This window comes from Dreissena polymorpha, chromosome 12 (genome assembly GCF_020536995.1).
Source record: "Dreissena polymorpha isolate Duluth1 chromosome 12, UMN_Dpol_1.0, whole genome shotgun sequence".
NCBI classification, from domain to species: domain Eukaryota; kingdom Metazoa; phylum Mollusca; class Bivalvia; order Myida; family Dreissenidae; genus Dreissena; species Dreissena polymorpha.
In genome coordinates this window covers 71,564,162-71,852,519 of record NC_068366.1, presented here as the reverse complement: position 1 = coordinate 71,852,519, position 288,358 = coordinate 71,564,162, and the positions used below count along the sequence as shown (strand labels likewise).

The 288,358-nt window shown below is 35.9% G+C and overlaps 9 protein-coding genes, 2 long non-coding RNA genes and 1 other non-coding gene across 13 annotated transcripts; 10 read left to right on the top strand and 2 right to left on the bottom strand.

Annotated features, from left to right (window-relative positions):
* The first annotated feature begins 2,197 nt into the window (after positions 1-2,197).
* LOC127852719 (neural-cadherin-like) lies at positions 2,198-25,283 on the top strand. Its single transcript, XM_052386671.1, has 23 exons — positions 2,198-2,575; positions 5,250-5,435; positions 6,105-6,351; positions 6,874-7,123; positions 7,519-7,630; positions 8,861-8,987; positions 9,332-9,582; positions 9,701-9,975; positions 10,098-10,457; positions 13,449-13,658; positions 13,898-14,075; positions 15,327-15,470; positions 15,867-15,982; positions 16,956-17,117; positions 17,365-17,680; positions 19,393-19,713; positions 19,882-20,024; positions 20,916-21,166; positions 21,289-21,428; positions 21,864-22,163; positions 22,921-23,109; positions 24,775-24,842; positions 25,257-25,283. Exons 1-23 carry the CDS (start codon positions 2,251-2,253, stop codon positions 25,281-25,283), a joined length of 4,698 nt encoding a protein of 1,565 aa, XP_052242631.1. The 5' UTR covers positions 2,198-2,250.
* Positions 25,284-25,528: 245 nt separating this feature from the next.
* LOC127853020 (uncharacterized) lies at positions 25,529-26,947 on the top strand. The gene is made up of 4 exons (XR_008036403.1): positions 25,529-25,952; positions 26,172-26,240; positions 26,566-26,646; positions 26,873-26,947. It is a non-coding gene; the product is annotated as an uncharacterized LOC127853020 (long non-coding RNA).
* Positions 26,948-37,697: 10,750 nt separating this feature from the next.
* Positions 37,698-38,993, top strand: LOC127852718 (neuronal acetylcholine receptor subunit alpha-7-like). The gene is made up of 2 exons (XM_052386670.1): positions 37,698-37,919; positions 38,175-38,993. Exons 1-2 carry the CDS (start codon positions 37,698-37,700, stop codon positions 38,991-38,993), a joined length of 1,041 nt encoding a protein of 346 aa, XP_052242630.1.
* A 1,797-nt stretch (positions 38,994-40,790) lies between these two features.
* Positions 40,791-47,031, top strand: LOC127852717 (neuronal acetylcholine receptor subunit alpha-7-like). The gene is made up of 3 exons (XM_052386669.1): positions 40,791-41,093; positions 43,802-44,589; positions 46,911-47,031. The coding sequence occupies exons 1-3, from the start codon at positions 40,791-40,793 to the stop codon at positions 47,029-47,031; spliced, it is 1,212 nt and encodes a 403-aa protein (XP_052242629.1).
* Positions 43,428-43,509, bottom strand: Trnas-aga (transfer RNA serine (anticodon AGA)). The gene has a single exon. It is a non-coding gene; the product is annotated as a tRNA-Ser (tRNA).
* Positions 47,032-68,712: 21,681 nt separating the features above from the next.
* LOC127854103 (uncharacterized) lies at positions 68,713-83,585 on the top strand. 2 transcript variants are annotated; one of them, XM_052389100.1, is made up of 5 exons: positions 68,713-69,101; positions 73,000-73,469; positions 73,933-73,996; positions 77,145-77,232; positions 79,455-83,585. In XM_052389100.1, the coding sequence occupies exons 2-5, from the start codon at positions 73,038-73,040 to the stop codon at positions 79,834-79,836; spliced, it is 966 nt and encodes a 321-aa protein (XP_052245060.1). In that variant the 5' UTR covers positions 68,713-69,101; positions 73,000-73,037; the 3' UTR covers positions 79,837-83,585. The 2 variants fall into 2 exon arrangements, with proteins under 2 accessions (XP_052245060.1, XP_052245061.1); XM_052389101.1 differs by lacking the exon at positions 68,713-69,101 and adding an exon at positions 69,720-69,852.
* Positions 83,586-88,148: 4,563 nt separating this feature from the next.
* On the bottom strand, positions 88,149-94,538 carry LOC127852716 (CXXC motif containing zinc binding protein-like). Its single transcript, XM_052386667.1, has 5 exons — positions 94,239-94,538; positions 92,339-92,420; positions 89,615-89,724; positions 89,286-89,351; positions 88,149-88,229 (listed from the first exon to the last, which is right to left on the bottom strand). Exons 1-5 carry the CDS (start codon positions 94,536-94,538, stop codon positions 88,149-88,151), a joined length of 639 nt encoding a protein of 212 aa, XP_052242627.1.
* A 13,027-nt stretch (positions 94,539-107,565) lies between these two features.
* On the top strand, positions 107,566-109,453 carry LOC127852327 (uncharacterized). Its single transcript, XR_008036198.1, has 2 exons — positions 107,566-107,924; positions 108,638-109,453. It is a non-coding gene; the product is annotated as an uncharacterized LOC127852327 (long non-coding RNA).
* Positions 109,454-114,161: 4,708 nt separating this feature from the next.
* Positions 114,162-179,432, top strand: LOC127852326 (ceramide glucosyltransferase-like). The gene is made up of 9 exons (XM_052386262.1): positions 114,162-114,376; positions 130,218-130,356; positions 140,167-140,269; positions 153,588-153,689; positions 164,855-164,967; positions 165,540-165,718; positions 168,462-168,548; positions 171,673-171,862; positions 173,452-179,432. Exons 1-9 carry the CDS (start codon positions 114,279-114,281, stop codon positions 173,629-173,631), a joined length of 1,191 nt encoding a protein of 396 aa, XP_052242222.1. The 5' UTR covers positions 114,162-114,278; the 3' UTR covers positions 173,632-179,432.
* On the top strand, positions 114,603-117,567 carry LOC127852325 (uncharacterized). The gene is made up of 2 exons (XM_052386261.1): positions 114,603-114,788; positions 115,231-117,567. The coding sequence occupies exons 1-2, from the start codon at positions 114,627-114,629 to the stop codon at positions 116,998-117,000; spliced, it is 1,932 nt and encodes a 643-aa protein (XP_052242221.1). The 5' UTR covers positions 114,603-114,626; the 3' UTR covers positions 117,001-117,567.
* A 3,422-nt stretch (positions 179,433-182,854) lies between the features above and the next one.
* On the top strand, positions 182,855-216,179 carry LOC127852324 (eukaryotic translation initiation factor 2D-like). Its single transcript, XM_052386259.1, has 15 exons — positions 182,855-183,012; positions 185,105-185,301; positions 186,215-186,298; positions 187,605-187,707; positions 189,906-190,013; positions 191,876-192,375; positions 193,160-193,277; positions 196,132-196,177; positions 202,079-202,182; positions 205,667-205,807; positions 206,180-206,269; positions 207,355-207,447; positions 210,546-210,666; positions 211,606-211,780; positions 216,054-216,179. The coding sequence occupies exons 1-15, from the start codon at positions 182,957-182,959 to the stop codon at positions 216,113-216,115; spliced, it is 1,998 nt and encodes a 665-aa protein (XP_052242219.1). The 5' UTR covers positions 182,855-182,956; the 3' UTR covers positions 216,116-216,179.
* Positions 216,180-222,915: 6,736 nt separating this feature from the next.
* LOC127852147 (uncharacterized) lies at positions 222,916-256,100 on the top strand. The gene is made up of 3 exons (XM_052385977.1): positions 222,916-223,091; positions 236,382-236,481; positions 253,877-256,100. Exons 2-3 carry the CDS (start codon positions 236,424-236,426, stop codon positions 255,850-255,852), a joined length of 2,034 nt encoding a protein of 677 aa, XP_052241937.1. The 5' UTR covers positions 222,916-223,091; positions 236,382-236,423; the 3' UTR covers positions 255,853-256,100.
* Positions 256,101-288,358: the final 32,258 nt, after the last annotated feature.

Below are 288,358 nucleotides of genomic sequence, written 5' to 3'. Positions count from 1 at the left end.
AGTTTATTGAACGTGTGCTTATCAATGATCTCTTATTTATGATTTTTCAAAGATATTTGCTTTGCCGATCAAACATAGATGATAGAGCGATAAATTGCTGCCCAATACATACTACTCCTGTAGCTAAGTTCGCTAAAACATGTTCATGTAAGGAATACATTAATAGTAATGTTTACTGTATTTGTATAATATATTATGTGTTGGTTTGTTAAATGGTTATGTATATTCCTTGTTAGTCTCAAGTTTACTGTTTCGTTTTTAAACTATAATTATTATGTAAAAAAGTAATTTATTACTTGATATTACATACAAAACACACCAACTATACCATATACAAGGTTTAAAGTGATTAACTTGTTTCTACTGTCACTTTGTTTATTTATTGACACTGAATTATAATGTAAGTATTCAAACACATATATTGAACTCTAAAGATATTGAAATAAATAACAATATAATTATATCATTTTATATTGTAAATGGAACATATAGCAATTATAGTAAGCCACAGTGGACATTGCATCTGGTTATGTGTACAAATTAGACCGAAAACATATACAGTTCGTGTACTATAAAGGCAGTGGAAGAAACTTCCCGTTCGGGAAACTAGGGGAATCCCCATATTGGTTTCCTGATCAGGAAACTCATGGACAAAATTTGCATTTTTATTCCCGATCGGGAAATAAAACAGCAATTTAATGGTGGGTTCAGAAAATGGACTGGGGGGAAACTTTAATATACAAAAAACCTGTTTTCAACACTACCTTTCTGTAGAGGAAATATATATTTAATTTTTTACCGTGCAAATTTTTTAAGGCCCTGGTTTTCTTTCAATATAGTTGCAAAATTTGTATAATCTACGTAAAAATAGTAAAATCAGTGGTTTCCCGAATTAGAAACCAAATTTCCGATCGGGAAACTATCGGAATTGATAGTTTCACAGGTTTCCTGATTGGGAAACATAAATTCTTAATCAGGAAAAAGTACATAAGTATCCAGTTAACGTATACATGTATTATTTCTAGACATAAACACAAACATGGCATCAAAAGTTGAAGGTGGACGTTTTCCTTAACAATGTGGCACTAGTTCTTTGCATTCATACGGGGAAATTCAGCCTAATCAGAAAATTTTTCAAAGAACTAAGATCAGAAAAGTACAAAAGCCCATTAGTACCACTGAAAATCTGATAACATAATATGCTTCCCCCGATATCTGAGCTGTCGCCGTTGTACTATTTTAAGCCGAACCACTCATCTAGGTGGGTATATAGCGGCGACGCGTGTACTGCATGATTGTGGTGTACGTAGTTAACCTCCATATCCGGGACTTAAGTTGATGAAAGAATTTAACCGTTTGAAAGCAAGTGCTTGTGTTGCCTTTTTAATTTTAATATATGCTTCTAAAACTGATGGAAATGCGGTGTTTATTATGAATGATTTAACAAGTGGAACTACGATTTAGTGTCAATAAATTATAAGGTAATTTACTGAAAACTTGTTGTTTGATTGTGATTTTCAAATATTCAATATGGCGGCGGTCAAAAGTAGAGAGCGCTTTGTCGCTTGTATCGTCTGCATTACGTGCCTTTTGATAAAAAGTGTCACATTTGCTTTGAGTCTGAATCTAGTCTACACTGAAATAAAGCTAACAATATCTGAAAATGCTCAAGCAGGAACAGCCGTTTTAAAAGATGTTTTAATAAGCGAAGCATGTACACAAATACGTCATATACAAAGGAAGAAACCCATTTATGCGAACCCTTTCCATATCGGAAAAGATGGTTCTCTAATGATACAATCATCTCTAAAAGACCTGTCCGGTGAAATCTTCGTAATTCAATTCCAAGAACGCAAATGTAAAGAATCCGTATATGAAACGCGTTTGCACAGGGCGCCCGTGAACGTAGAAATAGTTCCTCATCATGATTTCCTGAGCTTTATGAGACCGTCATATACAGGCACAATCAACGAGAATTCTGCTTATGGACATCGGGTAGCAGGACTGTCAAATCTTTATGCGTGCAGTGTTGACAACTGTCAGAATAATATCGAGTATAGTATCATTGGGTCTGAAAGTTTCTTCTTTGAGACATATTCTGAAAATGGTCATATCCAGCTTTCCATTCATGCAAAAGGACCACTGAGCCTTGAAAGAGTTTCATATAACTTTATCATTATAGCAGAAAATTCAGATGGCCAACAAGGTCATACAAATGTTGAAGTTAACAATCTGGCAATCCATCATACCATGGATACAAATTTTCTTTTTCGACCAAGCGGCCTGACACTATATCGCCACAGACGACAGACTGCAGAGACCAACCCAGATCAAATTGTACCGGAAACAGCCAGTGGTCAACTTTTTTCTGTGGCTGTAGCTGGAAGCCCCAACTACCGTTACTCGTTGAAAAGCTCAACAAACAAGAATGCCTTTACTGTCAGTGTCACTGGTGCAGTGTCTGTCGCACCCGGGTATAAGCTGGACTATGAGACATATGTTCCTGCGAATAATGGATCCAATCGTATTAGGCTGGAAATTACAGTCACTGATAGCACTCTTCCACAAGGCAACAGTAAGTATATCAGTACAATAAATTTGTATATAATATGTATGTTTGTTAAAAATTAACAGTAGATATTGATTCCAATCTTATTGAACTTTGGACCAGATTCATTTCTGCATTCATATTTTCAAAGTAACAATTGATATTGAGATCATACCTAAGTAATAACTAGGAGTAGGAATTGTTAAATATTGCTTTTACTACATGGCTTTGTCAATGGACCGTTCATGGAAAATGCAAAACTTGTGTTTGGAATGAAATGAGACTTGCAGCGGATTTTCCAACTAAATAATACAACGATTTAAACTTTACCAAACCAGATCTATTGATTATTGTTCCGACATTTATTATGTATACACCATGTATTAGTAAAGATTAATGGAAATTTAGGTTGCAGAGGCCATGAGAGGCGTTCAATGTAATTCATTATTATTCAATTACATTGTATTTATAAGCATCATAATCCTAATACAGTTAAAGACTTAATGAAGTTGAACAAACAATAGATTAGTGGACAGATTTGAAAAAAATACAGGCCTTATGATGTTTTTAGGTAGAGGAGTATAGTATCACATTTTAACATTTAATTGTTTTAAATGTCATGTTATTTATTTGAACTTGCAGTACGCTTTTAAAGTTTATTAATTTCAACATTGGTCAATTGCTTAAACCTTCACACTGTCTAATGCAGATATTGATTGAAAATATAAGTACAGGGGTTATCATAATTTGAAAATTCAAACACAGATGTCAGTAATCCCTTTTTTGGAAATTCAGGCATGGGAGTACCCTTAAGTTGATTTGGAAATTCAGGCAAAGGGGTGCATGATTGTGCTGTGTGCCTTCCGTGGGGGAAAGCCTGTAAATTAAATCATTTTCCATTCATTAAGTGAAACATAAACTATGTTATCCTCAGATTTCTGTTGAAAAACATGACATGTATCACCACACTGTCCACACACAGGCTTACACTTAAAACTTCCTTTCATTTTAAATTTTTAATATCTGATTGTAATGACCGTAACCGTTAGTTACTAACCGTTATTTTCCTTTTTTCTTTTGCGAGTCAGAAGATGTACATGTGATAAATGCACTACATGTTGTAATTTTAACAGGTATCTATAAAGTACTGACATAAACAATGAAACAATGTGATTAAATGTTAAATACTTTTTGTAGAGGTCTTTAATTCGAATAATTATCACATTATGGTTAAACAGGAAATTCTAATTTATAAAAAAAAACATAAACATTTATTTAAATAATATTTTATTTAAAATAGTTCTTATTTTTAATTATTGGTTGAAAAGTCACTGGCATATGTTCATAAAAAATCTTCCATTAATTTGACATCTTAATCCTAGATAAACGTCTAAACTCTGATTAAAGCTAGATAAACATTAGCAAATCCTTAAAGTTTAAAATCACTGTTTTGTTTTGGATTAAGTTAAGTTTATTGTAATTGCGAAAAAAACACCAATGAATTATGTTTTGCATACTACTTCATTAGGAAAAGTTTTGCAATATATATATATGCGCCATGTTTATTTTTTTCTGTTCACAAACTATATCAAATTAATATCAATAGAAAAATCACACATTTAAAATAGAAAACAAGAAATGAGATGTTTTTACCAATGCCCACTTTGATAAATTGATGGAAACATGGTTTTATTTATATATTTACTGTTTGTACAGAATAACTTATTGATATATTTCATGATTTTAAGATTTATTGAAGAACAACTTTTGTAGACATTTAGAGATATTTTTATGCCCCTGAAGGAGGGCATATTGTGATCGGATCGTCCGTCTGTGTGTCCGTCTGTCCTTCCGTCACACTTTGCGTTTAGGTTTCGCGTTTAGGTTTCGAAAAATGCTCACAACTTCTATGTCCCTCACATAGCATCTTGATATTTGGCATGCATGTGTATCTCATGGAGCTGCACATTTAGAGTGGTGAAAGGTCAAGGTCATCCTTCAAGGTCAAAGGTAAAAAAACATGTATCAAAGCAGCGTAGTAGGGGGCATTGTGTTTCTGACAAACACATCTCTTGTTATTGTTATAAAAAACAAAATTTCTGGAATTTAATAATAAATAAGGTATTTCTTTCAGTGGCTCATTGGTTATCGCAGTACAACATTTTTTAAGAAGCTGCTAATGTAGGCATTGGCACCTTAGCTAGTTATAGTTGCACAAGTATGCTTGCTTTTGTTCGCTTGTGTTCGCTATGATTAAATATTCAACATCCAATCTGAACAGAAGATCATAATGATTAATGATTTTAAAACTGAAAAGAAAATTGTTCTTCAAAAAATGGTTTCTGTAAGTGAAATCACACAACAAAAAAAGCATCCAAAGTCCCAGGGCTCCTGCTGGGTCAACATTTATTTAGCCTTATTTACCTTGTTACGTCTGAATTCTTACTATTTTGAATGGTTGAAAGGTTATTATGAAGAAAAAACTTGTAAGCAAATGGAAATTTTTTGAGCCAAATTTTCTTATTTGTAGCCATACATCTGCTTATTTAGCAAATGGCAGCTCAAGCCCTGATTCTTCTATTTTAGTCAAAATTATGTGATTTTCCTTTTCAAAGGGCATCAGGGACCCACTCCCAAGTTAAGGTGAAAAGACACTATTTTAACAAATGATATACTGGCAAGTTTTCATGTTCTTTTTCAGTTGTGAAGGAGATTCTACAACCCGTAATCCTGCTGGACGTTAATGATGAGAATCCAGTGTTCACTAACGAGTTTGTTCCCTACCTGGCCACAGTGAACCTCGACTCTCCAGCCAATACACTCGTGTACTCCCTCACAGCCAGCGACCCGGATGAAAAAGCAAACATACAGCTGGAGAAAGTCATGGGTATGGTCTTAATGTGTACACAGTGTCCTATGTATTGTCCTTATGACTTGTGCATGATAGCGGTTTTAGATGTTACATGTATCTTTCACATTCTATGATCAGCAAAAGTTTTTTGTGTTTGTTTGATAACAACAATACTTATCAAAAAATAAATCTAAATTGTTTTAATAAGTATTAACAGCTGTATCTGCACTTGATAACATATTTTGCTATGTATTTTTAAATATTCAATAGGCATACAAAGTGACGGAACTTTGCTATATTTGGTTTATCTGAATTGCTTAGCGAATGGAGGTGTGAGCATAATTATGAAATAATATAATATATTTTGGACCAGTAGGGAGATCCATCCGTAACGGAAAAAGGTATATACTTTTACCAAATGGGACCTACACATTTCCAATGGAAGGTTTCTAAAACATTATATATTTTTAATAAGTCTAAAAAGTCCAGCTCTATAAGTTGAACCTTCAAAATTATAATATTGAAATAACTTATATATTCAATGTCAAAGAATTTGTTTAAGCAAAAAATCATCAACTTTTTTTTCCCCATTGAAGTCAAAAGAGCGCGATATTTCCCAATCCAAAGGGACCCGGCCCAATTCCCAAAATGTTGAGAGAAAAAACCCTGATTATTTTATGTTTTCTTTTTTATATATATTTGTAGACGGAAGTTCTGACACCTACTTTGGTGTTGTCATCGTTGGTAATAGGGCAGAAATAAAGCGCATTGGTCAGGTACCATTCCAGAACAATCAGCAGCTGAATATTACAGTTCTTGCCACAGATCGGAATGGTGATACAACCCAGGTCACTTCCGCAACTGTTCAGATCTTGGTCGGTCCACGGGCTCCACAGTTCAAACTTGAACAATTCACATACAGGTTCCAGGAGGATAATGCTGTCAACCAAAGGTACAATGGTTCTATGTGGCTCTTGTTTGAATAACCAATTTCAAATTGTTTTCTATCAACAACTTAGAAAATGGCTTAGTTAATTTGAAACACCACGTACTTGCCTGAGTTTTTATTCCCCCGCATTGAATGATCGGGGGAATATTGTTTTTGGCCTGTCATTGTGTCGATGTGTCACTCTGTCATTCTGTCCCAAAACGTTAACCTTTTGCAATATTGAAGATAGCAACTTGATATATGGCATGCATGTGCATCTCATGGAGCTGCAAATTTTGAGTGGTGAAAGGTCAAGGTCATCCTTCAAGGTCAAAGGTAAAAATAATTCAAAGCGGCGCAGTAGGGGGCATTGTGTTTCTGACAAACACATCTTTTGTTTTTTTAATGTTATAGTAAATATAAACCATTTTTAATGGAATTTATGCAGCTATGAGCAGCAGAAAATTTGGGGAAATGAACAATTAATATAAACAACTGTGTCAGAAAAATTACTTTCACATGTTAATTTATTTGAATTTCTTTAAGGATAACAACGGACCTGAACCGCATCAAGGTAAGAAGCTTCCAGAACAATCCAGTGAAATTCTGCATCCTGGACGGCAACAGTCAAGTAAGCAATTTGTTTGAAGGGCGCCTGGATGCCCAGACATCTGGTGACGTTACGGAGAGCGACCTGTACGTGCTGAGGTCCATGGACTATGAAGTGGAACCCAAGGACTTCAACCTGAGCATCAAGGTCACCGAGGCTTTCACAGGGCTGTCCAGTACTGTCCCGGTGAGTGAGTGGGTTACGAGATCATCTAGTTTGTATTATATATCTTGTTGCAGATAGGTGTGAATGTTAGTTAATTAATACACTTAACAAGGTGCTAATATCATACGTAAATACCATCCTGAAAGTTGCCAATGTTAAATAGTTACAGGATGATTTTCTTGATTTGTTGAATTGTTTTGTTGCCCTCAGCATCAAAGTGCTAGAATAATATTTTTTTATAATTTTCTTTAATTAAATTGGGGTACTGAAATATGTAGCTATTACGTAGCCTTTTGGGGGTTTTCTTGTGTTAATTATTTTATTAACTATTCTCTTCAATCAGTGCATTCACTTTTTACGAAGAATCGTGTTTTATGCTAAATATATGTATATAATGCCCTAAATGTATTTTCTAGATGGTTGTTCAATTGACAGACAAGAATGAGTTTAATCCAAGGTTCAGCATTGCTACGTACAAAAACGAGACTGTGAGCGAAAACATAGATGTTGGTGCAGTTCTTCTTCAAGGTACAAACAAAGTGTTTAACACTTTATTATAGTCGTTAGACATATACATTACTTATGGTTTGTTCCGAAAAAAAAGTTTGCTTAAAAAAGTCAACAAATACATTTTCCACACCTACCCTGTATTTTATGAATCCTGCTTCTGTACCATCTCATTATGTAATGCAACATGTAAAACCCTGGGAAATTATGTAACAAAATCTACACCCATGAAGGGCCTCTTACATGTACAACATTCCTGACAGAAAATATTTTTCCGTTTCATAGCTTAAAAAGGGTCCATAATAAACTGGAGATTTTAATGATTTACAAGATACAAAACTAGTAATAATGAAAGTATGCACATAGAACATACTTTTTAATGTTTAGTTAATCATGATGCTATAAAATTTATTAGAACACATTTTACATATGATCATTTTATGATGGTTTACCTGGCACTGTACTAAAACAACTAAATTGAAAACCAAAATTCAACCATTGTGATATTTTATTTTATTAAACTTTAACCCTTTGCATGCTGTGAAATTTGTCGTCTGCTAAAATGTTGTCTGCTGAATTTCTAAAATTAGCATTTTCTTTGATTTTTTTCAAAGAATAATATCACAATAGCAAACAGTTTGGATCCTGATGAGATGCCACATTCTGTGGCGTCTCATCTGCATCCAAACTGTTTGCAAAGGCCTTCAAAATTCGGTTCCAGCACTGAAAGAGTTAAAAGCCTTCTGATGCTTTGGTCTCAGATGTTTTCTTCCAAATAGTAATTAAGCATGCTCTAATTATCATAATTACTTTCCAAAATTAGTTATGACACCTGTGCTTTAAATGTCATAAATCATAATTATACTACACAATTTTACAACAAATGACATTTCTATGTAACAATGCAAATCTAGTTCATATTTATTGCCACTGTTAAATTGTTTTTAATCTTAGTTGTGTCCCAACTAATGTTTCATGTTGTTTATTAACTTATAAATATTCAATAAATTCTTGAATTGACATCATCTATAATAAGGCACACACAAATGTTTTTTATTTATAAATCATTGTTTATTACTGCGGTGTAAACCTTTGGATAGAGCACCCATCTCTTTTATACAATACATTTGGCCACTGTTGTAGTATTTGTCAATGAATGCATTTTCCACCACTTCTTGTGTTATTTTCGATCTGTTAATGAACATAAAAATTTTAAACAAAGAAGTAGCTCTTTTGACTTTTGTTTTGTAGTTACGGCTACTGACCAGGACCTTAATTCCAAAATTTCCTTCAGTGTAAACAACGACCACTTCAGAGTCCAAGCAGTTGATCCAAATAGGATGGAAAATCCATACACTGCAGACATCATTGTCAATAAGTAAGGGTATATATTGTGAAGAATGATGTTTAGCATTTATTTGTTGTATCCATATTTAAAAGTTCATTATTGTATAAGTAATGGTCATAATGTACATGTACTAACCGAACAAATAGATTGTCAGTGCCAATTACATGTTGCCATTATAATTAACTTCATTGAACTATAAGGGATTTATTAATGGACTTTATAACAATCATTATTATTAATTTTAATGTTGTTAAAAAATATTTTTAGTAAAATAATCAATGCAAAACAAATGACATGGTAATAGATTTGTGATACAATTAAAATCGATAAATGCATGTACATATATTAATATTTGGTAATACATTTTGCTGTAGAGCCTTAGATTATGACAGCTTGCAAGTCAAACTGTATGACTTCACTGTTACCGCCACTGATAATGGCGATATTCAACGCACTGGAGTCGCCACTGTGAGAATTTTCCTTACTAATGTCAATGATGAGAAGCCAGTGTTTACAGAAAACATGACAGCCGATGTCCGATACAATGCACCTGTCGAAACTGAAATCTATCAGGCAAAGGCCACAGATGCAGATGGTGATGGTGTCAAATATAGATTTGTTTCAAGTAAGTATTCATTGCTTTTGATATTGTTATTATTACAAAAGTTTCTCGCAAAATCAGCTTGCATTTCGCTTCTGATATTTTCTTTAATTTATCTCAAATTCTTAATTGAAAATTTCAGACTACCCAAAGTTTCAAATTGATCAGAATTCAGGACGTGTGGTGCTTCAACAGAAAATTGCTGACAGTCAAGACCAGATCACTGACTTTGAGTACAGGCTGGGTATTATTGCCACTGATGATGGTGCTTGTTGTGGCAGTACTCAGACACAGTCTAGCACCAGCACTTTGACTGTCAATATTCTCACTGACAATGCCGTAAGGCCAAGCTTTGATAATTGTCAATTGCTGAATCCAAAAGTTAAGGAAGAAGTGACAGAAGCAACTGTTATTCAGGTACTTGATATGACTTATCTTACAGAACATGATCTGTAATGTGCATTATTAATTTTTATGTTTAATTCATTTCTAAATTGCTGTATTAGTGTATGAATCAAACATTAATGAATGTATTTCAGGTTACTGCTACAGACACAGATTATGGCAAGAATGGAAAGGTTATATACTCAATTCGTGAGCAGAATGTGCCATTTGTTATCAATTCTACCTCTGGAGTGATAACCACCAGTGCAAAAATTGACAGAGAAAAATTGACAGGCTCCAAAATTTCAATCAACGTGATTGGTGAGGATGGTGGTGGTCTGCAAGGAACTTGTCCTCTTTTGATCCAAATAGAGGACATCAACGACAATGTTCCAGTGTTTGGACCATTGAATGCCTTCAACGTCATGAAAACTGCAAGTGTTGGAACTATTGTGGACACTGTAGAGGCAACTGATGCAGACATCAGTTCGAATGGGCAGATTGTGTATTCCTTGGTATCAAATCCTGGCAACTATTTTAGGATCGATGATAACGGGAAGTACACTGGGACAATAAGATTGAACCAAACACTGCCTCAAAATTTAAATGTAGGTATTTATTGATTCTATATATGAATGTTAACATGTTTGATATTGTTTTACGAAAATGCTGGTTTTTAGCTCGGCTGTTTTCGAAGAAAACCCGAGGTATTGTTATAGCCAGCTCGTCGTTTCGTGTCCGTCGTTCGCGTTGTGCTAAAACATGGACATTTTGTCAAGGTTTTGAACATTGGCTCAAAAATCAAAGTGCTTCAACCTACAATTTAAAAACTTTATTTGTAGCTGCACCTTGGTGAGTTCTACATGCCACACCCATTTTTGGGTCACTAGGTCAAAGGTCAAGGTCACTGTGACCACTAAAAAAATATTCTGACAAGCTTTCATCTATTCAAAACTGCACCCGCAGCCAAGCGTGGCACTCATTATGTGTTGTTCTTTGTTCTTTATTGGTACTTGTAAGAAGAAGATGTTGGGATCACATGTATAAAATATTTTCTTGTTTTTGATCTAGGTGCTGACAATAAGAGTGCAAGCAGCAGATCAAGGCACTCCTCCACTGTTCAGTAATGTGACCATAAATGTCAGCATAGTAGAGGAAGCAAACGCTTTGCCTCCAGTTTGGTTAGGATCGGAAGAAAGTTATATTGTTACAGTTGCTGAAAATATTAGCATTGCTAATGCTTTGCTCACTTTTACGGCACAGTCAAGAAACGCATCATTGCCAACCCTTAGCTTTGGACTTCTGGACGATTTTGGCAATCTTTTTACCGCTTCATCACATGCAGAAATTGGTCTCAATCAAACTGGAGCCCTGCGACTCTTGACAAACTTGGATTATGAAAACGCAACAGTGTATTCTGTTACTTTGCTAGCCACGGTAAATATGCAGTTGTGATATTACATTTTAAAAGGGAACATAATTGTTGTTTAATTTAACAGATAATACTTGTTGGTCATAGTCTATTGTCCAAATAATCCGCAATTACAAGTTTAAATGCAAAGGGGTTAAATAATACTGCCAATCTTAAACTTAAGGCTATGAAGGATTGGACAACAAGCTTTTATTATGCCCCCGGTAGGGTGGCATATAGCAGTTGAACTCTCCGTCAGTGTGTCAGTATGTGTGTATGTCAGTCTGTCCGTCCGTCCGAAAAAAACACTTTTAACGTTGGCCATAACGTTTTCAATATCTAACATAGCAACTTGATATTTGGCGTGCATGTGCATCTCATGGAGCTGCACATTTTGAGTGGTGAAAGGTGAAGGTCAAGGTCATCCTTCAAGGTCAAATGTCTAATATATGGCGTCTATCCGTCCGTCCGAAAACTTTAACATTAGCCATAACTTTTTCACTATTGAAGATAGCAACTTGATATTTGGCATGCATGTGTATCTCCTGGAGCTGAACATTTTGAGTAGTGAAAGTTGAAGATGAAGGTCATCCTTCAAGGTCAAATGTCTAATATATGGCGTCTGTACGACGGTCCAAAAACTTTAACATTGGCCATAACTTTTTCACTATTGAAGATAGCAACTTGATATTTGGCATGCATGTGTATCTCATTGAGCTAAACATATGAGTGGTGAATGGTCAAGGTCAAGGTTAAATGTCAAATAAATGGCAACTGTCCGTCCGAAAACTTTAAAATTTAAAATTGGCCATAACTTTTTCAATATTGAAGATAGAAACTTGATATTTGGCATGCATGTGTATCTCATGAAGCTGCACATTTTGAGTGGTAGCAGTTCAAGGTCAAGGTCATCCTTTAGGATCAAAGGTAAAAAAATGTAAAAGCGGCGTTCCCATGAAGCTGCACATTTTGAGTGGTGGAAGGTTAAGGTCACCCTTCAAGGCCAAAGGTAAAAAAAATAAAAAAAATTTCAAAGCGGCATTCTCATGAAACTGCACATTTTGAGTGGTCGAAGTTCAAGGTCAAGGTCATTCTTCAAGATCAAAGGTAAACAAAGAAAACGTTCAAAGCGGCGTTCTCATGAAGCTGCACATTTTGAGTGGCGGAATTTGAAAGTCAAGGTCATCCTTCGAGGTCAAAGGTCAAAAATAAATAAATATTTATTTTCAAAGCGGGGCAATAGGGGGCATTGTGTTTCTGACGAACACATCTCTTGTTATAACTAAGCAAGTAATATTTCTATTGTAACACACTTTTTAACTGCCTATTTATCCTCATATGTATCTGAAATGTTGAAAACTATTTGTTACTAAGCTCTGCAAATGATCTTCAGCTAAAGATGTTCTGTTGTAATATGAGTATATATGAGTGATATAACATAATTTTTCACAGTCTCATTCATAAATTAGCGCTTAGTGATTGCACACCAGGAAAGAGATATCTTAGATACATAAATATAAATATAAATGGAAACACCGGTTCTATTTATTATGAGATTCAGGAAAGAAAACATTAACATTTATATTGTGATTGTCATTTTCCCAGGCATTTAATGTGAATTGAATTAAGCACAGTTTGGTATCTGTTTCAACTTAAAAAGTTGCTGTAAAAATTGGCATGCTAGAGTTCTATATCTCTGTAACATTTATGTATGGGTCGGTAAATATTGCCACATACCATTGATATGAGCCACTACTGTGCCTTTCAACTGATAAGACTCATTCCCCATTAGGTTTAGACATTCTAAATGTGTTTGTATTCCTCTGACATCTTCAAATGCCAATAGGCCAAATCACCTGACCACATTTTGATGAGGCTTCCTGTAGGGGCAACATTGTATTTTTGAAAGCATTATCTTGTTTCTCGTAGAAGTGCAAATCTTCGTATCTACATGTACTAAATGATTTCAACAAATGTGTGCACGTCATCAGAGTCACAGAATAGACATATTGTCACTGACAAAGACTGATCTCAACGACCTTAGCACCTTTTAAAAAAATGTTTAATTGTTGATTTATAAATGTTTCTGTTGCAGGATATAAAAAATCAACGATCCTCAAAAAAGTGTACAATTAACGTTAAAGATGTCAATGATGTCACGCCTTCTTTCCTCGGTATTGATGAGGAGTCAAATTTCTTGGAACTGAAGTTACTAGAAGGTGACTACACTACCAGACCAGACGCTGGACAGACTGTCGACACACTTCGAGCCACAGATGTTGATGGGACCTCTCCAAACAACTTGGTATAAATGCAAAGGGTGTTATTTCTCAGCCTTTCAACTGATTTCCTAAATTCCAATGTCAATTGTTGAAACCAATAAAGGGGTGTAGGGGTTAGCGCTTTTTCCTCCGCGGCAGTGGTTTATAAATCACACTCATGAATGCTTTGATTTCATGCTATCATGATGATATTTGAAATTGTATTTGTCTTCTTCTTTGGTTAACTATTTACACACATATATTGTCTTCTTTGATGTTTTAGATTGTCAAATACGAAATTTTCTCGGACACCAGTGGAAAGTTCACCATCAATTCTCTGTCAGGTGTTTTATCTACAAAAGCCGTGTTTGACCGTGAACTAGAGAATGTGTACACAATCAGTGTTAAGGCCATTGATGGTGCCCCATCTGCGCTTACAAGTGACGGAAGTCCCAACACAGGTATGCACTATACAATAGACATGGCTCTAACAGAGGGAAAAGGATATGGACTATCATTTCTTAATCATAGATATTTCTTATTTTTACTTTTAAATTACATAAGCCATCTACTGTAAAAACATTAAATTTCGTGTGGTACGAATTTTCGTGGATTTTGTTGGTCTGCTGAACCACGAATTCAAGTACCAACGATTATTATTTATACATTTTTAATCCAAAATCGGTAATTTCCAAATGTCATTTTTGACATTTTCTTTTGTTGTTAGTTATCCGAGTTAGTTGTTTTTTGTAATAGTTTCTTCACTTCAGTCGGTCACATTACACTATATCTTGACTAATTAAAATATATCCGATTTGAAAATGTTGTTGTTATTTTCCACCAATTTGACATAAATTATATATGTTTGAACTAAGATGTTTATGATTACTTAGTATGATAAGAACTACAATGTCAAAAGCACAGTTTGCAGATTGATCACATGTGTCAATTAGTGCCAATGTAAGTTAAAAGAGACATAACGGTTTTCACATGTGTATTTTGGGGACCTTATTACTCAATTGTTACTACTAGTGGACCTATTGCGCTGAGAATCGCAAATATTGTCAAAACAACATTGATTGCAATTAGCGAATAGGGACCCACAAGTGCACCGCTTTATCGCTCATATCGACATTTACCGGCAACACTTTCGTGCTTAAGTGCACATTAACCTCAAGTCTTGCTGTCAACACAGATTAGCAGATTATGTTTCGTTATTACTCTGGTTGTTTTAATAAAAGTTTAATTATTATGACGGTCAGTCTTCCTCGAAAATCAGAAATCCACGAAATTACGTATCTACGATATAGTTGATTTTTATTTGAAATCCACGAAATTAGATGTCAACATTTTTTTATTTTTTTTTATAAAATCACAAAATATCATACCGACGAATTTCTATACGTTTACAGTATTATTAGTGAAGATGTTACATTAAGTATTAGATTGAAGCATGAGAGGGATAATTGAATACTTAAAAGTCCCATACATTCTGTCAAAGACAACCAGAATAATCTGGCTGGGATAAGCAGGCTTAATGCATGTATTTAAACTATCCCAGATAAGCATATGAGTTCACACAGGCTAATCCGGGATGTCACTTTTTGCCTAGCCTTAATTTTTCTTTAGAAAAGACTTTGTGTAAAAGAATAATTCCATAACAGTATAATTGAATTTGAATGTGATGTCACATTTCCAATATCTATTTACAGGACTAGTAACAGTTAAAATAACCATACAGGATGTGAATGACAATAGCCCAACTTTTGAGAAGACCCTGTATAACTTTAATGTTGCTAAAGACACCATTATTGGTAAATCAGTGGCAAGGGTCACTGCCACAGACCGAGATTCAGGTACATTCGTTTAAAATACTTAAACAAATAGTTATCTATGTGTATTGAACAATTATGGAGAACGCATTCAAAGCTTTATACGTTGGCTTTTGCACAAAATTCTGGCCCAGTTTGTTCACTTCTTTTGTTTGTGATTGTAAGAGGCACTCGTTCACAGATTGTCCTAATTACCACCGTATTTTTTGTATTATAAGACTTGAAAATTTACCTCAGCTTGTTTTGACAACTGGTTCAAAATTTTGGATAATTAAATGTATAAGTATTTTTGCAGTATTTGAATCCTTATCAATATTTAAATCCTGATTTACATTCAATGCACAATGTTTTCTCAGCAAAAACTTGCATGTATTCACACTGATCCCATCTTGAACATGTTTGTTTTGATTCATGCTTTAGATGCTGTGCTATCCTATTCTATTCGCTCTGGTAGCTCCAATGTACCGTTTGCTATTGTTGCACAAACTGGGGATATTTATGTGGCCGGAGAAATAGACTATGATCAGGGACAAAGGGTATGCTGATGTACTTTTTTATCTCTGTTTTTATCCATTTAAAATGTGTACTTAAAATTAAGTAAAAAGTCGACAGAACCATTGTTTGAATTTTGCCACTGGACCGAAGACCAGGTCCACCAAAATAACCGTCGGTCCAGTAGAAAATTACAGATGACTGGTCCGATGGTCCGGTCAATTTTGGATGTAAAGGAATGTCCAAATCTAGTGATGTAATGTTCATATTCAGTAATGAAATACAAAGAAAACCATAAAACTAAAACTCATTCATATCGAATACTCTCGTCATTTTCGAATTAAAAGGTTGAATAAACTGAATAACACGGGTTTTGTTAGTGCCTTTAATGCCACGTTTAAACATTTAATCTTGTCTGCATTCATTAATTTATGATACAATGAACATTTTATTGCGATATGTTTGACCCGTAAGGCGTAAAAAATGTTCCAAACTTTTCCGATTAAAACACCTTGTTTCGGTACCATAGGTAGCGTTTTTTTGTAGAGAATAAACTACTGAACAATCTACATTCGTTTAATATTTATTTCAGAAGGTCATGTCAATGAACAAATTGTTATCTGCAGTAAAATGTAATATCGTAATAGTAGATCTAGATATATATCTAGAACATATTCGTTTATGTCAAAATCCCATAACTGTATTGGTCTAGTAAAAAGCAATTCGGTCCAGTGATTTTTTTACACTTACTGGTCTGAATGTCCACTGCTCCAAAAAGTTTTCGTGAAGACTGCTTAACATAAAATTACATATGTTAATTTGGCTGCTATAAGTAAATGCAGTTATTAAATCCTAAGTTTACTAAACAATAGTACTCATGGCTCAAAGAATTGTTGTGTTGTTTAACAAGATGAAGTAAACTGATGATCTATATTGGTGTCATCTACTGATCAGTTTGATGATGAAATAATGTTCAATTCAAGTCTTAAATGATTATTGATTTTGTCTTGTTAATAGGTTTACACCATGAGTGTTCAAGTGTCGGACTCCATATTCACCAGTTCGACCAATGTGACGATCAACATTCTGGACTCCAATGACAACCCACCTGTTGTCCAGGACTACTCTTATACCAACATCACTGAAAACGATAACTCTGTGGTTGGAAAGCTTGTAACTGTACGTTTGCTAATTTTTGAACTCAATTGCTGATATCCTCTGCACTGCAGGATGACAATTAAATTCTTGATCGATTCGACCTGCATGACTTGAAAATCATAAATCACCAATGTATCACTGTTTTTGTTCATATTTAGCCAATGTCTTTTTGTTTTGGAGGATGCAATGATAATCATCAAAGATCACTTTTAAATATTTGATATTACACATTATTTGCTTCCCATTTAGATCCCATTTTTTTCTTCAGATCAAAGTTACAGACAAAGACAACAACGGGGTAAACACATTTTTCTACAGTCTCCGTTTCTCAGACAGTCAAAGTCAAAATTTCTTTGCCATCAGTTCAAATGGAGATTTAAGGATTATAAAGGCATTGGACAGAGATTTCCCAGATGGGCTTGCTGAATTCAAGTTCACAGTTGAGGTGCGTGATGCTCCGTTAGATAAGAACCCCCTCTATGGGTACGGTGTGGTCACTATTCGACCCATTGATGTCAATGACAAAGCTCCTGAATTCCCAACGGAAGCAATGCAAATCACTGTAAGAGAGGAACAGCCACCACGTAAGTAACAATTTTAAAACCATGCTATACATGAATAAAATAGAATCCAATTATTATTTATATGAAATATGTTTTTAACTAGAATATTCACTGAATACTTGGATCTGTGATATTCACCCAAATGTCGCTGTCTATGTCCATGTAATGATCAAGTTAATTGTTAACATTCAACATATTGCTATTGTTGCTACTCAAATGAAACTTGTCACTTATGTTCAGCAGCTGGAGTTTCACTTGTTTATATTGGGGTTATTATTTGAGGGCACTGACAAAGTTCTCTTACTCTGCATTTAGCAGAAGCATGCCTTTTTCACTGCTTTGAAATTTGCTTGAGTTGAACATGCAACATGTCAAATACAGTTATTGTCTGTATGCACATTAATTTACTAAGACCTATAACTGTGACCGTCATTTTAACAGGGTTATGCCTTTTTGGTACTTATAAAGTCGGGCTAAACTTTGCGTGCAAGTTGAAATTAAGGTTGAAGTTTGCATGCCACAAGTAACTACAATAGATCTTTAATTCAAAACTTCACACATGTCTTAAGAGGGATCACTCATTATGGCCTATAACTCAGGCTTGCAGTTGAGCAGAATTATGCCCCTTTTCCTACTTAAAAAGCTTTTCATGGAACAATTGTATATCTCTATGACATTGAAATGTACGTGTGTACTTATGTTCTGAATTAATTTATAAAAAAATCCATCAAAGACTTATTTTTAAACATTCTTATATCTTGATTATTCCCCCTTTTGTTCATAGAAGTCAGGTTAAGGTTTGCTTGCAAGTTTAAATTCATGTTAAAATTTGCATGCAATATGTTCATGTCTCTGGTATTACTATAGATATTTAACTGAAACTTTACACATGTCTTGGAGATCATAATTTATGTGTATGTCACAAAAGCCCAATAACTCTGAGCTGCAAAATGAGTGAAATTATGACCCTTTCATACATTAAGTACAAATGTACTTGGGTGATTCAGTTAAGTGTTTGAACGCAATAACTCTTATGTCTAGGTGACATGCAGACCAGTGGGTAAAGATCATTGATGGTAATCTTGATATAAAGTTTGCTCAACATCCTTTAGGATGGGGATATTGTGCTGCAAAGATGGAGTAGATCACTGTTATAAAAAATAGAAAAAGTGTTTCTGCTCGATTAGCTTTGATTTAGGTATTGTGATGAAAATTTGTAGGTAACATACATGCAACCCATGGGTTAACTGAGCTATGGGCTTGTTTGATCTATATCATTTTTATATAGCATAGAAAAACAGTTTCTTCTCAATGGATTCTGATCAATAATGGTAGAATTGATAGAGTTTTAGACTGTCATTTTATGAATATGTAGCCTATGTGCAGACCTTACTTAAAACCCTATTCCATTAATAATTGAATATCTAGTTTCTTGGCATGGTCACATTTTTTGTTTAAATTGTAAGATGTTCAGCTTTAATTTTATATTTACTTTATGACCTACAAGTACTCAATTTTAAATATGTCTTTGTGGTCATAAGATCACTTGACTGACAGAAAAATGTACATTATACCATCCAGACTAGTCAAGAACGCTGTCTTGGGGCAGGTTGTTTCTATTTTATGGAGATGTGTTGTACAAATTGTGTTTACTACAAATCGTGATCGTATGTAAGGCCATCCGATGAGCATTGGCCAATTATGAACACTTACACATTGCCCATGCATTCCAGCTGTGGATCTTGGAAATGTTGGGGTCGTGGACTACGATGACCCACTTCTGGACAATAGCAAGTTTGACCTGGAGATCATAAGTCAATCACCAGAGCCAACTCAGGTGCACTTTAGTCTGTCCGGAACATCTATTCGAACAAATAGCATCCTGAACAGGGAGAGAGTTAATAAGTACTTCCTCACAATGAAGACTGTTGATAGAGGAACTCCCCAACAAACTGGTTCCGGAACGTTGACAATTACTGTTGAAGACGTTAATGACAATGCACCAAAATATAATCAGACTTACAAGTTTGTCCTGTCAGAGCACCAAACGGAAGGTATGGTCATTATCATAAAAAATACTATATACATTGAAAGTTATATAAGTGTGGATCTAAAGGTAGACATATTTTCATTTTACCCTGTTTACTGTTATTTTTAAAAAGATACGGTCTATTTTAATCCTAATTACTGTCACTCTATGTGTAAATGTATTGTTTTTATAGGTGAGGTTGGTAGAATCCAAGCCTTTGATGCTGACATTGGTGTAAACGCCGAGCTGACATATTTTATTGATGACGCCTCTTCCACATACTTCAAAATGAACCAGGATCGGGAAACAAACCAAGGAGTTCTCACAATATGTAAGGTAACGTTTCAAACGGTTACTAGAAAATGTTTAACCAATTCGCAGGAAATATACCTTTGCAGCTCGTATGTTTTCTCATGTTGCAAAAACGATCATTTAACGGATATAAAAGTTCATAAATATTGCGAACGGCAAGCATAACGGAAATCAAATGTCCGTTTAAAAACAGTAAGTTGCATTGCATTTAGAAGTAATTATCCAAACAAACGATTCGCAATGTGTAGAGATGTCAACAAAATAGGGATGGTCGGATACTATATCAGAAATAGGAAAGTAGTTTCATATCGTAATTTGTGTATAGCCTTTTTTCATGAAATTTAATTAATTAAAATACATGTTTTAAGAACATCGTTACAAACACAATAGCAACGGTGTTGTATATGTATATGCTGGATTGCGCATAAGGCCTCGCCAGCTGTAGCATATTAACATTTTCAATAAGCACATTTTCTTTACATATTTTTTAGAGTTCATTAATTTGATCCATGCAGTGCCAAAGAAACGATCTGCGTTCGTGTATTGTTTATATTACAATAATTGACTAAAAACTTTCTGTTAAAGGATTAAATTATTATACTTGTTATCTTAATTGGTAAGCAATGACTCCAGCAGATGTACAAATATATATACAAACGGTATTCGGATATCACATCTCAATGTCTAGATGTGTATGAATTTTAACATTCATTGACATCCCTGCACATTTGCAATAACATTTGCAAAAACATGCAATAAAAATTTCAAGAAAATTGTGATGGTGTAACTGCGTTCACAGCGGGAACGGAAAAATTTAATTTCCAAATTTTACTTCGTATACATTTTTTTAAGGAGAGACAGTGGCGTTTACCATTTTCTGGATGGAAGCATGTTTTTTTTTATTTTCTTTTACAGGCTGTCGACTATGATAACCAAGTCAATCTACAAAGAAATTTTACCCTTACTGCCGTTGTTGTTGATGCGGATCCCAATCACAAAGATCAGACCCGCATTCAAATACTTGTAACTGATTACAACGACGAGATCCCGACATTTTATGAAGATCAGAAGTCGGTGACTGTTGCTGAAAATGTTGCAGTAGGAAAATCTATTGCCCGATTTAATGCTTTTGATAGGGATGTGAATCCAGAATACGAGAAGTTTCAGTAAGTTTTTAATGTCTTTGAACAATTTTATTTCATAATTGCTTGAAATAATTGACTAAAATATAGTTCAATGTAATGTAAGATGGCTCAAGTAAATATACAACAGCTTCATTTTTTTGCAGATACTACATTGCACATGATAGAGACAGGACCAAACGGTTTAGAATCAACCAGAATGGAGAGGTGTTTATTGAGAATCCTTTAGACTATGAAACAACTTCAATTCACGTTCTGCATATACTTGCTATTGACAACATTAATGGTAAGATCAAAACTTTGTCAAATATTTGATGAACATTTAATCTGTCAATAATACAACATTTAAAATGTGTTTTTTAATTAAAGAATGGAAGTAATCAGGCGATGCATTTGATTAATTACAACAAAATGTTACATATTTGATGTATGCAATCATCGACTAGAGAGTATATAAGCAAGAATCTGAATATCAGTCAAAGAACATGTACATACACTGGGTGTGGTGAAATAAGACCTGGGCATAAATAATTTAGTAAAGTCTGACCAATTTCAACCTGTTTGAGTGTTGCTCTATGATTCAACACATGGAAATATTTCGGAAATGCTTTCATTAATATCAGGTAAGTGTAATTTATCATTGATATAAACTTTTCAAAAACTGTTACTCAATATAATGGCATAATATTTAAAAACCTTACTCCTGTCTGAATTTCACAAGGGCTTCCACAAAACACAGGCACTGCTACGCTGATAGTGTCGGTGACTGACATTAACGACAACTTCCCAGACTTTAAACAGAAAGACCTGACTGGGAACCTGGTGGAGCACCAGCAGTACAACGACGAAGAGATACTCAATATCACTGCAACAGATGCCGACGGCCCAGGCAATGGGGGCCCCTACCAGTTTGACCTCGACTGTAGCTACGAAGGTGGCTCTCCCCAGTGTAACTGCCAACTTTCGGGCAGTGGCTGCCCCAGCGGCAATACCAACAACTTCAGTTTAACTAAGGAAATGGGTGGGTACTAGTAAGACAAAGAGGTGTTGAAATTGTTCAATATCACTGAAGCGTCGTTTGTTTCCAAAAAAAAAACCAATTATTATTCCAGTGTCAGTTGACCAAGTTCTCTGAAAAAATACGTCATGTTAACGGACGTTAATAATTGGCGCCACTATTTTTGGATATACATTTTATAAACGCGTTAATGCCCTGTTCATTTTCTCCATCCATTTTGGGGAAAAACAACATCAATTAGATCGGTCAGAAGCCCTGTTTTATTCAGCAGAAACTTGTATAATTTGAAAAACAATCGTTTGATGTCATTAGCAATTTACTTTGATCAAAATTGCTCGACATACATGTATATGCTTGAACATCGATTTGCTTTTTTAAACCCCGCCATTTCACAATATGTATTGATCCTCACGTTTCCGAATAGGTTTTTAGTGCACGATTCATTGTATTTAATCAAGAAGGAATATGTAGGAAAATATATCTACATGCATATAAACTACCCGACTAGTAGATTGATTCATACTTTTTTCAAAACTTCTGGTCCTAAGCGAAAACTCGGAAGTATAATTGGCTTGTTTATCAAAGCATCTTCAAAAGCAGTGGCACAAATGATGTACGGCCGTGGTTTTGTTCTTTTGTTATTATTAGTAATGTCATTTATAAAGACAAGCATTCTTTAAAACCCGATATTGAAGATGTAAGCATATTTATGCATTTCGATGTCCATTTAGTTACTCTTTATAATAACTGTACATTCAAGCTGGTGATAGCAACCGTGGTACTGCTAAGTTGAAGGTCACAGGAGAGTTCGACGGTGGCTTCGAGCGAGTGGTTAAGTTACCTATCTGGATGTGCGATCTGCAAGGATTGAACCGTTCAGACCAGCAGTGTGGCCACCGCTTCCTAAATATCAAAATCAACGGCAAGGATAATAACACGCAACTCGACGGTAACCAGTCCATTACATATCATTATTATAATAGAGGCAGTAGATATTTTTTTAAAGCTATGGGGAACATGCATTTATATATTTTATATGCAATGCTGAGCTCGACGAGCCTTACTCTGCCCCTAAATATCGGCGCCCTTGTAAAGCTCCAGATAAGCAAAAGTGCAACTTTAAAATATCACTTATTCTACCACTGGTATTTTATTGAAACTTGAAGCATGTGTTTCGGTTCAATGTATAATCTTTCACCAAAGTCTATAAATCTAAACTGTAATTTAGCAGAATTATGCCCATGTTTCTACTACAGCTGTTCAATTAAACCATGAGCCTTCCTTTTTTAAAGGGGCCTTTTCACAGATTTTGGCATTTTTTAACTTATTCATTAAATGCTTTATATCGATAAATGTAAACATTGGATCGTAAAAGCTCCAGTAAAAAATCAAGAATAAAATTAAAAAAAGGAAAAGAACATTGCCCGGACCATGTTTCGAACCAGTGACCCCTGGAGTCCTGCCAGAGTCCTGAAGTAAAAACGCTTTAGCCTACTGAGCTATTCCGCCGAGTACACATGCTGAGCGTATTTTAAACCTTATGTAAGCAATCTTCGTAGTTTCACAAAATTTAACGACAAAAACAGAACTCACCAAATTATTCAATCGTTTCGCGTTGCAACGCTTTATAATTTTTAGGTTTTAAAATCGTCAAAAGATGCATATAATGGCTCTATTAGACCATGGTAAATGTTCAGTATTACTGTTTCCTCACAAATATCATAACTAAAACGAAAATTTGCAAATCTGAAACAACTTTTTTCAATTTTGTCAATTTACCAAAGCGTGAAAAGATCCCTTTAAGACATTGTTTGGGGTCGCTGACCAATGAAATGTGACAAAATAAGTTCAAAAGTTAATGGAACATATGAAAAAAGTATGTATGCTCCTACTAAAATGAAAGAAGTCAAAGTTTCATTTTTCTCTCGAAAGACCCGGCCGTGAATGCCGAATAACTCGATATTTGCATTTTCATAGTAAAATCATTTGTCGGCGTTTGTTCACATTAATAGTCCTTCACTGAATATAATAGTTATCAAAGTTTGAAATGGACATAATCACAAACTCAAAGCTATAAAATAATCTGCATTGATTCTTTTACAATTGGTTGAACACAAGTATTTTTTACTTAATCTAATAGACGCCTTATGCAACATAGCTGTTTATTGGAGAGGTGAAGCGATATTATTTCGATTCTGACAACCCAGTTCGAATCTCGGTTGTGTGAGCGTTTAAAATCTTGTAAAGTTTTAATATTAAGTTCAGGTTGTTAGTATTAGTTGATCTATCAAGTGAATGTATTTATGAGCAAAATAAAAAATGCCAAACAAGTCAAATTTTGGAAACGCGATAATCTGTGAACAAGTTTTTTGAAAGGTAACCAACAATCTTTTAATCTGTTTACTAATGTGGCATATGTTTAGTTAAACAGGGATAACTTTCAGGGATACTGCTCATTTGTGTCAGAATAAATGAAATAAAATTGAATGATCCAACAAATATTATATTTGTTTTTGTAAATAAATCGGTTGAGAAATCTTTTTATTAAACAACTCATCAATGCACAATAAAGACACCCAAACATGATACCTGTAATATGAGTAATACCTTCCAGCGGCAGAAAAAGAGAAAACAGATGGACCATCTCAATTGGTGCTTGTAGGCACCATCCTGGCAACCATTGTACTAATCGTCAGTTGTACTGTGGTAATTGTATTATACTTGAGGCATAGAATACGTCGGTAAGTATGTTTACAGTTAAGATTATAAATAATATGATTTGCATTCCTATTGGATTGGTGTTTTTTTTTGTCCCCTACCGGAGGGGACTTATGGTTTGCGCTCAGTCCGTCAGTCAGGTTTTTCTGGATCCTGCGATAACTTTAAAAGTTCTTAATATTTTTTCATAAAACTTAAAACATGGATAGATGGCCATATGGACATTATGCACGTCATTTCATTTTGTTCCTACGTCAAAAATTCTGGTTGCTATTGCAACACAAAAAATAAAAAAATCTGACAATGGTGGAGCCGGTAGGGGACCATATTTCTTGACAATAATAGCCTTGTTTTATTTGTTTCGGTATTGTTATTAAGGTTCTGCACGCCCTAAAACCGGTTTAAGCACCATTGTGTTTGAACGTTTCAAAGTTCTTAATATTTTTTCATAAAACTTAAAACATGGATAGATGGCAATATGGACATTATGCACGTCTTTGCATTTTTTCCTACGTCAAAAATTCTGGTTGCTATTGCACCAAAAAAAACTGACAATGGTGGAGCCGGTAGGGGACCATATTGCTTGACAATAATAGTCTTGTTTTATTTGTTTCGGTATTGTTATTAAGGTTCTGCACGCCCTAAACCCGGTTTAAGCACCATTGTGTTTTAACGTTTCAATGTTTCAGCTTTAATTATCTTGGCATTTTTGTTTCCGTTGCGTAATTTCTATGTTTTCCATTTTTATCGTCCATTTTAAGTGACTAATTCTGAGCTAAGGCGGTAAACTCGGTTGTTTTGTCATATGCATTGTCATGTCGTTTACTTGCATTTGGTCACAAGCCTGAAAATTCTGACTACGCACCGTAGTAATTTTATAAAAACTTTGCTGATATACGTTTATCAGTTTATCTGCTTCTCCCAACGATGCCTCGAATGGATCTGACAACTATAGTAAAACGGGAACTATTCAAGAAACGGCTGCTTCTCCCAACGATGCCTCGAATGGATCTGACAACTATGGCGATATAAAGATAGGATCTGACAACTATGGCGATAAAAAGATAATAATTCGTATGTAATGTGTTGCGTTTGAAATAAAAATAAATAAAAACGTGTCAACATACCAGCGTGGGTTTTATTTGGAACTGGTAGAAAACAAATGCAAATCCAAATAGCTCTATATGCGTTTTTTTCTCATAATGCTATCTTGTATATATGTCACGAAATCAGTTTGCTTAATAGAGTCAGGAAAAGCTTTGCGGTAACCATTGAATAAATTAACGCTTACAGCTGTATACGAAGAACTGCCAGCAGCCTTGCAAGAAAATGACAAATACGAAGTACTCCAAAGAAACCAAAGTAACGAGATAAATATTACTTCTTTTGGAAAACATCATATTGATAAGATTTTACTTATATGGATTTAGAATTAATAGAAAAATGTATTTTATGCATTAAAAGTCGATTAGCGTGCATACAAAGTGAACGCGTACCGGTCTTGCGATGGTCGAAACGTGTACCTTAAAGGATAAAATAAATTTTTATCATTTAAATTAAACAATTTAACCACTACAGCATCATTATATCCACAGTATGCAAGCTGGTATATTTGTCACGAAATTAGTTTGCTTAATGAAGTCCGGAAAAGCTTTGCGATAACCATTGAACTTATTTACTTTTACAGAGACATCTGAATCCGTGTACAACGAACTGCTAACAACCTTACAAGAAAATGACAAATACGAAGTACTCCAAAGAAACAAAAGTAACAAGACATATTTATGAAAATACTTTTGAAAAACAACATTGATATGAATTTGATTGGCATGTTGCACACATTAAGAATTAATAGAACACGTAGTCTATGTATTAAAAGTCGATATGTGTGTATAAATAAGTTAAAACATACCGATTTTGCCATGGTACAAATGTGTGCCTTTAAGGATAAAATACATTTCTTTAATTTGAATAAAACAATTTTACATCTACAGCATTAGTTGCTTCGGCGTACTCATCGCTGTCATCGGCACCGTCAAGACTCGAACAATATGACATGGTGCAAGTAAATCCGAGTGAGTGAATGTTTTGTATAGGCCCTATTTGTTGGTTACGTTTAAGTATTATTTTGATCATATAGAAAATAGTTCAATCATAATCTTTTATATTACTTTTCTATTGTCACCCGTAAATAAAATATCTACTTTTTTCCACAACCGAACAATTTAAATAGTTGGTGTTCTAATTAACACTGACTTAATTGAATTGTTCTAGAGATTTATGAAGTGAGTTCATCGAAATAATTACATCATATCGCAATTTTTAGATCTGTATGGTTTACATTGAATTTGACTAATGGCGATGAACCAGTCACTTAACAGTGAAATATTAATTTATTTCATTTTACTAATGTATCCATATAAAGCACTGAAACCAAACACTCACCATTAAGATTTCCGTTCGATTTGTCGTTATGAATCAAGCCAGAACAGTGTATAATATTGTGAAATAGGTTGACTTTTTAACATCGCTGTTTTTCCGTGCAAAACGATCTTTTTGTCAAATCGAGTACTATGTCCAGTATGAATGAAAATTATTTATCTTTCAGTGTGAAGAACAGACGTCACAGCGAATTACCAATTCGTCACAGATGAAACGACGATTTGGTAGAACAATTTATTCGAGACATGCAGTTAAAACAAGTTCATAAATCCCGCATATTGAATAAATATAGGAATAATGAGTCTCATGAAACATAATCAGTAGAAACAATATTTAATTTTTCAGCTCAAACTATCATGCATATTAAAATGTGTGGCCATGCAAAGTACCGGAATACTTTTCGTATAAATGCTTAATTTAAAGTCAACGAAAATTACCAGAAAGCGAATCATACAATGTTATGCCGTCGGTGGTTTAAACTGTTAGCTATGTACATATTCTGAACATCCCTCAAAGCCAATCTGGTAAACATATTGATTTGTTTTACCAGATTAAAAACTTATTAGAATATTTATCAATAGGCCAAGTAACTACAATGGAATGTTGAATTTTATATCACCTGAAAAAAGTAAAATACCTTAATTTAAAACCCGAGTTCCTAAAAAACATTATGTGTGGATAACTCAGTGTCTCTTTGAAAAGATATCAAATACCAATACAGAAAGAAAATTTGCTGGAATAATTCATTTATAAAACAACAAAAATTAAACGTTTTAAGAGGTATTTATTATGTTTAACATGTTAATGACTTTAGGAAAAGCAACACTGGGATTTTTGAAGATACAATAAGTCTCTTTTGAATTGATTTGATAACAAAACCATAAAGTTGTCAGTGGAAAAAAGGAAAAATGAATTTAAAAAACACGATCATTTATACAACACCTTAAGGGATTCTTACAAAATAACATAAAATACAAAAAGATTCATAACAGGCTATGAATCACTTGTAATAAAACAAAAATCTGGAGGGTGCGAACAATTTGATAAATCATCCAGACATTAACCAAAGAACCATCTTCATTCAACCAGTCAAATTTACTATTGACACCCAAACATAAAAACTTCCAATACAAATACTTCATGCACATATTACCAAACAAGACTTACCTCTATAATTGCAATCTCGTTACGCAAATATTGTGTGATTTGTTTTATATAAACTCAGAAGCGAATACTCACGTGGTCTTGGATTGTCATTTCATTGACAAGTGTTCGATGGTTATCACAAACTTTATTTACAACAAGTAAGAACAAAATTTCGCAATAATATCATTCTGCAACTAACCCTAAGCTGATTCAAACAATGAACACGTTAGAAACTCCGTAGCATGATTTGCTAAATATGTTATCTTTGAGTGAAAGCGGGAAAAAGCAACACCACAAATCGATGCATTTATATCATTCGTTTAAAATATAATTCGAAGGTCGAGGAATTAATCACGATAACACAAAATAAATTAAAACTACACATATTTTATGTTCGATGGGCGCATTAAATGCTCAGTTTGTGCACCTTTTTGTTTAAGTTTATTGTTTGGTATTATATTTATCAATTTACGAACATGCGTGTATATACTATTTATTAAATTAAAAGTATTATTTCTTATAGACTATCTATCTCTCCGTTACTACGATCTGTTATATGTTTATAGACAATTGTAGTTTAATTTCAATGACAAATGATACTATATATGCATTTATAATTGAATTTTCCTAGTAAATGCCGTTTTTGCATTTTCCATATTGTATTGTTTATGTATATGTTATTTGTACATTGGAACAAAATTCTTCATCAGAGAAAAGGTAAAAAACGCAACAAAAATCAGAGGTCAACGGGCAAAATTCAGCATTTGTTTGGTCGAAATGGGACCTTTACTTTCACTTGGCCATGCGTTATTATTAAAATAACTTATGGTAAACTATAGAAGATGCTCTTTCGAGCACAAGAACCGTATTGTCTTCTTGGGCGGCATACTTGGAAATCAACAGTCAAAATGCACAATGTGTGTCAAGGATTAAATCATTCTCAGTGATAGCTTAAAGCGCGTATATACGATTTTTTTTATATGTGTTTAATTGTAATATATTGATAAAATATGTTACAATAACACAAAATAGGCAAGAAAAATTATACATTAAAGCCGAATTGCATAAAATGCAGCAAAGACAAATTTGCGCCCCGAGCCAATAATGACGTACATATTTTCCTACAATAACCGAAGCATTCGTCTTTGTATTAGGATCGGAGATAGTGTTCGTGTGTCGTATGAATCGATGTCGTTGCAGGAATTCAAATAAACCGTTAAACTAAGTTCAGATGCACATCGTGCCTGTATGGTATACATGCTGGCGAATTCGGCTGTACAACCGTTTTCAATTTCAGAATTAAATATCTGGCTTATTTCGCATTTTTCGACACATGTTCTTCTTAACTTTTACTTAATTTATATTGAAATATATATATATATATATATATATAGTTTTTTACACAGTTTATATAAATTCATAAATATTTGACAAAATCGTATATACCCGCTTTAATATATTTTATTCATAATTTGGTAAAATGATTTATTGTATCAATCTGACTTCACGTTATTCTATTTCTTTGAATATTTACTCTCTATAATCATTCTGATATTGTTTTATACATTTATTTGAACCTTTCATAACTGCTTCTGTTGTATTTGCTTATTTGTGTCAAATTGATATTGTAATATATTTCTTACTAATTTGTATTTGTGTTGTATTCCTCCGAGCGAAAAAGTATTTTAACAGTTTACCAGTGCGCATCTTTTTATGTAAATATCATTTTGTTTCATACACACCATAACACTTTAATTTTTTACGTAACTTATTTGTCAATATCGTCCACGTTTCTGTCGACACATTGATATCTGAAGAATGTCAGCCATCAGGGGCGTTCCTGAGTCTATTTCAACTATACGCACGATCTCGCAGCGAAGCTGCGAGTGGGGGTAGGTGCGGGAGGGGGTTTCCACCTCCTGCTAGGGGGGTTTGGGCCTCCCCCAAGAAAATTTTGTAAAAATTCATTGCAGATGGTGCGTTTTGGTGTTATCTTTCAGCCACGTTTTGGCAATTTAATTCGTCAATTTCTTGCTTGAAAAAGACCGATAAAAGAAAAAACTAAGCCCGTCATTATTTTCTGCTGAAACTGATTTTATGTGGGGTATTTGGTAAACAGAAAATTAAATTCTTTTTTAATTAAACTGTAAAAGAAACACTGTTTGAATGAAACAACAGCATGCTCGCTGAGTATTGAGCGAGCATGCTAAACTTTTATTTAACTCTATCAATAAAACCAGTTTGGACTGTGTGTAATGTATTAAAAAGAAAACATCCTCTAATTTCACATAAAACACAGGTCCACTTGTATGTGCAATACTACACCCTGAAAAGTAATGCTTATCTTCGATCTATTCTTTGTGCAAAAATGTCGACCACATGCTCAGCGTTAATTTCTCTTTCCCTATATACATTAAGGAGTCCAAGTCCAGACATGCGTTCCGTCCCCATTGTACTCCGCAAGTATGTCTTGACCCTTCGCATTGTGGAAAACGATCTTTCTGCAGTTGCGGTGGAGACAGGCATAACGAAGAGCAGCATGAAGCATTTTCTGATGCTGGGGTATAGCTGCTCACTCGCAAAAGCTATGCTCTCTTCAATTGTTTCAGCGGGGTCAAATCTACCCATTGCACACTTAAAATTAGTCGCAATCATGCACCGCGATGCAGGATTAACTTAAAATAAACCTTAATTAAAAGTTTGTTTGAGCTAAGTGTTTGAGCTAGTTTTGGTATAAAGTTAAGATAATTATATTTTTCTACTGAAATTAAAAATAAAAAATAAGCTAGGAAATTGTTATATTAGAAGAGAAGAAAAAGTAAAGTGAAAGGTTCTTGTGGGGATCGAACCACTGCCCTTCAGGTCAATAATGGGACAAAATGACGACCAGCTAACCGATTGCGCTACAGCACGATGATAGGGCGAATACCACAACTTTTCCGCTCACCGTCGAAATTTTATACTTCTGACAAGAGCACCGTATCCTTCTGTCAAAAAATATGGCTTCAAACTTATTGGCGAGTCCAGAAATGAAAGAAAAAACAAGAACAGAAGGTAAGTTGGTAATAAAAAGATATTCCACCGAACGTAGTATTTACTTTACATCTAATTGCCATTTACCGCATCAAAATTGAGTCGCTATTAACTTCAAAAGAGTGAAAACAATTTGAGCATGTCGTGAAAGAAGTGACTTGCATGACGCGAAAAATCGTATTTGTGCAGATTTTAAACATTTTAAATGAAAGATTTTTTTGTTAAACGGTATTTCATAGCAGAAGAATCAATTTACAACACATTATGGCATGCTTTATTGAATATAACTGTGATTTTTACATTAGCACGTGTCAGCAAGTATGCACCGCTCAACACTGACAATATAGAAATATGGACACCGCTCAACAATGTCCGTAAAAGCACAGCATTTTTAAGATGTTTTGGCACCGCTTTATTTTGATATTAAACTATATCATCTACGCCACTCATCGCAAATTCCAGCAAGATCTGAAAAAATAGCACCAAAGGTTTGTATTATGCCACAAGAGCTGTCGAAAGGCACCTTCTCAGTGCTTGAAAGTATGATAAAGCTATTCTAATTAGAAAAATTGTGGTAAGTTTGGGGTCATAATTGTTAACAAATATAAAGCAAAATATTAAAACAATGTTAAATAAAGGCTTCATAATTTGAATCACGATGGTAAACAAGTGTACAAACGGTTTCAAAGCAATATTAAAATGTACTTTGAAAATATTTGGTTTTCAATTGTTTTTTTAATACTTGACGGAAATAACTATATGATTCGAACCCTTCACAAATCGTTAAAACGGACCGCGCTGCAATGTCTTATCTATGGAGACATGCACTCACAAGCTTCTAAAGACAGTCTAAAAAATGTTTTTTTTTAATTGTAACCCCTTTGTTTCTGATATAAGTAGTCGAGAGCATCTTTGGTATATATCTTTGGTTTTGCCACAAACACAAAATTCATATTTCAGTAAATGTAACCAATGCAACATCACACTGTACACTCTATACATAACTATATTTATTATTTCCTTCGGCTAGTTTTACACCAACATTTGCTTATACCATCGTACATCTTTTTTTACGGATTATGAATAATGAAATCAATAAATAATAATTATCAATAATGATTGTATTTTACCACAACAATATAGAAAACATTGAAACATGAGACTTAAACATGTGCCCTCCACGTACTGGAAAGCAGTAAAATCTAACCCGGTGAACCTTTTTTGGTGCAAGCATGCCATCATTTTCAAGATCAATTCTGGAACATGTAACTTTGATCAAATGAAGATTATCGTAAATAAATTTAGCTCACAATGGCTCGTTCTAGCTTATCATTTAAAGCCATGTGCAGAAGTAAGCGTTGCCACGAATTTCAGTTACACGGAATATAAATACGTTGTTTATAATCAGTGTTGCCTTTAACATATATATATATATATATATATATATATATATATATATATATATATATATATATATATATATATATATATATATATATATATATATATATATATATATATAAACTAAATAGTGAAGATCAATTTCGAATAAAGATACCTTCAATAATTTGAATGAAAAAATAATTTGGGCATTGCCTATCATTTTATCATGATTTGAACTTCCAGAAATGTGAAAATTCATAGAAATGCTAGATTTCAGAAATACATTTCAAATTCAAGAACGGGTAGATCCATAAATCGAGTCTTAATCGACATATCTTAAGGGAAATGTAAAGCTGTGGACATTTTCGCACTTATCTGTCAAAAGAGCTAGCTTCTGAGTATCATCTCATGTTTCGCTTACGCTATCTCTAAAAACATCTGGATAAAGCCGACATTTTTGAAAATTTGTGCCATGTAAACATAATCTGGTACCCGTGTCCGAATATTGGTTCACACAACATTGAAGGGCGACAACACAGTCGTAGAGTAGAGTCTACACAGTGATTACTACCCCTCATCAGTGAAAAAATACTTTACTTCGTATGTTTGGAGTTAAGACTGTGTTGTGTTTTGTACCCACTGTTATTTTCTAAAAGTGGACCTCTTGTTTGCTTGTTTACATAATTATACCCCTAACCCCCCTAAGCCCTCACTTTTTATTGCATTTTTCGAGTTTTCATTTTTTTCAAGTTTGAAACTGAATTATACGCACGTGCGTACTGCCGTATGCCTAGGTACGCCCCTGGGCCATTGTGGTCCATGTCACCAAATGTCTTCGTCTAGCAGTCATTTACATGGATTATGTTTTGGGTCGACATAACGAAACGTAACGTTGTCATGACCCATGAGTTCCTTGTGCTCACTAGTTAACAACTTAACGTTAGCATTGTGTGTTATACACACCAAGAATCAGCATGACAATATTATTGTCCACATACATTTAGATCCCCTTGCCCAAATATTTACACCTTGAACACTTGTCAGTAGTCATAGCAAGTCCAATGAAGAAATAGTTATTATTATGCATTTCATCATAACATCGTTTTTACACAACACGAACATGTTTTAATTTCAATTCTTGTTGGCTGACATAGATAAATCGATGCCGTTTACGACTTGTTTGAAGCACTACGAAAACATTATTTGCGATACTTCTGTACTTTGAGAAAGACTCTTTTCAAAGCATACTATATCAATCTTTGAGACATCAGTCTGGCATTTTTTAATACTTTTAAAAACCCATTTTCCCGTTCACAGAAACCGGTGAAAATAAACCTGAACCTTTCTGTTCTTCTGTAAAATGTTATTGATTCATATGAGTCTAGATCGATCTATGTCGCTGCGCCGAGAAGAAAATGCGAAACTATTTTATAATTGGTTTTCAGTTGTGCTTAAACTACAAAGACCACGTCGCATAAATTTACAGGGTAGATATGGAAACTGCAAGGTTATCTTTGTTTTACACGAAACCATATCTATCTTCGGTACACTTCGAAGAGGTTTCTAAGTAACACTTGTCATAGTTATAAACGTTCATTGAAACTGTTTTTTTCTTAACTTATTCTTTTCCGAAGCATTCTTACGTGTCTAGAGGTTGTCTTTTATGGTGCTTTAAAAACATAGGTGGGATAAAACGTTTCACGCAGCGTCAAACAAATGCCTAAACACCATCGCTCGTTTCTAAATAGTTTTGAATTACTGTCAACTCTTAATTCAAGATCTCTTTGATCTTTTTAGATGACTTAAAGCTGCCTATTATTTACATATTAGTAACTTCTCGGTAGAAATTCCCTCACACAGAAAAACCAAAATCTTACCTCAAAAGCAAGTAAAGTATTTATGTTATTCAATATTTTCTAATTAAAACAAGTAATAATTTAAATCGTTCGTAATGAAACATTTTAATTTTTCAACGTCAGTTTTTGATTGAATTTTATCAGCAAATTGCATATGTTTCCTTCGTGGTGACAGTTTTTCGGTTGCTGGTTACACTAAAAATTAATAAATATAAATAATTAATATAACAATTTACTTTTGTTTGGGAAATTGTTTGCTCCAATACCCATATATGTTTAAACTCTAGGAGTTTTGTTTTCTTTTTATCGACTTATCTCTTCGTTTCATGTTCATATTCCTATTAATCATGCTAAAATTGTTAGCCTTATCTTTGCATCCATTTTTGGTTACATAAATTTACCGATGTTATGCAAACATTTTAAAACGGATTGTTTTCTTGCAGATCAATATTTAAAAGAAAGAACAGCTGCTTCGTTGGTATTAAATTATTTAATTAATAGCAACAAACAGGTTTTCCTTAATAGTAAAAAAATGTATACTCAGTTTTTTCATTTTATTTTTCTTACAATTACATATTGAAGTATAAATCACAGTTTTGATTGAATATCTAGTTGATACCACGTTAAATTAAAAAGGTAGCTATAGGGGAAAAAGATTATCAGTTATCCATACAAGCTTAATTGCAAAACTATGATATTCAATCACTGACCAGAATTCACGACCCCTTCACAATTAGAAGTTAAAACACTTTCTGACAAAACGTATTAAGTTTCTGTTTTAATACTACAAGAAACTTTTTTGTAACGTTTGTTATATACAATATTAATGTTCATCGAAAAACAATCTTAGGACAATCAGCAATTACCAAAGTATTAAAATGAACTGTAAACATTGCATTAGTGAGTTTATATATAAGCACGTATGTTTTGTCCAGTCTATGTATTCCATATATCTGTTCTATAAACATAAAGATGATTGTGTTTTATTACTTAAACCTTTTTATAATGAGACACAAACAGTACCTTGCAGGGTCACAAATGAAACAACCGCGTGAAGTCTCCAGAAACGGTGTTTCAATTATATGTATTTTGTACCATTAAAAGGTGTATATCCATTGTTTCCTGCAATAACCTTACTGTAAACAACTGATTGATTAGATACAACATTCAGCGACAGGTTCGACGAGTGTGTAACTAAGTAAAACCTAGTGAACGATTGGTCTTAGTAGGTAAAGTACTTTTTGAATTGACAATTTCAGTTTTTAAAATTTGTTTGCAATGTTTGCTTTCCAAAGATTTCAAACCTACCATAACACGCATTATAGTATCATAAAATCCGCCTCGAAATCTTGGATATATGGGGCAAGATAGAATATCCATCAATATATTTTATAAGAAATCCTGTTTTACCCGTAAGATATAGGTCGATTCATGTCTTTTGATCTATGAAGAGACAAACATTTAATGTGCAAGTTTTGTATAAGAATGGCTGTTCGGTGTTGTTTTATTAAAAATAAATACGTTTCATATCTATAAAATGTTTACACATATCAGATATTATTATGCAAAGTAGTGGAAGTATTCCTTATTGAAGTACGATGTTTGTCCAAGAGTATCGTTGCATTTAGAAAAGATTCATTACTGTATGAAATTGTGTTATGAGAGTGCAGAATCAACGGGGATTTCCTGGTTTTACATACGGACTGGACAGAATTTTAACACACCGTTAAGAACTTTATGTTAGCAAATATCTCAAGTTATTGAAATACATTTGCAAAACTCTTTAGTGCATAAAAGACAGTTGTTCTTGCAGCTTGTGTCGATATTTTAAGATTTAAGAATAAATCGTTGAATACGTCTGAAATCGGTGACAAAATTACACGTTTCGTGAAACATTACCATGTACATAAATGCTGTAGACATAGTATTTTGTCCCAGAACACAGGACTATAAAATAAAGTAAGTCTGATGTATTTCCTACTGCCATATTCAGAATAAAAACTGTCTTTTATGCGCTAGTTAAAATTCTTAAGAAAAAATGTTTTATAGGTTAATTTCATGTGTACACTTATCTATACGTCAAGCATAAGGAGTCATATTTATTTTCTCACCGATTTAATGACATCGTTCGTGTCCATTAATATGAAAATATCTAGCATCAAACACTCCTTTTAATTATGATCCAAATATTAAATATCACGCTATCTTGAGGAACCATTTGAACATTCCTCGATATATAAAAATGCAATTGCGGCATAATAAAGTTTGGTAATCACAATATTGGAAGTTGTTAATCATTCTATGAATCCAGAAAAAAGCATAAGTGCTGGGGAAAAAACAAAGCAAATTTGTATGGATATAACCCTATACGTGGTCTGATGTAGAAAATTTGAGGTTTTCATACACCGGTGATATTATATGTGTCCATGGTAGTAAGTTGTTCCCACAATACCGCGTACAGTTTAGAGAAAATCTAGTTAATGGACACAAACTATTTATGTATGATTAATGTTTCTTTTAGTGTCAACGTCCTCAATTTCTCAATAAACGTCTCTAACATTTCTATTGCCATTGACTGTACTCCTTTGAGATAATGTTTTGTTCTAGAAAACATCCATTCAACAAACCGGTAAATTCTTGTAACGTGTTTACATTTATATTTTGGAGTGCTTTTCACTAGGGATGCATTCATACACCGTTGAGACGAAGTATTATGTGGTAATGAAAAGTGTTCTCGAGGGACTTGAACAAGTATATAAACGACTTCAACAACGAAATCGACAAGCCACCATTTGAAGACAAGGATCGTTCAAAAATGGCGAAAGCGGTTTTAGTCAGCTTCACGTTGATAACTGTCATCCTAGGCGTTGTTCCTATAATGGGGTATTCTATTTACAATGTAACATTGCTCAGAAAAACGTTATTTGTCAAGAATGAGTATGATAAAATAGCTCGACCAATGAGAGACCAATCGAATACAACATCAGTTCACGTTTCGCTTAACATCTTTGTGATTTATGACATAGACGAGGTGACACAAACACTAAAGGTTTCAGGATCTCTTCTTCTAAATTGGGTGGATGAAAATCTCATGTGGGAACCGGATGATTTTGGCGGAATAACCACCGGTGTGTTTCCACAAGAGTACGTCTGGAAGCCTGGAATTGCACTGAAAAACACGGTTGATGATTTCAAAACACTTGGGGATTCACGCTGAATGTCATCGTTTCTAATCAAGGGATCGTTACGTGGGAACCATTTCATGTAAGTTATTTGTTGTGTTAATGCATGAAACAACACCAGGTAATGTGTTTTTCAAATACTTTCAGTTATTGTTTACACATCCGTCACCAACGCTGGGTGAAACAATACTATTAAGAAATTGATAATCAGCGCTAATGAAATACTATTGTTAATTGGTCTTTTCAATTTACAGATTTTTACTTCTCGGTGTGCGTTTGATATAACGTATTTCCCATTCGACAAACAAACGTGTGAATTACGGTTTGTGACATGGGGCTATACATCTGACGAAATACGTATCATGGGACCAGACACTGGTCCGTCTGCTAATTGGCAGGAGCTCATCAATAACCCAGAATGGACTCTTGTCGAAGTCTCCGAAAGTAACTTCTCAAAACCGAGGCCTATGATGGTATTTAACCTTCACCTGAAACGAAAACCAAGGTACATCGTTACTTATATTATACTTCCGTTGCTAGTGTTGATCGCACTAAATGGGTGTGTTTTCCTTTTACCGGGTCAGAGTGGCGAAAAAACAAGTTATGCCATCACAGTATTTCTCTCCTTTGTTGTCTTCTCTACCATCGTACAAGAAACGCTTCCAGTGAACTCGGAGAACGTGTGCTACCTATCCGTTTTTGTAACCATGCAAATCATCGAGAGTGCTGTTATAACCATTGTCACCATCTTATTGGTTCGGCTTGAAAGCTGCACTGGCCATATTCCGAAAGCAATTATAAGTATTGCAAAATGCTTCGACTCCTGGCAATATAGACCCATCAAAGACGTTCGCTCTAAAAAATCGAATGTTATTTTAGAAAAACAGAAATTGACAGCTTTAAAAGAGTTTAAACATTCCGTTGACTCAGAGGATACTGCCACCATTTGTTCTGACACATTGGACAAGGGTGACATGAGTCGGATAATCATTCAACTGGATTGGTTATTTTTCTTTGCATTTTTCTTCTTTAATGTTACTTGTACCAGTGTTTTCTTTGGGATGGTATTGTAAGCATAAATATAGTGCGAGAATACTTTCAGCTTAACTTAAAGTTCATTCTGATTCCGATTAGATGCTCGCCACGCTTAGCAATTTTTTGTCATCTGTAAATGTGTTAAAAATCAACCACACGTTCATGTTAACAACAGTTATTTCCGTGTTAAAGTTCAAAATGTAATAGTACCTTATTTAGTGGTATATGTTCCTGTGAAGTTTAAAATTTATTGGCTGAATAAAGTTCGTTCTCAGTGAAAATATCAAACTTTTCGTACCATTTGCTACGGCTGTTTATATGAGCGTTTGTCCGTCTTTTCTCAAACTTGAAGACATTATCACGAGAATAACATATAAATCAAACGTGATGATCGGACTAAGAATGACAAAGTATTTTATCAGAGGTCAAAAGGCGTGTGACTTATTAAAAAATAGACATACCTGTACACTCTATGCTGCAATTACGTTTGACAAGTATGTAAGATTGAAACACGAAACCTAGTCAACGCATACACAGTATTGCGAAATATCTGCACTGCATTTGTTTTCATCAGGTCAACAAATGTTGAATGTTACAAAAAAAATCTTATCTTAATACTGATGTCAACGTAACGTTTTAGTATGTAACAATTCATGTACTGATAAATGGCAATATGGTAATGGTAAATTTTGTCAGGAGACTATGGCTTGTCCTCGAGTCGTTTTAGGGCAAAATATATACATTTGTTGCATAGATAATACATAAAAATAAAATGACATAAAACATACGACAACAAATGATAAAATAATGATAAAAGTTTGGGTCACCAACTAAAACTCACTTGAAGTCTTCTCGTCCAATCAATATCAGCTCATGCATCATGAACCATTTAAGAAATATGTAAAAATACACAAATTAACTTAGGTTTCCAAATTGTAACTGCTATTGTATAAAGCTAACAAACGTTTTTATTGTGTATGGCATTTACTTGAAAAAAGAAGTGTTCTTAAAGTAGTGATTAAAAGCTATAATAACGAAAGGCTTAAGCAAAAGTTTAAACTAGTCCGGGTCTCCAAAACCTTTGACAATGCATATTGTTCCATACACAAAGTGTGTGAACGGTTTTGATTGTGACTGTTATAGCATTTTAGTGAGCGTAATTGTATGACGTCATCATACAGTAATGTTAAAATTAATACTTTTATTGCTAAGCACACAGATTGAGAATGCTTCATAGCACATGTTGTTATTTAATAGCACTGACGTTATCAAATATAAGTACCAACGTTGCCATCGGAAAAATCTAATGAACAATATGTTTAAACGACAGCATTGATTATGATCAAATTGAACGGGTTCAGCAATTAGTTTGTATTCATCTTCCCATTAGGAATCGCAATATCTATGAGCAGAAATTGATTACATTTCCCGTACGGTAATGTACTTCTATTGTCAGTGCTTCTCGCGCCATCGATCAGAATTAACAACCGATGGCGATTAGTCGCTGTGCGTAATTACAGTTCATTTATTCCGCGATTATATCAAAGAACAATTAGAAAGCTTTGTTCCACGTTGAATTATTTACTATCATAGCCAATTATTACGGTGTTGTATTCTCCAAGTTTCTCTACAATACTAAATTCCGGGTTTAATCACATATGAAACGAAGGAGTACCATAAGCGTAAACTAGCGTCATAAAATGGATTTCTTATGTGTTATGGTTTTCGGTAGTTTACTAGCGCCAACGGTATCGTCATATTCCCTACATAATGTCACGTCACTACGTAAGACGTTATTTCAAACAAACGAATATGACGTCATATCGAGGCCAATGATGGACCAATCCATACCGACAATCGTCCATGTGTCTCTTCTGATCTACGTCATATATGACGTCGATGAGGTGATGCAGACGTTGAAGGTCTCTGCGTCTTTACGACTAAGCTGGCGTGACGAACATTTGGTCTGGAACCCGAGCGACTATGACGGCATACAGACGGGCGTCTACCCACAGAACAGCGTCTGGAAACCGGATGTGTCTCTCAAGAACTCTGTTGATGATTTCAAGACGCTGGGAGACCAGACACTCAATGTGATCGTCACGTCCGATGGGATTGTCACGTGGGAACCCTACCAGGTTGTTTAAACTATACAATATGCTTTGGTGTTTGTTTTTTCCTTTAAAAATGTGTTTTAAATAATTATACGGATAAACTTGCCATAATTTTCTACTAACGATGCCAAACCTATTCGAATTCTGGAATATTCGATTTCCTACTGTAATGTTCGATACCATTTCTACTTTTTACCGTTCATGATGTATGTTGCCATATACAATTCAACAATTGGCTATTTATCATCAAGGAAAAGAACAAACGTTTCAAAATAAGATGCATTCTGCTGGTGTATTCTTTTTTAATAAAAACTGAAAGTGTTTTGGTTGTGAAAAAAAACATCTGCCATATAATTGTCATTTCTATCATTTTTTCTGATGCACAAAGCACACCAGCTGGTAAAGCTTTGAATGCGATATTCAAGATAAACAAAACACGTTTACCGACATTACTGTGAAGCAAAGACTAGAATTGTTTGATACACTAATATTGCCTATTCTTAATTACGATAGCGAAGTTTGGGGGTTTGTCAATGGCGATACTATTGAACGCATTCATATGCTATTTGTAAAAATATGTTGGGTGTTAAAAGAACCACTCAACTTGATTTTGTATACGGCGAACTTGGTCGCCTTAACTGTCAAACAAATAGAAAGTTGGTACTCCCTACTACGTGATTTGCTAAGCACACTTGGTTTTTACGATGCCTGGTATTTTCAGGATGTCGGTAATGATACTATATTTCTAGGTGCTATTAAACAAAGATTACAAAATAATTTTATACAAAATTGGATCGGTCGATTGGCTAACTCGAGTAGAGCTCTTTTTATAGGAATAAAGCAAACTTTCAAATTCAACCATATTTAGTATTAGGTAATATTAAAAAGTACAAATTTAGCTTATCTCGGTTACGATTATCTGTCATAGATTAAGCTGGAATGCATCTTATACACAGATTTAAGATGTAAATATATACCTTCATATTGTAGAAACAGATCAAATATGTGCAAACATAAATAGAACTTCTAAATGTCTTCCGATAGTGAATCTGTGTTAAGAAAACTTTGTTCATGCCGCATTTTCAGTTAGATTAGCAAACATACGTATGCCCATTTGATAAAAAGTGTACCTATTAAACATATTACAAGCATGTAGTCTATCTATTAATGTTATCGACTTCTTTAACTAGCTAACATAGGTAAATTGCTTTCTTTTTTTGCTTTTGTATGTAAATGAAATGTACATATTTTCTATACATTATCAAATTGTTAAATATAAAGTGCCTAAATTAATCAAGAATTCGAATTAAATGTGTGTCTTTATGAATTTTTATTATATGATTTATAATTTGCTTGTCATCTACCATATTTTTTGCTGCGTAACCTACACGTTATGTGTTCTGTCATTACAATGACACACGGTTCATTCTAAATCTCATGTTTTGCATTTTCTATAATTGATAATTGTTGTTTTTAAATGAATACAATGCATCATGGTATTTGTATCACTCATCTTCTTCTGTATTTTCAGTAGTTTTGTGTTAGTTCTTTTTATAGTCTCGCTATGATTTTGTTTGACGAGTAAAAAATTAGGGCATATAACCACAACATTGAGTTAATTACTTGGCTTCGGCATGATTTCTATTTAAAGGTAGAACCACTGTAATGTGCACCTTTCCAAATATAATATAATGTATTATTGTCTTAATCAGCATCATATCACTGAACTACATGCACATTTTTAGGTAGGCTTTCAATGCTTTAAAAATAAATATACTTATTTTTTTCAAAACCACCCCCACGCTCGGCTTTTGAACAGTTTATTTGCACCCCTGGGGTATATGAAAGTCCCATAATTCATCCAGATTTCCAAATATGGGCATGCAGTTGGTGTGTACAGATGCAGTAAAGATGTTTAAAGTTTAAACAAGATGAAATAAGTTTCTTTTACAGACATTTTTTTTATAACTAATAATCTATGGAAGAGTGCCATAAAATGTAAGTGGTTTCAGCATGGTAGATATTGGGTTAGTTTAAAACAAAGTGTTAAATAATTCAAAATAGTATCATTTAAGGAATATTTTGAACTTAGTTTTTATAAATGCACTATATGCAGCAAAAATACCAAAAAAATAGACAGATTTACCGTTTACTTTTTTAAATAAAAATAAAAATGCAACATGCATGATTTGTATTTTCAGCAGCAAATCACTCAATTTAGCCATAACGTTGTCTTAATTTTAAAAATTGAACAATGTGCATACAAATTTCAACATATTTAACAAAAAAACATAGCTTATATGCTATATTAAATCAAATTACGTTAGAAAAGAAATAAAAGGCGTCGCAAAAAGTATGCGTTGTCGGCAGGATTCGAACCTGCGCGGGAAGATCCCAAAATATTTCTAGTCTATGGCCTTAACCATTCGGCCACGACAACTTCACAATAATTTATGCTTAAATTATATATCTATAAGTAAACAGGTAAAATGGCTCTTCGATCTTTGAAGAAATCGCGGGAAATCATTACAGTGGCGCTACCTTAATTCACGATTGATTGAAGCAACAAAAAGTGAAGGTTAACATAGCCTTCGGGTACGGGTGAATTTGAATGGTAATTTTACCGATATTGTCTGGTTTATCAACTGTATAAGATGCTTGCGTAATAGTTTGATATATCGACACTGAACAGATCTATATTTTTGTATTTTAAATATATTGCCTCGTTTCAGATATTCACCTCCCGATGCAATTTTGACATCACGTATTTTCCGTTCGACAGGCAGGCCTGTAAAATGATATTCGTGACATGGGGATACATGGCGTCTGAAATCCGCATTTGGGGACCAGATACAGGGCCGGCGGCACACTTAGAAGACATTTTACATAACCCCGAGTGGGATCTAGTTGGCGTCAGGATCCAAAACTTGACAGAGCCGCGCCCCATGATGATTTTTGACGTGCATCTGAAGCGCAAACCAAGATACGTTGTTCACAACATTATCCTGCCGCTAATCGTTCTTATAACGTTGAACGACTGTGTGTTTCTGTTACCGGAACGAAGTGGCGAGAAAACCGGATACGCAGTAACCGTGTTTCTCTCCTTTATGGTGTTTGCGACGATCGTTCAGGCGACCCTTCCGGCTAATTCAGAAAACGTATGCTACCTATCTGTGTTTGTCACCCTACAAATAGTTGAAAGCGCTGTCATAACGATAGTCTCCATCTGCCTTGTCCGAATCGAGGGTCGCCGCGACAGCGTACCGGAATGGTTATCGTCGCTTATCACGTGCTCCACGTGCATGAAATGCATCAAGTCAGTCCAGCGCTCCTCGAATATCACGAAGGGTGACGGCGATCGATTTCCGGAGCAAGGAAAGTGCGACAAAACCAAGGTGGAGTCGGTCTATAAAGACGAATGTCAATATAATGGAGACGGTATTGGCAAAGAACGGGTAGAAGCGGAAATTCTTGACTGGGGCAAAGTTTCCTTGCGGCTTAACTGGTTTTTCTTTGCTTTGTTTGTCGTTTTCAACATTTCCTCGATTTGTATCTTTATGACCATGCTCTACGGGAATACGGGTGGTCAGTTACCCTAAGTCATCTGCCAGTTTTATGTTTCCCTAATAATTGCTCGTTTCGTTTTTACCTTCTGTCCATAATGTAAAAAAATGATCAAACAAGGCTTATTACACATGTATTGCGAAATTAGTAAGAAATTTAAGGGATATGGTATTACCGTAATAGACGGAAGGTAAAGACTGTTATTACCGCATAAATGTTTTAATGGTATTATGACAAATACAACCTGCGATATTCAAGTTATATGTAGAGGATTATCGTAGATAAAAGCCTCCTCACACATAGACGAATCCATAATACGAAGCCTGGCGAAAAGGGTAAATTTATGAATTCTAGCGAATTCTTACCGAAATTGCTTGAAAATGTGTTGCATTGTGTAATATTATAACGAAAGGTGAACGTAGAGGAACTATTTGGTGCGAATGATTTACGAAGTTTGACGAACAGTTACTGCAATTCGCTAGAAAGCGTTAGGTCGCGCAAATAATATTCGTTCTCTCGGTTAGCGATTAGGAGCTATTAAGAGCGTTAAGATACGAATGTAAGCGCAACCGTGCGCATAATTGCGCATATCGCCAAATATTTCCGAAACGGTGTTTCTGCATCCGGGCGTTTTGATATAGACTTAGTTTTTTCCGACTCGACAATGCGTGTTGATTATACATGAAGTCTTTTTCATTAAAGATTTTGCGTTAATTTCGTGTCTTACTTTTACTATTAGTTCCCTTTATAAGGCCAATACAAAAACAACAATACTCTTTATTAATTTATTCCACTAATATGTTACACTTTATTTCAATATCTAATGTGGCACCATCCTGCCTTGCTATGGCACACATCCCGCTGGAGAGTTGACCCAGTGCTTCAGAGTGTTTCTCACAATCTTGCTTTTTTTATTGCTGTGTTGTGGCCCCTGATATTGACATTCCTGGTACCCTCCAAGTTGCGACCTCTTCTCCATTTCCTAGGAACCAGATCGCCTCTTCTATCATCATGGTTAACCAGTATATTCTGCATGGTGGGGTACCTGATCATCATCAAGTTGTGGAGAATGCAGCATGTCTTTACAATCAGCCTTACTGTGGATGGGCTGTGGTTCATCTTTGTGAGAAGTATCTAAAATTACAGATGACCAGTATTGTTATGTGTTAAAAGTTAACGTGAACAATTCTTTTATAAATGAAATTGTTTTGAAAAAGGGTATTGCAGTAAAGTTCCGCTATTAAGACCACTTCGAAGATTAAAAACATTATGCGTTTTTGACAATATTCAAGTCCCAAATGGTTAATTTATGAATGAAAATGGTCTGAAATTAAGACCACTTCGCTATTGAGACCACTATTTTCCTGGTCTTAATAGCGGCACTTTACTGTACCTGAAATCGGTTGGCCAAAATCCCAAATGCACTTTCTGATACTCTCCTAGCCCTGGATAACCGGTAATTCAGGATGCTTTCGTCTCTTGTCAGGACTCTATGTCCATAGGGTGTCTGCATGTTCTCGCTAAGGCTAAAAGCGTCATCTCCAACCAAGAAATAGGGCATATCGACGATGTCATTTGGAAAGGGCTGTGGGTCTGGGATTCCAATGGAACCATCCAGCACCATACAAAGGAATTCTGATTCATTATAAATCTTGGCATATCCACTTGAACCGTATCCTGAAAATACAAAAGGATAAGAAATTGTCAGTATACAACTGTACATTGAAAACAGCACTAAATGTATATAATTTATGTAATTACAAAATAATGCAGTTAAATTTATGTAGACTAATACTCACAACCCAGATCACACCATACGAACTTGTAGTCCGAGTCGACAATGACCAGTAAGATGATGCTGAAGAATCCCTTATAATTATAATATAAGGAACCAGAGCTGGCAGGCTTTCTGATAGCTATGTGCGTGCCATCAATAGCAGCAACGCAATTTGGAAAGTTCTAATTCTTGAGGAAACCATCAGCCAGTTGTCTCCATTCTTCAGGTGTAGAGGGGGCTGTCATAACCTCATCAACATATTCTTCACATATAGCATGGCACACGTCTGTGACCAGTACAGAGAGGGTATTCTCAGTGACCCGCCAGGAATACTGAGTACTTGACACCAGAAACCAGGTGACGTAGTGTGACAGCTAACTTTGGCCCTGGATCCAAGGGCTCCCTGTACCACCGAGTGTGTTGCTTCACGAATCGATGACGAACCTTCGTACTATCGTACATTTCAGTAGGCATGCGGAGGAATTTCTTAAATGTTCCAGGATCTTCACTTCTGAGCTCAACCATGAGCTGATCATAGATGCCAAATTGGCGCCGTCTCCCGGAATGCAGCCATGGTCTTCTCCAGATATTACGTGCTCTGGCTCCTCTTCTCCACCTTAGTCGGCCTCTGAGAAAGCGATGTATGTTTAGTTGTTGCTGGACTACTTCTTGATTGGCCATAACAGCAACATACTGCAGTTTAAGGCGTTGTATATCTTCCATTTGACGAAGAAATAATGATACCTTCAACATTATATATATGAAATATAGGCATATGTCTGCACAAACTACTAAAACAATCAGGAGCGCTATTATTCGGATGGATTCGCATAGATTCGCCTATCGTAGTTACCCTTCGGATTGATTCGTATACGAGCGTATACTGTTCGTTTTCTGAACGTTAACTTATCGTTATAAATCGCTTAAATGCGTCGGATTCAATTCGCTACAATACGCAAATCCTCGCTATTGTTCGCAAAAGTTCGCAAGCTATCGCAAAGATTTGTTTTCGGATCATCCTCTTTCGCTTGATATGCAAATCAAGTAATCATGATATGCAAATTAGCTGAGAGCTGCGACCTCTAACGCCAGATGACGAACGCTATGCGAAGACTTTCCGGTCGGCTAACGTATTTTAACGAACAATAGACGAAACTTTTATTCGCCAAAATTTTTTGAACATGTTTAAAATTTTCCGACGAACAAAACTAATCGCAACGGACGCAAAGGCTCACAAACACATCCATACGAACACCACCAACGACGTGCAACGTACATATACTAATGAGAACGAATTTTGCTGAAGTCTTATTCGCCAGTACACGCAAGTTGACGTCGGGAGACTATCGCCTTTGTGTGAGGAGGCCTTAAATCATTGTTATTGTGTGACATAAGCTAGTAAACACGATTACGAGTAAATTATTAAATAAACGATGGTCGTATTTTATTTCTATTTATAGCTCAATCACTGGAGCGAAATACCTTTGCATTTTTTAATGTATTTTTTTTCATTTTTAATAAATATATGAACAATGCACATAAGCGAGTAACATCTTAAAGGATTGTTTGAAACTGATTAACTTATAAAATGTTACAAATGCACCATAAGGAAATACTATTGGGTGTTTGTGATTATTCGTTAAATTTGTATCAGTATTGGAACACAATTTTTCAATTAATTCAACGCAAAATGACTCTCTTGTTAGCCATTCTTTTTTCTTTTTTTGGATCGAACTACTGTTTACGACCAATATTTTGTTGTTTTCACAAAGAATATTACAACATCCAAATGGTTTACGAAAACCATTTACAAAGGGCAATATCCTCGTGTATTGACTTCTAAAAGCATTATTTCCCCAGAGATTCAACTTCATCTGTGGTTTATGTGTTATTTTGTTGTAAACAAATATCATTTCAATGACCTATTAAATTCTTGCAAGGCTTTGGATATCGTGTTGTTTTGTCATAAATAAGGATCGAAATAAAACGGAAACGTTAAATTATTAACGTTGTGTTGACTTTCAATTACTTCTATTTAATAACGAATCGAAAACGACGACAGTAATTATGTTTGCGCCTGCTGTTAACTACTCGGTGAATTAACCTTCCACAAGAAACAAAACATGTATATAAGCATGTCAAACAACCGATGTATTCAAAATTTAGGACACTGATCTAGCAGGAATTGATAACAAGCTTTTATATGTTGCGCATCCACGTTCATCTTCGCATGTGGTGTCCCGATACATAGCACAATAACTAAGTAAATTAACTTCGCTTTGATTTTTTTTTTGATTATTTTACAAATGACTACGACAAAATTGCGCACCCAATACCAATGCGGTGTGTACCATTGTTTTCAGCTAGACCTTAAAGTAAAATGTGTTCCGCTCAAAAAGTTGGAAGATATTAATGTTTATTATTGCTTCTTAGTTTTTACAACATTAAGCTCTTCCGCTGAAAAAATAGAACACAACCCTCGATTATCGAAATATTTGTCACCAGATCTTAAGTCGTGTTTATTATTCGAGGCAAATTATTTTCATAAACTTAAATATTTGCCGTCCTGTCGCATCATTTGATTCGAATGATTAACAAGACAATATAAATGATGAATCAATTATTTTCAAAAAGTGACGTTTTGTATTGCTTAAGATCAACCGGAACGTCATTTATGATATTCACGAAGGCACACACACGCTAACGTTACCACGATCCCTAGACGTTAATTGGAAGGCTGAAAATCCTATATGGAAACAAAAAGTTTTTGGAGGAATAACTGCTAGCATTTATCCACAACATTACACCCAGAAAGGCCCACTTGCAGTTAACAGTATGTCTACGCTGGATTCCGATGTCATTCCATACATAAGCACACTCTAGACTGTGAGGAGGTTAGTCAGACACTTCAGTTCATCATGAGCCCATCCCAGGATATCGGTCAGCCATATCAACTAGCCCCTAAGGGAAACGACAACATTCAAGTATACCGTCCACAAAGTATTACAAAGCTGCGTGCAATTACATGCGCTGTAATGGTTGCATGATCACGTGACTTTGTCGGGTTACCCCTTTTAACTTTATTAGATGTAAACACGACGGTAACTGGTGCTTTATTTCAAATAACTTTTAAAAATAATGTTTCTTAATTTTTTTAAATAGTTCATCAAAGACAGGTTTTATGCTGCTTATGGGAAAGTGAAATACATCATAATTACCGTATTTAATAAGCATGCGTTCTGGTTCAAAATTGTGATTTGTACTATACGAGTATGCTTCACACAACTTGAAATGTTGTCACCGATTTCAGACGTATTCAAGAATTTATTCTTATACCTTAAGACAACGGCACAAACTGTAAGAAAAACTGTCTTTTATGTTCTTAACATTTTTGCAAATATATTTCAATAACTTAAGATATTTACAAAAGTAAATTCTTAACGGTGTGTTACATTCTGTACAGCCCGTGTGTGAAGCCCCGGGATGAACCCCTTAAACCCCCGTTGATTTTGCACCTGCTTTTAAAAGGAGATTATACGATTTTTATTTGTGCTTAATTGTAATATATTGATAAAAAATATGCTACAATAACACAAAATAGGCAAGCAAATAATACATTAAGACGAATTTCTTAAAATGCAGCAAAGACAGTCTGTTCAGGTTTTATGCTGTTTGCTGTTTGCTACTCATCAGTATCTTAGGGTTGGGAATGAAGCCTTTCGAACTTTAATATATTAAGAAAGGACTTAAATTTAATTTGATTTTCTAAATGACTTCAAATGCGTCAAACTGCGTTTCTGAGTGGTAAATTGTTTTAGAGCGAAGTGAACGGCTCGTTAAAATGAGCGCTGTCAAAAGCATCTGGTGACACATGTACGCTCAGAATGTTGTTATTTTCACTACACCTTAATTAATTAAAAACCTCATCAATAATAGATTTAATTTAATGTATTATTCCAATATTTTGTATCTTTAGTTACATCATTAAAAAGCGTAAATTATTTGCACATAGTTTAATTGCAAAGATGCTGATTTTGTTCTTCCGCTGCAGGAAATATCAATGCTACCAAATTTCATCTGAAAATCCTGGCGTTGTCATGGTACAAACAAGCAAAGACAATGATAAAACCACCTTTTGTTTACCGAAGAACACAGGTTTCCGCTTCACGGAAACCGACCGCCCTGTGCCGCAGCTCGCCCTGGATCATCTGAAGCATGGCGCGACTTCTTGCACGACTACGAGCGCTCTGTATTGCCAGCTCGAGGACGAGATTCCTTCCTGTGATAGACTGTATAAGGCATTTTTAATGTTGTAAATTGGTGCTTACGAGTTTTATTTAGCCTGTTATGGTAAATATGTGATGAGTATGTACGTGTGTTTGCAGTTTCCTTAATTAATAATTTGTTGCTAGATTTAGATGCCGTTAATTTGCATATTTCCAACTGGGTTAATAATCTTAGATAACCACTAGTGATGTTAATTGTATCTGTCAACATATAAAAGATATCAGTTTACAAACATGGGTTAGTGATTTGTAACCTAATATTATCTACATTCGTTTTTTATTATAAAATTTAAGCACATTATGACAACTTCGAATAGGAAGATATTGATCAAACTAGCTAAATTTACTATGGTGGCCTCTGATCTTGTCACAATTAGTATTAATTAAGAATATTTGCATATATTGTTCGTTGTTTTTATCGTTGCTTTTGCGTTGCTTTTGTGAAGTATTATGGTAACCCATGTTAAGCATTTATTTACACGCCATTGAATGTCTTATGTATTTTGTGTGGCTATGTACTAATGTATTTGGCAATAAAATTGACTTGACTTGGTTGAAATGATGTGCAGAATGCATTAGTCAGCCACGCTGGTTACAGATCATGGTCACCAATTCAGGTAAAAAACATCTCCTTTTTTGAGTAGTATGAAATGTTGTTTATGCAGCTTTTAAAACACATGTAATTGCATGTGTTGAGTTGTGCTTGTAAATGAATTGATATTGTTGTTTTATTTTCCCCATAAATGCTTTTCTCCCAAATAGCTGATGTTCCTGTTTTAAATTTGTGCTGGTCTAAAATAGTTCATTACTTTGTTATTTTCTGTTATATATAGCAACCGTTTAAATCATAAACTTCTTCTATTTGCCTTCTGTCCTGTTATGGTTCAACATAATATAATATTGTATTTTATGTTAGTTTCTTGTATATTTTGCTCTGTTTTGTATACTTATGTCATCAATGGACATTATAAGTAATCTAGGATTTTACTTTCTTATTCTTATAATAATGATTATTGCATACAGCAATTTTTTTTATAGCCTAACGTCATCTAATTGCTTATAGGTATTTATCATATGATTGTTTTTGCCATAAGTATGTTTTGCTGCTTATGCAAGTAAAAAAACTGTTATCCGTTAAAACTTTCAACAAATTACATTGAGTAGGGGATATAACTACCGTATTGGAGTGGGCAATACGGTTTAAGTTGTCTCCCCTAAGTTAAGAACGTCAGTGTAGTAGTTTCCAGTTGAAGTAAATAAAATTTACAAATGAATGTATTAGGCTTAGAGCTCATGATTAGGTATATATATATATATATATATATATATATATATATATATATATATATATATATATATATATATATATATATATATATATATATAAATAAAAAATTTATATAGAGCGGGTGTACCTATTTCCGAAGACTTAAGCCACTTATAATGATGTTCGGAATTACGATCACTTTCAATCAAAGGGAGACAATAATCAACTAGATATGTGCATATGATATACTTTAGTCCAATATAGAATTATATAATAGTCTAACCAAAAAGAAATTATTTACAAAGCATGCGGACATCCAACTGTTTCTAATTCCGAACATATGTTCGTAATTCCGAACCGAAGTGTTCGTAATTCCGAACATGATGACCTTTTTAAAATAAAAATCCCGATGATTCCATTTAATTGACACAGTTTGAAAAATACCAACTTAGAAACAAGTTCTATAATAAAAACGATTACATGTAAATTCAATAAATGACAAGGTCGTTACAAAAGTAATATAGAGCAATAGATCTGGAGGTTTCGGTAAATTTATATTTTTAAAAACGTCAACGAAACCAAGGATATTTACACGCATTTAGATACTTTACAGTTATTCACGCCCTTTGCCCAGACATATTCAACTCTTTTACCTTTTTACCGAACTTTTCATTTACCAAACTCACTGTCAATTAGTGAAAATGCAAAGAACACTGTAATCCATTACCACTATAGGATTTTTGTTATTTATTCAAATTACACAAAATGTGACAAATAAACATTACATTTGAAAAGTAAATTGTGGGACTGACGGATATAATTACATACGAATATTTTGGCGAAAATCAACCAGTCTCTAATGCGTGTTCTGCTGCAGTGTACGGCGAACTGGGCAGATACCCACTGTATGTTCACAGATACATAAGAATAATCAAATATTGGTTAAAAATCAAAGACAGTGATAACATTATATTGAGAGTTGTGTATAACGAGGCCCTTAAAGAATGTATTTGTGGGAAGAAAAATTGGGTCACGAGTGTAAAACTCTCCTGAACGAATATGGTTAAACAACATTGGTTTCACACACTTGAAAGATCAGTTTTATTTTTGTACAAAGAATTTAAAATATCATTTGAATATGAAAAATATTTAGATATCTTACCCAAAAGTCTCAGATTTTACTTCTGTAGATTAAGAATGTCATGTCATACATTAAGAATTCAAACGGGTAGGTTTAGTAATAACCGCATAGCTAGGGAAGAAAGATATTGTTTTTGTTGTAACTCACGTGATATTGAAGATGAATATCATTTTATTTTAATCTGCCCATGTTATACAGATATTAGGAAAAAATACATAAAATCTTATTATCTCAAACGGCCATCAGTATTTAAATTCTTAAGCCTTATGAGCACATGTAATAAAGATGTTCTCATTAAGTTGTCTTTGTTTGTGAAAGAAGCTCTGATAATTAGGAAAGCCATATTGAATGTTGTTTAAATATCAGCTGATATGTTATGTTCCGCGGGTTCGGTTGTGTGTTTGTTTATCTAATTGCTTATTTGTTGTATGTATATAATCCTCATAATGCAGTACCAGTACCTGCAACAACATGAGGCGAAATTGACATGCGTGCTTGTGTTTCCGCATTTAATGCATATATATTATGTGTTTTTTTATTAGTATAATGATCCGTATCGTCTCTAATTTATTATTCATCTTTCACATCTCTCTAGACGACTAAAGAAATAATTAATTTATACTCGTACAAGATGTGAAATATACGTGCCTGATTGTATAATTTGTTGCCATAGTTTAATTTGTGTAATTTTGTAATTTTTGTTGTAGACATTAACAAAAATGTGCACTGTATATCAATATTATTAGCATATTCATCAACATGATATGCGTAAGATAATCCACTCTCAATTTTGTTTACTAGTATTTTACATAAATATAAACAGCATGATAATCGATTGCCACCTGTCACAAAATGTTTTAACATTGCGATTGTTTCCAACCACTGTCATGTATTATGTAATACGTTATGTACACTAATTATTATTGTACACCCACTTTCTTTTTCACGTGACCTTTTGAAATGTATAATATAACATGGCTAAGACAGACGATGTACTATGTACAAGTCAAAATAAAGTTCTGTTCTGTTCTGTTCTGTTCAAACCAGGCAGCGTTAATGTCAGAAGTCGCGTTGATGTCATCCACAAGTGTGAAACATAATTGTAGTGATGTAACGTTTATAATTTCAGTAACGTGAAACGAATAAATGTTTCATTTTAAGTCCCCAATATTTAATGCTTAATGGCATGAACATTAAATACATATTAGCTATTTAAATACAAACATCAGTTAATTTGATACTCAATCCAAGTGATTTCGTTTCAAAGAATTATTTTATGTCTATTTTACTCATTTCATATTTCAAATATAGATTATATCTTGCAAAACGCATTGTTGCAAAACGCACACTTTTATTTCTTTAAACTTAAAACAGCCGGGATTCGATCATAAATTTCGTGAAATTATGTACAAAAGCATGAAACTGTTTTCACCCGGTATTCGATAATAAATCTTGTGACAACATGTTTTAAAAATTATGTGCTCGTTTCGTTGTAGTGCTTCGTTGCACCCTACTTTGGTCCATGTGAATTACCGTGTCGCTAATGTAGACTCACCACAATAGTTATATCATCCCGATATGTTAATGTGTTTTGCGACTCAATGCGTAAACATCATAACCAGACAGATCCTTTTAAAGCCCCATTAACACTCAACATCAACGAATATTTCATTAATTATTTCGTAAAATAAAGTTAACCCATACAAAATAAGTGTTCCGTATATAATAGCCATAATTTCAACGCTAGATGTGGTCTGGTAACAATGTATCTTGTTAAATCTATGTTACCATACCACATCTAGCTTTCATTCTGGCTATTGTGTATTTAGTAAAAAGACAATGCTCTGGTCTAAGGCTATTTCTTGTTTCGCACAAAAGGTTAAAATACTTCTTGAGGCATCCATGCTTGTTTTTGAACACCAAAGAAGACGGTTTAATATATCCTCGCGTAAAATATTCCACATCTAGCTTTCATTCACGTTCGTCGTTGTAAAGTATTTCTTATTGAGCTTTCACAATATGGCACAGGCCTAAATGCACACATTTGGATTGTCCAGTGATTTCCCGTTTCATTAGTCCAGCTTGGAAACCCATTGTACCTAGAAAACGATAAACGGCCAATCATTTACACTAACATACTCAGTCAATTTTGGAAAAAGTTTTTTAGTAAATAAAGAGGGAAAAGTAGGTTATATGTTTAAGAGGATTGACAAAGAGACATTCTTCCACTTCTTACAACCTCGGCAGTTTGATCCATCATACAGGGGTCGTATGACTGCCTCTTCTCTCCATCTTGACGGCTCATTACTGCAAAAGAAAAACAAAACCAATTATTATAAGTCATCGGACATGCAACATAAAAAAGGATCAAATTAAGTCAATCGTTCGGTATTTGGATCAGTTCTTAAATGTGGTATGTAATTCCGAACACTATCAATTCCTCCTTACACAACCCTACATCTTGATCATGAGGGTCACACATGATCAGAAAATGTTTCTAGATTATTATCTTTCATAGAACGCTACTGAAACAAAATTATGTGTTTTGATATAAACTTAGTAAATAAGTGTTAAAAATTTGGCGATCAAATAATTTCACTTACCGAAAGGCTGTGTATATCGGCAAATGTATTTTTCAGAAAAACTGGCTGCACCTTTATCTCAAAATTGCACCGAAAAGAAAGAGAAAGGAAGTGATGTCAGACGAATCGATACCTATAACTAGACCTTAACAAAAGCTCGAATGACTTTCAATTACTTCAAACATTAATATTTTTACGATAATTAATACATACGCAGTGCACGGTTGCCTGAAGTACTAAAGTATTAGTACGACGGGAACAAGGGAACAATACAAAGTGTATAGGTCCCAAATATACAAAGTGTATATATCCATAATTTGCATGGCGGGGATGGAGAATTTCGAGAGTTAATCAATGATCAAGTTCAGTCAGTCCTGCTAAATACGTGAAATCAATGGTATTTTAACATTGAAATCCTGGCGTTTACCGGTTCATCATTTTGTTAAACATTGATTTCATAACATGGCAAAAAGTTTACATGAATTACTTAATTGTTAAATGCCCTTTTTTTTAAACAGATTTATAATTGAACAATGAAGATCTTAAAATAAAGTAAATTTATCAATATTCTAAATTAATGTAGTTAAATATTGAAAGTGCAATTGAACGCACTATTAACAGTAGACTTGATTAAAATTATTTTCTTTTACATATGTCAACACATATATAAAGACGTACCAATAGTATCATAACCTGACAAATGATAAAACCTATTTCTCCAACACGGTGAAGCAGTAAACAGTATCGTATAAACACAGTACACTTGGAGACTTTTCTAACGCAACACTTTTAAAACTCGAATAACTCATGAATGAGTGTACATTCTGTTTTTAAATTGCATATGTGATTATTTGACTATATATTGTGCTATATTACAATAAAATCATCCATCCATGAAAATCAGACGCTTTTGCACATGGGGTATGTGTGGTTTCATCGTTTTGCACGTGAAACGGGTGAAACGAGATATGATTCTAATTTTATTTCAATTTCTTCATTTAAGGTGGGTTAATACACCAGGAAAAAATATCATTTATTTTAAAATCAATATGTAACGTATCAACATTCAGAAGCGCAACTGCAAAATCGGCATATTGAAGGCTACCTTCACCATTTTCGAATGCGTCCGATCGTCACGGATGAACGATTTTATACTTTGCTTCCACATACTGTAGTCAAATGATCACATGCACAATTTCAAATAAAAAAATGTACATATTAGAATGAGTGTTGAATAAGTCTGAGTCCAAATTTCGTTTTAAAATAAGATAGCTATATTGATTTGAATACGTGTTACGTTAGAAAAGTTTTCAAAGGTTTAATATAAGGCTTTCCAGATGTTTTTTAGATCTCGGTATCTCTGTTCTTGGATTAAATTGTTTATTAATGTAAATACAAAAGTTATTTGAATAGAGTTATAATTATATAGTGCACAATTAATTGATTTACGCAATAACTGCACTTCATCCGCTCATATTTTCAGTTGAGAATAGTTAAAGGAATATACATTTTTACAATGTTGTATTTGTACTGTACGATACAATAATAATTATTATATTTAAGAGCGTAAAATCCAATTTTGTTTATTTTTTAATATGCAATACAATAATAATTATTATATTACGAGTCTCAATCGAAAATACTTGAACAACACATACACAGATTTCACGTGGGAGTCCAAAGGACGCGTTATTGTTTTTCACATTACAAGTTTCTTTTTCAATGTGTCAATTACATAGTACATGGTAATTTGTTAACAACGTATGAATTGACAAAATGTTTTAAAAATACACAATATTAATGTTTCTAAGGTCTCGAAAGAAATTCATCAGGAATGTTTTTGGAAATTATTTTACAGTTTCTATGGACATTCCAAGAATTATTTTCACATACCGTGACAGTATCGATCCAAGGATGGGTACAGCACATCCAGTGCATTAGCAGACAATCTGGTACCTCTCGTAGGTAAGGCCGATCAGTATGTCAAAAATTCTAAACATGTCAGTGAATGCATGTCGGGTATCATGATAGAAGATGATGAAATTTTCAATTCACATGATGTTGTGTCATTGTCTACGAACACTCCAATTGACAGAACTATTGAAATCATTGAACAACAGCTCCTTTCTGACACTACATTGAAAAAGAGAACACATTTAGAAGTTAATGACATTGTGGACCTTTTGAAATTTATCTTGACCACCACATATTTCCAGTTTCGCGGGGAAATTTTTCAACAAAAGTTTGGTACGGCAATGGGGTCACCAGTGAGTCCTATAGTAGCGAATCTGTTTATGGAGTGGCTAGAACAGCAGGCCATTGCAACATCTCCCATAGCATGCGCCCCTAAACTTTGGAAGAGATATGCGGATGCCATTCTAGAGATTGTGAAAAAGGGGTATATTAATCAATTGACTGAGCACTTGAACACAGTTGATACTACAGGCAGTATCAAATTCACAAACGAGGAGGAAGCTGAGGGCAAGATACCATTTCTGGACTCATTGATAGTGAGAAAGGAGGACGTTTCGGTGAAGTTATTGGTTTACAGGAAACCTACCCATACAGATCAATATCTGCAATTCGACTGCCACCACCCGTTATCTCACAAATTGAGTGTGGTAAGAACTCTAGTCGACAGATGTTTTACTATAGTGACTGATAAAGAGGATCAGAAAAGGGAACATGACCTCATCAGGGGAGCACTGAAAGTGTGTGGATATCCACAATGGACAATAAACAAAGTTGGCCGGTATTTTATCCTTCATGGTGACAATTACCGGCCAGACGAAGCGATGTCGCCGGAAAGGTTTATAACCACCCGAGGAAAGGGTATACCAAGGGCTCTTGATGAGACTCAGGGAAAGTCCAAGCCATCAGTCATGATGAAGCCTGCAACGTACGATGGTACGGGGTCTTGGCAATCTCAATGATGCTGTTCGACACGCCATAAAGAAGGGCGCATTCTACAGGGCTGAGAAGAAAACCGTCAGTAGTAGTTCGGAAAGAACGCCACCTTCGGAGGACACTTCAATGAATCCATCCATGGGTGATGACATCAAAACACTTTCAAAAACCTTACATGATTTGCAAAAAAGAATTCCGTCAATAGAAAAACGAGCTGAGAAATCCCAAACCACCCACGTTTGGTGGTAAACAAAAATATTGGAATAACCGATATTCGAAACAGGGTGGACAGTTTCACTCCAAGTCAGATACAAACCCACGTTTACCTCGCCAGGACAGCACCACCAAATCAAACGACTCGTCTGTGAAAACTTCATCATATAATGGGTCAGGGTTGTATCTCCCTGCAAAGATAAATGGACGCGACATAGATTGTTTGGTAGATACAGGCGCAACACTCTCATTAGTCTCAGACAGACTTTGGATGCTGATATATGGAAAAACAAAAGACCTCAAATTCTTCCAGAGAGATATTGTGTCTGCAGCTGGTACACCCCTGTCTATAAAAGGACAAGCCAGCATAAGTATTGACGTACATGGGTTGACCTACAACATGGATGTTGTTGTTGCCGATATTGATACCGATGTTATCCGTGGGCTAGATTTCTTAAAGATTCACAAATGTAAGATTGACATGGACACTGAATCTATTGAAATCCTGGGCATAAGGTGTCCATTAGTTTCAAGTGGCACTTTAGGTTGCTACAGGGTGATCGTCAGTGAAGTTGTCAAAATACCAGCAATGTCAGAGATGATGATACCTGCAGAGGTAACGTCTGAGGATATTCTAAAGGAAGGTATGTGCTTGATAGAGCAAGCTCAAAGATCGTATGACATGGGCCGAGGTATTGTCGCAAAGTGCTTAATACGAGGACAACAAACATTTCCTGTACGTATACTTTATCCAACCCAGGAAGAGCAGATACTTTTCCTGCGGACTGTGATTGCTACAGCCAGCCCCGTTCTATCTATACACACAGTTAAAGTAGATGAGTTCACAAAGCCTCATGTGACACCCGTGCTAGACCATTTACGCGATTTATACAGTCGTGCTGTGAGTGGATTAAATAAGGAACAGGCCAAACAGGTTGGAAAACTCCTTAGAAAGTTCGAGGACGTGTTTTCCACAGGCAATGGTGATATTGGTAGGACAGGTATAATCAAGCATAAGATACCCACAGGTGACACGCAACCAATCAAACAACCACCGCGTCTTGTCCCTGTGAACATGATGGACGAGGTGGACGCACAAATCAATGACATGCTCGATAGAGAAGTTATTCGACCATCCAAGAGTCCGTGGTCAAGCAGTATCGTTCTTGTAAAAAAGAAGGATGGAAAGCAACGCTTCTGCATTGACTAACGGCGGTTGAACGATGTTACAATTAAGGATGCCTACCCTCTTCCTAGGGCGGATGAATCTCTAGACCACTTGTCTAATAGTAGATGGTTTTCGTCCTTGGATATGAATGCAGGCTACTGGCAGGTGGAGGTTGAGGAAGCTGACAAGCCTAAGACGGCTTTTTTCCAGTTGAAGAGGTCTGTTTGAGTTCCAGGTCATGCCCTTTGGGATATGCAACGCACCTGCGACATTTGAACGTCTGATGGAGATAGGGTTAGCAGGTTTACACTGGGAAATATGTTTGATTTATTTAGATGACGTTATTGTCACTTGGAAGACATTTGACGATATGTTGACAAATTTGAGTACTGTACTAGAAAGGTTTAGAGAGGCTGGGCTGAAACTTAAACCTAACAAGTGCCATTTGTTTGCGGAAGAAGTCGAATTCTTAGGCCACCTAATATCATCAGAAGGGATACGTACTGACCCGAAGAAAACAGAAGCTATACGTACCTGGCCGATTCCCGGATGTCTGCGTGATGTACGCTCATTCTTGGGACTCTGTAGTTACTACAGGCGTTTCATTTACCGGTTTGCAGAGCTAGCGAAACCGCTACACCGACTTACCGAGAAAGATGTGAAGTTTGACTGGACACCTGACCGCATGCTTGCATTCGAGTCATTAAAGCAGAAACTAACGGGAGCCCCAGTACTGAGTCACCCGGACTTTCGCGAACCTTTCATCCTAGACACTGGCGCGAGTGACATGGCCATAGCAGCCGTACTGTCACAAAAGCAGAATGGAGAGGAGAAGGTCGTTGCCTTCGCTAGTCGAGCTCTGAGCAAGTTTGAACGCAAGTACTGTGTGACACGCAAAGAGTTGCTTGCAGTGGTTCACTTCGTCAAGTACTACCGGCATTATTTGTACGGAAGACAGTTCCTGTTACAAACAGACCACAGCTCACTCCGTTGGATCATGAACTTCAAAGATCCAGACGGTCAGTTAGCTAGGTGGCTAGAGATATTATAACTGTTTATGACATGAAAATTGAGAACAGGCCTGGTAGGTTACATGGCAATGCTGATGCTTTGCGCAGAAGGGTATGTAAGCAATGTGGTCGTGACTGTCCGTTGATGGACAAGGTTCAAACTTTGGGAGTGTGTACGCTTGGAGAAGTGTTTGAGTCTGAAGATCCCAATGGCGTCCTCATTGATATTCAATCGTGCCAGAACAATGATGCCAATATAGCCACAATGAGAGAATGGCTATCACGAAATTATCACCCAAGCCATACTGAAATTGAGTCTCGAAGTAAATATCTGAAATCCCTGTGGAACCAATGGGAGCGCATACATGTAAAGGATGACATTGTGGTGAGAAGATGGGACGTTTTTGATGATAAGACTATACAATGGCAGGCAGTGTTGCCTTTGAGTAGGAGAAGAGAGGTATTGAGATATGCACATGACATCAAGGCCTCATGACATCTAGGAATAAAGAAGACGTTGGCAAAGATTAGGCAACGCTTTAATTGGCCTGGTCTACAAAACGATGTTAAAATCTACGTCAATGGGTGTGAAACTTGTGCTTAGCGAAAAGGTCCCAACAAAACTAATCGGGCACCAATGCAGGTGACAAGAAGTGGCTAAACACTAGAGCGTATAGCAGTAGACATTTTGGGAGAATTGCCAATGACCGAGAATGGAAATAAGTACATCCTAGTGGTGTCCGACTATTTTACCAAGTGGACAGAAGCCTATGCAATCCCAAATATGGAGGCAGCAACTGTTGCTCGGACCATTGTGGAACAATTCGTGTCACGATTTGGTGTACCAAGGAAAGTGCATTCCGATCAAGGATCACAATTCACCAGTAAGCTGTTTACAGAAATGTGTTGACTCTTACAAATAGAGAAACGAGAACAACACCGTACCATCCGGAATCGGACGGGATGGTTGCGCGGTTCAATCGGACTTTATGTGCAATGCTCAGTGCATTTGTCAATGAAAACCATCGAGACTGGGATGATCAGTTACCATTCATTCTGATGGCTTTTAGGTCATCGGAGCACGAAACTACTGGTGTCACTCCAAATCTTATGATGCTTGGACGTGAAACGACTATTCCCTTGGACTTAGCATACGATATGCCAGCAAATGCTAAATCTACACCACTAAACGAATGGGTTCGGCTGTTACAAGAACAGCTTGAACACGCTCACGCCTTTGTCCGTACATATACTGGGAAGGCAATTGAGAGACAGAAACAGTGTCATGACAAATCACTGGCCTATGAGAATTTCAAAGTAGGTGATTCAGTATATGTGTTCTTTCCAGTTAAACGCTCAGAGTGGTCTCGAAGTTTACTTCTTATTGGCGTGGACCATTTCAGATTCTTTAAAAAGTGTCAACCGTCTTTTATAAGGTGAATTGTGGTAGGTCCGGATCTGAGCAAGTCATACACACAGATAGATTGAGGAAAGTGAGACCTCAAGTGCTGTTGGGTGAGTCGGACACACATATTCCCGATTCTATGACAACTCAGGACAATACTGAGGCATCAGACATCGGATTATGCGAGTCAGGTGTACACGATGGTATCAACCACGATGACATTAGTTCATTAGGTAGAAAAAGGCATAAACCACTTTGTCATAACGATTATGTTCTTTTCGCTTTCAGTGTCGAGATGCCTAACACCAAAATCACGCCCAGAACAAGAGCCCTATGTCCTCTGTGCAAGGATGAGGTTCCACCTGGAGAACGGTTCGAGCTGCACGTTACACAGTGCGCAATGAATCCCAAAAGACACACGTGCAATGAGTGTGGAAAAGACTACAAGGACCTGGTGTACTTAAAACGTCACGTGAAGCTAACGGGACATACTCAAGCGCCTTCCGTGGAAAGTGCAAAAACACCCAAAACACCCGGGGACGACACGGTGGGTAGCGACAGCAGTTGGGATAGCGACCCCGAAGTTGGTGTAGAGGAAGAACCTTGCATAGATTTTAACGTAGGAAGAATAATCAGGAAACGGACGGCGCCAGAACCAGTCATGGCTCCTAAGAAGCCGCATCTGGCCGTGGAGCAGGCATGCAGCTCCTGGATGGGAAACGAGGTCAGCTGTGATCGCCCACTTGAAACTGCCACTCCAGACAATAGTTCGATAAAAAAAAACAGGTCCCCACGGTGGTTGGCTGTAACGTACAGACCCAGACAGACGAACCTGGGGTAAACAAATGCGATGTGTGCGATATCACCTTCGGCAACCAGGCCATGATGTTCGTACACAAGGGTTGCCATTGTGTCGACAATCCTATGAGATGTAATGTCTGCGGTGAAACATGCCATGACGCGATGGGTTTCTATATCCACATAACCATGAGGCATACTGCCAAATGACTGAGACAGATTTAGAACTGTTAGAGTTAGCTGTATAGTTTATTGTTACTGTTTCGTGTTCATTGTTTCATCAGGTCACATTCATGTTGTTTTGATCTCGTTTTACTCAACAGGATACTAGTAATTTTTGAACTTTAAATCTCATGTTTTTGTTGTATACGATTGTTTTTGTATTACTACTGGAAGTAGTACGTGGTTCGTCAATTAAAGATATTATTGACACATTTGTTTTAATTTTAGATATGAAATATTGTAAGCGGGACGCTTGAAATCGGAGGCGTGGGTAGTGTGACGATTTTGGCCGGTATTTGATCCTTTAGGTTCATTATTCTTTGAGTACATTCATATTGTTTACATCAAAACGATAGTACGTTTCCCGTTGGCAAATCATTAACTTTTTGGTAAGTTCCACGCACATAGTATGTGCATTTAAGATTGATCATTGTATTTTCATGTACATAATTTAATGATTTAATAATACAAGTCGGTTACAAACATGCACAATATGTTTTTGCAGGATAAAGTAGTAGTATATTATGCAGTTACTGCTTAAAACGGTAGGGTTTTGTTTTCATGAAATAGTAGGGTTGTGTCTTTAACAAGGTGGTCACGTGAACCATAAGTATATAAAGCGCTGCTATACTGGGAGCTGGCAGTCTGCGTTCGATTGCCGATCAAAGCACATCGTTAAATACGTTACATTAATTAGAGACCTTATACCATTGGAATTATCTGGGACTTTGGATGCCTTTTGAGTATTGTCTACAGAGAAGATTATGTTGCTCGGCTCGAACAACGAAAGCGCTCGCCAATGCTCGCGCTCCTGGCGTTCTAAGCCTCGCAACATAAACTTCTCTGTATTCAACGCTAACCTAGTATTCTCTATTTTTCCTCCATTCATGAAGAGCATAACATATAATGCAAATTATAAGCAAGAAAGAACAATCGAGTTTATACCCATACAAGAGCTCAAAATGAAACAACTCTATACAGCCATTAGATTATTTACAAAAATAACTACATAACAAGATTATATATATATGGTAAATAATTGTTAATTCCTAAGGAAAATAATCATATTGAAAAGAGTCGCCCGTCCCCTTTTTTCATCGTAACTTATTCGCCGAGGATATGTCTTAAAACGATAACGAAAATAAAGACATAATAGGTGAATATACTTAATATATGTCACAAGTTTTGCCTTCCATGGAAGACTGCTATATAGTGGTAAGATACACTTATATAGATTGGATCGACATGTCAACATCATATGTTTAAAAAACCTAGCTCAGTGCGTCCAACACTAGTTCAGGATGCTAACAGCAGCTTTGCACAATTTAAAATGCACAAAATATGAGTCAACAGTTTCAGATGTCATTCTCAGCAACGATGCACTTTGTTCTTAGCCATTTAAAGCCACACACCTTGAAATGAAGTACACGTTAATCAATACATATAGATGCAATTTGAAGGTGTGCAAAATTGTAATCAATTCTATAGCCTATTTAGCAAGTAATTTACTATTTTTGTTAGATTTTAAAATCGAAAGTAGGATTTCTATACGTATACGTACATTTCGACAAACGAGATTATTTTTTAAGTTTAAGCGCAAAAAAGACGGATTTCTTCCTTATAACTACCAAATATATTGTAATTGAGATAGATAAAATTAAATTGATAGCATACTTAGCAAGTTATTTTTAAACGGTACCGCTTTTAAAACCGAAAGTAGAATTTCTAGACGTATACGTACATTTCGACAAATGCGATTGTTTTTAAGATTTAAAGCGCAAAAGAGACGGATTTCTACCTTGTAACCACCAGGTATATTTTAATTGGAATAGATAAATTATGTTTTTTATTTATACTGCAATTTACTATGCCATGTATTGCATTTCAAGGTTTGTGGCTTTAAGTGGATGAAGCGCGAAAAGTTCGTTATTCCGATGCATTCAATTAGAATTATCCATAAATGTTTTCGTATATCCTCTAGCAAATGACAATTACACATCTTATGAGCTACGAGATTAAGGGTTTTCAAGCAACAATGCCTGCATTCTCGTACAAACTGTCTAGACACAATCATACCTATGCTATTCAATATTCTATTACACACGGTTATTATTTTTGGATTGTCCTTTGCTACTCGGCATAAAGGGGAGTAATTATTGGAGCCTATCACATGCGCAGTTACTCCCCATTGATCGTTGCCTTTGATGCGACTCTGTATTTCGTTCTTTATGTTCATTACGACTTTTCGCTCAACTTACTTTTCTTCCATTGTCGCTTTGTGGGGAAATTTCCATCCTGGACGTATGAGCATAAGACGTTCATTAAGTCGTACTTTTGTAGTATCCTGTATGCATCAGGGATATATCCGATGCATTGGCCTTCTAGTTCAATGTGACGTATAAGTCTATTACTGAAGATATCTTTCGGTAGGTATTTAGGATTAAATCTGCATATTTCGCCGAAGAATGTTAGTTTTCTTATTTCCAGTTCATTCACTGTCGGAACGGTATTATCGGTTGACAGGCAAAATCTGTTGAGATGTTTCTGTCATACCCTTGCACGTGTTTAAGGCAAACGTTCTTTGCAATAGAAAGTTGTTCAATATCACTTTGGGAGTTGTTGTTCCATATATCACAGCCATAAAAGGCCTTTGGGATAACAAATAAGTTGAACATCGTTATGAGAGTTGGTGGACTCAGTCTTTCAGGTGCTACCCCTTTTGAGCACAAGCTCATGTATGTTCCTCGTAATCGTACGCATGCGTCATGAATCGCATTGTTAGTGGTCAAAAGAGTTGCATTCTAGCGGGCAGACACTCATGCCCTAGATAGAAGGTTGAAGTCTCTTCTGTCTTCTTGTTATAGACTAGTTTGGAACACTTCGATGCATTAAAAAGAAACCTCCACCTGTTTGCATATTCATAGCAAATCTTAAGCATCCTCTCGAGACCGTTTTTAAAGTATGATAATAGAACCATGTCATCGGCCACGATAGGCGAAGCCATATTAATGTCATAAATGCACAGGCCATTATCACTCTTTTCAAGTTTCTCTTTCAGGTCATATATGTAAATAAGATACAATAGCGGCGAACTTTTGCCTCCCTGACGTGTTCCTTGCCCGATCGGAAGTGATTCCGAGATCAATCCTCGATGGCGAACGCTGCTTGTTGAGTTGCGATACATTTCACGAAGTGCGAGAAGGGTGTTAGTATCAATGACTGGATCAGGATCATAAACACCGGAAATGGATACAAGTTTGTGAAATAGTCCATCGTGCCATACCCTGTCAAAGGCCTGACGGGCGTCCAGGAAACATAGATATACACTTGCTCGCAGCTCCTTGGCATAGTATAGACATTCGCTGGGACTTAAGCTAGTCATTTTGCACCCAAGGGACATTTAAATGTGACATGAGGGCCTAGAGGTATCCTTCGCAACATTGAATTGTGATATTAAAATGTGTAGTTTTATTGTGCGATATTGGATTGTGGCATAACATGTGACATAAGCACCTAGAGTTCTCGTACGCGATTTTGAATTGTGACATAACCATGTGACATGAGGACCTAGAGTTCTCGTACGCGATTTTGAATTGTGACATAACCATGTGACATGAGGACCTAGAGTTCTCGTGCGCAAAATTGAATTGTGACATAACATGTGACCTGAGGACCTAAAGTTCTCGTGCGCGATATTTTATAGTGACATAACATATTACCTGAGGACCTAGAGTTCTCGTGCGCGATATTGAATTGTGACATAACATGTTACCTATGGACCTAGAATTCTCGTGCGAGATATTAAATTGTGACATAACATGTGACATAAGGACCTAGAGTTCTCGTGCGCGATATTGAATTGTGACATTACCATGTGACATAAGGACCTAGAGTTCTTGTGCGCGATATTGAATTGTGACATTACCATGTGACATAAGGACCTAGAGTTCTTGTGCGCGATATTAAATTGTTACATTACATGTGACATAAGGACATAGAGTTCTCGTATGCGAAATTAAATTAATACATAACATGTGACTGAGGACGTGGAGTTCTCGTGCGCGATATTGAATTTTGACATTACCATGTGACATAAGGACATAGAGTTCTCGTGCGCGATATTGAATTAATACATAACATGTGACCTAAGGACCTAGAGTTCTCGTACGCAATATTGAATTGTGACATAACATGTGACTGAGGACCTAGAGTTCTCGTGCGCGATATTGAATTGTGACATTACATGTGACATGAGGACCTAGAGTTCTTGTGCGCGATATTGAATTGTTACATAACATGTGACATGAGGACCTAGAGTTCTTGTGCGCGATATTGAATTGTTACATAACATGTGACTGAGGATTTAGAGTTCTCGTGCGCGGTATTGAATTGTGACATTACATGTGACATGAGGACCTAGAGTTCTCGTGCGCGATATTGAATTAATACATAACATGTGACATAAGGACCTAGAGTTCTCGTACGCGATATTGAATTGTTACATAACATGTGACTGAGGACCTGGAGTTCTCGTGCGCGATATTGAATTGTGACATTACATGTGACATGAGGACCTAGAGTTCTTGTGCGCGATATTGAATTGTGACATTACCATGTGACATAAAGACCTAGAGTTCTCGTGCGCGATATTGAATTGTTACATAACATGTGACATAAGGACCTAGAGTTCTCGTACGCGATATTGAATTGTTACATAACATGTGACTGAGGATTTAGAGTTCTCGTGCGCGGTATTGAATTGTGACATTACATGTGACATGAGGACCTAGAGTTCTCGTGCGCGATATTGAATTGTTACATAACATGTGACTGAGGACCTGGAGTTCTCGTGCGCGATATTTAATTGTGACATTACATGTGACATGAGGACCTAGAGTTCTCGTGCGCGATATTGAATTGTGACATAACATGTAACCTAAGGACATAACATTTTACCTGAGGACCTATAGTTCTCATAATCGACATTGAATCGTGCCATTACCATGAGACATGAGCACCTGTAGTTCTCGTGCGCGACATTGAATGTGACATCAACATGTGACCTAAGCACCTGTAGCTTCTGGAACTGGAGTTTCTTGTGCGCGATATTGAACGGTGACATTTTAATGTTACATTAGGGCCTGTTGTTCTCGTGCGCGACATTTAATAGTTTCACGAGGACCTGGAGTTTGTTCGCGAAATTACATTTTAACATTACCATATGTCCTAAGAGCCTATAGTTCTCGTGCGCGACATTGAATTGTTACACGAGGACCTGGAGTTTGTTCGCGACATTACATTTTAACATTACCTTATGTCCTAAGAGCCTTTAGTTCTCGTGCGCAAGATTAAATTTCAACATACCCACTTGACCTCATGTCATGTAGTTCTTGAATTGTTACATGCCTGTGTGACCTAATGACATCTTACTCGACATTATGGCTAATACGGCTTTTCAGTTGTGCGCACGTATTCAAACTTCGATCACTGTATACCGCTCTAATTTATGAGTATGAGTAGTTTAAAGTGACAAATGACATTTTAAAATGTCTGACTTCCTTCTCAGAATTGTGTTCTATAGGTTCACTCTTTTTATTTCGGGTGATATCTTTCCTACTCAACACTCAACTTCACCACCAGGATTTATTTTATTCAATCGGGCGTCTTAAGTTAAACAGGATACTCACAAAACGTATGTAACGATCGTTTTATCTTTTAACTGATTTGGTGTTAGTGTTTTATTAATATTCAAACAGTAATTGGTTAACCGAATTCATTCTTGGTCAAATCACTTGCGAACAATCTGGTTCATTTTAATGAGTCACTTGCTTAAGGCCGAACACATTAAATTGTGATTGAATGATAAAAATATTTTTTATTACTGTTTATACATATTTTGAGGAAAGTTTATTTCGTTGAAAATAAACTTTTTGTGAAAATAAACTTTTTGTGAAATGTAACCATATTAAAAGATACACCGTTGTACGATTTGAAATAAATATTACGAAAGTGTACATATTTGAAAGAAAAAAAAAATATGAGATATGGAATACAAAATTTGTTAACATATGAAATGTTACCTTGCAGCCTCTCAATCTCGTATCAGGTCATGCGATTTAATTTAGTTGTATATAAAGTTCTTGAGAATATAAATGTAAGCAATCAGTGTCCTCCTTTTTGCACTCAACGTTCTTAAAATGAGAGCATTAAACATAAAATACAGTAAAATACAAAAATACACTTTTTTCAAGTGGATTCATGCCATTTTAAATATCCATTTAATATCCTGTATCGGGTATATCGTGCGCACGCCACGTTAGATGAAAATCTCGGTAACATGACCATGTAAATAACTGCGGTAATCAAATTACCTCAGTTAATTTTATTCACTGTTTATACAATCGGCTGCAGATGTGCAATTGGAAAGGATTGATGTTTTGAAGGTAAAAACAGCATTTTTACGATTTGACTAGCTTTTATCGACAATGTTCTATTGCATGAGAGTAAAACCAAGAGGGTCATGAGTATTACTTGATAAATATATATGTGTGAAAAACTAATATAAATTTCTTTAAAACGTGTGAACATTTACCATCCATGTTCCGCTTTAGTTGTAAGTAATACAAATTTAGTTATGTGTATGAGGTTGTATTAAAGCAGATGTTTTGAATTAAGTCAGAGTGGCATTATTTCTCTCGAGAATAAATAGCTAACGGACATTGTTTTGTTGCGGTTTATTCCTAGTCCGTGTGCTGTTCAAGATACTTTTTTTCAAAACGGCGTCTCCAAAACCGCATGGCTAGATCTTTAGGATACGCATCGGTCCTCTAAAAGATTTTGTTGATCACTTGAGCTAAAATATGTTTTTAAATAAATAAATTAGGTATACTGAGACTGCAAGTTACATAGGTTTTGTATTAGAATTTTTTTACTCTACATATTAAAACAGGTCACGCCCAGGCGGACACGTGGTTTATAAGCTCTCAGTTTCGGGACCTTCACGATAAATGATAGTCATGGTATCAGTTGATTGCTTTTGATGATATTCAAACCGATCGACTTACATCCATCTTGCAAAGTTTGCCTTTTTTCGGCTCATTTTTGACCTAGATATATAGTTTCAGCAGCGGCAACATTGAAAGCCTATCGAATTACGCACATTCCCAAAAGTTTGGGAATGATGTAAACATACTGCAAAAGTTAAACGTATATTGATACGTTTTGCATTCTTTCTGAAGATTACAATTAAGAACAATTAACAAAAAAAAAACATGTGTATCTATAACATACGCTCTAGACCAGAACAAAGTGTTTCATAATTTTTCTAAGTGTACGTGATTTGGCGCCGCCCTAGAGTGAGGCGGTTTATATTTACCCGTCATTTGAGTTCGTGCATTTTTAAAAAAACATTCAGGAACATTTTTATTCGGTAAAATACTATTTGTTTTCCGATACGTTTTTTCAGATATCCAAATCTATAGTGTACATTTCCTTTAAATCTGCACTCATAGCAAATTACGTTTGGTAAATACATATAAAACCGGATATCAGTAATCATCAACGTTTTTTCAATTTATGTCGCTGTTATAATAAAAAAAACATACTACGAACAGGGTGTTACAATTTTAAAGGGACCATGTAACAAACTTTTGCCTTTAAATAAGAATGCAATACTGCTGGAGCAGCTGGAGTTTCACTTCTTTATTTTGAATCGAAGTTTGCTATTAAATGCTTGAAGTTGATAAAGGTTATATTCTTCTAAAGGAGATAAACTCGTTCGCATTAAGGTTTCCAAACATTCCATTTCAACAAATCAATATGTACATTTGACTTATTGCGTTTAGGTTTCTGAAAATAGAACATTTTCTTTGCCTGGATGAATTTATAAACGGAGTTTATTCAGTTTCGTTTATTTAAAATTTCACGGATTTGTAAAAGCTGGCCTTTTTTATGGGAGCTGAAATTCATGTTTTCGCATATGAATTGTTCCATTACGCTAACTGGAATAGGAACGTGATCATTACCCGACTGTCCGATTCTTAACCCATTTATGCTTAGTGGACTGTCCCATCCTTTTAAATTGGATCAATTTATTTCCAAAATTAGGGATGTCTAGTTTACTTATTTCTATATTTAAAATATTTCTTACAGAAATTCATTCAAGCAAACAGCGCAGACCCTGATGAGACGCCGCATCATGCGGCGTCTCATCTGGGTCTACGCTGTTTGCCCAAGGCCTTTTTTCTTGACGCTATGCATAATTGGGTTAACCTGTACATATATCTTGAAAACATGGTACTTAAGTCTGATCGAAGCGGAATTATTCACAGTCACACTATAACAGTATACAGCAATATACCAACATAACAAACAGCCCGAATAAGTGGTACCCTTCTTAATTTGTGAAACGGTTTTGATTTAAACGCTGATGCAGTTGTTCCTTATGAAATATTATTGAAAAGTGTTCACCTTTGAAAATTAAATTATTTCTGTTTTAAATTGTAATACGTTCAAATAAAATACAACACTTTCAAATGAATGTAAACGTAATGTAAGTGTATTTTTGGCCAAATATAACAAACAGGTTCGTTTTGGAATGATTTGTATACCGTCTAGAGAATATGATGACACCTGTATAAGAAGAAGTTACATTAAAATAAAATTATTTTCAATTACAAAAAAACAACAATCAATATGCCGTCGAAATAAAGGCGAATGCACTTTCATTATATAAATGCGGGTTAAAACATGCTATACATTATTTTATCTCACTTTTACAGCGAATTCGGTTGATTAAAGCCCCGTTTATTAAATTTCTGGTATAATCAACGGCACGTGCTACGTTCTTAGACTACCGTTACGTTTTTAACAAATGTAGTTCCTTTAATATAACAACTAAATGTTATATTGATGTTATAAAACATTTAGATTTGCAATTCAATATGAATACAATTGTAATTTATAACGCACGACTCTTTGTCACAGAATGATATTCTGATTAAAAAAAAATGATTATTTGATCAGCGGTTATTTTCAGAACGCGGAGTAATACACTGACCTTGGTTACACTACAGTCATTATCAACGTACGACAAACGCTCATGAAAACGCGAAATTATCCAGTTAAACTAATTTTGTTTTAATAAAAATGTTTAATGAATACAAAGTGGGATAAATAGAATAATAGGTTAGTGTTAATTATAGATCAGGTTTATCATGCTCGGCACGAAAAAGAAAAAGCACTCGCCAAGGCTCGTGCTTTTTGTTTTCTAAGCTTAGCATGATAAACCTGATCTATAATCAACACTAACCTATTATTCTCTACATAACACAAACATATACAATTGCACTAACAAGTTTATTGATAAAAAGATATGGATAAAAAAGGGCGATCAATTGTGGTTTTTCGACGGCGAATGGTTGCCTTATAGGGGACTCGTAACAAAGCTTTCAAAACGAATGATTTTTAAATATAGCTTGCGTATTCAAATATATTTTATAAAGTCATAATGTTATAATTACACCGTTGGACGACTATATTACAACTTGTGGAGAAGCCAAGTCTTTCGTTAACCTTCGACTGTATTTTAGTTTGACATAAACGGCTGCATTACATTTTACACGGGACAATGGATCACAGACACAGACACGAACACGGTGAGCACCATGTTGGTCACGTGCACCCTTCATCACATAAGAACGTCACCAAACGGCCGGCTAAATCGAGGATGACTGCTACCGTCGCCGCAACTACCGAGCGCGTCATCCCCTCGAATGAAAACGTGTCTGTAGAAGGCGGTCACGTGTCGATGGATGACAGTCACGTGCCTATGCACGGCGGTCACGTGTCTATGCACGACGGTCACGTTCCTATGGACGGCGGTCACGTGTCTATGCACGGCAGTGACATGTCTATGAAAGTTGGTCACGTGTCAGAACACAGCGGTCACGTGGTGCACTTTGGAAACCACACGATAAACGAGCAGCCTGACCGCGGCTACGAACATGGCGATGCACATACAGGGCACAGTTCCCACATGATGATGTCGCATACTTATACGGTATAGGGTTAACCAAATATTACGTATTCAGTAATATACTGGTGGCATTGGGTTACGCTTGCTGAAAGACATGTGAAATGATGATATACTGGTTGATCTTAACGTTACATTTTTTTAACTTACTTTACCATTTTTCTACGTAGATTCATATAATGTGACATTATACTTATAATTGCTTTGAAATGTAAATGCGCCTTCATATGTGCCCAATATACACTTTCAGACATTGTCGATAGTGAACCAGGGTCGAAGGTGACTTGTTAAATTTTGGCAAGCTCCCAATAAATAAAACGCTCAAAATTTTACTCGTAAAATCATCTTAAACGCGTTGTACGTATAATATGTTCTTCTTTGATCTTCAATTTGACAAACTTATATTCAATTTTCTAATAACTCTTTTATATTGAGATTGTCGCTTTTGCATCTTAATTAATTAATGTTTATAACCTTTATTTCTATCCAGTATTTCTCAACGGGCAGCTACACGGATTTGATGATCAAAGGGATAAACGTTTCGTCTATTCAAGGTATGATCATAATGAATAAAAAAACACACGACATGTCAGCCATCAATAATGTATTTTAGTGTAAATTATATTGAAGGCATAGCCCTTTCAAAATAATTTACTCTCACATAATAATATAAACTTAACAACATCCGCCGTTGCCGCCACGACCAGGATGATGATGATGATGATGATGATGATGATCATCATCATCATCATCATCATCATCATCATTATCATCATCATCATCATGATCATTATCATCATAAGCAGCAGCAACAGTAGCTGCAGCAGCAACAGCAGCAGCAGCAACAGCAATGGTAGCAACAGAAGCATCAGCATCATCATCAACAGCAGCAGCAGCAACAGCATAACATTGACAGAAGCAGCGGCGACTCAATTTATTTGATACATGTTCAAACATTAACTACTTAGATACCAATGCGTGTGTTTTATGAGTAGCACTGTGTAGCGCAGTCAGACTCTATTGGACCAGGTCATCACATTGTTGGTTATGATATGCCTCGTGATTCTGTTTCAGACATGATCAATACTCTGCTAGCGCCGATGTGTCTCGTGATTCCATTACGCAATTAAAACACTAGTTGTGGTAAGACTGATACTTCTAGATCAGACTTGATCCTCAATCTGTTGGTGGTGATGTGCCTGGGGTTCATATTTCAGACCAGATTCACACAGATGATGTGACTCTGTTTCAGACTTTATCTCACACTACATGTAATGATGTATTGATGTGGCCGGCGGTTATGTAACAGACTTGATTCTTACACTGCTATTCGGGATGTATCTGGTGATTCTTTTTCAGATTTCATTAACGCATTGTTGGTAGTTATGTGCCTGGTAACTCTTTTTCAGACATGATTCACACAGATGAAATAGATGTGGCTGGTGATTCTTTGCAAGTCATGATCTACACACGGCTGGTAATGATAAGTCTGGTTTGTATTTCAGTCTTGACCATTCCAATGCTTTAAGTGTTGTTCCTCTTAATTATCTTTCAAACACGATTGATAACCTTCTGGTAGTGATGGGAATGGTGATTCTGTTTCAGACTTATGTTTACCCTGCTGGTGGTGATGTCACGTTTGATTCTATTTTTTTAGACTTTATTCACAAACTGCTGGTATCGACGAGAGTGCTGATTTGAGTCTATGGACAAATTTTCACACTGCTGTTGGTGATGTTTCTGGTGATTCTGTTTCAGGCATGATACTCTGCTTGTAGTAATGTGTTTGGTTTTATTTTGTTTCAGACTTACTTTTACGTCTTCTGGTAGTGGTGGGTCTTGTGATTCTATTTCAGACTTTATTCGCAAACAGCTGGTAGTGATGTGTCTTGTGATTCTATTGCAGACTTTATTCGCAAACAGCTGGTAGTGATGTGTCTTGTGATTCTATTGCAGACTTTATTCGCAAACTGCTGGTAGTGATGTGTCTTGTGATTCTGTTTCAGACATGATTCACACAAAGTGCTGGTAGCAATATGTCGTGTGATTCTGTTTCAGACACGATTCACAAACTGCTGATAGTGGTATGTCTTGTGATTCTACTCATAAATGATACACAAACTGCTGGTAGCAGTGTTTCTTGTGAGTCTGTTTCAGACTTTTTTCACAAACTGCTGGTAGTGATGTTTATTGTGATTCTATTCCAGACTTTATTCGCAAACTGCTGGTAGTGATGTGTCTTGTGATTCTATTTCAGACTTCATTCAAAAACTGCTGGTCGTGGTGTTGCGTGATTCTGTTTCAGACTTGAATTACAAACTGCTGATAGCGATTTGTCTGGTGATTCGAATTCAGAAATCATATGAAACATGTTGGTAGTGATGCGCATAATGATTCTTTTTTTAAATTGCGTCTCACACTGCTTATAGTGGTGTTTCTAGTGATTTCGTTTTTGGACTTGATTCACACAGATAGGGTTTGTGTTGCTGGTGAATCTGTTTCATACATGATTAACACGCTGTCGGTGTTGATATGTTGTTTTTCTATGCCCGATATTGTTAACGTACTGTCGGTAGTGCAGTGTGTAGTTATTGTATATCAGACTTGATCCTATCACTGCTGATAGTGATGATTCCAGTGATTCTATTTCAGACATGATTAACATCTTTTTAGTAGTATTGACCTAGTAGTTCTGTTTGAGACTTGATACGCACTTTGTTTCTAGTGATATGGCTGGTGATTCTATTTTAGACTTGATCCTCACACTTCTGGTTGCGATGTGTCTTGTGTTTCTATTTCAGAATGATTTTCTTTCTCCCTGCTGTTAGTGATGTGACCGATGATACTGTTTGAGACATGATTCACGCACAGCGGCTAGTGATGTGACCGGTGATTGTATTTTAGACTTGGTCATCACACTGGTGGTAGTTATGTGACTTACAATTCTTTTTTCAGACTTTGTTTCTAGTGATGTGGCTGGTGATTTTATTTAAGACTTGATCCTTACACAGCTATTCTATTTCTATGTCAGACTTGATCATCCAACTGCTGGTAGTGATTTGTTATGTATTTCTATTTCAGACTTGATCCTCACACTGCTGGTAGCTGGTAGTGGTTTGCCATGTAATTCTATTTCTGACTTGATCCTCACACTGCTGGTAGCTGGTAGTGATTTGCCATGTAATTCTATTTCAGACTTGATCCTTACACTGCTGGAAGTGATTTGCCATGTTATTCTATTTCAGACTTGATCCTCACACTGCTGGTAGTGATTTGTCATGCAATTCTATTTCTGACTTGATCCTCACACTGCTGGTAGCTGGTAGTGATTTGCCATGTAATTCTATTTCAGACTTGATCCTCACACTGCTGGTAGTGATTTGTCATGTAATTCTATTTCAGACTTGATCCTCACACTGCTGGTAGTGATTTGTCATGTAATTCTATTTCAGACTTGATCCTCACACTGCTGGTAGTGATTTGTCATGTAATTATATTTCAGACTTGATCCTCACACTGCTGGTAGTGATTTGTCATGTAATTCTATTTCAGACTTGATCCTCACACTGCTGGTAGTGATTTGTTATGTAATTATATTTCAGACTTGATCCTCACACTGCTGGTAGTGATTTGTCATGTAATTATATTTCAGACTTGATCCTCACACTGCTGGTAGTGATTTGTCATGTAATTCTATTTCAGACTTGATCCTAACACTGCTGGTAGTGATGTTTATGGTGATTCTTATCGAGGCTCTGAACACCTGGTTAAAGCGACAAAGGTCACAATAGTAAGTATACGTTACTCTGTTATTTAAAGAACCTAACATGTATCAATAATTCTTGAATAGACATCTGGCACCCCAGGCGAGAAAACAAGCAGACAAAATCTTCGTAAATTTACATGTGAAGCGGTTGTTTTATGCAATCTTGAGTGGAACCAATAAAAAGGAAAAATGTATGAAGTGGTTATAGTTTGATAGTAGGACTTGTGTACCAAAAGACGACTTGTGTAGTAACAATATGTTCACCGCCGTGCATATTCACCATGGGCAAGCCTTAAACGTGTTCTTTATTACCAAATTAAATCGTGGCTAAATGATGGTGTCACAAAAATGTGGTAAACACATTAAATTAAAATCAATATTACGTTTCGATTGCAACACACATTATCGCAATAGTTTATTTTTTCCATAAATAACCAGTGTAAGAAATATACAATCAATTAAATTGAATTAATACAATAAAATAAAAATAATGAACTTCAAAATTGAAATATAAGCACGCCCCCCCCCCCCCCCCCCCTGGTAAATACGGACTTTCCTACAGTAGTAACACATTTCTTGTTTGATATTGTTCGAGATCGAGCGGTCCCTGGTTCGAATCCCGCTCTGACCACTGGAATTTTCCCGAGCAAGAAACTTATCTCACATTTGCTCTTCTCCGCCTAGGTGTATAAATGGTTACCTGTGAGGGAAATATGCCAATGTGCCGTGGCGGTGTGCGGTAAAAATGCCAGAGGTAAAAATGCCATAGGTAAAAATGTCGGATGTAGAAATGCCAAAGGTAAAAATGCCAGATGTTATAAAGTTAAAAAGAGTTTTTAGCAATATTTTTTAAGGATATTGAGTATTGTACGGAAACATTTTTTAATGAACATATTATATTTATTCTACTTGTCTCACTTATAAATTTAGACTGTAATTTTGTTATTGTGCTTTATTTATTCTGTTTATTGGTTGGAATTTGTTCTTTGTTCATTAAAGAAAACAAATAAGCATGGTTTTGATGGTGATTATATTTACATTAATTATTAAATGACACATGTATTGATACGTCTAGCTAATTAAAGCATTTAAAGTTTTTAACTTAGAGTCGATAATAATTATATAGATTTATAAGAGAGTAAATTTTTACTCACACAACTGAAATTTTGTGCATAATATCTAATATCTAACTGCAGTCTTTCTTAATCATTTGCGGATTTAAAACATTCACTTAACTTTTCGAAACAATAAGAGCTTTCTCTTACATCAGACATTCTCACACAAGTCATATATTTGTACAAAATGCATAAACATATTGTTGATGTTATTTTGATGAATGTGTATTGTGTATTTATTATTGCTGTATTTATTATTGCTGAAATTGTTGTTTGACGATTATCTGTACAGTCTAATTTATTCGTGGGACGAGTAAAATAAATACAACATGTTCAATTAAAAATGTTTTCGTAGCGTTAGCAAAGAATGTAATTCCTACAATACTCAATATATTTATTCTTCAAGACTCTAATTTACTATATAACATCTGGCGTTTTTACCTATGGCATTTTTACCACTTTACATCTGGCATATTTACCTCTGGCATTTTTACCTGTGGCATTTTTACCTATGGCATTTTTACCAGTAGCATTTTACCTACGTTCGTGGCGGTGTGCGGTAAAACTGCATACTGCGCCGAATGTTAACGGACGACTTATGACCCAGTGATCAGGGGGTAAATGTGAAGTCGATTGAAGATCTACATGTGTATCAGATTATAAATACACCTTTACTTATATTAAAGAGATATTGAACTAGTGCAAATAAATTGCCGTTTACAAGTAATGAGGAAATTAACAAATCCAAACATAATTGGTGGACCTCCATCAAGCGCGAATTATTTGGAACCATGTTTTACAGACCCATTGACACAGAGTTAATTTAAAAGTATTGTGCTTTTTTCAGTGCTTGGAAATTTAACTGTGGTTTTGTAACATATTTATGAATCCTTGTTTTCATTAGCTTTGTTTCATAATCGCTGTGGGTTTTACTTCTTCACGAAATGCCATAAATCAATTAATCAAATCACGTTAAAGCGGGTTAATTTTACAGTGCGACCATATACACTGATATTTGTATTACTTAAATGTACATAACAATAGTTTTACCAAAAGATGCTGCTTTTAATTGGTGATGTAAGCTTTTTGTACAAAACTCTTTTTTTACATGCACTCTTCGTTGTATTTCAGTCCATCTGTCTCATCTAAGTTTCCCATGCTCCTGTTGGCCACTGTTGTCAAGATGGCGACTCTAACAGTCGGGTACCTGGCGATGCTCCTGGTTATGACCATGAACTACTGGATCCTCATAACAGCGGTCCTTGCCTCTGGCATTGGTCATCTCATTATGCGACCCATCATCACCGCCTGTTGCAGTCCTCCAGATAGAATATCTACCCATGAGGAACTTGCAAATGCGCAGAGGGTGAACTGCTCTACGTCCGAGAGTATGTCCTGCAAACCACTGTGTGAGGCTGCACAGTCGGACGCGATTGAAGTTCCAAACGGAGAAGAAGAGACTACACCGTTGACTTGGGCCCCACAGCTTGATAAGCCCTGTTCACAAACATGACTGACTGGATGTTCACTTTCTACTTTGTTCTTAAGCAGCATTATACTGAGATAAGTTTTGTTCGGCCATGTGTACATACATAACGAATTGTTAAATGCCACGTAACGCCATACAGAATGCCTACATGTACATGCCTTTACTTCATCAAATAGCTTAGCAACATGTTTTTGCATAATCAAATAAGTAAAAAGTATACATAAAGAGATATCGTTCCCATACACAACAAGTGATATTATGTAGTAATGAAGTGATAAACTCTATTGACAAACATATGATGCATGTATAAACATATTCTTAAAGTATAATTATGTCTGTGTACACATGTAGTCAATGTACTTATATACAAGTATATGTTTTATCGTTGCAAAAGGTTGCTGTGTGTAGCATACTGCACACTTCTAAACAAAGTATCTCCCGCTTATTTTGATTATTTACTTACGCATGATTTGCTACAAAATTTACACTACCATGCTCACCATACATGCTTATCTACTTTATGCGTGTTGGTTTTCGTGATAGCACGAAAAAGGAAAAATGCCCCCGTCCCTCCCTGGTGGACATGTTTTTTCAAACTTGTCCAAGATATCATTGGGACAAATCTTCTGACCAAGTTTCATGATGATCGGACAATAAATGTGGCCTCTAGAGTGTAAACAAGGTTTTATTATAGCTACATGTATATAAGGAACAAGAGGGCCTGAAAGTCCCAAAGTCGCTCACCTGAGATAACAATTTATTATTAGGACAAATCTTCTGACCAAGTTTCATGAAGATCGGAAAAGAAATGTGGCCTCTAGAGTGTTAACAAGGTTTTACTATAGCCATATAGGGAAAAATGCCCCACCCCTGGCAGCCATGTTTTTCAACCAACCGGCATCATTTTTGAACTCGTCCAAGATATTATTGGGATGAATCTTCTGACCATGTTTCATGAAGATCGGAAGTAAATGTGGCCTCTAGAGTGTTAACAAGATGCCCCGCCCCTTGGAAGCCATGTTTTTCAAGCAAACATGATTATTTTCTAACTCATCCAAGATATCATTTAGACCAATTTTTGACCAAATTTCATGAAGATTGGACAATAAAGGTGGTCTCTAGAGTGTTAACGAGGTTTTACTATAGCCATATAAGGAAAAATGCCCCGCCCTTGGTGGCCATGTTTTTAAAGCAAACAAAACCATTTTCGAAGTCATGCAAGATATCATTGGGACAAATCTTCTGACCAAGTTTCATGATGATCGGAAACACCTCTAGTGTTGGGAATTTAGCGCGCCGTCGTGTGACGCCGCCGTTGGCGCGCCGTTGTGTGACGCCGCCGAATAACTTCATATACATGCACGTCATCTTGTTATTGTTGTTTCAGTTTATATATTGTTATGATTGAGAAAGGACGACATTAAAACGTAAAACACAACGCTATACTTATTTATTCAATTCACGTAGACATTTTGGTGCCGTGACTAAAAACTAAGGATGCCGTCAACAAATACAGATAAGTTAAAGGGGCAGAGACTAGGAAATCAGAGAGTAATCGAGCGATTGATCGAAAGATTGGAAGAAAATGACAAATTGCAGTTTGAACCAACCATCGTTGCAATAGAGAACCAGTTGGAGATAATACGAGGATTAAATGAGAAAATAATCGCACTATCAGACGCGGAATCGACCCCAGACGAGCTGTTGGACTCGCAGATGTACGTTTTTGACATGGAAGCGAAGCTTCGGAGATACCGTCAAAATATGCGTGATCACCCATCTTCAAGTAGTACAGCCGTCCATGATAGTAGTCTGTCGATGTCCGTTATGCAGCCACCCGAGTTATCCAATACACGCTATCGAAGCGTAGAGGAAGAACCACACGCGCCTCTGCAGTTACCTACCCTACCGACATCATCCGAAAACTTTAATCAGTCGTCGCTTCCGGCCTTTCATAAACCCCGTCAAGTCTCTACCACCATCGCTGACACCAACATAATGCATACAGCCTAGCAGAACGTTAAGCACCAAACATCCGGTGACACAAACACGCATAACAAACCTTCGCCCAGTGAAAGTTCAAATCGATCTGGAGCCGCACATAGCAGGTCTAGGGAAAGGAATAACGAGCAGGACGCTCGTTCGACGCCTCAAAATTGGTCAGAGGCTATGGGCGGGTCCGGCAAGCCTGTAAAGTCTACCAGAGAAAGTCAAAGCAATATTGGAACGGTCGAGTCATGCAAAACTTTACGACGAGATGCAGAAAGCGAACCTGTCGCCATACTTAAGGCGTCGAGCAGATCTGTGGGACTAAGCGGTGTTCCTCGGACACCGAGAAAGTTTTCGGCCGACTATCCCAAGGATCCCGGGCTGAGTTTAAGCCGCACTAGGAATGGCTCCTATATGACGTCAGGTGGCACTCCCCAGGAGCACGGGGTTAGTTTGGACAAGATTCCCAAACCGTCGGTGAGTTCAAACCGCAATCCCGATGGACCCATCGTGAGTTCGAATAAAACTCCCCAGAATCCTGGGATACTCTCTGATCACTCCCAGCGAGAGATCAAGAAACTGTCCGATTACTCGAGCCGACAGAGCCCACTAGCGGAGAGTTCGCCGCGACTGCGGAGCAACCGGAAGTCACTTTTTAACATCAAAGAGTGCCTGGGAAAATTATTGCAATCAACACTAGTTCGAAAAAGAAGCAGAAGTCAAGACTGCCCGGAGCAGACAGGCAATTTGACATCGGAGCATCTTCCGGAATCTCCATTTCCGTCCACGAGTTCGGATTCAAAATCGCCATCCAGTCGGAAATGGCCGGAAACCAACCATTCAGAAGATCAGACGACATCGGAAGCGCTCAATGCAAGCGTCGTTCCAAAGAGTGCATGCAGGGACGTCTCATCTACATCTACATGGTATCATCAAACTGTCATGGATTGACATTACGTCATTCAAAGACCGAGAAAAACACGTAGACGCCAAAACGGCAAAAGCTCAATAAATGACAATATTATTTCATGTAAAAAAGGAAACACTTACTGTATATGAAATTCGAAACATCAGCGCATCTACTCCACGAAAGAAGACTGACTGGACTTCCATACAGTGACGCTAAAGCCGTTGGTGATAGTTCATTCCCCAACGTTACACGTCGTGATATCACACAACGCGCACAGGCTCGCGTGCGTCTTATCGAACAGTACCGTCACTGATGGACTCACGAATATCTGACGTCAATGAGGGAATTCCAAACGAAAGGCGGCAACAACCATCAGACGATACGTTTGGGCGACGTTGTTATCGTGCAGGACGACTTCAAACCGCGACTTCAGTGGACCTGGCTGTGGTAGACGAGCTTCTCACCGGAAATGATGGGTTGACGAGGGCCGCGCGCCTCCGTACATCAAGTCGAATCACCATCAGACCAATCGTCAAACTATACCCGCTAGAAGTACAATGTGACGACAACTGACTTTAATTGTGTGCAATCAAGTGTTGAACTCTTTTCTGATGTTATGGACATTTGAAGTTTTAAAAACATCAATAGATTTAATTATTTTATTTAAATAAGCATATTTTGTAAGTGTATATTAACATTTCGCGGCCCGGAGAATGTTGGGAATTTAGCGCGCCGTCGTGTGACGCCGCCGTTGGCGCGCCGTTGTGTGACGCCGCCGAATAACGTCATATACATGCACGTCATCTTGTTATTGTTGTTTCAGTTTATATATTGTTATGATTGAGAAAGGACGACATTAAAACGTAAAACACAACGCTATACTTATTTATTCAATTCAAGTAGACAAGGTAGTAGTTCAAGGAGTAGTGTTAACAAGGTTTTACTATTATAATAGCCATATGAGGAAAAATGTCCCTTCCCCGTGTTGGTCATGTTTTTCAACCAACCGGCATCATTTTTGAACTCGTCCATGATATTATTGGGATGAATCTTCTGACCGAGTTTCATGAAGATCGGAAAATAAATGTGGCCTCTAGAGTGTTAACAAGATTTTACAATAGCCATATATAGCCATATAAGGAAAAATACGCTACCACTTGGCAGCCATGTTTTTCGAGCAAACGTAACCATTTGCGAACTCATCCAATATATCAATAAGGCAAATCTTCTGACCATATTTCATGAAGATTGGACAATAAATGTGGCCTCTAGAGTGTTAACAAGGTTTTACAAAAGCCATATATAGCCTTTTAAGGAAAAATGCCCCGCCCCCTGGTGGCCATGTTTTCAAAGAAACCAAAACCATTATCGAACTCTTTCAAGATATCATTGGGACAAATCTTCTGACCAAGTTTCATGAAGATCGGAAAATAAATGTGGCCTCCAGAGTGTTAACAAGGCAAATGTTGACGCAGCACGACACACAACTCATGACGGACTAAAGCGATCACAAAAGCACACCATGAGCACATTGTGCTTGGTTGAGCTACACGTAATAAACGAAACGTTTGCCCTTCGGTTAATTTTAGTGTGAGGAGCAAAACTTCATTATTATCAAACGAAATATATATAAAGATCTCTTCAATTAATAGAAAAGACTGAAAAGCAGGGCGGAAATACAAGAGCCATAGCTCTTCAATATTTATGGAGTGACCGTCCATGAATTATTTTGTTATACAGTGTAAAGCTACATTGTCATATCTGTGCAATTCATAAGTACAACAATACTGAAGGGATTCAAACGATACTGCATACTAGTATTGCAATCGAATGCATTGTTAGGAAATGTTTAGGAAAAGGAACATAACTCTTTTTTCAATATATACAGAGTTACATGTAGAGGCCTTTTGTTTATTTACTTATTCATAGAACAACTCTATTAGTATTGAATGTACTAATAAAACCACATATATTTATAGATTATAGTGGCAAGAAGAGCAGATTACATAGTGGCAAGAAGAGCAGAGTACATGAACTGTCTTTTCAATTTTTTGAGTTATTGTTCATCGATTTGTTTTCTTGCGCATAGTGTCAATTTATCAAGAAGAGTTTCGCTAAAAAATAATAAATGGGAATTGCCCTTTGATAATGCTTTTCTGTGGTGCCCTTTGATAATGATGCGGATTTAAATGCTTTTGTATTGGGGGGATTGAAAATAAAACCACATAATCTCATTTAATTTTAACTTACATGTGAACAGAACAAGAATCATGAATCTCTCTTCAATAATTTTGAATTATTTGTCCATATATTATTTTACTTGTGCACGGCATAGATCCATATCCGTGAAAGCCAGCAGTTACAATTCAATTGGTACCTAAGTTTGATTTTGACGTCGAAATATTGCTGCGGAATGTCAACACCTTGATCTATTTGAACTGTTCGTATTCTTACATGTACATATAAACCATTCTGAATTTTTTAGTATGAGCTCATCAAATCATAGATTTAATACCTCTTCAGGGTAATCCATCTGACACAAGTTATAATACAAGAGGGCCATGATGGCCCTGTATCGCTCCACTGCTGAAAAAAGGCTGAAACAAATATTCTCTGCATGTGCACATACTTAAATATAGGCCTTATTTAAGCACATGTGCACTTTTGTGACCCCCTAGGTTTGGTCAAATTTAACCCCACTTTGTAGAGGACTACTATATCTCACTACATGTACATACAAAATATGGTAGCCCTAGGCCAAATGGTTATAGACAAGAGATTTTTAAAGTGTTCACAAAATAGGCCCTATATAAGCGTATGTTCAGTTTTGTGACCCCCGGGCAGGGTCAAATTTGACCCAATGGGCATAATTTGAACAAACTTATACCAAATTTGGTAGCCCTATGCCTTATGGTTAGGGACAAGTAGATTTTTAAAGTTTTCACAAAATAGGCACTATAATCGATTTAGTGGCCCCCAGGGCAGGGTCAAATTTTACTCCTTGGTCATATTTTGAACAAACTAAGTGGAGGACTATACAATGTCCCTACATACCAAATTGTGTAGCCCTAGGCATAATGGTTATGGACAAGATTTTTTTTCACAAAATAGGCATTACATGTATATAAGCATATGTTCAATTTTGTGACCCCCGGGGCAGGTTCAAATTTGACTCCAGGGATAAAATTTGAACAAATTTGGTAGAGACTATAAGATGTCACTACATACCAAATTTGATAGCCCTAGGCCGGATGGTTATGGACAAGAAGATTTCACAAAATAGGCCTTATATAAGCATATGTTCAATTTTGTGACCCCCGGGGCAGGGTCAAATTTGACCCATGGGGCATAATTTGAAGAAATTTGGTAGAGGACTATTAGATGTCTCGAAATACCAAATTTATTAGCCCTAGGCCAATTGGTAATGGACGAGAATTTTTAAAGTTTTCAAAAAATAGGCCATATATAAGCATATGTTCAATTTTGTGACCCCCTGGGGCAGGGTCAAATTTGACCCCAGGGGCATAATGTGAAGAAATTTGGTAGAGGACTATTGGATGTCTCTACATACCAAATTTATAAGCCCTAGGCCCGATGGTTATGGACGAGAATTTTTTTTAAAGTTTTCACAAAATAGGCCTTATATAAGCATATGTTCAATTTTGTGACCCCCGGGGCAGGGTCAAATTTGACCCCAGGGGCTCAATCTGAACAAACTTGGTAGAGGACTATTGGATGTCTCTACATACCAAATTTGATAGCCCTAAGCCCAAAGGTTATGGACGGAAAGTTTTTTGAAGTTTTCACAAAATAGGCCTTATATAAGCATATGTTCAATTTTGTGACCCCCGGGGCAGGGTCAAATTTTACCCAAGGAGCATAATTTGAAGAAATTTGGTAGAGGACTATAATATGTCTCTACATACCAAATTTGATAGCCCTATGCCCAGTGGTTATGGACGAGAACATTTTTAAAGTTTTCACAAAATAGGCCTTATATAAGAATATGTTCAATTTTGTGACCCCTGGGGCAGGGTCAAATTTGATCCCAGGGGCATTATTTAAAAAAAATGGTAGAGGACTATTTGATGTCTCTACATACCAAATGTATAAGCCCTAGGCTCAATGGTTATGGACGAGAATTTTTTTTAAGTTTTCACAAAATAGGCCTTATACAAGCATATGTTCAATTTTGTGACCCCCAGGGCAGGGTCAAATTTGACCCCAGGGGCATAATTTGAAGAAATTTGGTAGAGGCCTATGAGATGTCTCTACATACCAAACTTGATAGACCTAGGCCGAATGGTTATGGACGTTAAGATTTTTAAAGTTTTTACAAAAAAGGCCTTATATAAGCAAATTTTCATTTTTGTGACCCCATGGCAGGGTCAAATTTGACCCCATGAACAAATTTGAAAGAGGTTCATCCCAGGAACATTCCTGAGAAATTTCATCAGAATTGGACCAGTAGTTTAGGAGAAGAAGATGTTTTAAGGAAAAGTTAACGCACGCACGCATGGACGAACGCACGCACGACGGACACAGGACCATGACATAAGCCCCGCTGGCGAGTGGAGCTAATGATCTTTATCAAGAGCCAATAAAATGTTTTGAAAATTAGCTGCCAGTAGACCCGAACAGTTGTTTTCCCCATTTTGGGTATGAATTTGGGGCCATTTGGACTGAGATATATCACTCCTATTTTTACTAAAATTTGAAAAATGTATTTCATCTTGTCGAAAAATGTATTAGTTATTACCCATAGGTTTTTACGGGCAATGATAAAAAAGCAACAAATATTCATGAACCAAAATGTTTCAATAAATGAGGAATTAAAGTAGTTCAATTTTAAATTCATTTATATTGGATTTGTGGTTGCATTATATTAGGAGGAAATGCGTATTATTGCACTTGTCTATCATTCAATTTCTCCAAGGATTATATACTATTTAATTTAACAAGATTTTGGACATGAATCAACATCTTGAGAAATCATGTTACCAATCATATTGGTTCTTTGGTACATAAGGCATTCAAACTTTTTCCAACGCCACTTGCCTTTTTAAATATATTACAAGTTAACTTAAAAAAAAGCTCCATAACATATACAATTAATTAAATATGTTTGCTTCTGTAGTCATAAGAAGCCATAGACTTCACTGGAAAGGAGGGTACATACATATTTTTTTTGTCATTCCTACGCAGTCATTTAATTAATGATATCATCGTTATCCCTCTGATTATGTAATGTCTTACCACAAACAGCATGCAAATAGCATCTATCTAGCAAAATATCTAACTTTATTTGGATGTCAAAATTTATTGCACACATTTTATTAATTCATTAACAATGCCAGAACAGAAATATTGGAAAAAGTCACAGAAAATTCCAACTGAAGATCTGTCATGGATGAATTCCCAACATACTATCACATAGTTATTTCACACATACAAATTTTTGTTCTATCTCATAGATGCCAACTGATTCTCCTTTCTTCTCATCATAATCTACCCACTCCTGAAATAAATTAAGTTCTCCATTTCATCCACTGAAACAAATATTTTTGATCATGCATTTACATAGTCGGTGTCAAGAGAACATGATGGCCATTTGAAATAGTGAGTATCTGAATATCAAAATAGCATACGTGTCTAGGACATACAAAATTCAAAGTCTATATACACTAATATATCATTAAAAGTTATGAACATGAACAAATGCGACAATTCTACAAATTCCAACACGACATTTTAAGATACAACTAGAGCTTTGTCACAGACATGACGAATACCCCTACATGCCGCATCAACACAGAATATTTTGCATGTTGTCTTCACAAAAAACAGCGGACACCATGCTCAATGTTTAAAACGCATTAAGTGACACCAGGACCTAGTTTTGGACCCGGCATGGCCCATGTTCGAACTTGACCTATACATTATCTAGATACTGTACAACTTCTGACCAAGTGTGGTGAAGATCGGATGAAAACTACTTGAATAAGAGAGCGCACACCATGCTGAATGTGTAAAACGTACTAAGTGACCCTGTGACCTAGTTTTTATCTGGCATGGCCCATGTTCTAACTTGGCTTTAAGATCATCTAGATAAAACTTCTGACCAAGTGTGGTGAATATCGGATTAAAACCATTTGAATAAGAGAGCGGACACCATACTTAATGTTAAAAAACGCACTAAGTGACCCTGTGACCTAGTTTTTGACCATGTTCCAACTTGGCCTTATAATTATCTAGATAAAACTTCTGACCAAGTTTGGTGAAGAACAGATGAAAATAACTTGAATTAGAGAGTGGAGACTTAATACGGACCAACCGACAGACAAGTTCATTCCTATATACCCCCTTAAACTTCGTTTGTGGGGGTATAAATACAATACGCGATGTTATATGTTAATATGATGGAATGTACTCATAAGCTTCTTGATTAAAGGCCTTTTTCTTCTTGACAGACAAACTACCATTTTACAAATCAATACCACTAGTACAACTTTTGACACCATCATTCTAAACTTTTACTGTAATGTTCAAGCCCTCATTCTTAATGCAAACTTACCCCCTCGGTCAATGACACCTCTGGGTACGGTGTGCCAGTCTCCTCCCCCTCAGCTGTGAAGCCAACCTGTAACATCAAAGATGATCAAATAATTCAATATTCAATTAGCACCATAGATGACAAAATTTAAACTTTATTGAACAATGATAACATGAACTTATTTAAAATAGATATGAAGTAATTTTATACTGTGAAAAACACTAACAAGTCAGTGGGTCATTAATAGTGTCATTTCTAAACATTTACTCCTGAAATAAATCATTACCAGGACACAACTCAATATGATATGTAATTTCCTAGTTAATGTCTCTACTGCTCTCACCCCTCACCCTTGGGTAAAAGTCCACTGGTTCTACCCCTCGGCAGTCAAACACGACAACAGTCTCGAACTGGTTGGAGTCCTCAGCATTATATGAAGAGATGCTGTCTGGCAAGATATCTGAATTATAATCAATCAGGGTCAGCTGAGTACCTAGTACATTGTACCTGGCTTAAGGAGAATATATCCTGCCAAGAATACATCATGCTTGATATCATTCCACGTTTCAACTTACAGATTACATTGTACCTTACACCAGCAGAATTACACAAGAAAGGATTGAGTTTAAAAAATCGATTAATCTGCAGTTACAAACAAAGCTGATGCTTTTAAAGGGACCATCAACCGCGATTGATGAAAAAAGAAAAGTTCGAATATACCATATTTTTTACAAATATTAGTTTATATTGAATAAAATATCTGGTATATTACATTACTTGAAAAAAGTTATTAAGGTTTCATACGTTCAGTATATTCGGTATAAATTTTACTGTGTACAGGTACCAGGTAACTTCCAGTTAACTATATATAAATATATATATATATATATATTTATTTATTTATAGTTAACTGGTATATATATACCATATATAGTTACACATTCATTTTTTAAATAAGCAATTAGAATAATTAAACCATTATAGTTTGTCCTGGTATATATTCGTATAACTGTGGAATTAAATAAACAACGAAACCGTTAGACACATACAAAATAAGTTATTAAGGAATTATTCTTAGATTGTAGAACCTTAATATATAACGCCACTTAGGCTAATAATAATGCGAATCAATAATGTATTCGGAATTACCAAGCATAATTTCGTCGTTTGACGGTCGCCAGTCGGAGCTCATGTGGACCAACAAGTGTTGCAGTCATGTTGCGGTTGATTTCGTTGGTCTTGTGCTCCATGTAGGGGATGCGGTTGATCTCGTTCGTCTTGTGCTCCATGTAGGGGATGGGTTGATCTCGTTGGTCTTGTGCTCCATGTAGGGGATGAGGTTGATCTCGTTGGTCTTGTGCTCCATGTAGGGGATGGGTTGATCTCGTTGGTCTTGTGCTCCATGTAGGGGATGCGGTTGATCTCGTTCGTCTTGTGCTCTATGTAGGGGATGGGTTGATCTCGTTGGTCGTGTGCTCCATGTAGGGGATGAGGTTGATCTCGTTGGTCTTGTGCTCCATGTAGGGGATGGGTTGATCTCGTTGGTCTTGTGCTCCATGTAGGGGATGCGGTTGATCTCGTTCGTCTTGTGCTCTATGTAGGGGATGGGTTGATCTCGTTGGTCGTGTGCTCCATGTAGGGGATGAGGTTGATCTCGTTGGTCTTGTGCTCCATGTAGGGGATGCGGTTGATCTCGTTCGTCTTGTGCTCCATGTAGGGGATGAGGTTGATCTCGTTGGTCTTGTGCTCCATGTAGGGGATGGGTTGATCTCGTTGGTCTTGTGCTCCATGTAGGGGATGAGGTTGATCTCGTTGGTCTTGTGCTCCATGTAGGGGATGCGGTTGATCTCGTTCGTCTTGTGCTCTATGTAGGGGATGGGTTGATCTCGTTGGTCGTGTGCTCCATGTAGGGGATGAGGTTGATCTCGTTGGTCTTGTGCTCTATGTAGGGGATACGGTTGATCTCGTTGGTCTTGTGCTCCATGTAGGGGATGGGTTGATCTCGTTGGTCGTGTGCTCCATGTAGGGGATGAGGTTGATCTCGTTGGTCTTGTGCTCCATGTAGGGGATGCGGAGAATTGATCTCGTTGGTCTTGTGCTCCATGTAGGGGATGCGGTTGATTTCGTTGGTCTTGTGCTCCATGTAGGGGATGCGGTTGATCTCGTTGGTCTTGTGCTCCATGTAGGGGATGCGGTTGATCTCGTTCGTCTTGTGCTCCATGTAGGGGATGCGGAGAATTGATCTCGCTGGTCTTGTGCTCCATGTAGGGGATGGGTTGATCTCGCTGGTCTTGTGCTCCATGTAGGGGATGCGGTTGATCTCGTTGGTCTTGTGCTCCATGTAGGGGATGCGGAGAATTGATCTCGCTGGTCTTGTGCTCCATGTAGGGAATGCGGAGGGTTGATCTCGCTGGTCTTGTGCTCCATGTAGGGGATGGGTTGATCTCGTTGGTCTTGTGCTCCATGTAGGGTTGCAGTCATATTGCGGTCATATACTGAGATAGGAATACAATTTGTGCACACAATTTTTGCATGTTTGCAAAATGTGATCATTTGTTGCAAGTAACTTAAAAATTATTGATTACAATATTAAATTGACAAGCCATAAAAGACGTAACTGAGAACCATTATGCCTGACAGTTTGACGGGGGGTGGGGGAGCAGGACACAAATCAATATGATATGTAATTTCCTAGTTAATGTCTCTACTGCTCTCACCCCTCACCCTTGGGTAAAAGTCCACTGGCTCTACCCCTCCGCAGTCAAACACGACAACAGTCTCGAACTGGTTGGTGTCCTCAGCATTATATGAAGAGATGCTGTCTGGCAAGATATCTGAATTATAATCAATCAGGGTCAGCTGAGTACCTAGTACATTGTACCTGGCTTAAGGAGAATATATCCTGCCAAGAATACATCATGCTTGATATCATTCCACGTTTCAACTTACAGATTGCATTGTACCTTACAATTACATTTATCCTTCTTTATTGTGAAATACATTATATTTTTGGTTCTTGTTGCTTTATTGAAAAACATATATTGTTTTTGATTTCTCCAAGGGCATATGCGTACCTATGGAGTTTTCCCTTGAACACAGTTTACATTTGAGCACAAGACTAGCATGGCCGCGACCACCTTTCAATGGAGCACTCTCCTACAAAAAATGGAATTGAAAACAAAACAATTAAAACTGATGAACATGGTAAAGACCATACAATATACTGTATACATAGGAAGAAAGTATAACACAAATTAATCAATGTTTTGTCAACAATTAAAGAGCTTTTAATGAATATAAATCATTAAAAAAATATTTCCAATTTCCAATCACAAAAATAAAGGAATAACACTATCAATATGAATTTTGAAGGCATTTATATAGGAAACAAGCGATGTTTTTGTGAAACACTATGTCCCCATATATTTGACCTTTGACCTTGAATGATGATCTTGATCTCTACCTTTCACCACTCAAAATTTTCAGCTCCATGAGATACACATGTGTGCCAAATATCAAGTTGCTATCTTCAATATTGCAAAAATGTACATTAAATGAGCAATTTTGACCCATATATTTGACCTTTGACCTTGAAGGATGACCTTGACCTTTTACCACTCAAAATGTGCAGCTCCATCAGATACACATGCATGCCAAATATGAAGTTGCTATCTTCAATATTGCAAACGTTATGGTAAATGTTAAAGTTTGCACAAACAAACAAACCAACAGACAGGGCAAAAACAATATGTCCCCCACTATAGGGGTGGGTGACATAAAAATAGGTTAGAAATACCAAGCTGCAGCCAGAGAAGTTTTATCATCATCTCCACTAACATACACCACTGTTTTATTTAGTCTTGACTAGAAAATAACAAACACATCAAGGAGGAAAATAAATAAATTTTAAAAAAACACACACACACTCAAATGACTGGCACTATATTAAACAACAGTGACCTTAAGGTCAATATGGTACTTAACAACAGTAGAGATGGAAAAATCTGAATATTTCTATTAAATTATTGACAGTTGAACAGTTGAAAGGCTACTCACAAAATTTCAAATCTTATTATTTTGAATCTTTAGAAAGTAGTTTTCTAAACATTAAGACTTATTTACCAAACAACACCAGCAGAATTACACAAGAAAGGATTGAGTTTAAAAAATCGATTAATCTGCAGTTACAAACAAAGCTGATGCTTTTAAAGGGACCATCAACCGCGATTGATGAAAAAAGAAAAGTTCGAATATACCATATTTTTTACAAATATTAGTTTATATTGAATAAAATATCTGGTATATTACATTACTTGAAAAAAGTTGTTAAGGTTTCATACGTTCAGTATATTCGGTATAAATTTTACTGTGTACAGGTACCAGGTAACTTCCAGTTAACTATATATAAATATATATATATATATTTATTTTTTTATAGTTAACTGGTATATATATACCATATATAGTTACACATTCATTTTTTAAATAAGCAATTAGAATAATTAAACCATTATAGTTTGTCCTGGTATATATTCGTATAACTGTGGAATTAAATAAACAACGAAACCGTTAGACACATACAAAATAAGTTATTAAGGAATTATTCTTAGATTGTAGAACCTTAATATATTACGCCACTTAGGCTAATAATAATGCGAGACAATAATGTATTCGGAATTACCAAGCATAATTTCGTCGTTTGACGGTCGCCAGTCGGAGCTCATGTGGACCAACAAGTGTTGCAGCCGCAACGGTTGATTTCGCTGGTCTTGTGCTCCATGTAGGGGATGCGGTTGATCTCGTTGGTCTTGTGCTCCATGTAGGGGATGAGGTTGATCTCGTTGGTATTGTGCTCCATGTAGGGGATGCGGTTGATCTCGTTCGTCTTGTGCTCCATGTAGGGGATGCGGAGAATTGATCTCGCTGGTCTTGTGCTCCATGTAGGGGATGAGGTTGATCTCGTTGGTCTTGTGCTCCATGTAGGGGATGCGGTTGATCTCGTTCGTCTTGTGCTCCATGTAGGGAATGCGGAGAATTGATCTCGCTGGTCTTGTGCTCCATGTAGGGGATGGGTTGATCTTGTTGGTCTTGTGCTCCATGTAGGGTTGCAGTCATATTGCGGTTGTTCTCGATGGTCTTGTGCTCCATGTAGGGGATGGGTTGATCTCGTTGGTCGTGTGCTCCATGTAGGGTTGCAGTCATATTGCGGTTGATCTCGTTGGTCTTGTGCTCCATGTAGGGGATGCGGTTGATCTCGTTCGTCTTGTGCTCCATGTAGGGGATGGGTTGATCTCGTTGGTCTTGTGCTCCATGTAGGGGATGAGGTTGATCTCGTTGGTCGTGTGCTCCATGTAGGGGATGGGTTGATCTCGTTGGTCTTGTGCTCCATGTAGGGGATGGGTTGATCTCGTTGGTCTTGTGCTCCATGTAGGGGATGCGGTTGATCTCGTTCGTCTTGTGCTCCATGTAGGGGATGAGGTCGATCTCGTTGGTCTTGTGCTCCATGTAGGGGATGAGGTTGATCTCGTTGGTCTTGTGCTCCATGTAGGGGATGCGGTTGATCTCGTTCGTCTTGTGCTCCATGTAGGGGATGGGTTGATCTCGTTGGTCGTGTGCTCCATGTAGGGTTGCAGTCATATTGCGGTTGATCTCGTTCGTCTTGTGCTCCATGTAGGGGATGCGGTTGATCTCGTTCGTCTTGTGCTCCATGTAGGGGATGGGGTCGATCTCGTTGGTCTTGTGCTCCATGTAGGGGATGGGTTGATCTCGTTAGTCTTGTGCTCCATGTAGGGGATGAGGTTTATTCTCGTTGGTCTTGTGCTCCATGTAGGGGATGAGGTTGATCTCGTTGGTCTTGTGCTCCATGTAGGGGATGGGTTGATCTCGTTGGTCTTGTGCTCCATGTAGGGGATGCGGTTGATCTCGTTCGTCTTGTGCTCCATGTAGGGGATGAGGTTGATCTCGTTGGTCTTGTGCTCCATGTAGGGGATGGGTTGATCTCGTTGGTCTTGTGCTCCATGTAGGGGATGAGGTTGATCTCGTTGGTCTTGTGCTCCATGTAGGGGATGGGTTGATCTCGTTGGTCTTGTGCTCCATGTAGGGGATGAGGTTGATCTCGTTGGTCTTGTGCTCCATGTAGGGGATACGGTTGATCTCGTTGGTCTTGTGCTCCATGAAGGGGATGGGTTGATCTCGTTGGTCTTGTGCTCTATGTAGGGTATGGGTTGATCTCGTTGGTCTTGTGCTCCATGTAGGGGATGAGGATGATCTCGTTGGTCTTGTGCTCCATGTAGGAGATGAGGTTGATCTCGTTGGTCTTGTGCTCCATGTAGGGGATGAGGTTGATCTCGTTGGTCTTGTGCTCCATGTAAGGGATGGGTTGATCTCGTTGGTCTTGTGCTCCATGCAGGGGATGAGGTTGATCTCGTTGGTCTTGTGCTCCATGCAGGGGATGAGGTTGATCACGTTGGTCTTGTGCTCCATGTAGAGGATGAGGTTGATCTCGTTCGTATTGTGCTCCATGTAAGGGATGGGTTGATCTCGTTGGTCTTGTGCTCCATGTAGGGGATGGGTTGATTTCGTTGGTCTTGTGCTCCATGTAGGGGATGGGTTGATCTCGTTGGTCTTGTGCTCCATGTAGAGGATGAGGTTGATCTCGTTGGTCTTGTGCTCCATGTAGGGGATGGGTTGATCTCGTTGGTCTTGTGCTCCATGCAGGGGATGAGGTTGATCTCGTTGGTCTTGTGCTCCATGTAGGGGATGAGGTTGATCTCGTTGGTCTTGTGCTCCATGTAGAGGATGAGGTTGATCTCGTTGGTCTTGTGCTCCATGTAGGGGATGAGGTTGATCTCGTTGGTCTTGTGCTCCATGTGGGGGATGGGTTGATCTCGTTGGTCTTGTGCTCCATGTAGGGGATGGGTTGATCTCGTTGGTCTTGTGCTCCATGTAGGGGATGGGTTGATCTCGTTCGTCTTGTGCTCCATGTAGGGGATGGGTTGATCTCGTTGGTCTTGTGCTCCATGTAGGGGATGGGTTGATCTCGTTGGTCTTGTGCTCCATGCAGGGGATGAGGTTGATCTCGATGGTCTTGTGCTCCATGTAAGGGATGGGTTGATCTCGTTCGTCTTGTGCTCCATGTAGGGGATGAGGTTGATCTCGTTGGTCTTGTGCTCCATGTAGGGGATGAGGTTGATCTCGTTGGTCGTGTGCTCCATGTAGGGGATGGGTTGATCTCGTTGGTCTTGTGCTCCATGTAGGGGATGGGTTGATCTCGTTGGTCTTGTGCTCCATGTAGGGGATGAGATTGATCTCGTTGGTCTTGTGCTCCATGTAGGGGATGAGGTTGATCTCGTTGGTCTTGTGCTCCATGTAGGGGATGGGGTCGATCTCGTTGGTCTTGTGCTCCATGTAGGGGATGGGTTGATCTCGTTAGTCTTGTGCTCCATGTAGGGGATGCGGTTGATCTCGTTGGTCTTGTGCTCCATGTAGGGGATGGGTTGATCTCGTTGGTCTTGTACTCCATGTAGGGGATGGGTTGATCTCGTTGGTATTGTGCTCCATGTAGGGGATGAGGTTGATCTCGTTGGTCTTGTGCTCCATGTAGAGGATGAGGTTGATCTCGTTGGTCGTGTGCTCCATGTAGGGGATGGGTTGATCTCGTTGGTTTTGTGCTCCATGTAGGGGATGAGTTGATCTCGTTGGTCTTGTGCTCCATGTAGGGGATGAGGTTGATCTCGTTGGTTTTGTGCTCCATGTAGGGGATGAGTTGATCTCGTTGGTCTTGTACTCCATGTAGGGGATGGGTTGATCTCGTTGGTATTGTGCTCCATGTAGGGGATGAGGTTGATCTCGTTGGTCTTGTGCTCCATGTAGAGGATGAGGTTGATCTCGTTGGTCGTGTGCTCCATGTAGGGGATGAGGTTGATCTCGTTGGTCTTGTGCTCCATGTAGATGATGAAGTTGATCTCGTTGGTCGTGTGCTCCATGTAAGGGATGGGTTGATCTCGTTGGTCTTCTGCTCCATGTAGGGGATGAGTTGATCGCGTTGGTCTTGTGCTCTATGTAGGGGATACGGTTGATCTCGTTGGTCGTGTGCTCCATGTAGGGGATGAGGTTGATCTCGTTGGTCTTGTGCTCCATGTAGGGGATGAGGTTGATCTCGTTGGTCGTGTGCTCCATGTAGGGGATACGGTTGATCTCGTTGGTCTTGTGCTCCATGTAGGGGATGAGGTTGATCTCGTTGGTCTTGTGCTCCATGTAGGGGATACGGTTGATCTCGTTGGTCGTGTGCTCCATGTAGGGGATGAGGTTGATCTCGTTGGTCTTGTGCTCCATGTAAGGGATGGGTTGATCTCGTTGGTCTTCTGCTCCATGTAGGGGATGAGGTTGATCTCGTTGGTCTTGTGCTCCATGCAGGGGATGAGGTTGATCTCGTTGGTCTTGTGCTCCATGTAGGGGATGAGGTTGATCTCGTTGGTCTTGTGCTCCATGTAGGGGATGAGGTTGATCTCGTTGGTCTTGTGCTCCATGTAGGGGATGAGGTTGATCTCGTTGGTATTGTGCTCCATGTAGGGGATGAGGTTGATCTCGTTGGTCGTGTGCTCCATGTAGGGGATGAGGTTGATCTCGTTGGTATTGTGCTCCATGTAGGGGATGAGGTTGATCTCGTTGGTATTGTGCTCCATGTAGGGGATGAGGTTGATCTCGTTGGTATTGTGCTCCATGTAGGGGATGAGGTTGATCTCGTTGGTATTGTGCTCCATGTAGGGGATAAGGTTGATCTCGTTGGTATTGTGCTCCATGTAGGGGATGGGTTGATCTCGTTGGTCTTGTACTCCATGTAGGGGATGCGGTTGATCTCGTTGGTCTTGTGCTCCATGTAGGGGATGAGGTTGATCTCGTTGGTCTTGTGCTCCATGTAGGGGATGAGGTTGATCTCGTTGTTATTGTGCTCCATGAAGGGGATGGGTTGATCTCGTTCGTCTTGTGCTCCATGTAGGGGATGCGGTTGATTTCGCTGGTCTTGTGCTCCATGTAGGGGATGAGGTTGATCTCGTTCGTCTTGTGCTCCATGCAGGGGATGAGGTTGATCTCGTTGGTATTGTGCTCCCTGTAGGGGTTGCGGAGCAGTCTTCATTTATGTTCAAATGCCTCTCTCCTTCATTCTTTGTCCGCGTGAAGTGTCCAGGTCTCGCCTCGCATCCGTAGAAGCGAGCCAACTATATGTGTCTTGTTCTTTGAAAATTGGGCTTAATGCATGTGCTTAAAGAGCAAAGTGTCGTCCCAGATTAGCCTGTGCAGTCCGCAGAGGCTTATCAGGGACGCCACTTTCCGCTTTTATGATATTTTTAGTTTCAATGAAGTCCCTCCTTACCGAAAATCAAGTTTAGGCGGAAAGTGTCATCCCTGATTAGCCTGCGCGGACTGAACGGGCTAATCTGGGATGACACTTAACGCACATGTATTAAGCCCTGTTTTCCCAGAGCAAGGCCCATATGTGTTGTAAAAAATGGAATAGTGTTGGGGCTGAATTTAACCAAACAAAAATCCTGATAAAGTTAATGTCGATCAGATGCTTGTTTAAAGTTAATCCAGAAAGTTATACAAGCTTGGAATTATTGTTTCAACGAATGATTCACCAAGTCTCTTTCGTTGTCCAATGTGGTTACTTTTGACAAGCGGTTTGTGTCATCCATTACTGACATTAGGATAAACATACCCGAGCTTCGACCAACTGTGAAAGCACTAACGTCGGGTAAAAATTCATATTCAATGTTGTTTTAACGTCGACTTATGTTGAACACAATTATGCTCCGGTTAGAGACTAATCAGACGACACGCCCAGACACACACCAAGCCCGTTCGGCGTACATATTATATGAAAACTTCTATTTCCTGCAATATTTGAATGGATATTTTATCATTTGGAACGGAAGCGTTGATTAACATTAATTTTAAATGGTGAAGTTGTTGTTTTAAATCTAGATATAAAGGTTATTTTAAAAAAAGGAATATGGGCCTTGCTATGTAAAAAAAGGGTTTAATGCATGTGCGTAAAGTGTCGTCCCAGATTAGCCTGTGCAGTCCGCATTGGCAAATCAGGGATGACACTTTCTGCCTAAACTGGCATTTTGCTGAGAAGATACTTTCTTTGAACGACAAAGTATCATAAAGGCGGAAAGTGTCGTTACTGATAAGCCTGTGCTGACTGCACAAGCTTATATGGGACGACGCTTTGCGCATATGCATTAAACCCCCTTTTCACAGAGCACGGCTGATATGTTTAATTGAAAGAAATAAACAACAAGCGTCATAGCTACGCCAACAAACGGTACCCAGCTGCGTCGTCTAAATTTGAGGTGTCTTTGCTTCTCCTATGTCAGAGAAAAGACAGTAACTGCACAATCAAAGAATAAAAGGTTAATTGGAGCACAACTTTGTACTGCGTCCGTTGCATGTATATGTTTTTTTGTTTTTACGAGTCCTTGAAGAGATAGCAAGCAGAAGAGTTAGTATTGGGATACACGTTATCCGGGTTCGATACCCTAGCTCTTTGCGAATAGATTCCCTTGGGTGGCAAACACTTGAAGCATTTCTGAAATTTCCAGTGCCCCGGCCGGGGACCTCTGAATTGGTAGACCAGAATGTTACCACTCGACCACCGCACCACCCTTTTATATAACAAATTAACAATATATCTGTAGTAACCGCTGCTGAATAAAGAAACGGGATAAAAGTAATTCACACACATACATGCCTTATTCGCACTGGATTAAAACTGTGAACACCTTTTTGTTAATGTTTATTAACCTTAAGTTCAATAAACGAAGAAGAAAGTGGCCATTTTCGCAACGCGGAAAATTCCGGACACATTTTGTGACGATTATTTTACACTATTCCAAATATTAAAGGTTTGTAAGAAAATTTATTTAATGACCTAACAACAGCGAACATCGGTCAGCAATTCCCTCTTAATACGTCACAAGAAAAGATACTCATAAATGTAGTGGGTAATTAACCTTTCGGACGCTAATGGTATATTTGTTCACTCTCTGCCTCGAACGTTAACACCACTCACCATTTTAAGTATCCACTTGATTTTACGTTATCAAACTTTTACGTTGTAAATGAACAGAGTGTTATTCATTCAAATGTTCAAGCATATGTAATTGGTCAAATCCGGTTATTCAGGAGTGCAGGACAATAACCGAATAGGATTTTTGAGGCTGCATACGGAAGCCAGGGTAGAGGGCGAATTCGATAGATCTGCGTGACCTATCATTTTTACTTAGAAGATTTTGGATTTATTGCTTTAAAATCGATGCATGTCATGTATTGTACATGTATACCATTTTATTGTTTTATCGAGCTGTCGTTTCAGAATGAGTTGTATTCTATGCATTCAATCGTGATTGGTGGGAGATATCAGCAAACATAATTATGAACCCATTGTCTGGCATTCTCCACTATGTTAATATGTACAGGGGTGTCAATTGGCCCAAATTTGAAATCCGGAAAATTAAGCCGTAGGATAAAGGGAAGAGAGGGCCCAACCCCCCGAGCCCTAGCTTATTGTTCTTTTTTATAGTCTTTTTACAGTACAGCCAAAGCGGAACAAACGTATTTCGCGATCCGCGGCGGCAAGGTGAATCGAGTCGATGCTGCGTCAGTCGTTGAAGCCGCGTCAGTAAGTCGCATTTCGCCGCGAAACTTCGCATCTGTCCGCCGAGGCATGCCGCGATCCGCGACATGATGCCGAGTCGATGCGCATCATGAAATAAAACATCTTTTAAAAATTATTAGTTACATGTAGTTAACAAATTTTGAAAGAACAATTATAATAATAATTAAAATCATAATACATTTATTGTGCGCGGATTGTATTAGCATATACATGTAAGCATAGTTAATGTGTCTGGCCAATTAAGTTTGTTTCCCGCCCATAGTGTATGTATTTCACACATAAACAAGGTCGCGTAAATATGTTTTCGCACATACAAGTGGCCAAGGCTCCAGCATATGATGGATTTATAAATTAATTGCATGTTGATTTTGCTATTATATTTAAGCTGAGAAAATTAGCAGTTTGAAGCCACATCGATAATCAAGACGGTGACGACGTATTTGTTGTTTTGTTAATTATCAGCTTATTATAACTATTGTTTGAATATGCGTATATAAACAAGTTCTATTTTGATCATATTATACAGTTAATATCGCTACTAATTAACCGATAATCTCGTATATTCTAATTTTGAAGCAAATGCTGGTAAATATTTACGATACACAAACATTCTCGATATTTCCTTTAGTATCAAATACATTTTGGCATTTGTTTCTATTTATAGAGATGATGAAATAAAGTCTAATTGGGCGTTTTTCCACAGAACACGCAATTTACGCCTGACGTGATGTTCATGTATTTATACAATATAAAATAAACCCAAACTTTCCAAACGACGTTCTACATGTCTGCATAATTTTCGCGCGCTTTTTATGAAACAAAGGATATTTTAGCACTGTTTATTTGACACTAGAATTTGCCAAAGGTCGCGTTAGCATTAAAATTCGGAAGTGTGTTTTGGATTACAAATTTAATAATGATAAGCAAACGAAACATTAACAGTTGCGCGTAATTAATTCTACGCTACACATACATGTATGTACATGTTGGTGGATATCTTTTCACTCGATCCGCCGCGTACGTATGCGGCGGATTTACTCCGCGAAAGTACGCGAGGTAAATACAGACTCAGCGTCGATGCGCTGATCGATGCCGAGTGCCACGGCGATACGCCGCGTCAACACACGATTCGGCCGCCGCGTACTAATAATCTGGCCGTGGTGTAGCCGCAGATTTTGTTTGTGCCGCTTTTGCTGTACTGTAGATGCAATGTCTGGTGAGTACAATGCGAAAAATTATAAACCAAACCATCCATAACACCGCAGGTGTATTTGTCATTCTAAACAAATGATATTAAGAACTTCGAAATGTAATTAACAAACAAGCGTATCCGAAAACGACTGTCTGAAAACATGTCGCGATACATCATTTGCAAATGTAATTAAATATGCATATCGTTTGACTGCAGAAAATGAAAACCAGTAACCAGTAACCTAGCAAATACGCAGTCAATATATAATTTGATAAACATATTGTTTTAAAATATGATATTGCAGTGCTTTACTTTGCCAGTGCCTGCTCATGTCAGTGCCAGCCGCTTACCAATCAGAAATCAATAAATAAAATCGGTACCAAGCGCAAATGTCCGGAATGCCGACGATGCTATAACAATATTCGTTCTGAAATGATCCCGCACTAAAAGAATTTTGTCCCTACCCCCACCCGCCTTAAACAAACTCATCGGATTTACATTCACCTCAAAATCAACCCTGGACGGCTCAAATCCGGATTTCCGGAATAATCCGGAAAATTGACACCCCTGTATGTATGAGAATAATATCCTTATTAGGTCTGTCCATTTTAGGACTACCTTAACATAATTAAAAAAATGATTTACACATATGTTGTGTTGTTCACATGGCTCAGATAGTTTGTCATCCCGTCCAATGTTCCATAGATAAATGACCCTCTACTACTATGATACAGTACATTGAAACTAAAATTTAGAAAATTTAGACACTCAAGGACGCTTTGCAACCGGTATGTCTCAATTTTAATCTCAACTCAGAAGGCTCTCAAAATCTTTCCAACGACACCATGTATCGGACCCCAAAGTGTCTCTAAAGGCAAACAATTTCTACACGAGTAAGAAATGAAAGTAGGTTAGTGGAAGAAAAATCATATGTTGCTTAAAACACATATGATTATGATTATTTTCAATTGACAGACAAACTGGTGGTACCTTTTGATTTAGGAAAAGTCACACAATCTCGACAATTTCAGTCATTGATCAAACAACGTCCATATTCAAGTGTATGTGAGCCTCGCTCTGGAAAAACGGGGCGTAACACATATGCGTAAAGTGTCGTCCCAGATAAGCCTGTATAGCCCGCATTGGCAAACCAGGGACGACACTTTCCGCTTAAACTAGATTTCCTGATAAAAACGTGCGGACTTCACATGCTGATCAAGGACGACACTTTACGCATATGCAGTAGGCACAGTTTTTTTTTCAGAGCTAGATTCATTAATTTAAAGTGACATGAAAAGCTGTTGCGAAGGATTCGTTGCTGAAGTACATGAATATGTGACCTCCATACCGGTTCAGCCGCTCCGATCCAACTGTGTTGTCACGGTTTGGTTCCGATCATTTTCAACTCGTAGATCGAGTCATTGTCGGGTTGATCGACACTATCGGGGCATTTTCGATAAAGTCGGAAGCACATTCCCGACAGTTACCATAGGTTCGCACCGACGCTATTTGGTTGGTTTAGATTGGGGTTATGTGAAAACATCGCCGTGATGTTTAAGGATTCAAACTTATGATCTCCGCATGTACCATGACGTATGACATTATTTGTCTGAAATTCGATCGAGAATTCAGAGCTTATAAAAAATTGACTGCCCATGGTAACCAGCGATTAGTGTGGAGAATTCGTCCATATATAAAAAATGGTATGGGTACGACACTCACTTTTAATATCATAGCATACAATTAAAACAACAGCCTTCCGTTCAAAATGACAAATGTATTTCAAAATAATAAAGCAAAACATAAACAGACATACCGTGTTTGAGTATCGAGCCATTTATCAGATCGCGTTAGGTTTACTGACATTTTATCGGATTCAAACTTGGTCGGGAGGTTCGATCGACGGTCGGACATCGTTGGGGCACTGGCTATAACATGACAAACGTCTTGCTGCATTTTTCTTTTGTTTTCAGCTCTGAAAGCCTGTTGATTTTCAATTTGCAATCATAAGCAAAGAACATGGTAAAAGGCCTGGTCTTTAAACAGAAAATAACCCGCGAGTTCCCTGCTAAAAATGCTTTATATTCATCAAAACTAGTTGTTAATTGTTACTGAGATATATGGTTGGTGTGTTATTTCATGATAAATGTTTGACTCATCAGTTGTTCGGCATATGCATGCGTGTATGCTGTGTCCCATGTTTATTTCAAAGCATGAATTAATTTTGTTAATATGTCAACACAGATGTTTTTTACTTTTAGTGTTGCGTGTGTACGATATAAAGAAATCAAAGCAGGCATTTAAATGAGTCAGAATGTACGTTCGTTAGCACGTTACCCCGAAGATTTCGAACTTGATATGTTTGCAATTTAATCCCATTAGTCATGTAAAGGAATTAAATGAAATTACAATAATTAAATTAACCTGTATTTTCCCGTGCCCACTGCATTAAATTTACAACATTTTCTGCCCAAACAATTTCGATGTGTGGTGTGCTTTTTTACAAACTTAATAAAAATGAAGCAATAACTATTTCGCGCGAATACAGTATAAGAAACGAGATGATATAACAATAAAAGTTGGTCTAATTCGCAAATCCTCTCATTCATAAGTATTAATTTTATCATGTAGTCGAAATACCCAGTTCTGGCGCGCAACATTTGTCAACTTTATGAATACCAATTGATAAGCAAATATTGGACAACGGTGTTCTTTTCATTTTCGGTAAATTCATCTAGAAACATAACTCGCACGAGATTATCGTAATTTAGGGGTTCTCGCACACATGTTGATATAGATGTTTGGCTGTATGAAATTGTGTTATTATAAACAACGATCTATAAATACACATTGATAGATCTTGATAAGTGAAGCGCCCCTGGAAACACTAAACTTTGTTAGCAGTGTAAAACCATTGGAACAGTGTTCGGTATTTCACCATAGTAAACTTACATAGGGTAAGTAAATTGATTTTTTTTTTAATTTCCAAGTCCAATTTGGAACAACTGTGTATTAACATTGATAACAAATGTATTGGCCTACATGTAGAAAAATCCTGACAAGTTTTCTTAAAAAATGAGCAAAATGTGGTTCCCTGAAGAAGAAGTTCGGGCAAAATGGGTCATGTTCAGGCATTTAGGGGAGACAATCTGCTTTAATTTGCAAGCCGGTAAAATAATTAAAGGATTTATACAAACTTACACATGTCTGCTATAACCTCTTAGCAGGGTTTCTCCAGAAAACTATTTCTTGTTGAGAAATTTGCGTTTTTAATGACCATGTTGGGAAAATATGGATACCATCTGGAGAAGACCAGGTAACCTTATATGAGCAGTGACTTTATAATTCTTTTTGGTGACAAAAAACACTAATTTCCAGCCTATTTGTTGCAATTTCTTTTTTATAATAAAAAAACGACGTCATAGTCGCATGGAGTTCACCAATAACTACAGGTAAAATAAAGACAACGACAAAAATGCTAAATATAATCGCTTAAAACGAATATTAAAAACAACTTAATATAATAAGAAATATCTTTTAAAAAGATTCGGCGAACATGCTGACTTTGATAAAAAGTTTGAAATTTATGTTTCTAGATAATTAAATTAAAAAACAAACGTTAAATAATTGTGTGAGTGTGCGTTTTCACTTCTTAGTCGCATATTCACCGCATGAAATGTGTTTTATTAGAGTCAAACCACACATTAGTGTCAGTAGATTACAAATAATGCTACGGGAGATCACATCATATGTGTCCTCACATGGCTTATTATGAGTTTATTTCTCCACCATCGTAATATATCGTGTGTTAATATGTAACACGCGGTGTTAATATGTGACACGCGGTTTTCTTTCGAAACATTCAAATCACACTTTCATAACCGCGTCATGCGAAAATGGGCATTATAGCGTTTCGGCCGGCGCAGCTCAAGCCCAGCCTGTGTATTTGCGTAGTCTGGACAGAGGCGATGCTTTCCGCTATAAAATCACTTTTATGGTCTCATTATGTATCTTCTGACCAGACTGAGACATGCGCAGGCTGGGTGGGCTATAGATATGATGGGCGCATATGGCATAAACCCATTTTCGCATGACGCGGGTCTTATTAAATCTCATTGCGAGTTGTTAATGGTATATTTTAGCACATTGCATTTAGATTTAAAATTGAATTCAAAAAAGCAAATACAGCAAACGGACAAATAAGGGTAGCATATGCAGGCCTTCAGGAACGATTTTCAGACGTGCTGACCGAGTACGACACATATTTGTGGTTAGATAATTAGACGATTTTCCTCTTTATGTGTCAGTATACTATTTCGGTAGTGTTTTTTTTTCTCATCTTGAAAGCAAAACTGGGTTTATCGATAGTCAATTATGTCTCCCCCCCCCCACCCCCGACGATTTAGTGACCGAGTACAGGCCCTGAAATTGCGAGATGGATTTAACGCGTAATTGTAACTGGACCATAATGTGTGTCTATGTATGCGTCGTTTGAACATGCAGAGAGCAGTCCGGAATTCTGTAAATTGAACAGTGTTTCATCCTTTACGCTGTGCACACGCACAGTGATGCAGCCAAATTTCATGGGGATTTCTCTCGAGTCGGCTTATAACATATTCGAATGTATTAGTTCGTGCCTGCTGGCATTATGTATAGGTCATTTAAAGTGAAAAGCTGGGTAAAAAGCGCATGAGTGTTCTATACCGATGTTAAGGTCAGAGACTGGTTGACACCGTGTGAACTACTATGGTAACAAGTAATGCATGAACAACAAAGTACGGGTCAACAGGGCTTTTTTTATGAATAACTTATTCGTGTGTAAAAAGTACTGTTCGCAGATTTATTTATTTTTATTTTCATCAATTATCTAATTGTTTTTTTTTATTTGTATATGGTGTCAAAAGTTTTGAAAAGAGAATTTCCATCATGAAATTATATTCTTAGTGTGATAGGCATTCGATATCCCCACAACATTTATTAAATACAATGGTAATCGCAGATTTTATTTTATATTAACTAGTTTTCATTATACCATTTTCATAATACCTAATACATCGACCTGTGCGTTAAGACACATTCTTTATAAATCTGAATGGGTTATGTTCATTTCATTTTATGCGATTTAAAAAGCTATAAGATAATTTTGAAAAATGAGTTGCGTCTAAGATTATGCAATAGCGAACAACTTCAGTGCCTTCAGCTCTTTGATAAATACAGCAATACTAATTTTCTCAGTAAATATTCACCAGAAGTAATGAATCGTTTATTTAAGCAAAATAGTCGAATGTAGCCGAGATATTCACTGAAGCACGAAAAACATCAATCGTGATACATCGGCTATCTCGGATTCCTCCGTAAGATAGGCCTCGTGGCTAACGGTCGCCATATTGCCTTGTATTACTACTTTACTACCCAAAAGGTTGTCAGTCTATTGTTATGAGGCTGTATACGATGCGCGTTGAACTAGCGCCAAACTTTTTACCGAAACTTTGATATAAATAGCACTATTAACGTTCATTTGTGTTGCATTTTGACCTATTATCCAAGTGATTTACTTTTCCATTATTATTTAATCACCCAATCATCCAATTTTTAAGATGAAATTACGGTGTTTACAAAACCAACCAAACCGAAAGTGAAACTGGATGCATTACGTTTCGCGATGTAAACATTAAATATTTGTTCAGTTTGAGGAAGCGAATCGATAATAGACGTTGAAATATGTATGCAATACAGACTATCATTGCCGATTGTAGTACTGGCTAAAAAATACCTTTTATGACAGGTCATGTATAGAACGTTAATCAAATAGTGACCATAAATCACTACAAATGTCTGGGTTGTTCATTAATATAATTAATGCACGTTTCTGATCTAATTGCCTGTATCTAGTTGTAATTAACATGATATTGATAAAAATTAAAACGTTTTTTTCATAAATTAACATTACATGTTTTATTTTTATCATTTAGGGAATATATAATTGTATCATTATCATCATTAAATATTCTGAAAATGATCTAAATTATCATGATTACTTTAAAGTAAAATTTTTAAATTTTACTCATTGTTTTTAATGAATTTGCACATTTGCTTGATTCAAAATAAAATGTATTAATAAGGGTTTCAGTTGTTAGTTTTAACCCATTTTTAGTTCGATTAAATTTAAAGTACTAACTACGTACATGTATGTGAAATGCTCTTGAGTTCGTTTCCTGGGCCTAGAACCAGTACTTGGGTGTCTCTTGGAGATTTCTTAAGAATGCTCCCACACTGGGGATCAAACCAGTGACCTCCAGATCATTAGGTGGACACCACATCCATTACACATCAGCGACCTTTAATTAGTAAATTACTTTAGTATTGCAGCATTATATAATGTAATGTTGCTACATATTTTTGGAAAATGATTAATGTGCAGTACTAAATAAATCTAAATGCATACAATTTTAATTGTGTATATTGTGTGATTATTAGTTACAAATTCCCTTTTTACAGGTATACTGGATTATGAAAGACTGATAAACATAAAATTGACAACTCATCTCCCCAACGATACTTTGTGTGGCTCATTCTCGGAACAAACCCATAGTCAGTGAGAAAACTACAGTGTAAAAAGACCACTTGATTGTGACAATTATGGCTGACCAAGCAAATGTTATCATTTAAAATAAAGAAAACTTCCAGTTCAATATACATTTTATACCAATTATGACATTGGCCAACACAGAAAATAATTATAAGGTTGATTTTCTCAAAATTGACTGTTACAATTGGATACTGTTTTAAGCTTCACTCTACTTTGTCTGAATATAAAAGTCCTAAATGATGTAATAGAAACATACATATTTAATTTTTAGTTTTACAAGGATATATATATATATATACATATATATTATAATATCTTTTTATCGATGGTCAATCAATTTAAGTTTAACTAATATATGCATACACATTTCATACATGTGTATGCTTTGATTTTTTTTCTATTGAAGCCAAATTTGTATCCTATTAGATAGATAGATAATATCACAGCAGTATTCCTAGTTTGTCTGCAAGTACTGCAGAAATCATGGATTATTATTTTACTGAGTCAGCCTTAATCTTTATATTATAATTGTTAAAACAGATTAAGATGTGCATTATACAATTGAGGATGCATCAAGATTAAAAAATGGTACATGTATAAATTAATAAAGAATCAATAACAATCAGAAACTGTGCATTTTTTTCAGTATTGTGTGAAAGGATTTGAAGTAATTATGTGTTTTTGAAATATGATTTATGTGAATTTGAATAAATATATAAAATTTAGTGATTTTCTCAGACAAAACTGTTAATTACATACTAAAATATTCAGAATGTATTATTGTAATATTCATTCGAATTTTTTAGTACAAAAAGCACTTTTCCCTGGCATTTGTATTTATAGTAATTGCATATTTTATAATTCTGACAGCATTTATAAACTGTGTTCATGCAAGCATGAAACCGGTTTCATTTTTTGAGTATTTAAACAAGAGGGCCATGATGGCCCTGTATCGCTCCACTGCTGAAAAAAGGCTGAAACAAATTTCTCTGCATGTGCAAATACTTAAATATAGGCCCTATTTAAGCACATGTACACTTTTGTGACCTTTTGGGCTGGGTCAAATTTAACCCCAGGGGCATAATTTGAGCAAATTTTGTAGAGGACTACTATATCTCACTACATATAAAATGTGGTAGCCCTAGGTCCTAAAGTTAAGGACAAGAATATTTTTAAAGTTTTCAAAAAATAAGCAAGATATAAGCGTATATAATGTTCAATTTTGTGACATGCGGGTCAGGATCAAATTTGACCCAAAGGGCATAATTTGAACAAACTTGGTAGAGGACTATAAGATGTTACTGCATACCAAATTTGGTAGCCATAGTCCAAATGGTTTTCGACAAGAAGATTTTTAAAGATTTCACAAAATAGGCGCTTTAAAAGCGTTTATTCAATTTTGTGACCCCCCGGGGCAGGGTCAAAGTTGACCCCAGAGGCATTATTTGAACAAATTTGGTAGAGGTTTATTAGATGTCACTACATACCAAATTTGGTAGCCCTAGGCCCAATGGTTATGAACAACAAGATTTTTAAAGTTTTCACAAAATAGGCCCCATATAAGTGTATGTTCAGTTTTGTGACCCCGGGCAGGGTCAAATTTGACCCAAGGGGCATAATTTGAACAAACTTGGTAGAGAACCATAACATGTCACTACATACCAAATTTGGTAGCCCTATGCCTTATGGTTAAGGACAAGAAGAGTTTTAAAATTTTCACAAAATAGGCACTTTATAAGCATATAATTGATTTTGTGGCCCCCGGGGCAGGGTCAAATTTGACCCCTGGGGCATAATTTGAACAAACTAAGTAGAGGACTATACAATGTCACTACATACCAAATTGTGTAGCCCTAGGCCTAATGGTTATGGACAAGATTTTTTTTAAGTTATCACAAAATAGGCATTATATAAGCATATGTTCAATTTTGTGACCCCCGGGGCAGGGTCAAATTTGACCCAAGGGATTAAATTTGAACAAATTTGGTAGAGGACTATTAGATGTCACTATATACCAAATTTGATAGCCCTAGGCCGGATTGTTATGGACAAGAATTTTTTTGAAGTTTTCACAAAATAGGCCTTATATAAGCATATGTTCAATTTTGTGACCCTCGGGGCAGGGTCAAACTTGACCCCAGGGGCATAATTTGAACAAACTTGGTAGAGGACTATAAGATGCCACTACATACCAAATTTGGTAGCCCTAGGCCCAATGGTTATAGACGAGAAGATTTGTAAAGTTTTCACAAAATATACCCTATATAAGCATATGTTCAATTTTGTGACCCCCGGGGCAGGGTCAAATTTGACCCCAGGGGTATAATTTGAACAAATTTGGTAGAGGACTATTAGATGTGTCTACATACCAAATTTGATAGCCCTAGGCCTGATGGTTATGGACGGGAGATTTTGAAAGTTTTCACAAAATAGGCCTTATTAAAGCGAATTTTCAATTTTGTGACCCCCAGGGCAGAGTCAAATTTGACCCCATAATTTGAACAAATTTGAAAGAGGTTCACCCCAGGAACATTCCTAAGAAATTTCATCAGAATTGGACCAGTAGTTTAGGAGAAGATGTTTAAAGGAAAAGTTTATGCATGGATGCACGATGGACACAGGACCTTTGGCCAGTGGAGCTAAAAATCAAATTAAACATTTAGTTTTGGTGTAAAATCAGTTTTTATATGCAGTGTCTATTTCACTTATAAATTAAAACAGCATATTATTCATTATTGAAAAGATTATTCCAAGCTTGATGTCATATTTTAACTTTGCATAGTGTAGTTAATTGAACATTGTATTGAACTGTATGGGCAGCTATATTTTTTAATTTATGTATGTTGTATTTTACAAAATGCATTATTTCTACCACAAGTAGACCATTTAAGGCCTACTGCTACTAAATAGGCACTGGTATGAATTTGACACTGTTTTTGATGCTCATACAAAACTTTAATTATTACTACACTTTAGTATATTAAATATTTTCAAGTTTTTGTTCAACATTTTTTGCAAAAGAAAAGAGTGTCTTAATGCATTTGAAAATATACTTAAAACAAACTAAAAATCTATTTTAACATTCCTTTTTCCTGGTAAAGTGTATTTGGGATGATAAAAAATACACTTGAAGAGTATTAATGCTGGAAAAATGCAGAAAAAAATACATTTGTTTCTGTTAGAAGTGTGTCTTGTCTGCATTTTTAAGTGTATTAAATGCACATCAAATGCAGATAAATACAATGCCAATACTGTTACATGTATTGTAATGGACATAAAATGCACTTGTTCTTGTAATTAAATGCTTTAGTGAATTGAAATAACCTTTTATAATGTTTTAACAATTAATAATACCTTTTTATATAAATTTTCTTTTGAAATGTGACACTTAAATGATTTTTGCACCACTAGTAAGAGGTATAATTTGTGCTCATAATGCTTTATCATTACACTATATAATATCATTTGTTGTATGAAAATTGCCCGTAAAATCCATGTGAAAGCTCAAGAGATCTATAGCAGCGTGCTATACCCTGCTCCTTTTTACATGACTTGATGGTATTTAGTCCCCAATTCTACATGGCTAAAGGAAAATTAATGTGCAGATTTGACAAATAAGTCTTAACTGGGATCCAATAGGCAGACTTTCATATTACTTGTATTTAATTTAAATCATGATCTGAATTGCTCTTTGGCAAATCTTTGTTGGTCACAGTATTCAACTGAATTTTGTTCACTTTGTAGTGATTATATTTTCTATATTTATCAGACAACATCTTTCTTAAAAAGTTTAACATGATTGCTTGGTTAATTTAGAAACAAGATCAATGCATCATAACATAAAATGAAAATATGTGTAATAGTAAAAATGGCAGCAAAAAGCACTAGATTATCTGCCTAAAATCTGAGACAATATGTTGATATATTGGAATTTCTCATAAATAATGTGTTCCATAGTTGTATAATTGTATAGTCGCATGCATGAGTGGTGTCAATGTCACAATACCAATTAAAGCCTATAATTTACTAAAACAATTTGAAGTTTGATGTGTTTTTTTTTCAAGATCTGTTATATATAATTATATATACATGTATATATATATTGTTGAAAAGTTAACATGCAATAAGTTTACTGTAATTAAGTGACAAATAGTTTTACTGATTTGGTTGGATGCATATATGCAGATATATCATGGTTGGTGCAGAGGACAGTAGCAAAAACAAGAGCTGTCTCGGTAGGATGACATATGCCCCCGATAAACGCTTTAATAGAAGTTATGAGCATTTTTCAAAACCTAAACGCCGACCCTAAGTTCAAGGTCAAAGGGGTCAAAATTTGTGTGTGTATGGGAAGGCCTTGTCCATATACACATGCATACCAAATATGAATGTTACATCTGAAGCGACATAGAAGTTATGAGCATTTTTTCGAAACCTAAATGCAAAGTGTGACGGATAGACAGACGGACAGTGCGATCACTATATGCCCTCCTTTGGGGGCATAAAAATGTGTTTCAAATTGTTTTGGTAAATTAGTAATGTAGTTATAAGAACAGAATCATCAATTATAAAGTTATTGATTATAAAGTGTTGCTGGCATATTTGATGCATTCATCTAGCTATAAGAAGGTCCCTGTTTTTATCCCAACTGGCACCGAGTGAGGGTTCTCAAAATCTTTAAACAATATGAATAACTACATATAGGGTCAAGAGCCTTGTTGATATGGGGGCTAAACACCTGAAATCAAAGCGACCCAGGTTAAAGGCCGAGACCAAATAAATAAACCAGAGGCCGCATGAGCCTGCTATACTCTGAACAAGTATTGTTTCTTCTCAGAAAACTGGCTTAAGTGTCTTACTAAGCTTTAGACTTTGAGTTTCAGTGCAATCAATCTAAAATAAATTGGTCAAATTAAATAATAATTTGTAAAAAATAAACATTCTGCACAAATTCAATTATTTACTTTACCTGTGTGCATGAATCATTTCAGTCTTGATGGTTAGTGAACTATGTCAAAAGCACCATATCTATGAAACACTTGTATTTTGAATAGTGCAAGGTTCCACAGAAATGATGCTGATGATAATTCTACACGATGATGAATTATTAGATATATTTCTAAATTCCATTTCCACCAACAATTCGGTTATTTCACTACAAGTTCACATGCTTCATACACAGTTGAAAACAACACTATTTCACTCAACAACCGTGACACATGTACTCAATTTTTCAACTTTTCGCAATTAACCTTGTCTTCTACTGTTATTGTTGTTGTTGTACTTTTTAAAGTAGTTCGAAAGATGGCGACCATTAACCCAGAGATTGATTTATGAAATAAATCGTCTGCTGATCCAGAGTGGAAAAACATCTCATGACTCACGTTATATGTCACATGACTAACTGGCGTATGGATGACTGATTGCAGACGCTTTAAATTTGCTATCAGGTCAATGAGCGTCTGAGAGACTCGTAGATCGAGCATTGATTAACCGGCTGGGAGTCTGTGTGAAAAAGAAAAGGCTGTGAAAAAAATATCGAAATGGAAGATGGAATCACTGGATTTATTTCTTTTTGGACTCGCAATATTTATATTTTCAGGATGGTGCTTTAACACATTTATTCATCTTCTCTCAATTTTCTACGCGTAAGTAAATTGATTATTTTTCACAAATTGACGGTCAGCATCGTCATGTATTTTCGCGATATATGCATTTAAACTGTACTCCTGAACATTTTATTTCAATTACAAAAACAAAATTATAACTTTATTTAACAATTAATATAATTTATTGTGTTTAACTTATACTGTGGAATTAGATAAAGATCATTCTTTTATGTAGTTTTGACAAATTGAAAGTTGAGCATGTTTTTAATAGTAGATTAACACTACTAGTATGCCTCATTCTCATACTTTCGTGTCTTCTCATTGGATTCGTGCTCATTTTAATACGTCATTATCGCTGTCACCAAATACTGCACGTGCCCGGTTTCTATGCATGTTGATCGAGCTTTTACAACTGTTGTGTATTTTGCCGTGGAAAATGCGATTTAAACAGGTAATGTCCCACAACACGTAAATAAAATGCTAAAATTAACGTTTAACTAATTATTTAATCAGGTATGAATGCCTTATAGGTCACTTTCACCTTAGTAAAAATGAGTTTCCAAACTCTGTTTACATGTGTCAGCCATTTTGTTATGTATTTGTACCAAAGTTAACGCTCTATTGATTTCGGAGCGCTTTGAGGGTCCCGACGGGGTATTGTAACTCACTGAAGAACAACTCATGGTGCGCAAATAAATTAAATATCAATTAGCGCATTGTAGAATCTGACAGTTCCCAATATAAATTTACCATGTTTATTGATCCATCACAGATTGAAATAATCATTCTGATTCTTGACATTTTTATACATTCACAAATAAACATATGATCAAAAAGTTATCTGATCGAAAAACAATTATTTGTCGTCTAGTTGAGCACATATTTGTTTTCAGCCGAACCCTACCAAAATACCGGATCATAAATATCGTAGGTACAGTCCAGAATCCCTCAAAAATGCATATGCTGCGGTAAAGGAGAACGGGATGCCAGTTAAAAGGGCTGCATTGACATATAATGTGCCAATTCAAACATTAAGAGATCGTGTAAAAGGGAAAGTAGATCCATTTAATATTGGATTGGGCTCCGAGTTAATCTTTTCAAAAGAAGAGGAAACGGGTTTGGTGGAGCATCTGGAGAGCATGTCCCAGCTCGGATATGGTTACACCAATGTACAGGTCCAGCACCTGGCTGGGGAACTGGCCGAACATTTAGGGAAACGCCCTACCAACAAGCCATTAAGTATAAATTGGTTGTATGGCTTTCTAAAGAGATGGACAGGCAGGCTCTCTTCCATAAAACCACGCGCCCTGGATAGTGGCCGTGCGAAAAACTCAACGCCGGAGATCGTTGAAAGCTACTTCAAAAACCTCGGGGAAGTAGTGGAGAAACACAATCTGACCGACAAACCTCATCTCATCTACAACATAGATGAAACCGGGATTCAACCCGAACACAGGCCCCCTAATGTCATCGCTGCCACTGGCAGTAAGCCGCAGGCTGTTACCTCGCCCCGCTCAACAACCACGACATTAATCGCATGCACTAACGCAGCCGGTAATCATATACCACCATTTTTCGTCTTCAAAGGGAAACGAAGCAACCCTGAACTAATGAACGGCTCGTCACCTGGTTCGAAATTCACAATGTCCGAAAGTGGCTGGTCAAATGCCGAAATATTCCAGCATTATTTGAAGGACCATTTCCTCCCGAATGTATGCAGGGGTTCAACGGACCAAGCGCCGATACTTGTCATTTATGACGGCCACTCCTCGCATGTTTCCAGGCAACTTACTGAATGGGCCAAAGCAGAGAATATCATCCTCTTTGTTTTGCCTGCCCACACATCGCACATCCTGCAGCCTCTGGACGTGTCGATTTTCGGCCCATTCAAATCATATTACTACCGTGAATGTGCCAAGTTTATGCAGGAGCACATTGGTGAAACTGTCACGAAATATATGATGGCGAAAATTGCTTGCAAAGCGTATCTAAAGGCCATGGTTCCAGCCAACATAGTCGCAGGCTTCCGAAAAACTGGCATTTTCCCATGCTGCCCAGAGGTTGTTCCTGCAGATAAGCTTTATCCAAGCGAAGCCTTCCGAGAGACATCACCCCTGTTCAAAATTATGGCAATTAAATCCGGAAAAGAAGCAGTTGAAAAGTACCTCTTGTTGAAGGCTGAAAAAAAGTTTACATGCGTCTGCCAGGCCTCTAAGCAACCTAAAGCCAAAAACACAAAACCCAAGCCAGGGGGGAAGGCTATTACAGAAGAAGCATATGCTGAGGAGCTGCAAACATACGATAAAGAAAACGCAACTCCCAGTACATCAACAACCTCAACGCATGCAACAACAACATCGACGAAAAAAGGCAAAACCTGCAGAAAGCGCCTATCGGAATCTCAATCCCAAAACAAGTCTACTGCCACAGCAAAAGACGCATTGTGCAGTGATTCTGAGATGGAGTTCGAGCCGGAAGAAAAAGACCTGTGCTGCGTCTGCAGGATGATATCGCCACCAAACCTGCCCGACTCGACGTTCTTAAAAATCCTCACGTGGGGCGAGTGCGCCATTTGCAGCCACTGGGTGCACCTAAAATTCTGCACGAAAACGCGCGTTGTAAGGAGAAACGACCGTTTCGTATGCCCTCATTGTGAAGTTTAGTTGTGCAGCTAATCAGACATGGGTCAATTGTGTTACTTACAATGTTAAAAGTTTCGTTTATATATGTTATTTTTAAGTGTAAAAAGAAGATTAAATTTAAAACACAATTAATTAGTTGATTAAAATAATTACATACCTGCTCTCGGATGGAATATTATATTATAAAATAAAACGCCAATATCGAGTTATACACGTGCCAGTGTGTCGAAGAAAATAGCCATTTAAATATGTGATTTATAAGAAAATTCCCCACATGGTGCCCCATTTAGAACGCGGTCAAGAAAGAGCACGAATCCAATGAGAAAATTCTTCTGCATGATACAGATCATTGACCTTCACCTTAACGAGGTAAATATTTAGCAAATATGTAAACAAATACTGTTTTCTTTGTGTTTCGTTTTAATATAGTATTTTAATGACGAAATAAAAGTTAAACAATGCTAAAAATACCAGCCAGTGTATGCGCATGCGCGGTAAAAATAGTTAAGAGGCACGAAAGGACGAGAAGATAGCATAGTAGATTAAGCATTGTTTATTCCTTTTACATTTTATTTTATCAAAAATATAAAAAGGGAAGGGTGCATCTTGCAGCTTTGATACTCAAGATCTATCCAGTACTTTCACTGAAGTTGGCCTGACATGAATGAAAGAAAATATGCAGTGGTACGCTAGAATTTGACACTTGATTTTCCCACCAATATGTATGATGTCACCATCTGAACATTTTATTATAAGGTAATCCCAACAGTTGTACAGCATACCCGTGACCTGCTGTCAAGTTAATGACATGTCAGTTTTTTATGGCTTTGCTGTCAGCTATGTGTTTCATCATGAGATATTTGGTGCATTATTGAATTTGGCATGTTTGACAGCTTCCCTTTTGATGGATCTTTTTGATTGACCATTCACAAAGTACCCATAGCAATTTTGAAGTACATGTATTATAAATGACCAGGGGAAATTACAACTTACAAGAAGAATACATGAAGTGGCGCATTCAATTTTTTATGGACTTTTCTTAAAGCATTTACATCAAGACTCTACTTATTTATGCATGGTTATGAAGAAACAATAAATAATCCTCTGTTATTTGACATTTTAACCCGTATATTAAAAAACTTTTTTTAAATATAAAGTAATTTACTTTTCTGTCAATGACTTTCAATATATAAAAAAAGAAAGAGACACACATTCTGAAAATAATTAAGACATAGAAAAAACACAGTTCAACTCAGCTTACGCTTTTTACTGAGTATTTTTCCAGTTTCTGATTGATGAAATGTCATGTAACTTTGCAGCACAAAAAAATGTTTATCATTAATACATTATTTCCCGCTTCCAAACATTTAGTGCAGTGTTCTCTAGAAGCACCAGCGGCTTGCGATTTCACCTATTACTTACAATCTAGGTCACTTGGTGCCGGCTACTTTTCCGCAAAATGTTATTTCGAAACAGCGCAAAAAACCTTATTGTAGTGCTCAATAGCTGGCGACTTTGAAAAAAATCTAACTGAATACTAAAACTGTTATGGGGAACACTGTCAGTGGTGTCCTTAGATGATCTGAACAGACATAGTATGTGAAAGTCAACATCTTCTTTGTCAAGGCTTATGGTTTAATCGAAGGATGACTCCTACCTGCAATAATTCAATGTAATAATACAATGAAATTATTAGTTTATAAGTATTCATTACTTTGTTACTTATATTGTTTTACATAATACATTCAAGTATCAACCATTTTTTGCCATTTTTTTTAAGAACCTAAGTGAAAGGAAGGTGTCTGTATAAGTTCAAAATGTTTACTCAAAACTATTTTTCACTGTTTTAAACTTATCATGTCTCAATTGGCCCATAAGTTAACAGTATTATTTTCTTAATATCATCACTTAAGGCATTTAGGACAAATTTGTGTGTATGTGTAAAACACAACTATTAAATAGATACAGTAGAATTGCAATAACTTCAGTTGGCGATTTCTCGAAAACTGGCGTTAACTTGAGCATTAAAGGAAGTTCCTAACATTTTCCTTTAATTGCTATATAAAAATACCCGCAATAACTCAAACATGCGATTTGCGATAACTCGAAGATATGTGCTGGTCCCTGAAAGGCATTTCACACCTTATTAACTGGCAATTATTCGTAGACACTTTCGCGTCTGGTCGGTGCTAAAAATATTCAAGTTGTGAAAACAGCGCAATCAATGAGACGAAAAACGCTTGATTAGGTGTGATGTTAGTCGCAGTTTGAGAAACACTGCAAATTGTCATCCGTTGAGATGCAGATAAAAGCTGCACAGTTTTAACTAGAAATGGCGCGGCAGAGGCCGACGCGTAGAGCTGCAACGATTCGATCGGATTCATCGAAAATCGATTCCAAATGCTTCGATTCGATTACGATACCAAATCTACCAAATTCGATTCGATTCTTTAACATATATACATATATATATACATAGATACGTAAAGCACGCTGTATTCTGACTATTGATACAGGAAGGTGAAGGTTTTATGTTTACCTGTAATTACGACCCGCGCGATTGGTTGCTTATCACTTTAGTCATCCAATCAATAAGCGCGTTACGGTCTTCTTTCGGAAAAAGCGTCAAAATGGCTGAACAAGTTGTTGCCGACAAATTGAAATTATCAGATGCGCCTAAGAAGCTAAAATCAAACGTGTGGCAGTATTTTGGGTTTCGAGATGGTAGCCCTACCGATAAAGCAAAGTGTAAACTGTGCTTCACAGATGTGGCGTACGCAAAGTTCGGCTCAACCACTAATCTAATGCAACATGTCAAACGCAAACATAACGTTGATTTAGCAAGACAAAGAGGTCGCACAGTGCAACTACTGAAGTCGCGAGCCAGAAAAGTTGTTCTATTTCTGTTGGAATTTTGTTAAGTTTATTAGAGAATGTGATTTGTCCTACAGGTAACAGGTGATGCTGTCATGTCACAATGGTAGACATGCTTATTGCGGTTTTGGGTAAAAGTATTATGTGATAGTACTACCATTCAACTGATTCCAGATACGTTCTTATGATTATTTATTTTTTATATTATTGTGTAATCAACACAATCTTCTACCGTAGTCAGAAGTTTTTATATTAAAATTCCTAATTTGCTTTTCTTTTTTATGTGTTTTATTGAAATAAAATTTGAACAGAAATGTTAATTTTGAGGCATAAGAGTGAATATATGATAAAACTAGGTTTGAAGATGAATTGAATCGAAAAAATCGGTATCGGAGTGTCTGAAATCGAAATCGTATCGAATAGAGCTGTTGGTGAACCGTTGCAGCTCTTCCGACGCGTATCCCCACGCCGTATGTTTGACCCAGGGGGCATCTTAGGGTTGGTAATGGGGCCATGCATAGTTGAGATTGACCGTATTGTCATGAGTGATGTTCAGTATCAATTTGAAGTAAACCAGTGTAGAAATGAAGAAGTTCATGTAAAATAACATAAAACAAGAGATTTGTTTGTTAGAAACACAATGCCCCCTCTTGCGCCGCTTTGATTTATTAGAAAAAATTATCATTTGGCAGGTTCATTAATTACCTCCTGTTAAAGCTTATTACTTCCCTTGGATTAGGTTCTTTGACCTTGAAGGATGACCTTGACCTTTCACTACTCAAAATGTGCTCAGGGCTTCCCCTGGCTCAAAAATTTCTTTAGCCAACATTTTAGCCAATTGGATTTTTTTGTAGCCAAATTTTCGAAACTGTAGCCAAAGTTTTAGCCAAGCATTTGGGACCGCCTCGTGAAAATCTAGGGGTGTAAGAACACAAATAACTACAATATGAAGCTTAAATATATTTATTACTATAATCATCCGTTTAAAATATTGTACATAACAGAATATCAGTTTATAACAAAAAACATTTATAGATATGCATAGATCTAGATATACATACATCAATCATTGAATGTAATAATCATACTTTTATTCTACATAACAGAATATCAGTTTATACATACATCGTAAGCACATGTTCAGTTCACATTGTTTACAAAATAAGCACATTTTCATTATATTAAAGATATTCATTCTTGAGCACATATTTCAATCTTTGCAAAACATAACAGTTGATCAAAACTAAAGATGCTTTATTTTCAAAGCCTCTCACTTCATATTGTTAGTTATATTTGGTCATTTGGATATGATATACATCAGCTTTGACAGCTTCTCAGTGCTCACTCTGGCCTTCAGAAAATAATAGCCATAAATTTTTTCCTTAAACAAATAATAGCCAAAACATATGCGGACTTTTCCGCAAAACGGTACTAAAGGCAAAAAGAAAGAAAAAACAATGAATCTCATTTTATCTGTTTTATTAAATGTATATCTATTGGATTTAAGTTATAATATATATATATATATATATATATATATATATATATATATATATATATAAATACTTAAAAACAAACATAATATCAGTGTGTCATTTTCTTATAAAATATTATCATGGCTTTACAATAAAGAATACAATCAATGTTGTGGTTGTTACTTAACAAACCAGATCTCAGCTACAGTTACATACACATAAGAATTAAGGGCAGAGGCCCCAACCCACCCAGAGCCCTTACTAATTATACTTTTTTTTTGTTTTTCCAATTGCAATTTTTGGTGAATACAACTCGATATATTATAGACCACACCTTCCGTATCACAGCATGTGTATTCGTCATTCTATTTTTGCTATTATGAACTTCGAAAATAAATCGTAATCGACAAAAAAAATACAGTATCCGAAAACGGTAATCCGAAAAATTGTACGCGTTTTGCACATGAAATATGCATAATATAACATATTAATATGCATAATCTAAAATGTGCATATCGTTCGACTACTTTATCTTTTAATACGACGTTTTCCATCGGCCGCAATATTGTAGGCAGAGGCCAATATCAATTGTAAATGATTTATTCCAAAAATAACACTTTCGCAATGCCGATCATGTTTACATCAATTAACGTCACAGCGCGTGAGTTAAAATACACCACCTAAGTGTTTCGTTAAAATTAGCTGGCCATGGCATATGCCGGGTCCCTTTGAATTGGGAAAACCAGGTTACCTGGTTAAAAATTGAAATCAGTATGTTAAAGCAGACGACGGACAGCGGTAATTACGGGGATAATAAGTTGATGGCGATTAAATAATGTTTTCATAAAGCAATGTTCAACGTTACCTAATTGCAGAAAAAACGGCGTGAAAAATAAAACCAGCCGACAATATAAAGCGGCGTTTTCATATGACGATTAATTAATAATTGGCGCAAAATTAACAAAAATCTAACAGTTACCGATAATTGGTAAAGCACGGGGAAATTAAAAATGTTTTTCCGAAATATATCACTGCTGTCGGACACTGATTAAGAAAAACGCTCTAGGCCACAATGTCGCAAAAGTTATTGACGCGTGTATGACAATACACAGGGTCGAGTGTGTACACAGATAATCTCGTTATCGATTTTTCCTGCTTGATGGCCCGATTTGCAGGCGTTTCGCATTCTTCGGACAACATTTAGAGGCAATTTGTTTTTTGATGTAGGCGGATAAAATAATCGCCATTTTTTCTAGACAATTTTAAGAAATAATAGCCAGTTGGATAAAATAATCGCCATTGGCGATAATGTCTGGCAGCAGCGTGAGCACTGGCTTCTGTTGTTAAAACATTTTCTGTAAGTGGTGGATGTTTCTAGGCTCAAATAAATGGATGTTTTTCATGCATATTTCTTGACAGAAAGGCCCAGATAATTGCCATCATCCATTCTAGTCGCCTGAAATATGAAAAAACATAGTTTTACAAACTATCAACAACAAACCAACACATAAATGTCCGTATCTTTAAATGTCCGAATTTTTAACTTATCCGAAATATATTACAACGAGTGAATGGTATACTTTTTATTTCCGAAATTGTTGGTTTCTTAATCAAACTTTACCTTTCCCAAAATATTATAATAATGAAACTATTAAACAGAAATGCTCTCAAATTCCTGTTGAAACAAGATTTCATGTGCTTTTGTGAAGAAATAGTTTTTTGTTAAATGCTTTTGCCAGGCCCGTGGTATTGACAAAATGTTCGATAACACCTTTAGATTTCACACCAGCAAGCGTACATAGATGGTGACGTCACTGCCAGTACACAATGCACCAGCAAGTTTCCTTTGTTTCGATGACCGGTTCTGACCGGTGTTGCTGCAGACTGCGTATTAAATTTTCTGGTTAATAACACGATGATGTATTGACGCACAGTCGACGGTTTAAAGAGTTTACTATCTGGGATGGCAAAATACGTTTCGCCGAGCATTTTCGCCAACCGAGAATTTTATTCGCCGAATTTTAAAAACGTTTCGCCGAGCATTTTCGCCAACCGAGAATTTTATTCGCTGTATTTGCGAAATTTTCGCCAACTGCGAATTTGGCGAACGACAGCGGAAGCCCTGTGTGCTGCTCACTGAGATACACATGCATGCCAAATATCAAGTTACTATCTTCAATATAGCAAAAGATATGGCCAATGCACAATACCAAGGGCATTAAAATGAGTGAAAATCTCTGACCCAGCCCCACCCCAACCCCCATAACTTTTGACCCAGAGGTTAGATCAAAATTCCAAATAGTGCAGGGTCGCACATATGCTCATAGCTACCTTGTGTGTAAGTTTCAAGGTTCTAGTGCTTATAATGTAGGAGGGGATATTGGCCAGGACGGACGGAAGACAGAGATAACTACAATGATAATAAAATAACTAGAAATGGCGCGGCAGAGGCCTACGTGTATCCCCACGCCGCATGTTTGACCCAGGGGTGCCCCATGGTTGGTAATGGGGGCATGCATAGTTGAGATTGACCCTTTTGTCATAAGAGATTTTCAGTACCAATTTGAAGTAAATCGGTGTAGAAATGAAGAAGTAAATGTAAAATAACCGAAAAAAATCAGTGAAAATCTCTAACCCATCTCCACCTCGACCCCCATAACTTTTGACCCAGGGGTCAGATCAAAATTTCAAATAGTGCAGGGTCGCACATATGCTCATAGCTACCATGTGTGTAAGTTTCAAGGTTCTAGTGCTTATAGTGTAGGAGGACATAGTGGCCAGGACGGACTGAAGATTGAGATAACCACAATATCCAGCGCTTCCGTTAGCTTTTAAAAGTTGGAAGTCCTGACTTCCAAGCCTAAAATTTTGGACGTCCCAGACATAAATTTTGAAGTCCTGATTTCATTTTAGACTTTAAATAAACGTACATGTTCCAACTCTATCTATTACCCGATAATCCAGTATAATAACGATTTCTATTTTCAAAACCAAAATACAATATTGACGTCCGCCATTTTACGCAAGTTGAATTGTGGGATGAGGGAATTCCCATTGAACATGCCTTAATCACGTTACGCGATTTGAGAAAATAGAGCACTGTTCATATTTAGTAATTATGACAAATCAACGACTGAATTTAAAATGTTACATGTAAATTATGATCGATGACAATACTGTATCCGAAAACGACTGTCTGAAAAAATGTACGTGTTTTGCACAAGAACTAATCTGTGCACATCGTTTGACTGCAGAAAATGAAAACCAATTACTAATTAAATACGTAAGCATAAGCAATATATAATTTGGTTAACATATTGCTTTACAATATGCTATTGCACTACTTTACTTTGCTAATCGACACTTAAAATATTTCAAGATGGCGGACATTTGACTCATACGATTTTTGGAAACTAGCGAAGATATTTCGTCAGTTGCAGTTCATGTCTGTACCATCTGCTAACAATTCAGAAATAAATAAATAAATAAAATACCAGGGAAAATCAGTACTGAAAATTTATGGAATGCCGACTATTAAATTAATTTGTTCTCAAATTATCGCGCACACGAACGAATTTTCGTAAATTTATTATTTGTCGGTTTATTCTTATACTGTCTTCAGATCAGGCGATGGGTTAATTTTGCAGACTGCTTATTTTCAAATGCGTATAAACAAACGTGTTATCCAAATTCATTTCCAGATTTTATTATTCAAGGAAAGTTACGAAAATTCTAGCAACAAATAAACATTTCTTGTGTATTTCGTGTACATATGAAAATCATGCGAAAATTAGACTTCATGTATAACATCACGTCATTCTTCCTCGGGGAAAGTGTGGACTCAAAAATTTGATTGCTGAATACGCACATCGTAACGCAGAGGTCGCTAATGCTATTGTATACAGCTTCACGTGGGGTCTGCGTGTATTCGGCTGCCTGAGCGCTGATTGGCTGATGCGCTTACCAAGAAGACTTTGATTGACAGCTGGAAAAATCAATATTGGCCACTCGCTGTGAAATTCATTGAAAACAGTAGCTCTAAGGCAGAGTTAACGGTCTGAATAACCCAATTTACTGTTGACATTTGTACGTGTTGTGTATTAGAAAATAGCGTACATGCGAATTATCGGACGTCCAAGGGACTTCCACCATTTGCATAATGGACGCACGACTGCCGTTTTTGGGCGTAATTTACGCCCGGATGTCCACTAATGGAAGCGCTGCAATATCCCCACTTTTTCTCCGAAAAGCATGGGGATAATAACATTATAGATAAATCTGATTGTACTCGATTTGCTGTTCAGTGGTCCAATTTGGTTAATGTGCTAATTTTTAGCCAAATAGTGAATTATATACATTCTTTAAATTTATCATGAGGATGTGAAACCAATGGTTAAATACATAAAATTATATTCTTTCAACAACTTGTTTAATTTATTCATTAACTTTCATTAAGGTCAGAAAAGCATGCTCGTACAATCAATTTTCCATAGATAAATGACTTAATTAGGCTTGACATTGTCTAAGTATCAGTTTCGTTCTGCCTGAAGGACACAGATTTTCATATTAATTTATTTCAAACTTGACCAACAACACTGACAATCCCCTTGTTAACTGTTAAATGAAACCTTTACTAAGATGTAATATAGCATCCTGGTGAGTTTTCTGTATTTTGTTATGATTTCCCATGTCTGTTGGCAAACTGAGTACACTGGTTCTCATTTTTGCAGTCAATATTAAAGTATAATTAGTCACTTTAATAAACAATGGATTGCAATGGAAACCAATGTTTACATCAGTTAACAATAGCATATTTGAATTGCTATTGGATGAAACAGACAAAAAATAAAAGCACTGTGTGGATCTTTTTAAGATTCCATTTTTTTATATCAGATTTGAGAAGTTTTTACCTTGAAATGGGGGGAAATGGTCAACAAATCAGACGGGGAATGGTACTGTTTTCTGATTCCAACTTTTCATAGAAGAAAAACGCTCTTGCAAGGAAATTGTTTTTTGCTGTTATGTTTGTATATTTCCAAGTTATGAAAAATGTTATTTAAGTTTTGTAGCAGCTATCATGCAATGACCATGGTCTGTGTGAAACATAATAAATTTGCCCGGAATAACTGAAAAACCATCTGAGGTTGCTGTGAAATTGTCCCCTGTCTATTACAGTAAGTTACAATGACAGTTTTCTGAGAAAGAAATAGTACAATAACAGAACAATAGCAATTGGATGTTTATCACCATTTTGTATAACAGTGTTATCAGGGGCTATCTACTTTTTTCTACTTTGTTGTTGCCAGTGGGTAAAAGCTGGTATTGTCACTCAAGATCTATCATTTTATGCTAGACTACCAAAGAATTATGAAAGTACATTTGTATGGTTACAGTCATTTGTTTAAAAGGATACATTGTAGTGTGCGAGATTGTTGTTCCAAAGGTCTTTTGAATCTTGTTGTTTAAATATGTCAGTGTCATTCTTTAAGTGGTCCTTGAGGCCTTGAGGGAGAAACATTTGTATGCGCCATTCTTTTTTAAAAACCTTGATATGCTCATAAACATTGCTGGGCTTTTTTTCCTTCTTCAAGATCAGATATTTTTCACAATTTTGAGAAATTCTCAACTAAATTTTGCACAATTTTGAGATAATTGCGACTCAAAATTTCACATTAAAAAAAGTTCTTGACTCAGTATTTTGAAGTTTTGACAAATTCTCTTCACTCATTTTTTTCACAAATTGAGGGGCCAAAAGATCAGTGAAGTTGTTCTGCATAAAGACAGGGGTGGGGAAGTGTTACTGCTGGTTGCAAAAGTAATGAATTTTATCATGCACTGTAATTGTGTGTGCTAGAAAAATCATGAAGTTAAAATACTGTGGGTGGCATGATTCTTTATTGCACATGCCATCAGTTTTGGGGATGATGAATATCAACTGATGAATTGTCGCATCCTCTGACAGACAATGTAAGATATGAGATTTCATTATATATTTTGTATGATATATGGTAAATAATGGATTCATTTTTATTAATAATAATTATATGACATCTCCTCTTCTCAGGGCTTTTTTCCTGTTTTTGTGAAGCGGCCTTGCCCCACTCCCCATTTTGTGAAAAAATGAGTCGCGAACTGTTCAAAATTGTGAAATAATGAATCGCAAACTTTCTAAAATTATGAAAGTTTGAGTCGCAAACTTCTTGAAATTGTGAAAATTTGAGTCGCAAACTTCTTGCAATTGTAACAATTTGAGTCGCGAATTTCCCAAAATTGTGAAAAACGGCCATTCTTACAGAAGGAAAAAAGCCCGGCTTCTACATGTAAGGACCAAGCAAGTATGTGGGTCGGGTGTCCATATTACCATTACTTTACATCTAGCTTTTTCTACTTTGATTTGCTTATTAAGATGATTTTCTTGTTAGGTATTTTGACATAAAAGTCAGTGAATCATGTGATGTTTATCAGGTCTACCTCTTGTTCTCACAGTCCAATATGTGCCCCAGGCGTAACAAAAAGCATACATTTTGTACTTAGTCATCCATGTAAGGTACTTATATTGTACTGGTGATGTACATGTAATGAGAGCTGACAATTTTTATCAAAACTATACTAGATACATTTATTTGTGCATTTGTTAACCATGTTTTTTTGTCTGTCAATTTGTAGGCGAAATTTAACCTTTCCCAATCTTGAAAAGTTTGTTTTTTCACCAAATAACTGCCTAGTATAATTTTATAATGAAGGTTTAACAAACCCCCACAAGAAACGATATTTTGAAAATTAATTTCAACATTCACTTATTTTCTCTTTTGGCTCTATAGAATGAACATAGAAAATAAAATATTGAAAACATTATTTTATTAATTTTGAATAAATAATTAGCAAAAAAACAAACAACACCAATTTTTTAAATTTTAGTTAAAATAACATGAATTTTTGCTACCCAAAATGCTCTTTTGTTATTCGAAAATGGTGCAAAAACACTGGTAAACGGGTAGATATAGTTCGGAGAAGTATTCTATTATTGATGTCAGATAAAATGCATATTTCTCGAGGCTATATTTTCTAGGTGTTTACTTCTTGTCAAGTTTATATTGAGGGTTGTGATGGTTTTATATGTCATCCTATGGCAATTAATAGATAGATCGCCAGTTACTAAGTTGGTCACATATTTCATGCTCCAGTCATACCTGGATAGTGTAGGTGCAGACAGTAATTAAACAATGGTGATAACAAAATTGTTTGTGTGTGCCTTCATTAAGCAAACATTTTATTGATAGCTGTACTTAACCCTTAAAGCGCTGGAGCTGAATTTTAAAGGCCTTTGCAAAAAGTTTGGATCCAGATGAGACGCCACAGAACGTGGCGTCTCATCTGGATCCAAACTGTTTGCTATTCTGATAGTATTCTTTGAAAAAAAATGAAGAAAATGCTTATTTTACAAATTCAGCAGACGACATTTTATCAGACGACAAATTTCCCAGCATGCAAAGGGTTAACAGTTCAGGCATCAACACAGTGCGTCACTATCATTTTACAAGGGACAGTAGATCATATTGCAGTTATAGGTCAATGTATCACATTTGTTGATTTAATGTAAGGGCTTGGTTTTAGTGTTCACAGGATATGTGTAATGTACTTTGTTCTTTTTCTGAATCGTTTTCAATCCCAAGTTTCGAAGACCAACAATTTCTGGCAGCATATGATGTCAGTTGCCCACGTTTTTATTCAAGTTCTATTACTCAGAACTCTACATTATTAATACATGGTTATATTTCTTATATTCTATAGCGGAGGCCATAATGTTCAAATTAATTCATTTGCTTTGGGAAAAAAAGAAAAAGATTTCTATATATGTTGAAAAATTTACTGAAAAAATTTAGATACCTTATGGGGTGTATACATGTAGCAATACTTTTGGTTTTGTTTTACTTTGAATGTTTAAAACAACAAATCTCTTTTGTGGCGTTCCATTGACCTAAATTGCATTCCATTCTGACATTGATTCATTTGCTTACAAGCATTAACTTGGATTGTGCATTATTCTTATGGCCTCTACTCATCCTTGTTGGTAATTAATACCTCTGCAAAATATATGAAATATACTGTTAATTAATGCTATCTCTGAAAAGGAACATCATTTATTTTGTTTGGTAGATTTTTACGGCTGACAAGTATGGGAGGGGGGGGCATTCTTCACAAAATGGCAACCTTTACTGGAATTGGTATATTGTCACCCGGTCAGTAATCATAGACCATAAAATCAAATTTTTTTGTTAAAAAACCTACCACAAATCTTATACGTCCTTCGGGAAATTCACTTCATCTTCAATATCACGGTCACTGTTTATAAAATACCTGTGTATGGCTAGAGTTTTTCATATGGGTTATCATTCTGAAATGTTGTTTGTTGGTAGCCTACAAGCATAACTAAATCCGGATTGCAAAATATTTAAATTACATGAATAACTTGTTTCTTGTCACTATAAGCTACAACCAAGTAGCTGACTACATGTACTGGTAGTCTGGTACATGTAGATTTGGTTGTTGGTTGAACTAAAGCATGTGGGCCATGCTCTGTGAAAAGGGGGTTAATGAATGTGCGTAAAGTGTCATCCAAGATTAGCCTGTGCAGTCTGCACATGCTTATCAGGAACAATACTTTCAGCTTATATGATATTTTTCGTTTACAGAGAGTTTGTTCTTACAAAAATCCAGTTTAGGGGGGAAAGTGTCGTCCCTGATTAGCCTATGCAGACTGCACATGTTAATCTGGGAGGACACTTTACCAAATGCATTAAACCCCTTTTTCACAGAGCACGGCTGATATAATATCATGTTCTAGTACATAATGAATAATCCAGGAATCCCCTAATGTTTTCTTTTCAGAAAATGGAAACTTCACAAACAGCACTCCGAGACAGAGACGAAAGATCTGCCAGGCATATCCATCCTAAAACCTCTAGTCGGTATCGACCCGAACCTTTTTGAGAATCTAGAAAGTTTCTTCACAATGAAATACCCCAGCGTAAGTAGGAATGCTTCTATTGAAGTCCCAGACAGCAATTATTATGGGTCTGATATAACATTTTTGTGGCATTTATGCTCAGTTGGTCTTTTAACTGGTACAAAGCAGTTGACTGGCTCTGATTCCAAGGTTTCTGGGCATAACTTTGCCAGTCTGTCTTTATAGTGGCCTACCGTTGTAGCTGAATGGAACAAAGGTTTACACTTGGGGTCAGTCCCTGTGTTTGGGAGTCCATCAGTCTGTCGGAACCTGAATCCTGTGATAGCTTTAAGTATGTAAGCTTGGTCGATGAAACATTGAGTGCAATATGGTGAATGTTGTATCAGCATTTTCATCAGACAAACACCTTTGGTTGCTATGGTTATGGAAATAATTAAAAAATATAATATGTATCCTGCGATTACTCCACAAGAACTCCAGTAGGTTGATGAAATTTGGTACATGTATGTTATTAGAAGGCCATCTCTACTTTGGTGCAAAAAGGTTACATACCACTTGGTACTTTTTTGCACCTATGGGGCTAATTATGGGGAATTTACACTTTATTTTGGTTTTGTTTGTCAATCTTTCTAAAATATCTGGATACTGAGTTATTTTAAATTATCAAAACCTACAAATATTTAGAAATTCAGGGATCAATGTGTTTCTTCTGTGTACTCCAGTTCAATTATCATAATGATTGATCAATGTCTTAATGTCTGTAGTTGTTCATTTGTACAGGAGAGCTCATAAGAATCTCTCTCAGTGATTTGATAATGGAACAAATCCCCAGTGTTACCGGACACACTCATCTGACATGCAACCATTGTATGAGAGGCTTTGTTTCCCAGCAATACTTGTAGCGCAGAAGAGTTTTTATTTGTTTATGTTTGGTACTGGTATTACCAGTCTGGAACAGAAAAATAATGATGGAATTCAAGTAGGAATCTGCTTTATTGCTAACAAATGTCAAATAATGTTAATTCACTCCATCAAATAGACTGTGGCATAAGTATGTACCGTATTTTACCATGCATAGCGCGCGGTTTTTTACCTTCAAATTTCAAAATAAAAATTCAGTGCGCGTAATACATTGACACAACGCTTTCCTGGTTGCTTAATTGCAAAAAATCCATTTCGTAATCGTAAATCTTCACAATTGCCGTCATTTTTGTTATTGCAGAAAACTACACCCTATAATGTTATAGACTGAAGGGGCCGTTGTCGAAACAACATATAGCGGGAAAGGTTAGGAATGAACGGGGTAGTAACAGTTTTGACAAAAATTAAAAGATGAAAAAAATGTCTTTGTTGGTGTTTTCACACTTCTTCATTGATTGTTCATTAAAAAAAATCGAGGTATATCGATCCCCGTGCGTCGCGGTATTGTTTGTTAAAGATTTTGTTGTCATGAAAACTCGTTGATTTACAACGCAAAACGTCTTATTTGAACTGAGGCTAATTATTTCAATAATATTTTTCAACTTCGCTTTTGCTTTATTTTGATAATTTAATCCAAAGTTTAATGTTAGCAATTCCGAAAATTTGCACTCTATGTGAATTGACAGTTTGACGTCATCAAAGGAAAGCCGCTTCCTGTCTGAAGCAATTAAGCGACAAGTTTCTCGCCGACAAAATTGGCTTCCTTTGTCTAGCAATCAACATGCCGAACCAATTGTGTGTTTGTTCCTTAATGGCAATCGTCCAATTAAATAATAGCACGTGCAAAGCTCCGCCTTCGAACCTTTTGAAGAGAACGGAGGTGGAGTTCAACGGTTAATTGAGCAAGTGTTTTACGTAGGTTGAGTTCCGATTTGCTGAAATTACTCGGCCCTAAGCATTGAAATGTCGAATACGTTTATCAATGATTTTCCGATCTCTGCATAAATATGCTGCGAGTATACTACGTAGGTTACAAACCAACAATAGAGATATAGACTTGTTTTATTTTCTTTCAATAGAGACAAACAAATGATATTTGTCAAATGGCTTTACGCCGATAACGCCAACTGTATGGAATTGGGCGATCGGGTGTATTGTTTGTCTCACTATAATATCAACTAGACGCAGTGAAGGCGCGAAATACCGGGTCAAACTGGATTTAATGGGGAGCATCTCTTAATGGGGAAATATTTAAGTCGATGAAAAATAAAATGGGATCCACGGACGATTTGCGTAAAATTGGACATTGCGATGTTGCGGGTCTGCAGAAGAAGATGTCATACGATGTTGTGAGCGGCAGGTAATGAAAATGTTACACTGTTCAAATGTGAGTAATAGGTAATGGTGGTTCGAATTTAACGCGCAGGGGTCTTGAAAAAACACGCGCAGTGCGCAGCAATAAGGACATATCGGTGTTCACGAGAGAATAATCTTAAAAATTATCAAAAAATATAGTGCTATGCAACCCATGCTCCTGATCGTATAAACGCTCCCTACTTTAAAACAAAAAATTAAGCGCCCGAAAAACTCAGATTAAATGATTGCGCAATATAAGAATGGCGGCCATTTTCGGCCAAATTTTTGGGTTTTTGGTCTTGAATTATTTTTTTTCTCCATTTTGGCTTTAAAAAATCGCATGCGCGTTATACATGGTAGCGCGTTATACATGGTAAAATACGGTACATGTTAATGTAAATGATTTATTTTGTATTTGAGATGCGGTTTGGGAAAAGGGGGCTTAATGCATGTGCTTTAAGTGATGTCCCAGATTTGCCACTGCAGTCTGCAAATGCATTAGGCCCATTTTCCCCAGAGCAAGACTGCAAGTATTCTGTTAAATGGTTATAATGTACACACCTGATTTATTAGTCTGACATCAATCTGACTAATTTATAGAAATATTACAGAGCATAGCCTACCTTCAAATTGTAGGGAGAAGTATCCCTCAGCTGAAATTATAGAGCAGTGGGGCATTACTTAAAGGAGAAGTGGTTTCTTTCTGGTCATGGTTAAATCAACTCTGCTCTTATTTTATTCCCTTCATAAAACTACTTCCATAATCATTATGATTTATCAGAAACAACACATTTGGCAGTTTGGAGGAAAATATTAACAAATATGAACAAACACACTTAAGTGTTAATGTTGTGTTATTATTGTATTTAACTGAATTAAATAAATATATTATAGGTCATTTTCTGGCTCCAAGTTAATCATCTCATGGAGTAAAAGCCATGTCTTCTTCGTGTAATTCGAGGGAGAAGTTAACATGTCCAGGTAGAAGTTATCTCCCCATGTCTACCTCATGGCTGATTCCTGTATAAACAACATAACTTAAATTGTTAAAGCCATTGGTTTTTATATATATTTATAAAAATAAGTCAACAACAGCAACACAACAGCAATTTTGGAAATGAATAAATAAATAATATAAAACTTGTTAAAAACAATCCTCAGAAATACTATTTAAAACATGGACATGATCAGCAACCAAACACCAGCAATAAGTAATGTAGAAACAACAGGTCTCACATGTATGTCCTGAAATAAGACTCACAGTTTAGAATGTAGTTAAATAATGTTCCATTTGTGTTAGCTCTTATTTTTATTAATATTTGTGTGATATGGCTGGTGTCTGTATGCGTTTCCAAGGCAAAGTTGGTCCCCAAGGGATTCTGTATGCACTCATTTACGTTTCATTTCATCTACAGTTTCCATTAATGGAATTGTTCACATATTAATAGCTGTCATAAAAAGTATCAGCCATAAGAGACTCTTAATTGATGGCTTATGCTATGACAGAAGATTTTTTAATAATCAAATTTGCAACATGGTAAGCCTGTCAATAAAATTCTTCTAAGCCCATTAATTTTTTCACAAGTTTAAAACAGAAATAAGACAAGAATGAAATAAGTTATAGAAATGTAATGTTAACACCCTAGGCATTTATATATTAGTAGAGAATGTTGGAATCCATCCTCAGATAAAAGTGTTGCTATGAATACATTTAAATGTATTATTTTCATATGAACTGAGTTATAATGGAATTTTCACTTAAAATAAAATAATTTCTGTTATCACAGACAAGATGAAGAAAGCAGATGTAATCTCATCAGCAAGTTCTGGGTGCTAATTGAGTGTTTAGCTTGGCACCATTCAGTGTGAACAAAACCTGTTTTATATCATCATGTTATAAGGAGGGAATATTTGTTTGCATTAACTGAGATTAGGCAGCTTTTAAGTCCACTGCATGCTTTTGTATCAGGTCTGGTATTTATCATATTCTAAATAGGATTTTCATTTTTTGTGGTAAACTTTGATTTTTGCAGAATACCAGAACATATGGATTTATGCAGAAATATATGAAGAAAGAACAGAAAACAAAAATGTTGTATTTTAAATTTTACAGTTTTAATACTTAAATTTAGAAATATGAGCATCAATTTGATATTTTCTACTTTTTTTTTTTTACTTACACTGCAGGATCAACACAATTACTAAAACATGTTTGAAAATTGTACATGTATTTGAATTTGGGGCAATTAACTTAATTATCTAACTATTTTAATGTATTTCAATACTATCATAACTGCTACAGTGTATATGATTGTAAATACTCTCTTGATCACTACCATCAGAACTACGTGTATTACAGAATATGTCAGAATGTTCCAGTTCTTATCAGCTGACTTGGGAAAAGGTGGCATGCTATCTTATAAAAACTGAAGTACATTATAGTTTATGGGGCCTTTTTCAGTCTTCAGCGCAATCACTGTGAAGGTGCCAGAAATAACTGATTCATCATGTGATAAAATAAATATTTATCATATTTAGCACCTGGAAGTCCCTCACTGATGGTGGCAGCATAGTGGGGGATGAGGGATCCCATCTTATCTTTCAGATGGTGATATCTGTGGTTAACCCTTTACCACTAAGTTACATGTACATAGTATTTTGATGCATTTCACAGTAATCCCATAGAAAGTAAAATTTAATTAAAGACCTTTCTTACTATTAAAATTAAAGTTTTAAAGGCTTCATTTCAAACCTTAACATGCAGGCTGTTTTGGTTTTATGCTGTTTGCACATAGCCATTTTCACTTTGTTTCTGAGTGGGAAAGGGTTAAATGGTTACCCACCAAACCAATATACATGTACATGTATATGGTAACCCTAGAAGAGAAATGGCTTTCCACTAAACTGCAACATTTTGTGCTTATACATTTTTTAGTTATTACAGATAACATAACTTTACAAATTGATTTGGGCATTTAGTTGTCTTTGCATGCAACATCATTTATGTGGAAATGATCAGAGGAGACAGTAAGTTACACAACTTAACTTGGAGTCTCTAAGAAAGAAGGATATGATGTTATTCAAATTGAGACAATAATGTATGGTTTCATTGCGATATTGACTGATGCAGAAATGTCTTGTGTTTTCCAATATTAAGGAGACTTATGTTTGGATAACTCCCCCAGTTTGTCGCAAAAACACCTGTGGAGACAAATAGGCATTTAAAATTATCCACTGTTGTTTACTCAATATCAAACTAACTTTCACCATGGCTGGTTTCTACAAAGTGTTTAAAGAAAGCTCCACCTAAAAAAAAGCCAGTAGACTGAAAGTGTAGTCCCTCATTAGCCTATACTGCACATGCTAATCTAGGATGACACTTTACTCACATGCATTAAACCCCTTTGCAAAGAGCGGGGCTCAAATAGCTTTTGAAGATAAACAGCTTAGCAGCCTCATGCACAAATGGGCCTTAGGACATATTTATCAGAAGAGTGAAGTTACACAAATTCATCTACATCCATATTATTCTTTATCCCCCTATTCTCCCATAAGAAGCAAAGTGAAAATGACTTGCAAACAGCATACAACCTGAGAACAGTATGCGAGTAACTCGCAGTCTATTCAGGTTTTATGCTGTTAGCTTCTCATCAGTATCTAAGGGTTGGAAATGAAGCCTTTAAACTTAAATTAAATAAGAAAGGTCTTGAATTAAATGTAACTTTCTAAGGGACTACAAATTCTACAAAATAAGTATCCAAGTGGGAAAGGGTTAATAAGGAGTCATAATTTACGCTAATGTGACACGACTCTTAGTGTGACTTTATGGCAGACATGGTAGATCCTGTCCAGATTGCACTTGCTGCATATCGTAGAATATCCATTTTCCGCATCAGGCAGCTCTGACATGTAATACATGCTTCACATTGTACTACAGTATTAACACCAAAAGTTGGTTCACAATAATGTTGCAGTATAATGACTGTCTAGACATGTAGGTGCTATCATTCTTTCCCTTTGGAAAGTCACTGTCCCTTGATAAACTGATTACCCAATTAATTATCTTCTACGTTAGTATCTTGTTGACCATTAAATGGCATGTTACCATTGCTTTTTATCATAGAGGTTATACACGAGATAGCTGGACACGTGTTAAAATGTCGGATGCTGTTTGTTATTACATGTATGTCTGAATGGTCACAACATGAAATCATCACTGGCCTAGTCATACATGAGGTCATCACTGGCCTAGTCATACATGAGGTCATCACTGGCCTAGTCATACATGAGGTCATCCCCAGAAGGTCATTACTATCGATGCACTTGCTATACACATATGTAGTTGCTCATGGACTTTAACTCTTTACCACTTTGTTGTCCCTTTGAAAGTTACATTTAATTAAATACTTTTCTTACTAGATTCAAGTTTCAAAGGCTTCATCTCTAACTCTTTGACACTGATGAGCAGCAAACAGCATAAAACCTGAACAGACTGTAAGTTACTGGGAGGCTGATCTGGTTTTATGCTGTTTGTAAATAGCCATTTTCATTTTGCATCTTAGGGGGAAAGGATTAATTTGATTTTCTAGGGACTTCAAATGAATGCAAGTGCTTATCTGACAATAAACGGAAACCCAATGAAGGTCATTATTGAAATGCTCACAACAAAGGCACGTTTTGTGCATTTTCAGAGTAATTGTGTGACATTTTTCCATCTTCATGCTTAGCTTGTTTTTGATTCAGTCACAAAAAATAATAAGCAACAGTGGTCTTCAACAGCTATGCAAAAACAAGGCTTTATTAATTTAGCCTTGCATTTGGAAAATGGGTCTTAATGCAAAGGATCTTAATCAGGGACCACCATTTCTGCCTTTATGGATTTTTTTAGCTCCCCTGAGTACATTGTGCTGATGGTGAGCTATTGTCATTATATCCATTGTTAACAAACTGGAGGCCACATGTATTGTCAAATCTTCAGGGCACTTGATCAGGATATTTGTCCCAATTATATTTTTGCCCAATAATATTTACGAATGTAGTCCCACTCATATGTTGGCCTAATGATATATTTGCCTTAGGACTCATGCCCCTCTTGTTTTAGGTATTCATTTCTGAGTTAAATCCAGTCAAAGCTGTAAGTGGGTAACCTGATAAGCCTCTGCGGACTGCTTTACTTACATGCATTAGAGCTACATTCTTTTGTTATGTTTTTATCAACTTGTCTCACACGTTGTGTTGAACTTGTTTATTATGCCCCCCTTCGAAGAAGAGGGGGTATATTGTTTTGCACATGTCGGTCAATCTGTCGGTCGTCGGTCGGTCCGTCCACCAGATGATTTCCGGATGGTAACTCAAGAACGCTTAGGCCTAGGGTCATGAAACTTCATAGGTACTTTGATCATGACTGGCAGATGACCCCTAATGATTTTCAGGTCACAAGGTCAAAGGTCAAGGTAACAGAGACTCGAAACAGTAAAATGGTTTCCGGATAATAACTCGAGAATGCTTACGCCTAGGATCATGAAACTTCATAGGAACATTGATCATGACTGGCAGATGGCCCCTATTGATTTTCAGGTCACTAGGTCAAAGGTCAAGGTCACAGTGACGTGAAACATTAAAATGGTTTCCGGTTGATAACTCAAGAATGCTTACGGCTAGGATCATGAAACTCCATAGGCACATTGATCATGATTGGCAGATGACCCCTATTGATTTTCAGGTCACTAGGTCAAATGTCAAGGTCACAGTGACTGGAAATAGTAAAATGGTTTCCGGTTGATAACTCAAGAATGCTTACACCTAGGATCATGAAACTTCATAGGTACATTGATCATGGCTGGCAGATGACCCCTATTTATTTTCAGGTCACTATGTCAAAGGTCAAGGTCACAGGGACAAAAAACATAATCACACAATGGCTGCTACTACAACTGACAGCCCATATGGGGGGCATGCATGTTTTACAAACAGCCCTTGTTTCAATTTGAGTCCCTGTTCTGCATACTTGTCTCACACTTTGTTGTGTACTTGTCTATATCAGATGTATTTCCTGTTTTGCATACATAACTCACATGTTTTTATGTACTTGTCTATATCAGATTGAGCTCCTGTTCTGCATTATTGTCTCACACTTTGTTGTGTACTTGTCTATATCAGTTTGATTTCCTGTTCTGCATACTTGTCTCACACTTTGTTGTGTACTTGTCTTTATCAGCTTGAGTTCCTGTTCTGCATACTTGTCTCACACTTTGTTGTGTACTTGTCTATATCAGCTCGAGTTCCTTTTCTGCATTCTTGTCTCACACTTTGTTGTGTACTTGTCTATATCAGATTGAGCTCCTGTTCTGCATAATTATCCCCCGCCATAGGTGGAGGGATATTGTTTTAGAGTTGTCTGTCCTTCCGTCCGTCCGTCCGGCACTTTTGTGTCTGGACCCATATCTTGGAAGTGCTTTGGCGGATTTCATTGAAACTTGGTATGAGTATATATATTGATAAGAGGATGATGCACGCCAAATGGCATTGTACACCGTCTGTTAATAACGGAGTTATGGCCCTTTGTATCTTGAAAAAATGCTTTTTTGTGTGTCCGGAGCCATATCTTGGAAGTGCTTTGGCTGATTTCATTGAAACTTGGTATGAGTATATATATGGATGAGAGGCTGATGCATGCCAAATGGCATTGTACACCATCTGTTAATAACGGAGTTATGGCCCTTTGTTTCTTAAAAAAATGCTTTTTTGAGTGTCAAATATAACACTATTGCGTCCAAAAGCATATTGGCGGGGGATATCAATTCAACGAATTTGATTGTTGTCTCACACTTTGTTGTGTACTTGTCTATATCAGATTGAGTTCCTGTTCTGCATACTTGTCTCACACTTTGTTGTGTACTTGTCTATATCAGCTTGAGTTCCTGTTCTGCATACTTGTCTCACACTTTGTTGTGTACTTGTCAATATCAGATTGAGCTCCTGTTCTCCATACTTGTCTCACACTTTGTTCTGTACTTGTTTTTCAGTTTGAGTTCTTGTTCTGCATACTTGTCTCACACTTTGTTCTGTACTTGTCTTTCAGTTTGAGTTCTTGTTCTGCATACGTGTCTCACACTTTGTTGTGTACTTGTCTTTCAGTTTGAGTTCTTGTTCTGCATTCGTGTCTCTTACTTTGTTGTGTACTTGTCTTTCAGTTTGAGTTCTTGTTCTGCAAACGTGTCTCACACTTTGTTCTGTACTTGTCTATTCCAGTTTTAGTTCAGTTTGTGCAAACATGTCTTGCACTTTGTTTTGTCTATTTCAGATTGAGCTCATGTTCTGCACATTTGTCTCACACTTTGGTATGTTCTTGTCTATTTCAGATTGAGCTCCTGTTCTGCACATTTGTCTCACACTTTGTTATGTTCTTGTCTATTTCAGATTGAGCTCCTGTTCTGCACATTTGTCTCACACTTTGGTATGTTCTTGTCAATTTCAGATTGAGCTCCTGTTCTGCACATTTGTCTCACACTTTGGTATGTTCTTTTCTATTTCAGATTGAGCTCCTGTTCTACACATTTGTCTCACACTTTGGTATGTTCTTGTCTATTCCAGTTTGAGCTCCTGTTCTGCATACAAGATGAAATGGACGCCTCCCGTATGATTGTCCAGAGTCTGATCAACAAGTACCCCGCTGTCGACGCAAAGATGTTTCTAGGTGAGTAATATTTAACCCTTTCCTGCTCAGAAGCAAAGTGGAAAAGGGCAATAAGCAACAAGCATCATAAAAACCAGAACAGCCTGCAAGCAACTTTCAGGCTGTTCAGGTTTTATGTTGATTGCTGCTCATCCGTAATTTAGGATTAGAAATAAAGACTTTCAAACGTGAATTTAGTTATAAAGGTATTAAACTATATTGGATTTTCTTAGGAACTACAAATGCGTCAAATACGAATTTAAGCAATACAGCATCTATTAAATCTTTTTTTTTTTATGCCCCCAGAACATAGGTTCTGGGGGCATATAAAAATCGCAATGTCCGTCAGTCAGTCAGTTAGTTAGTTAGTAAGATAGTTAGTCCGTCCGGATTAGTTTCCGCTTAATAAGTCAAGCAATTGTCATCAGATCTTCACCAAACTTAATCAAAATGTGTAAGGCAATAACATCTAAGTCGAGTTCGATAATCGGCCAAATTGACCAACACACTCCTGAGCTACGGCCCTTGATTCATTGTAAAATTAGTTTTTTCTCGTTTCCGCTCAATAACTCGAGCAATTGTCATCAGATCTTCACCAGACTTCATAACAATGTGTAAGGCAATAACATCTAGGTCAAGTTTGATAATCGGTCAAATTGACCTAGACACTCCTGAGTAACGGCCCTTGAATCATCGAAAAATTGTTTTTTCTCATTTCCGCTCATTAAAGGGATCTTTTTAGCTTTGGTAAATTGACAAAATTGAAAAAAGTTGTTTCAGATTCGTAAGTTTTCGTTTTAGTTATGATATTTGTGAGGAAACAGTAATACTGAACATTAACCATGCTCTAATATAGCCATTATATGCATCTTTTGACGATTTTAAAACCTAAAAATTATAAAGCGTTGCAACGCGAAACGATTGAATAATTTGGAGAGTTCTGTTTTTGTCGTTAAATTTTGTGAAACTACGAAGATTGCTTATATAAGGTATAAAATACGTCAAGAATGTGTACTCAGCGGAATAGCTCAGTAGGCTAAAGCGTTTTTACTTCAGGACTCTGGCAGGACTTTAGGGGTCACTGGTTCGAAACCTGCTCCAGGCAATGTTCTTTTCCTTTTTTTAATTTTTTTCTGGATTTTTTACTGGAGCTTTTATGATCCAATGTTTACATTTATCAATATAAAGCATTTAATGAATAAGTTAAAAAAATGCCAAAATCTGTGAAAAGGCCCCTTTAACTCAAGCAAATGTCATAGGATCTTTGCCATACTTCATGATAATGTGTAAGGTCATAAGATCTAGGTCAAGTTTGATAATCGGCCAAATTGACCCAAACACCTGAGTTACGGCCTTTGAATCATAAAAAATTTGAGTTTTTTCTAGTTTCTGCTCAATAACTCCACCAATTGTCATCAGATCTTCACCAAACTTCATAAAAATTTGTAAGGCAATAAAATCTAAGTTAAGTTTGATAATCAGCCAAATTTACCCAGGCACTTCTGAGTTACGGCCCTTGAATCATAAAAAAATTGCGTTTCCACTCGAAACATGCTCATAACTTCTATGTCTCTTTAGATGTAACCTTCATATTTGGTATGTGTATATGGACAAGGCCTTTCCATACGCACATAAATTTGACCCCCTTGACCTTGAACTTAGGTTTCGCGTTTAGGTTTCGAAATCTGTGTTTAGGTTTCAAAAAGCGTTTTTGGGGGCATATGTCTTCCGATGGTGACAGCTCTTGTTAATTGCATTTTTTATTTCCTTCGTAAACATAATTCACTTTGCATATAACATAATATATCAAATATACACACAATTAGTATGTTTGTTTCACAATGTTTTTCTACATAATGGTACATAGCATTTTTGAAGATTATGATTGGTGTGGATAAAGCATGTGCATTTTGCATTATATAGCATTAATCTTTGCCTGGCTTTATACTCACTTGGACCAAGACACATAAAAAACTCAAATAAGCAGATTAGTTGTTCACATTCAAGCGTGATTGTCTTTTGGTTTACTAGCCCTGAGGGGCAGGCTTGTTGAATTTTGAAAATGTCAGAAGCAATTTTGTTCATGTAGTGGATCTGAGGCAAGCCTGAGGGGTTGTTTTGAAAATAGCTCCAGTATGTCAGGAAAATAGTTGGAACTCTCTTGGGAATTATAGAATTTTCTTGACAAAAATGAAGCCATACTGTTCATAGTGACCTAATACAAACCTCCTAATAGCATCCATTTAAATTGCATGTTTTACATGTCAGTTATTATAAATATTTTATACTTATTTCCCAGCTAAGTTTATTAGTCTTATGAGAGGCTTTAGCTTGGCTTAAAATCGCACCGTCCGTTAGTTAGTATGGTAGTCCGTCTGTCTGTCCGTCCGTCCGGATTAGTTTCCGCTCAATAAGTCAAGCAATTGTCGTCAGATCTTCACCAAACTTCAAGAAAATGTGTAAGGCAATAAAATCTAGGTTGAGTTCGATAATCAGCCAAATTTACCGAGGCACTTCTGAGTTACGGCCCTTGAATCATAAAAAAATTGCATTTCCGCTCGAAAAATGCCCATAACTTCTATATCACTTCAGATGTAACCTTCATATTTGGTATGCATGTATATGGACAAGGCCTTTCCATACGCACACCACATGTTTAGGTTTCGAATTCTGCATTAGGGATTCAAAAAAGCGTTTTTTTGGGGCATATGTCTTCCGATGAAGACAGCTCTTGTTGGGTTCATAATTTTTATATGAAAACAGTTGTCTTTTGCATCATTAACCCTTTTCCACTCAGAAGCAAAGTGAAAATGGCAATGTGCAAACAGCATAAAACCATAACAGCCTGTGAGTAACTTGCAGTATGTAAAGGTTTTATACTGTTTGCTGCTCCCCAGTATCTAAGGGTTGGAAATGAAAGCTTTAAACTTGGATCTTAGTAAGAAAGGTATTTAATTAAATTTAACTTTCTAAGGTACTACACATGCCTCCAAATACTTTGTTTCTAAGTGGTAAAGGGTTACGCAGTGCTCTGGCTACCTGGAATCTGAGGATTTGTTCTGTGGGAAGTAAAATGTTTATCTGAAGGCTGCTTTATTGATTTCTTAATACTGGTTCAGTCTGTTATTAATTCAGCTCCTGATTGATTGCAAATGTCCGCTATAGTATAAAATTGTCTGTCTCTGTCTGTATGTGATAAATTGATAATGAGATTATGGTGCTGTAGGTTGTGGTCATGATGATGATGATTATGGTGGTGGTGGTAGTGGTGATGATGATGATGATGATGATGATGATGATGATGATGATGATGATGATGATGATGATGATGATGATGTTGATTTCTTACCAAATCTTGATCAAAGGTACATGTAACCATTATGAAAGTTTACAAGTTTACTGTAACATTTGAAACTGAAGAAGTAAAGTGGCAAGTGTCTGAATTTGAATTTAGTTGGATTAAGGAAGTAATGGATGAAATAATAGTCTTCCTGGTTACTCTTGAAAATAACTTAACATTTTTTAGTGACTGGGAATCTTACACAATTTAGGCCATTTCTTATAAGTCTTGTTTAAGAGTTTCAATTCACAGTTCAGAGTTATTGTTGATAAGTGAAACCTTGTACACATTCCATTCTTTATTTTTATTTTGTCGCTGTTTTGTTTTGTTTTAAATGTATAAGAATTAAAACAAAAAACAATGTAACAGTTTGGATAGATTCTACACATTCCTCTTTCAAAAGTCCATATAAATTTTTGCTCAGCGTTTTCTGAGAAAACCGAAGGTATTGTCATAGCCAGCTTGTCGTCTGATGTCCGCTATCCGCATCGTACTAAAACCTTGACATTTTGCTCTAAAATCAAAGTGCTTCCACCTACAACTTTTAAACTTCATATGTAGATGCACCTTGATGATTTCTACACGCCACACCCATTTTTGGGTCACTATGAGGTCAAAGGTCAAGGTCACTGTGACCTTTACAAAAAATTCTGACAAGCTTTCATTTATTCAAAACTGCACCCATAGCTGAGCGTGGCACCAGTTACGCGGTGCTCTTGTTTTCTTGGAAACTGTCTCCCTTATACTGAATCCATGTTGAAAGTCTTGTCAAACTGATTGTTTAATGGAAACTGTTCTCTGTAGAAAAACAGAAGACCGATGATGGTATTTTCATAAATTTGTCCTTAATGCTACAATAATCATGACTATAAACATTAAATTAGCTTATTGACTGTCAAAAAATCGAGGCAGATATAACGATTCTGAGAAAAGCAGACCATTCTAAGGTATTTGGAGAAAAACAGACAAATGCAATACATGAGTAAAGATTAATGTCAGACCATTTCTGAACTGGTGTATAACATGTGCATTTTATTGAACATTCTTCCATTGAGGTTCTTTCAGAGAATTGCAAACAGGCTTCTGCTATTTCTTTCCGTCTTTCATACGCCTGAATGCATGTTATGAGCAGAATACATTTATTCCGATGGGAATTTCGATCTTTTTGAGGGAAAAACCCCTTTGACATTTGAATGTTATTATGCAATTTTGAATTACAGTAGTAGGGAAGTAAGTGTTACAATTTTCAGGGGGAAGAGTTCATAAGTTCACCACACAGTATATGTACTCTACATTTTATTTACACACTACGAGAATAAATATATACACAATGAATAAGTCTCTCATACTCCTTCTCTCTTTACATTTCAACGGTCCATTCAACTCTCCTCAGCCTCTCTCTCAACCTGGCTTTTCATACAATTCTGCCCACCCTCCCATATTTGGATTTGTGGACAGACACAGATAGAACTTAGCATTTAATTGGTATTTATTATTGCAAGTGTTGACATATTTGACAAGCAGACTCTGCGAGCACCAGAACAGACCAGATTTGCTAATCTTTATTACAAAATGATGACCAACTGGTATCCTGTTCTGGTAACAAATGCCCACCATGCCACATGGCATCAAACAGAGCAGTCTAAATTGAAATCATATACTAAAATTACAACACTCCCCTCACCTTAGCTTCTTAATTGTCCTCAATTAAGCCAAATAGTTGCATACATGACTAAATAGCCAGACTCACACTCACAACATATTAAACGGAAACTGTTATCAAAACACTTTATATGAATATAATATTACATCACAAATCTACAGATACAAATAAACTATATGTATTATTAATACTTATATTAGAAACCTTCTACAAATAAGGAATTTTACAATGAGATGATGATACATTGTGATAATACATAACATCATAAGAATCATCCCTTTTAAATTACTTGTACATGATTAGAAACCTCCACAACAAGGAATATTACTTGTAAATTACTACATGACATGGCATTAAACATCCATATACATTGACTTGTATTGCAAATAACTTCTCAATAAAAATTACACAGATCTATCCATCAATATTATGAATCATTAAAAGTATTGTCCTTTTAATTAACAAGAAACACATTCAAAGAAATATTATTCTTCAACAACTTTATCTCCAACATCATGCATTACTAGTATATCTAAAACATCGTAACAGTTTTATTATATGAAAGCAAGAATATACATTCTTAGTCATATGCAAAGTAAACACTCTGTTTAATAAGCACATCTACAAAATCTTCTTTTATTGTCCAACTTATAACTTGAAAGTCTTAATATTTAGTTGCACATATTCACACAATCACACATATCACTATCACACAAGTCCTAAAATGCATCCGCGTTAAGTGCCTTACACTTATTACTTTAAATTAACATTAACGAATGTATAATTTAGGCACAACAATTTTGTTAAGTTCATACAATTATAAGTAGCAGTCGTCCTGCTTAATTGTCCTGTGCGCCTTACTTATTAAATGAACATATGGTTATATTATAAACAATTCTATAAGAATATGGCGCAATGTTTGATTCTGAAAAAGAATAAATCCAAGTGTACACGGTTTTAAATCCAGGGAACTTTTCAAACACTCCGTAAAAACTAACTTAATCCAACAAATTAGCACAAAATATATACCAGAGTCATTGGTTTGGAATTATATACACTAAATTAAAAACTATAAAAGCGCACACAGTGACACTACATTTTCTATTGTTACAGTGGAGACACACACATGAAGAATGATCCTGTCGGCTGACAGATTCTATTTCTGAATTTAAGTCAACATTTTCAACAATTCATTGGGGTCAAATTCTTGTAAAAATCCCAGTGTAGCACCTTTAACCAGCGTAACATTACTGGAAGAAGTATTCAGCCGTCTAATTGGTATTTGATGGCTTTTAACTGTCCTTGGGGAGCTTAAAGTGTGCCCTAATGATATCCCATTTGTTGGCTGTTTATTTGACGAAGGGCATAGAATCCCAAGAGTTGAATTAATTGATCAAAGATTTATTGTCTGTCCAGGTATGATACACTCCGAATTGGCTGGAATTTTTACCTTGGCTCGTGATGTGACCCTAACTGCCCTGAGAGGTATTTTCTCAACAAATGTTGCACACCTCTTCCCATTCAAACGTAATCCACTTAATTGATAATCAAAGTCATATAGAAAATCCATACCAATAAGTCCGTCTTCACGAATTGGTGCAACAAACACAGTATATTCAAACCACTGTCCACATGATTTAAACTGTATTTGAAAAGGTCCTTCCCATACATTTGGTGTAGTTTTCTTTGATAGTCTTTTACATTTTGCAGTATTAATGCACAACCTAAAGTCCCCATTTAGCCATCAATTTCGAACACTAGGTGAATAACCAGAAACGGTATCTCTTGGAGGTCTTCGGCTGTCAGATTTAAGCCACTTCAAAACAACGCCAATATCTAGATCCTGCTGTTGGAGTCTGGCCATTCTCTCCGATGAACAGAAGACTTTGCTGAATTTGACAAGACTTTTTACAGAAGATGACATTTCACCTAATGCAGTCTTTCCGTCTTTATTCGGCATTTCATAATTTCTGTCATCCGCCTTCGAACTGTAATCTGCATCAGAGTTTTCAGAATGTTCACGGAAGCGCAGTCGGAATATCCGGTAGCGACGATATTTCCTAATTCTGAGTAACCCAAAATACATGAAACGTACACAGTTCAACAACTTCACCACCTGAAGCTGTAGCAGCAAGAAAATCCAACCCCAGAATCCGGATTCCTGAAGTTTTACTCTGGAAACTCTTGCTTTCGATGACCCCGAGATTTGCACAATCCTTTTTGCAAATAAAGGTACCGCGTCATCAAACTGAGAGAAATCTGACTAGTGCTTATGTTTCCTCAAACATGTGTCACATCCCTTACATGATGGCTCCTCTAGCGTTAGATGTCCTTCATAACACTCACATACTTCTGGTTCACTTGGTATTCGACTGAGGCTGTCCACATTAACATGTTTTCGGCCACTTCGGTGTTGTATCCGAAAATCATACTGCAATAACACTTCCAACCAGAGGGGATTGTTGTCACAATCACACTACTGAAGACATTTCCATCGATCCCTAAACTTTCTGTGATCATTCCGATTAGAATCCAGTCCAAACATGTCCACAGGTTCCACTAACCAGCTAGCAGCTAAATAAATCTTTTCCACGGGTTCCACTAACCAGCATGTGCTAAATAAATCTTTTTGGGCAACAATAACCGAAACTCCAAACATTGAAACAACACCAATAATCAAAATAAGACATTGTAACATTCCCATATGTCCAACCTCAATGAAACAGTCCCCTGATGATTTCGTAAGTCCAACAGCTCACTTTAATCCTGACACAATTATATAATAAGCACTTTCCTCACAAGCGTGTTAAAGTCCTTATCCCGACGCTGCCACCAGTGTTACAATTTTTGAGGGGGGGAGTTCATAAGTTCACCACACAGTATATGTACTCTACATTTTATTTACACACTACGAGAATAAATATATACACAATGAATAAGTCTCTCATACTCCTTCTCTCTTTACATTTCAACGGTCCATTCAACTCTCTCAGCCTCTCTCTCAACCTGGCTTTTCATACAATTCTGCCCACCCTCCCATATTTGGATGTGTGGACAGACACAGATAGAACTTAGCATTTAATTGGTATTTATTATTGCAAGTGTTGACATATTTGACAAGCAGACTCTGCGAGCACCAGAACAGACCAGATTTGCTAATCTTTATTACAAAATGATGACCAACTGGTATCCTGTTCTGGTAACAAATGCCCACCATGCCACATGGCATCAAACAGAGCAGTCTAAATTGAAATCATATACTAAAATTACAACACTCCCCTCACCTTAGCTTCTTAATTGTCCTCAATTAAGCCAAATAGTTGCATACATGACTAAATAGCCAGACTCACACTCACAACATATTAAACGGAAACTGTTATCAAAACACTTTATATGAATATAATATTACATCACAAATCTACAGATACAAATAAACTATATGTATTATTAATACTTATATTAGAAACCTTCTACAAATAAGGAATTTTACAATGAGATGATGATACATTGTGATAATACATAACATCATAAGAATCATCCCTTTTAAATTACTTGTACATGATTAGAAACCTCCACAACAAGGAATATTACTTGTAAATTACTACATGACATGGCATTAAACATCCATATACATTGACTTGTATTGCAAATAACTTCTCAATAAAAATTACACAGATCTATCCATCAATATTATGAATCATTAAAAGTATTGTCCTTTTAATTAACAAGAAACACATTCAAAGAAATATTATTCTTCAACAACTTTATCTCCAACATCATGCATTACTAGTATATCTAAAACATCGTAACAGTTTTATTATATGAAAGCAAGAATATACATTCTTAGTCATATGCAAAGTAAACACTCTGTTTAATAAGCACATCTACAAAATCTTCTTTTATTGTCCAACTTATAACTTGAAAGTCTTAATATTTAGTTGCACATATTCACACAATCACACATATCACTATCACACAAGTCCTAAAATGCATCCGCGTTAAGTGCCTTACACTTATTACTTTAAATTAACATTAACGAATGTATAATTTAGGCACAACAATTTTGTTAAGTTCATACAATTATAAGTAGCAGTCGTCCTGCTTAATTGTCCTGTGCGCCTTACTTATTAAATGAACATATGGTTATATTATAAACAATTCTATAAGAATATGGCGCAATGTTTGATTCTGAAAAAGAATAAATCCAAGTGTACACGGTTTTAAATCCAGGGAACTTTTCAAACACTCCGTAAAAACTAACTTAATCCAACAAATTAGCACAAAATATATACCAGAGTCATTGGTTTGGAATTATATACACTAAATTAAAAACTATAAAAGCGCACACAGTGACACTACATTTTCTATTGTTACAGTGGAGACACACACATGAAGAATGATCCTGTCGGCTGACAGATTCTATTTCTGAATTTAAGTCAACATTTTCAACAATTCATTGGGGTCAAATTCTTGTAAAAATCCCAGTGTAGCACCTTTAACCAGCGTAACATTACTGGAAGAAGTATTCAGCCGTCTAATTGGTATTTGATGGCTTTTAACTGTCCTTGGGGAGCTTAAAGTGTGCCCTAATGATATCCCATTTGTTGGCTGTTTATTTGACGAAGGGCATAGAATCCCAAGAGTTGAATTAATTGATCAAAGATTTATTGTCTGTCCAGGTATGATACACTCCGAATTGGCTGGAATTTTTACCTTGGCTCGTGATGTGACCCTAACTGCCCTGAGAGGTATTTTCTCAACAAATGTTGCACACCTCTTCCCATTCAAACGTAATCCACTTAATTGATAATCAAAGTCATATAGAAAATCCATACCAATAAGTCCGTCTTCACGAATTGGTGCAACAAACACAGTATATTCAAACCACTGTCCACATGATTTAAACTGTATTTGAAAAGGTCCTTCCCATACATTTGGTGTAGTTTTCTTTGATAGTCTTTTACATTTTGCAGTATTAATGCACAACCTAAAGTCCCCATTTAGCCATCAATTTCGAACACTAGGTGAATAACCAGAAACGGTATCTCTTGGAGGTCTTCGGCTGTCAGATTTAAGCCACTTCAAAACAACGCCAATATCTAGATCCTGCTGTTGGAGTCTGGCCATTCTCTCCGATGAACAGAAGACTTTGCTGAATTTGACAAGACTTTTTACAGAAGATGACATTTCACCTAATGCAGTCTTTCCGTCTTTATTCGGCATTTCATAATTTCTGTCATCCGCCTTCGAACTGTAATCTGCATCAGAGTTTTCAGAATGTTCACGGAAGCGCAGTCGGAATATCCGGTAGCGACGATATTTCCTAATTCTGAGTAACCCAAAATACATGAAACGTACACAGTTCAACAACTTCACCACCTGAAGCTGTAGCAGCAAGAAAATCCAACCCCAGAATCCGGATTCCTGAAGTTTTACTCTGGAAACTCTTGCTTTCGATGACCCCGAGATTTGCACAATCCTTTTTGCAAATAAAGGTACCGCGTCATCAAACTGAGAGAAATCTGACTAGTGCTTATGTTTCCTCAAACATGTGTCACATCCCTTACATGATGGCTCCTCTAGCGTTAGATGTCCTTCATAACACTCACATACTTCTGGTTCACTTGGTATTCGACTGAGGCTGTCCACATTAACATGTTTTCGGCCACTTCGGTGTTGTATCCGAAAATCATACTGCAATAACACTTCCAACCAGAGGGGATTGTTGTCACAATCACACTACTGAAGACATTTCCATCGATCCCTAAACTTTCTGTGATCATTCCGATTAGAATCCAGTCCAAACATGTCCACAGGTTCCACTAACCAGCTAGCAGCTAAATAAATCTTTTCCACGGGTTCCACTAACCAGCATGTGCTAAATAAATCTTTTTGGGCAACAATAACCGAAACTCCAAACATTGAAACAACACCAATAATCAAAATAAGACATTGTAACATTCCCATATGTCCAACCTCAATGAAACAGTCCCCTGATGATTTCGTAAGTCCAACAGCTCACTTTAATCCTGACACAATTATATAATAAGCACTTTCCTCACAAGCGTGTTAAAGTCCTTATCCCGACGCTGCCACCAGTGTTACAATTTTTGAGGGGGGGAGTTCATAAGTTCACCACACAGTATATGTACTCTACATTTTATTTACACACTACGAGAATAAATATATACACAATGAATAAGTCTCTCATACTCCTTCTCTCTTTACATTTCAACGGTCCATTCAACTCTCTCAGCCTCTCTCTCAACCTGGCTTTTCATACAATTCTGCCCACCCTCCCATATTTGGATGTGTGGACAGACACAGATAGAACTTAGCATTTAATTGGTATTTATTATTGCAAGTGTTGACATATTTGACAAGCAGACTCTGCGAGCACCAGAACAGACCAGATTTGCTAATCTTTATTACAAAATGATGACCAACTGGTATCCTGTTCTGGTAACAAATGCCTACCATGCCACATGGCATCAAACAGAGCAGTCTAAATTGAAATCATATACTAAAATTACAACATAAGAGAGAAATTAGTGAACATTCAAGAACTTTTGTTTAATTCTTTGATGATGTACATTTGTACAAGCCTGCTTGATTTTTAGCTCGGCTGTTTTCGGAGAAAACCCGAGGTATTGTCATAGCCAGCTTGTCCTGTCTGTCATCGTGTCGTGTCGTCCACTTTGTGCTAAAACCTTTACATTTTGTAAAGGTTATGAACATTGCCTCTAAAATCAAAGTGCTTCAACCTACAACTTTGAAACTTCATATGTAGCTGCACCATGATTAGTTCTACATGCCACACCCATTGTTGGGTCACTAGGTCAAAGGCCAAGGTCACTGTGACCTCTAAAAAAAAAAAAAAGAAGAAAATTCTGACAAGCTTTCATTTATTCAAGACTGCACCCGCAGGCCTTTTTCTTGCCATTTTGGGGAAAAATGCAATTTTGGGATTGGGGTCTTTTTTGCTTGAAAAGAACACTGAAAAAGTAATTTAATATTACTCAATTAACTGTTTATAATAAATCAAACAATAAAATCAATAATTATAAAAACATTCTTTGTTACATAATTGAGCTAAAATTGAGATATAAGAATCAAAATGCACTTCAAAAGATTTTTTTAATGGGATTTTTATTTTGCCATTTCGCTTTGGGAATGGGTCTGTTAATTGGACCTGTGCATCTGGCTGTTAAAGGTGTTTTAGTTGCATTAAATTCTTTGATCTCATCCATTTCTCTGCTTTTGTTGCATGACATTTGTAATTGTGAATGAAAATTCAGATATATTAGGCCATATTTTGTTGTTGATGTATGAAGGTATGCTGGTTGAAAACCATGCAGTACTATAATTTTGATTACAAATTGTTGCCAGGCATCTTGACCTTTTTTTGTAATAAATGCCTGTTCTTGCAGTCAAGTAGACTACAGCGTCTCAGATAGTATATCTGATATAAGGATGCTATAAATAATAACAATAAAAATGTAAGGTACATCATTTATATACAAGTACAAAATTGATAGATTTCTGTTTTTAGCTCACTAGAGCACAACATGCTGAGTGCTGAAGAGCCTTTGATCCTCTCGTAATCCCCCCCCCCCCCCCCCCCCCCCCCCCCCGGATCGAATGAATATTTTTGGCCTGTCTGTCATTGTATGTGTCTGTGTGTATGTCCTAAAACTTTAACCTTGGTCATATCTTGTGCAATATTGATGATAGAAACTTGATATTTGATATTTGGCATGCATGTGTATCTCATGGAGCTGCACATTTTTAGTGTTGAAAGGTCAAGGTCATCCTTCGAGGTCAAAGGTAAAAAAATCAAAGCGTCGCATTAGGGGGCATTGTGTGTCTGACAAACACATCTCTTGTTCATACTTCTTGTGTGAAGAAAGTGTTATATTTGTAAATGATTTATTTCATCTGTTGACAATAATATGTTTATTAAACAAAGCCAGCTAAGTTGTTCCAATGCAAAATGTTTCTGTGGAGTTTAAGTTCTGTTATGGCTACATGAAATTTAGCTGTTGAACTAGATTAACCCCCACTTTCCCTCTCAGAAGCAAAGTGAATTGGCTATGTGCAAACAGCATAAAACCAGAACAGCCTGTGAGTAACTCTTAGTCTGTTCAGGTTGTATGCTGTTTGCTGACATCAGTATGTAAGGGTTGGAATTGAAGCCTTTAAAATTTGAATCTAGTAAGAAAGGTCTTCAATTAAATATAACTTTCTAAGATACTACACACACGTCAAAATATGTATCTATGTGGTAAAGGGTTAAATGATGAAATGATGATATGTGTCAAATGCTGTATTTTCAGGAGGAAAAAATGTTGGCATCAACCCTAAAGTGAACAACATAGCCATTGGATATGAGGCAGCAAAATATGATCTCATTCTAATATCTGACAGCGGAATCAAAAGTAAGTGTGATGTGCAGAGTGGATTTGAACCTTGACATTTGAGTAACTGTAGAATGTTGGTGTTATCTGATATGACACAAGTGAGTGTCATAGGAAATACTCTTTATTGTGTTATATACATTCAGTAGTTAAAGGAGCGCATATAGTGTTTTTGGTTAAATTTGGGGCCATTTTTTCAGCCCAATGTCCCAATGTCAAATAGTTTATTTTTTCCAAACAATGACTGCCTTCAATTCCCAATTAAATATTTAAAAAAAAAACACATAATATACTACATTTTGTTCCCTTTGTAGCTCTATGGGAATATTTCTTAGTCAATATTATATTGAAAACACTTATTCCCAATTTGTAAGTATTTGTGAGTCAAAACTGAAATACACCTATTTATGGACACAATTTGTTCCCAATCCAAAGGGCCCCAGTCTCATTTCCAAAATTGTGGGTAAAACAACACTGTGTATGGATGTAGTGGCCAGGCAGCATCATGACCTGGTTTTCCCTCAATTTGATAATGTGATTTTGGCTCATTCACTTGAGAACAAGAAAGAAACTTTAACCTTATAGGCTTATAAATATGGTTTCTGCTAAATAACTAGAAAACAAATTCATCTTCTCCCCAAAAACGATTTTGGTGGAATTTCCATGTTCTTTGTTTATGACTTTCCATTAAGATAACATTGAAGTCTGCATATTTCTCCATAATTATGTTTGTTGCAAAATCCAGATGCTTCATTCTGTAGCGAAGTGAAGTTCTAAACTGTCTGGTTACTGCAATGAATGAGAGGCTCCTAGAACATTTTGTCTCATGCAGTGATGTAACAGCTGTTCTGGTGGAATTTCTGTTCATGATTCATGAGACAAAACCATGAGTCTTGAATTTACTTGGCATCAGTGTGAAATGCTTTTAGAGGAGAGCGATGCATGATTATGTTATCGGTCATATAACAAATGGGTCTTAAAGTCAAAAAATCAAAATCTAAATGGGAAACTTAAAGATTTTAAAACTGATTTTTAGAATTAATGTATACAGAACATCAAAATGATGCTTATATAATGCATCGTCCCAGACAAGCCTTTGGAGTCCGCACAGGCTGATCAGGAACACCTCTTTGCACTTGAACTGGATTTTCTTTCAAGAGACTTCTTTTTAACAAAAATACCATTTAAGTTTAAAGTGTACATTCTCAGATAAGACTGCGCAGACGGCACAGATTAATCTGGGACTACATTGTACACAAGTGCATTAAGTCCTGTTTTCCCAGAACCATGTTAAGATGTTTTGTTTTATCCTCAATTAATGCCCATGAATGTAGTTAGACATCCTTTGATCTCTGACTAACAATGGCCGAAAAAAATGTTACATTTATGTAACCAATGAAAACAGTAGGTAAATACCAAGCGTGATCAAAAACTCAGTAATTACATGTATATATATGTATTCTATTAATTACTTCACAATACATGTATCCCAGTAAACACATGTATTGACCCAATTATTTTTGGTATTATTCGGAACTTTTTCGTGTGTGTTATGATATTGCCAATCATAGAAGAGCCTGGCATTTTTATTGAAGGATCTTAACAACTTTCAGAAGTCTGTTGTTCATAGAACAATACAAATAGGTTGCAATTATTGATGAGTAAGTTTCTAGCTGAATTATTCATGTCTGATGGAAGCCTTGGAGAATAGAAGTGGATGCGTTCCGGAATTGAGAATAGGAAAACCATTTAAATTTTTTACATTTATTATCAAAGAAACCATGTGAATAAGTCTTATGTTGTTTGTACGATATGTGTTCATTTGTTTCATTTGATAATGCCTGGTAACAGGTGTATAGGATTTGTTTATGATTATGTGACATGTGTAAAGACCTTTGTATTTTTGTCACTTCTAAATTATATCATCCATGTAGAATTAAGAAGTCGATAAGTTCTTAGGTGCACAAACATTGAAAAAAAAGTTTCTTCTGTTATTCTAATGATAGAGCTCATCCATTTTACCTTAAAAATTGTGAGCCCAGTTGTAGTTTTGAAAGAATTTATCACCTGTTGATATGTTTATTATCCAGCAAATTTAAGAAGTAAAATTACTGTCCCCCTTTGTTGATAGCTTACTTCGTGTATTTTATTTAATCCTGATAGCATGCAGTCGTGCTTGTTGAAAAACAATTGTAAGTAAGTGGTTTTACTAATTAATTACTTCCACAAATGTAATACAAGATTAAGTAGTAATAGACTAAGTGCTTATGAAAGCCTGCATTATAAAGGACATGGTTCACTAACCACCAAAAAACGCCCAACCTCAGATTTTCCCAATATTTATGCTGTAATTATTGCAATGTGTCTATTTTTTAAAAATGACATTCATTTTGCAATATACTTAACTACGACGTCAAAATTGGCGAATAAACAACCCCTAGTAACACAGCGAAATGGCGCTCATTTATGACGTCATTTAACATGCTTATGTTACATTTTCCACTGTCAAAACATTGTCTAGATCGATCCATATCGGATTTTGTTTAAAGATGTTTTGGTAAATAAGGCTAATTATAGATTTCCATTTCATTATAGGCTACACTTCTCGTATATTTTGTCAATTTCTTTCGATAAGAAGAATTAAGCGAGTAGAGTAAACAGTCAACTTGTGTATTTGAAAAAAATCGGTATTTACATGCGTCCCAGTTTCCGGTCAAATATATTTAAAGGTGTAAGTCTCTTTCATTGATTATCATGAAAATAAAGCCTTTTTCATTTAAAATATTTATGGAGAGTTACTAGATAAATATAATATTATTATACTTAGATGTGGCGTGACACTCTAGTGCATTCAGTTACAGCGAACGTTCGCGAACGTTCTGCTATTGAACGCTCGGTTCGCCGCGAACCGAAGCGAACCCTCTTGGGAGGTAGTTCGCTAGCGAAACCAAAGTCTAGTGCGTTCAGTTACGCTCGAGTGGTCATTGTCGGATCGGGTACTACTTACATGTACCCGGGTACTCTTAAGTATACTAACATGTACCCCGGGTATGGTAAATATACTTAATCGTACCCGGTCGATATTAGACTAACCCGATTTGTATTCCAGTCCAAAATCCGATGTCGTTAAAACGCTATTGATAATCTTAAACAAACTTCTGTTTATAAAAACTGCATCAACATGCTTTTTGGGTACGAGTTTCAATAACATAAAGGCCATTTTACAGAAAATTAACATAAATGTAAATATAATTATTTAAAAAAAATAGCCGACAACGACCGATTAAGCGTTAAATTTCCCGGGTACGTTTAAGTACATATATTAACCGTACCCGGGGTACATGTAAGTATAATTAAGAGTACCCGGGGTACATGTAAGTAGTACCCGAGCCGACAATGACCAATCCAGCTTTAGTTACAGCGAATGTTCGCTATATTTCGCGAACCGAAGCGAACCCTTTCGGGAGGTAGATCGATAGCGAAACCAATCGTTCAATAAGACCGAATCGAAAACGAACGATGATTGGCAAACGTTTGTTGTAGCTGAACGCACTAGAGTTGTGACGGTAAACCTCGTAGATTTGTCAATTCTCCCAACCCCTGACCGATAACATTCATAATTCAGTAGCATACTATTATCTATATTTTATGTTACAACGGACTTCGTCTCCATTTACACGCTAGAGTGAAAAAGAAGACAGTTCATAGCTATTAGCGTAAACGAGAATGATCAGAAATATAAACAATTAATAAGGAAAGGAAACAAAAGCAACCCTTCATCTGTTTGATGAATTATATAGATCTTAACATATGTTAAGTAACTAATTATCTAAATGTTATACCAGTAACATATTGTTTGCTCATAACATTTTTGTTAACATGACTATGCATACATTTTGATTAAAAGCATGTATCCATGCACATCATTTCCAATTATAGCAGGTCCCAATTGAAAATGACGTTATTGTCAAAATAAGACGACATATTCCACTATCAAATTAATGTATTTACGTTATCTTAACGTGTTCAGGAATGTTTCATATTAACTTTAATTTGTTTCCAATAACTCAATTTTTATAAATGTCCGGTCAATACATGTACTTCTGTACAGTGGAAAATTACCTCCCTTTAATGGCCCCAAATTCGGCCCTCGTACAAATGCATGCGCATATCACACAATGTTTTGTTTGCACTTGCTTGTAAATAAAGAACCCAGAATGTATCAATAACTTAAAAAAAAAATATTTCGTATTATTAAGAAAGTTATTCAACAAAGCCCGTTATTACGTCCGAGCACTACTCGCTAACCAGTATATATCTACTTTAACAGTGACATCGTTCGTAATCGCGCGAATGGATTATGACAAACGATATAGTAAGCCATATTATGGACCATGAAATTGGTAAACCATCATTTTTTGAATAGAAAATATAATTGTTTATCTAAATGCCAACTTACCTTTAAGATATCGGGTAAATCCGACTTTGGAAAACGCGTCGTCTGCACTTTGTTTACATTGGATACCGACGCTATTCGTACCCAGTTATTTTCGAATGACGCGTACACAAAATCGTTTCTTATGGCCTCTTTTTTTAACACCAACATTGATAAGATCATTATTTTGCCATTTCAGACTTAAAACCTCTAATAAATTTTGGTAATAAGTGGTATTTTAAGCAGTGTTTTTTTTAATATAGGGTTAAAAAGATAGGTTCAATAAAGCATGGTAGGTTCTCGGAGATCAGCACTGGGTTACACATTTTTTAAAGTAAGATATGAGCGCGCAATAACACCGTCACAAAAATATAGTATTTTGTCTTTTGTTGTTTTTGCTATTGTTTAAGACAAAGTTTGTCATGGTGTTCTCGTGCGCTGACAGTTTATTTGTTGATGAAACAAAGAAATTTAGTGTAAATTCGCCATTTTCTTGTGTGTGATGTACTTTTATCATGATTTTTTTTACAATTGAAAACAAGGCACACTTATAAAATTTGACTTTTTGTGCAATTTAAATGTTATAGAAGATGAATACAAAATAAAAAAATGACATTTTTGAAAATTTGATTTCATTGATTTTTGGGGCGTTTTTGGGTGGTTAGTGAACCATGTCCTTTTATGAATTACATCTTACATTAACATTTCTTATGCACTGTTACTTAGCATTAAGAATTGTTTCAACAATCTCTGACTTTGGCTTTTTCCATTTTACATATAGTTGGGAATAGGCATATTGGTAATGGACACTTCAAATATACGCTGTTAAGTAAGTGAAAAGCATTGCAAGAAGAAACTTTACTAAATATCTTAAAAAAGGACATCAAGTAAAAACTACAAGTACATTTAATTGCCTTGTCATTCATGGTTGATCAATCATCATATACTATGTCAGTAAATAAGAAATGCATGGTTTCAGGCCAAATATTTTGTGTTCATTCCTAATGTAGGTGATATTATTAGTGACATTGCTGTCAGATTGATGTCATAGTTGAATACAGTAGTCATATGGAAGGCAGGGTACATAATAGTTAAAATGTAAATTATTGCAATGATTCTGACAGAAACATTTGTACAATTCATGGGCTGATTTTATAGAGGCTGAACACACATACTATAAACTGTATGTGGTTTGTAAATGAAATTATTTTGACAATATCTTTTCACCTCCTGCATTTGTTTAACAAGTGACTTACTTTCAGTTACAGGCACAATTGTGTACATTTTTCCTCTTTAAATACAGTTCCACTGCTTTGATTTGCTAATTTTCCAGGTAAAGTCTGATATGGTTAGATTACTTCTATTAAATCCAACTAACAGACTTATAATTAAGCAAAATAATGTGCAAAAAGGTGATATTATTAACTTGTAATGTTCATTCTTACAATTTGTTTTTACAATCTTTCAATACTTCCTGAAGGCAAAGCTAGTAAATTTTTTCAGAAGCATACCTAAAAAAGCTCATTTAGACTGTACATTGCACAAATTATTAAATGGAAACAAATTTACAGAAAAGCTTGAACTAATTCATTTAATCTATAAAAAAAAAATCTAAATGTTCTCAGTTTTTTTTTAATTCTTTTAAATTGAAGGAATCTGTTACTTTTGACAAATCAAATAAACATTTATTAAATTGTTTGTATTAACTGCAACCAAAGTGTAGCAATACGTACATGTATCTACCAGTAAAATTGAGCCTCGCTCCAGGAAAATGGGGTTTAATGCATCTGTGTAAACTATAAAAGTATTGTCTGATAATAGCCTGTGCAGTCCTTACAGGCAAATCAGGGACGACACTTTCCACTTTTATGGCAATTTTTAAATACATGTCTCTTCTTAGTGAAAATTTAATTTAGGTGGAAAAATGACTGACTGACTGCAAATGCTAATCTGGAATGATACTTTATGCACATGTATTAAACCCTGTTTTCCCTGAGGGGGGGGCTCGTATATTTTGAGATTAAGTCAGTGAGTATGTGTATGTGAAATATGGACCATGTTGAATGGCTTGAATTGATTACAGGTTGTGCTTTGCAATGCATTTATAAAGGTGTTTTCAATTTCATTTTATTTACTCATGACTTAAAATTAGACACGGTATTAAGACGTCATTGCCTTAATGAGTTGTCAATATTTTTGTTGCGTCTACAGTACTTTGTGATCTAGCAATCATTGATTATATTCTGCTGTCACGTAATTACGTATCGTTCGTGGAAAAGACACAGTAACCAACAAAGTTCATTTCTGATTTCTTTGCGTTTTATTTCTGCTTATTAACACAACACAACGTTTCCAAAATGTTAGTCAAATACAAGATACATGCGAAGCCCGCAATGGGCCCATCCCGCGAAAGCCAGCAATAATGCGACTTGTATGTTCGGCCGTTTAAGTAAGACTGTCCATAAATATAGATATAAACAACGAAAGCTTTGATAATTGTTATGTGTACAATTCTGATTGGCTGTGTAACGTCACGTGTCTACATGTACAATTCTGATTGGCCGTTTGTTAAGTCACGTGTCTGCAACCTAAATATACGTATGCAACGGACACCTAACGAATACATACGGAAATGACCGAAGATTGACACATACGGTAAGCAAATATTCGTGTCCGGTAATTATAACCCGAGGCTAATGATTTGTTGATCCAGATGGCTGCCTATTTAAGATTGTATGAAATGTGGTACAAATTTCGATCATTATATAAATCCAACAATGCCCCTAATGTGCATTTTGTGTGCGTTATGTTACACAACTTTCCCCCTTAATTTGATTTTTGTATATTTTATGATTTAAAAAAATCTTTTAAAATTTTACTATTGAATTACTAATTAAATAAAAAAAACTACATTCATATAAACACACTCAAATGATGGAAAATATGCGGATAACAATATGATTTCCTTGACAAGCATCTCTGCTGAAATAAATAACATTAGTAATTGTTATACAATTTAAATGTCAATCAAAATGTTGTGTAGAACATCATCTGTTGATCGTTGGCCATCTGTACATCTGGTGTCGTCCATGTTGTCTTGAAGTTGTAGCTCGCGGCGAATACGATGTTTCATTGAAGTCATTGCCGCCGTCATGAAGATAAGTCGATTGTAGGTTCGTCCGTGGCGATTGGAATGCGTTTGTTGATTCAGCTCTGCTTTCCGATGTTTAACTTGCGTCGTCGATTGTCGTTTCCGTTGTATTCATCGTTGTTGTTGTTTTCGTCGTCGTTTGTACTTTTGTTGATGGCACCAGCGTCTTCATTTCTCTCGGGACATTAAGATCTTCTATTGGCCATAATGCTCACGAGGTATTAACTATAGCAGTGTTCTCCTTGATGTCTTAGGCCTCGGAAGTTTCATTCCAAATGCGTTATCTACGCACGTCAAACAGTTGAACGGCTGCATCTACTCTATAGTGTTTAACGTCACAAGTATTGTGTCCAGTGTTGCGTCACTTGTTGTCCTTCGAAATCTTCTGGCGTTGGTCTTCTTTTAGCGATAGAACCAGGTATTCACTTTGAGAGTAAACGCCGTGATGTTCCATTCTAATTATGTTGTTTGTTTCTTCTATTCGTTGTGGAAGGCGTTGTCTCGCGAAGTCGCTCTTCTTCGGCGTTGTCTTCAAATCTCGATATTTTTATCTGCGTCGTGGTGATACAAGTATCAGTTGTTCAAAATCATGGCAAACATTTATAAATATCCCCTTAGTTATTGTTAAATATCGTCATGACAACTTACTGTGATATCTTATTCAAAAAAATAAATTCTTTACAACGAAAAAATATTAGTCAATTCCTCAAAACATACTTCGGATAAGTACATGACAGTTTGACATCTGACAAGCCATTTACTTAATATGACTTGTGTACCGCCTTAGGCATAATCATTTTACGCACGTGCAGCCAGTACATTTTTGACAGGCGCGCGCCACTTTATTGACCTAGAGTAATGGGTAATGATAGACGTACCTGTTCATATCATGGTTTCATAAACCTCATCTTTATCACTATAGTTTTGCCGTTGGGCATAGATTTATTGACATGTTTGACCTATGCACTTGTAAAAATGCGCAAATATGACAAGGCAGACTTTTATATATGTGCATTCATAATATAAGAACACGTATCGGTATACTTCAAAATTCAGGTCTTTGCTCCTAATCGAACTACTCAAATAATTCTTATGCGACATCGCATCTTCTGTCCATAGCGTAATTTGCTTTGATGGCACAGGGATAAATTCTCTTACTCATGAGGACGCTAAGGTTATCACAACCTCGGGCTCGGTATGTCTGAACGCTGATCAGTCAGCCGTGCTCATAAAATATAATTGTAACCCTTAAACAATTATATTAGAAATTTAATGCGTACATATTGTTATATTTTCACTGCGCTATACGCGTCAGATCGCATTAAATTCTTACTTAAAATTACTCAAGACCTTCAATATTACCGATATCCTACATATATTTGCATCAACACAATGACGTATATACATATTTACATAATATTTTGTTTAAGTGTCTGCCCTATTCATATTCGCAATTACCATTACTGTTCTTATTTCCTATTTCTTTCTTTTACAATTCTGAAACTATTTTTAAATTTTCCAATAATTTTATTTATTCGTCCTCTTTAATTATCTTTATCATTCTAATAAACAAAACCCGCCTTATTTTCTTTATTAAAATAATAAACAAAACTGTTTTGAATACTCTTATTTGTCTCGTACATTTTAATTTAATGAAAATTTACAAACATTCTAACAATTTAAAATGTATTGGTATGCAAAAAAACCCATATGTCCGTACATAATCCTATATTCTAACAATACCAAAAATATATATAAAAATTCTTTAAATACTCTCTGTGTGTACACCTTTAATTTAATGATTTCCATAACTCATAAAAATAATGTAAAACTCAAATATCTCTTTTTATTCTCGATTCACCGCTATTTATAAAAATGTACCGATAAATGCAAAATTGGCATGATTTTTATATTTGCAAAATTTGTTCATACATAATTTATTATTATCATTATTATGTTTAACATCTAACTACATAAAATTCTTTAAAACAATTCTTAAAAATTTCGTTGTCATGACGCCTTTTACTTTCATTTTCTTCTTTATAAATTTTGAAATTCCCTCTCCAAGTTTGCCATAATTGTTTTAAACAACTGACCTGAATTCATGTCGCGTTGTGGTTGTGATGTTTTCATTTTTTCGGCACGTGATCGCACTTGTGATCGTACTTCGGTCGTATCCATGGTACACGGCTCCATAAAATGTACTGTGTCACGTAATTATGTATCGTTAACAAACAAAGTTCATTTCCGTTTTCATCGTGATTTATTTCTGTTGAATATATTCTAACACAGCACAACGTTTCCAAAATGTTTGTCAAATACAAGATACATGCGAAGCCCGCAATGGGCCCATCCCGCGAAAGCCAGCAATAATGCGACTTGTATGTTCGGCCGTTTAAGTAAGACTGTCCATAAATATAGATATAAACAACGAAAGCTTTGATAATTGTTATGTGTACAATTCTGATTGGCTGTGTAACGTCACGTGTCTACATGTACAATTCTGATTGGCCGTTTGTTAAGTCACGTGTCTGCAACCTAAATATACGAATGCAACGGACACCTAACGAATACATACGGAAATGACCAAAGATTGACACATACGGTAAGCAAATATTCGTGTCCAGTAATTATAACCCGAGGCTAATGATTTGTTGATCCAGATGGCTGCCTATTTAAGATTGTATGAAATGTGGTACAAATTTCGATCATTATATAAATCCAACAATGCCCCTAATGTGCGTTTTGTGTGCGTTATGTTACACTGCTTAAAATATCAATTTCGAGTTTCCTTCATTTACGTCCAAAATGTGATGTGAAAATAAAATTTACCTAGATTATTATATTCGAAACAAGGAAAAATAGCTTCAAATGTGCTGTTGTTTATACCATACTGATTGTTTTGGATAGCAAAGGATACCTTACACCATGTGTCACGTTCTGAGCTTGGGCTTAATGCATGTGCGTAAAGTGTCGTCCCAGATTAGCTTGTGCAGTCCGCACAGGCTAATCAGGGACGACACTTTCCGCCTTAACTGGATTTTCGTGTAGAAGAGACTTCCCTGAAACGAAAAATGTCATAAAAGCGGAAAGTGTCGTCCCTGATTAGCCTGTGCGAACTGCAAAGGCTAATCTGAGACGACACTTTACGCACATGCATTAAGCACAGTTTTCTCAGAACACGACACACATGATCATTTTAATTGCTGTTTTATTAAATCATCATTTTTCGCCTTTTGTATTTTCATGAACACAGTGATAAACATGTGTAATGCCTTATGTTATACCATTTGTGTATAAAAAATGCTTGTCTTTTGCACTTGTTTAAAATTCACTGTGAAAAAAAAGCATTGTTTCCAGTCCACTTGTATTGTATAGGGCGTATCCTTCTGAGAGTATTAAGACAGTGGTGAGGGTTTTACCCAGTGGGTCAGCCTGTCAGCTCCCATCACCAACAGCACCCTGGTCTTGTCCCCTTCCCCTATTTCCCCCCCCCAAAAAAAAAAGAAGGGAAAAAAAAGAGAAAAAAGTAAAAAGGGAAATTATGCTTGGTGCATGGGGATTATATGTTTGACTCCAGCAACGCTCTGCTCATTTCAGTGAGTGAGGACACATTGGTTGACATGGCCACCCACATGACCCAGAAGGTGGGCCTTGTACATCAGATGCCATACGCTTGCCCTCGTAGGGGGCTGCATTCCAGCTTTGAAAAGGTACGCTGTCACCTAAATGCTTGTTCTCCAACCGTTTAAGCCTACATCACTCAGATTCACACTTTAAAGCGTTTGTTGTGCATGAAGAAGTATAATTTAATTAAAAACCTTTTCATACTAGATTTATGTTTTAAAGCCTTCATTTGCAACCCTAAGATACTGCAGAGAAGCAAACAGCATAAAGTTACTTGCAGGCTTTACTGGTTTAAAGCTGGTTGCACATAAGCTGGCAAACTATATACTTAGGGTGATTGATGTGTGAAAGTGCATCAATATTGGATGCATGCTCAACAGTAAAGGCAGGTGTAAAAAATAAAAAATGATGAAGTGAGAATTAAATTGAAATAAATTAGAACCTTGTAATATTGGTTTATGATCTAGGATCTGGTAATACAATAATATAATAGTATAGAATGCTGCTAAAAAAGGGAAAACATGGAGTTTGCATATTTCTGCTTTTGGCTCTGTGTCTTGCCTTGTAACGATTTTAATGTTGATATTACTTAAAAACGGTTCAATCATGATTAATCATCATCCTCTATGGTATTCACACAATTCCAATTATACTGTAGGTGTACTTTGGTAGCCAGCATGCGAAGATGTACCTGTCCGCTGACATACTGCGCATCAACTGCGCAACGGGGATGTCGTGCCTCATGCGCAAGGCCGTTCTGGACGAGGCAGGTGGCATGAAGGAGTTCGGACAGTATCTGGCCGAGGATTTCTTTATGGCGCAAGCCTTTATCGATAGGTTAGTTTAAAGTTAAAGATTGAATTACTGGTCTAACGTTTATTGCTGTTTCATTTAAGCCAGTTTCATCTAGATACACATGTTCATAGAGATCTATTAAATATACACATATGTGCAATCATGTAACAATATGAAATTGTTGTCAGTTATAATTATACCCCCATTACCATTGGTAATATGGGCTATATAGGAGTCACTTTGTCGGTCGGTCGGTCTGTCTCGAAATTTCATCTGATCTTCACCAAACTTGGTCACAAGTTGTATCTTGATGATGTATAGGTTAAGTTTGAATATGGGTCATGCCGGGGCAAAAACTAGGTCTCGGGGTCACTTATTGTGTTTTAAACCGAAAGTTTTTCCAGACCATAAAATTGTCATTTATTGTTAGATTTTAAAATAACTTGGTACATTTGTTCACCATCATGGGACGGTGTGTCGCGTGAATAAAGTACGTCGATATCTCCAAGGTCAAGGTCACACTTGGAGTTCAAGGGTCAAATGCTTGTCCGGGCCATAACTTTATAATTTATTGTAAGATTTTAAAATCATTTGGCAAATTTGTTCACCATCATGGGACGGTGTGTCGCGGGAAAGAATTACGCCGATATCTTGAAGGTCAAGGTCACACTTTGAGTATAAAGATTAAAAATGGCCATAAATGAGCTTGTCTGGGCAATAACTATGTCGTTCATTGTGAGATTTTAAAATAATTTGGCACATTTGTTCACCATCATTGGACGGTGTGTCGCGCGAAAGAATTACGTCGATATCTCCAAGGTCAGGGTCACACTTTGAGTTCAAAGGTCAAAAATGGCCATAAATGAGCTTGTCTGGGCCATAACTATGTCGTTCATTGTGAGATTTTAAAATCATTTGGCATATTTGTTCACCATCTTTGGACGGTGTGTCGCGCGAAAGAATTACGTGGATAACTCCAAGGTCAAGGTCACACTTTGAGTTCAAAGGTCAAAAATGGCCATAAATGAGCTTGTCTGGGCCATAACTATGTTGTTCATTGTGAGATTTTAAAATCATTTTGCACATTTGTTCACCATTATTGGTCGGTGTGTGGTGCGAAAGAATTACGTTGATATCTGCAACGTCAAGGTCACACTGTGAGTTCAAAGGTCAAAAATGGCCATAAATGATCTTGTTCAGGCCATAACTATGTCATTTATTGTGAGATTTTAAAAATACCTGGTAAATTTGTTCACAATCATTGGACGATGTGTCATGCGAAAGAATTATGTGGATAACTCCAAGGTCTTGGTCACACTTGGAGTTTAAAAGTAAAAAAATGGCCATAAATTTGGACGGCATGTCATGCAAAAGAATTGAACAGTTCAAAGGTCGAAATGGCCATTAATGATAATGGCATTATAATTCTTAAAAATCGCCATAAATTTGATTCTCTTGTTTTGTGAAGACAGCATGCAAAATAATCTGTGTCAATGCGGCACGTGGGGGTACACGTCACGTCTGTGACAAAGCTCTAGTATGAAAATAAAGCTAAGTTCCAAGTGTTTAAGTTTCTATTTTAATCCTCCTAATTAGTGCTAAAATAGTTAATGTTAATTTTATTGCTAAATTGATGGCAGATAAAGACTTTTATTGGAACCAGACCTTTTTCTTTATGTTAAACAGCCTTGTGAAATTTATTCATTGATTAAGAAATCCTAAGCTTTTAAGTCATATGTGATATTTGAGGTTTAAAATAAAATACAAGTTTCAATTCTGATAGGACCGAAATATCTGTAGCCTAGAGTAATAACAATAAGAATGCTACATTATTACTTCATAAAGAGCATGCCATCATTCATAAGATATTTTCTATTAAATTGTATTTATCTGATTTTTCCTGAGCAGAGTACTACACTTACAGCCACAAAAAACTCTCTACAACTGTGTTTACTTTACCCTGAAAGGTTATAATTTTGCTTAATAAATGCGTCTTAACTATTGTTCTCAGTGATTGATTTATTGTACTTGCCAAGACGCTCCCATGGAAGTAGTAATCAAATCCTCTGGAAATAAATTTAATCCCTTCCAGCACTTACAGTCACAATTGTCTCAATGTTTAAGCACTTATTTCAGATTAATATGTATGTTTTTGTTTTCAATTGAAAGTGGTTTTATCTTTTATGCTTGTCAGTTTTGATAAATTTCCAGAGCTGTTCATTTATCACTTTTTCCATTGTAGTTTGTGCATTTTGTTCCCGGCTTTCAGGGTTTATGATTAATCATGCAATCAAACTTGCAATGTAATGATTGCAGCACTAATGGATTTAGTAAAATGATACTGTAATTAAATATAACAATATGAGCCGCATTCTGAGAAAACTGGGCTTAATGCTTGTATAAAAGTGTCGTCCCAGATTAGCCTGTGCAGTCCGCACAGGCTAATCAGGGACGACACTTTACTCTTTTATGACATTTTTCGTTTAAATGAAGTGTCTTCTTAGCAAAAATCCAATTTAGGCGGAAAGTGTCGTCCCTGATGAGCTGGGACGACACTTTATGCTCATGCATTATGCCCAGTTTTCCTAAAACGCGACTCATATGATCTCTGCCTTATTTGCAGTACCCTAGTAATTGTGGATTGCAAAGTTAAATGCACCATTCTGAGCTTATATCTTGGAGCATACAATAAAATCACTTCTAGAAATTGCAGTTGCAGCACTAATTGTTTCTCTATAATAGTAATATAATAATAATAATAGCAATATTATTTCTCCTTTTTCAGGGGATGGCGAGTTAAGATGTGTTCCCGTTTGGCCCAGCAGAACTCTGGTACTTACTCAATCACTCACCTACAACAGCGCCTGTGCAGGTTAGTAGTACATTCCGGTAGGGTGGAATATAGCAGTCAGACTGTTCGTCCTTCAGTCTTTCTGTCTGGCGTTCCATTTTGCTAGACTTTTTTAGCTCACCTGATTGCTCAGGTGAGCTTTTGTGACCGGTCTTTGTCCGTCGTATGTCCGTCCATCCGTCCGTTAACATTTGCTCGTAAACACTCTAGAGGCCACATTTCTTGTCCCATCTTCATGAAACTTTGTCCCAATGAAATCTTGGCCGAGTTCGAAACTGGGTTGTGCCGGGTCAAAAACTAGGTCACTATGTAAAAAAAACAAAAAAACTTGTAAACACTGTAGAAGTCACATTTCATGCCCAATCTTCATGTAACTTTGTCAAAATGTTTGTCTTAATGATATCTTGGTTTAGTTCAAAAGTGGTTTTGATCTGTTGAAAAACATTGCCGCCAGTGGGCGTGGCAGTTTTTCTTATTTGGCTATAGAGAAACCTTGTAAACACTCTAGAAGTCACAATTTTTGCCCAATCATCATGAAAGTTGGTCGAAACATTGGTTCAATTGATGTCTCAGACGAATGAAAATGGTCGAGATCGGTGAAAAAACATGGCCGCCAGTAGGCGGGGCATTTTTCTCTATATGTATATAGTGGCAGTTTTCCCTATTTGGCTATAGAGAAACCTTGTAAACACTCTAGAAGTCCCAATGTTTGCCCAATCATCATGAAAGTTGGTGAAAACATTGGTTTTATTGATATCTCGGACGAGTTTGAAAATGGTCGGGATCAGTGAAAAAACATGGCCGCCAGTGGGCGGGGCATTTTTCTCTATATGTATATAGTGAAAACATGTGAACACAGTAGAAGTCACATTTTTGGCCCAATTTTCATGAAATTTGCTCAGAACATTTGTTTCCTTGATAAGAGAGTTGAGTTCAAAAATGGTTCCTGTCAGTTGAATAACATGGCTGCTGGGAGGGGGGCAGTTTTCTCATTATGCCCCCCCCCCCCCCCCCCTTTCGAAGAAGAGGGGGTATATTGTTTTGCTCATGTCGGTCCGTCCGTCCACCAGATGGTTTCCGGTTGATAACTCAAGAGCGCTTATGCCAAGGATCATGAAACTTCATAGGTACATTGATCATGACTCGCAGATGACCCCTATTGATTTTCAGGTCACTAGGTCAAAGGTCAAGGTCATGATGACCCGAAATAGTAAAATGGTTTCCGGATGATAACTCAAGAACGCTTATGCCTGGGATCGTGAAATTTCATAGAAACATTGATCATAACTCGCAGATGACCCCTAATGATTTTCAGGTCACTAGGTCAAAGGTCAAGGTCACGGTGACCCAAAGCAGTAAAATGGTTTCCGGATGATAACTCAAGAACACTTATGCCTAGGATCATGAAAATTCATAGATTCATTGATCAAGACTCGCAGATAACCCCTATTGATTTTCAGGTCACTAGGTCAAAGGTCAAGGTCACAATGACCCGAAATAGTAAAATGGTTTCCGGATGATAACTCAAGAACGCTTAGGCCTAGGATCATGACACTTCATAGGTACATTGATCATGACTCGCAGATGACCCCTATTGATATTCAGGTCACTAGGTCAAAGGCAGGTCACGGTGACCCGAAAAAGTAAAATGGTTTCCAGATGATAACTCAAGAACGCTTATGCCTAGGATCATGAAACTTCAAAGGTACATTGATCATGACTCGAAGATGACCACTATTGATTTTCAGGTCACTAGGTCAAAGGGCAAGGTCACGGTGACCTGAAATAGTAAAATGGTTTCTGGATGATAACTCAAGAACGCTTATGCCTAGGATCATGAAACTTCATTGGTACAATGATCATAACTCGCAGATGACCCCTATTGATTTTCAGGTCACTAGGTCAAAGGTCAAGGTCATGGTGACCTGAAATAGTAAAATGGTTTCTGGATGATAAATTTATTTCTCCCCAACTACTGACTGGAATTGAATGAAGCTTTAAGGGAAGCTTAACTACCTTGAGGAGATGCGCTTGTAATTTGTGGGTTCTGGTTAGATGATTTATTTAGAGAGTTATGGCCCTTTGAAAGTTTTAAGTTGCTAAACCATCCATCGTATTATTTTGTCCAAAGTTATGCCCCTCAAAACGTTTCCTTTTATCTGAATATATAGTGCAATATTGTGACAAAAAAACCTTTAGGGAGCATCACCCGTCTCCGACGGTTTCTTGTTTGGCGAAGTTATAGGCCATGGACTCAATTTTCTTTATAGTAACTGTTTTCAGAAGGTTTTTTGACATTTCAACGCTAGATGTGGAATGATTACATAGATTTTTGTAGATACAAAATGCTCGTTTTTATTTATTTGTGACACAATTAATTCCATGTCAATTTCCCGCGAATATATCTATTCATACGACACATGATTACTAAAATGGAACCATGTTAGTGTTCATGTGTCGAATGAATAGATATCTTTGCGGTAAATTAAAATGGAATTAAATATGCAAAACAATAATAAAACGAGCATTTTGTATCTTCAAATATTTATTTTATAATACTTCATCTGGCGTTGAAATTTCGGCAATTGCCATAAGGAACCATGATTTTTAATTGTTAGCTCGGCTGTTTTCGGAGAAAACCGAGGTATTGTCATAGCCAGCTCGTCGTGTCATGTCCGCGTCGTGCTAAAACCTTAACATTTTGTCAAGGTTTTGAACATTGGCTCTAAAATCAAAGTGCTTCAACCTACAACTTTGGAACTTCATATGTAGCTGCACCTTGATGAGTTCTACATGCCACACCCATTTTTGGGTCACTAGGTCAAAGGTCACTGTGACCTCTAAAAAAAATATTCTGACAAGCTTTTTTCATCTATTCAAAACTGCACCCGCAGCCGAGCGTGGCACCTGTTATGCGGTGCTCTTGTTTAGCTTTATTTTACTAAATATTGTACCAAATTTTCGTTGATTTTGAGTAGAAATTTTACTTTAAGTTGCTTTATGTGAACTGAAAAAAATTGTTACAAGAAAATAACTTTGAAGTTGTAGTGCCCTTAGCCTATAGCAAAAATAGTCATTGAAATGCATAAGTTACACATGTAACTGACTTTCAATAAAATAACCTTGCTAAACCTCACGGTTTCAGGTGGATGAAGTTGCGCAATGCGATGGTTCCGGCCACCATTTTTTGGGAGCCCATCTCCCTGTGTTTCACGCTGGGACTCATGAACGCCTGGGCGGTGAGCTACATGTTGGACCTTAGTCCGATGTCTTACCTGCTGGTCCATACTCTTCTGTGGTTCCTCTTGGATTACACCTTGATTAAAGTGCTTGAGGTGAGTCTTAAAAGTTTCAATATCCTCCCGGAACACAAAGTTTTAAAGGGGTATATTGGAGTAACTCTGTCGGTGCCGCAGTCTGTCAGCAGAAAATGTTACCAGTTTGTTAAGAAAAGCTTATCATGAATGATACCTTCAGCCTTAAAAAAAAGAGACTATCTTTTAACAAAAAAAATAATAATAACAGAATTGTTATCCCTGATTAGCTTATTTAGAAAGTTTTTCAGAGACAGGGCTCGAAATTAACACTCGCACACTCGCAAAATGCGAGTGAAAAATACAGATTGCGAGTTAAGTTTGCAGCCACTAGAATTTTTTTGCGAGTGAAGAAATAGTGAAAGAAATAGTGAAAAAAAAGAGTTATATTGCTAAATGCGCACAAGGCTCAACCGCAGGTCAATTAATAGAACGTCCGAATACCCATATGCGGAAGCTCGCACCTTGTATGTAGACTGGTATACTTATAGTACATTTATGCGGATGGTATTGGTACAAAGATAATAAAACAGTCGATTATCCACACATGTTCACTTTAAAAGACAAGAAACCTGAACAGTCATGTCGTCGAAGCGAAAAATAACTAGTTTCTTTTTTCCCACAGATTGAAATAACAATACGAAATATAAAGCAAAGTTAACCGTTGAGTTGAGAGAAAAAAAAACGGAAATTAAATTCTTCCACGAAACCAGTGAAAAGGTGGGAAAAAGAACTTCATATATAACACCAAAACTTGTGGTTGATGTCATATTTTATTTAGTTTTAATAGTACTAAACTAATGTCCAAACTTGCTTTTATTTATGTTTCCAGCAAAATTTGCGAGAATGTTTTTTGATTTTGCGAGCTGGTATTTAAGCTGCTCGCAATGTTTTGCTAGTAGAAAGAAAAGTTAAATTCGAGCCCTGCGAGAGCAAGGCTCAAGTTTAAGATGAATACATAATTGACAGTTTACATTTACTCAATGATTTCCTGATTATATTGCTGGTATCTCAACAATTTTTTCCCATATTTATTAAACCCCAAATCTGTGTTGAGGTACAAATATTTTAATTTCACTTGCGAAAATTAAGTATAAGCAGTTCAGTAAAAGACGGAAGGCTTATACGCTTTGTAGCAAAGAAGTCTGATAAGTCACTTCTGGCTTTTAAGTGACACAATATGTGTCTTGTTCTGAGAAAACTGGGCATAATTCATGTGCGTAAAGTGTCGTCCCAGATTAGCCTGTGCAGTCCGCACAGGCTAAACAGGGACGACACTTTCCGCTTTTATGGTATTTTTAGTTTGAAGGAAGTCCCTTCTTACCGAAAATCAAGCTAAAGCGGAAAGTGTCGTCCCTGATTAGCCTGTGCGGACTGCACAGGCTAATCTCGGACGACACTTTACGCATATGAATTAAGCCCAGTTTTATCAGAACAAGACACATATGATACGAATAAGTGTTCAGAACAAGGCTACTTATGATCAAGGTTGAAGCGGAAACATGAACAGTATTCAAGAAATTAGAATTAACAAAAGTAAAAGCATGTCTGTATGATATATAATACAATTATACCAGTGAAATAGGAGTTCTTTTGTGTTTGTTTTGCAGAATGGAGCAGTGCCCTTCTCAAAGATCGATTTTCTCGTGTGTTGGTGCCTGAACGAGTTCAGTTACCCGTTTCTAATACTCCAGTCGCACTGGGACCCAAAAATCCATTGGCGTGGGCGAAACTTCAAACTGAAATGGGGCGGAGTGGTGGAGGAGTTGTATACAAAACAAACTGTGTGATAACTAGTCAAAGTTTCTTTTTTTCTATTACTTCATATTCATCTGTAAAATGTTTTCATCATCAGCGTCCTCGCTCATTCCCAGTTGTCTTACACTTATTTTTATTGCTGGTGATTTTTTTTAATGAGCCTCGCTCTGGGAAAACAGGGCTGAATGCATATGAGTAAAGTTTAGTGTTAAACATTAAACAGCAATCATCCCTTAAGCAGCTATTTGTGTAAGAAATACTTTAAATAGTAGCCAGGCTACAGCATATAGCATATGTGTTCCTATGTTACTGATCATTTAGCCAGTCTACAACATATAGCATATGTGTTCCTATGATACTGATCTTGTATCATGTAGCACACATGCTTATGGGTAAAATCGAATCTCACTTTGTATGCGCATGTTTTTAAAATAAGATAGATGAAACATGCCACATAAATACGGAAACTTTGCTGCAAATGATTGTGGTTCATGTTCATTGCATTGTTTATTGACTTATATTCCAGATTTTTAAAATTTCCACATTATGTTTTATTATGTTCATTAATTCACCAAGATCTACTTTCATGCATATTTGAGCTCCATCATACGACAATGGCACTGGAGAATTGGAAAATCATGTCTGGAGCTACCCTTGTCTTCTAATGAGACCATGAAACCTTGCGGACAAAATGAATTTACAGAGATATGGCTGCCTATGGAATAAGACCGATTTTCGCATGATGCAGCTCATTTTGTGTTTTGATGTTGTTGCGTTTATAAGAGGATCAGTCAGGCATGCAATACTATTGTAATTCAGTAGTATTTATGATATATTTCCTTAGAAAATGTCTCCATGCATAATCTGGTCAAACATTGCATTTTTTTAGCATTGGAATAAATGCTACCTTCCATTGAAGACTCATTTAACATACTTTGTTTTTCTGTTTCATTAAATTATTTGTTTTTAAATAATATTTAAGACCATTATCTCTTTGGTGTATGTTTCAATATAAGTTGGCCTATTTGTTTTCCACTGCATGGGAACAATTGTCCATTTCAAATGAGGCTTTATATTGCTTAACATGTTTTGAACTTTGAACTCTTATTAATATATGCATTTGTCCTGGGTTTATATTTTTTATGCCCCCGGATCGAATGATCGGGGGTATATTGTTTTTGGCCTGTCTGTCTGCCTGTCATTGTATGTGTGTGTCTGTCCCAAAAATTTAACCTTGCGCATAAAATTAAAACTCTTGGGTTTATGTTCTTTAAACTTTACATGTGCATGCATCTCTTTGAGATCTACAAACAAACATGGTTTGAGGTCACTAGGTCAAAGGTCAAGGTTACTGTGACCTTTACATTCAAAATATAACTTTGTTTCTAAAATAACTGCCGTGTGGGTTCAAAGCGCAGTAGGGGGAATTGTTTTTCACAATCACAGCTCTTGTTCATTATGTTTTTATCATGTTTTATCAATCATCAGGTGATATTTTTCACTTTTGTATTTTTGTAACCATGGTAACAAACAAAACTGTCCCACCACTAGCTATTCTGTACCTACTGTTGTGCATGACTTGCAGTAACTATGGTAACCATTCATTTACATGTTCGTAGCTGAGAGTTTCACAAAATTTCCAAAAAATGGTGACAAATAAAAAGGTGTGGCAAGAAATATGTGTTACGAAATACTGAAGTTTGAACAAGGTTTGTATTATATGACATAAATAATGAGTAACAGAACACACTTGGAAGTAATTTATGATAAAATTTACATCAATTGTTATAATAATATTTAAGCATAAATAACAACTATTATACATTTTATACAAAAAGTAAACTTGCCCTTAAATTGTTGTTAGTATATAATATTCCATGATATTTTCAAAAAGAATATTTTCAAAAAGAAGGTTGAAAAATATTTGCTATCGCAATGACTACAACAGAAGACTGGCTTTGGTGGTTGATGATTTGTTTTGTACACCAACATTTGTATAAGAACCAATTCAATGCAACGTTAGGTTGACATTTCACATTGTCACGTATGAATTAATATTTAAGGATGCATAATTTATACATAAATGCATGTATAGTGTTTCAACTCGTATAAAAAATGTGTGTGTAGTACATGTATGATATATGCTTATTTGAATGAAAAATGTGTGTCATAAATTGTGTTAGAGATTGAAAATTTTATTTACACATATTTTTTTTTTAGAGTGCAATTAATAACAAACGCAAATAGTCATAGTCAATTGTGAACTTGCCATTGAGTTTCAAAATGTATGAAAAACTGAGAAAGTTTATTTTAGGTTTACTTTCAGTGTTTTGAATATTATTTAACAAGTGTTGCGATGTATCTTGTTACCACGTAACGGTATATGTGTTATATTTTAAACTGATTTTTACAATGGTGCTTAAATTTAATTGTTTTAAGTTAAGTTTTATGTTGTTCACATTTTTACATAGTTTTTCTTTAAGTGTTGCCTCTTATGTTGTAAAGCAGAACTCCATTTTAAGTTGATCAATTTAAGTTTTTTAATTTAATTCTTAAGTTTAAGAATTTTTGATAATTATTTTGTATTTCTTACGGAGTATGATAACAATGATTTTACCAAACGTTAGTAGTCAATATTGGGTAAAAGCAGATATCTAATATATGAGCTTCGCTCTGTGAAAAGGGGGTTTAATGCATGTGTGAAAAGTGTCTTCCCTGAGTAGCCTCTGCAGTTCACACAGGCTAATCAGGGACGAAACTTTCTGCTTTTATTAGCTTTTTCGTTTACAGGAAGACCATTCTTGATGAAAATCCAGTTAATGCGAAAAGTTTTGTACCATTGCGGACTGCACAGGCTAATCTGTGACAACACTTTACGTACATGCATTTAACCCCCTTTTCACAGAGCAACCCTCATGTATAAACTGAATACAAAGTCCTTTGTCAAATCTACTAGTTATGCTGTGTGTACAATTATTGTAGTGTTTTCTGTGGCTGCTGTTTTCGAGACCACAGTTTATTTATATAAGACCTAAACTAGTAAATAGTATCTTATTGTGTATGGTTGCAAGTGTAATTTATTAATAGTTATTCATATATTATTCTATTCCTATTATGTTTTACAGTGTCTTAATAGTTGGTTGAAGTCTTATTTACTGTGTATTTAAATATTAGTTTATATAATTTTATACATGTGCATGTAAGATGTATACCTGTATGATTTTCATATTTTAATGTACCTGTGTTCAATTTTATATAACCTTTAAACTCAAATAATAGATTGCTGCTGCCATTGAAATTAATGTCTAATTTAATGCAAACACTCAAAAAAAAAACATTTCAATTAACATTATGTTAACTATTCCATCATTTATGGAAAAATTGGTATTTTGAAAATTCTCATCGGTTGTGCCTGTATGTTTTTCATGTACTTTGAAATATAATTTTGTTTCATTACTTTTGGTTTGTATTCATACTGAACTTTATGTAATATGTTTTGCATTTATTTTTTGCATTAACATTGAAAAGAAATTTGATTTCATTACCTTTGTATTCATACTTAAATTGCTTCAACATGCTTTGCCCTTGTCTGGTGAAGTTTCTAACGGGTGGAACAGAGAAATCTTTTGGCCAGTTGATACCTTGTACAGCGAAACATTCAGAGATATTGATTCTTCATGAATTCAGATTCAGAATGAGACTGAACGACAATTTGCCATGTGTGGTAAAACTGCAATCAATGATGTGTATATACAATAGTATATAATGTGGCTCAACCTCTTACAACTCAGATACAAACTTTGAGAGGTTAGAAATACCTTAGAAATTCAAAAGTAATTAAACATCTATCTTATTAGATTCCAGATTTAAAGCCTTCATTTCCAACTGAAAGATACTGATGAGCAGCAAACAGAATAAAACCTAAGACACCTGAGTAGTTCTCACAGGCTGTTAGGGTTTGAAGCTGGTTGCATATAGCCATTTTCACTTTGCTTCTCAGTGAAAAAGTGACACAATCTTTTACAAGACTATCTTCATGCAAGTCTGAGCTTCTGGACTAGGTTAGGAATTTGATTTCAAAACTTTATCATTAAGTCAATAATTAATTCGGAAGTGTGTCATTGGAGTTTCATTTTCCTGTAATCAGTATTTACTTGATTGAATTAACCAGTTTGATGTAATAAAATGAATTACTAGTATCTTATACTGAATGTGATTCATACTTTAATGTTTATTACCAATATTTCATGTGTTATGAACTTTTTCAGCTGTGTTCAGGTGTCTTTAATCTGGGTTTTTTTCTTAACAATTATGTTACTTGAGTTTTTCTACATCTTTGTATTGGTCATGATAATTATATTGCATTGCATAATTAGTGTTGTGAAGTATACTTAATTAAGAAATATGAAAAAAAAATCATAGAATCTTTGTTACACACAACGTGTTACATGTATGTGTGTTATTTTATTGTATTGTAAAATCATGTTGACAGTTCTGCAATAATTAATTTAAAAAGCCAATCTGTTTTTATCATAATGTAGCAGTAAACAAAACCCTTGGATACAATTATGTATGTAAATTGCTCAACCATGAGGTGTTACAGGAAGAAATACCAGAAAGGCCTCTTGATGTTTGGCATGTGACCCCCTTTGCATGCTGCATGATGTTCTGCCTAGTGGTTGAACGCTTCACTGACAAGGTTCTGCGGTTGAATGTGCAGATATTGAAAACACAAGCAATATGATTCTTTATTTGTTGCAATAAATTATTGGGCAACAGTGTAATTTTCCATTTGTTGCAATAAATTATTTTGAAACAGTGTTGAATTAGCCAGTAATTTTTTTTCTTAGTATGTTGTACTGTTATTTTTGGAACAAAATCAATTTCATTGGGTCGTTGGTTGAAAGTTAATATCCCAAACTATTGGTGATATGCTGTGAAGTAATGTTAACAATATGTTGTGTCATCAAAACCAGAAATGCATTGAAATATGTATTGAAAACATATTATAAATATTTACTTTAGTAAGTGAAATTTGTGTCTGATAATTGATGGTTATACAAATTCATCAGCCATAGTTTCTGTTGTGTGCTTTAAGCATTAATAGTAATGCTTTTTTGTTATGGCTTTTTCTTTTTAATGCAATTATGTTAGTTTTTAAAAATCATACCACTTTTGGTATTCAATTCAAATATGTTATGTTCTGTAAGAGATTTGTTCACAATTTTGCACTACAACAATTTAAAAACAAATTTTTATAGATTCAAAAAAGAAAAATATTGAAAATATAATTATGTTTTCTATTGATAACCATCAATCATAATTGGAAAAATAATACAGCCTTTGAAAAGCTTTTAATTGACAATTAATTAAAATCATGTATTTCCAGACTACTGACCAAACTCAAAGGCCTGCATGTTTTAGTGGAAGGGCGCAAGGGTTTGTTACTATATGTATGAGTTCGAGCCCAAGCACAGGCACCTTTTTTTTGTTATTGTATTTTTTTGAAGACATTTAAAATACTACATTTTTGTTAATAATTTAATAACATTGCAATAAATGCAAAAATCAGTGCACAAGTATCTTTAATAGTTTTTTTAATTTTTGCAATAAATTATATGACAACAGTGTTGAAGTATTAAGCATAACATGTATCTTTTTAAATGTTGTACTTTTATTTTGGAACAAAACCAATGTTGTGGGGTAGTTGATTTTAATTTATTAAAAAAACAATTGATGATATGCTGTGAAGTAATGTTCAAGCAACATGTCTTTTTGGTGGAGTTGATATGCTGAAATTTTGAAGAAATAAAGAATACAGATATAAAAAATATATCTTTCTTTTAGTTGTTATTGATGATGATAATCATAATGGTTTTCACTTAGCTTTTAATTTGAAACCCAGGTTTATAACCTGATATCGACAAACAAGTATATTGTTATCCGACTTAACATAAATTCCTAACGCTTGGCCATAAGGTGCCCATCGACACACTGCAGTATGGAGCCATTGTAAAAATGTATGCACATGGTTGGAGAAGAGATAAATTGCTTGCTTAAGAATATTCCAGTGGTCTGGGTCTAGTTTGAACAAGGAACCTCAAGATCTGCAAGCCTGCAACCTACCTGGACTACAGCTTGTGTTAAGATATGATTCACTGAAGCCCATTTCACTTCTTCTTTCCAATTCAGAACTCCTTCTTGATCTGGTACCACAAGGATTGTCTACAAATGTCATCAGGAGTTTACAATGCCCTTCAGGGAAACAACGACACCTGGCATTGCTGTCAATGCGGCATGCCAAAATTTAACTCCAGCCTATTTATGGATTATGAAGTGTCCAACTGCTGAACACATACATCCTCCTCCTTTTCTTCGCACAGTAGTATCAATTTCGGTTCGCCACTTTTCACATCATCGCCTACTATAAGTCGCCATAGACAACCAACACCTAAGAAAAAGCTGCGAATTCTTGTCATTAACTTTCAAAGCATAAGGGCCAAACGTGAAACATTTTGGGCACTACTTGAGCAGGTTGACCCAGACATAATCCTCGCAAGCGAAACATGGCTAAATTCAAGTATTTTTGAAAGAGAGATCCTGCCAGACAACTACGTGTTTGTTTCCCGCAGAGATAGAATGAACAGCACCTATGGTGGAGTTGCTATAATTGCCAAACACGACATGGAAGGCACAGAGATCCTAAACAGTACTACTTCAGAATTTATTGCAGCCTCATTTAACACATCTAGTACAAAGAAACCCATCATTATAGGATGCCTGTATAGGCCTACTGACAATAATCTTGACTACACATCAAACCTTTGCCAAGAGATAAGGAACCTCCACTCTCAATATCGCAATAATATCATCTGGATTGGATGAGACGCCAACCTCCCAGACATAGACTGGACCACAGACACCATAATAAGTCATCAGTACTCCATCCAGATCAATGAGACATTAATTAACACATATAAACCGCCAGTGAACAACTAGTGACTTTCCCAACAAGAAACGAAAAAACACTTGACATTTTCTGCACAAACCGCCCAACTCTTGTCAAAAGATGCCTACCCATGCCTGGCCTAAGTGACCATGATACGGTCCTCATAGACACAAATGTGATCCCGAAACGTCAAAAACCAGTTCAACAACTCATCTTTTTTTTGGAAGAAGGCGAATACACCTGCTCACAAAGGAAAACTGCGAGAACCTTCCAGACCTCGGACAGGATATCCCAGTGGAGGCCCCCCACTGATGATCCATGTTAATGGTGTAAGGAAGCTACTTGAAGCCCTCTACCCACACAAAGCATCAGGACCAGACCAGATATCATCCAGATTCCTGAAGGAGATGTCATCGGTCATAGCCCCAGCACTAACCCTCATCTTTCAAGCGTCTCATTATCAGTGCCAAGTCCCTACTGATTGGAAACATGCCAATGTCACTCCACTTTTCAAGAAAGGAGACAAGACCCAAGCTTCCAACTATCATCCTGTGTCACTTACCTCTATCTGTTGTAAGACCATGGGACACATTGTTCACAGCCTCTTGATGAAGTTCTTGGATGAAAACAAGCTTCTCTCTGATGCACAGCACGGATTCCGGAAGAGAAGATCATGCGAGTCACAACTCATCAACACAGTACAGGATCTCGCAGCAGGGTTGAGTAACAAGCAACAGATTGACGGGATACTACTTGATTTTTTTAAAGCATTCGACAAGGTGCCCCACCGACGTCTTTCAACAAAGTTGCACCACTATAGTGTGCGCGGCAAGACTCTAGGGTGGATTAACAGCTTCCTATCGGATAGACAGCAGCAAGTTGTACTTGACGGAAAGGTATCTGCACCAGCCCCTGTTACATCAGGAGTCCCTCAGGGTACCGTCCTAGGGCCTCTCCTGTTCTTGGTCTACATAAATGACCTCCCAGGTAGAGTGTCATCAACTGTACGCCTCTTCGCCGATGACTGTCTACTATACAGGACCATAAGATTGGCAGATGACACCAAGGCACTTCAAGATGACCTCGACCAGTTACAAGTATGGGAGCGGGAGTGGTTAATGGACTTTAATCCGGACAAGTGCGAAATGATCTGTATTACCAACAAGCGGAACATCACACCTGGCTCATACAACATCCATGGCCAAAAACTTAAACAGACAGATAAAGCCTAATACCTTGGTGTGACCAAAGACAGTAAACTCACGTTGAACAGCCATATAGACATCACCGCTAAAAAGGCAAACTCAACATTAGCCATCCTTCGTAGAAATCTGGCAACCTGCCCTAAAGACATCAAGGCAAAGGCATACACATCTCTTGTAAGGCCCCAGCTTGAGTATGCGGCATCTGTTTGGGATCCCAAAACCCTATCCAACATCAACAAATTGGAGTCTGTCCAACGAAGAAATGCCCGCTTCTGCACAGGCGACTACGGATACACCAGCAGTGTCACTGCAATGATGAACAAGCTCGGTTGGCCAACGCTTGAATACAGACGCCAAACGGCAAAAGTGGTCATGATGTACAGGATCGTAAACAACCTGGTGGACATCGATTCCAGAAGTGTACTCATACCAGCAGGAGTGCACACCAGAGGCCATGCAAACCGCTTCATAGTGCCATTTACCACCGTCAATGTCTACCAGTTTTCCTTCTTCCCAACTAGAATACGCCTCTGGAATGGTCTCCCAGAACAGGTGGTCATTTCCCCATCCATAGATGTCTTCAAGACTAGGATGGGGGAGCTGTGCATATAACTCTGGAGCAAAATGTTTTTATCCGGCTTTTAACCATTGTTCTTCCCTTCACACGTGTACATAGTTCACAATTGTGTGACAATGTCCCAGAGGGGCCCAGCACATTAACCGAGAGATAGAGATAGAGAGATAGAAGTTTATGCGCAATACTATGATAGGAGTCTAGAGACATGGGAAGAACCAGTACTATTTATTTAAGATCGATTGTATCCAAAGCCTCACGCTATGGAGTCCGTTTCCTGGACTTAGAACCTGTAGACTGTGTCTTTGGGGGAGATTTAAAGTATGCTCCCATAGTGAGGATCGAACCAGTGCCTGGCTCATCCTTAGGCAGAAACCATATCTGCTACGCCACGGGAATCTTATTTTAGGTCAATAAAACTTGGAAATATCATATGACGCAATGTAAAAAATCCATAATAGTGGCTATCGTTAATCAATACGCTTGGGACAGTTAAATGGAAAAGCTATTTACATACTGGGTTGAATGTAGCCTTTGTATTGCGATAATTATCGAATGATTTGTAACCTAATTTTCGGATAATTCGGACAACATTTATAGAAATACGTTTACAAAGAAAATCGTCTACGATGTTTAAGAAGCCATTCCGAGTAAAGTCGCAGACTTCCATGAAAGGATCAGATAGGTAATTTATGAGTAAAGAGCTAAAATTGTTCACTGTGACAATATGTCTTCGTCACACTTGTTCATTAGATAGTGTAAAAATATTCGGATAAATATTTCGGACATTCTCAAATGTGCGCCAGCTAACTCGATTGGAAGAGCGTTGAAATACAAATCCGAGTATCGCGGTTTTTAATCCCGGCTGAATAATTTGTGCCGGGATCGGACATGAAATGCTATTACGAAAATTATTCCTGAAGTTCTGATTCAACTTCAAGTAAGGAAGTTAGTTCTTCTTGAATGCTCTGAGCTTTTATGAGTGCATACGTACAGCGAGACCCGGAGAGTCCATAGCTGGGAGTTGGATTATTGCAACTAGTAGGGTTGTTGTCTGTTACTGGCATAAAGTAGCATGTGTATACCACAGGTTAGTCCAACTTGTTGACGCTCTCAAATATTAAGCTACTTTTTATATTGGTAATATTTGGAGCGTACAACGGGGGAAAGCCTAAAACAATGGTGGAAGGTTTTCCTTCTTTGTCTATATTGTTGAGCAAGTATTTTGTGCGCAACATTCAAGCCCCGATATCAGACAGTTAATATCAACAGATTGCAATAATATTTACATACCTGTGTAGATAATTTATTTCTTAATAATGTTCATCAACAATTATGTAATGACACTTTGAATTTTGCACGCCTGAGCAATTTAAACCCAACCAATATTCAAATTTTAAATATCTGTCAATTTGCTCGCTGTGTAGATATTTATCGATAAAACAACCTCGATGTAAATCAAGTGGCTTAAATGTGATGAATAAACTGAGGAAAACACAGTTTGCGTTCGTCTGTTGTGGCGCAGAGCGTTATATAGTAAAGCGATGTTATTAGACTTTTCTGGATTAATTGAGCATGTTTTTTTTTTCTTAAGTGACAATTAAAAATTTGCAAGTTCTGAAATAAATAAAGTCTTTTATTTTTATATGGTACATAAATAATAATGATATAGATCATACAGTATACAACAACACAGACAGAGATGTGAAAAAAACATGCATAAAAACTTGCTGAAACTTAGAAGAGTGAATAAAAACTGTGCCATATCTGTTTTGAACATATACTTATTAAATCGACAAAGATGAGCATACTAGATCTTCTTAGGTGAAAGTCGGTGTTAAAAGCTCATGTTAAATAAAATTACGCGTACACGTTACACCGTAATGCCTTCTTCTGATTGGTTGATATTTAAATCAGTTTCATAACATGCCGAGAGGTCAGTGATTGTATTGCAATTTAAGCAAAAGTTTAACTCAAGAATGTATGCCTTTCTAACTTTAATTCGACGATATTTGAGGTAACAAGAGATGTATTCATCAGAAACACAATGCCCCTACTGCACCGCTTTGAAGCGATATAATTGACCTTTGACCTTGAAGGGTGAACTTGACCTTTCACCACTCAAAATGTGCAGCTCCCTCCATGAGATGCACAAGCTTGCCAAATATCTAGTTGCTATCTTCAATATTGCAAAAGTTATGACCAAGGTTAAAGTTTAGTGACAGACACACAGACTGACAGACACACAGACAGACAGGCCAAAATCAATATACCCCTGATCGTTCAATCCTGGGGCATACAAATGGACTTTTGAACTAACACTTTATGAGTTGGTAATGTTATTTTGCAATTTTACACAAATTGATGCAAATTTAAACTTTCTGGTTTCCTCCACTTAATTGGTCCTTTGCCAATAAGACGTTCCAAAGAATTTAGCCCATTTAAAAAGTATCTCTAAAGTCTTTGCGCGTCTTATAAATAAGACTAACCACAGGTGGAAGTAACATACCCTGGATAGTATATGGGCCCAGGAGCCCAATATATTTAAATAAATATATAAAATCATGATTAATGAGAGAAAATGACAAGGAGCCATGAAAAAAATTGCCACCATATTGGGCTCCTGGGCCCATATACTATCCAGGGTATGTTACTTCCACCTGTGCGAAATACATCTTATAAAACACAATACCTGGTACCATATATTTTCAAACCAGTTTTGCAATAACTATTTAAAACGTTTATTTAACTACAGTATTTACATTACACATTTTTAGAAAGAAAGTGCGAGTTGAAATACAGAAATCATTTTCAAACCTGAGTGTCGAAGACGTTAATACAATTATCCCTAACAAAGAGGACGTGAGCTCTGTGAAGATACACACCAATACTGGAGAGAATGCTTTCATATACTGCGTGAATAAACAGCCGCTGCTGTTTGAACTGGACAAGCAGAAAGTGCTTTACCCCACCGGTAAGAAGAAAATATTACCGTAAACTTATTATTATTTATAGGAATGAAAAGGCTTTTTCATTGGCATAAAAATTGGATGATTTCGGATTTTGAACAAAAATGGGGATTTTCCTTTTTTTCTGATGTGTTTTTGTTAAATATGAGGATCGATCAACCCACAAAACAAACAAAGAATATGTCCCACAAATAATAATGATGTTACAATATTTATTACAGTATCAACTACTGTTTTTTTACCATGTTGATGTGGGGCTCAGAACAAAAAACAACATTTCCAATCTGAATTATCTACAAAATAAATTCAGGGAATACCCTACGGGCGACTCTAGTCGCGATAATTTCGCTCTAACGCCCGTGATATCGCCCAACAAGCACAGAAAAGCGAAGATCAAGTTGCCCGATTTTTTTAGTACACAAGACCGGAAAAGCGAAAATCAAGCCGCCTGATTATTTTTGCTAAGGCGAGCTACCGCCCGCAGGCGATTGGCAAGTTTATTGTTTGTTGTTTATTTAACGGTTACACAATTTACCACTCGCACGGATCGTTAATTGACCGTGACAAAGCAGTCCCATTTATTTAATTATTTAAATTTGATTTTAATTTAATTTAACTTAAACCCAGTTAAAACTCTTACAAATTTATTTATTTTTGCCCTTTGTTTAATTTTCTGCAAAGCATAAATTAAAGCATTAGCAAGATTGTATGGAAAATTCATAATTGTATAGAGGACATCGTGATTTCTGTTTTGCAATGAATTAATAAAACATTTCTGTTTTCCCCTACTTTGAAGGTTAGGATCATTCTTTTGGATAAAAGCAATTCTTTGTGGACATTAGGCACATTAGGTGACGGTACTTGTTTACCAGCATTTTATCTGCCAATCATCCTTATGTGGAAACAACTCTGTTTCAGTTTATCTGCTGTGGCGCTACCCAGATCTTATGGAAAGATTTACCACTTGGCCGCCAGTCTTCAAGAAACTTGTGGATGGAGCAGGTAGTCAGTATTTTCATTCACAAACATACGTGTAGAACCACCTACATGACCTTGATAAAACATACAATGAATCATACAAACTGCACAGGGGGTAATCTTGAAAGACACATGACGCATGTGCATTAAGCTGGGTTTTCCAAGAGAGAGGCTCATTTATATATGATGCTTACCTGGCATTCAATTAATCCCATGTCATTTTTCTGCGTGGTACAATTTTGAAACAAAGGTGAGTTTAAACCAAAGGCGATTAATTTTGAAAATGTGTGTCTGATAACAAGAGAGACTTTGACAAGAGCCTTGTGTTACGTTTCGCCCCTGATAAGACGGTGCAGTCTCCATAGGCTAATCAGGGACGACACTTTCAACCTAATCTAATTGTAGCTGAGAACAGACTTCCGTTTAAAATAAATACAATAAAAATGTGTGCACTTTACTAACATGCATTAAGCCCTGTATTCCCAGAGCAATGTTCACATCATATTTGCTTTCTAGATCTGATTCTGTCTGGGCTGGTGTTGCAAGGTTCACATCATATTTGCTTTCTAGATCTGATGCTGCCTGGGCTGGTGTTGCAAGGTTCACATGATATTTGCTTTCTAGATCTGATGCTGCCTGGGCTGGCTGGTGTTGCAAGGATCACATGATATTTGCTTTCTAGATCTGATGCTGCCTGGGCTGGTGTTGCAAGGTTCACATCATATTTGCTTTCTAGATCTGATGCTGCCTGGGCTGGTGTTGCAAGGTTCACATCATATTTGCTTTCTAGATCTGATGCTGCCTGGGCTGGTGTTGCAAGGTTCACATCATATTTGCTTTCTAGATCTGATGCTGCCTGGGCTGGTGTTGCAAGGTTCACATCATGTTTGCTTTCTAGATCTGATGCTGCCTGGGCTGGTGTAGCAAGGTTCACATCATATTTGCTTTCTAGATCTGATGCTGCCTGGGCTGGTGTTGCAAGGTTCACATGATATTTGCTTTCTAGATCTGATGCTGCCTGGGCTGGTGTTGCAAGGTTCACATGATATTTGCTTTCTAGATCTGATGCTGCCTGGGCTGGTGTTGCAAGGTTCACATCATATTTGCTTTCTAGATCTGATGCTGCCTGGGCTGGTGTTGCAAGGTTCACATCATGTTTGCTTTCTAGATCTGATGCTGCCTGGGCTGGTGTTGCAAGGTTCACATCATGTTTGCTTTCTAGATCTGATTCTGCCTGGGCTGGCGTTGCAAGGTTCACATCATGTTTGCTTTCTAGATTTGATTCTGCCTGCGCTGGTGTTGCAAGGTTCACATGATATTTGCTTTCTAGATCTGATGCTGCCTGGGCTGGTGTTGCGCCTTCCACTGACACCAGGGTCCTTCAAACACGTGGAGAAGGGACAGGTGTGCTCTGTGAACGTTGTCGGAAACAGGTATTCCATCATGTTATAGGAAAGGTATGACGAGAGATTTAACCCTTTACCTCTAAGATACACATTTTGATCTGTTTGTAGTCCATTAGAAAATCCAATTAAATTTTCTCAATAGATTCAAGGTTTTAAGGCTTCATTTCCAACTTTTAGATACTGATGAGCAGCAAACAGCATAAAACCTGAACAGACTGAGTAACTTCATGGCTGTTCTGGTTTTATGCTGGTTGCATATAGCTATTTCACTTTGCCTCTTAGTTGTAAAGGGTTAAAAAATAAATTATTATTGTTGCTAGAAAACAGGTTGGGATTTAATTTATTAAGTGAAGTTGCATATAAAAATATAAAAATAATTATTGTTAGTTGGGCTATAATAAGGTTGGGGTCTTTAAGTAAACAGCTGCAATTATAAAATGATTGATGTATTGATTTTCAATTATAAGTTATTTTTTATGCCCCCGGATTGAAAGATCGGGGCATATTGTTTTTGGCCTGTCTGTCTGTCATTCATTCATTGTTTGTATCCCAAAACTTTAGTTTTGCAATCACTTTTGCATTATTGAAGATAGAAACTTGATATGTGGCATGCATGTGTATCTCATGGAGCTGCACATTTTGAGTGGTTTAATGTCAAGATCATCCTTCAAGGTCAAAGGTCAAATATATGGCTTCAAAGCGGCGCAATAGGGGGCATTGTGTTTCTGACAAACACATCTCTTGTATAAAACTGCTGTTGATTTACACAGAATTGATATTTGTTATACTTTATGGGTTCATTTCAGTTAACAGTTTGCAATGTATATGTATGTAATATCTTATTTAACAGTGGTAATGGGTAGCATACTGACAATCTGTACTGAAATAAGAAACTTATCAGTTTTAACTCAATAGTGATTGTGATGGAGATAATTATTAACCAGGTTTTCCGAAGGAAAAAACTGGTTATTAGATTGGCGAATGCGGGCGGGCTGGCTGGCGGGCTGGCGGGCAGGCGGGCGGAACAAGCTTGTCCGGGCCATAACTTTGTCGTTCACTGTGAGATTTTAAAACCATTTGGCACATTTGTTAACCATCATTGGACGGTGTGTCGCGCGTAAAAAATTACGTCAATATCTCCAAGGTCAAGGTCACACTTTGAGTTCAAAGGTAAAAAATAGCCATAAATGAGCTTGTCTGGGCTATAACTATGTCATTCATTATGAGATTTTAAAATCATTTGGCACATTTGTTCACCATCATGGGACGGTGTGTCGCACAAAAGAATCACGTCAATATCTCCAATGTCAAGGTCGCCACGACTAAAAATAGATTTATTTTAAAACAAACTTACAAAGGGGGTTAATTTTGTTTGTTCATTTCAAAAGTTCAGTTTGAGTTGTCTCCCTTTATCAGATTTTTTTTCACAATGAAAACCTGGTTTTGTGACAATTTTGTCCCTTGTTGTTCATTATGTTGATATCATAGCCAAGTATTTCTTTGAATAAATATGAGCTGTACTCTGTAAAAGGGGGTTTAATGCATGTGCGTAAAGTGTCGTCCCAGATTAGCCTGTGTAGTCCACACAGGTTAATCAGGGACGACACTTTCCGCTTTAATGATATTTTTTGTTTAAAGAAAGTCTTTTCTTAGCAAAAATCTGGTTTCTGTGGAAAGTGTCGTCCCTTATTAGCCTGTGGGACGACACTTTAGGCACATTGATGAAACCCCCTTTTCACAGAGCACGACCCATATCATTGCTGTAATAATAAACATGTTACTCTGGGTCTAGTCTTGCAACAAATTAAAGCTATGACTTCATTCTTTGTTCCAAACAAATAACACAAATGTACCAAAGATACAGGAACTGTAACTGATACTAAAGTAATGTATACCATAATTTACAGTGTAGCACCCACAATTTCCTTTCCTGCAAGATTCAATTTAAATACATGGTTATGCTTTATACACTGTGAAGTATGGTAGAATTTCTTTAAGTTACTTATTATTATAGACACTGGCTCTTAGCGATTATGATTTTTTTTTAAATGGTACATGAGCCGTGCTATGTGAAAAGGAAGTTTAATACATGTGCAGACTGCACAGGCTAATCTGTGACGACACTTTACAGATTATCATTAAACCCCCTTTTAACAGCACGGTGCATATTTATTTAAACTTGTCATACGATGTCAAGTAACACAGGATGCTGGTATGTTTTCCAGGTGCCCCATAGTTGTTGGAACCACTCTCCTGTCTGGGAGTGATTTCTTCGACTCGGGGATGAGAGGAAAGGGGATTCACCCTGTACACCTGTATGGGGACGAGCTATGGTAAGAGGATTTGAAAGATTGCTTCCTTTGGTGCTTGGGGACAAGCTATGGTAAGGGTATTTGAAAGAGTGCTTCCTTTGGTGCTTGGGGACAAGCTATGGTAAGGGTATTTGAAAGAGTGCTTCCTTTGGTGCTTGGGGACAAGCTATGGTAAGGGGATTTGAAAGAGTGCTTCATTTGGTGCATGGGGACGAGCTATGGTAAGCGGATTTGAAAGAATGCTTCCTTTGGTGCTTGGGGACGATCTATGGTAAGGGGATTTGAAAGATTTCTTCCTTTGGTGCTTGGGGACACGCTATGGTAAGGGGATCTTAAAGAGGGCTTCCTTTGGTGCTTGGGGACGAGCTATGGTAAGGGGATCTGAAAGAGTGCTTCCTTTGGTGCTTGGGGACGAGGGATGGTAAGGGGATTTGAAAGAGTGCTTCCTTTGGTGCTTGGGGACGAGCTATGGTAAGGGGATTTGAAAGAGTGCTTCCTTTGGTGCTTGGGGACAAGCTATGGTAAGGGGATTTGAAAGAGTGCTTCCTTTGGTGCTTGGGGACAAGCTATGGTAAGGGGATTTGAAAGAGTGCTTCATTTGGTGCATGGGGACGAGCTATGGTAAGGGGATTTGAAAGATTGCTTCCTTTGGGACGAGCTATGGTAAGGGGATTTGAAAGAGTGCTTCCTGTGGTGCTTGGGGACACGCTATGGTAAGGGGATCTTAAAGAGGGCTTCCTTTGGTGCTTGGGGATGAGTTATGGTAAGGGGATCTGAAAGAGTGCTTCCTTTGGTGCTTGGGGACGAGGGATGGTATGGGGATTTGAAATAGTGCTTCCTTTGGTGCTTGGGGACGAGCTATGGTAAGGGGATTTGAAAGATTGCTTCCTTTGGTGCTTGGGGACAAGCTATGGTAAGGGGATTTGAAAGAGTGCTTCCTTTGGTGCTTGGGGACGAGCTATGGTAAGGGGATTTGAAAGATTGCTTCCTTTGGTTCTTTGGGACGAGGGATGGTAAGGGGTTTGAAAGAGTGCTTCTTGTGGTGCTTGGGGACGAGCTATGGTAAGGGGATTTGAAAGATTGCTTCCGTTGGTGCTTGGGGACGAGCGATGGTAAGGGGATTTGAAAGAGTGCTTCCTTTGGTGCTTGGGGACGAGCGATGGTAAGGGGATTTGAAAGAGTGCTTCCTTTGGTGCTTGGGGACGAGCGATGGTAAGGGGATTTGAAAGATTGCTTCCTTTGGTGGTTGATATTTGTATAATGTCATCTGTTAGCCGTTATTTGAGTCTCGTTCTTTGGAAAGTGGGCTAAAGTTTCATCCCAGACAAGCCTGTGAAGTCCTCACAAGATAATCAGGGGCAACACTTACCGCTTTTGGGGATTTTTTGTTTGAAAGAGTCATATTGCACAGGCTAGTCTTGGATTACACTTTAGGCACATGCACTTTACACCGAAATTTCCCAGAACAATCCTCTAATGTATGAATGTATCTTTATCTTCAGGAGATGGCAATGTTTGCCTCATTTTGAATGGTAAACTTTGTTGAAAGTGAACAAAATACTTTTGTACCTTTTACCCTCTTGATCAGATGTGCATGGCTTAGAACAAAAAAATAAAAAAGACCCCTTAAAAATTTTGATGTTATGTGCACTTTTTGGTGAGCAACATAAAGATTCACTCGCAAAATTATTTTTAACTGCTTTTTGTAAGTTTGAGAGTCCTCAATATGCACAGTTTAAATTTCCTATTCTAGGGTATTTTGAGTTACTCATAATTCATTGACAAAACCGGACTGTAACAAACCCATTTTCCTTTTCACAATTTGCCATTTTTGAAGGCATTACTGACCTATTGCTTTTAACTCCTGGATTTTCCTATTCTAGGGCCTTTGGAGATAGATCGAAACCCCCAGAAGTAGAAGATGACCCTTTACGAGAGGAGTTGTATGGGAACCATGAGCAAGGACATGAACCTACTGAACCATCAGATGGAACTGGGGAAGTGGAAAGAGTTGAGGCAGCTGATAACAATATTTATGAAGCTAAGGCTGATAATGTTATTGAACCATCACATAAAACTGGTAAACTGGACAGAGAACTGGCAACTGATAACAGTGTTCATGAAGTAAATGCTGAAATTGTTGGTGAGGATTCTGTAGAAGGTGAAGTTAATGAGACTGAGGCTGAAATGACAGAGAGTGTACAAGGCATTCATGATGAAAATATGGCAGAAAATTGGGTGGAAGAACACAATGGTGATAAGAAAAGCGGTCTTGGGGATAGTAATGCTTCAGAGAGTGGATGTGGTGATGAGGATATTGTTGAAGGTACTGAACAGTTGACTTTGGGTTCAGAAGTGGAAACTCCACAATCAATGAGTACAGGTGAGTTCAGTGTTTATATTTTAACTAATTACCCTATAATATATTTAAGGGCACTTGAAAATAATGACATTTTGTAAAGTACCGGTAAAAAAGTATTCATTCAGCTTCTTAATCTTAATAGTATCCTGACGTCTTATTTTTAAGCCCCTTGAATTGAGGTCAGATCCCTAGTGTGAGTGATATATTTGAGCCTCACTGTGGTAAAATGTGGCTTAATGCAGTTGCGTTAGGTGTTGTCTCTGATAAGCCTGTGCTGCCCTTTATTCACAGGCTAATTAGGTATGGTGCTTTCCCCCTAGACTGGCTTTTCGTAAAAAAGAGACTTCATTAAAATGAAAAATTTCATAAAAGCTGAAAGTGTTATCCCAAAATAGCATGTGAGGACTGCACAGGCTAATCTCTGACGACACTACGTACATGCATTAAGGCCAGTTTTTCAGAAAAAGGCTCATAAGAATAAAAAAAATTAAGATCCTGCTTTCTTATTTGTTAGTTATTTAAATGAAGGTCAGATCTGTATATGTGAATAATTTCACCTTCCTGTGCCTTTTCTATATGACACAGATGAGCGACTGAAGTTCTATTTCCTGTGCGCTATCAAGGCATTGTCCATGTGCGTAAATTGTCGTCCCATATTAGCCTGTGCAGTCCGTCCAGGCTAATCAGGGACCACACTTTCTGCTTAGACTTGTTATCGGTTTAGAAAAGACTTCATTTAAAAGATAATTCCATAAAAGGGGAAAGTGCTGCCCCTAAGCTTATTTCAATTTGCTCCCTTTTCAAGTGGAGACAGATGAGCTCCTGGAGTTTTGTTTCCTGTGTTCAATCAAGGCCTCATTGAAGAAGACTGATCTCCCCCTTGCGACTGGAACGTTCTACAAGAACCACATGCTCAAATACTGGTGAGGGTTTCTCTTTTCGTCTTTTTTTTTCTCAAGTTGTCTGGTTTGCACCAGGTCAAGCTCATTTGCGCCTGGAAAACTGGGCAAAATGCAAGTACCCACAGGCTAATCAGGGAAGATACTTTCCACTTTTATGGAATTTTTTGTTTTAAAGGAGTCTCTTGAAAAAAAAAAAAATTCAGTTCAGTGTTTTCCCTGATTAGCTTGTTTGGACCAAACTTTTATTCACGTGCATGATGCCCAGTTTTTCCGGGCTCATTTGTTTAAACGTGTTTATGTGATTGGATGAGTGCATGTTAAGCCTTTTGCTTATCAAGACACTATTGTGTAGGATTCCATGGAAGAACATTTTGAACAAGTGCTTTGTATCTTTGGAGAAATCTTGAGAAAGCACACTCGAAGTTGAAATGTGGACACCATTTATTATGCCACCCCCATGACATCCCCATATAATCCATTCTGTTTAAATACCGTTATATGATAATAAAGCTCTTGAAACATAATATGATAAAAACGTAATTAAAGCTTCACAAAATGTCTAAGTGATCATATGCAGGATATTTAATCTAATTTGTATTCTATTTTATGCCTTTATTGGTTATTTGTAACTATAAAACTAGCAACAGTGTGTGCTTTAAATGCTTTTATGAACTGCTTATTGCTAAAACACAGGTCTTCAGGTAATGGAAATATTTGAGGCCTACAAGAATTTAAATTAAACTAAATTAAATGGCAATTTTTGGAATTTTTTATCGACAAAATTGGGATTTTTTATCAACAAATATTGACAAGTCAGGCCTTTCCATGGCCATCTTGGGAAAAAAAAATAATTATAGTAACACATTTTGTTAGATGTTTATAAAATGTAATTGAGATACAGTAGACCCTGCCAAAACCGGACTGTGCGAATACCAAAAATCTCCTGATTCCGAACTGTCTGGCAAGTCCGTATTTCCTCTTCTATTTCTTTGTTAAAAAATGTTGAATAAACCGAACTCTCTCAAAACCGGATACCAAACGGATATCTCCTTGAATTTCGTGATTTTCAACGCAAAATACATTGAGTACACCGGATGGTCCAAATTATCAAGATGCCCCAGGCGTGTAAATTACATTACCTAGTCAGCGCGGCGCGTGCGGTGTCACGCATTCCGCTTGGGCAAATATCGATAATCGGATTAAATATACAATAAAGGTGTCAAGCCGTTACCGCGCTATTTAGGTCCGATTAAATAATGTAAAACAAACTGTGAATGTCTATTAGAGACGTGCGGTAACACCAAAAAGTGATTGACGCGACCGTTTTATTAAGCTTATGATAAACAATTTAATTATAGAATTAATGCATGCCGTTGCGACAATCACTTTCTTGTGATCTTCTTGGGTAATTTAAAAGATTGTATAGACATGTTTTCAAACGCTTGAATGATTGTTTGTTTGTTTGTCAGAAAAACCTGTGAGAAATATGACGGTTAAATATCCATCCATCTGTCTGCAAATTTATTCATTGCCTTTTCGTAATTTCAAACGCATCTTCAGTATAAATAATCTTAAAAGTCAGTATGAAATGTTTTTTGCTTTTAATCGAATACAAACACATTATTTAAAGATTACTTTAAACATAAACATGACATGAGTACATTTATCATATGGTACATGTAAATGTATACGGTTTGTTTTGTTCTTATATGATTATGTACGCAATGCATGAAATGTATATTTCAGCAATATGCCTACTCTTGGCAAACCGGAACTCTCTAAAAACCGGATGATCAGGCCGGTCCCCACACCGTCTGGTTTACAGAGAGTCTACTGTATAATAATCATTTGACACTTTTTTCTGAAAAAAGTATATTTTATGGGTGTGGATTGGGATTTTTTTTTTTATTTCTGTAAATCATGGTGATGCATTTTAAATCATTTATTAATTATGATTATTTATTAGTCATAAATATATTTATTTATTGATTTGGTAAGGTTGACAATGTTCTACATTAGACATTAAGAATTTAAGCTAGTTTTGTTGTATTTGTATTGAAAATGTTAACACCAAACTTAAGTTAACTGTTCACATTTCACAGGATATGCTCAGTATCAATTATAATTAGTAAGAGAATGTATTATCATTTGTTTATAGCCATGCAATATTAATCAAAGAATTGAAATGTAAGGTGAAAAAGGTCTTCACTTATAAATGAAGATGTGGAAGACCCTTAGGTTATGCATTAATTCCTGAATTTTCGCCCTTGAAATATTCTGCATACATTCCTGAGTTATTTGCCCTAAAAAGGTGATGCTCACTTTCCCTATTCGTCCTTGAAATGTGATACATTCCTGAGTTATTTGCCCTAAAAAGGTGATGCTCACTTTCCCTATTTATCCTTGAAATGTGATACATTCCCGAGTTATTTGCCCTAAAAAGGTGATGCTCACTTTCCCTATTCATCCTTGAAATGTGATACATTCCTGAGTAATTTGTCATTGAACGGTGATAGACACATTCTTGAGTTGTTTTCCCTTTAACTGTAAAAGCACAGCAGAGGGATTTTTATGCCCCAGGTAGGGTGGCATATAGCATTTGAACTGTCCGTCAGTCTTTCCGTCTGTCTGAAAACTTTAACATTGCCCATTACTTTTGCAATATTCAAGATAGCAACTTGATATTTGGCATGCATGTGTATCTCATGGAGCTGCACATTTGAGTGGTGAAAGGTCAAGGTCATCCTATCAGGTCAAAGGTGAAATATATAGCTTCAAAGTGGCGCAGTAGGGGGTATATTGTGTTTCTGACAACCAAATCTCTTGTTTTAAGTTATTACCCTAGTTCACAATTATTTTCATAATATTTTTGTAGTCCAAAAGGAAAATACCTGGATATCAAGAAATCTTCATATAAAAAGGTATGTTGTAAATGTGTTTGGAAAGTATTTCATCGTTAAGCCTTTTGACAGAATCAGTGAGTGAACTATTTTTGTGATGTAACTACCACTCTTTTGAACAATTTATGCAGTGTATGTAGCTGCACTGATTATTGAAAAAATCTTTCACTAAGTGATGCAAGCATATAAATTGGCATAAATTACCTTTAGGTACCCCTTTCTTCAAAAAGCATGTTAGCCACTTGAAAATTCAAAATGGCGGCATTTTTTTCAAGATGGCCCCTTATACTCTGTTTTTAGCAAGAAGTACTAGAAGGGTCAATATATGAAGAAAAAAAAACTTCAACCACCAAAAAATTGCTACACAAGGTATTTTAACTGACCCTGGTAGGGTAGTAGGTCCTTTAAAACATATCAAAAGTTTACCACAATCAGACCTCCGGAAAGTTTGTTTTTTCAAGATGGCCGCCAAGTTGGCTGCAAATAACCTATTAATGATCATAACTATGTAACTATACAATCAAATTTGATGAATGTGTTTTCTATACCTAAGTTTCAAGGGGCAAAGAACACATTAAGATCATCAGACATTGTTTAAGTTTACAATAAAGCATACAAATCCAACATGGCGTCCAAAATGGCCGCCAAGATGGCCACCAAAACATATAAATGATCATGACTATGTAAATATCCACTCAAATTTGATTATTTTGGTGGCTATACATAAGTTTCAAGGGGCAAAAAACACATTAAGATCATCATACATTGTTTAAGTTTATTATATTACACACTAATCCAACATGGCGTCCAAAATGGCCGCAAAGATGGCCAACAAAGCATATTAATGATCATAAATATGTAATTATCCACTCCTTTTTTAGCAAGGCTGTTTTTGGAGAAAACCCGAGCTTTTGTCATAGCCAGCTCGTCGTCCGCCGTAGGCGTCGTGCTATAACCTTAACATTGGTCATAACTTTTTGAATATTGAAGATAGCACCTTGATATTTGGCATGCATGTGTATCTCATGGAGCTGCACATTTTGAGTGGTAAAATTTCAAGGTGAACATCATCCTTCAAGGTCTAGGGTCGAAAAAACAAAGTCAAGGAAAGTAATAAGCTTTAAATGGACATAGTTATCTGACCTGCCCACATATATTTTTGTTAAATAAATCAAAGCGGCGCAGTAGGCGGCATTGTGTTTCTGACAAACACATTGTGGTAAAAGGTCAAGGTCATCCTTTACGGTCTATAGTAAAAAATACAGATTTAAGGGAAGTAATAAGCTTTATATATTTGGCATGCATGTGTATCTCATGGAGCTGCACATTTTGAGTGGTGAATCTACAGTCACGGTAGTGGCTTTTAATTATTTGCTTCTATAAATAGAGATTTGTTACAGACAATTATTTTTAAGGGAAGTAATTTATATAATTATAAATCTCATATTATATATTTCCTTACCAAGAATTGAAGATCTTTTCACAGTTACTGTACAGATTTATTATTTAGATTATTTATGACCCAAATGATTGATTTGTCAAAGTGTGTTTTTAAATGATATAATAAATTTATAATTTCTTTGATGTTCATTACATACCTGTGGACTTATGTGCATAGATACATGATCAACTCTGGCTATGATCTCTTTGATAAACCACAGGCCTTGGTTGTCAGTGATGTTTGACATGGTCATAATTGACTGTGAGACCCTCCCCCCCACCCACCCCCCAGTTGGATTGGACAAAATTGAAGGGAAGTAATAACCTTTAAAGGTAGATGATTTCTATACCTGCCAAATGATAAATAGAAATATTATCTCAATGCGGATCAGTAAGGGGGCATATGTTTCGGACAAACACATCTCTTGTTGGGTCACTAGATCAAAGGTCAAGGTCACTGTGACCTTTAAAAAAAAAATTAATCTGACAAGCTTTTGCAGCCGAGTGTGGCAACCGTTATGCGGTGCTCTTGTGATGAATTTGGTGTCTATTCCTAGGTTTCAATGGGCAAAGAACACATAAAGATCATCAGACATTGTTAAAGTTTACAATAGTACACACAAATCCAACATGGCATCTAAAATGGCCACCAAGATGGCCGCCAAACCCTATTAATGATCATAACTATGTAAATATCTACTCAAATTTGATGATTTTGGTGTCTATACAGAGGTTTTGAGGGGAAAAGATTGTCAGACATAGTTAAAGTGTATTATGTTACACAGAAATCTCACATGGCGTCAAACGGCACAATACGAAGGACCACAAGTCCATTACTTTTGATGTGATGTTTGTTATGTGGAACGCCATAGTTTGGACCTGCCGTGATTTTTGGATTTTGACAAGAGGATCGATATTTTTCAGAATCAGGCAACACTGAATTTGCAGGGAATGATGCGTATCTTGCACCAGAAAATACAGTACCCTGGCCTGCAATTGTCATTCAAATTCTTGCCTATGTCAACATAAGCTTTAGTTTGCAACCTTGCCACAACCTTCACACCATTGTAACGTTTGACCAACCCTTGTATTGGAAGGCTGTCAAAATCATCACCGATGGGCCACAAAGTAGTTAAAAGTGTTTATTAGAATTTGGGATGTTTCATAAACGTATGAACTTGGGTGGGGGGCAAAGGATCCCTCATGGCAGAAACCGCTCTCAAAAACATACTTGAGGCAGTCTATAGAGAAAATGCGCAAAATTGTTTTTTTGTTGAAAAGTGCATACACAGCCAGCTTACAGCCGAATTGATCCAGGAAGATCCAGACATTCAGATACTGCTGGATCATGCAAAGGATTTGTACTCTTCCCTTCTTAGGAGCAAAATGACGCTAGCAGATGATATGTTATGCGATTTATATCAAATCTGAGAAGGCTACAGAGAAGAAGAAACATGAACTTGCCCAGACCTCAAAGACAAGCATAGTATGGCTGAATTATCAGCTTATGATTAACAATTCAAGGGTGTTGATTAAAGCATATCGTACTGGGTGTTGGCTGATGCATCAGCAGGCAGTGCACAATTTGCTATCCATCTTTGCTGCAAATAAGCGACCTAGAGGAAATGCACCCAGACGTTTATCGTAAGTTTGGTATTGGTTTTCACGTTGTTCGTAGGAGCCATCAGTGCTATGCTGGGCTAGGCCGTGATCTTGCCTTTGAGCACACATTTATGATGTGTTTATAGAGCACATGTGGTCTAACTCGCGGCAGTGAAATGGCTGAGGAAATGCAGACCCCTTGGACCCTATCTGTATCATTCGAGCACAACAGTGGGATGCAGAATTTCACAGATCTGACCTATACTTCAATTCCACAACACAAAGATTCAACTGAGGCGTGCATCAAAGGGGATTCTTTTGATCTATAGAAAATGCAGACACAGATTACAACCTGCTCTCCATACACAGCTAAACCTACTCTGAGAAACATGGTCAATAAGATAGTGGCTGGGTCAGATGTGAATGTTCATGCAGTTTAGGCGATTGGGAAAACGATCAAAAGAGATATCATAGGCAAGTCGGTCTTTGCTTATAAATTCATGAGAAAATACAGAGCCAAAGCTCTTGAGAATAGCTTGGCTGTTAAGATCGCTTCTGACCGTGCTTTTTATCCTGCTCTTCTGTTCCAGCGTTTCCTGGTGGTGTCAAAATCTGCAGATCCTTCCCTTGCAGTCGTATTGTCTTTTGAACTGAGCTCCCATCTTGCTGCCTTCTTTGAAACCAAGAACATACTGTGTACATCAGATAAGCCTCAGATCACTCAGACAATTTGAGAGTATGTTATAGATACATCATGTGAGGCTGAGATGAACTGTATTCATGAAAAAGATGCATGATGGTGGCACTTTGCTGCATCCTTGACCATGGAGAAGGGCAACTTATATAACGCAATAGCCGAGTCTTATGTAGATTCATAGAAAATGCATTACGGACAAGCGACAGTGGGGTTCGATGGCTACGAAGACGGTCATTATAACAAAGACAACACGCACCGGAGACGATGAAACAAACTTGAATCATATTGTGAGTTTCAGCAAAGAAACAGAATGCTCATGTAAAAAAGGAAGACTTTTTGTCTCGTGACAGAAACAAGGCCGGCATGATTGCTCTGATCACCACAACTCTGCCTTAACCCATGTATGCCTAGCATCTAGAAAAAAGGACTTGGCAAACAGTGGAGACCAAGATGAGACACCGCATGATGCAGCGTCTCATCAGGGTCTGTGATGTTTGCCAAGTCCTTTTTTGTTAAAGGAATTTCTGTAAGAAATATTCTAAATATAGAAATAAATAAACTAGACATCTCTAATTTTGGAAATAAATTGATCCAATTTAGAAGGATGGGAGAGTCCATTAGGCATAAATGGGTTAAATGGGATGCTATGCTGTTCTGTCTTCAGTGGATGCAGACGTGAAATTTTTAAAGAAACAGTATAACGATCCCGTCGTAGCACCACACAGTTGTTTGACGAGGATACAGATTTGCTCATCTAGATCCTGGATTACTCCGAAAGGGACAATAAGACCACCTACTTCTGCTTTGATGTAAATAAATAGTCAAAAAAGGAACACAAAGTGTATAATATTAACCTTTTGGAAGAACTCATGCTTATTCAGGCTGTAATTAATATTCAATGATTTTCAGCAACGGTAAAAAATGAAGTCTACAGAAGTTAGTAAAGCCTGATCCTATTTTGAAGTCATGTGCTAGTTCATTCTCTCTTCCAAATGTCATAAATTGGAGTTTATGATTATTCAACTGCTTAATGATAACCTCAACTCGATTAAAGTGGTCCTTGTCTCTTAAACTGTGGCGTTTTACATAACAACCATAACTTTTGAGTAACAAGTTATGGACTTGTTGTCCTTCGTATTTTGTTAATGGCCATTTTGGTCGCGGTGTTGGATGTTTGTGTAGCATACTTAGCTTACATTTTGTCTGATGATATTAATGTGATATGTATGTGTTCTTTTCTCCCTGAAACCTGGGTATAGACACCAAATTAATCAAATTTGAGTGGACAGTTACATAGTCATATTTTATGATCATAAATAGTTTTTGAAGGCCATCTTGTCGGCCATTTTGGATTTGTTTGATATATAATAAACTTAAAAAATGTCTGATGACGTTAATGTGTTTTTTGCCCCCTGAAACTTATCTATAGACACCAAAATCTAGATCTAAAATTGAGTGAAAGGTAACATAGTTATGATCATTAATTTGTTTTGGCAGCCATTTTGGACACCATGTTGGATTTCTGTGTGACATTATTAACTTACACATTGTCTGACGAAATAAATGTGTTCTTTGCCCCCTGAAACCTGGGTATAGACACCAAATTCATCACATTTCAGTGGATAGTAACATAGCTATGATCATAAATAGGTTTTTGCGGCCATCTTAAATTGGCGGCCATTGTTGAAGCCATGTTGGATTTGTGTGTACTATATTAAACTTAAACAATGTCTGAATTTAAATTCAAACTAGTCAAATTGTTGTGTACGAAATCAAAATAAAGGACTATTCACAGCATTAAAATCTTTCAGAGAATTTGTTTCTTTTTTTTCATTTTTCAATCCTAACGACGGCCATCTTGAAAACGAACACCATTTTGAAAGTTTGTATTGGCTAACGTGCTTTATCAAATCTATAGTTACTGAAGAGTATATGTGCCAAATTTGGTGCTTGCATCACAAACTGAAAGATTTCAAGGATATATAGGCTTAATCTGCTGAGCTAATGATACTCTTCCCAAATTCTGTAACAAACAGCTTATACTTTTTGTTGAGTGTTTTGCTTATGGTGTGAAAAGCATAAGGATGATAATACATGATGAATCCTCAATTTTTAGTTTGAGTTTATCATTTTACCTGCACAAACACATTTTGAAGTAAGGTATTTCTATTCTGTGTTCATAGCTGTCGAAGTTTCTTCAAAAGCAACAGAAGTCGGGTATAATATTGGTCAAGGAGGTGACCAAGGGCGTTGATGCAGTAGTGGAGATTGACAAATCACACGAGCTGTAAGTTTGTACCAATCATGAACAAGAATATATCTGTGAGAAGTGTTTTTTCCCTCACCATTTTGGGAATGGGGCCGGGTGCCTTTGGATTGGGAAAATTTGCGGTGTTTTGACAAAAATTGGGAAATTAGTGTTGTAGTTGTTTTGCTAAAAAATTCTTCAAAATTTAGAGTACATGTGTTTTCAGTATTATATTTACTATGGTTGAACTTATATGGATGGGAGTTGAACAAAATATTGAGATCTAAAAAAACAAAAACACCTTTTTTAATGTTTTTTTTGGAAACCTTCAATTTGGAATTTTTTGGGGGAAAAATATATACTTTTTTTAGCTTGACTTTTCGAAGAAAAATGAGAGCTTTTCTACTCGCCCTAGCGTCAGCATTGGTTAATGTTTTTTATAAAGTCAAATAACTTTATCACTATCAAAGATAATTAACTCAAACTTGGAATGCTTCTTTATGGCGATAAGACAATTTTGTAGATCAAGGTGCATAACTCTGTCAGCATTATTTTTAGAGTTATTCCCCTTTCTAACTTAGTAAATTGAAATTTGGTTAAGTTTTGTGTTTTAGTCCACTTTTAATACTCATAAAGTATCATAGCTATAATTGCTTTCAGACTTGGAACACTTGCTTACTATCATAAGGGGATTTTTGCAGGCAAAGTTATGTAAGTCTGACGGGTATTTTGACAGAATTAGGGCCCCTTTTTGTATTTAAAAAATTAAAAATTTGGTTAAGTTTTGTGTTTTGGTCCGCTTTACTCCTATAGTATCATAGCTTATGTTTTCAAACTTGGAACACTCGCTTACTATCATAAGGGGACTGTACAGGACAAGTTGTCTTGTTAACTTCTTTATTTATGATCAAATGTGATTAATAGTTTGACAAAACAACACTTACCTGACATACCACAATGGACTCAACCCAAACCATCTCCCACACCCCACCCCATAATCCCTCCCGGTCAATTGTTTTTTCCTTTTTTTTTCACCTTATTTTTGAAAGATAATATAATAAATGACCACACCCCCACATTATTCCCCCTCTCCATCACCACCCAAAAAGAATTTGAAATATTTTTTTTTATTATTTTAAATTTGAAAGACCGTCCAACCATCCCACCTAAGCTATTGCTATCAAACTTGAAATATAATCTTATTAGTTTTTTTAGCTCACCTGATTGCTGAGGTGAGCTTTTCTGACAAGTCTTTGTCCAGCGTCCGTTAACATTTGCTCGTAAACACTCTAGAGGCCACATTTGTTGTCCCATCTTCATGAAACTTGGTCAGAAGCTTTGCCCCAATAAAATCTTGGATGAGTTCGAAACTCGGTTGTGCAAGGTCAAAAACTAGGTCACTAGGTCAAAAAAAAAGAAAAACCTTGTAAACACTGTAGAAGTCACATTTTATGTTCAATCTTCATGTAACTTTGTCAAAATATTTGTCTTAATGATATATTGATTTACTTCAAAAGTGGTTCTGGTCTGTTGAAAAACATGGCCGCCAGTGGGCGGGGCAGTTTTCCTTATTTGGCTATAGAGAAACCTTGTAAACACTGTAGAAGTCACAATTTTTGCCCAATCATCATGAAAGGTTGTCAAAACATTGATTTAATTGATATCTCGGAAGAGTTTGAAAATGGTCCAGATCGGTGAAGAAACATGGCCGCCAGTGGGCGGTGCATTTTTCTTTATATGAATATAGTGGCAGTTTTCCCTATTTGGCTATAGACAAACCTTGTAAACACTCTAGAAGTCCCAATTTTTACCCAATCATCATGAAAGTTGGTCAAAACATTGGTTTTATTGATATCTTGGACGACTTCAACAATGGTTCGGATCAGTGAAAAAACATGGTCGCCAGAGGGCGGGGCATTTTTCTCTATATGTATATAGTGAAAACATGTTAACACTCTAGAAGTCACATTTTTGGCCCAATTTTCATGAAATTTGATCAGAACATTTGTTTCTTTGATACGAGATTTGAGTTCAAAAATGGTTTCGGTCAAACCTTGTAACTGAACACTATGAAAGTCACATTTTTATGGCCCCCTTCGAAGGAGAGGGTGTATATTGTTTTGCTCATGTTGTTCTGTATGTCTGTCCACCAGATGGTTTCCGAATGATAAGTCAAGAACGCTTAGGCCTAGGATCATTAAACTTCATAGGTACATTGATCATGACTCGCAGATGACCCCTATTGATTTTGAGGTCACTAGGTAAAAGGTCAAGGTCACAGTGACCCAAAGTAGTAAAATGGTTTCCGGATGATAACTCAAGAACGCTTAACCCATTTCTTCATGGATACATATCTGGATGCATTTGTAGTCCATTAGAAAGTTAAATTTAATTAAAGACTTTTCTTTTTAGATTCAAATTTTAAACGCTTCATTTCTTACCCGTAGATACTGATGAGCAGCAAACAGCATAAAATCTTAACAGACTGCGAGTTGCTCGCAGGCTGTTCTGGTTTAATGCTGTTTGCATATAGTCATTTTTGCTTTGCCTCAGGCTCTGTGTGGGCAAGGGTTAAGAATGATTGATAAAACTCTGTGTTTGCCAAGAGAACACATGAGTTATGCGAACATTTATTCATTTTTCCATCATGATCAAAATTGTGGTTGTTATGGTGACAGGAACACTATCTTGATCCTACCATTACTTTAATATAATAAAGCTCTGATTAAATCTGTTGTGTGGATAGAGGGCCATATGGGAAATACATGTATGTAAGTTATTGAAGTGTTTTCGTAATAGAAAAATTGTGGTTGCTATTGTTACAAAAGTAGTACCAGGAACCTATGATTACTCAAAAAGTACTGAATCTAGTTAGATGAATAAACACCCATACAGGGGGCATGCTTGCTACTTCATTTATTTGTCAGGTCAATTCTTTAGATAACCACATAAACATGGAAGAGGACTGCTGTTTTGTGTTTGACATTTCTCTTGTTATTTGTTCTTTAAAATGCAAATTCTTACTGTACCCTTTTGACAAGAATGCATCTGTGGCAAGGAATACACAGACTGTATCAACAACATGTTATTATCATAGCAAGGATGGCAAAGTCTGTTCAAAGTGTTGCTCAAGTTTTTAATGAGAAAGTCAGCAGGGCTACATGTTCTATTAACCCCTACTTGTTACTGTGTTTAACCAAGAGAGGTTATAACTGTTTTAATTAACCACTTGTTCTGCGCTCTGGGAAAACAGGTCTTAATAAATGTTTTTAGTCCGCACTGGCTAATCAAGGACAATACTTTTTATGCATTTTTTCACTAAAAGAAAGTCTTAACAAAAATCCAATTAAGGCGAAAAACTGTCGTGCCTGATTAGCCTGTGCAGACTTCACAGGCTGATCTGGGACACCTTTTTATGACATGCTAAAAGCCTGGTATTCACAGAGCGAGGCTCACTGGTATTTTCTCCAATAGTTAACGTGGTCTAGAGGTCCCAGAGGCTCACTGGTATTTTCTCCAATAGTTTACGTGGTCTAGAGGTCCCAGAGGTGGTTGTTCAGGAAACTGGTGCTTCGTCGAAGGACTCATTCAAGCCGCCTCAGATATCGGAGATGTTTGCAGTCACAGCTAACATACTCCCCCTTGTCAAAGGCTTTGGATACAAGTATGAGGGTTTCTTCTTTAGATTGTTTAACCCTTTACTCCTTAGATACTAAATTTTACCTCTATGTAGTATGTTTGTAAAAAGCCATTTACACTTTGCTTCTGAGTAGGATGTCAAAAGTTTTTCTATTGACTAGAACCACATATTTTGTACAAAAGTTAGGTTTCCTTTTATATTTGAAATGATTCATTCTCTGAGTATGATACTTTTTTGTGAGTTACACATTCGAAAGTTAATGTGGTGAACTGTTTTGAATACTTCCAGGAGGTTATCTGTGGGTTAGTAGCTACTGGACTGCATAACTCTAAAACCTATGTTTACAATAAAGCCCTTGTTTTACTAGATTAAACTGCTGATGAACTTTTTTTGTAGCAAAGGCAGTACCCTCAAAAGTGCTGACCTAAGAACAGCCTTAGTGGAATATGTGAAACAAAACAACTTGCAGAGTGAAACTAATAAAGGGTATGGTGTTTTAATATAATTATGCAACGTTTGCTGTGTTCAAAACATACACAATCATAAAATAGTCAGCTTTTTGTTTAGAAAGTATAAATTTTTATTTTGCTCAGGTGTGCACACTTATTCTCCCCCATCCCCAATCTCTTTTTTAAGTAGAACAGTTGTCAGTTACTTGCTTAGGAATGTTCACTTAGTACATAAATGAAATTAGGTTTTTCAGTAAATGTGTTAGTAGATGAACTTACTGTTGTGACTTGATTAAAGTAAGGTTGAAAGAAATTAACAATCCAAAACAATAAGTATCATGAATGATATAAATAAGTCTTGCTCTGGGAAGAGGGGGTTTAAAGGGACCTTTTCACGCTTTGGTAAATTGACAAAATTGAAAAAAATTGTTTCAGAATCGCACATTTTCGTTTTAGTTATGATATTTGTGAGGAAACAGTAATACTGAACATTTACCATGGTCTAATATAGCCATTATATGCATCTTTTGACGATTTTAAAACCTAAAAATTATAAAGCGTTGCAACGCGAAACGATTGAATAATTTGGAGAGTTCTGTTTTTGTCGTTAAATTTTGTGAAACTACGAAGATTGCTTATATAAGGTATAAAATACGACACGTATGTGTACTCGGCGGAATAGCTCAGTTGGCTAAAGCGTTTTTACTTCAGGACTCTGGCAGGACTCCAGGGGTCACTGGTTCGAAACCCAGTCCGGGCAATGTTCTATTCCTTTTTTAAATTTTATTCTTGATTTTTTACTGGAGCTTTTACAATCCAATGTTTACATTTATCGATATAAAGCATTTAATGAATAAGTTAAAAAATGACGAAATCTGTGAAAAGGCCCCTTTAATGCATGTGAGTAAAATGTTGTGCCAGATAAGCCCGGACAGTCTGCACAGGCTTATCAGGAACGACACTGTCTGATTTTATTGAAAGAAAGTCTCTATTTAGCCTAATTCAGTAAAGGGGGAGAGTGTCGTCCGCACAGTCCACACAGGCTAATCTGAGATGATACTTTGTATTAAGCCCTGTTTACAAAGAGCGCAAACAAAATAATTTTTTGGTTTATAATTAAAGAGAGGTAGTGCTGGACCCATTGCTTGCGGAAATCTGTCTGACCAGGGCAGAAGGGGACAAGTCGACCTTGAGATGGGAGGAGGTCACATCAAGGTAGATCAAGGCCTATGTTCCAGGCACATATACATATATACAGTAACATACATTAAGATCTTAAAAATTACTTTTCCAAATTGTGTCCCTTTGGTGTGCTTATGTGATCACCTTTTCTTCTGTCTTTTGTAGTCAGTTGTCATCTTGCACCTTTGGAAAAAAGCCTACAGGCATCAGTTTAAGCCCAATCTTTGTTAAACTTGGTCATAAAATTTGTCCCATTGATATCTCGGTCAAGTTTGTAACTGGATGATGTTGGATTCAAAAATAAGTTTCTTAGTAAAATTAAAGAAACTGCTTATGAATTCTCATGTTTATTGCCTAATATTGAAACTTGGTCATAACATTTGCCCCACCTTTGTCACAGGTGAGTTAGGAAATGGGTCATATGGAGACCAAATCTAGTTCACTAGGTCAAATTACAGAAAAGCCAATAAACACTCTAGAGACCACATTAATTGCCCAATCTTCATGAAACTAGGTCACACACTTTTCCCAATCATGTCTTCAATGAATTTTAAACTGGGTCATATGTGTCAAAATATTGGTCTTATGTCAATTTAAACAATTTGTTAACACTCTAGATATCACATTTATTTCCAATCTTCATGATACTGGGTCAGAACATCTGTTACAACTATATTTATGTAGGTTGGAAACTGGATCAGGTGAAGTCAACAACTAGTTTTGAAGGTCAAAGTGAAGCCAAAGCTAGTGAACACACAAGAAGTCTCAATTGTTTTACAATTTTCATACCACTTGCTCACAACAATTTTCTTATGTTTTTTAGGCGAGTATCTAAAGATAATTCTGACTGATTTAAAAACATGGCTGCTATGAGGTGGGGCAGTTTTCTTCTAGCTAAAGTGCAATTATTTGAACACTCTAGAAGTCACATTATTAACCACTCATTGTGAAACTTTCTCAGAACATAAAAGATTTATGTTTTATTGATGTCTGGTCTTGTTTGGAACATGATTTTTGTTTGTTAGTGAGGCTGTTTTCAGAGAAAACCTGAGGTATTGTCATAGCCTGCTCGCCGTCCACTGTCAGCTGTCTGCTGGCGTCGTGCTAAAACCTTTACATTGGCTCTAAAATCTAAGTGCCTACACCTACAACTTTGAAACTTCATATGTCAATGACCTTGATGAGTTCTACACACCACACCCATTTTGGGTCACTAGGTTAAAGGTCAAGGTCACTGTGACCTAAAAAAACCCAAAAAATTCTGACAAGCTTTCGCAGCCAAACTTGGCACTTGTTATGCGGTGCTCTTGTTCAACAAGATGTCTGCCAGGTGTATGGGCAGTTTTCTTTATATGTCTATTTATATTCTTAACCTGTAAACACTTCCTGCTTAGAACCGTTAACCATAATTACTTTTAAGTTTTTGGACACTTAAACATAATAATACATTCTTGTTTCTGAGAAGTTAGATACAAAAAATGTAAGCCCAGTATAAAATGTCCGAAAATTTAGAGACAATATGACATTATACCTACTAAATTTCAAGCGGTAATTATTGTGTTCTACTTCATCTGCCTCGTGGTTAATATTTAATATTATGAAGTGAGGACTTGAAATCTTTGAACTAAAACAAACTTTGGAATGTAAGATTTTCTTCAATGTTACTGATTGTTATTGAATTGTGTTTTTTTTACATCTTCAATTATGGCTCTAAACATTTGCAGCCTATTATTTACACACACACACACACACACACACACACACACACACACGTTTTGAATAGGGCATGTTACCTCAGATAACTGATCTGTTAAGTGGCACTAAATAACAAAACACTTGTTTTCAAAAGCAATCGATTCTCTTGACTGAGTCTAATTGACATATTTCCAAAAAATATACAATATAAAATGTGAACTTATTATTTACTTACTACAATCATATCAAATGCATAATCTTTAATCTATCGAGTAAAACTGTTGCCTAGATCTGGTGTCACAGGATGAATACACAAGTGTAGTATTCTTATAAGATGTAGAAGTCCAACATTTAGAGTAATTTATAATTGAGAAAAATCTGGAAGTTAAACAAATAAAAGTTGCAAAATATAATTATTTTGTATACAAATGATGGTGTCCGAAAAGTGAGAATAATTACCTTGTTAGTTACTACCTTGTTAATTCTAGTTACCTTGGGTCTTATGTGAGCTTCATAGGTCCTTTGTCCATTTTGTTTTAAAACCTCTTTATATGTATTTCTTACTATATTTAAAGAAATTGTTGAAAATATTTGAGACAATATCCAGCTTGATTCTAAGAGTTAAAAAGGTTTGAAAAAAACTGTAACTAATAGTTGAGGACAACGTTTTAGAAAAGAATCAATAAAGCCCCTGGGTCTATGACTGGACAGTTTCCAAAATTACCCTTTAGTCTTAATTTAAAAGTATTGACCAATGATCCAACTGAAATGCTTATAAAAATAGTGTTGTTAATAATCGCAAACTAGTCTTATTTTTAAATTTTGTTCAATAAAAATGCTTGTTGCTGCTCAGACTTGCTCTACCATGTAATTGAAAACGTATTGGTGACCCAAAAATTTGACAAATAAATATGTTTATAAAACTTGAACAATGACTTATCACTGCGTTAGTCTTAACTTTAAATAATGAGAAAAGAAAATGTGTGTAACAGTTGAGCTTTGGTTTTTTTTTTTATCAAACTTTGAACTTGTTGAAGATATACAGCTTTCTGTTAAGACTATGATTAAGAAAATAATTAATATATTTGGACAAGAATGTGTAGCTTAAAAGCGCAAAGAAGCTGTTGGAAATCATCAGTAAAAATGTCAACAGGCTCTCCACAGCCATTTAAGTTTATGTCACATGAAACTGAAATAACAAGTCATATTAACATCATCTTACATAATCATCAGTAATGCAAATTGGCCGACTGGATTGGGGGGGGGGGGGGGTCAAGCATGTAGGTTTTGAATCTGCCACTTTTTACCCCCTTATCATTGCACAGTCCTCATCAGCATTGTGAGTGGTGGGGTATAAAGCACATTAGGATTTCTGTGCAGTTTTATGCCATCGTCTTATCATTGAACAGTCCTTGAAAGCTGACCCCACATTTCAGGGTGTTGAACAAGATGAGCCCAGTGTTCCAGATAGAGTTTCCAGACCGCCCGCCCCTGGTCAGAAAGGGGAAAGTGGAGCCAATTACCATTGATGTGGTACAGAGGGCAGCAAACAAAAAGGTAGAAATGTAGGAATGGAAATGTCAAATCTGCTTTATTTTTATTTGTAAAGCGACATTTTTAGTTTGATAGTCGTGCAATCTTGAAGCTCGTTTACATATATTCCTTGGTAGAACTAGTGCTTGTTATTTCTTGATCAAAATCATTTGAACGCTCACTCCGTAAGGATCAAAATTACGATCCCAATTTGATAATTTCAAGACCATATCGTAATGAGCCCTTTTAAAAAAACGGGTGTATTATGCGAACACTCATGGTGAAAGTCTTCTAGGGGATAAATGTATTGCTCATTTAGGATAACTCACAATTGCACATTTAGCTCAGCTTAGCACAAAGTGTTGTTAGATATTGTGGGCATCTCTTACCCAGCGTTGTAAAGTGTATCAAGTGTTGTAAGCTAGAGCTTTTTATCACTCTAGAGGCCACAATCATTCTTTATCCAATCTTGATAAATGCATTGTTACCACTCAAGATTATCTTGACAATATCTAGGCTTAATTTGAATCTCAGTGACATGCAGTCAAAAGCTAGGTCACTAGGTCAAATGTTAGAAAAAAATTGCTACCACTCTTAAGGCCACTTGATCACCTCAATTATGATGGAACCTTATCCGAATTTCTATATTGACAATATCTAGGCCAAGTTTAAATATGGATCACTTGGGTCCAAAAAACTTGGTCACTGTGTCCATTTCTAGAAACATCCTTGGAACCACTCTAGAGGCCTGATTAAAACTCAATCTTAATTAAACTTTATTACAATGTTGATCTTGACAATATCTATTCTGAGTTCCTGTCTGGGTAATGTGCATTCAAAAAACTAGGTCACCTAGTGTTTGAAGGCATAATCTCTCAGCAATATTTGTGCGTAATATAGCATGAAGCTTTTGTAAATTATGCCCTTTGAATAATAAATAAGTTTAAAGCTACTTTCTTTCAGGCCACAATAATTGAGAACCTGGACATCTATGGGATAGATGCAAAGGAGTTTGGTCACCGGGTTCAGGTCAAGGTCGCGTGTAGCGCCACGGTGAACCCCTCACAGCAGAAGAACAAGGGGCCACAGGTTGTCGTGCAGGGCAATCAGGTGCATCATGTGGCAGAACTTTTATCAGGTAGTGGGGGTCAGAGTGGGAAAAAATGACTTGAAATTATGGTAAAAACATTTGAGCCTCCATCTGGGAAAACTGGGCTTAATGTATATGTGTAAAGTGTTGTCCACTTTTATGGATTATTTTGTTTATAGGAAGTCTTCTCAACGAAAATTCAATTTAGGCCTAAAGTGTTGTCCCTGATTAGCCTGTGCAAAGTGCAATGCTTATCTGGTTCAACATATATTTGAAGCCCCCTTTTATGGATTTTTTATGTCCCCCACTATAGTAGTGGGGGACATATTGTTTTTGCCCTGTCTGTTGGTTGGTTGGTTGGTTGGTCTGTCTGTCTGTCTGTCTGTTTGCGCCAACTTTAACATTTTGCAATAACTTTTGCTATATTGAAGATAGCAACTTCATATTTGGCATGCATGTGTATCTCATGGAGCTGCACATTTTGAGTGGTGAAAGGTCAAGGTCATCCTTCAAGGTCATATATATGGGTCAAAATTGCGCATGTAATGTCACTTCTGCAATATTGAAGCTAGCAATTTTATATTTGAAATGCGTGTGTTTCTCAAGGAGCTGCACATTTCGAGTGGTGAAGGATCAAGGTCAAGGTCATCCTACAAGGTCAAACATCATATAGGGGGACATTGTGTTTCACAAACACATCTTGTTGTTTATAGGAATTCTTTGCTTAATAAATATAGGATCTGGCACGAGTTATCATATACCATATTTATGCCCCCCTTCGAAGAAGACGGGGAATATTGTTTGCACATGTCGGTCCATATGTCCGTATGTCCGTCCATCAGACGGTTTCCAGATGATAACTCAAGAAAGCTTATGCCTAGGATCATGAAACTTCATAGGTACATTGATCATGACTCGCAGATGACCCCTATTGATTTTCAGGTCACTAGGTCAAAGGTCAAGGTCATGGTGACCTGAAATAGTAAAATGGTTTCTGGATGATAATTCAAGAACGCTTATGCCTAGGATCATGAAACTTCATAGGTACATTGATCATGACTTGCAGATGACTCCTATCGATTTTCATGTCAATAGGTCAAAGGTCAAGGTCACGGTGACTCAACTTAGAAAAATGGTTTCTGGATGATAACTCAAGTAGCTTACGCCTAGGATCATGAAACTACATAGGTACATTGATCATGACTTGCAGATGACCCCTATCGATTTTCAGGTCACTAGGTCAAAGGTCAAGGTCACGGTGACTCAACTTAGAAAAATGGTTTCCGGATGATAACTCAAGAACCTTACGCCTAGGATCATGAAACTTCACAGGTACATTGATCATGACTCGCAGATGACCCCTATTGACGTTTTGGTCACTAGGTCAAAGGTCAAGGTCATGGTAACTTGAAAGAGTAAAATGGTTTCCGGATGATAACTCAAGAAAGCTTACGCCTAGGATCATGAAACTTCATAGGTACATTGATCATGACTCGCAGATGACCCCTATTGACGTTCAGGTCACTAAGTTAAAGGTCAAGGTCATAGTGCCAAAAAAAAAATCACAGAATGGCTGCCACTACAACTGACAGCCCATTTGGGAGGCATGCATGTTTTACAAACAGCCCTTGTTTATTAAACGAGTTCAGGAATTTTATTAGTAAGCAAGCCTTTGGCGAGCTTACTAATAAATTTCCTGGATGAGTTTAATAAAATATGGTATGAAATGACGAGTGTCTTTTTTATCACATGCTTTTAAATGAGCAAATTAAATAAATATTTACGCTAACATAATGATAAATCCCAAATGTTGTTTACATATCGTGACGTCATTTGACATTGCAATGTAATTTCAACAAAATGCGATTGGTCAATGGAACGAAAACTCAATTCCTAGCCGCATAACTTACAAGGATTGTGTGTTCAATTCCTAGCCTCATAACTTACAAGGATTGTGTGTTAAATTCCTAGCCACATAACTTACCAGGATTGTGTGTACATTTCCTTGTCCCATAACTAACAAGGATTGTGTGTTCAATTCCTAGTTGCATAACTTACAAGGATTGTGTGTTCAATTCCTAGCCTCATAACTTACAAGGATTGTGTGTTCAATTCCTAGCCACATAACTTACCAGGATTGTGTGTACATTTCCTTGTCCCATAACTAACAAGGATTGTGTGTTCAATTCCTAGTTGCATAACTTACAAGGATTGTGTGTCCAATTCCTAGCCTCATAACTTTCAAGGATTGTGTGTTCAATTCCTTGTCCCATAACTAACAAGGATTGTGTGTTCAATTCCTAGTTACATAACTTACAAGGATTGTGTGTTCAATTCCTAGCCTCATAACTTACAAAGATTGTGTGCTCAATTCCTAGCCTCATAACTTACAAGGATTGTGTGTACATTTCCTTGTCCCATAACTGACAAGGATTGTGTGTTCAATTCCTAGTTGCATAACTTACAAGGATTGTGTGTTCTATTCCTAGCATCATAACTTTCAAGGATTGTGTGTTCAATTCCTTGTCCCATAACTAACAAGGATTGTGTGTTCAATTCATAGCCTCATAACTTACAAGGATTGTGTGTTCAATTCCTAGTTGCATAACTTACAAGGATTGTGTGTTCAATTCCTAGCCTCATAACTTACAAGGATTGTGTGTTCTATTCCTAGCTTCATACCTTACAAGGATTGTGTGTTCTATTCCTAGCCTCATAACTTACAAGGATTGTGTGTTCTATTCCTAGCCTCATAACTTACAAGGATTGTGTGTTCAATTCCTAGCCTCATAACTTACAAGGATTGTGTGTTCTATTCCTAGCCTCATAACTTTCAAGGATTGTGTGTTCAATTCCTAGCCGCATAACTGACAAGGATTGTGTTTTCAATTCCTAGCCGCATAACTAACAAGGATTGTGTGTTCAATTCCTAGCCGCATAACTTACAAGGATTGTGTGTTCTATTCCTAGACACATAATTTACAAGGATTGTGTGTTAAATTCTGTGCCACATAACTCACAAAGATTGTGTGTTAAATTCCTAGCCGCATAACTTACAAGGATTGTATGTTCAATTCCTATCCGCATAACTTACAAGGATTGTGTGTTCAATTCCTAGCTGCATAACTGACAAGGATTGTGTGTTCAATTCCTAGCCGCATAACTTACAAGGATTGTGTGTTCAATTCCTAGCCACATAACTTACAAGGATTGTGTGTTAAATTCTGGGCCACATTACTCACAAAGATTGTGTATTAAATTTCTAGCTGCATAACTTCCAAGGATTGTGTGTTCAATTCCGAGCCACATTACTTACGAGGATTGTGGGTTCAATTTCTGTCCCAGCCACATGGCTTACATAGGCATTGGTCATTCAATTGTTTCTCCAGCAATTTTCCCTCTACCTCTCATTCAAGAAGGGCGGTATTCAGTTACTGGCATAACTGTGTGCAGTACTGGTAAACCAGTCTACCCAGGAAAAGTGTGATATGACTGAAATACTGTTGGAACTGGCAAACAATCCAAACAAGCAAATACCAAAAGTATTAGGCTTATACAGACAATGTAAGTCTGTTTCATGGGAAGAACTAGTACTTGAAGTGTTTGCAATGGTTGTGAGAATCTTCCAGAAGTGGGCATTGAACACTGGTCACTCATGCTTGCAAGGCAGACTCCATATCCATTTAACTATTGCTACTTACTTTGTTTTGTTTTTTAACAAAAGGGCTTTATAATACTTATAAACTTATCATAGTATTATTTTCCTTCATATTTTTTTTCTTAGAAAGCTAATGTGTTAAAATGTACTGTAATAATATTTTGATAGGACAATCCAAAACAGAAACTGTGCAACTTTCCCATTCTATAAATAGAGGTGTGACATATTTGCTTCAATTTAAAGCAGAACGGGAATGCTTCAAGCCATTTGGGGCAAATGTTCAAACACCAAGAAATAGTTTGCGTAGCAAGTATATTATGTTCAAATAGTCAATATATTTGTTTACAACTATTACAATTATTATTCTCCACCAAAGGCCGAGCCATATAGAGTTGGAGTTGTCCGTCAGTCTGCCATCTGTCACAAAATTTATTTTTTAGGTGGGATATCAATTCAACATATTAGTCTGTTATTTATAAAAGCATGTTTAATCAATAAAATAAAAATGTAAATGGGTAACAAATTCAGGCTTTCCAGCGGTTTGCCTCCAGCTTGAAAGTGGTTCCTACCTATCATGTTCTGCCAGGAATCACTCAAATTATTATATAAGTTACACCTGTAGACACATTAAAACTTTAACGTTTAATGTTTACTCTGTTTCAGATGTGTACAAGATTCCCAAGAAGTACATCAAAGGCACCGAGAAGGCTCCTAAAAGAAGATGATGTGGATTATGTTGATCTGGATGATCATATGTTACATAATAATTAATAAAATACTCCAAACTGATTCATGTTTCTTTAATTCAAACTATGTAGTATACTGTAATCAGTAGTGGTGGTGACCTGTTGAATCTGATGTTTGTCAAATGATAATGTGTCTTGCATTAGAGGATGCATGTTTCATTGTACTACACAAATGTATTAGCTTTATGAATGAGTGTTCTATATCCACAACTTTAGGCATTTTTTTTATTTTTGCACCACATGATTTTATTTTACTAAAAATCATATATAATAGGTTAATAACGCTGTGAATTACATAATTATATTGTTGAAATATTTTATATTCAGCATGAAATACAGCAAACAAAAATCTACAATGAACTGTTTTATCAATTATTTAAAACTGAAGATACAAATTGAAAAAGAGATAGCCCTAAACAATGATACACTTCATATATTTGAAGAATGGAATGGAAAGAATGGAACAAAAAATGGAAAATTATTAAACTTTCATAAACAAGTCCAGTATGCTGTCTATTCACTTTATTCAACTCATCCTTATTCATAACTATTTTTTTGTTTTCTTTCTTAAAACTCATAAACGACCAAAGAAAATAATACATCTTAACTTTATTTATTTATTTATTTTAATCAAAAAGAAACTATAGGGTCAAAATATATATATATTAGCTTATCTTGTATAACATGTTAGAACATTATTGCTGCTACATGGTATCACCTTGTTTTATGATCATATACATGTATACATTGTATGTCTTGAATTAAAAAAAAGAAAAAATAATCATATATAAATATACAAAGAACCAAATGCATGTTGCTATGACTACCCGAAAAATAGTGAGTATGAGTGCTGAGCCACATGTTGGGTGTGTGTGGCTTCCCATTTAATGAAGCTTCAGGCATAGAATGAACTCGAAACCTTCAAATGTTTGCGCCGCTGTTTTACTATGTTTTTTACATTTCTGGATATCAGGAAATACAATTTTGATATAAAAAACGTAGTTATTGATGTAAAATAAAATAAATGGTTTTATAGTTCCTGTTGTCAGAAAATTATTGCTTGATATCAGTAAATCAGTCCTTTTTTCTGATTTCAATAATTTGGTTTTGTGCTATTGAGAAAAAATGTTTTGATATTAAACAAACACATAATTGATATCCTCAAATCATTTCTTGATATAAAAAAATCGGAAAAATAATGAAACCAAATTATTGTTTTTACATTGAGTTTTCAAGCATCAATACTATGTATTCTTGTTCTCTATCGATAGTATAAACGCATAAACTGATTAACTTTCATGAGTACCTGTACCCTTAATCAACAACAATTGAGACATTGTTTTTACAATTTTCGTCCATGAATAAAATACATTTCTGGATACACTTTTAACTAAAAAAACGTTGGTATTCAAAGATACCTTCTCCTTCCGCTTCTATGTCAAAACATCACTTGTAATAAAATTACATAAAAATAAGGGAAGTTGTGCATAACATAATTAATTTTTGGATTTACACTAATGAACGAAACCCTTGTTTTTCATAACAATTATGAATTTAATTGCAAAAGCAATCAAGGTACAAAATTCAATCACAAGCACTAACAATGACACTGTATCAATTTATTTACGACTAACACAAAGTAATATCAAAGCTGCAAGGAAGTCAACGCGCCTCTTTGGGATTGTCCGACTCACAAATCCGACCCAGCTGAGCATTGTAATATTTATATAAATACAACTCTAAGAATACACAATACTCTTCTTTACTTTGTCTAATTAATACAATCTTATCCACGAAATCCATTAAAAACTTATTCGGAACCGGACATATTTGCTTTGTCCGACATTTATATTTGCAAAAATGCCTGATGAGCTCTGCCTCATAAAAGTCATTTATTGTTAGAAACTACATTGAATACATGTGTAGCAAAGTGTTTGCAGTTGCTTAACAGATAATTGCATTCATTCTTCAACTCATGCGTTAAAGACAGCAAATTTATAACGTCACGTACGGTTAATTTTCCGACATCTTCATTTATCACACTCATACCTGCTGAGCCAAATTCGCGCCGTTTTGTCTAATAGTAATACAGCATTTAATTCGTTACTGCGCTGAATAGTGATACCGTCCGCATCTTTTTCTATTGATCACCACCAATTTTTTGTTTCAAACACAATGAACATATGATAAAACAGTGCTTTAGTTTGTTGCCACCACCACAATGGTATTTTATATGCAGTCACATATATGATAACCTCATCAACACCGTCAACCTAGTCTGGCGTTTTTGCGTAAATAAGGTATCTTTGATATTGTATTGTGTGCTCTCTTTGGAGGCAGCTTCGGTATCGAAGTTCAGTTTGTACTTCCATTCACCGCCAGTTTTTCTCTCGGAACCTGAACTTTTACTTGACCTTGAACCCATTTGTGAGATAACTAATGACCGATATCCATTTCTGACCAAAAATCACCCCTTTATAATATATCTTCAAATTCCGCACTGCCAACCACTCCCTCCCTGTAGAAAATGGCCGCTATGAGTACACGCACTATTTGCTTGTATTACTACTTTACTCGCCAAAAGGAAATCTGTCTATTGTTATAAAGCTGTATACGATGCGCGTCGAACTAGCTTCAAACGTTCTAACGCAATTTTGATATTACGAGCACTGTCAACGTTCATTTGTCGTGCATTTTTGCCTATTATCCTTCTGTTATCCTAACGATTTACTTTTCCAACACTGTTGTCCACTTTTGAAAATAAGTTAACGGTGTGAAACTGGATTCAATTCGTTTCGCGATGTAAACACTAGATATGTGTACAGTTTGAGGATGAAAGCCGATCAAAGACGATGGAATATTTACGTCATACGTACTATGATTGCCGATTTTTGTACTGGTTAAAATTTTCTTTATTGAAAATTAACTGGATTAGTCAGTGATCACCCCAATGATACCTTGTCAATATGTTTCTGTTCTTGAGTACAGGTAAGCAGATCCCAGTAGCGATAACGAGCATATAGTATCATACAAGAGGTGAAAGAAATCTGCTGAGAATCAACCTCTGATCGCGTAGCGATAACGAGCATATAGTATCATACAAGAGGTGAAAGAAATCTGCTGAGAAAAAACCTCTGATCGCGCTCCCCCCCTCCCCCCCACACACACACACAAACACACATTCCCAGGGGTAAATTTGGGCAACTATCTGCAAATGACTCAGCGCCATGTACAAAAGCAACAAAGGCAATGAAACAAGAAAATGTGTTTTAGACCGGTTGCCCTACTTAGGTGAACAATATCTTATTCCAGCTGTTTTACGCCGTGAATTTGCAAAGCACGTGGTGTTTTTTCATCGCAGTAAATTGAAGCAATTTATAAAAAAAAAATATAAAAAATGCTATGCGTATTGATTAACCTTAACTTCAGTATGGTAGAGACAAATACAACTACACAACACTAAATCATTCGAGAGCGTATAACATAAGCCTGAGGCTTTCGATGCAATCGATCTATAATGAATAAGAACAAAAGCCAGTAATGTCCGTAGACCGATTATTATTGGTCAACGATTACATTCTAAACTGACACTACGACTTACACAGTGATACATGAAATTTGAAAACATGTACGTGTTTAGACTTTTAAGTAAGAACATATTGTTATTCTATATCCGGAGACGAATAATTGGTGGAACTTATGAGTACATGTTCATCGTACTGGTAATTCTAAGGTTGATCTGTAAATTACGGAAAACTATGAGAAAAAAAACATAAAAAGAAGCAAACACAATAAAGCAGTGCGAAGGTTACCTTGGAAGGGGGGGGGTGTTTTCGTTGAATAGCGAATGTAATGCCATATGTTTGCTTTTAATGCAGGGAGACAAATATGAAACCAGCATGTATTTACGTTGCAATTCATGGGAGATGAAACTCAACTAATTTATTTAACATTGTTGTAATAAAAAAACATTTGAAATATTGATCTTGTGCCATTATAGATTTCCCTTCTACTAATTTTGCTTAAGTTTCACTTGAACTGCAAAGTTATCGTCCTGTGTCAAATCTATCATTTCTCTCAAAAATTCTTGAGAAGGCTGCAATACACCAGATAAACAACCACATTGAGTCAAATAACCTGCTGCCAACATATCAAAGTGCCTATCGAAAACATCATGGAGTAGAGGCAGCCATGGTAAAAATGTACAATGACCTTTTGGAAACCATAGACAATGTCACGTAATTACGTATCGTTCGTGGAGAACACACAGTAACCAACAAAGTCCATTTCTGATTTATTTGCGTTTTATTTCTGCTTATTAACACAACGCAACGTTTCCAAAATTTTTGTCAAATACAAGATACATGCGAAGCCCGCAATGGGCCCATCCCGCGAAAGCCAGCAATAATGCGACTTGTATGTTCGGCCGTTTAAGTAAGACTCTCCTTCATACAACGCAGATCTCAATTTATACAATAATGGACAAATAAATTGGGTGACGGCTGTCTGGATGATTGACTTTAACATGAGTTGAATTACCTGATACGGGATGGCTTTATGTGTGACTTACATATCTTGTGCATATATATGCCAATAATTAAGCGACACCACATTTGTTTAACTGTCACCTGTCATTTAACATGAAAATATACACAAATTAACAGTGCTGCATGTGCTTACAATAGACATAACAAATTAGTGAACCCAGCCATGGGCCATAACTTGGTGCATTTTTTCGACTAATTTGACGACGACATATGATGCCCATTTATGCATTTCTTCATGAAGACAGATATTATGTATTCAGTTACACCGAACAAGGAATATACATGAAATACACCAATTATGCGACATGAAGTACATCAATTATGCGACAACAAAAACCTAATAACCATTGTAATAATGATAGAACTAAGTGCTGCGTTTGACACTATTGATATTCCTATTCTTATTCAAATTCTCTAAAATGAGTTTGGAATCCAAAGTACCCCATTTAAGTGGATTGAGGTATACCTGACTAACAGAACAATTAAACGTTTGATAGAACAATCGTCATCTGACACTGAGCCTTTGAGATTCGGCGTCCCCAAAGGCTCCTGTGCTGGACAAGTGATTTTCACTCTGTATATATCGGCCCTCAACAAGGTGGTTCAGAAGTATCCAGCTGATCTGTATGGCTATGCGGACGACCACAAGATTGCCTTCAAGATTCAGGCAGGGAATCATGAAAATGAAGCATACGTTCTACAACAACTTGATTAGTGTCTCAATGATATTATAAACTGGATGACAACTTTCAAGCTGAAAATAAACCAATCAAAAACAGAAATAATTTTATACGGAACAAGGCAACAATTATCTAAAATGTCCATATCAAGTGTGAGTGTTGGAGGATGCATGGTTATGTTAGTAGACCGTGTGAGAGATATTGGTGTTACAATGAACAACACTCTTAACCTTGACCTTCACATCACGAAGAAGTGCCAAATTGCCCAAATGCAATTGCGTAATTTAAAAGCTATACGCAGGCATTTGACACAGAAGTCAGCGGAGGTGTTAGTACATGGTCTTGTACACTCCCATATTGACTTTTGCAATGGTTTATTCACCGATCTACCAGCTTACCAAATTCAACAGCTTCAGTGGACTCAAAATCATGCCGCAAGAGTGGTCCTGAATGCGTCATTTGATCAACCAAGTACTGAACTCTTGAAACAACTCCACTGGCTACCAGTAAAAGCTAGAATCATGTCCTGGTTATGGTCTTTCGTGTTGTCCTTTGTTATGCCCTATATAACTTGCAAAAAATGTTTGTCCCAGCAAACAGTCGGTATAGACTTCGATCACAAAGTGACTGTAATCTTGTTATTTCCATGAGGCGAACTAAGATGGCGGATAGATCTTTAGCTGTTGTTGGCCCGAACTCATTTGTTCAATCTTGTTCACGGATAACCAATGTTCAGTGTTTGTGAAGCGCAATAGAATATTGTTATAATAATTTTTGCGCTATATAAGTGACATGTATTTGTATTTGTATTTGGACAAAACATTTTATAAAAATGAATTGTATAATAGTATACATTTATAAAACAACAACAACATATGTAAGTTTAGACTTTTATGGCATTTATTTTATATTATAAATACATGTACTCGCACGATTTTGTTATAATATTAACCCGTATAAAATTGAATTAGAAAACAGTATCTTCGACCATCGGAATGAATATATAGTTATAATTTATTATATACTTTGTATAAATATCATGCCCACGGTATAATAAGGTTATTTCTTCAAGTGTAGTCGTGAGTTTTATTTCAAGATGGTTGATCAAATGCCATGAAATTACACACTAAATAAACAAAAATGTCACCCCTAAAACTACATTATGTTATCAGGACCCGGAGTGTGTTCCGGCAATCCTTCCTTCCTTCCTTACTTACTCTAGACACACGAAAGTTTTGACGAATTTTGATGTATAGCTGCAATGAGCTTTTTTCAATTAAATGATATTTTATTTTAATTTGGCATTCGGCTGTGGGGGAAACTTGAGTACAATGAGGAGACCCCGACTGTCATGTATCGTGACCAACTACACGACTGCCAAACAGACTACATAGTGATCTTATTTAGGATTGCAAGCGGTTATACAATTGCCAGATGTGTTATCAACTTCTTGATCAAGCAACCAGTCTATTCTCTCTGTCTACGAAGATCGGATGCTGATATCTAGCAGGAATGTTGCTTTTACCCTGTTCTCATTAACGGAGCAGGAACACTTCGCACAAGCCGTGTAGCTTTTGATCAAAACTGTACACAGTGTAGGCAGTAGAATAATCGTTTATGTAGAAAAAAACGTTGGCTAGATTTAATAGCTCTTTCCTCGTGATCATTGCACACTGAATAAAAGCATACACGATTTGTGAAATAAATGACTGTCGCCCTGTGTATAAGGTAAGTGATAATTGTTTTTCTTAGTCGTTTTGTTCTAGTTGACTTATTTGTGAAAAGAAAAATGCGGAGTATAATGTTAATTAAGCAGCCATATTTTAATAATTTAAATGATATGTCTTGATGATGCATATCTTTTGAAACAATCGTTTTATTTTATAGAATCAATTCGGCTGAGTCAGTGCTTTTAAAGTTTTAGCAATAAATAGCAGCACATCTTGATGTACCCTGCTCGGGGGGGGGGGGGGGGTAACTTCCTATATACGGGTATATAGCCTATATTATAGCCTAGGGGTTTGCCGATTTTATGGGGCGTGTTTTTGGGGTTAAAACTATAGATATGGGTATGGTTTTGAGCATCTAGGTATAAATATGGGTATTGAAATCACAAATTTGCTTGTATATAAATGCATATTGATTTGAAAGTATCAGTATCAAAATGGGTATAACTATAATAAATGTCATTCTTGTATATAAATGGGTATCAAAAAGTAAATTTCAGTAGCGGGAAAGATATAATAGCAAATTCAATAAGTATACTGTAATGATATGAAAGAGATTAAAATTCTAGTATGAAATGTGTCCACTTTATCAAATTCTAGTATTTAAATGGGTCCAGTTTATCAAACTTCTTGTATTGAAATGTGTCCACTTTCTCAATGGTATGTATACACAGTTTTTTTTCCACTTTTTGGGAAGATAGCCCATGGCTTTGGAATTGGGAAATGTATCGGCATTTTCATGAAATTGGGCAAATAAATTCATTAGCCTTTTTTTTCACACGAAAAGTCCACTGATAAGGGAAATACTAAATTTGATATAACTCTTTATAATCATTTAAGTTAAAAGAACAAAATCATATAATACTTTGTTAGATGTAATTGAATTCAAATTGAGATAAAATATGCATTAGATACTTCTTTAAAAAAAAAAAATCTTTGGGGGGGGGTGGGGGAATTGGAAATGTTTTGCCACATTTTGGGAAAAAAGTATACTTTTTGGGATTGGGAACTTAGCAGAATTTCAGCTATAAAATCGGGCCAAAAAAAACCTTGATACAAATGGGTATGCTTTTTCAAAAATATTGTATCAAAATGGGTCTACTTTATCAGAGTTTCGATATAAAAAATGGGTAACATTTCGGAAGGCTCAGCAGGACACCCCTACCCTCAAATTTGGGAAGTTACCCGCCCCCCCCCCTTCCTGGGGCCCTGCTACTGTTTACACTGTCCTTCCTTTGCTCTTATCAGTAGAAGTTAGATACAGGTTATTAAGCACTACAAGCTACCGGTAGTTCTAGGATGTTTAGTCTATATTTAAGGACTCGTAGAGCCTTTGACAATGTTTGCTGTGATGTCTCTGGGACCGTCAGAAACCCTTTGGTTTACATGTATATACCAGGGGCGGATCCAGGATTTCTGGTTAGGGGGGGCGGGATATTGAAAGATTTGCTGGGGGGTAAGCTCCACGATTTTAGTGATTTTGAAGGGTTTGACAACCACTTCTCGAGCATGTCACGCCTTATATACTTTCATCAAAGTACCTGCTTATAATGCCAAAAAAGTGCATAGTTTATCATTTAGGGGGTCCAGGGGGGAGAAGCCCCCCGGAAGCTTGACGATTTTAATGATTTTGAAGGCTTTGACAACCACTTCTCGAGCATGTCACGCCTTATATACTTTCATCAAAGTACCTTCTTATAATGCCAAAAAGGTGCATAGTTTATCGTTTAGGTTGTCCAGGGAGGCAAAGCCCCCGGAAGCCTGAGGATTTTAATGATTTTGAAGGCTTTGACAACCACTTCTCGAGCATGTAACACCTTATATACTTTCATCAAAGTACCTTCTTATAATGCCAAAAAAGTGCATAGTTTATAGTTTTGGGGGTCCAGGGGGGAGAAGCTCCACGATTTTAGTGATTTTGAGGGCTTTGACAAGTTTAAATAGGTGATTTAGATCTAGTTAAGTGTGAAACATCAAATGAATTGACTTTACTTTGGCGATTTTAGGGGGGGGGGGTTAAATATTGGGTAGCCCATAAAATTTACCTACAAAATGATAAGAGTAAAGTTTTCATCTATATTTTATTTATTCATTTACATACACATAATACAACAAGAAGTCTGATGTGACATGCAGTAGAGTCATGACAAATCAACAGTATCACACAGTGACACAATGATTTCTTTCAGTTCAATATCAAATATCTTATTAAACTGCACTCAGTAAACAGTTATAATTATAGTACACAGTCAATATCATTTCTAGTCAGTAGCTGATGATATCTTGTCACATCATAGTCCTTGTCTGAGAATTTTGGACGCTTAGATGTACCAGACAGTGGCTCATGGAGACATCTCTTCTTAGCACTTGGTTTCTGCAGTCCTGAAGAACGAGCCACAAAACGGTCAATTTGTAATTCAATCTCTTTACACAAGTATCCCAGAGCATATATAGTTTAAACACAAGTGCAAATTTATCCAAATAATCACTTAATATTAATCCAGTCACATATCCCATTTCACCTACAAAACTAATTAAATACATTATATAAAGATACAAAATCAGTGCATCTTATATACAACTCGATCAAATAATTAAAACACTGTTTGTCTCAATTGAAATCAAACAAAATTATTTACAGTCACTCCTTTAAATTAATCCAATCATTAATTGACAATTTAAACTAATTAGCAGGTGTTAACCGCGTTCAAACCAGTGTAATTAATTATTGGTTTCATTTTTGGTTTCGTTACCCTTTTGAAGAATCCGTTATTGTTTTGATTTCTTTAATGTTCGGCATCCTTGGATATTTAACGACATCAAGAACGTTCTCACTATTACTCATTGTTGAGGTTAACAAAGAATTCCAGATTGCAAAATGACGCTGCATCTCGTGCACAAACTATCCAAACGGCTCTCATTATATTATTAGCGACAAATGTTGATTCTGATTAAATGATTACAATACCACGGTGCCTTTACCACGTGACTTTTTAGCTCACCTGATTGCTCAGGTGAGCTTTTGTGACCGGTCTTTGTCAGTCGTATGTCCGTCCGTCCGTTATCATTTGCTCGTAAACACTCTATAGGCCACATTTCTTGTCCCATCTTCATGAAACTTGGTCAGAAGCTTTGTCCCAATGAAATCTCGGCCGAGTTCGAAACTGGGTTGTGCCGGGTCAAAAACTAGGTCACTAGGTCAAAAACAACAAACACCTTGTAAACACTGTAGAAGTCACATTTTATGCCCAATCTTCATGTATCTTCGTCAAAATGTTTGGTTGAGTTCAAAAGTGGTTCCGATCCGTTGTAAAACATGGCCGCCAGTGGGCGGGGCAGTTTTCCTTATTTAGCTTTAGAGAAACCTTGTAAACACTCTAGAAGTCACAATTTTTGCCCAATCATCATGAAAATTGGTAAAACATTGGTTCAATTGATGTCTCGGACGAGTTTGAAAATGGTCGAGATCGGTGAAAAAACATGGCCGCCAGTGGGCGGGGCATTTCACTATATGTATATAGTGGCAGTTTTCCCTATTTGGCTATAGAGAAACCTTGAAAACACTCTAGAAGTCACAATTTATGCCCAATTATCACGAAAGTTGGTCAAAACATTTGTTTTATTGATATCTCGGAGGAGTTTGAAAATGGTTGGGATCGGTGAAAAAACATGGCTGCCAGTGGGCGGGGCATTTTTCTCTATACGTATATAGTGAAAACATGGGAACACAGTAGAAGTCACATTTTTGGTCCAATTTTCATAATATTTGCTTAGAACATTTGTTTCCTTGATACGAGAGCTGAGTTCAAAAATGGTTCCGGTCAGTTGAATAACATGGCTGCTGTGAGGGGGGCAGTTTTCTCATTAAGAGGGGGTATATTGTTTTGCTCATGTCGGTCTGTCAGTTCACCAGATGGTTTCCGGATGATAACTCATGAGCGCTTATGCCAAGGATCATGAAACTTCATAGGTACATTGATCATGACTCGAAGATGACCCCTATTGATTTTCAGGTCACAAGGTCAAAGGTCACGGTCACCTGAAATAGTAAAATGGTTTCTGGATGATAACTCATGAACACTTATGCCTAGGATCATGAAACTTCATAGGTACAATGATCATGACTCGCAGATGACCTATATTGATTTTCAGGTCACTAGGTCAAAGGTCAAGGTCATGGTGACCTGAAAAGGTAAAATGGTTTCTGGATGATAACTCAAGAACGCTTATGCCTAGGTTCATTAAAGTTCATAGGTAGATTGATCATGACTCGCAGATGACCCCTATTGATTATCAGGTCACTAGGTCAAAGGTCAAGGTCACAGTGCCAAAAAACGTATTCACACAATGGCTGTCAAGGTCACGGTGACTCAACTTAGAAAAATGGTTTCCGGATGATAATTCAAGAATGCTTACGCCTAGGATCATGAAACTTCATAGGTACATTGATCATGACTCGCAGATGAAATAATGATGAAACTTGACCAGGATGTTTGTCTGGGCAATATCTAGGTCAAGTTTGACAGTTGGTCAAGATTGAATGAACCGACTCCTCTCAGGTGAGCGAACTAGGGCCATCTTGGCCCTCTTGTTAAGATCTGTGTTGGGAGAATAAACCGCGACCCAGTTAACATTTTTAATGATGTCTTTGTAAATATTTTACCATTTTTAATGGGATAAAGTGGAGAGGCTGCTCATTCATGAGAGTTTTCTATAGGTATCATGATCTTTTAAAACAAATAAGTAGATTTTCAGTAAAGTGCAACCACACTTATCCGACATTTTTCTTACAGTTCAAATGCGCGGTTGCACTTTACTTACAAAATACTAATAAATACAAAATGCTCTTATAGATTTATAGTAGCCCGGTGGGCGTGAGCTGGAAAATTTCAGTAGCCAGAGAAAAAATTTGGTAGCCCCTGCGCTCCGGGCAATGGATTTGTCTGACGCTGTATATAGCTGAGAGTTGAATTATTGCAACAGTCAACTTCTTGAATGCTTTTTTTATGAGTACATATGGACAACCAAGCAACCTCGAGGATCAGTAGTGCTTAATTGGTCAATGTCGTCTCAGGTTCTTCTTAAATGTACCCCGGGTACTCTTAACTATACTATAACCTGGGTACAGAAAAGATACATGTACTAACTTGTACCTGGCCAATTTAGAGTACCTGTGAGTGAGAGCTGTATTCCCACTCAAAATCCAATGTTGTAAAACACGCTACAAAATCCAATGTTGTAAAACACCCTACAAAATACAATGTTGTAAAACACGCTACAAAATACAAAACAAAATTCTCTTTGAAAAAAACTTTCTCGACATGCTTTTTGAGAAGGAGTTTCAATAATAAAATACAAATATTAATTTAGGGTAAGAATGAACGTTTTAGTATATTTTCTGTACACGGGGTACTTTTAAGTATACTTTAGAGAACCTGTGGTATATTTAAGTACCCAAACCGACAATAACCAATAGAGCGTTAGTAGCTGGGAGTTGTTTTATTGCAACTACACTACAAACCTATGATGTGCCTCAATTTTCATACTCCTTTGCATCACAAGGCTTAAATCAGACTACAATACAGACTACAATATCACTAAAATGCAATTAGCTTAATCTGCTTGGCAACTTGAAAAATGAGAATAAGAAAATGTTAAGTAAATTTTTCTTGAACTTTGATTTTGAATGTGGAATACAATGACAGTCTGAATATGTGAAAGAAAGAACAGAAAATCAAAATGTTGTATTACCCTTCTGATGCCTTCAAAGAAAATAAGTGTTATTAATTAGCAAATACAGACCTTAGACCAGTACAATACATTTAAGATAGACTCTTTATGTTGACACTTGTCTCTCTTAGCAAATGTTAATTTAAGCATCGGAAGCATTTACAGTTAGCAACATCAACAACAATACACTGTTCTTTGTTGAATGCTCAGGGGTGTAATTTCTCCTCCTTCAGCTCAATCCCCCCTTTTAATTTCAAACTAATTTTACATGAGGTTATTAACTTTCTTGGATCTGCATAGAAATGAAGACTTTAGTTGAACTCTGTATGGCATTTTCCTTTGATTGCTTCTTAAATCTGAAATCACCCTCAGCCCTGATGCTATGACGCCTGCACTTGTGCATGGTAACATTCAGCCCTGATGCTATGACGCCTGCACTTGTGCATGGTAAGACTCAGCCCTGATGCTATGACGCCTGCACTTGTGCATGGTAAGACTCAGCCCTTCATGATGCTATGATGCCTGCACTTGTGCATGGTAAGACTCAGCCCTGATGCTATGATGCCTGCACTTGTGCATGGTAAGACTCAGCCCTGATGCCATGACGCCTGCACATGTGCATGGTAAGACTCAGCCCTGATGCTATGACGCCTGCACTTGTGCATGGTAAGACTCAGCCCTGATGCTATGACGCCTGCACTTGTGCATGGTAAGACTCAGCCCTGATGCTATGATGCCTGCACTTGTGCATGGTAAGACTCAGCCCTGATGCTATGACGCCTGCACTTGTGCATGGTAAGACTCAGCCCTGATGCTATGACGCCTGCACTTGTGCATGGTAAGACTCAGCCCTGATGCTATGACGCCTGCACTTGTGCATGGTAAGACTCAGCCCTGATGCTATGACGCCTGCACTTGTGCATGGTAAGACTCAGCCCTGATGCTATGACGCCTGCACTTGTGCATGGTAAGACTCAGCCCTGTTGCTATGACGCCTGCACTTGTGCATGGTAAGACTCAGCCCTGATGCTATGACGCCTGCACTTGTGCATGGTAAGACTCAGCCCTGATGCTATGACGCCTGCACTTGTGCATGGTAAGACTCAGCCCTGATGCTATGACGCCTGCACTTGTGCATGGTAAGACTCAGCCCTGATGCTATGACGCCTGCACTTGTGCATGGTTAGACTCAGCCCTGATGCTATGACGCCTGCACTTGTGCATGGTAAGACTCAGCCCTGATGCTATGACGCCTGCACTTGTGCATGGTAAGACTCAGCCCTGATGCTATGACGCCTGCACTTGTGCATGGTAAGACTCAGTCCTGATGCTATGACGCCTGCACTTGTGCATGGTAAGACTCAGCCCTGATGCTATGACGCCTGCACTTGTGCATGGTAAGACTCAGCCCTGATGCTATGACGCCTGCACTTGTGCATGGTAAGACTCAGCCCTGATGCTATGACGCCTGCACTTGTGCATGGTAAGACTCAGCCCTGATGCTATGACGCCTGCACTTGTGCATGGTAAGACTCAGCCCTGATGCTATGACGCCTGCACTTGTGCATGGTAAGACTCAGCCCTGATGCTATGACGCCTGCACTTGTGCATGGTAAGACTCAGCCCTGATGCTATGACGCCTGCACTTGTGCATGGTAAGACTCAGCCCTGATGCTATGACGCCTGCACTTGTGCATGGTAAGACTCAGCCCTGATGCTATGACGCCTGCACTTGTGCATGGTAAGACTCAGCCCTGATGCTATGACGCCTGCACTTGTGCATGGTAAGACTCAGCCCTGATGCTATGACGCCTGCACTTGTTGCATGGTAAGACTCAGCCCTGATGCTATGACGCCTGCACTTGTGCATGGTAAGACTCAGCCCTGATGCTATGACGCCTGCACTTGTGCATGGTAAGACTCAGCCCTGATGCTATGACGCCTGCACTTGTGCATGGTTAGACTCAGCCCTGATGCTATGACGCCTGCACTTGTGCATGGTAAGACTCAGCCCTGATGCTATGACGCCTGCACTTGTGCATGGTAAGACTCAGCCCTGATGCTATGACGCCTGCACTTGTGCATGGTAAGACTCAGCCCTGATGCTATGACGCCTGCACTTGTGCATGGTAAGACTCAGCCCTGATGCTATGACGCCTGCACTTGTGCATGGTAAGACTCAGCCCTGATGCTATGACGCCTGCACTTGTGCATGGTAAGACTCAGCCCTGATGCTATGACGCCTGCACTTGTGCATGGTAAGACTCAGCCCTGATGCTATGACGCCTGCACTTGTGCATGGTAAGACTCAGCCCTGATGCTATGACGCCTGCACTTGTGCATGGTAAGACTCAGCCCTGATGCTATGACGCCTGCACTTGTGCATGGTAAGACTCAGCCCTGATGCTATGACGCCTGCACTTGTGCATGGTAAGACTCAGCCCTGATGCTATGACGCCTGCACTTGTGCATGGTAAGACTCAGCCCTGATGCTATGACGCCTGCACTTGTGCATGGTAAGACTCAGCCCTGATGCTATGACGCCTGCACTTGTGCATGGTAAGACTCAGCCCTGATGCTATGACGCCTGCACTTGTGCATGGTAAGACAAAAATTAGCCTCGGTCTGGGAAAAACGGGGTTCCACCACTTATATTCATATTGTCACGCATTTGTAGTCCCTTAGAAAGTTAAATTTAATTAAATACCTTTCTTACTATATTCAAGTGTTAAAGGCTTCATTTTCAACCCTTAGATACTGATGAGCAGCAAACAGCATAAAACCTGAACAGACTGCGAGTTACTCGCAGGCTGTTCTGGTTTAATGCTGTTTGCACATAGCCATTTTCACTTTGCTTTCTATGGGGGAAAGGGTTAATGCATGTGGGTCAAGTGTCGTCCCTGATAAACCTATGGATTTTCACTACTTAGGGAAGACTTTCTTGTAAAGAAGAATTACTATAAACTCTCTCCCAAAAAGTTGTCACCACTTTTTAGCAATGCAAAAAATGTTGTAATATATCAGTAAACCCCCGCCCCCTTTTATTACTTGAATAACAGTCTTTTAATTAAGGGTATTATGTTCGTTTCATTGACTCTACGAGTACTTAGTAAATGTCAAATTTATCTTATGTTAATTGATGCGAAATACCTTGGAAGTTTTCTATGTAAGTTTGCCGAGGTCAATATTATTCAGAAACTGTTGGTGTGTGTGACAAAAAAATAGATCACGACAATAAGTGTATGTAAAAAAAATACGGACTGGTTTATGTTTATATTACTTTAGTTAGATATAACTATGCAATAACAGGGGTGTGATTTTTCCGCAGATCCGCGGATTTCCGCGGATCGGGTTGTCCCAGGGGTCACTTCTGAGATTCGCGTAAATTCGTTTTAAAAAATGTGGGGGAGAGGGGCTACCACCGATTCCGCGGGCGTATTTCATAAGTGGCCCGAAAGATCCGCAGCCTGCGAAATCTCTCCTCATTTTACACTGGTAGATTCTGACTAAGCATTTTTAAAACGAGCGATATAATTGGCTATTGTTTCCCAATCTTCCAATTAAAATCGTTTTCTTAAAATGTGTTTGGTATTTCTTAGCTGATTCGTTTGCAAATGGCGCTGTTTTAAGTATTCTTTAGAGTACCTGTGGTAAATTTAAGTACCCGAACCGACAATAACCAATAGAGCGTCAGTAGCTGGGAGTTGTTTTATTGCAACTACACTACAAACTGATGATGTGCCTCAATTTTCATACTCCTTTGCATCACAAGGCTTAAATCAGACTACAATATATATACAGGGGTGTGATTTTTCCGCGGATCTGCGGATTTCCGCGGATCAGGTTGTCCCGGATGTTACTTCTGAGATTCGAGTAAATTCGTTTTTAAAAATGGGGGGGGGGGGCTACTAACGATTCCGCGGACTTATGTCATAAGCGGCCCGAAATATCCGCCGCCTGCGAAATCTCTCCGGATTTTACACTGGTAGATTCTGCCTAAGCATTTTTAAAACGAGCGATATAATTGGCTGTCGTTTCCCAATCATCCAATTAAAAATGTTTTCTTAAAATGTGCTCAGCTGATTTGTTTGCAAAGGCGCTTTTATGAAGCGAAAATTAAGATTATTGAAATGACAAATAGCAATCGAATAAACGACTGACATCACCTAGTCTGATAGGAATAATGAAATGTGTTTGTCAACGAAAAAGACTACGTTTTAGATACAAGCAACAGATATTTTGTTAAGAAATGTGCTCAGTGAATTTGTGTCACGGAAACCAGTGTTTGCAAATTGGAGTTTAGTCTACTCGCGAAGTAAAACAATTCATAAGAATATCGTTCGAACATGGAAATAGACAAACAGGCATGCCGACAAACATGATTTGATTTATATGTTAGTGGGTCTGTGTATCAGATTCATATGCATATTCTGCTTTATTATGTTTGTCACGCTGTTCAGTTAACTGAAATAGCATTGAACTGAGTGAACTGAAGATGTGAAATGCAAGATATTGAAAGGTAAACACATTAAATATATTAATTATCCCCCGCCAGAGGCGGAGGGATATTGTTTTGGCGTTGTCCGTCCGGCCGGCACTTTTGTGTCCAGAGCCATATCTTGGAAGTTCTTTGGTGGATTTCATTTAAACTTGGTATGAGTATATATATGCATAAGAGGATGATGCACGCCAAATGGCATTGTACACCATCTGTTAAAAACAGACTTATGGCCCTTTGTATCTTGAAAAAATGCTTTTTAGTGTCCGGAGCCATATCTTGGAAGTTCTTTGGTGGATTTCATTGAAACTTGGTATGAGTATATCAGTGCTCCAGCTAGGCCTAAATCGAAGGGCGCCGCGCCCTGCCCTCCCGAACCTCCGCCCTGCCCCCCCCGAACCTCCGCCCTGCCCCCCCCCCCCCCCCCCCCCCCTCAAAAAAAAAAAAAATTTTTTTTTTTTTTTTTTTTTTTTTTTACATATGATAATTCATAAATCTCTTATTACATTGTAATTAGTTTAATCCTCATTGTAGACATTATATTTGAATGGTTTAATGATAATGGGAATAATACAATTATTTATAACATATAAATTAACATGCAAATAAAAGCATTCCAGAAACACCCGCGCGCTCGAACGTGCCCTTTTCACAAAATACTGCGCGTCGAAAGTGCCCTTTTCACAAAATACTGCGCGTCGAAAGTGCCCTTTTGACAAAAAAGCCACCCTGCCCTTTTCAAATTCTAGCTGGAGCACTGCAGTATATATATGCATAAGAGGACGATGCACGCCAAATGGCATTGTACACCATCTGTTAAAAACAGACTTATGGCCCTTTGTATCTTGAAAAAATGCTTTTTACTATAGGCACTTTTGTGTTCGGAGCCATATCTTGGAAGTGCTTTGGCGGATTTCATTTAAACTTGGTATGAGTATATATATGCATAAGAGGATGATGCATGCCAAATGGCATTGTACACCATCTGTTAAAAACAGACTTATGGCCCTTTGTATCTTGAAAAAATGCTTATTACTATAGGCATTTTTGTGTCCGGAGCCATATCTTGGAAGCGCTTTGGCGGATTTCTTTGAAACTTGGTATGAATATATTCCCGCGCCAGAGGGGGAGGGATATTGTTTTGGCGTTGTCAGTCCGTCGGGCTGTCCGTCCGTCACTTTTGTGTCCGGAGCCATATCTTGGAAGTGCTTTGGCGGATTTCATTTAAAGGTGATATGAGTATATATATATATGCATAAGAGGATGATGCATGCCAAATGGCATTGTACACCATCTGTTAAAAACAGACTTATGGCCCTTTGTATCTTGAAAAAATGCTTTTTACTATAGGCACTTTTGTGTCCTGAGCCATAACTTGGAAGCGCTTTGGCATATTTCATTTAAACTTGGTATGAGTATATATATGCATACGAGGATGATGCACGCCAAATGGCATTGTACACCATCTGTTAAAAACAGACTTATGGCCCTTTGTATCTTGAAAAAATGCTTTTTACTATAGGCACTTTTGTGTCCGGAGCCATATCTTGGAAGCGCTTTGGCATATTTCATTTAAACTTGGTATGAGTATCCCCCGCCAGAGGCGGAGGGATATTGTTTTGGCGCTCGTATGTAAACGTTGAATGTTTTTGTGGAAAACGCACGACTTATTAATTCACCTAAATAAATTGTGAAGGCTTAAGAACCTTCCTTTGTCTTAGTTTTGTGTTATTGTCCTCCGTCCGTCCATCTATCATTATGTTCATCCCTCCAATTTGCACCCATCCTCAAACAAAGTATATGTTGCGGGGGATACCTTGGGCCTTTCAGGTCCTCTTGTTTAACTCAGTTTAATACATCATTCACACAAGAAGATCACTCAAGTGTGTTTGTTTATATTTAGTCCATTAACTGTAATTCAATACATTGAAAAACTGCTGCTATTGATCACAATAAATACTGACTACTGTTTACTTTGCATCCTAAGTATGTTAAATGTGAAGTTTAACAGGTTTTTATAAAGAAATATTGTTATGAAGTTCAAGAAGTTGTTTATTTTAATGTCTGTTTTCAGGTTTGTCATTGCGTTATGCGTGCCATTCGCGTAGTCAAAATCAGTCGACAGAATTTTCCTCCCCTCTGACTTTGCCTCAATCACACCCCTGAATAAAACGGATTCAACCAACATGCCATCTTTGCTTGTAACATAACAAACTCAGGTGCTATTCTTAAAACAAGTCATACATTGCACCTTTATTTTGTGATGTAGCTTTTAATTGAAAGTTTTACTATCTGTTTAATAGAACAGGTTTGAATTTTGTTGTTATTATGCCCCCCTTAGGAGAAGAGGGGGTATATTGTTTTGCACATGTCGGTCAGTCCGTCTTAACTTTTTTAAGAAACCCTGGTGGATATGTTACTCCTGGACATTGGTTAATATAATTGTCGGTGCAAAAACTTTTTCACTGGCAAACCTTTAAAGAAATTTGTAAATAAAGTGCTAAATATGGGACAAATCCCTGCATCGTCGACTTTAATAGCCATATTTCAATAAATCCTGAATAATAATAACCAGGATTTTTCTAACACACACTTCATTGGTTTCTGTTTTGCACTCTGACCTGTTTATTTCTACTGTTCATAAAATTGTAATTATAACTGAAAGATGCTGGCCTCATAGGGTTCAGCCATTTGTGTTTGACTTGCAGAAGACTTTTGTATAAGCCATTCAATTATATCATGTCTAGATAAGACAATTTTGTGGGAAGAAAAGTTATTTTTTTTAGTTGATGCACAGTTTCAAAATGTTTACATCAAAGCAATAAAGTTATGTCAGTACATGTATTTGTATTTGATCAAGACTACCTGCCTTAGTTCTGACCAAATAGAAATTTAGTTTCAAAACTTCAAATGTTCATCCCTAGTCCAGACTGAACATCAAACTTCCATACTTTTTCTCTAACCTAGACATGTACACCCTTATTGGCAGCATACACATCTGGCTTGAATGTTATGTCTGCATGTTTGTCTTGTTTTAAATTAAAATTAGTTTTTTTCTTTCAGGTAATCTTTTCTCTCTTCTGATGATGTTTAGAAGACATTGGCATGATTCTTATACAAGATGACATCTGGACAAGACGTAATTCGAGATTGAAATCAAAAGGTTTGTGTTACATTTAGATCTCGTAGTAGATCAAAATTGCTATTTCTTTTCCTATTTAAGTCCCTGGATGTTATTACAGGAGTGCGGGAGGGTTCTTTAAGTTTATCACTCTGGTTTGTCAGTGTTTCAGTGAGTCAGTGAAATTACAGGTAGGCTTCTCTGATAACTGTAAAGTAGGAAGATAGATGACAATTGGTATGTGCATAGAGAGTCCTATGGGAAATGAGCAGCTGATTTCAGTATTTTGTTGGACAGAAATTATTTCTATGGTTACAGATTCTATGGTACACAAATAATTAAACAGCGTTATACTGGATCCTGTGAAAAATCAAAATGAATGGAGGTGAAAATGTGTGTACGGTGGATCAAAATGTGTGTACAATGTACAACAAGTTAATGAAACTTGGGGTATGAATAGAGGGCCAGATGGGCAATATGCAAGTAATTTCAGTTTTTGTTTGTCCGTCCATCCAAAAAATCTGGATCCTGCAATAGCTCAAAAAGTATTAAAGTTACATGTAGGTTTGTGAAACTAAGTATAAGTCTAGAGGGCCATATGGGAAATATGCATGTTATGTTTGTTGTGTTTGTCTGTCCGGCTGTGCGTCCTAAAAGTGTGGAGCCTGAAATAACTCAAAAAGTACTTAAGCTTCATTGATAAAACTCATTACCGTACATTCCTTTGTATAACGCGCAGTTTTTACCTCCAAATTTCAAATTAAAAAGTAGGTGCAGGTAATACATTGATACAACGGTTTCCTTGCTGTTAAATTGCGAATAATTCATTTCATAATCGTAAATAATCATAATAGCCGCCATTTTTGTATTCCAGAAAACTACACCCTATAATCTTACAGACTGAAGGGGCTGTTGTCGAAACAACAAAAAATCTGTAACGGCAGATATGATCGGGGTAGCATAAGTTATTTTCAATAAAATAAAATGTTTGAATAAAGTATGCGAATATTTATTTGTCTGTGTTTGTGCACTTCTATTGGCAGCTTACGTTGGACTGGTAAAGATATTTGGTCTTTTTTGCAGGTAACCGTAGGTGTGAACAGGGACTTCTTAAGTGTTTTCCAGTTTGGTCCAGGTTTTTGGCGCATTCATTGTTCATCACATTCACAGCTATGTAGCGCGACAAACAATAACCCAACTTGTCCAACATAATAGATTAACAGTTTTACGTCAATACTGACATATCTCAACAACTGGCTCCCATGCGCCACAAAGTGTTATACAGCATTCAAATTTAAAGCCATGCTTTCCCCGAGGAAGAATGACTTGATGTACATGAATTCTTATTTTCTCACATTTTACACGAAATGCACGTGGACTGTTGATCTGTTGCTAGAAAATTAAAAAATTGTCAGGAAAGTATAGTGCTATACAACACATGCTCCTAATCATAATGACGCTTCCTATTTTGAATGCTTACAGGTAATTAAGCTTTCCAATGCTCCAGATTATTGGATTTCACAATAGTAAAATGGCCGCCATTTTCGGTCCGATTTGGTGGTTTTATTGTCTTTAAATAATTTTGTCTCCATTTTTGCATTAATAAAACAGCCTGTGCCCTTTACATGGGGCGCGCTATACGAGGGAAAATTCGGTATATAAATACACATGTATATAGAGGTTTGGGGATTATGCACTTTATTTTCCGATTTGTTGTCAGGGGTCTAGCTAGGCTCAAAATTTATGGAGAAGTCACTTCTCCCTAAAGCCAAAATAGGGAGAATTGGTAACATATTTGGGAGAAATGGTACATTTTGGTCATAGATCTTAGTTTAACGTATATTTTGCAGCAACTTAGTGGTTTCTGTTTAGCTTTCAATCAACTCTTCACTTGTTTTATACAATAAGACATTTTAAATGTATAAAACCAACATTTTCCTTATTTCTCATTGATTGTTGATTATAATTGTACTTTTAATTACTTTTTTTCTTTAACAGGTGTTTCAAAGAAACTTCAATTGTAACAAGCCAGTAATGTTCAGAATCTTTTTACTTCCTTGTTAATTTTAAGCAATTCAACATTAAATCAAATTAATATTTTGTTACAAATATTTGTTTTAAATTAAAAATTCATTTAAAATCTCATTTTACAGCAAAGATTCCGAATCTGACCTGTAAATGAGCCCCATATTTATTGCCAGTGCTAGGTTACATCTTCCCATTTGATCATTCCTTAGTATTATTTAATGGGCTATTTAACATAGCTAAATCATAGTTATTTATGGAAACGTATATGGTACACCCTGATACTGTGATGATGTCAACATTCTTTGACGGCATGATATGAAAAAGGTGCCATGTCGTCAAAAATAACTCATCATGTCGACTAAAACAACGATGGCAAGTCATTTTCAAAAGAGCATGACGCCTAAAATTATGTTGATTTGTCGACATAAGATATGTTGCCAAGACGTAAACAATCCGCATGTTGGAATAAGAGCCTACATTTCTGACAATATTTTATCCTTTAGCCGTTATGTAAATTTAACTATTTCTGTGTTGTTTACTGTATGACGGCATATATCTTGATGACTTGCAAGTAACAAAATGTTGACATGGCGATATAACTGAAGGAGTCGATATATTTTATGTGGACAAATAGTGTTGTTTAAAAATTATGGAATCGTATATGGTACCAAAATAATTTGGTTATGCCGAATTAGTTTATATCGACTTACTGTGAAATAACATGGTATGTCTTCATAGTTTTGGGTTTCAAAATCTGTGTTAGGGTTTCAAAAAATGCTCATAACTTCTATGTCGCTTCAGATGTAACCTTCATATTTGGTAAGCATGTGTATATGGACAAGACCTTACCATACGCACATAATGTTTAACCCCTTTTACCTTGACCTTGAACTTAGGGTCCGCGTTTAGGATTCAAAATCAGCGTTCAGGTTTCGAAAAATGCTCATATGCTCTATCAAAGCATTTTTTCGGGGGCATATGTCATCCTATGGAAACAGCTCTTCTTCATTCAACTTTAACCATTTCTATAACTCTCAAAACTTTTAAATGAAAGTACAAAACACTGTTATTCATGTCAATGTAATCATTTTGATTCGATGAGTTATTACCCATAATGTTTGTATGTCTGCACTCAGCAGTCACTAATTGAATTTGTATAAAAAATATAGAAGTACCAAGATGCGCGTACGGTCACATATGTATATATGGTAATGCATACGTACGTACGTACGTACTAATTGAATTTGTATAAAAAATATAGAAGTATACATACATACGCACGCCCGCCCGCGCGCACGCACGCACGCACACACACACACACACACACACACACACACACACACACACACACACACACACACACACACACACACACACACACACACACACACATACATACTATTGGTCCTTTCAATGCCTATGTCAACAAATTGGCTACCCAGTGTTTAGCTCACATAAGCACTTAAGTGCTCATGGTAATATTTGATCGACCTGTGTCCGTCATGAAACTTTGCCTTGTGAACACTAGAGACCGCATTTATTGTCCGATCTTCATGAATCTTTGTCAGGGCATTTATTCAAATCATACCTCAACCGAGTTCTAAACTGGTCATGTGGGGTCGGAAACAAGGTCACTTGGTCAAAAAAATAAAGACCTTGTGAATACTCTAGAAGTCACTTTTACTTTGCTAAAATGTTTGTGTAAATGATATGTCGCTTCTTGAGTTGGAAAATGGTTCTGGTATGTTGAAAAACATGGCCGCCAGGGGGGCGGGGCAGTTTTCTGGACATGGCTATAAAGTTACATTGTTAGTCACATTTTTCCCTATCATGAAACTTGGTCAGAATTTGGTTTTATTGATTTCATGGACGAGTTCGAAAATGGTCAAGATCGGTGGGAAAAATGGCTTTTAGGGGGTGGGGCAGTTTTCTCTATATGTATAGTTTGTTTGAAACTGGTTCTGGCTGTCAAAAAACATGGCCACCGTGAGGTCATTTTCCATATATTTTATATAGTAAAAGAAGCTTGTGAACACCCTTAAAGACACTTTTTTGCAAATCATTATGAAACTTTTTTTCTTTTTTTTCCAGTGTGTATATGTATACATACTGTCATGCCCTAGATTGTTTATGAAAACATGTGTTTATGTACATGTACATAGTTCATTTTTACCGTTTATGTTTTGCATCTAAATGACTATGTCACTGTTATTTAATGCTTTTATTGGATGCTGTGTGGAAGTTAGAGCTGATAACAGCCGATGCCTACCTTTTGCGCTTCTTTATTATTTGTAATATCCTTTTTAAAAGTCTCATTTTATTAGTGTCTGTTAATGTGGCAGCCATTTTTGCATAAACAGGAAGTTGATTGCCTGATGCTGACATAAGTGCACTCTGGGTAGTTTACAGTGACTTTAGTATTTTGACAGACTAGTCATACGATATCATTTGTTAAATACTCGTATTCCTTCTTAAAAATTGTTTAAAAAGGTAATAGTTGTCTTTATAAATGATTTATTTATTTAATTGATATGTATTTGACTTCTGTTTCATAGTAATATTGTCAGAAATATCGTTTTAATATCAGTGACATTTACCGTGTCAAGAACGCTCAAATTCTATTGTGCGCTCTTGCGCGCTTTGCTGCGCGTTGTTTGTGCGATTTTTGTGCACAATTCATATGTGCGCTTTTACGTTATTATTGCACAACGTTATGTGTGCGCTTTTGGAGAGTATAAAAGGCACTGAAAATTCTCATTCGAGGACTCTGAACTTTGTTTTCCTAGGTGTGAGACCTATTTTATTTTTCTTATATAAGCATTTAAAATACATTTTTCAATAAGACTTAGCTATTAAAATTCAGACTGAATTTTATAAATACTTAAAAATTGCATTTGTCATCTTTTTAGAACATTATAAAATAGAAAGTGCAAATACTTAACATGACACATGTACGTGTATATTGCTGTATTATAATGTAAATGTCTGAAAATTAATCTGTCTGTTAAGAAATATATATATTGAAAGTTGTTATTTATTTATTCGTTATGAATGAATAAAATTTAGAAAGGTTATAAATCTTGAGTTTGTATATTTTTTTGACAATTTTAAAACAACTGAATAGGCAAAATGTTATTCTTAGTTTACTGTTTATCAGAGTCCAATTTAGTTCCATGTTAAACTTGAACAAAAGCTTCAAGTTTGGAAAAGTTAAAGAAATTGAAGTAAAATCACAGCTACCGCTCGGCTCGTGACAATACGTTGCAACGCTTTATAATTTTTAGGTTTTCAAATCGTCAAAAGATATATATAATGGCTACATTGGACTATGGTAAATGTTCAGTAATACTGTTACCTCACAAATATCATAACTAAAACGAAATTTGCGAATCTGAAACAACTTTTTTCAATTTTATCAATTTACCAAACCGTGAAAAGATCCCTTTAATGATGCACATATTTTTTAGTGTGTATAGATAATCAATGCTGTATAAATGATGTAAAACATTGTAATAACAGATGAAAATTCAATAATCCTCGCGTTTAATATCTATGTCTGTGATAAAATGGTATTAGAAAGTTCCCATTCTCTATCAAAGGATTCTTAATTGTTTTTTGTAATTGAAATTTTTCTCAAGTTATCATATTCATATTTGAGGTATTTCTTGGCTCCTGCTATGCTTGGAATGATTTTTTTGTTTAACACTTGTATAAGAATAGCTTTAAAAATAAAAATTACATTATTTATGGTACTAGCAGACTTCGTTAAATATCCAAAAGAAAAATTGTCTTATCAATAAATGGAAAAGATTATCCGGGTAGCATTTCGTCAATAATTGTTTTAGATATCTGACATTCCCAGAATAAATGTTCTAAAGTTTCATCACTTTGTTTGCATAAAGAACATAATGGATCATTAGTAATTTTCATTTTATTTAAGAGACTATTTGTTCCAAGTATTCTGTGAGTTATTCTATATTGGAACCACTGCACTTTTACGTCATTGGTTATTAAAATGGTAGCTAAAATATGCAATTCCATTCTTTTTTATTACCTCTGGCATTAAGTTAAGTACACCATTTTGCTTTTTCTGATGGTTGTTCATTATTTTTATTTATAATGATGAATAGTCTTTTTGCTCCAGATTCTTTTTTCAGTAAAAGTTGTAATAAAGGGGGCAAAAAGGGTTTTATAATTTGTTGGGTGGGACAAGATACATTTTTCTTTCAAAAACTCATCTATTGCTTTTTTACCCCTGTTTAATGAATGGAATTTATAGTCAAATTATACATTCTATTTATTTCATCTAAAGGAATAAAGGTTCCATTTTTAAATATATCCCCTATACAATGAATTCCAGCATCAAACCATGACCAAAAGAAAATACTTTTATTTCCTATTAATATGTTTGGATTGTAGAAAAGTGGATAATATAGAAACTCTTCTGTGTTTAAATCCAATTTATTACAATAAAGTGAGAAGCTTTTTAAAGCATCTACACAAAAAGGATTTCAAATTCTATTAGCTGTATTTAAAGCGTAATGATAACTGCAATTGAAGAGTTTATACTTATCAAAATACAGTTTGTGATGTCTATCCAATTTCCACTAAAGGATTGAAGTTTTTGTAGCCAGCGAAGTTTCAATGCTGGAATAAATGCATCCAAAATGATCATTTTTAAACCTCCTTCATTATGTCTTTTACTATTTTTGTGAACTTTATTTTACTATGCCCATCCCAAATAAAACTGAGAATAGAAGATTTTATTGAATTTAATATGGTAATGGGTGGGTTGGGCAATGATGACACAATAAGTGTTTTTATAATCACTATTTTGCTAATGTGTTAAAATTCTTCTTTTCCAATTTTTCAGAATGTTTTCCATTTTAACAATTTTTTCATCGTAATTTAATTGTTAACATTTTTGACGGGTCTACATGGAAATGTATTCCAAGCATTTTAAAGCTTTGTTTTATCCAATTTAATTTCCATTTGGTTTTTATGGTATATGAACTATATTTGTTCTTGCCAATCCATACAACATTTGTTTTATCAAAATTAACATTAAGGCCTGAAATATATGCAAAATTATGTATAACAGTAAGTGTCTCATTTAGGGATTGTTCGGTACCGTCTTATAAAATAGTAGTATCATCAGCAAACAGGGACAATTTATGTTCAGTTCCCAGAATGGTTATACCTTTTATATTATTGTTATTTCTCAATACAAGTGACAAAACTTCGGCACAGAGGATAAAAATGTAACATGAGAGGGGATCTCCTTGCCTGCAGCCCCTTTCAATAGGGAAAAAGTTAGATAAGTACCCACACTGAGAAACGGCTGATTTAGAATCTTATATAAAAACTCAAACAAACGTTTTATGTCAGGACCAAAATTAAAGAAAGAAAGTGTACTTTGTACAAAGGACCAGGCCAATAATCGTACGCCTTTTCAAAATCAATTAGGAGAAGTAAGCCTGGGATCTCGTTTTCTTCAGTATAGTGCATAATGTCATAAATTTACCTAGTATTTTCCCCTATGTATCTCCCTTTAATAAAACCCGTCTGGTGATTATGAATTAACTTGTCAATAAATAATTTAAATCTGTAAGCTATTACTCCAGAGGCAATTTTATAAACAGTATTTAATAGGGTAATTCGACGCAATTTTTTTATATAAAGCCAAGATTTTTCACCCGTTGGAATACAGGTTATGATACCTTGAGTTTGTGTTATAGATAAATGACCACACTTATAAGCTTCATTTAAGGATCTGACAATAAAAGTACCATTTTTTTCAAAAACATTTTATAAAATTCTGCACTGAAGCCAGAACTGCCTGGGCTTTTATTATTTGACATCTTTTTTAAAACAGTTGAAGCTTCCTCTAAAATTATAATACCTTCATCTTCATATCTTCATTTTTAGTTTATATATTGATGTTGTTATTGCATTATTTTTGTCAAGGCTACAAAAATATCTAGATGACTTTTCACCTTGTAAAGTCCACTGAAATTTAGATCTTAGCATGTATCCTTTTAAATGTGTGCTCTGAATATTTTTTATTTCAGTTTACAAATTTTCAAGTCCTTGAGAGTTTTCATCTCGGAAGTTTTCTTTCAACTCTTTAATTCTTGTTAATAATTTGCTTTCTATAAGTTTTGTTTCTCTTTTTTATAAGACCCATATGAAATAGATTTGCCCATTAATTCCATAAGCAGGGTTTCTAGTAAAAGTTGATCACTTATCGTAAACTGTAATTCACTGTCGGGAATATCGTTAATATTTTGATAATTATAAATGGGTAGTGCGTATTGAAGTTTAATATCATCATTTTTTTGTTGATTTCCTGTACATACATAATGTCTGACAGTAAAGAATTATTATGTTTCCAAAGACCTGGTTAATGAGGAAAGTTACTAAAGGTTAAGTTTAAAGCAATTATCGAGTGGTGCAAGAAATCTGAATGGATGAAAAATAGATCCAGCCTAGCCTGTTGTATCGGATTTTATATTTACCAGGTAACAATATTTGTATAAATAAAGTTTAAAAAATATATTATACATTAAGATGGGATAATAATATGAACATTTTTTTTTTATAAATTGTCAGTAGCAAAGAGTTTTCTCTACATGGTCAAAAACGAAAAATTGAGAACGCTTCCCGCGAAATCAAAAAAGGAAGCATTATCAAAAATGTACAATAAGAGAAATAATACTTTCATATAATTGAACAAGCATTTAAAAAAAGTAAATATGTTATAAAGGTAGATCATACCCTCTAACTCCTACTTATGTACTCTTCTTATATGAAGAAGAATATCTTGGGGAGAAAAGGTGTTATTTTAATCTTTGTACCTTGGTTTCAGTTTTATTAAACTTGAAAGTGGATACAACAAGGTACATGTAAGGAAAAACTCACTAAGAATAATATATTGTAATTATTCATAAGTAATCATCAGGTGTAAGATGTTCTCAAAATTATTGAAAAACAGAAACGAAACTAAAGAAGCTAGCGACAAGGCGATTCAGTCCAAACAAAGACCTGGAAAACTGCAATAGAGTAAACGTATATGCTCTTAATGTTGAAAAAGTAATATATTCTACTTCTTGCATGTGTGCGTGTGCGTGTGCGTGTGCGTGTGTGTGTGTGCGTGCGTGCGTGCGTGCGTGCGTGTGTGTGTGTGTGTGTGCGCACGCGTGCGTGCATCTGTGCACGTGCGTTGGTGTGTGAGTTCGCGTGCGTATGTGTAAAGTGTGTGTTTGTAAAACGTTTACAGCTTATGTGTTTCGAGTCGTTAGTACTCGATTTACACTGTAACCAAAAAAAGGGGACTGTGTCATATAACAATAACAACAACAAGAAAAACAACACCATGGCACCTGTCGACTTAACGAAGCTCAATACTACTCGGTCCATACTAATATGCATACATGAACAAACGACTTATGTTTTACAAATATAATATTGTGCAATGGCATATTATGGGTAATTGTTTTATCACGCTATATTCCCCATAAGTATATCTAGGCCTCTAAATGAGCAAATATAAAAACATATATTACTACTACTTGCATGTGTGCGTGTGGATGGGTGTGTAAGTGTGTGTGTGTGTGTGCGCGCGCGTAAGCGTGTGTGTGTGTGTTTGTACATGCGTGCGTACGTTGCGTGTGTGAACTTACACCGTATGAGATTGTGTCTTATAACAATAGACATAGATTAAGATCGATTATATAAGTATGATATGCTTAAAAAAGTGCGTATCCTTATCGAATTAGAGAGACAAAAAAGTACTTAAATTAGGAGATTACAAACAATAAAAAACCAAGAGAACAACAGGATAAAAAAACACACAACACAGATATTAGGGTGGTCTAGTTAAAATGTCATGATTAAACTGGTTTGCACACGTATTACAAATACGTGAATATAGACTGTTAGTGATATGATATAGCAAAAAAAAAACACCGTCAGTTCTAACCCTATGTTACCGGCGTCGATTTGTGCTAGCTGAAACCCTGCTGGCGTACGATAGTGAAGCTACCGCCTTCGGCCATGGTTTGTTGAGCCACGTCGGAAAATGTTCGTAATCGATTATCTCAGAGCGCTCTTTACCTCTGAAGCGTGCATACAGCTTCCCATCGAACAACCACGCTCTCTCCACCCTCTCTGGGTCCTTATGCCTAATGGACGCTAGAACTTCAGCGTTCAATTTTGTCAGGTCTTCATTCAAGAAAATACCGGAACCTTTGAGTAGCTTTGCATTTCGCATTACATCCGATTTTGTTTGGCGCCGTATGAACCTGACGATGACCGGTCGGATCTTCTCTCGGTGATGTTTCCCTATCCTATGCGCTATGTCTATATCCTCCTTTTCAACGCGCCGACCAAGCTTGGAACTTAAAAGGGACGACACCTGTTAAGTCAACGCTATTGAGGACTGAAATTCTTCGTCTTCTTGTAGACCCATAATTCGAAAATTGTTTCTACGGCTTTTCTGAGTCATTCAGCTTTGTTTTCAGGTCTTGTAGCTCTTTGTCTTTGCTGTGTATTTGACAATTTAACTATTCAATTTCCTTTGTCTGGTCGAATATGTTGCATTCAATGATTTCCAACCTTTTGACGACTGAGCTCAAAAATTTATCTTTGACTTAATCAAACGTTTCCTCAATTATGGTACGAATAATGGAGGTGTCATCTTTCGTAAGGACTGTAGACAACTTGGAACTAATCTCTTCGAGCCGCGATTCTATTGAGCGAATTGATAAACTTCCATAGATTGTTGCTTGAGACTTTCCTGTTCAATTTTTTTCTTTTTCTAGTCTTTCTTGGACTTCTGCCCCTTTAAACTTTCGAATATAGACGAGTCTAATGAGCTATTGTCTGTTAACTCGCTCGCAGTAGATGAATGCTGGCGTTTGTTCATGATTTCACAACTAACACGGGATTAACGGGACAGTATTCACAATTAACCCTTAAACACTCTTGTTCACTTTAGCTACTGTCACGGTTAACTACTAACATGTTTACTGATGCGTCACGGAGGCGCCAGACAATGACAATGACAATCACAATGACCTTATGCGTGTATACACATATAATGTCAATATCCAGAGTCTTTCTCACACCCCACCCGTCAATAGAAACATACAAAAGCTTGAGGAAAGGCCTTCTAAAAGTCACAAACCTCGTTTTATTTTTTTACATGTCACATCCTGTTCAATAAACTTCTCATCACTCACAAATGTTATTTGTGTGCCTCACGCGCGTTTTTTTTTTTAGTTTTTAGAATTACATTTTAAATTGATGCTCACTCAAAACCGGAAGCGGATTGTCTTCATTATGAAACTTAGTCAGAAAATTGGTATTATTGTTTTTTTCAGACAAGTTCGAAATTGGTACTGATAGGTGGGGCAAAAATGGCCGCCATGGGGTGGAGCAGTTTTCTCTTTTCGTTTATAATGTAAACATGTAAAAACTCTATAAGTTGCAATTTTATCCCAATCTTCATGAACTTTGGTCAAAGCGTATGTTTCCTTGATACTTTTGTTTTGTAAAATGGTTCTTGTTAATCAGTATTAAAAACCAGGTCGGGTAATTTTCTATATATGCTCATATTAAATACTTGGGAAGATCTTAACCTCGACTTGAAGTCAGCCTTTGTTATGTAAATGTTCTGAATTATTTGCACACGAGTTTAACTCGTCTTTAATTTCATCTCATTCCCTCAGATGTGCGACCCAGTGCCTCTTAGCCCTCTTATGTGTGTTACTTGTTTTTGTTGTTTAAGGACATATCACTTTCTGAAATAGTCAGAAGTGGTTAGAGTAATGTCAAATAATAATTCCTCATATTAGCATTCTATATTAAGTTTGAACCAATATGCAGAACTAAAATAGCATATACTTCAGTGAACCATGAACCAGTTCTAATGAAATCTTTCAAAAAGAGTAAATAATCACATGATTTCACCTTATAAACCACTTTCTTCTTGTGCGTTGTAAGTCCTTATTTATTTATTTTTCTATAAATCCATTGACACCAGCTGGAACCTACACTACTGTAGAAGATAATGTTAGAGTATGATTAAATATAACACACTAAAAACACTGAAAAACAAGATCATTTTTTGTAAGAAAAAAATGTAAACAACTTGAGTCTAAAAATAGTTGGGAAAAGTATGGATGACCAGAATGACAAATATAAATTTGATTGAAACTTTTGGAAACAGTGTAAAATATCACTTTAACAAACACATTGATATATCATTATCTTTAGGTATTAACATACGCTATAAAATTAAAGGGTTTTTATTAACATGTTTCCAATATTTATGTATCTTTCATTTTTAAATTATCATTTCTGGCCCACCATACTTTTTAATTTCCCCAAACACTATAGTGGTGGGGACATATTGTTTTTGCGCTGTCTGTTGGTTTGTTTGTTTGCGTCAAACTTCAACATTTGCCATGACGTTTGCAATATTGAAGATAGCAACTTGATATTTGGCATGCATGTGTATCTCATGAAGCTGCACACTTTGAGCGGTGAAAGGTCAAGGTCATCCTTCAAGGTCAAAGGTCAAATATATAGCTTCAAAGCGGCGCAGAAGGGGATATAGTATTTCTGACAAACACATTTTTGCTCAAGTGTACTATTTTTTTACTCTAGTTGTAAATTTTTTCTTGCACAAAGGTATCCGTATTTCAGTGTTTCTAGTGTGTAATATTTAATAATACTCTAACATTATCTACTACAGTAGTGTAGGTTCCAGCTGGTGTCAACGGATTTATGAACAAAACAAGAAAATAAGGACTTCCAAAGCCCAAGAAGAAAGTGGTTTATAAGGTGAAAACATGTTATTATATACTCTTTTTGAAAGATTACATTAGAACTGCTTCGTGTATCACTGAAGCATATGTTATTTTAATTGTGCACATGGTTCTAAACTTCATAATACAATGTTAATATAAGGAATTATTGTTTTACATTACCCCACTCACTTCTAACCTTTTCAGAAAGTGATATGTCCTTAACTTTGTTTTCATTTGTCTTACTTTTTCTGAATAAATACTGAAGAACAGTTTGAAACTCATTACCTGTTATGTTGTTTTATAAATCATCTTTTTAAATTTGATATTTAGAATTAGAGATTTATAATTTAAATTATCAGCTTCTATGCGAAGATTTGAAGGTCAGCTTTTGTTAAATCTGAATAAAGTTTTTATTGAATCGTATATTAATGATCACCATTATGTATCTGCTTGATACTTCACTGCAGCTATTAAAGTGTTATCTTGAACGCGCTTTCCGGTCTTATAAATGTAAGATGTTTAGTTATCTCTAGTTGAAAATGTGCATGTTTTGTGTGAGGAACTAATTTGCATATAGCCGAATTAAATACCAAAACTAACCTACTTACATCGATGAAGCGAAGAAAAGAGCGTTTCAATTCTTATACATGCAATTACGATTATCATTCTGCATATGTTTTCAATGGTTTGGCTAAAAGACAATATAATTTGGGATATATATTCGTGCATGAATTTAGTAGGCGCCCCTTTTACAATACGCAGTATTGACTGTGTGCATGTCGCACATGGCATAATTAAACCAAGTTGTCCCACGCTCGATTTCCTCATGCGCTTCATGGAGGCAACTCGCTTCATTGAATATTAAAGCCCAGTCAAATGATATACTATAGCCAATCAGAATAATGTACACTAGTGAAACATAGGGCAATTGTAATTATGTAATAAACTGCAAGATAAAATAAAATGTTATTAAAGTCAATCGTTACTTAAATATTCGCCGTGCATTTTTGTCGTTTTACAATGATGACTGCATGTAAAATTGGCGATTAAATGCATAATTCGCTTTCAATAATCCAGTTGAGTATATATATATTCGGTCAGACCATAGACCCATCTAGTCAAAGGGTACGTGTATCATAACTCATATAAAACTATACCGGCTCGTAAACAAATATTTCAAATTTTTGAAAATATTTTGGTAAGTAATGTGCGATGTGGACATAATATGGAAATAAAAGCAAACTACAACCTTACTAGCTTTGAAGACTGTTCATGTTTTGGTATTATTGACACAGCTGAGTAGGTGATTTCGCTTAAGTGCAAATTTTGACGGACAATGAAGAAAGACCGATCACATTGACTAGCCCTAAAATTGATCTACAAATAACCCAATTTTGTGTCACATTTGAATAATTTTCCATTTCCTCAAAAACGAATTATTTGACCATTAAAAAATCTAATTGCAGTATGAACATTTATTTCAAACATGTACTATATACACTGGAAAATCAAGTAAGAAAGTACAAAATAATCATATCATATATTTGCGACAGTGTTAATATTAAATATAAGATTTACAATAGTCGTTTTGTTTAATATATTGAAGTTTGAAATAAAATGTTAATAAATCTTTTAAAAGGACCATATTTTAAAAGGAACATTCCACAATTTACGAGGATTTCATAACTAAATGACCGCCATGTTTTCAAACAATTAGTAACGTCTCATTCATTCTTTTGCAATCTAACAATGAAATGAAGAACATTGTGAATCTGTTTTTGCCAAGTTTGCAATGTCTGTAAATGTGTACAACAATATGAGTGAATTTATTTTAGCAAACAAAATAACAACGTTTAACTACTTCAAGATCAATTCCAATAACAAGAATATCAATTTTTGTTGCTTATCGAAACATTGTAAATAAAACTCGAAACGAAACTAAACTAACTTCACAATAAAATTTGAAAAATATAACCAATTTTTAAGCATATATTTGTGCATATGTAATTAGTAACCATCCAATATTTCAGTGAAGGCAAAGAACAAAGAAGTCGCACTTTCAATCGAATCAGGAACTGGCAGTTGCTCCCGCTGCATTTCACACACATGTTCTAGGACGGGTATGAAGTCATCTTTACACTCAAACTGCGGTTTCTTTACAAAGTATCTCTCTTGAATACGATCAATGGTTTCCAATTCGCAAGGAAACCGAAATGAAAAACCTCAGCGCCACTAAGACACAAATCTGCAATATAAAAAAAAGTTGTGAGTCGTTAAACACACGTTTTGCATGCATTAGTTAAAGAGAAATATCTAAACGAATCAATCGAGATTTAAACCATCTAAATGCCCATAAAATCCAATGAACACATTAATATTTATTGTTTGCAAATGTTATTTTTACCTTTATACCAAGCATTCCTGATGTAAAAATGGACTGTCTGAGGCCTTGCGTGTTTCAAAAGAATATACCAGAAACTAAACATCTGTTCGACGCCGGAAGTCATGAACCAATGTTGCAATAATGTGATGATGTCGAAATGACGACATGATTGGAAAAGGTGTCATGGCTTAAAAAATTAACTCATTGTGTCGACTAAAACTATGATGGCAAGTCATTTTCACAAGTACATGACGTCAAAAATTATGTAGATTTGTCATCTTAGATCATGTTGACCAAATATATTTTCGAGAAAAGCCGGAAAAATTTACGTCGAGACTTCAACTTAATGTCGTTATGACGAGTAAAATTAAGGTGGGAAAAGCTACACAACTATGTCGACATACCATGTTATTTCACAGTAAGTCGGTATAAATTATTCCGGCATTTCCACATTATTGGGGTGTACCATATACGTTTCCGTAGTTATTGGTAGCCAGCAGAAGGCAATTAATCAAGGCATCATCTATTAACAATTTCAAGAAGTGTAATAGCTCCAGACTGTTTCTTTTGAATGTTCAACTTAGCATGACCTGTACATGGGGCACTAATGGCTGAGAATCCTCCTGTGTCCAATTCTCCACATCAAATTGATTTTAATCAGTCAATGTCTGGCACAAAGTAAATCATTAAAAGGAGGAGAAGTCACTTCGCCTTCATGAAATTAATGTGCGAAGTGAAGATTAATTTGGCAACGGAATCGCCCATTTCGCCCACTCCCGAGACCCCTGGTTGTCAGTCAACAATTATGGTTACAATTGTAAATGAATGGTTCCTGTAACAACTTAGACAGTTCCTAAGCTGGTTTGATTAAACTCAGTTTGTCAATTTGTTGATAGAGGGTTATAGGTATAATATACCCAGTATACATGTGTTGGTCAATTCAATTGTGTCTGGTCCTTCCTGCTATGTCCATCCTTTTGAGTCTGTGTTTATTTGGAAGCCTATGAGGTATGTCAGAGGCTGAAGCTGCATTATAAGTGTACCCAGAGTGTGTCACAGCACTCCTACGTAATTAATTATCGTAATTACCGGTAATTATCTTATTCGACTCGAAAAGTTTAGACAAAATAGTGAAATAAATGTAAGGTAATTTGTCTTTCGTTATTCACTTAAAATGCCTGACTGATATAGTTAAACATATATTAGTGTTGTATGGATGAAGTATTACTGGCCCTTTAATAGCTGTCATAGCACACTTAAACATTTAAAAGAATATCTTGATTTTCAGTTTTGCATGGTCTAATGGATATTGTGTACCCCCAGCAATTGGGAGGTCAGTTGTTGAAACCCCACTGTAGGAGCGTTCTTGAGATTCTCCAAAGATTCTCCAAAGATTCCAAATACTGGTTATACCCAGAAAACAGACTCTCTTGAGCGTTTCAATAAGCCTTCGATTTGATGCAATCAAGCTGACATAAATTGGTTTATACTAAATTAAATTGTAATAATTTTCAGTAACATATCATTACAACAACTATCACCACTATTAAATATCACCACTATTTGGCATTAAGAAACCTGATGATCACATAAGAATAATTGGTGATAAACTTTTATGTTTTTCTTTCATTTTGCATTTTCAGCGTTCACATTTAAAAACTCTAGATAGAGGCCTCATTTATGAAGCATGTCTTTATTATAACCTCAGCAAAGTTTGAAACATCAGCATGTGCCAAAACTAGATTAATTAGTAGGTGTAATAGAAGAGCAAATCTTGTTGACACTCTTGAAGAAACATTTGTTTTGCTCATAAAACACAAACTAAATTCAAATATTCTTTCTAATTTTTTTGGTGGCAAATGGTTTAAGTCTGGTCAAAATCATATTGGCAATATGTGGATCAGATTTACATAAATGTCTGAAGCAAAACCATATGAACACATGCCCCAAACTATTGTAACTTATTAAGAACTTTTAAGTGAAGTGCGCATGCTTAGAACAGCTCATTTCCTCATTTGCTCAGGTATGCGCCCTAGGGTTTTGTTGCTATTGCGGTAATAATTACCGGTACGTTTTATATATGCTTGTATTTATCAAAGCAGGAAACAGAATTGAGAGTATCTCAAATCCTCAATTATGATTAGGATTTTATTGCTATCATAAAAACAAACTAAAAGTTGTAAACTACCCTGATTTGTTATATATTTTTCAGATAAGATGGCTCTACCAGTCCTCCCAAAGAAGATCCGTCGCACAGTTATTTTCCTTGTGGCCCTCCTTATTGCAATCTATGCTCTTCATGAAACATCGTCCTACTTCAGCGAGTCCTCTTTCAACAATAGCAGCAACAAGGTAACAAATCCTCGCTTCTTGGTAGATACGCCGCTGTGTAAAATACCCTACATTGATCCGTTTGATATAACGTTGAAATACCTTGTTCGCAAGACTGATAAATGGATCTGCCCTGTGGAGAAAGGCTTGACGTATCAAACGGGGAAAGAGATCAGTATCAACTGGACCATAGCTAGATCTATGAATGTAATAGGTGGTGTGAAGTATTGTACTTTTACGCCACTGTATAGACCAAACTATACACCGACCCATAACAATTACTTAAGGTTCCTGGCAGAAAGTGCTCCATTCCATAGTTCAGTTACAGTTAATGAGGAGTTTGTAAAGACTACTTGCTACGACGGAAATGAGAAAAATATTTACAACAACTTCCATGCGTTTATTCAGAGAAATGCGTCAATGGATTCTGTATACAAGGAACGGTTTCTGAAGCATGTGATACGAGACAAGATCACAGAGAAGCTCAACATAATGATGATAGGCATGGACTCTGTATCAAGACTGAGCTTTATCAGACAGATGGTAGAAACCAAGAAATTCTTAGATGAAACCATGGGCGCTTTTGATATGTCTGGTTACAATAAAGTTGCTGACAACACATTTATCAACATAGTTCCAATGACGATGGGCAAGTTTGTCAGTGAAATGCCATGGGATGAAAGCAAATCGGCAGTTCCGTTTGACGATTTTAAGTTTATTTGGAATAATTTCTCTGAAAGTGGGTATCGAACATTTTATGCGGAAGATGCGCCTGAAATATCAATCTTTGATTTCCTAAAAGCAGGCTTCAAGACTCCCCCATCGGACCATTTTAACAGACCTATGAGTATTGCCATGGAGCTGAAGCAAGATCTCTGGACAAATAACCATCACTGTTTTCAAGATAGGCTAGAGACCGATATCGTACTGCAGTACCTCCTTGACTTTGTAGAAACCTACCAGCACGAGCCTCATTTTGCTTTCACGTTCATTACAAGACTCTCACATGACGATGTCAACAGCGCTGGGGCAGCAGATGAACCTTATTACAAGTTCTTCAAAATATTGCATGAGAGAGATCTTATTAGAAACACGGTTATTTTCTTTTATAGTGACCATGGAATGCGGTTTGGAAAAATTCGCGAAACTTACATAGGTAAGCTGGAAGAAAGGCTTCCCTTAATGTACGTTGTAGTGCCCAAGTGGTTAACTGAAAGTTATCCATTTATTAAAAGTAATCTACAGATAAATCAGCATAGATTGACAACACCGTTTGACGTGTATGAGACGTTGTTGGATATTTTGCAATTCAATGGCAAGAAACCCAATTCAGAGAGTGAAACTCGTGGCATTAGCTGGTTTAGGGAAGTTCCAATTCAAAGATCATGTGACGGGGCAGGGATTCTTCCCCATTGGTGCACATGTCTGCATCACGAGAAACTTCAAACAACAGACGAAGTTGTCCTGAAAGCAAGTGTTGTTTTGCTGTCAGAGATTTTGAAAGAAATCGAACCCTACTTTGATATTTGTGAAACGCTGACATTGTACAAAGTTATAGAAGCGACTCGTTTGGTAGAATCAGATGAAGTTTTGAGGTTTTTAGCTACAAAAACCAGCACAACAGATCAGAGACACATTTTTGGTAGTAAAACAAAAACACTGGAAGATATCCAGGTTGTGATAGAAACTGTTCCTGGAAATGCCCTGTTTGAAGCAACTGTGCGATTCAGCACGATGTACAACAGTTTTAAGGTTGTTGGCGATGTTAGTAGAATAAACATCTACGGCCATCAGTCGGACTGTATTGAGGTCTTCAAATTGAAGAAGTACTGCCAATGCAAGGATTCCATTAAGTAAATTTTAACATTGTTTTTATTAAACAGGACCCTTCTCATACTAAAATAAACACATCAAACTGGCGTATAAAAAACTAAAGCAAATTTAGGCTTTCACTGGCTTATATTTTATCATACATACGGTATCACATGCTCAACCAATCATTTTGGGAACACTGTTAACTCTGCTGCAAAAGGTTAGTGTTAATTGTTAATATACCTGTAAGAGTAATAATACACCATATGGATTATTCCATATATATTGACTATAATACAGTGCTTTAGCTAGGATTTGAAAAGGGCGAGGGGGGGGGCTATGAATTCAAAATTGCACTTTCGATGCGCAGTATTTTGTCAAAAGGGCACTTTCGACACGCAGTATTTTGTCAAAGGGCACTTTCGAGTGCTTTGTCTTATCTGGAAGTCTCCCTGTTGCATATTAATTTTTATGTTATTAATAATTGTTAGAATATATTAGTACCATTATTATTAAACCATGCAAATAAAATGTATTCAACTAGGAACAAATTAATTACAATAATGAATGTAAATACAGATTAATAAATTATAATATGTCTAAAAAATGATTTTTTTATATAAATAAAAAGGCAGGTCAGAGCCTTGGAAGGGTAGGGTGGGGCCTAGCTGGAGCACTGATAATATGACTGTTGTGTTTTTCAGTACATTAATTCATTGGTGTTTTTAACATTTCTTAAAACCTGTAGGGCAAACAAATGATGCGTTTTCAACCAATAGGTGTGGCAACACTTGGACAGCACTGATATTTACTATTTTTCGTAATGTTTTGCCTTTTTAAGGTAAAAAACTAATTCAATAGTATTCTTGACAAGGAACATTTTATCCCTTTTTAAGGTAAAAAACTAATTCAATAGTATTCTTGACAAGGAACATTTTATCCTCCCACTCCCAGTTTGAAGAAGGCTGCTAGCAGGTGCACTGGCCGTCTGTATGTCTACTGAGTGTCTTAGTGTTAGTTCACCTGTCTCAGCCTAAACTTTTATTGATGGATTTTAAAATAAATGGCACAAATGTACATTGTAAATCATCATAAAGTCATGTAAAAACTGCTTCTCTATGTAAAAAGTCAAAGTCGCATTTAGATGTGAACAATCACATTTTGCTGTCACATAGCTTGACATTTTCTTTCTCAGATTGACTTTGATAGAATAATTTATTAATGGATTTTAAAATAACATAGCATAAATGTAAACCATTTTAAGACAAAATGTCGGGTAAAACACACATTTCAATGCTTCAACGGTGAATGTCGGACTTCGTCTTTCAGCGTTTGCATTTTGCAAAAAATTAAAATTATTTTAGCCATGTGCTGATGGATTTTGTCACAAAATTAGAACTTTGATGGTAGTAACTCAAAGCTTAGTCTTGCACAAACATCCTTACTAGAATTTATAATTCAGTCAAGTTTATATGCTGCCACCAGTCTATAAATTGGACAAAGTCTCTTGTAACTCATTTAACTAGCAAAGCTAGTAAGATTTAAATAAAGGCATTTGTTTCTACTACTACAGTTTATTTACATTATATACACTCTTTATTCCCGCATTTCCAACAAATGTCAAACATTAGACATTTAGAATTTAGACATCACATTAGAAATATGTTGAGTAAAATGTCCTATTTCTTAGTTTTATTTCTCTAATTTCAAATAATTCCAAAACTTCCTACTTCAATATAACATCAGGTTCATATACTAAACCTGAACCTTAAGGTTAACCTGATGAACAGTTATGTCACAATTCTTAAACTTAAAGAGTACCTGAAATTCTACTAAATCATGGACCTGACCATTCAATACACAGAAGTTTCAGATCCCCATTGATAAGCAAAATCATGAACTGACCTGATAATGAGAGTTGTAAAATATAGTGAACCTGAACACAATTTACATAATACATTCATGATTGTAATCTACATGTACCTGAAGGAACTATTACCTTAGATACCTGCACGTGTTTTATGTAGTAAAATATTGATACCAGTATAGACCTCAAATTAATTAATAATACCTCAAAAAGTGAAGATAATCATTATTGCTATAAAATCATTTAAGATGCAAAATAGTAATAGAATCACTAATAAAATAGCAAATGTATGATTTTTAAAAACTGTAACACTTACTCCCCCTCAGCTTTACACCCGTGGTGTCAAATAAATGACATTCCCCTTGAACTTAAAGAGAAAAAAAACCATTAATAATAATGAAAAAAGCCTCTCTCTCTCTCTCTCTCTCTCTCTCTCTCTCTCTCTCTCTCTCTCTCTCTCTCTCTCTCTCTCTCACTCTCACTCTCACTCTCTCACTCTCTCATATATATTGCGTTTAGGTCCACTTTTCTCAGAAAGTATCAATGCTATTGCATTCAAACTTGGTACACTTACTTACTATCATGAGGGGACTGGGCAGGCAAAGTTAGATAACTCTGGCGTGCATTTTGACTGAATTATGTGCCCTTTTTATACTTAGAAAAATGAAAATTTTGGTTAAGTTTTGCGTTTAGGTCCACTTTTTTCAGAAAGTATCAATGCTATTGCATTCAAACTTGGTACACTCACTAACTATCATGAGGGGACTGGGCAGGCAAAGTTAGATAACTCTGGCGTGCATTTTGACAGAATTATGTGCCCTTTTTATACTTAGAAAATTGAAAATTTGGTTAAGTTTTGTGTTTAGGTCCATTTTATTCCTTAAGAATCAAAGCTATTGCTTTCATACTTGCAACACTTATTAACTATCATAAGGGGACTGTGCAGGCAAAGTTATGTAACTCTGACTGGCATTTGGACGGAATTATGGGCCCTTTATACTTAGAAAATTGAAAATTTGGTTAAGTTTTGTGTTTTGGTCCACTTTACCCCTAAATTATCATAGATATTGCTTTCATACTTGGAACACTCGCAAACTATCATAAGGGTACAGTAAAAGGACAAGTTGCATAACTCTGGATGTCATTTTTATGGAATTATGGCCCTTTTTTGACTTAGTAACTTTGAATATATGGTTTAATTTTGTGTTTCGATCCACTTTACTTCTTAAGTATCAAGGCTATTGCTTTCAAACTTCAAATACTTTCATGCTATCATAAGGTTACTGTACCTTGCAAGTTGAATTTTACCTTGACCTTTGAATGACCTTGACTCTCAAGGTCAAATTATTAAATTTTGCTAAAATTGCCATAACTTCTTTATTTATGATTAGATTTGATTGATACTTTGACAAAACTACTCTTACCTGACATACCACAATAGACTCCAACCAAACCATCCCCCGTGCCTCCCTCCCCCCCCCCCCCCCCCCCCCCGAATCCCCCCCTATTTTTTTTTTTTTTTTTTTTTTTAAAGATCATCTCACAAATGACCACCACACCCTCACACTATACCCCCCCACCCCCACCCCCAATTTTTTTTTTATACGGTTAAAAAACAAAACTATTTATTTTTATTATTTTATGTTTGAAATACCCTCCAACCATCGCACCCAAGAATCCCCCCACCCCCCCTCCCCCAACCCGATCATCTCACAAATTACCACCACACCCTCACACTAAAGCCCCCCCCCCACCTCACCCCCCCAAATTTTTTTTTTTTTTTGAAACGGTTAAAAAACAAATATTTATTTTTAGCCGGATTTTTTTCGAAAAAATCTCGGCTTATAGATTGATGTTGTCGGGCGGGCGGGGGGGCGGGCGGGCGGGCGGGGTGGCGGCGTGCTCGAAAATGTTAAAGTTCTTATTTCATGGTATAACTTTGGTATGCTTGGACCTAGAGTCTTCAAACTTGACATGAAGGTTGGCCAGGATTAACAGATGACCACTGGTCATTTCAAGGTCGTTCATTTGAAGGTCAAGGTCACTGTGACCTTCAATATAAAAAATGTTAAAGTTCTTATAACTTTGGTATGCTTGGACCTAGAGTCTTGAAACTTGACATGAAGGTTGGCCATAACTAGTTAGTAACCACTGGTCATTTCAAGGTCATTCATTTGAAGGTCAAGGTCACTGTGACCTTGAATGTAAAAATGTTAAAGTTCTTATTTCATGGTATAACTTTGGTATGCTTGGACCTAGAGTCTTCAAACTTGACATGAAGGTTGGCCAGGATTAACAGATGACCACTGGTCATTTCAAGGTCATTCATTTGAAGGTGAAGGTCACTGTGACCTTCAATATAAAAATGTTAAAGTTGTTATAACTTTGGTATGCTTGGACCTAGAGTCTTGAAACTTGACATGAAGGTTGGCCAGAACTAGTAAGTAACCACTGGACATTTCAAGGTCATTCATTTGAAGGTCAAGGTCACTGTGACCTTGAATGTAAAAATGTTAAAGTTGTTATAACTTTGGTATGCTTGGACCTAGAGTCTTGAAACTTGACATGAAGGTTGGCCAGAACTAGTAAGTAACCACTGGACATTTCAAGGTCATTCATTTGAAGGTCAAGGTCACTGTGACCTTGAATGTAAAAATGTTAAAGTTCTTATTTCATGTTATAACTTTGGTATGCTTGTACCTAGAGTCTTCAAACTTGAAATAAAGATTGGCCAGTACTAGAAGATGACCACTGGTCATTTCAATGTCATTCATTTGAAGGTCAAGGTCACTGTGACCTTAAATGTTAAAATGTTTAAATTGTTATAACTTTGGTATGCTTGGACATAGAGTCTTCAAACTTGACATGAAGGTTTGCAAGCACACTTAGATGACCACTGGTCATTTCAAGGTCATTCATTCTAAGGTCAAGGTCACTGTGACCTTGAATGTAAAAATGTTAAAGTTCTTATAACTTTGGTAGGTAAAAATGTTAAAGTTCTTATCTAAGTTTATTTTCTTACATTTGATAATGAAATTGATGGAAACTTCAAACAATATCTTACTAATTTGCTAATAAAAAAATTGAGATCAAACTTTCCTAATTGTCAATTCAAGTTCATATTTGTGACCTTAAATGTTATTGTTGTTCATGTATATGCATGCATTCAAAACATAACACAAGGTTTGCTCATGCCTTGAAAAGTACTTACATTTCATTTTGACCTTTGAACAATATTTCAGTAATTTAAGTATTGCATTGACAAAAACACGAAAGGTACTTTCCTGTCATTTAAATCAAAAATCCGGCTTCAATGCGGTCATCTCCGACCGCGGAACTCTTGTTGTTATTTTATGTTTGAAATACCGTCCAACCATCGCACCAAAGAATCCCCCCCCCCCCCCAATTTTTTATTTTTTTTGCATTTTTTTCGCTTTTTTGGAAGATAATGTAATAAATGTCCACACCCCCACAATATACACCCCTCTTCACTCCACCCCTCCCTCCTTTGTGATTGAAAATGAAATCCCTTCACCTTTAAAAAGAAAATAGATTAGCGGTCTGCACCCGCAAGGCGGTGCTCTTGTTATATCTTGTGAATGAATCAAATGAGCTTTTTTTTTTTTAAGAAAATTAAATTCCGTCACAAACACAAATCCAATTTGCAGGGAATATTATGTTCAGTCACACACACAAATAAAATATTTATGTACATTAGTTTATAAAAAAATCTATATTAAATGAAATTAAATTGTTCATCATTGGTCTAGTCGTTTCCCTCCACACAGACATCATACCATACATCATGCCTACTAACTCATGGTCAACAATGTGGCTTCTTACCCGCGACTGCCTCGTCTGGGGCGGCAGAGGCGTGCCTGATACGCAGGCGAAATTATTTATAAATTATTTCTGAATGCTTCATTTTTAGCTCCACTGGCCAGAGGCCAGAGGGGCTTATGTCACGGTCCTGTGTCCGTCGTGTGTGTGTCCGTGCGGTAACTTTTTTTAAAAACATCTTCTCCTAAATTACAAGTCCAATTCTGATAAAACTTCTCACAAATGATCCTGGGGTGAACCTCTTTCAAATTTGTTCAAATTATGCCCCTGGGGTCAAATTTGACCCGCCCCGGGTGTCAATAAATTGAACATATGCCTATATAAAGCCTATTTTGTGCAAACTTTTAAAATCTACTTGTCCATAACAAATTACCAAATTTGTTCAAATTATGCCCCTGGGGTCAAATTTGACCCTACCCTGGGGGTCACAAAAATGAACATATGCTTATATAAAGCCTATTTTGTGCAAACTTTAAAAATCTACTTGTCCATAAATGTAGGGCCTAGGGCTACCAAATTCGGTATGTTATAAGTGACATCAAATAGTTCTCTACTTAGTTTGTTCAAATTATGCACCTGGGGTCAAATTTGACCCTGCCGCGGGGGTCAGAAAAATGAACATAGCTTAAATAAGGCCTATTTTGTGCAAACTTTAACAATCTACTTGTCCATAACCGTAGGGCCTAGGGCTACCAAATTCAGTATGTAGTGACATCAAATAGTTTTCTACTTAGTTTGTTCAAATTATGCCCCTGGGGTCAAATTTGACCCTGCCGCGGGGGTCAGAAAAATGAACATACGCTTAAATAAGGCCTATTTTGTGCAAACTTTAAAATCTTTTTGTCCATAACCGTATGGCATAGGGCTACCAAATTTGGTATGTAGTGACATCTAATGGTCCTCTACCAAGTTTGTTCAAATTAAGCCCCTGGGATCAAATTTGACTGTTCACCAGGGGTCACAAAATTGAACATATGCTAATATTGGCCTATTTTGCGCAAACTTTAAAAATTCTCTTGTCCATAACCATTGGGCCCATTTCTACCAAATTCGGTATGAATTAAAATCTTAAAGTTCTCTACAAAGTTTTTTCAAATTATGCCCCTGGGGTCAAATTTGACCCTGTCCCAGGGGTCACAAAAATGAACATATGCTCAAACAAGGCCTATTTATTGCAAACTTTAAAAAGCTTCTTGTCCATAATTATAGAGTCTTGGGCTACTAAATTTGGTATGTAGTGACATCTAATAGTCCTCTACCAAATTTGTTCAAATTATTCCTCTGGGCTCAAATTTGACCCTGCCTTAGGGGTCACAAAACTGAACATATGCTTATATAAAGCCTCTTTTGTGCAAATTTTAAAAATCTTCCTGTCCATAACCATTGGGCCTAGGGCTCCCAAATTTGGAATGTAGTGACATCTTATAGTTTTCTACCAATTTTTTTGAAATTATGCCCTTGGGGCCAATTTTATAGATAAAAATGCTCACCCTTCCAATTTTAAGGGCCCAGTGGGACGAGGGATAGAAAAGAAAGTCACATGCTTGAGTACATTTCAACCCATGCGCATTGCACGCTTTTTTTGCATAAAAAAACAGTGGAGCGGTACAGGGCCATCATGCCCTCTTGTTTGAAAGTTTCCAGGGTGGTTTCTGAGATCTTAATCAGAAAGTTTTTCAAGGTTTGACCTGCTTTCTACACGTTTAGATAGGTGCTAAAAAGTTCTTTTGGTAATGTAGCGTTTTGGTCATGGCATCCAAAACTTCATCATTTTTCTCATTAATAATTGTTTCTAATCTATTTGTATTTTCGGTAATTGTCCTTTCTAGTTTCGGGATTTTTGCACAGTAGCAACCTTCCATTTTCTCGTCTTGCACTTGCGGGGCTGGAACACTAGTAGTCAAACTAGTGGATGGCCCGGTTTTCTCCAATTTGAATACAAGATACTGATCAAAGGAACATCCGACTTCCTGTGTTCCACATGTAACGTCACAAAGTTCTATACCATAACTTTTTAAGTACGATAAAACACAACTATGTCAATTCACAATGCTAATTTTATTTAATATAAGTTCTACTAATTTCCATCCAAAATTATAATAATTAATAATTTCAAAAGACTTATAATATAACATAGAAAAACTTATCCTACTTCCTAACACTAGTCCAGTATCATGTCTTGGGGTAAGTATTATATAGGCCGAGCTGCATGTACTGGACATCTGGCATCATTCAGAAACATGTATCAATTAATTAAGTATAATTAGAAGGTACACTGCCCTATTTATCTGATCTTTTGGTCTTTCGTGTTCAATTATTTCTTAATTGTGATTCTCGGTACGCAGACACAGCTTTCTCTCTAATCATGTTCTAAGTCATCATGTTCTAATTGTAATATAGTTCTACACCTAACTTTATAAGTATAATAAAACACAACAAAGTCAATTCACAATGTTAATTTTATTTAATATAATTTCTACTAATTCACAATACAAAGTTATAATAATTAATAATTTCAAAGACTTATACTGATTCTTAAGGTTCTACAAAATGATTAAAATACTGTAACATAGAAAAACTTATCCTACTTCCTAACACTAGTCCAGTATCATGTCTTGGGATAAGTATTATATAGGCCGAGCTGCATGTACTGGACATCTGGCATCATGTATCGTACGTGCTTTTCATATAATTTTATGTTCATTGAGGTTTTTATCATTTCCATTTAATATAATGGGTAACAGGATCTTCATTAACGTGTTATAAATTATTTAGTTCTTAGTAATTAACAGTTCCATTCATTCTTTGATTTATGGTCTTGACGAATATTATTTCTGCCATATTTCAATTTCAATTAGCATTAAATGCTACCATTCTTTGACTTATGAAAATTAGCATTTAGCGCTAATATTCTTTGATTCATAAGAGATGTAAATAATTAAGGAAGTCTGTAGTATAAACGACCCATTTTATTCTCTAAAAGATATCCAGAAAACACAGTGCTTGGTTCGCCCACAGTGTTCTCTTAAATATTCTTTCAGTGGCAACTTTTGAAATTTGATCAGACTTTTCCAAATACGTATCCCATGTGATCTCACATGATACCTTTATTCACCTACTTTTTAGCTCACCTGAGCACAACGTGCTCATGGTGAGCTATTGTGATCGCCTTTTGTCCGTCGTGCGTCGTGCATTGTGCGTCGTCAACATTTACCTTGTTAACACTCTAGAGGCCACATTTATTGTCCAATCTTAATGAAACTTACTCAGAACATGTGTCCCAATAATATCTTGGACGAGTTCGAAAATGGTTCCGGTTGATTGAAAAACATGACCGCCAGGGGGCGTGGCAGTTTGCTATAGTAAAACCTTGTTAACACTCTAGAAGTCACATTTATTGTCCGATCTTCATGAAACTTTGTCAGAACATGTGTCCCAATAATATCTTGGACGAGTTCGAAAATGGTTCCGGTTGGTTGAAAAACATGGCCGCCAGGGGGCGTGGCAGTTTTCCTTATATGGCTATAGTAAAACCTTGTTAACACTCTAGAAGTCACATTTTTAGTCCAATCTTCATGAAACTTTGTCAGAACATGTGTTCCAATAATATCTTGGACGATATTTGAAAATGGTTCCGGTTGGTTGAAAAACATGGCCGCCAGGGGGCGTGGCAGTTTTCCTTATTTGGCTATAGTAAAACCTTGTTAACACTCTAGAAGTCACATTTTTAGTCCAATCTTCATGAAACTTGGTCAAAACATGTGTCCCAATAAAATCTTGGACGAGTTCGAAAATGGTTCCAGTTGAATGAAAAACATGGCCGCCATGGGGCCGGGCAGTTTTCCTTATATGGCTTTACTGTATGGTAAAACCTTGTTAACACTCTAGAAGTCACATTTGTGGTTCAATGCTCATGAAACTTGTTCAGAATATTTGAACTAATAATATCTGGGCTAAGTTCAAAAATGGTTGAGATCAGTTTAAAAACATGGTTGCAAGGGGGCGTGGCATTTTTCCTTAAATGGCTATTTACTACAAAATCTTGTTAACACTCTAGAAGTCACATTTATTATCCAATCTTTATGAAACTTGATCTGAACATTTGTTCTAACAATTGCTTGAGTGGGTTTGAAAATGGTTATGGTTTGTTGAAAAACATGGCCGCCAGGGGGGGGGGCAGTTGTCCTGATATGGGTTTAGTGAAAACTTGTTGACACTATATTAGCCACATTTATTGGCCAATCTTCATGAAACTTTGTCAGAACATTTGTCCCAATGAAATTTTGCCAGAGATTGAAGCTGGGTCATATGAGCTCAAAAACAAGGTCACAAGGTCAAATATAAAAAAACATGTTAAAAGTCACTTTTTTGGTCCAAAATAATCTTCATGAATCAGCTCGCATTTTTTTCATAATAGTCTAGTTCCTTTGGCTTTCAGGTGAGCGCCTTAGGGCCTGATGGCCCTCTTGTTATATTTGTTCGGGTCAAAACTGTTAACCCTTAGTCATGGAACTTTCTCGAAGCTTCGACTGTGCACTTTTATGTTCCAAACTTGGAAAACAATTTAGATTGGAATGTGCCACTCACTCTCTTTGCTTACTAAGCTGTTTTCTATAGTACATCAAGGTAGTTTTCAACATGTAAGAATTTAAAGCTCACCTGGCACAAAAATACTTTCTAAGTTGCTATCATATTATTTATATGTTCCGTAATTAAATTTTTATCATTTGATTTATAATATAACACAATATATATGTCAAATGAATAAATAATATGTTTTGTGCGTAAATACATTTTTATTATTAAAAAATTAAATCATTCTGACGTTATCTCAAAGCACATGACAATTTTGTTGAGAGAGAAAAAAAAATTAAATATGAAATAATGGTAAAGTCTTAGGTATATGTTATATGTGATATAAGTTTCTTTTCAGAGATTAGAGTGACAAGAAAATGACATTAGAGCACAACAAACAACATCAGTAATATAATATATCTACATATGTAGCACCACGACTAACTCATTTGAGGGGATTGAACAGGAATCGTATTAACCAATGGTATCTGTTTGTTTGTTTCGGATGTTTGACCTGTTTTGTTGCACGATTTTTTTTTCTACTTTAGATCTTATGGAATTGTGGTTGTTGATGCCGAGTGTAGATTAATTGTAAGCCCGACTCCTGTAGTTCCGTGAAGCAAAATCGGCAAAAATGTTTGTTCTTTATGACCTGATGTGGATTGCCACATATGACATGATAACCTAGGCCGCAACAATGTGTTCTAGTGCCACCTAAATTGTACCCTTGACAGATTTGACAAAGAAAATAAGATTCTAAATGTGTCTTTCCGCGGTGACCAGTAGCGATAAATTGGTGTATGCGCTCGTGTAATAAATGATTGTCGGTATGGTAGAGCGTAGTGATAGACATGTGTTTGCGGATTTTTTTCGGTAGTGATGTGGATCATATTAGGAAACGAAATGCTTTTATGGATAATAGTGATTTAAACCCGTAAGTTCCTATGATAGCTTTACGAAGGTAGATATTTTGTGTATGGTTAATGCTTGATAAGTGGTCGTACATTTGCTGGTGTAAAAAAGGTATGTCTAAGTAGTCGATGAGGAAGACCATGGTATCAAGTTGTATTTCATTTGATGTCATCATGTCTGTAAATATTGACATGTCATGTGTGTGTTCTATGGTGTCCATTGTCTGAAAGGTAGATATGAAGTAACGGATTTGCTGTAACTGATTCGTGAATTGGGAGTGTGGTGGCTATGATATCTTTAATGTAAAGTGTTGGTGAAAACCAAATGAGGGCCTGAATGTATGCAGAATGGTAAAGCCAAAAACTGAGCTGAATGAATACGTCAATGGTGTACATTTTGATTGATGATAATGAAATATAATATTTATAATATAGAACAAATACAGGCTATGATTTAAAATGAAACAATAAAAACGTAAATGAAAATACAACAACTCTAAATGTACACTCCGCCTGAAGTTTCTCTTGTGTCCGAAGCTTGCGTGGTATGGAAGTTGCCTGCCGGTCGTTCCCTGTCTGCTTGAGATTGGCCCGGTGCGGAAGGCGTCTGCTTGTTGATTTTGGAGTTTCTTTTTTTGATATGGTTGTAGTTGATGGTTGAGATGGTTGCTCCAGAACTGTCGTATTATTATCGTCAGGTGGGGATGCTGGCGGCGTCAATTGTGGTGGTAGAGTGGCTGTAAAATATCCAGAAAACACTGTGCTTGAGTCGCGGACAGGTTTTCTTAAATATTCTTTCGGTGGCTGCTTTCTGAAATTTGATCAGACTTTTCCAAATACGTTTCTCACGTGATCCTACGTGGTCTCACGTGGTACACTGATTCACTTACTTTTTTATATTTGTTCGGGTCAAAGCTGTTAACCCTTAGTCATGGAACTTTCTGGAAGTTTCTACTGCTTACGTTTGCGTTCTTGATTTGGTAAACAATTTAGATTGGAATGTGCTACTCTTTCTCTTGGCTTACTAAGCTGTTTTCTTATTGTACATCAAGGTAGTTTTCAATATGATAGAGTTTGTAGCTCACCTGGCACAAAAAGTGTACTGATGTGGTTTTGTGCAAACTGGGCTTAATGCGTGATACGAACTGCCCAATTCCTTAAATATTTCTAACAATATACAATAGTTATTCTAAACAATATGCAATAGTTATTTTAAACAATATGCAATAGTTATTTTAAACAATATGCAATAGTTATTTTAAACAATATGCAATAGTTATTTTAAACAATATGCACTAGTTATTTTAAACAATATGCAATAGTTATTTTAAGCAATATGCAATAGTAATTATAAAATTTTGTTAATTGAAATTAATTAAAACTTTATTAATTATGATTAATTAAAATTATTAAATAAGTTAAAGTGAAAATTTAAATATTACAAATATTTCATAAGATTGTGATTTTAATTGGATTACAATTGTCACTATTAGAATTTGTTATTGTTGTTGGATTATTTAATAAAATATTGTTAGAGTTATTGAATCCAAAATAATGTTTTCGCGAAAGGAAAGGAAGCTGGTCGTCTTTCCAAGATGGGTCCTCGGAGTGTCGGTGAAAATCACAGTATGGTGGTCTGATTGTCTGAAAGTCATCCCATGAGTGTTTTCAGGCATCAGGGTATAATGAACTAAAGATTCTTGAATAGATGCCATAATTATTTATTATGATTCTACATAATTTGTAATTTACTATATCGTCATGTTCCCCTTTAAAGTGAAAAAGGTGATCATCTGATGCTCCAAAAGTGAAATTCCTAAATATTTTATATAGAATTTAAGTGTTTCCTTGCTAATTTTTCCAGATTTTAACATTATTTTAACATTAATGACATATATATTGGCTTTGTAATTTATTATGGTTCTCCAATGTAGTACAAAAATAGTTCAACTCTTCCAACCTATAGTCTCCCGGGGGTAGTTCCAAAGTGATTTGTGTCTTAATTTCAAAGTTAAGACATGCCTTGATAAGATTTTTAAGAAGTGAGGAATGGTATATCCAGAAACCTAACGATGTTATAAACATTAATCACGATATGAATTTAATTTATCAAGATCCCAATTTTCTATTGTACGTGTTTTTCCTTTAATTTATGTTCCTTGAGGTTTTCATCATTTCCATTTGATATAATGGGTAACGGGATCTTCATTTACGTACGATACATTATTTAGTTCTTAGTAATTAACAGTTCTATTCGTTCTTTGATTTATGGTCTTAACGAATGTTGATTCTGCCATATTTCAATTTCAATTAGCGTTTAACGCTACTATTCTTTGAGTTTTATGAAATGTAAATAAGTAAGGAAGTCGGTGATGTAAACAGCCCATTTTATTCTAAAAGAATATCCGAAAATACAGTACTTGAATCACGCACAGCATTTTCTTAAATATTCTTTCGGTGGCTGCTTTTTGAAATTTGATCAGACTTTTCCAAATACATTTCCCACGTGGTCTCACGTGGTACGCTTATTCACCTACTTTTTTTTATGTTTATTCAGGTCAAGACTGTTAACCCTTAGTCATGGAACTTTCTTGAAGCTTCGACTGTGTACTTTTATGTTCCAAATTTGGGAAACAATTTAGGTTGGAATGTGCTACTTGCTCTCTTAGCTTACTAAGCTGTTTACTTATAGTACATCAAGGTAGTTTTCAATATGTTAGAGTTTGTAGCTCACCTGGCACAAAATGTGGTGTGTCGGAAAACTGGGCTTAATGCGTAATACGGACTGCGCAATTCCTTAAGTATTTCTAACAATATACAATAGTTATTCTAAACAATATGCAATAGTTATTTTAAACAATATGCAATAGTTATTTTAAACAATATGCAATAGTTATTTTAAACAATATGCAATAGTAATTATAAAATTTTGTTAATTGAAATTAATTAAAACTTTATTAATTATGATTAATTAAAATTATTAAATAAGTTAAAATGAAAATTTAGATATTACAAATTTGATAAGATTATTATTTTAATTGGATTACATCTTCCCCTTTTTCTTTTAATTAGAATTCCTATTCTAATATATGGGCTGTTTAAATTTAACTGCTTTTTAAAACAATCCCAAAACATTTAAGTGTATAATATGAAAGCATGCATACATTAATCTAACAAGTCTTACAACAATCGAAACAGATGTAATATGCAGATAATACAAAAAGAATTCGTTAACACACTATGCATTGAATGAATGTTTCTATGAATAAACAATAAGGTTGCACAACAAATACAACATAACTACATGTATGTGTCAATAATTACAAAAGTTATTTGAAGCATAAATGTAAATGTAAATGAACATTTTCTTACATTGCTAAAATGTCTATCTAATGTCTGAAATTATACATATGATTTTGTTATATTATAAAACCACCTCTTGATAATTACTGGAATACGATAATGATGATTAAGTTTAGTTTCTAAGTTGCTATCATATTATTTATATGTTTCGTAATTAAAATTCTATCATTTGATTTATAATATAACACAATATGTATGTCAACTGAATAAATAATAATAAAAAATTAAATCGTTCTTACGTTATTTCAAAGCACATGACAATTTTGTTGGGAGAAAAAAAAAATATGTATAATGGTAGAGTCTTAGGTATATGTTATATGTGATATAAGTTTCTTTTCCCGAATGAGGGCCTGAATGTATGCAGAATGGTTAAGCCAGAAAACTGAGCTGAATGAATACGTCAATGGTGTACATTTTGATTGACGATAATGAAATATGATATTGACAATATAAAACAAATACAGGCTATAATTAAAATGAAACAATAAGAACGTAAATGAAATTACAACTTTAAATGTACACTCCGTCTGAAGTGTCTGAAACGAAAACAACAACAAAAAAATATATACAATTTATACACACGGGTTAAAAATTTTGCAAAAGGCTCCAGTTGAATGGTTTACCATAATGAAGACACAATTTGCAAATTATGAACTTGTTTTGGAGAATTTGAGAATCACAAAAGGAATGATGTGGTCTATTACAACGAGTTCGTACTAATACATGGAAATTTAAGCTATCAATTTTCCTGAATTTTTTGCTACGGGGATAAAGACCTTGGATTTATATGAATTTTTCTTTGCAATTTTTTAAGGATTCGTTACAAACTCGGCAATATGTGTCGTAAAAATCGAAAGGAATCGACTGGCATTTAAGGGATTTTTTATAAAAGTGATAATGTTGATTCATTAATCTATTGATTTGTTTGACATCGGCGTTTAAAATGTCTGGGATGGAAAAGGAATACAAAGAGGGAGGTAGAAATTTTGATTGAATAAATCTCTTGTATGCTATGATGGAAATTTGGGATTCTAACCCAAACCTAAAAATAATTTCTTGGCAGATCTGAAAGTTTAGGGGTTGGGTTTCAGAAAGTAGATGGTTGAACATTTGAAGATAGAGTATATCTATGTCGAAGTAGTTTATAGCAAAAATTAAGCTTGAAAATGAAATGTTGGAATTGTTTAACATGTGTGTAAATAGTAACTTTTTAGTATGTCTATGGATTTTTCTTAATTTGGGAAAAGTATTCAAAAAGTATTCTATGTGATGCAGTTGATGGTGATCCAAAGGGAGGGAAATGTGTAAATTATTAGAAGAGTTGCCATTGTATTTAAATACTAATTTGAAACAATAAGAGTACAATATAAAAAATGAAATGTTAATAACAATGTCCATTTTAATGAAATAATGAAATGTAAAATTGACAATAGGGAATCAAAAATGTAGTGATAAAATGATATTATATGTACAATAGGATATTAATGAAAATACAAATCTAATAATGCCAAAATGTGCACTCTATATATAATACAATTATAAAATACACACTATATATATATGAATAATACTTTGAGTTCAAAGGTCGAAAATGGCAATAAATGATCTTGTCTGGACAATAACTATGTCATTCATTGTGAGATTTAAAATGACTCTGTACATTAATTTTGTTCACAGTCATAGAATGGCGTGTCATATGGAAGAATTCAAGAGTTCAAAGGTCAAAATGGCTTTAAATGATAATGGCGTAATTCTAAAAAATTGCCATAAATAAGATTCTCTTGTTTTGTGAAGACAGCATGCAAATAGTCTGTGTCAATGCGGCACGTGGGGGTATATGTCACGTCTGTGACAAAGCTCTAGATTTTTGTTGAGAGGCAGTAGAAAGCCTGTTTTATCCATTTTACATTGTAGGTAACGGGATCTTCATTAATTATTGTATGACAAATGATTAAATTCTGAATAATAGTTCTGTCCCTTCTTCGATTATATAAAATATATATACATGTATGTGTAATACTAAATATATAAAAAAAATTGAAGAATGTTCGAAAAATGATTAAATGAAGTTATATAGTTATAAGTTATAGTACATACTCATACTTCATTATTTTTGGAAATGGTCCTAAAAACATAAAAATTCATTCATTATGCAAATTAATTCAAATATAATATAATAGTAGTGCACTGAATGTCTCTTTTCACATAGAACATTTGAAAAGTTTAAGAATGCTTGAAAAGATCATTCTAGCTAGAATTATTTCAATAAAAATCATATATTATTATATCTTGTGAAGGAATCAAATGAGCAATTTTTTTTTATGAAATTAAATTCCGTCACAAACACAAATCCAATTCGCAGGGAATATTATGTCCAGTCACACACACAAATAAAATATTTATGTACATTAGTTTACAAAAAAAATCTTTATTAAATGAAATTAAATTGTTCATCATTGGTCTAGTCGTTTCGCTCCAAACAGACATCATACCATACATCATGCCTACTCACTCATGGTCAACAATGTGGCTTCTTACCCACGACTGCCTCGTCTGGGGTGGCAGAGGCGGGCCTGATACTCAGGCGAAATTATTTATAAATTATTTCTGAACGATTCATTTTTATCTCCACTGGCCAGAGGCCAGAGGGGCTTATGTCACGGTCCTGTGTCCGTCGTGCGTGTGTCCGTGCGGTAACTTTTTTTAAAAACATCTTCTCCTAAACTACAAGTCCAATTCTGATAAAACTTCTCACAAATGATCCTGGGGTGAACCTCTTTCAAATTGTTCAAAAGTTCACCAAGGTAAGACCCCATCATGTAAGAATCAATACGATGAATTTAAAGTTTTCAGAAAGTACGTTATTTTGTATAAGTCTCTGTTAATTATATTTGGAAGAGAAATGGGTATTTTTAATGGTTTTTTTTTAGTAAATTTAAATAAATTTTTAAAATAGATAGAAAAATGAATGAGAAAACCGAGTTTCATTTCTATTTCAATAAACATGGTAACACTAAAATGAAAACAATGGTTTACAAACTTACAATTATGATAATGTATGGTAATGATGTTTTGTGAGATTATATCCACGTCACCTGTTGTTGACGGTTTCCTTCGGATATGTTAGGTAGCTGTTGGAAAGGTCGTCACGTGCCTGATCTGTCTTTCTGTTGCCGATGGTGTTAAATGGTTGAATCTGGACGCTACCAGTTCTCTCGGAAGCGTCTGCCTACACAAGTCAATATTGTATCGTACGTACTTTTACTATATATTTTAATGTTCCTTGAGGTTTTCATTATTTCCATCTAATGTAACTGGTAACGGGATCTTCATTTAAAAATGATTAATTATTTAGTTCTTAATAATTAATCATTCTGTCCATTACGGTCTAAGTGAATGTTGTTTCTATCGTATTTCATTTTCAATTAACATTAAATGCTACCATTCTTCGACTTATGCGAATTAGCGTTAAGCGCTAATATTCTGTGATCCATAATGGATGTAAATAATTAAAGAAGTCGATAGTATAAACAGCCCATTTTATTTTCTGTAAAATATCCAGAAAACACTGTGCTAATTTATTAAAACAAGATAAATATTTGCATGCATAAATATCATTTATGATATATATACATGTATGTGCATATGCAACGATTCTGATTCCTATTATATATTAATAAATCACACAGAATATTATTCAATTTCACTAACAGTTTTCAGACATTAACATTATTTTATCAAATCATAAAATAAAGAAATTATTTATTTATGAGAAAACAGTACTATTTGTTTTACTAATATGATACTTGTAAAATAGCAATTATCATAAATACACAATATATATTTATTTGGATAGTATGCAGTCAAACAACTTTCCTAAATACTCTACATTGAATGTAGCTGAAACAAATTAAAGTAGTAAACAATAATTTAAGTATGAATATATTTATTTGCAGCAAACAATAATTTAGGTTTGAAAATAAATAAGTAGCAACATCTCACCTGTAAAATATCCAAAAAACACTGTGCTTGAGCCGCGCACAGGTTTTCTTAAATATTCTTTCGGTGGCTGCTTTCTGAAATTTGATCAGACTTTTCCAAATACGTTTCTCACGTGATCCTACATGGTCTCAGGTGGTACGCTGATTCACCTACTTTTTTATATTTGTTGGGGTCAAAGCTGTTAACCCTTAGTCATGGAACTTTCTGGAAGTTTCTACTGCTTACGTTTGCGTTCTTGATTTGGTAAACAATTTAGATTGGAATGTGCTACTCTTTCTCTTAGCTTACTAAGCTGTTTTCTTATAGTACACCAAGGTACATGTAGTTTTCAATATGATAGAGTTTGTAGCTCACCTGGCACAAAAAGTTTACTGATGTGGTTTTGTGCAAACTGGGCTTAATGCGTGATACGAACTGCCCAATTCCTTAAGTATTTATAACAATATACAATAGTTATTCAAAACAATATGCAATAGTTATTTTAAACAATATGCACTAGTTATTTTAAACAATATGCAATAGTTATTTTAAACAATATGCAATAGTTATTTTAAACAATATGCAATAGTAATTATAAAATTTTGTTAATTGAAATTAATTAAAACTTTATTAATTATGATTAATTAAAATTATTAAATAAGTTAAAATGAAAATTTAGATATTACAAATTTGATAAGATTATTATTTTAATTGGATTACATCTTCCCCTTCTTCTTTTAATTAGAATTCCTATTCTAATATATGGGCTGTTTAAATTTAACTGCTTTTTAAAACAATCCCAAAACATTTAAGTGTATAATATGAAAGCATGCATACATTAATCTAACAAGTCTTACAACAATCGAAACAGATGTAATATGCAGATAATACAAAAAGAATTCGTTAACACACTATGCATTGAATGAATGTTTCTATGAATAAACAATAAGGTTGCACAACAAATACAACATAACTACATGTATGTGTCAATAATTACAAAAGTTATTTGAAGCATAAATGTAAATGTAAATGAACATTTTCTTACATTGCTAAAATGTCTATCTAATGTCTGAAATTATACATATGATTTTGTAATATTATAAAACCACCTCTTGATAATTACTGGAATACGATAATGATGATTAAGTTTAGTTTCTAAGTTGCTATCATATTATTTATATGTTTCGTAATTAAAATTCTATCATTTGATTTATAATATAACACAATATGTATGTCAACTGAATAAATAATAATAAAAAATTAAATCGTTCTTACGTTATTTCAAAGCACATGACAATTTTGTTGGGAGAAAAAAAAAAGAATATGTATAATGGTAGAGTCTTAGGTATATGTTATATGTGATATAAGTTTCTTTTTCCGAATGAGGGCCTAAATGTATGCAGAATGGTAAAGCCAGAAAACTGAGCTGAATGAATACGTCAATGGTGTACATTTTGATTGACGATAATGAAATATGATATTGACAATATAAAACAAATACAGGCTATAATTAAAATGAAACAATAAGAACGTAAATGAAATTACAACTTTAAATGTACACTCCGTCTGAAGTGTCTGAAACGAAAACAACAACAAAAAAATATATACAATTTATACACACGGGTTAAAAATTTTGCAAAAGGCTCCAGTTAAATGGTTTACGATAATGAAGACACAATTTGCAAATTATGAACTTGTTTTGGAGAATTTGAGAATCACAAAAGGAATGATGTGGTTTATTACAACAACGAGTTCGTACTAATACATGGAAATTTAAGCTATCAATTTTCCTGAATTTTTTGCTGCGGGGATAAAGACCTTGGATTTATATGAATTTTTCTTTGCAATTTTTTAAGGATTCGTTACAAACTCGGCAATATGTGTCGTAAAAATCGAAAGGAATCGACTGGCATTTAAGGGATTTTTTATAAAAGTGATAATGTTGATTCATTAATCTATTGATTTGTTTGACATCGGCGTTTAAAATGTCTGGGATGGAAAAGGAATACAAAGAGGGAGGTAGAAATTTTGATTGAATAAATCTCTTGTATGCTATGATGGAAATTTGGGATTCTAACCCAAACCTAAAAATAATTTCTTGGCAGATCTGAAAGTTTAGGGGTTGGGTTTCAGAAAGTAGATGGTTGAACATTTGAAGATAGAGTATATCTACGTCGAAGTAGTTTATAGCAAAAATTAAGCTTGAAAATGAAATGTTGGAATTGTTTAACATGTGTGTAAATAGTAACTTTTTAGTACGTCTATGGATTTTTCTTAATTTGGGAAAAGTATTCAAAAAGTATTCTATGTGATGCAGTTGATGGTGATCCAAAGGGAGGGAAATGTGTAAATTATTAGAAGAGTTGCCATTGTATTTAAATACTAATTTGAAACAATAAGAGTACAATATAAAAAATGAAATGTTAATAACAATGTCCATTTTAATGAAATAATGAAATGTAAAATTGACAATAGGGAATCAAAAATGTAGTGATAAAATGATATTATATGTACAATAGGATATTAATGAAAATACAAATCTAATAATGCCAAAATGTGCACTCTATATATAATACAATTATAAAATACACACTATATATATATGAATAATACTTTGAGTTCAAAGGTCGAAAATGGCAATAAATGATCTTGTCTGGACAATAACTATGTCATTCATTGTGAGATTTAAAATGACTCTGTACATTAATTTTGTTCACAGTCATAGAATGGCGTGTCATATGGAAGAATTCAAGAGTTCAAAGGTCAAAATGGCTTTAAATGATAATGGCGTAATTCTAAAAAATTGCCATAAATTAGATTCTCTTGTTTTGTGAAGACAGCATGCAAATAGTCTGTGTCAATGCGGCACGTGGGCGTATATGTCACGTCTGTGACAAAGCTCTAGATTTTTGTTAAGAGGCAGTAGAAAGCCTGTTTTATCCATTTTACATTGTAGGTAACGGGATCTTCATTAATTGTTGTATGACAAATGATTAAATTCTGAATAATAGTTCTGTCCATTCTTCGATTATATAAAATATATATACATGTATGTGTAATACTAAATATAAAAAAAAAAAGAAGAATGTTCGAAAAATGATTAAATGAAGTTATATAGTTATAAGTTATAGTACATACTCATACTTCATTATTTTTGGAAATGGTCCTAAAAACATAAGAATTCATTCATTATACAAATTAATTTAAATATAATATAATAGTAGTGCACTGAATGTCTCTTTTCACATAGAACATTTGAAAAGTTTAAGAATGCTTGAAAAGATCATTCTAGCTAGAATTATTTCAATAAAAATCATATATTATTATATCTTGTGAAGGAATCAAATGAGCAATTTTTTTTTATGAAATTAAATTCCGTCACAAACACAAATCCAATTCGCAGGGAATATTATGTCCAGTCACACACACAAATAAAATATTTATGTACATTAGTTTACAAAAAAAATCTTTATTAAATGAAATTAAATTGTTCATCATTGGTCTAGTCGTTTCGCTCCAAACAGACATCATACCATACATCATGCCTACTCACTCATGGTCAACAATGTGGCTTCTTACCCGCGACTGCCTCGTCTGGGGTGGCAGAGGCGGGCCTGATACTCAGGCGAAATTATTTATAAATTATTTCTGAACGATTCATTTTTATCTCCACTGGCCAGAGGCCAGAGGGGCTTATGTCACGGTCCTGTGTCCGTCGTGCGTGTGTCCGTGCGGTAACTTTTTTAAAAAACATCTTCTCCTAAACTACAAGTCCAATTCTGATAAAACTTCTCACAAATGATCCTGGGGTGAACCTCTTTCAAATTGTTCAAAAGTTCACCAAGGTAAGACCCCATCATGTAAGAATCAATACGATGAATTTAAAGTTTTCAGAAAGTATGTTATTTTGTATAAGTCTCTGTTAATTATATTTGGAAGAGAAATGGGTATTTTTAATGGGGTTTTATTAGTAAATTTAAATAAATTTTTAAAATAGATAGAAAAATGAATGAGAAAACCGAGTTTCATTTCTATTTCAATAAACATGGTAACACTAAAAATGAAAACAATGGTTTACAAACTTACAATTATGATAATGTATGGTAATGATGTTTTGTGAGATTATATCGACGTCACCTGTTGTTGACGGTTTCCTTCGGATATGTTAGGTAGCTGTTGGAAAGGTCGTCACGTGCATGATCTGTCTTTCTTTTGCCGATGGTGTTAAATGGTTGAATCTGGACGCTACCGGTTCTCTCGGAAGCGTCTGCCTACACAAGTCAATATTGTATTGTACGTACTTTTACTATATATTTTAATGTTCCTTGAGGTTTTCATTATTTCCATCTAATGTAACTGGTAACGGGATCTTCATTTAAAAATGATTAATTATTTAGTTCTTAATAATTAATCATTCTGTCCATTACGGTATAAGTGAATGTTGTTTCTATCATATTTCATTTTCAATTAACATTAAATGCTACCATTCTTCGACTTATGCGAATTAGCGTTAAGCGCTAATATTCTGTGATCCATAATGGATGTAAATAATTAAAGAAGTCGATAGTATAAACAGCCCATTTTATTTTCTGTAAAATATCCAGAAAACACTGTGCTAATTTATTAAAACAAGATAAATATTTGCATGCATAAATATCATTTATGATATATATATGTGCATATGCAACGATTCTGATTCCTATTATATATTAATAAATCACACAGAATATTATTCAATTTCACTAACAGTTTTCAGACATTAACATTATTTTATCAAATCATAAAATAAAGAAATTATTTATTTATGAGAAAACAGTACTATTTGTTTTACTAATATGATACTTGTAAAATAGCAATTATCATAAATACACAATATATATTTATTTGGATAGTATGCAGTCAAACAACTTTCCTAAATACTTTACATTGAATGTAGCTGAAACAAATTAAAGTAGTTAACAATAATTTAAGTATGAATATATTTATTTGCAGCAAACAATAATTTAGGTTTGAAAATAAATAAGTAGCAAAATCTCACCTGTAAAATATCCAGAAAACACTGTGCTTGAGTCGCGCACAGGTTTTCTTAAATATTCTTTCGGTGGCTGCTTTCTGAAATTTGATCAGACTTTTCCAAATACGTTTCTCACATGATCCTACGTGGTCTCAGGTGGTACGCTGATTCACCTACTTTTTTATATTTGTTCGGGTCAAAGCTGTTAACCCTTAGTCACGGAACTTTCTGGAAGTTTCTACTGCTTACGTTTGCGTTCTTGATTTGGTAAACAATTTAGATTGGAATGTGCTACTCTTTCTCTTAGCTTCCTAAGCTGTTTTCTTATAGTACATCAAGGTAGTTTTCAATTTGATAGAGTTTGTAGCTCACCTGGCACAAAAAGTGTACTGATGTGGTTTTGTGCAAACTGGGCTTAATGCGTGATACGAACTGCCCAATTCCTTAAGTATTTATAACAATATACAATAGTTATTCTAAACAATATGCAATAGTTATTTTAAACAATATGCACTAGTTATTTTAAACAATATGCAATAGTTATTTTAAACAATATGCAATAGTTATTTTAAACAATATGCACTAGTTATTTTAAACAATATGCAATAGTTATTTTAAACAATATGCAATAGTAATTTTAAAATTTTGTTAATTGAAATTAATTTAAACTTTATTAATTATGATTAATTAAAATTATTAAATAAGTTAAAGTGAAAATTTAAATATTACAAATATTTCATAAGATTGTGATTTTAATTGGATTACATCTTCCCCTCCTTCTTTTAATTAGAATTCCTATTCTAATATAAGGGCTGTTTAAATTTAACTTTTTTTTTAAAACAATCCCAAAACATTTAAGTGTATAATATGAAAACATGCATATTTTAATCTAACAAATTTAACAACAATCCAAATAGATGTATTATGTAGCTAATACAAAAAGAATTCGTAAACACACTATGCATTGAATGAATGTTACTACACTGCAACGCCGATATATCGCGGTCGGTGGGGTCCAAAGATGGCGAGCGCGATATATCCGGCGCGCAATATAACTCGAGAAATGTCTAACTTTATTGTATTGCGCATAGTTTATCAAATTTCCCCAATGTTTTCATTTAACATCAGCGCTGCTACATATTTGTATAGTAATAATTGCAAACCAATCCTACAATGATCATTTTCATAACTACATACGTATCTGTATTTATCATAAAAATCAAAATGTAAATTATATTTTTTATTTTCATGTACAATCGCTCGCAAATCAGCTAAAAAGAAGAATTCTTGTCGTAAAAACGTATACAATATAATTGTGCATAGATTCGAATTTACCCTTAAAAATAGTCCGAATGAAGGAACTGAAACAGCGTAACGGTAACGATACAGCCTGTTTGAATTATATTTCATTAAGAGGAAATGTCAATGCCACATTATTCGCGAGATACTGCGGTACTTTAGTTGAAATTTACAACGAAACTTTTAATGGGAATTAAATTATCTCAATGTTGTACCCGCTACGAAATTTTTATTTACAAATAAATACACCCACGCCAATTTTCGCGCGCTTTTTATCAGGACAAAGAAATTCATGACCAGGACCGAAATTTAACGATTTATATACCAATAAACTGCCATTATTACCTTTGCAATGACACTAATTGATTATTTCTTAAGTGTTAAAAACAACCCCAGCCGTGTGTAAACAACACAGCTGTCACGTATCAACTGTTTTTCACGCTTCACTGCGTGCCATAGTAAGCCGCGAAACATAGGGTGTTAATACTAGCTAGAACCGGTCTTTTGTTATGTTAGCGAAAAGATTTAAACATGTCATTTAGTGATCATGCTCCTGGGATTTTTGGGAGCCATAGCCAAAGCGCGATATATTGGACAGCGCGATATACCGATCCGCGATATATCGGCGTTGCAGTGTATATAATTGAATCAACAATAAGGTTGCGTAACAAATACAACATAATTATGTGTCAATAAATACAAAAGTTATTTGAAGCATAAATGTAAATGTAAATAAACATTTTCTTACATTGCTAAAATGTCTATTTAATGTCTGAAATTATACATGTGATTTTTTAATATTATAAAACCACTTCTTGATAATTACTGGAATACGATAATGATGATTAAGTTAAGTTTCTAAGTTGCTATCATATTATTTATATGTTCCGTTATTAAATTTCTATCATTTGATTTATAATATAACACAATATATATGTCAAATGAATAAATAATATGTTTTGTGCGTAAATACATTTTTATTATTAAAAAATTAAATCATTCTAACGTTATCTCAAAGCACATGACAATTTTGTTGAGAGAGAAAAAAAATAATAATGAATATGAAATAATGGTAAAGTCTTAGGTATATGTTATATGTGATAGAAGTTTCTTTTCAGAGATTAGAGTGACAAGAAAATGACATTAGAGCACAACAAACAACATCAGTAATATAATATATCTACATATGTAGCACCACGACTAACTCATTTGAGGGAATTGAACAGGAATCGTATTAACCAATCGTATCTGTTTGTTTGTTTCGGATGTTTGACCTGTTTTGTTGCACGATTTTGTTTTCTACTTTTGATCTTATGGAATTGTGGTTGTTGATGCCGAGTGTAGATTAATTGTAAGCCCGATTCCAGTAGTTCCGTGAAGCAAAATCGGCAAATATGTTTGTTCTTTATGATCTGATGTGGATTGCCACATATGACGTGATAACCTAGGCCGCAACAATGTGTTCTAGCGCCACCTCAATTGTACCCTTGACAGATTTGACAAAGAAAATAAGATTCTAAATGTGTCTTTCCGCGGTGACCAGTAGCGATAAATTGGTGTATGCGCTCGTGTAATTGATCATTGTCGGTATGGTAGAGTGTAGTGATAGACATGTGTTTGCGGATTTTTTTCGGGAGTGATGTGGATCGTATTAGGATCGAAATGCTTTTATAGATAATAGTGATTTAAACCCGTAAGTTCCTATGATAGCTTTACAAAGGTAGATATTTTGTGTATGGTTAATGCTTGATAAGTGGTCGTACATTTGCTGGTGTAAAAAAGGTATGTCTAAGTAGTCGATGAGGAAGACCATGGTATCAAGTTGTATTTCATTTGATGTCATCATGTATGTAAATATTGACAAGTCATGTGTGTGTTCTATGGTGTCCATTGTCTGAAAGGTAGATATAAAGTAAAGGATTTGCTGTAACTGTGATTCGTGAATTGGGAGTGTGGTGGCTATGATATCTTTAATGTAAAGTGTTGGTGAAAACCGAATGAGGGCCTGAATGTATGCAGAATGGTAAAGCCAAAAACTGAGCTGAATGAATACGTCAATGGTGTACATTTTGATTGATGATAATGAAATATAATATTTATAATATAGAACAAATACAGGCTATGATTGAAAATGAAACAATAAAAACGTAAATGAAAATACAACAACTCTAAATGTACACTCCGCCTGAAGTGTCTCTTGTGTCCGAAGCTTGCGTGGTATGGAAGTTGCCTGCCGGTCGTTCCCCGTCTGCTTGAGATTGGCCCGGTGCGGAAGGCGTCTGCTTGTTGATTTTGGAGTTTCTTGTTTTGATATGGTTGTAGTTGATGGTTGAGATGGTTGCTCCGGAACTGTCGTATTATTATCGTCAGGTGGGGATGCTGGCGGCGTCAATTGTGGTGGTAGAGTGCCTGTAAAATATCCAGAAACCACTGTGCTTGAGTCGCGCACAGGTTTTCTTAAATATTCTTTCGGTGGCTACTTTCTGAAATTTGATCAGACTTTTCCAAATACGTTTCTCACGTGATCCTACGTGGTCTCACGTGGTACGCTGATTCACCTACTTTTTTATATTTGTTGGGGTCAAAGCTGTTAACCCTTAGTCATGGAACTTTCTGGAAGTTTCTACTGCTTACGTTTGTGTTCTTGATTTGGTAAACAATTTAGATTGGAATGTGCTACTCTTTCTCTTAGCTTACTAAGCTGTTTTCTTATAGTACACCAAGGTACATGTAGTTTTCAATATGATAGAGTTTGTAGCTCACCTGGCACAAAAAGTTTACTGATGTGGTTTTGTGCAAACTGGGCTTAATGCGTGATACTAACTGCCCAATTCCTTAAGTATTTATAACAATATACAATAGTTATTCAAAACAATATGCAATAGTTATTTTAAACAATATGCACTAGTTATTTTAAACAATATGCAATAGTTATTTTAAACAATATGCAATAGTTATTTTAAACAAAGTTATTTTAAACAATATGCAATAGTTATTTTAAACAATATGCAATAGTAATTATAAAATTTTGTTAATTGAAATTAATTAAAACTTTATTAATTATGATTAATTAAAATTATTAAATAAGTTAAAGTGAAAATTTAAATATTACAAATATTTCATAAGATTGTGATTTTAATTGGATTACAATTGTCACTATTAGAATTTGTTATTGTTGTTGGATTATTTAATAAAATATTGTTAGCATTATTGAATCCAAAATAATGTTCTCGCAAAAGGAAAGGAAGCTGTTCGTCTTTCGAAGATGGGTCCTCGGAGTGTCGGTGAAAATCACAGTATGGTGGTCTGATTGTCTGAAAGTCATCCCATGAGTGTTTTCAGGCATCAGGGTATAATGAACTAAAGATTCTTGAATCGATGCCATAATTATTTATTATGATTCTACATAATTTGTCATTTACTATATCATCATGTTCCCCTTTAAGGTGAAAATGGTTATCATCTGATGCTCCGAAAGTGAAATTCCTAAATATTTTATATAGAATTTAAGTGTTTCCTTGCTAATTTTTCCAGATTTTAACATTATTTTAACAATAATGACATATATATTGGCTTTGTAATTTATTATGGTTCTCCAATGTAGTACAAAAATAGTTCAACTCTTCCAACCTATAGTCTCCCGGGGGTAGTTCCAAAGTGATTTGTGTCTTAATTTCAAAGTTAAGACATGCCTTGATAAGATTTTTAAGAAGTGAGGAATGGTATATCCAGAAACCTAACGATGTTATAAACATAAACATTAATCACGATATGAATTTATCAAGATCCCAATTTTCTATTGTACGTGTTTTTCCTATATTTTATGTTCCTTGAGGTTTTCATCATTTCCATTTGATATAATGGGTAACGGGATCTTCATTTACGTACGATACATTATTTAGTTCTTAGTAATAAACAGTTCTATTCGTTTTTTTATTTATGGTCTTAACGAATGTTGATTCTGCCATATTTCAATTTCAATTAGCGTTTAACGCTACTATTCTTTGAGTTTTAAGAAATGTAAATAAGTAAGGAAGTCAGTGACGTAAACAGCCCATTTTATTCTGAAAGAATATCCGAAAATACAGTACTTGAATCGCGCACAGCATTTTCTTAAATATTCTTTTGGTGGCTGCTTTTTGAAATTTGATCAGACTTTTCCAAATACATTTCCCACGTGATCCCACGTGGTCTCACGTGGTACGCTTATTCACCTACTTTTTTATGTTTATTCAGGTTAAGACTGTTAACCCTTAGTCATGGAACTTTCTCGAAGCTTCGACTGTGTACTTTTATGTCCCAAATTTGGGAAACAATTTAAGTTGGAATGTGCTACTTGCTCTCTTAGCATACTAAGCTGTTTTCTTATAGTACATCAAGGTAGTTTTCAATATGTTAGAGTTTGTAGCTCACCTGGCACAAAATGTGGTGTGTCGAAAACCTGGGCTTAATGCGTAATACGGACTGCGCAATTCCTTAAGTATTTCTAACAATATACAATAGTTATTCTAAACAATGTGCAATAGTTATTTTAAACAATATGCAATAGTTATTTTAAACAATATGCAATAGTTATTTTAAACAATATGCAATAGTAATTATAAAATTTTGTTAATTGAAATTAATTAAAACTTTATTAATTATGATTAATTAAAATTATTAAATAAGTTAAAATGAAAATTTAGATATTACAAATTTGATAAGATTATTATTTTAATTGGATTACATCTTCCCCTCCTTCTTTTAATTAGAATTCCTATTCTAATATATGGGCTGTTTAAATTTAACCGCTTTTTAAAACAGTCCCTAAACATTTAAGTGTATAATATGAAAGCATGCATACATTAATCTAACAAGTCTAACAACAATCGAAACAGATGTAATATGCAGATAATACAAAAAGAATTCGTTAACACACTATGCATTGAATGAATGTTACTATGAATAAACAATAAGGTTGCACAACAAATACAACATAACTATGTGTCAATAATTACAAACGTTATTTGAAGCATAAATGTAAATGTAAATAAACATTTTCTTACATTTCTAAAATGTCTATCTAATGTCTGAAATAATACATATGATTTTGAAAATATTTTAAAACCACCTCTTGATAATTACTGGAATTCGATAATGATGATTAAGTTTAGTTTCTAAGTTGCTATCATATTATTTATATGTTCCGTAATTAAAATTCTATCTTTTGATTTATAATATAACACAATATGTATGTCAAATGAATAAATAATAATAAAAAATAAAATTATTCTTACGTTATTTCAAAGCACATGACAATTTTGTTGGGAGAAAAAAAAAAGAATATGAAATAATGGTTAAGTCTTAGGTATATGTTAAATGTGATATAAGTTTCTTTTCCCGAATGAGGGCCTGAATGTATGCAGAATGGTAAAGCCAAAAACTGAGCTGAATGAATACGTCAATGGTGTACATTTTGATTGACGATAATGAAATATGATATTGACAATATAAAACAAATACAGGCTATAATTAAAATGAAACAATAAGAACGTAAATGAAATTACAACTTTAAATGTACACTCCGTCTGAAGTGTCTGAAACGAAAACAACAACAAAAAAATATATGCAATTTATATACGGGCGGGTTAACAATTTTGCAAAAGGCTCCAGTCGAATGGTTTAAGATAATGAAGACACAATTTGCAAATTATGAACTTGTTTTGGAGAATTTGAGAATCACAAAAGGAATGATGTGGTCTATTACAATGAGTTCGTACTAATACATGGAAATTTAAGCTATCAATTTTCCTGAATTTTTTGCTACGGGGATAAAGACCTTGGATTTATATGAATTTTTCTTTGCAATTTTTTAAGGATTCATTACAAACTCGGCAATATGTGTCGTCAAAATCGAAAGGAATCGACTGGCATTTAAGGGATTTTTATGCCCCCCTTCGAAGAAGAGGGGGTATATTGCTTTGCTCATGTCGGTCTGTCGGTCTGTTGGTCCACCAGGTGGTTTCCGGATGATAACTCAAGAACGCTTATGCCTAGGATCATGAAACTTCATAGGAACATTGATCATGACTCGCAGATGACCCCTATTGATTTTTAGGTCACTAGGTCAAAGGTCAAGGTCACGGCGACCCGAAATAGTAAAATGGTTGCCGGATGATAACTGAAGAAAGCTTATGCCCAGAATCATGAAAATTCATAGGTAGATTGATAATGACTGGCAGATGACCCCTATTGATTTTCAGGTCACTAGGTCAAAGGTCAAGGTCACGGTGACCCGAAATAGTAAAATGGTTTCCGGATGATAACTCAAGAACGCTTATGCCTAGGGTCATGAAACTTGATAGGTAGATTGATAATGACTCGCAGATGACCCCTATTGATGTTCAGGTCACTAGGTCAAAGGTCAAGGTCACGGTGACCCGAAATAGTAAAATGGTTTCCAGATGATAACTCAATAACGCTTATGCCTAGGATCATGAAAGTTCATAGGTACATTGATCATGACTTGCAGATGACCTCTATTGATTTTGAGGTCGCTAGGTCAAAGGTCAAGGTCATGGTGACCCGAAATAGTAAAATGGTTTCCGGATGATAACTCAAGAACGCTTATGCCAAGATAATGAAACTTCATAGGTCCATTGATCATGACTTGCAGATGACCCCTATTGATTTTGAGGTCACTAGGTCAAAGGTCAAGGTCACGGTGACCCGAAATAGTAACATGGTTTCCAGATGATAACTGAAGAACGCTTATGCCTAGGATCATGAAACTTGATAGGTAGATTGATCAGGACTCGCAGATGACCCCTATTGATTTTGAGGACACTAGGTCAAAGGTCAAGGTCACAGTGACAAAAAACATATTCACACAATGGCTGTCACTACAACGTAGAGCCCATATGGGGGGCATGCATGTTTTACAAACAGCCCTTGTTGATAAAAGTGATAATTTTGATTCATTAATCTATTGATTTGTTTGACATCGGCGTTTAAAATGTCTGGGATGGAAAAGGAATACAAAGAGGGAGGTAGAAATTTTGATTGAATAAATCTCTTGTATGCTATGATGAAAATTTGGGATTCTAACCCAAACCTAAAAATAATTTCTTGGCAGATCTGAAAGTTTAGGGTTTGAGTGTCAGAAAGTAGATGGTTGAATATTTGAAGATAGAGTATATCTATGTCGAAGTAGTTTATAGCAAAAATTAAGCTTGAAAATGAAATGTTGGAATTGTTTAACATGTGTGTAAATAGTAACTTTTTAGTACGTCTATGGATTTTTCTTAATTTGGGAAAAGTATTCAAAAAGTATTCTATGTGATGCAGTTGATGGTGATCCAAAGGGAGGGAAATGTGTAAATTATTAGAAGAGTTGCCATTGTATTTAAATACTAATTTGAAACAATAAGAGTACAATATAAAAAATGAAATGTTAATAACAATGTCCATTTTAATGAAAATATTGAAATGTAAAATTGACAATCGGGAATCAAAAATGTAGCGATAAAATGATATTATATGTACAATAGGATATTAATGAAAATACAAATCTAATAATGCTAAAATGTGCACTCTATATATAATACAATGATAAAATACACACTATATATATATGAATAATACTTTGAGTTCAAAGGTCGAAAATGGCAATAAATGATCTTGTCTGGACAATAACTATGTCATTCATTGTGAGATTTAAAA

Excerpts from the sequence above, each read along its gene's own strand:
- LOC127852719 (XM_052386671.1), top strand. The coding sequence starts at position 2,251 with ATGGATACAAATTTTCTTTTTCGACCAAGCGGCCTGACACTATATCGC. Across the intron at positions 6,352-6,873 it reads GATAATGCTGTCAACCAAAG|GATAACAACGGACCTGAACC; the intron begins GTACAATGGTTC and ends AATTTCTTTAAG. Across the intron at positions 23,110-24,774 it reads TAATAACACGCAACTCGACG|CGGCAGAAAAAGAGAAAACA; the intron begins GTAACCAGTCCA and ends AATACCTTCCAG.
- LOC127852718 (XM_052386670.1), top strand. The coding sequence starts at position 37,698 with ATGAGAGACCAATCGAATACAACATCAGTTCACGTTTCGCTTAACATC. Across the intron at positions 37,920-38,174 it reads GAATTGCACTGAAAAACACG|ATTTTTACTTCTCGGTGTGC; the intron begins GTTGATGATTTC and ends TTCAATTTACAG.
- LOC127852717 (XM_052386669.1), top strand. The coding sequence starts at position 40,791 with ATGGACCAATCCATACCGACAATCGTCCATGTGTCTCTTCTGATCTAC. Across the intron at positions 41,094-43,801 it reads TCACGTGGGAACCCTACCAG|ATATTCACCTCCCGATGCAA; the intron begins GTTGTTTAAACT and ends GCCTCGTTTCAG. Across the intron at positions 44,590-46,910 it reads AACTGGTTTTTCTTTGCTTT|GATCTTCACTTCTGAGCTCA; the intron begins GTTTGTCGTTTT and ends TAAATGTTCCAG.
- LOC127854103 (XM_052389100.1), top strand. The coding sequence starts at position 73,038 with ATGGATCACAGACACAGACACGAACACGGTGAGCACCATGTTGGTCAC. Across the intron at positions 73,997-77,144 it reads AAACGTTTCGTCTATTCAAG|ACTTGATCCTAACACTGCTG; the intron begins GTATGATCATAA and ends ATTCTATTTCAG. Across the intron at positions 77,233-79,454 it reads AAGCGACAAAGGTCACAATA|TCCATCTGTCTCATCTAAGT; the intron begins GTAAGTATACGT and ends GTTGTATTTCAG.
- LOC127852716 (XM_052386667.1), bottom strand. The coding sequence starts at position 94,538 with ATGGAGCACAAGACGAACGAGATCAACCGCATCCCCTACATGGAGCAC. Across the intron at positions 92,421-94,238 it reads AACCGCATCCCCTACATGGA|GAGAGTGCTCCATTGAAAGG; the intron begins GCACAAGACCAA and ends CATTTTTTGTAG. Across the intron at positions 89,725-92,338 it reads TTCAAGGGAAAACTCCATAG|ATATCTTGCCAGACAGCATC; the intron begins GTACGCATATGC and ends ATTATAATTCAG.
- LOC127852326 (XM_052386262.1), top strand. The coding sequence starts at position 114,279 with ATGGAATCACTGGATTTATTTCTTTTTGGACTCGCAATATTTATATTT. Across the intron at positions 140,270-153,587 it reads CGACGCAAAGATGTTTCTAG|GAGGAAAAAATGTTGGCATC; the intron begins GTGAGTAATATT and ends CTGTATTTTCAG. Across the intron at positions 171,863-173,451 it reads CCTTGATTAAAGTGCTTGAG|AATGGAGCAGTGCCCTTCTC; the intron begins GTGAGTCTTAAA and ends TTTGTTTTGCAG.
- LOC127852325 (XM_052386261.1), top strand. The coding sequence starts at position 114,627 with ATGCCTCATTCTCATACTTTCGTGTCTTCTCATTGGATTCGTGCTCAT. Across the intron at positions 114,789-115,230 it reads GGAAAATGCGATTTAAACAG|CCGAACCCTACCAAAATACC; the intron begins GTAATGTCCCAC and ends ATTTGTTTTCAG.
- LOC127852324 (XM_052386259.1), top strand. The coding sequence starts at position 182,957 with ATGTTTAAGAAGCCATTCCGAGTAAAGTCGCAGACTTCCATGAAAGGA. Across the intron at positions 193,278-196,131 it reads AACCACATGCTCAAATACTG|TCCAAAAGGAAAATACCTGG; the intron begins GTGAGGGTTTCT and ends ATATTTTTGTAG. Across the intron at positions 202,183-205,666 it reads ATTGACAAATCACACGAGCT|TTTACGTGGTCTAGAGGTCC; the intron begins GTAAGTTTGTAC and ends TTTCTCCAATAG.
- LOC127852147 (XM_052385977.1), top strand. The coding sequence starts at position 236,424 with ATGATTCTTATACAAGATGACATCTGGACAAGACGTAATTCGAGATTG. Across the intron at positions 236,482-253,876 it reads TTCGAGATTGAAATCAAAAG|ATAAGATGGCTCTACCAGTC; the intron begins GTTTGTGTTACA and ends TATATTTTTCAG.